General features: G+C 40.0%; 15 protein-coding genes, 1 long non-coding RNA gene and 1 pseudogene across 21 annotated transcripts; all 17 read right to left on the bottom strand.

Annotated features, from left to right (window-relative positions):
• Positions 1–1,447: 1,447 nt before the first annotated feature.
• LOC117246158 (tripartite motif-containing protein 16-like) lies at positions 1,448–9,350 on the bottom strand. Its single transcript, XM_033609910.2, has 7 exons — positions 8,994–9,350; positions 6,967–7,341; positions 6,702–6,797; positions 5,928–6,161; positions 3,892–4,048; positions 3,754–3,813; positions 1,448–3,671 (listed from the first exon to the last, which is right to left on the bottom strand). Exons 1-7 carry the CDS (start codon positions 9,243–9,245, stop codon positions 3,142–3,144), a joined length of 1,704 nt encoding a protein of 567 aa, XP_033465801.2. The 5' UTR covers positions 9,246–9,350; the 3' UTR covers positions 1,448–3,141.
• Positions 9,351–11,472: 2,122 nt separating this feature from the next.
• On the bottom strand, positions 11,473–27,053 carry LOC117246153 (protein mono-ADP-ribosyltransferase PARP14-like). The gene is made up of 7 exons (XM_033609905.2): positions 26,776–27,053; positions 24,221–24,339; positions 21,920–23,980; positions 20,919–21,155; positions 20,364–20,588; positions 15,814–15,883; positions 11,473–15,652 (listed from the first exon to the last, which is right to left on the bottom strand). Exons 1-7 carry the CDS (start codon positions 26,948–26,950, stop codon positions 14,568–14,570), a joined length of 3,972 nt encoding a protein of 1,323 aa, XP_033465796.2. The 5' UTR covers positions 26,951–27,053; the 3' UTR covers positions 11,473–14,567.
• A 4,760-nt stretch (positions 27,054–31,813) lies between these two features.
• Positions 31,814–39,097, bottom strand: LOC117246159 (E3 ubiquitin/ISG15 ligase TRIM25-like). The gene is made up of 7 exons (XM_033609911.2): positions 38,827–39,097; positions 37,160–37,528; positions 36,852–36,947; positions 36,416–36,649; positions 34,022–34,184; positions 33,878–33,937; positions 31,814–33,768 (listed from the first exon to the last, which is right to left on the bottom strand). Exons 1-7 carry the CDS (start codon positions 39,064–39,066, stop codon positions 33,245–33,247), a joined length of 1,686 nt encoding a protein of 561 aa, XP_033465802.2. The 5' UTR covers positions 39,067–39,097; the 3' UTR covers positions 31,814–33,244.
• Positions 39,098–41,736: 2,639 nt separating this feature from the next.
• LOC117246157 (E3 ubiquitin/ISG15 ligase TRIM25-like) lies at positions 41,737–68,132 on the bottom strand. 2 transcript variants are annotated; one of them, XM_078164627.1, is made up of 8 exons: positions 68,111–68,132; positions 48,482–48,727; positions 47,176–47,544; positions 46,885–46,980; positions 45,439–45,672; positions 43,742–43,907; positions 43,602–43,658; positions 41,737–43,138 (listed from the first exon to the last, which is right to left on the bottom strand). In XM_078164627.1, exons 2-8 carry the CDS (start codon positions 48,716–48,718, stop codon positions 42,612–42,614), a joined length of 1,686 nt encoding a protein of 561 aa, XP_078020753.1. In that variant the 5' UTR covers positions 48,719–48,727; positions 68,111–68,132; the 3' UTR covers positions 41,737–42,611. The 2 variants fall into 2 exon arrangements, with proteins under 2 accessions (XP_078020753.1, XP_033465800.1); XM_033609909.2 differs by lacking the exon at positions 68,111–68,132 and adding an exon at positions 52,445–52,516.
• Positions 63,777–207,419, bottom strand: LOC117246168 (GTPase IMAP family member 7-like). Of its 2 annotated transcripts, none has more exons than XM_078164628.1 (2): positions 206,598–207,419; positions 63,777–66,522 (listed from the first exon to the last, which is right to left on the bottom strand). In XM_078164628.1, the coding sequence occupies exons 1-2, from the start codon at positions 206,602–206,604 to the stop codon at positions 65,498–65,500; spliced, it is 1,032 nt and encodes a 343-aa protein (XP_078020754.1). In that variant the 5' UTR covers positions 206,605–207,419; the 3' UTR covers positions 63,777–65,497. The 2 variants fall into 2 exon arrangements, with proteins under 2 accessions (XP_078020754.1, XP_078020755.1); XM_078164629.1 differs by lacking the exon at positions 63,777–66,522 and adding an exon at positions 193,693–195,715 and having other exon boundaries at positions 206,598–207,380.
• On the bottom strand, positions 68,928–73,902 carry LOC117245674 (GTPase IMAP family member 7-like). The gene is made up of 2 exons (XM_078164631.1): positions 73,699–73,902; positions 68,928–70,720 (listed from the first exon to the last, which is right to left on the bottom strand). Exons 1-2 carry the CDS (start codon positions 73,703–73,705, stop codon positions 69,858–69,860), a joined length of 870 nt encoding a protein of 289 aa, XP_078020757.1. The 5' UTR covers positions 73,706–73,902; the 3' UTR covers positions 68,928–69,857.
• On the bottom strand, positions 75,195–88,951 carry LOC117245675 (uncharacterized). Of its 2 annotated transcripts, none has more exons than XM_078164224.1 (4): positions 88,819–88,951; positions 81,188–81,478; positions 80,115–80,171; positions 75,195–79,717 (listed from the first exon to the last, which is right to left on the bottom strand). In XM_078164224.1, the coding sequence occupies exons 1-4, from the start codon at positions 88,823–88,825 to the stop codon at positions 77,610–77,612; spliced, it is 2,463 nt and encodes an 820-aa protein (XP_078020350.1). In that variant the 5' UTR covers positions 88,826–88,951; the 3' UTR covers positions 75,195–77,609. The 2 variants fall into 2 exon arrangements, with proteins under 2 accessions (XP_078020350.1, XP_078020349.1); XM_078164223.1 differs by lacking the exon at positions 88,819–88,951 and adding an exon at positions 82,850–83,002.
• LOC117246161 (GTPase IMAP family member 7-like) lies at positions 89,351–95,390 on the bottom strand. Its single transcript, XM_033609912.2, has 5 exons — positions 95,287–95,390; positions 93,185–93,256; positions 92,956–93,024; positions 92,258–92,326; positions 89,351–91,775 (listed from the first exon to the last, which is right to left on the bottom strand). Exons 1-5 carry the CDS (start codon positions 95,291–95,293, stop codon positions 90,733–90,735), a joined length of 1,260 nt encoding a protein of 419 aa, XP_033465803.2. The 5' UTR covers positions 95,294–95,390; the 3' UTR covers positions 89,351–90,732.
• Positions 101,501–105,285, bottom strand: LOC117246167 (GTPase IMAP family member 7-like). The gene is made up of 2 exons (XM_033609923.2): positions 105,186–105,285; positions 101,501–103,178 (listed from the first exon to the last, which is right to left on the bottom strand). The coding sequence occupies exons 1-2, from the start codon at positions 105,190–105,192 to the stop codon at positions 102,187–102,189; spliced, it is 999 nt and encodes a 332-aa protein (XP_033465814.1). The 5' UTR covers positions 105,193–105,285; the 3' UTR covers positions 101,501–102,186.
• Positions 109,003–111,549, bottom strand: LOC117245676 (GTPase IMAP family member 7-like). The gene is made up of 2 exons (XM_078164406.1): positions 111,360–111,549; positions 109,003–110,521 (listed from the first exon to the last, which is right to left on the bottom strand). The coding sequence occupies exons 1-2, from the start codon at positions 111,364–111,366 to the stop codon at positions 109,470–109,472; spliced, it is 1,059 nt and encodes a 352-aa protein (XP_078020532.1). The 5' UTR covers positions 111,367–111,549; the 3' UTR covers positions 109,003–109,469.
• Positions 112,599–127,629, bottom strand: LOC144459775 (GTPase IMAP family member 7-like; annotated as a pseudogene). Its single transcript, XR_013488573.1, has 2 exons — positions 127,563–127,629; positions 112,599–114,890 (listed from the first exon to the last, which is right to left on the bottom strand). The product of XR_013488573.1 is annotated as a GTPase IMAP family member 7-like (transcript).
• LOC144459900 (GTPase IMAP family member 7-like) lies at positions 128,188–132,425 on the bottom strand. The gene is made up of 2 exons (XM_078164707.1): positions 132,327–132,425; positions 128,188–130,618 (listed from the first exon to the last, which is right to left on the bottom strand). The coding sequence occupies exons 1-2, from the start codon at positions 132,423–132,425 to the stop codon at positions 129,458–129,460; spliced, it is 1,260 nt and encodes a 419-aa protein (XP_078020833.1). The 3' UTR covers positions 128,188–129,457.
• Positions 143,865–148,102, bottom strand: LOC144459899 (GTPase IMAP family member 7-like). Its single transcript, XM_078164706.1, has 2 exons — positions 148,004–148,102; positions 143,865–146,295 (listed from the first exon to the last, which is right to left on the bottom strand). Exons 1-2 carry the CDS (start codon positions 148,100–148,102, stop codon positions 145,135–145,137), a joined length of 1,260 nt encoding a protein of 419 aa, XP_078020832.1. The 3' UTR covers positions 143,865–145,134.
• On the bottom strand, positions 155,782–179,467 carry LOC117245677 (GTPase IMAP family member 8-like). Its single transcript, XM_078164705.1, has 7 exons — positions 179,369–179,467; positions 176,502–177,660; positions 171,493–171,996; positions 168,923–169,044; positions 160,815–161,972; positions 158,917–159,019; positions 155,782–156,308 (listed from the first exon to the last, which is right to left on the bottom strand). The coding sequence occupies exons 1-7, from the start codon at positions 179,465–179,467 to the stop codon at positions 155,782–155,784; spliced, it is 3,672 nt and encodes a 1,223-aa protein (XP_078020831.1).
• On the bottom strand, positions 184,674–187,912 carry LOC144459898 (GTPase IMAP family member 7-like). The gene is made up of 4 exons (XM_078164704.1): positions 187,898–187,912; positions 187,154–187,713; positions 186,793–186,820; positions 184,674–185,256 (listed from the first exon to the last, which is right to left on the bottom strand). Exons 1-4 carry the CDS (start codon positions 187,910–187,912, stop codon positions 185,116–185,118), a joined length of 744 nt encoding a protein of 247 aa, XP_078020830.1. The 3' UTR covers positions 184,674–185,115.
• On the bottom strand, positions 188,945–192,647 carry LOC117262098 (uncharacterized). Its single transcript, XR_013488652.1, has 2 exons — positions 191,280–192,647; positions 188,945–191,114 (listed from the first exon to the last, which is right to left on the bottom strand). It is a non-coding gene; the product is annotated as an uncharacterized LOC117262098 (long non-coding RNA).
• A 16,767-nt stretch (positions 207,420–224,186) lies between the features above and the next one.
• LOC117246146 (GTPase IMAP family member 7-like) lies at positions 224,187–256,241 on the bottom strand. Of its 2 annotated transcripts, XM_078163775.1 has the most exons (3): positions 256,048–256,241; positions 237,305–238,029; positions 226,452–226,798 (listed from the first exon to the last, which is right to left on the bottom strand). In XM_078163775.1, the coding sequence occupies exons 1-3, from the start codon at positions 256,052–256,054 to the stop codon at positions 226,586–226,588; spliced, it is 945 nt and encodes a 314-aa protein (XP_078019901.1). In that variant the 5' UTR covers positions 256,055–256,241; the 3' UTR covers positions 226,452–226,585. The 2 variants fall into 2 exon arrangements, with proteins under 2 accessions (XP_033465781.2, XP_078019901.1); XM_033609890.2 differs by lacking the exon at positions 237,305–238,029 and having other exon boundaries at positions 224,187–226,798.
• Positions 256,242–257,201: the final 960 nt, after the last annotated feature.

Here is a 257,201-nt window from a genome sequence, read left to right as displayed (position 1 = left end):
ACATGTCGGGCAGGAAATCCAAAGTGTGGGATCATTTTGAGAAGGTGAAGGACGAACCCAAGGTGATATGTAAACTCATCTTCATTGGTCGACTACAAACATGACGTATCGTCTAAAATATGGAAGTAGCTACATGCCCATTAGTGGTGATGGCCAAATGAAGCCTCATGAACCACTGTCTTTATTTTCTGACCCCACCACATGGCGCTCTTGGTTTAAAGATAAAGGCTGAAGGACTTGCAATGAAGTGTGCTTTCAAACCTTTGTTGAACAGACAGCGCCATCTGGTGGCTTCAGAAAATAAAGACAGTGGTTCATGAGGCCTCATTTGGCCATCACTGCCCATTAGCCACTTAGCACAATCATTACTGCTTTGCCGACAGCGTCATTAACAGGTGGCTCGCTCAGTGTGTGACGTGTACTTGTAGATAAAATATGCATGATCATAGCATACGTATGTATCTTATCTGTAAAATTAAAGTAAATAAAAGCTTTGTTTCCACTGAGGGAAATGGTTTCAGCTTACAAAAACAGACAGGAGGTTTGCATCGCTGTGACATGTAGTTACATTTCTGGGGAGGTGCACGTCAGGCTACGGCGTGGGCTCTACGTCGATGCAGAGCTTTCACCGTAGGTACAGTAATCGTCAATGCAGAAGTATAAATCTCTGCATTAGCTAATGTCAGCTTAATAGCAGTGATGGCCAAATGAGGCCTCATGAACCACTGTCTTTATTTTCTGAAGCCACCAGATGGCGCTGTCTGTTCAACAAAGGTTTGAAAGCACACTTCATTGCAAGTCCTTCAGCCATCTGGTGGGGTCAGAAAATAAAGACAGTGGTTCATGAGGCTTCATTTGGCCATCACTGCTTAATATCTACGTAACTTTTTAAACACACTTGTTTCAACAAATACAAATTTTAAAACAAGATTCATTCATTAAGACTAGACTTGGGACTTGTCAGTCTTACCTTGGCTCAAAGGGAAAGGGAGAGGAAATAAATCAATGGAAAGAAGCCACAGCAATGAAGTGTATCTTCATGGCTATATTTCAATAGTTCTTATGATTTGGGTGAATTAACCCTTAAACATTTTAATATCAACACACAAATCTAAAGCTGTTTTTACAAGTTGTGGTGAAACTTTTTTTTCCCTAACGGATGCATATCAAATTTTAGATCATTGTTTTTACTTAAGTAGTGTTTGTTTTCCTATTTTAATGTTTAACGTTTCAGCAGCAGTGCATAAAAATCCAGCCATCTATACTGGGTAAGTTGCTGGTGTATTACAAGGCTAACACATAATGTATAAGGAGACAAATGTTTAGACTCACGTTCACACCTTCATGTGTTTGAACTGTGGGAGGGAAGCAGAAAACCCATGCAGATATTGGAAAGACTTCTAAACGCCACACTGCTATAAAAAACAAACCAGATAACACCTTCCATGTAAACAATTTATTGTACTTTTTTAAAGCATAATCCATAAAGATACTACATTTTACAATTATCAAGACATTTTACAGTGTAATCATGGTGCCACCCCAGGTCAACAGGTAACAGAATTGTATTACACTGCAAATATCTGAGCATTCGTGCTTCTGTGGGTTTGACTTATTTCCAGGTAATTTCAACATATTCCAAACCTCTGTAGAAAGTCAGCACTTGCAACAACTTGCAAGTTGCTGCTTCTTCCTGGATGAAAACCTCTCATAATAAGTCTTTACTGTAGACTATGTCCTGCTCAACTGCCTCGTCTCAAGAAACACATAGAATAGTGTGGCTTTATTGCAGCCGGGGTAAGGCAGGGTTCATTGCAGGTTTTACACTCTGTTACTTTCCCTCCTTGATAACATCTGGTCTGCCAAAACAAGGTGATACCTACAAAGCCCTGGAAGGGATACAACACAGTGTAACAGAGGTGTGTGTGCAGAGCATTTGCCATGTTTCTCCTCTGGAGCTATGTGGTACATGGCAACCCAATCGCCAGGATAAATGTTGGCATTGTATTCTGCAGCCAAGGATATGTTATGTTTCAATTTATGTTATGATCACGCTTTGGTTAGGAAAAGATCTTATTTTGTGGCTTTTTTTTTTTTTTGCTTTACTCCGATTGTGAGAAAAAATATGGGCAGAGAGAGAGGATTGCCCTAAAGCAAAGGGCCCGGACCGGACTAAAACCCCGGCCACTGCGGTAAGGACTCAGCCTTGATGGTACACACTGTACCCAGTGAGCATGCAGAGGCACCCAGAGGAAGGTTATGTTTGACTTAAAATAGCCAGTATTGTCACTATAACCGACGCTGGAAATGCGCTGACGTCACACTAGGTGGATTTATTGTTATGTGTTGGCTCTATGCAGAGTCTACGCCATTGTGAGCATTTATACTTGTGCAGTGGTGTGTCTGTGTTGCTCTGCAGGTACTTTTGCTGGACACATTTTCCCCACAAATACAACATGCTAACGTTATTAGCACAAGCCACTGGCATTTTCCAATGTGTAAATTAGCCTAGCGGTTGGCAGGGTTTTCCTCTACTCATATGAAGCCAGGATAAATCACACATGGGACTTAAAATGCCTTTTTTTGTGGAGGCTTTATTGTCTTTACAATTTGATGTTCCTTATCTGTGAAATGAAAGTAAATAAAAGCTTCATTTCTACAGAGGGAAATGGTTTCAGCTTACAAAAATAAACTGAAGGTCTGCGTCACCCCACCATGTAATTAAATTTCTAGGGAGGTGCAAATCAGGTGACGTCGTAGAGTATGTGTTTATGTAGAGCCTACGCCATAGGTACGATATTGATTTGATGCAAAGGTCTAAATCCCGCCTTAAGAATGCCCCGCTGCTGTCGCCACAAACACCGCTGGAAATGAGTCACTGAAAAAGACGGCTGGTCTCAGTCAGTGGTCTGCTGAAACTCGAAAGTCGAACAACTGCATTTTAGAAATGTTTATACGATACATATGAAGCGTACAAATATCTTGTACAGTATCCATTTTAACAGAATCAAACACTGCCAACATTTTCTTCTACTGACTGGGCTGCAAATTGATGCAGTAATCTTTACTATTTTTTGTTTTTCGGACTGTCAAAAACAACTTTTCCCAATGAAATTGTTGTTGCAGTTATACACATTTTTGCTACCATAACTTAGCCAACTGTGCAAACACTCCAATATCATACCATTCATATTCCAGCCCAAGCCCAGGATACAGAGGCTTGGTGAATGTGGCCTGGACTTTGTGGAGCAGGATCATTGGGTAGGGGACATGATAAAAGCACAGAGTGCCTGATTTATAGTCCAGATACACTCCAATCCTTTCGGAGCGAGGGCCTGACACCCTCGTTACTACGTTATTGTGACGGAACAAGTAACCATTTTCTGTGCACTCCAAACACCAGGACTTGTCATCGTTCCCAAAACGTGACTCGTCTGATGTGCGGTGGATGTTGTTGTATGCCACTGCTGCAGACAGAGTGCGAGCATGCCACTCCACCTCCCAGTAACATTGCTCTGTCAAACCCTCTCTGCACAGCACCTGTGGAAACTTAGTGAACCTGTCTGGGTGAGCAGAATACGTGGAGGGTGAAGGCCTCACCCTGCGGTTGTCTTCTATCAGGTGGAGATACGGGTAGTTTGAATTCCCATCCAGTGTGAGGGGACAGCAATCTGTCAGGAAAACAAAGTGTTGACACTGCGAAATGGTAATGACTATTTCATTAAAATGAAGGAGCTTAATAGAAATGCTTACAGTCTAAAAACTCATCCCTGGTTTTTGGTACTGGCGGCAGGGAGAAGTCAATGTAAGAGACTGTAAGAAAGAAATATTTTTAAACACAGCTGGACATGAATACAGCCATTGTATGGAGTCAGAACTCACATTACTTACCTGTGGCAGAGATCCTGGGCCATGTGTCCTTCATGACTCTCTCTAATTTATCTCTCAGCTCAGACACGCAGTCAGTCACATCTCTGAAGGAGCGCACAGGACCAGCACCTGGCGAAAAGTCTGGAGAGTCACAGGAAGTGGAGAGAGACGGGAAAGTCTGTGGAGAAACAAGACAGAGGCGAAGACAGCAAAACAATATATTAGGAAATATTGGCAAATTGAGTTAGAGTCAGAAAAGCCAGCATCTTGCACTTCATTAGGGGTAATTAATGATTTTTAATTAGAATACTTAATTCATGTCTTTGTCCAGGAGCAACACATTCTCACTCCCAACTCAAATATCGACGCTTGTTCGGTAGCCCTACATGTCAAACAACAACGCTCTAGGTACCCTCCAGCATCAGTTTTGGACACTTAGGGACGACACTTCAATTTACGCTCAGCACTTTGTCTTTTCAAAATTCCATTTTCTCCGTTAAATGCACACAATCTCTTTTCAAAATTAACTTAGAACGTAGGGTAAAAACTTAACTTTTGTGTATTCCCGGGTTGCCATGAGCTCAAGTTTGTTTTGTAGACTAGTTTCAGCTGTCACCAATCAACTGTTGTACTAAAAGAACTTTCCTATAATATCTTTGCTTATATCTAAGGTCAATTTTAGCATCTTTTTAAGCATTTATTGTAGTTCCACATTGTCTCCTGCTAATAAAAATAAAGGTCTTTTAAAATAAATTGTCCTGTTTGTATTCCATCTTTGTCTTATTCACTCTTCTGCTTTACTTGAAAATCTAACTGTGAGCTCTTACAAGTTTACTACATCTGATGCAATGCTTCCTTTGGCTAGGAGATGGGGCTGTTTTCAGTCTTCTCAACTTGGCCAACTTTGTCTTTTAGGCTTCAGTTAAAGACCTGGGTTGGTATTCACAAAGCTGTTTAGCACAAAGAGTCATTCCTAGTGACAAAATTCTGAGAAAATTCCTAGAATTATGATGTTTCCTAAAGCCCAGTTCAGACTAAAGATTAGATTAGATTAGACTAAAAGATGAGCAGAGTTGAAACAGGCAACTACTCGCAGTGTGCCATTCTGCAATGTTCTAAAAACCTGCCGCTTAACACCAATACAACTAGATGAGATGGTATATCACCTCTATGTAACAACTCTCCATACTCCTGTTCTGATTTCCAGCTTTTCAGGTTTATTTTGCAGCGGAATATAATTTGTAGCCTCTTAAGATTTGAATGAGGATAGTGATAGTGAGATACTGGTGATGTGCTTTACGTTCTAAAACCAGCCATTGGCGAATTAGCCAGCCAAGTTGAGTCCAGCTCACATGGCCAGCTCACACCGCTTAAACTTTTCTCTACAACGTTCTAAAAAGGTTTTGTCTCGTCGCGAATCTTTGGTCTGAACTGGGCTCAAGAATTTCCATTTAAAGTTGAGACTAGGTCATGGTAAGTCATTCTCAAAGCTTCTTATCTCTTACGAGCTTCTCAGATTAAATTCTAGCAGGAGCAGGGAGGAGACTTTTACGAGGCTAAAGAGTTTCTTCAGCACAGGAGAAAATGGTGTAAACACAAACAGGAAGTATTCTCCAAATGCTGTATGACAGTTAGTTAATGAAATGCTACAGATCAGATCATGCACAGATAATGTTTGTGGTCAATCTCAGTAGGGATACACACACATTTCCCACTCAATGCAATAACACCATTACTGGTAAAATGCAACAGTGCAGGAGTGATGACCTGAGGCTTTCTCAACCTTCCATCAGCAGAGCGATCACACAAACAATGACAACACTTTCAGTCTCATATTGTAATCCAGTTCATTTCATTTCCACTGAGTGTCAACACCTTGCAGGCCCACAAAAGGGCAACCAATCACATCTATTAAAAAAATGCATCATACCTAGCAAAAGGGTCAACCACACCTCCTCACTGAGGTTAAAGTTTCTGTCCCTTCCTTGCTCAGAGATGCTCATCTACAAAACACCAATTCCAAAAAGTCAAAGATAACACGACAAAGAGTCCGATACCTGAATCATATGGACAAGATCGTCAGCGCGTGACAGCTGTTCAAGCTCGGCGTCTCTCCTCCTCAGCTTGCTGATCTCCTCCTCCAGCTGCAGCTGCTGCTTCTCAGCCTGAGCCACAGCAGTTTTCTCTTGGTCTCTGATTAGCTCCTTCACCTCTCTACATCTTCTCTGCATGGAGGAGATCAGCTCGGCGAAGATCTTGTCACAATCCTGCAGCGCAGTCTGGGCACAACTCTGTAAGCACACATCAGGTTAATTTCAAGTTTTTTACCTATGAACCTATGACAAGCTGGTCCTGACCTTTGACCCCTTGAAGGCTGAGATAGAAATTACTTCCCCTTGGCAATTTATCAGTGTTTTAAAATAGGGCATATGTCCAACATACTTGCTAGTAGTGATGGCCAAATGAAGCCTCATGAACCACTTTCTTTATTTTCTGACCCCACCAGATGGCGCTCTTGGTTTATAGATAAAGGCTGAAGGACTTGCAATGAAGTGTGCTTTCAAGCCTTTGTTGAACAGACAGTGCCATCTGGTGTCTTCAGAAAATAAAGACAGTGGTTCATGAGGCCTCATTTTGCCATCACTACATTGCTAGGAAGCTTACAAGCTGCAGCTAAAAAACAAATATACAAACCTGACATTGTTATGCCTGTTTATTGGCTTGTGACACTGAATGTAGTTATGATTTTTAAAAAGTATCCCGTTCAGATTATCCTCAGTGACAATTCACAGTCAGTCAAGATCTAGTGATTATCACAACTCATTTCACACCTTGACATTCTCCTCAGCTTGGCTCAGCTCCTTCAGCTCCTCCTCCCTCTGCCTGATTCTCTCCTGGACTTTATTTTGACTCAAAGCCAATCGTTTCTGGAAGGAGGAAAGCATTAAAATTAATGTTTCAATTTGACGTGTTAGGACGAGCTCAAAAGAGGAGTGTAACCATTAATGTTTTATGGCTACATGTCATTTGGGAGTGCTGGACTTTGAAAGGGAACAATGTGGACAGATAAGTGAATGAAGTGAGACTTCAGTCTACCTCTGTCTCAGCCTTCTGTACTGACACAGAAATTATTGTGTGGCCTTTATGCTCATCTATAACGCACAGAGTGCAAACAAGCTGCTTGTCTGTGCGACAGTAGACCTCCATCAACTTGTTGTGCTTTGTACACATCTTTTCCTGCAGTGGGATTGTAGCTGACACCAGCTGGTGCTTCTTCAACACAGGAACACTGTAGTGAGGCTTGATGTGGGCTGGACAGTAAGATGCCAAGCACGTCAGGCAAGACATCGTGGCTTTGTTTTGGCTGGTCTCACAGCAGAAATCACAGATGACAATGTCTGCTGGTCCGGCACAGGCTGCAGCTGCAGGGAGAGAAGCCTGGGTGCTTGACTTCTTCAGCTTCTCCACCACCTAGGGATGATAGGAAAGTAGTGACAGCAGTTGCTAATAACAAAGATAACAATTGATATTTGAATTAAATAACACTATAGTTGGGTTTCCAGGCAAATTGGGGGCAAAATTGAACCAAAGTCAGAAAATTGGCAAAAGAAAATATAATTTTATGTGCTTTTCTATCCCCCTACTGTTATGGGAATACTGGGAGTTGGTTCATCAAGATAAGCAGTAGATGCTGTTAATTCTCCAGTCAGGTGCCACTGCAGATGAGGGCACAATGATATAATTAAACAAGTGCCAGGCAAACCTCAAATGAAGGAAAAGAATAGATGTTTAATAAGGGAGTTTAGAACAACTAGTCTTGCAATTATGTGCTCTTGGAGGAGTTCTGGTAACAGCCCTGTGTGCATACAGAACATGAGCATGTTAAAAGCTATTTACAGATAACAAAGAGAGCCTGCAGTGGCTGGTGATGGCCAGATGAAGCTTTATGAACCACTTTCTTCATTTTCTGACCCCACCAGATGGCGCTCTTGTTCAAAGATAAAGGCTTGAAGGACTTGCAATGAAGTGTGCTTTCAAACCTTTTTTGAACAGACAGCGCCATCTGGTGGCTTCAGAAAATAAAGACAGTGGTTCATGAGACCTCATTTGCCCATCACTGGCAGTGGCCTATGCAATGATGATATGTCATGACTGTACTACCAACGCATTCTCAATCCCAACTAATCAAACACTGACATTTGGTCTTGGCTCCACGCGTCAAACTTTGACACACTGTACCAATCCAGCATCAGTTTTGGACGTTTATGGACGGTGTGTCAATTTACACTTGTTATAAGCGTTATCTATATTTAGAACTAACTTCCGTTTTACAGATAATGTACACTGCTGTGTCTTGCAGGCCCTGGCGGAGCTAAGTAAGTGCAATTGGGAGCACTTGGCCAGTCTCCCAGGGGCAGCTTATTCAAGCCTGGCTATTCAACCACTTTGCTCTCTCCCTTCATCCGGCACTGCACTCTTGTTTAGTTGGCTTCGGCCTGGTTTCTAGTTGGAGTTCTGCACCTTACAACCCATTGCATACATCACCCATTCTGCTGACACACTGAAACACAGATTTACATGATTGAGCATAGTGTTATTTCAGGACACGATGTCAAGCTGAGCTCACATCCCAGCTACATCAGCTAATCTCAAGCAGCCCAGTCAACCGATGGAGCAGCTGACTGACTGATGGAAGGGAGTCAGCTTCATGCATTTTTTTTAGGGTAAATAAAACCCCACAATTTTGTCAACAACTCATGTTTCCTTGTTGCCTCACAGCTTGGTCCCTAACAATGAGGAAAAAACAGAAGTGAAAATGTCCAATAATGCCCTATTTGCAATGTTTTAAAAATGATTCCTCGATTTACACCAAAAATGAACATTTTACCTGATCAAAATTTGTCATTTTTTTAATTTCAGTTTTAAATTTGAGACAAGAAATATGCATTAGGATTCAGTGTGAGGAGACATACTGTTGGGGGCAACACGAAAACAGGAAGAAGGGACAACTGCAGTGGTTTAAATATGTATATGTTTGAAGGAAAAAGTAGATAACAATTTACAATGCAGCTGATATACTATCTGTTAAGTACAGGTAAGAGCAGGTATAATTCACCCCTCACCTCAGCCAGCATGTTGTTCCTCCTCAGAACAGGCCTTGGACTGAAGGTCTCCCTGCACTGAGGGCAGCTGTACTGTCCCCTCTCCTCTTCCTGGTCCCAACAGCCCTCAATACATCGTCTGCAGTAACTGTGTCCACAGGAAATGGTGACTGGTTCTTTTGGCAGGTCCAGACATACAGAACAGCAGAACTGATCCTGGTCGAGCTCAACACCACGTTGCTCCTCTTGCTGATGTTGTTGCTTGCCAGCCATTTTACTGGCAGCCACTTCTATAAAAACACAGGAACGTTGCTGAGTTTCATTTCATCTGGAATAGTTGGAAAAGAAGGAGCTGGCTCCCTGCTTCTACCAGAGGCAGTGAGGCTAACAGCAATGTCCAATGTCCACCAGCTGTAATTGACATCACCTGCTGTGTGCTCAGAGAAACCATGTTAAAGGGGCAGACACCAATTTTCACACCAAGATGAGTTTCAGCAGTCCTGCTCAGCACTAATCAGCCTGTGTAAACCACTGTATAATGTCCTCTTTCAAAGTCTGAGAAAGAACCCTGATGATGTCACAGTGATGTCGTCAGGGTTATCTTGGATTAGGCTTTGGACTACAAATTTTTAACAGCCAGTCTGTGATACAGACTAGGGGACAATGCAGTTTTGATTTATATTTCAGTGTCATACTGGTTTTAACATTTCCACTGTATTGTTTTTGATTCCAATGAATGCAGATTTATTATCTCTGCTGGACCTATCAGTCTGATATTTTGTGTGCACATTTATGACTGTATGTTTAAGGATCTCTTGTGGTTGCGGTGATTCACGGTGGTTGGAAAATTTGATTTGTTTTATTGAGTTCATCACACGTCACTGACTGCTGACTCCTCAGTTTTCTTAACCAGCCAGTAGGGGCCACAAGGTTTAGTGGAAAACGACTCATCTAAGAACAAGCCTTACCTTATCGTGCTTCAAGCCAACCCAGCTGGCACTGGACGTCAAAAAGACATGGGACTCTTACGTCAGTTTGGTTGAAATTAAAATTTGTTGACAATATTTTACATGTCTGACAACATTAGAATTTCATGTCATGTTAACATTGTCGAGTATCGCAGACGTTTGGTGTTGTTCATCATACCTTGCAACTAGTGATGGCCAAATGAGGCCTCATGAACCACTGTCGTTATTTTCTGAAGCCACTAGATGGCACACTTCATTGCAAGTCCTTCAGCCTTTATCTTTAAACCAAGAGCGCCATCTGGTGGGGTCAGAAAATAAAGAAAGTGGTTCATGAGGCTTCATTTGGCCATCACTAAATCTTGCATCACAGGTAAGAGGAAAAGTATGTATAACTGTGAAAAAGAAGCTGGGGACAGCTGAATTAAATAACTGTGTAATTCAGGTATGGTATATATACACATCTGCAGTGGCAGAGAAAGTATTCAGATTCTTTGCTTAAATAAAATTATTATTGAGAACTGGACAAAATGGTTAGCATATGTCTCAAACGTTAGACCTGATTGTGTCTGAATAAGTGATCAGTAGCCTTCCACTGTCTCTATGTGTATGTCTTAATTCAACATCCTTGTTAGCACAATGTATTTATTTGTTATTTGTTCTCTTTATAGTATGATTTTTATTCATGTTAATACTCATAAAACTTTTGATATGAATTTATACTTTTTGTTTTGTTTTGTTTTGGTCAAGGTCTTTATGTTCAGCTGGTTGTGGATTTAGTTTACATGTGTTTATATTGTTTTTGTAAACCAATTAAAAGAGAATTACAAAAAAAAATCTCAAAAATCTAATAATAATGAAAAATTATTCAAAAATCAATAAAAATTACTTAAATATTTATCAAAATAGTTGCCAATTAATTTTCTGTTAAGCAACTAATTAATTAATTGACTCATTTTTTTCAGCTGTTTGTTTATGTACTGTTGGGTAGACTAATTTATCACAAGAAAAAATCAGATTTTATAAATCCTTCTTATGTTTTTTGGCAAAAAGTCTTAATTTGTAAAAGATAAATGTAGTGTAGTAAAAAGTACAATGTGTGAGTAAATTCAAAAGGGGCATGAAAAGAAAATAATCAAGTACTTGGGTAAATACACTTAGTTACATTTCACCACTGCACATCTGAATATCCTGTGTCACCAATTACCTAACAAACATCAGATGCAGCTTTAACAGAGAAACCCTTTTATTAGCACTGCCTGACGTGACCTCTGAAGTCCTTGTGGAAGAAGAAAAGGTTTTACATTATAATATCTCCTGTTACTGCATCCACTGTATGATAATCACAATATGAGGTTTCATTAATGCCAACATTGCTGATGCACTTGTTGCGCCTTGTCTTTACAGTATGTAACAGAACATGCCTCAGTGGCACCTGATTAAACAAAGCATTTGTCTTGCTTTAGGGAGCCCACTGGTCACAGCTTGCAGGACATACAGCCTGGTAATAAAACAAAACACACACATAAAAAAGCTGTGTAAGCAATAAATGCTTTTATTGTTGTCAACAGATTTATAACAAATAAATAATGGTATAAAATAATGGTATAATATAGAGAAATAGGTCAGGGGGTAAAAAGGAAATCATCCATCACCTTAAAGTTCTGGAAAGCCCACATTCAAACCACCACGGTTAGATAATTTAACATTGCCAGTTGCTTTAATCCTTATCATTTTCATTTATTTTAGACATTACAATATACATATACATATTATAATGATTTTTATATCATCTATAAATGACAACATTTATGAACAACATGTACATTTCCCGCCACACCTTTCAGAGTCTCAAGAAAGTCGTCACTCAAAGTGTCAAACCTACAAAGAGTTGTCTCCCAACCCTGCAGTTCCCCTCAGCTCTATGGAGCCTTTACGTTTGTTTGGGTTTTATGGTTCACACACTCTTATTAACTTAGCTTCTACCTTCCTGCTGGTGAACATAGTGGAGCATTTAGCAGCTAATAAGTAATTTGATTGTTTTTCTTTTTTAAATTTCTTAATTTATTATCATTATATCATTGTCGTTTATTTGCTGATATTGCCAACTTTTCTGTTTATGTTTTATGTATGTATTTATGTACTGTCTTTTTTCCACATTTTCTCCACGTATGTTAAATAATCCTCAAAAATGCAACAAAAAAAAAGAAATTAAAGAGATGTGTTTCTGTTACCTAAGAATGAGCTGTTTATATCTACATAAGGAGCGGGTCCTCGTCCATGGAGTCTGCCATGTTTCTACAGTAGCCCAAAATGGACAAAATTAAGACTGCATCCAGGCAGTGCCATTAGCATTCTCACGTAAGGCGCTGTAATAAGCAGGGTTCTAAATTAACACCCGCCAACCCACCAAATGCAGGTTAAAATTCATTTTGGTGGGTGTTAATAAAAACTTACTAGCCAGTTTGGCCGGTGATCCATGAGGCAATAGGTTCTGTTCTCTGTCATTTGTCCCCCTGGCAGTACTTCCTACATTTACCATGAACACTGTGCCGTAATGCTACGTGATGACGTTTCATGGGCCCATTGGCTGTGCGCATGCTGGTATTTCACGCTACAGTCTGCAGTGCAAGCAGCGCGAGAAATGAGCGGAGCGAGAGCAGGGAGTTAGCTAAAAGCAGTGGAGCTAAAGTTAAAGCTAAAGTAAAGTTAAACTAAATGCGGCGGTGGTTGGGACAGACTTCTGTGGGCGAGAAGAGGAAGAATGCAGGAGATGAGGATATCGGCGACAGAGTGTGCGAAACAAAAAAAAGAAAGTTTAACGCCAAATGGCTGACGGGTCGTGAATGGCTTGTGTTTGATCACGAAAGTAACATCATGTTTTGTCAGGACTGCCGCATGTATGTGAAAGAAAAAAAAAAAACAAACAATTTCGTGGTGGGAACTAATAATTTTAAAGTCGAGGCAGTAAAGGACCATGAGAGTGCCCAAAGTCATCAGGAGAGCCAAAGGATTAAAACCGCCAAGACAGGTCGTATCAAAGAGAGCCTTGCTGGGAGAAGCCTTGCTTTATTGAAGAAGTCTGATTTGGAGAAGATGCAGCTACTTTTTCGAAATGCCCACGCCATCGGAAAAAAGGGCAGGCCTTTCACCGACTTCGCATGGATGTGAGTAAGTGAATTAACGTTACTATTTATGTTTCAGAATCAGTGCATTTAATGCGATACAGAATGAAGTACATGCTTCCATAGATGCAGTTGGAACTTTACGTTTGTGGGATTCAAAAAGAAAAAAATCTCACCGAAATGTACTGTGTTGTAGGTGATAACAGTGGCTTCATTTACCCGAAAATTAATTTCAGTGTGGACAGGAAGAAGGGCTTGAAGATAGGAGAGACATACACAAATGACCACCAGGCAAAAGAGTTCATACACTACATAGCGGAGGATGAGAGTAGAAAGATGAGAGCAAGATTATCAGACGGCAAGTTCATCTTGGTCATGTCAGATGGATCCCTGGACAGTGCAGTGATGGAAGAAGAGATAGTCTACGTCAGGAGTGCCAGTGACGGGAAGGTCAAAGCTGATTTTGTCGGGGTAAAAGCTGTCTCAAAGCCAGATGCTACAAATATAGCTGAAGCTGTGTGCAGTATAATGGACAGTGAAGTCAGCACTGATTGGAAGAACAAGCTGGTGGCCCTCACCATAGATGGAGCATCTGTAATGACAGGAGTAAACAATGGTGTAGTTACAAAACTGCGTGCAGACAGACCATATGTGCTGGGGATCCACTGCATGGCCCATAAGCTCGAGCTCGCCTTTTCAGACGGAATAAGGAAAAATGTGATGGCCAGGAAAGTTGCATTTGAAAATGTATAATTTGTTTTGCAAGTGCATAATGCATATTGTCTGTCTGACCCTGCTACAGGAACCTTTGAGAAGACCTGGCCTACTGTGAACAGAATGCTGCGCCATCGGTGTCCTGACGTCCTTAATCTTTTTGATGCTCTCCTCACCATCCCTGCAACTACAGCTGACTGTGAAAGAGGGCTCAGTGTTATGAAGCAGGTAAAGAGTGACAGGCGCTCACGCCTGAAAGGTGAGACCCTCTCTGACCTCCTTAAAACCCAGTTGTGCTCACCTGACATCAAAGACTTCGATCCAAGCAAAGCCACTGACATCTGGCATGCTGACAGTTTGCGCTCACTCAGGCCTGAGTTTGTGCACAAACACCGAACAAAAGGAACTGAGGGTGGCTCAGATTCAGATGGGGGCTCTGAAGAAATTAGTTCAGAGAGCTCTGAAGACATTTGATCCAGAAATGAAATGTTTGCACTTTCTGTGTATATTTTGTTGTATGTATTGTATTTTCTGTGCGTTTTTCATGCCAACAATGTTAATAAAATGATCAAATGCATTCAGTGGCACTCATTATCTCTCTTATTTTCACCGGAAAAAATTTGGCTAGTGGAAATTCTGACTGGCTGGTAACTTTAGAGAGTTACCAGCCACACTGGCTGGTGATCCAAAAAGTTAATTGAGAACCCTGGTAATAAGCCGACCCTTCGTGACGGGCTGCAGATAGTTTGGCTCCTGGCCAAAAACTTACACTAAATTCTACACACTGCTTCTTATTTGAGCTTGAGAGTAGCTTCTGCTTTGTTTATGACATCATTAGCTGCCAGCTCTACTGCCTCCCATGGAGTTTTTGCTCTCTCAGCTGCCTCAAGTCCAACATTACCACCTATTACTCCTCCTGTTAAAGCCATGCCTGTGGTAGCCACACCCAACACCCCTCCAGCAACTGCCAGTCCTGTTGTTCCCCCTCCTACTGCTGCTGCCCCTCCTAATGCTGGAACTTTCTTCACAAGTTTCATTAATGTGCAGTTATTCAAAACTGTGATAACTAATCCAACCATTGCTGCTATGCCAAAAAACGCTCCTAACAATGCTCCTGTTGTAGTACCTGCCACTTTGATCAAAACTTTATTGTACACTATAGTTTGAGCTTTTTTTCTGATCTCCTCTGGTGGCATGTTTTCTGATGACTGTTTTATGTGCTCTTCCTCAATCTGTATTTCTTTCTCCACCTCTTGAAACATCTTATTGGTGTAGTAGCCTCCATTGTTTTCCATCACCATCTTGTCTATTGTGTTGAGCAGCTCCTCCACCTGGATCTGGTTGCTCCTGTAGTTGTTCTGCAGTTTGTTCTTCCAGTATTTGTTGTCTATGACGTGGCACCGGCCGCCGCACTTCTTCACCAGATCACTCAGATTCTCATTCTGACTGACAAACTCCTCAATCTTCATTCCTTTAGGGAGCTGGTCACCATGAGTGAAGACAATCACAGCGTATTTTAAAGCATCTTCAGAGAAATACTTGCATATTTTAGTGATTACAGCCTGCTCGTGCTCTGTGAATTTCTCCACTTTAAGCACAATGAGAAAAGCATGAGGCCCAGGAGCGCACTCTGTGATGCACCTCACTATCTCAGGCTTCAGCTCCTCCTCAGACCGGACTGCATCAAAGAAACCAGGAGTGTCGATCACTGTGATGCTTCTTCCGTTGACGGATTTGGTTTCTGCTTGACATTCTTGCGTTCCAGAGTTGGGGGTATGGTTTGTGGTGAACAATTTCTCTCCACATATGGTGTTAGCTAGGTTGCTTTTCCCAGATCCAGTTTTCCCCAGCAGGATGATCCTCCTTGTAGTTGACACTAGAAGAAAATAACATGTCTGTTAGGTATATATATGTCTCTTGCTGGTTAAAGTTCTGTAGCTTTCAGGAGTAGCTTTCTTGTGCTTTTTTTTAATCAACAGTAACAGTAATTCAGGGCCGAATTACAATTCTTTGCTGTCGTATAGTATCTGTACCCACCTTTGTCTGGTTGGTGAACATCTTTTGTGAATCCTTTGAGTTGTAAACCTTCCTGGACAGACCTGAAGACCTGCAGAGACAAGAAAGTACATGGATTTATGCCAATTTCAGTACATACTCATGATACAGGAAAAATGTTAGCTGATGTTTATTGCTAAACACTTTGAGAATACAAGTGTTTATACAGATTAATTACTTCAACAACAATCAACTGTGAGAAGTACACGTAATCATTTTGTAAAAATAGATGTGGCTTTCATAAAAGTATTGTTGACACAAAATTAATTGCACACAATAGCATCACCCAAGGTATAAAGGTCAGGTCAGGTCAGGTCTTGTATGGTATGGTATGGTATGGTATGGTGAGGTGAGGTGAGGTGAGGTAAGGTAAGGTCAGGTCAGGTTGGGTCAGGTCTTGTATGGTATGGTATGGTATGGTAAGGTGAGGTGAGGTGAGATAAGGTAAGGTAAGGTCAGGTCAGGTCAGGTCAGGTCAGTTTAGGTGAGGTGAGGTGAGGTGAGGTGAGGTGAGGCCCTGTCAGGTATGGTATGGTATGGTGAGGTATGGTGAGGTATGGTGAGGTGAGGTGAGGCCCTGTCAGGTATGGTTATGGTATGGTATGGTATGGTATGGTATGGTGAGGTCAGCTTAGGTCAGCTCAGCTCAGCTCAGGTCAGTTCAGGTATGGTATGGTATGGTGTGGTGAGGTGAGTTGAGGTAAACCTAAGTGTCCCAGAGGGGCAATTTGACATACAGACAGCAGTCATGAGTACAACAAGACTTTACAAAACAGAACACACAGTATCCAGTATCACACACTGTCAGGGGTAAATCATGGACATTAATAGTCACTGCTGGTTAAGATAAGCGATAGCAGACGGGACAAAGGGCAATCTGTGCTGCATTTAGGGAGGCAAACCCTCCGCCCTGATGGAAGCATGCAAAACTCAATATGGAGGAGATGTTGAGAGTCTGAGACAACAGAGCTAGCTTTAGAGGTGACCCTGTCTTCATACTGATGCTTTATCCAACTTGTTCTTGTTTTTAAGAATAAGATTAGTTATTTGAACCTCTAACCTGCTTTTGTTTGGACTGTGGGAGGAACCTGGAGTAAACCCACGCTGACACGGGAAGAACATGCAATCTCCGCACAGAAGAGCTTCCCCACCATGGGATCCGAGTCCCCAACCCTGGGTTCAAACGAGGGACCCTCTTGCTGTGAGGCGCCTATGGGCGGATCTACCGGGGTGGCATAGGGTGGCAACTGCCACCCTAAAAGAAAGCCATGTCACCCCTGCTGCCACCCCAGTTGGCAGCAATGAATTCAAAGAAAAGTTATGGCCAATTTGCCTTTTTATGAGCGCGAATTTCCAATGTCCGACTGCACTGAATGCAGCACGAGATAATGCCAGAGCGGCAAGAGACTGCTTTGTTTGGAAAACTGAGCGGAGCCAGAGGGGTAGCCTATTCCAGAAAGCGGGTTTAGTGAAAACTCTGAGTATGTCAACCCTGAAATGAGGGAAACTCTGGGGTTTCAGTTCCAGAAAGAGGTAAATCAAACTCTGAGTCATTCACCATGGCAACTGAGTCTGTGAGCAGGTTAGGTTTTTCTCTGTCTCCTCCCTCTTACACGCTGTTTCATTTCCTCATTCATTCAGTCCGTGTCAAAGCGTGTGTCGAAGCGCATTCATTAGCGGAGATTTACCGTCTGTCACAGTCTAAATCCTGCTGGATATTAGTTTGTTTCTCAGGACTGTCTTAAGTTACTGAATTTATGCACATCAATCATTTCTTTGGACATCAGTTTTTGTCTTTCCATTCAAATATTACACAGCGAGAATTCATCCTCAGCTCAGAATCAAACCTCTGTCCTTTTTATATTTATTATTTTTTATAACACTGCACAAGGATCAGACTGTCAGTCTGTTAGAGCAGTTCCGAAATGTTTATTGCTCATAATGTGTAGGTCTAATTATTTAAATTTTAAAAATCGGTATGAAGCTTTAGACACGTGGTATCAATGACTAATGATCTCTGATGTCATTGGTCAGACTGATGGAACATAATTCCTATAGCCTAATATTGGGGATTATATGTTAATATTTCTGAGTGCAGCATTTCAATGTCTTTAAATTTACTACATTTGTAGCTGAAATAAAGTCACTGAATGCTGTTGAGTCAAGATACAAATAGATGTGCAACATTTTCAAATCTACTGTATTTTAACCTCAACGTCTTTTCAAGTGCAAATCACCAAACATATTATTACTGGGTCAGACTGTGAGTTTACAGTCATGTCTTTATGTCTTTGATCTATAGCCTAGCCTATGTGTTTTAAATCTTCCTATTTTTCAGTTGCTGCCTCCTGTGTTTTTCCCCCATCAGATTAAATCTGAACAAATATATTATTATATATTATTAATATAATGTAATGTATCTACAGCCTGATACACAGTCAGATTCCACCACTTTATCTTCATTAAGGAAATGTAAGTCTGATAAATGATGAATAAACGGACAACACTGAATTAGGGATGCACCGAAATGAAAATTTATGGCCAAAGCCGAAGCCGAATATTATTAAACGCTTGGCTGAATACCGAGTACCGAATACCGAATATCATTGTTTAGTTTTTCATTAGTTTTTGCAGATGAACCCCCTCCAGATTAGTGTTGTTACGGTACCAAAATTGGGATCCACTGTGTGATACCAGTGAAAGTATCATGGTTCTGAGTAGTATCACGATACCACAGCGAAAATGAGGCAGATGTGCCTTTTGTCATTTATGAAAAGATAAATCAGTTTTCTATAATACATCAATGATATTTCAATGGAATAAATTACTTATTGACTTATTCATACTTCAAAAACAGCATCAATCAGTGATTAACATAGGGGGGATCAAAATAAAATAAATAAATAAAATAAGAATCAACCAGCCACCCTCCTCCCCTGACAGTCCCTTCATAAGTAATGAACAGTCCCTAAAGTGCGGTGAGGTATGTGGACCGTTACTGCCAGAAAGAGAGAAATGTGAAAGGCTCGTTTCTCCTCTGACACGTCACATACCTGTGTTCGGCTGGCTCAGCTGTTCAGGTACTTCTGGGCAGTCATGACGCCAAGAAGAGGATATTATTGGAGCCGACTGCTCCGTCGCCGGTAAGCCGATGGCCGCCGTATTTGACAGGAATGCATTACTGTCTGTGTCTGTGACCCCCGTTCAACCCACAATCGGTGGGATTCGCCTTTCGTTTCTGCTGCTGGTTGAAATCTGTAGGCTGCTCGCACAGCGTGCTGAATGATTTAAGCCTATTTTGCTTGCTCAAAACTATTTTTAGTCGCAAATGCGAGTGCCGTGACGGACGGATCGCCACACTGCCGACATTTTACTCCGTCCGTCACCGCACGCTGTTTGATTGCGTTATCAAAACACGCCGCTATTATTCGGCCTTGCTTTTAACTTATTCCACCGAATACCGAATGTGTGGTTTTTTGCAATGTTCGGCCGAATATATTCGGTTACCGAATATTCGGTGCATCCCTACACTGAATAAAACTTTTTTATTAACTTTATGGTTAACTTATTTACACTTTCCTTGCTCTGACTCAGGCTCTTCTTTTAAAGATAAATGAGCACCGTCTGCTACACATGCATTAATATCTCTACATCCACTGGATTAAAATGGAGGCGCTGTCTTTTATTTGTGAGTGAACATACTCAGAGTTGACTAACTCAAATCAGCTGTTCTGGAACCGCTAACTCAGAGTTTCCCATCTCAGACTAAATCAACTCAGAGTTCAGGGTTAGACTCAGAGTTTGTTGAACCTCCTTCAACACTTATTCCTAATATGAACTGTTTCACATGAAACCTCAAATGCAAGACATTGATTGCATGAGATTAAGTTTGTCTGTATGAGTTTGTAAATGGCAGCCCTTGCCCTTATGTAGTGTGAACATACTATTTCTCATCAAACTGTGATAACTGTGATTAAATACATCTGCCATATGTTGCCACCCCTCAAAAATTCCTGCCCCCCTCTTGCCACCCCATAAATATTTTTCTAGATCCGCCCCTGGAGGCGCCAATGCTAACCTCTGTACCACCATGCCGCACTTAAGAAAATCCATATATTATCATATATATCAGGCCCATCAGGCCTATTTTGTTATAATATATATGCTATTTTATTGACTTTACTGTTGTAAAAATGATTGCCGTTGCCATGTCCAATGTATTTTTCTAAATACTTGACCTCCAAGAAAAATGTCATGAGGTTCCATATGGCAAGCATGATGTTATAACACGTGTTATGATTCTGTGCATTAATAGCATTGATAGCTCTTTTTTTCTGTTTCTGCACAAGCATTGCTGTTTTTTTGCTGCATTCATAAGTGTAACTGAAAAACCCTGACATACATTAATGACAGCTCCGATGTGCAGAGCTGAGAATTATGTGCACAGCTCAAATTTTACATCCACTATTGTGCATATGCAAGTGATATTTCAAGCACTGAAATATGTTTATGGTACAATGCTTTTCCATTACCTCACTGGATTCGTTGTCAGTCAGGTGGATGACGATACGGACCAGGAATGGTTTTCCACTGGCTCGGTTCCGTTCAAACTCACGAACCTCCTCCAGTACAACCCTGGCTACCACGCTGTCAGGAAAACGCAGGGCAATCCCAGCACCGAGCACAGGGAAGGCGACAGATTCAAACCCTCTCCTCTCACAGGAAGTTAGGATGTTGTTGATGGCCAATCTCAGGACCTGGAATAGGTCAGAATTCAACGATTTTTAAGGCTAGACACAAGAAATACTATAATATGGTGCAGAAAACTGATCCTAAAACAAGAAGTTAAGACTAGTGATGGCCAAATGAAGCCTCATGAAAAACTTTCTTTATTTTCTGACCCCACCAGATAGTGCTCTTGGTTTAAAGATAAAGGCTGAAGGACTTGCAATGAAGTGTGCTATCAAGCCTTTGTTGAACAGACAGCGCCATCTAGTGGCTTCAGAAAATAAAGACAGTGGTTTATGAGGCCTCATTTGGCCATCACTAGTTAAGACACAGCTGAAAAGAGTCCTCCACTATTTCACCTGGACTGCAGTTCCATATGGGTCATCATCCCAGGGGACGAGGTTGAGGAAGAACACTGCACTAGATGGAAGTTCAGGTAAGCCCTCCACCAGGACTGCGTCACCAGGCTCTGATTCTTCTCCTCGTTCTTCCCTGAACCTTGCAGTCAGGTGGGATTTAACCATACTGAATAAAGTGTTTCCAACACGGGTAGAGAGAGGATCATGACCAACCATGGGTGACACCACAGCATCCACCTAGACGGAGAGCAAGAGATGTTTATGTAAATAAACATCAGTTTATGTAAATTATCTAAGTTTCTCATTCCTTCAGATTATTCCTAGTGGTTGTCCTTGTTAACAGGAACTTCTAGTCATATTTATATAGATTTCCAAATTGGGTAGTCTACAGTACCAGACACAGACAGTTAGAAAGACCTGAAGCACAGTTTTTCTCTTTGAATCTGCAGTAACTGTTTTGGCCACTCGCTCACTTCTTGTGAACAGGAAGTGGGCGCCATTCTGTTTTCTGTACCGTAAAAACGGAGACTGGAAAAACTTCTGTAAGACTAAGCAGTGCTGATCAAATATAAACCAAGATTCTGTCACTCTGTGGCCTACTTCTTGCCGAAAATGTTGACAATATTGTTTCCTGTGTCAAAACAGACAAGGTAGCATTTTGCGCAGTGCATTCTGGTAGTTGTAGGTTTTCTGCCTCTTGCGCAGAAGCAAATGTCACTGCCAGTGTGGCACCGATTTCAAAAGTATTTGCATCTTTCTGCTGCATAGACAACCTAGTTTGATGAAAAGACCGTCTTTCTAGCGGTGAAAGGCTTCATAAAGACATCATCGAGATAAGCAAATCCATTTATAATGTCGTGCCTGCCATATGGAAAAGCCCTTGTGCAAGTATCCCAAACATTAGTAATAATGCCAAGACTTGATCTTATCCTCCAGTACAATCATTTTCTCATCTGAACAGGCCTGATTCACTTTCTTAAATTCTCAGATAAGTTTCTCACCTGCTGGGTCTCGATGGTTCCCTGAATGATCTCTAAACAGACGCCATTTCCAGAAGATTCAGCAGTGGCTCCTCTTGCAGTGTCTTCTGCAGCAGCACCCATCTGGAACCCCTGATTGCTTGGTGCACTGTTTCCAGTACTCATCCCTTGAAGAAGCCGGTCACATGCTTCCTGCATGGCCTTCACCACCTCTCCTCTATTATCAATCAGGATGATTTTTCTCAGACTTCTCCCCCCCTGACTGCCAAACTTCTTAACAGCAGTTACAATAGCCTCAGAGCACACAGTGACAGGAACACCCAACGTCCCTGAGCTGATGCAGGGCATGGCTATGGACTGGAACTCCAAGAGTTCTGATAAATTCAGAGCTGACTGGATGGTTTTCTCCAACAACACCCTTTCTTTGCCACCTGATTTTCCACCTACAGGCCCAACAGCATGCAGCAGTTTCTTGCAGTTTAGGTTCCCCCCCGTGGTCACTACCACATCGCCTGTAGAAATCTTTCCAATATTCTTAACTAAAGCATTGCTCTCCCTCTGCACCTGAGGGCCACCTGCTTTACTCAGTGCAGCAGCAACACCTCCACCATGGTCCAGATCTTCATTGGCAGCATTCACAAGAGCATCAGCCTCCAGTTTGGTGATGTCACCATGACACACCAGCACCTGGAGCCCATCACAAAGGCTGTAGCCAGCAACTGTTGTGTTTTCTTCACTTAAACTCAGAGATGCAAAATTATGTGCAAAACTTAGTTCATCTTTCCCAGTGGGGCTTTGGGTATATCTTACGGTAACTAACGGGTCAATGGTTACTCTATCCTGAAGAATTAAGTCCAGAAATTGATAAAGTCTGTCTCTGACCTCCGTCACTTTGCTGGATTCACCTTCAAGCACCACCGCGGGCCCAGAGGAAGACATTAAAGGATTTAAGGTGACCCCTGAATAATCAAAACCATGCAGCTCCAGTAGTTGTGGCAACTCTTGTGCTAACTCTGAGAAAGGCACATGGACTATGCTTTGCACACTAGACTGGTCCAAAATAAACTGTGCAACGGCTTCATTCAGCTCTTCAACCTCTTTGGTGTGGCCCAGTATACACACTGTGCTGTCTGAGCCAAACACAACCTGAGCCCTGTATTGGCCTTGGTTTATCTCTTTTGTCTTGGACTTAAGCTTTTCCCGAAGCTCAGATGGCACAACAGAGCAGTTAGGAAGGTCAATCTTGACTTCGTTGAATATTTCATGCAGTTTTTTTTCTGTGTCATCCAGCTTATCAGCAGAGAGGGAGAAGAACCGCAGCTCCGTGTCTCGTAATTCTATTTCCACCTTGTCACCAACCCCTAAAAAGTCACCTAGCACCCCTGGACCTCCGTATGCCTTTCTCAAGAAGGCCAAAAAATGTGGGCTCATGTCAGGAACTGTCCTTTCTAACACCAAACTCTCCTGATCAGAGATCCATTCACCAGCCTTAAGAATCTCCTCTGCAGAACCTTCCAAAACTAACTGACCTGCAGCTCCCTGCGTGACCTTCAGGCCTGGAAAATCTCGTCGTAGGCTGTGCTCAGTCTCTTTCCAGAGGAGACTAAGCTTGGACTCTCCCACTCGACGAATGCTGGTTTGCTTCATATTTAAACCTGCCCTGTCTACTTCCGCCAACCTGGCATTCACCTGGGAACGTTCCCCAACAACAACAACCATCCCAACCTCGCTGTACACCTTTACTTTATCTGTGGTCTGAGGAGAGCTGCAGGACTGAAGCAAAGCTTTGACCTTGTGAGAGTCTAACTCATAGTGGCACAGGTAGCCATCAAAGAGTTTGTCTACCTCTGCTTTCCAGTTGCTAACATCATCTGCAGCACCAGGTTGAGCTAAACGGAAAACTACAACTTTCTCCTCTTCCGGGTAAAGCTGAGCAGAGCAGGAAACAGAGGCGAGTTCTGTCTGCAATTTTCTCACAGCCTTTGGACATTCCTTTAGGTAACGAAGGAGGTAAGCATCAAATTGTAGTTTGTATTCTTCACCACTTGGTGGAGGTGTTGAGGCAGGCATGGACTGTGGGCTCTGTTGAAAGGAGATATCCAGATAATGATAGCAACAGTTGACTGGTCCTGGTCACATAGAAACAGTTGGATTGTAAGAGCTTACTATTGGTTTATGAACATATACATGAATATACAGAGTTTATGATGTGTTATAAAACCTCTTCAGTGTTACATGATGGCATGAAATAGGGAACTTGTAAATAAAAATTGATTTTGTACATAAACAACCTTCACTGACTGACAGAAATGTTGTGCTGACCTGTTCTGGTGCGATAAAATCCTGACTTGGAGAGGAAGCGAGAGGTTCCAGGCTGCCTCGGACAGTGAACACCAGACCATCCACAACATGCTCAGATCTCCGCAGGACCCTCTGCTGATCTAAGACAGAACATGTGACATTAGTTATTGTGAGTTTTAAACAAGGGCATTGCTGTTTATTTGAGAAAAACACAGGCTTTAAACTTGATGAGATTCTTTGTCTCTCACTTTGTGTCTCGCTTGGTTAGTGACCATCAGTTGTACACTACTTTTCACAATGCATTGTGGGATACTTTGAGTCCACTATATAGGGTATAAAAATTCCCACTATACATTCAAACAGCACTACAAAATGGCGAAGGCATTATGTAGTGGCCTGTTTAGGGAGTACTGAGGGATTTCTATGGAAGTTTTTATTGGACTTTATTATTTGTAACCCACACAAGACAATCTATAAACTATCTACAAACATGTTTATTTTTACATTTGTCTTGTGTAAAGTCATGTCCATGAAAATATAGATTGATGTGTATAACTTACTCTGTAACCAGGTACTTTAATTTTGCTTAAAACGTTACAGGTTTTACAAATGTGAACTGGTTTTGCACATTTGTGGATCACTTCCGGTCAGTTTGTGTCTAAGTTTGTGGGACATTTGTGACTCCCTTTGTATTTGTTAGCATAATTTTGTCCAATTTCTACCACAGCAAATCTGTAAAAAAAAAAATCAAAAAAAAAAATCCACAAATGTGAAGTATAATCATTGGAAAGCTTGTATTGGATTTTCTTATTTGTAACCCACCAATGACAATCTGCAAATGTGTACCATGTTCAACAAATATTTCACTATCCACAAACATGTCTTTTCATATTTGTGCTGAGTAAAATCATATCCACAAAACTTCTATAGGATTTCGGCTGGTGATTCAGTCTATAAAGTTTACTGAATATTTGTGGACATGAGCTACTCTCTTTCAAAGCCAACAAACTTGATAAGTCAAACTTGGGATGTCAAATATTATATTAGCCAAACAAATTGTTATAGATCGGCATATCAGATAAAAAATCCAATATTGTGCACCCCTATCTCAGTGTAATCTATTCTGTAACATCTTTCCCAATTCATTGTCTGTGGAGCAGCTTCAGTCTTTATGTAACAGGGTCAGTTATACAGCAGTAATATGTGTAACAAAGTCAAATGTACATTACTGTACACAAAATGTACACAAAATTTGTTTTAGTTGTTATTACCTGACACGCTTAGGCCTCCGCAGTCAATATGTGGAACGTTTGACTCAGATTCTGTACCCCAATGTTCACCTTTGGGGGTACCCCACGGCTTACCTCTCCCTAGTGATGGCCAAATGAAGCTCAAGGGCTCTTGGTTTAAAGATAAAGGCTGAAGGACTTGCAATTAAGTGTGCTTTCAAACCTTTGCTGAACAGACAGTGCCATCTGGTGGCTTCAGAAAATAAAGACAGTGGTTCATGAGGCCTCATTTAGTCATCACTACCTCTCCCCTTTTGCTGTTGTACTCCATAGGAGAGTTAAGTAAAATTGCTCTCATAGTAATATCCATGTATCCATGTCCGTGTTTTGTTCATACTTTAATTTTATGCTAACATTTTCCTGTGTCACTTAATTTGTGTAGGCCCATGAGTCTTTAAGGTCGTGTTTATTCTTGCCTCTTGCTGTCAGGTATATTTTCTGTGTTTTATTGTAGAGAACTGAATCTAAAATGGCCGCCCCTTTTGCTGTTGTACTCTATGGTAGAGGGGCTCGAGTTTATATAGTGGTATTTGACGAAGGATTTTTTTTTTTTTTTTACCTCTTGCTGCCAGGACTAAACAGAGATCGCCTCCAAAGATGGCCACAATTTGGGCCTTTTCATTTTAACACAAAGCAGACAACTGTGATGGAAAGTTTTGGTATTCAACCATAATGTGTTCTGCATGTTTTGTATACCCATGTTCTAAGGTTACTTGTTTTGATGAAACTGAACTTCTCACCTAGTGATATGTGTTGCTCATTTAACCCCTACTGTGACCGCAGTGTGACGAAGTTGTTTTGCCACCACACAACACTATCCACTGGTTGCATATTTGACGACATCACAAATTTAAGTTTTACTACTCTATGTTTTGGAATTAGTGGGAGATTTGTTAATGTTTACTGATATTTTTTGGACTTATTCAGACCGTAGGAGTGTCGTGTATGAATTTTTAAAATGTGCGGAGTTACCCTTTAAGTTTCACCTTCTCGGGAAAGTGAAACTTAAAATGCCTTTGCTGTTTAGGACCCAGTCTCGCAGATTTCCTGTCGAATCAGTGGGGTCATTGACAGTTTAACACATTATTACAATAGCTGCCTATACATACAGTTCACATTTTATTCTCCAGGCGAATAAATTTAATTAATAGGCTATAGTTGATGCATTTACTTTATAGTTCAAATGGGTGCTCCTTTGACCACCCACATTAATACACAGCTCGCGACCGCTCGCGACACAATTGTAAACATGAGTTAATCATTAACGTGCTGTGTTTAATGACTTACCTTTCTGATATCTGAAAGCAATGCTGTAGGTTTTATCATCCACCCTGCTCAGGTTGCCGCTCTCTCCTCCGTCAGATTTGCGGCGAATACGGAAATATGTTTGCACCCGCTTCACCTGCTCCTCTGTCAGGCTGTGGCACTCAAAGAAAACGGGGAACCTGTAAATATTATCCATAGTTTACCTCTTGAGAATAGATCAATAAGGCCAAGCGTGTACTGCAGCGGCCGATGTGAGCAGCGATGTGTTTACATGTTTCCAGTCTGATGGAGAAACTCCGCCTCTTGTGCTGATAGGATAGGAGGAGGCACATGCAGTATTTCATTAGTTAACCCTATAATAGAAAACAACTACAGTATACTCATTGGTCTCTTTATTAGGTACACCTTGCCAGTACCGGGTTGGACCCCCTTTTAAGTTCTTGGTGTCATAGATTCATCAAGGTGCTGGAAACATTCCTCAGAGACTTTGGTCCATATTGACATGATAGCATCACACAGTTGCTGCAGATTTGTCAGCTGCACATCCATGATGTGAATCTCCCGTTCCACCACATCCCAAAGGTGCTCTATTGGATTGAGATCTGGTGACTGTGGAGGCCATTGGAGTACAGTGAACTCATTGTCATGTTCAAGAAACCAGTTTGAGATGATTTGAGCTTTGTGACATGGTGCGTTATCCTGCTGGAAGTAGCCATCAGAAGATGGGCACACTGTGGTCATAAGGGATGGACACGGTCAGCAACAATACTCAGGTAGGCTGTGGTGTTTAAACCATGCTCAGTTGGTACTAAGGGGCCCAAAATGTGCCAAGAAAATATCCCTCACACCATTACACCACCAGCACCACCAGCCTGAACCGCTGATACAAGGCAGGATGGATCCATGCTTTCATGTTGTTTACACCAAATTCTGACCCTACCATCTGAATGTGGCAGCAGAAATCCAGACTCATCAGACCAGGCAACGTTTTTCCAATCTTCTATTGTCCAGTTTTGGTGAGCCTGTGTGAACTGTAGCCTCAGTTTCCTGCTGTTAGCTGACAGGAGTGGCACCTGGTGTGGTCTTCTGCTGCTGTAGCCCATCTGCTTCAAGGTTGGACGTGTTGTTGGTTCAGAGATGGGCTTCTGCAGACCTTGGTTGTAACCAGTAGTTATTTGAGTCACTGTTGCCTTTCTATCATCTTGAACCAGTCTGGCCATTCTCCAGATCTTTGGGGACTTTAGGGGCTCCGAAATAGGGAATCTCTGTGAACCCTATAGGTCACGCTGCAGTTTCTACAGTGACTTGTAATGAGTTCAAAATTATGTTTAAAAGCAACTGTTATAAAATGTGTCCAGGGACCTAAACAGAACATTAAGAGTTAATTCATTTTAGGAGCTGGATTAGTTGCATACATTTCTTGAAAGCATAAACAACACAAAATCGAAGTTTACTATCTAAGAAAGATTCTACCTAAAGTTATCTCAGCCTTGATCTGGCTGATGGACTGAGTGGCAAAGTCCTGTTACAGAGCAGCTAGTCAGCTCTTTAGTCTTACGTGAGCTTCAGCCTACATTGCTGACACCCATTCTGCAGAGAAGTCACGTGGTTTCAGGTATGCCACCTCTCCAGTTTTATCAGCCTCAAACAACTAAAAGAGTCCAGTTATAGATCTATTATACTGAGTCATGTTACTGTTGTACCTCATTGTACCCTAAAATAACTTACATAAGGCCCCAAAGCTCCCTTTAAAAAAGCAACTGTATATTCAGAGGAAAACATTGTACCATTATACCAATTAAAATATGATGACTTATTAAACTATCCAGCATTATATAAGAATAAGAAGCTCCACCTTGAACAGGCATAGGCAAATCTAAATACATTGTGCTATTATAATCCCTCTCTTGAATGCAGGACTTCGACTTTAACATTTGCTGTGTGCTATTAATAGTTTTACATGAGAAGAAGGTTTTTAAATACCTCCTCTACAGCTGCCAACAGCCTACCAACATTCTCAGTTAGAGAAACGGTGGAAATATAGAGGGATAAGGGGTCCGTGTTAGAGTTCTGTCAAACATATTCTTCATCTATCCATCCATTCATTTTCATCCGCTTTTCCGAAGCCGGGTCGCTGGGGCAGCAGGCCAAGCAAAGCACCCCAGACGTCCCTCTCCCCAGCAACACTTTCCAGCTCCTCCTGGGGGACCCCAAGGCGTTCCCAAGCCAGATGAGATTTGTAATCCCTCAAACGTGTTCTCTAAAGGAAGGTGCCCAGGAGGATCCTGATCAGTTGCCTGAGCCACCTCAACTGACCCCTTTCAACGCGAAGGAGCAGCGGCTCTACCCCGAGCTCCTCACCCTATCTCTAAGGCTGAGCCCAGCCACCGTTCTAAGGAAACTCATTTCGGCCGCTTGTATCCACGATCTCATTCTTTCAGTCACTGCCCAGAGCTCATGGCCATAGGTGAGTGTTGGGACATAGATGAACCAGTAAATTGAAAGCTTCGCCTTCCGGCTCAGCTCCCTCTTCACCACGATGGACCGGCGCAGCGCCTGCATCACTGCAGAAGCTGCACCAAACTGCCAATCCATCTCATGCTCCTTTCTACTATCACTTGTGAACAAGACCCCGAGATACTTGAACTCCCTCACTTGGGGAAGTAACTCTTCAGGTAATTTAAAATCTACATATTTAGAAACACCTCTCAGTATCACACGGTGCAGTTCAGTAGCACCACGAAAGACTCAACAAAAGAGTTATTCCCTACTTGAAGGCAGCATTTCTTTCAGGACTGGTGTATTAGACTGTGTTCATTTTAGCTGGGCGTAAAGCGGCAGCTGAGCTTATCTCAATACAAGGAGGGTGAGTCACCTGAGAGAGACAGAGCAGAGTTCACACCTCTGTTTTGGCAATCATCCACCCTGTTAGCTGTTCTTTATGCAGCAATAGAGTATACATTTTTCTATTAGCTACAGAAGTGCTGGGCTGCAGATGACTTTGACCCCTGGCCACTCTGGGGAGAGGACAAAAACAATAGCTGTGTCTTAAACCATTCACTATCTTTGTATCCTCCAGTTTGTACTGTTACCTGAGTAACTTACAAAAATGATCAGACGCTATTTCCTGGACTCATATCATCTCACAATACAACACAGTATCAGTAATGTGAGTAGGGCCATTTGCCATTTGAGACCTCATTTCCAGACATAGTGTGAATCATTTAATGATTTCAGACAGAGCAAGTATCTCCAGACATCAAAAATGTTATATTGACGATGACACTAAGCCTAAAGATACTGAACTTATTAAATTTGACTTGCTAATAATGTACTCAGGTTAATCTGCCAATAAATTTTCACCAAGAGACAAATGAAAACCAAGAACGATGGGTTGTAAATACACATTTATTTGTTGATTTATTTCTTGTGAAAATACTAAAACACTCTACTGCGGTGGACAACACAAATAACTGAGAATAAACATGTATTACATGTCCACTCTTCACATGTCCACTCTTTCAATATATTGAAAACAAAAAAAGTTAAAAAGAAAGAAAAGAAAAAAGAAAGTTAAAAATAAAAATAAAAACAAGGAAATTCATTCATTCATTCATCTTCTAACCGCTTCATCCTCTTGAGGGTCGCGGGGGGGCTGGAGCCTATCCCAGCTGACACTGGGTGAGAGGCAGGGTACACCCTGGACAGGTCACCAGACTATCACAGGGCTGACACATAGAGACAAACAACCATTCACACTCACATTCACACCTACGGACAATTTAGAGTCACCAATTAACCTGCATGTCTTTGGACTGTGGGAGGAAGCCAGAGTGCCCAGAGGGAACCCACGCTGACACGGGGAGAACATGCAAACTCCGCACAGAAGGGCTCCCACGCCCGGGATCGAACCGGCAACCCTCTTGCTGTGAGGCGAGAGTGCTAACCACCACACCACTGTGCCGCCCAAAGCAAGGAAATGACCTGGAAAAAGTATTTAAAATTTTTAATAATTCTGGACCAATATTAATAATTATAAATATATCTCAAGGCAATTGAATCGAACGCAACTGGACTTAGTTTTCTCAGTTTCGTTTGATTTAATTGCCTTGAGATAACTATGACCTGGATAAATGAAAATATCCACAGGCAATTATAAATAGGTTCAAAGGTTAAAGTACTTGCAAAAAGTGTCTGAAAGCAGCACAAGAAAAGTGACGTCGCTCCAGGATTCAAGATTTCAGACACAAATTATCTCCAGACCTCAAAACACTGATGAACTAAACTACAAAAGCTGTCGTATTTATTAAATTTGATGACTAATACGACTCGATTCCAAAGACTGTGTAAGACAAAAAAACATAATTTGCAGATCCTTTTTGACCTGTTTTCAAATCAATACAGTAGACAGACAAGATATTTAATGTTCAAAGTGATAAACTGCCTGCAACATTCTCCAGCAGAGCTGGGACAGGAGCATGTTTTTACCACTGAGACACATCGCCTTCTCTTTAACTACACTCAGTAAGCGTTTGGGAATAGAGGACAGTCATTGGTAAAGTTTTAAGCTCCATTTCTTCCAAGATTCACAATCAGGCCCCGAGGTTTGAAGACCGTCTGTGTGGAAGAATGGGCCAAATTCCCATCTGAACACTGAGACATTAGTTTCTTCATACAAGTAAGCACCTTGAAGCGTGCAGTGCGAACAACGGCTTCTCCAAATATTAAATACATTTTACTTGGTGTGTTCAGTACTTTTCCCCCCCCTGTGTTATTCCACTTTATTGTACACAATTTATATGGTTTGAAATCTTGTGATTTCTTTTGTCAGTGTAGCTCTAAATTTTTTGTGGATAGCTGAAATGTGAAAATGGGTAATGGAAAAAAAAAAAATTGTGGTGTTTAAGCTATTTTTCTCCACCGCAAAATAGAATATGCAGATTTTTGCATTCAGTTTTCATTTACATTTTACACAGTGTCCCAACTTTTTGGGAGTCTGGGTTGTAATTCATTCAATAAATGTTCCACCAAGAGACAAATGAAAGTCAGGAACAATGAGTTGTGAACAGGCTTTTATTTATTCATTTATTTCTTGTAAAAATGTATGTAAACAACATAAAACATGTGTTACATGTTCACTCTTCATAACCAGTTGTAGTATAAAGTATAACAGTGAACTCTAAATACACTAAAATAAATACAACAGTTGCAACGCTAATATAGCTGAAAGTAACTGATGACAAAGGCCTCACTTAGACCTGGTGTTCACATGTGATTTGTAGTGATGGCCAAATGAGGCCTCATGAAACACTGTCTTTATTTTCTGAAGCCACCAGATGGCGCTGTCTGTTCAACCATAGTTTGAAAGCACACTTCATTGCCAGTCCTTCGGCCTTTATCTTTAAACCAAGAGCACCATCTGGTGGGGTCAGAAAATAAAGAAAGTGGTTCATGAGGCTTCATTTGGCCATCACTAGTGATTTGGGTGATCCGATCACGTCGCCATTCACACCTGCGTCTCTCATACGCCTCCAGCTGACCGCTTGTGTTTAGATTTTGTGATGTCCTGCACTCTCCATTACGTCCAAACTTTTGCTAGCTGCTCTGTAGCATGCTTACTAGACACGTTAGTGGTTGTCAGTACAGCTGGAGATATCGCTGTCAGAATTTAGCATGTCTCATTCCATGGAGCAAAACCATGGATGGTACACTTCGTCCAACCTGACATAAAAAAAGTTAGTTAAACAGGATAAACACCAGTGCTTGGCAAGGCACTGGTGTTTATCCAAAAGATATGTGGTCAAATGTGTCACAGACTGTCTCGGCAAGTGGTCTGTTGTCGTTTACACTTTTATTTAGCGCTGTCCACTTGTGATCGGATCGCCCAAAATGCACATTAACACCAGGTCCAAATGTTTTTGAGTGTCACAATTTCTGAGCAGCCATTTAATTGGCATTTTATATAAAACAAGTGAAAGAAAAAAAATCATTAAACATCACATTAGGTGCAGTACATCGGCCAAAACACTCTGCAACATAAAAAACATTTTTAAAAGTCTTGTTTTAAATTCAAATCTGAAAACCCAGAGAAGGCAAGGGGAAGCCAAAGTGAGAGGGGAAAAAACAACGATTTAAAATATGGACGCAACGCTTCCCTTTTACCTCAACTGTTTTAACTGTATTGCAATTAGGAACGTATGTATAAGGGCTTCTGTTACTCAAAGTGCTAGTTTAAAGCTGCAGAAATGCAATATATTTGAAACTACGTGTCATATAAAAATGACAATTTCTCATCCAAATAGTAGCCAGCACTTCTAAAGCATTTCTGGTTAGTGCTGATGCTTCAGCAGAGAAAACTAGCCAAAAAACTGCATCAAAATATAAAAGGCTTGGCAGGACCTTAAATCACATCCTCTCATCTATCATATGGTACACAGTTAAATTGGAGGGCCAACAGAGGCACACATTGGCCACCCCAATATAAATTTTATCACCATATCTTGATCAGCTCTGCACAATGTCCCCTGCTCATCCAAGAATCACCATCCTTCAGCCCGAGGCCAGGGTAGAGAGGCTGAGTGAACGTGGTGTGTTCCTTGTGGAGCAGAGTCATCGTGTGAGAGATGCTATAAAAGGACAGCGTACCTGCCTCATAATCCAGGTACACTCCGATCCTGGACGACTGAGGGCCTGACACTTTCGCGCTCCTTTTGTTGTGTCGGAAAGTGTAGCCATGTATGGAGCACTCTAAACTCCACGACTTGTTATTCTGTCCAAACTCTGATGATCGGTTGATGTCTTTGTAGGACACTGCCACGGACCAAGTGCCATTCAAACTGACCTCCCAGTAACATCGCTCAGACAAACCCTCTCTGCACAGAACCTGCCTGAAACTTGTGAACCTCTCTGAGTGAGCAGGTCTGTCACTGGCTTTATTCTCCACCCACTGGTATCCTTGTGAAAGGGACAAATTTTGGGAGACCGAGTTCACGTCCAGGGTTAGAGGATGGCAATCTGGCAGACAAACAAAGCAGGAAAAAACAGGTCTATATTAACATCAACCGTTTAATATTCGGTTCATTATCAATGTGGTGATATATTGTGGATTAAATGTTTTACTCACAGCATAAAAACTCCTCTCTGGTCTTTGGCACAAGTGACAGCGCGACATCTATAGTGGACACTAAGACACAAACACATCCTAAATACAGCTGGACCTGAATAAAACCACTGCATAACTCTGGGGTTTTAGATTTCTATCAGGTACCTGTGGCAGAGATCCTGGGCAATGTGTCTTTCAGAAGGCTCTCTATGTCATCCCTCATCTTGGACACGCACTTAGTCACAGCTTTGGTCGAACGTTTGGGACGAGCGACAACACCAGGGGGCAAGTCTGGAGACTCACAGGAGTTTGAGAGGGACTGGAAAGTCTGCAGGGAATTCAATAAGACAGACCAGAATAAAGAAATAAAAAGAGAAATAGCTAGCAGTATAATACGTACTGTATGTTCATTAATAAATGGATATTGCAAAGATATACAGTACCAGTCAAAAGTTTGGACACACTTTCCCATTTACTTGAATGAAAAGTGTGTCCAAACTTTTGACTGGTACTGTATATAGATAGAGAGATACAGAGAGAGATGGATAGAGATGGATAGCTCACACTCTTGCAAAAGTATTCACCCCCTTTGGCATTTGTCCCCATTTTATTTGGATTTGACACAAAAGTCAAATTTGGTCAAGTGAAATAAAAACTAAAAAGGTATTTTAAAGACACTAGAAAGTGGTGTGCATGTTTGTATTCACCCCCTACACTACAAAGCCTCTAAATAAGACGTACTGCCACCAATTTCCTTTAAAAGTCACATTATTAGTTAAAAAATGTCCACCTGTGTCCAGTGTATGTGTCGCATGATCTAAGTAGTGATGGCCAAATGAAGCCTCATGAACCACTGTCTTTATTTTCTGACCCCACCACATGGCGCTCTTGGTTTAAAGATAAAGGCTGAAGGACTGGCAATGAAGTGTGCTTTCAAACCTTTGTTGAACAGACAGCGCCATCTGGTGGCTTCAGAAAATAAAGACAGTAGTTCATGAGGCCTCATTCAGCCATCACTAGATCTAAGTATATACACACCTGGGGCTGTATTTACAACGCTTCCTAGTTTTAAGAGTTGCTCCTAGTGGCGAGATTCTAAGAAAATTTGTAGAATTGTGACGTTTTCTTAGAATTTCTCCTTAAAGTTAAGGCTAGGTCCTTGGAAAGATAAGTTATTCACAACCTTAAAAGAGCACCTAAGGTGAAAAACCGCTAAGAGCAGGGAGGAGAACTTTTAAGAGGCTTTGGAGTTTCTTAAGCAGAGGAGAAAATGGTGGAAACACAAAGAGGTCAGAGAAGTATTCTCCAAACACTGCTTGACAGTGAGTCAATGAAATGCTACAGATTAGATCGTGCAGGGATAATATGTATGGTGGATCTCATTAAGGGTATGCATGTTTCCCCTCACCTAACGCTAGAAATAAAATGATCACAAAAATGCAACAGTGATGACTTGATTCTGTCTCAACCTCCCATCAGCAGTTTCCACTGAGTGTCTACACCTTACAGGCTCAAAAAAGGATGTGTCTGTGACAACCAATCACATCTGTTAAAAGTATGCATGCATTGAAGCCTCATGAACCACTGTCTTTATTTTCTGACCCCACCAGATGGTGGTCTTGGTTTAAAGATAAGTGCCATCTGGTGGATTCAGAAAAGACAGTGGTTCATGAGGCCTCATTTGGCTATCACTACTGTTGTGGTTCAGCAATGGCCAAAGGTCATTTATGCATTTCTGGACTGGAAAACAAACTCAAAAGTTTTACCAAAAAGTTTGAATGTTTTAATTATTCTTCTTTTGGCGCCAAAACAATTTCAAATGTAAATACTATATCTGACAGGTGGCTGAATTATACAGTTTGTAACCATGCTGAAATAACCCTCATGTATTGTTGAGTATATTATTCCAACATCAGCCTCGATGGCATTACATGTTGCACTGTCAGATTTGGCCAGCAGATGTCACTTTTGGGGCAATGGATTCACAGTGATTTGTCCTCAAGGAAAATTAACTGAGCTCAGTGCTTTGGCTGCACAGCACTGATTATTTAGTCATGTGGAAATGACATCGAAACAGACAGATCTATTCGAGGGCGTAGCACCAAATCTGGACCCTTTGCATAAGCAGTGAGTGACGACAACCCCGCCCACATTTAAGAGTACTCTTTGCAGTGGAAACACTTAAGGGACCAAGGGTCTAGATATCATGTCTGAAGGGTTATTTTGGTTCCAAAGTTACCATACCGAAAGTGTTTGGTGGAAATGGGACTTTAAAGACGAATCCTAGTGTAAGGGTGACTAAATTTTGCACCTTTACGGGGCGAGAGCGGCCTCCTAGAGCTTTTTTTCCTGTACAAGGTTCAGTCTTTCAACCAATTCATTCAGCCAATTTTAATTTAGTTATAGCACTGATAAATGAAAAACTGCAAACAAAACCGAACTTTCCCCGTTCAGGACTTTCGAGGGCCTCCCCCTCCCACTAGGATGGGTTATCTGTCCCACTTCCCCCCACCCACGACGACACCGCTGCTCCACATCAAACTGAGAAGTGTCTGCTACCTGAATGAAATGGATGTGGTCGTCTGTCTGAGAAAGCCAATCCAGTTCGATGTCTCTCCTCTTCAGGCTAGCGATCTCCTCCTCCAGCTGCTGCTGCAGCTCATCAGCCTGAGCGACTGCAGTCTGCTCCTGGGCTTTGATCAGCTGCTTGGCTACAGTGCATTGTCTCTTTATGGAGGAGATCAGCTCATCAAAGATCTTATCGCAGCTCTTCACTGCAGGCCGGCTACAACTCTGTTCAAACAAAGACAAAAGATTTTTCTCTTTAAAATACGTCTTCTCTGGCAAAGCTAGATTACATGACACATTGTAATGACAAACGGAGTCAGCGAGTAAATACATGCATCTGTTGTGGTTATTTGGATAATGACTTCAGACAAGTAAAAAGACATCAAAAACACAGGATTATTCAAATACTAAAATATCATTTCCACACCTTCAAATCCTTCACAGCTTGGAGCAGCTCATTCAGCTCCTTCTCTCTCTTCTGGAATCTCTCCTGGACTTTCTTTTGACTCACAATCAGCTGTTTCTGAAAGACATCGTCAGTGCAAAAGCAAATCTCTCATCGTGAATGGATTACTAATACAGTTGTTGTGTTCTCTAATATTTCAATCACATCCAAGTACTACTGATAATAGAAATAGGACTAAAATCCTAAAAGCAAACATATCAATGTGTTTCTGTTTTTTTTAACAGTCTACAGTTTCATGCTCACTATGTCTGCTGTGTTTTTGTTTCTACCTGTTCCTCAGCCCTCTCTGCTGCAGCTGACACCGTATCATGGCCTTTATGCTCATCTAAATCGCACAGATAGCAGATACACTTCTTGTCTGTCCCACAGTAGACCTCCGTCAGCTTGTTGTGCTTTGTACACATCTTTTCCTGCAGTGGGATTGTAGCTGACACCAGCTGGTGCTTCTTCAGCACAGGAACACTGTGGTGAGGCTCGAGGTGAACTGGACAGTAAGATGCCAAGCACGTCAGACAAGACATCGTGGCTTTGTTTTTGCTGGTCCCGTGGCAGAAATCACAGGCGACGTCTGACGGGCCGGCAGCAATGGCACGAGCAGAGGCCAGCTGGGTGCCTGTCCTCTTTATCATCTCTACAACCTGGGGATGATAAATGACACTCAGAGAGATAACACTAACCAACATATTGTAACATATTGTATTTGACAGTTGTAATCAATTAAATAGGGTTCAGTTTACTCTAACCCAGGGGTCTGCAACATCTGCTAGCGATTATGGATACGCCCCGCACAGTTGATGCTTCTTAAAGCCAAGGATGCTTCCTTGGTAGGACGGATATTCCCAAGTCAGTTCCTACAGAAGCTAGGCAAGACTACTTCCTAGCATTCGGTGAATACACACTGGAACAGGCTAGCGAGTGCCCAGGTGTGCGTCACTGAAGAGGCCCCACCTTCAATTCTGGCAATCATGCGCAAAGAACTGTGGGTACTTCATGCCCGCTGAGGATACACACATGCATCCTTAAAAATACACTGAAGGAAGGATCCTCGATACTGGAACAGTCCTTCAGCGGGATTCGATGACATAGCCTCCTTGAAATTCAGCTGTTTAAGGATCCTTTCTTGACTTTGAGAAGCACCAAGAGATTTAATGTTCGCTAATTCACAAGACTGAGCAATGATTCATGGGTAACAGTCAGCCTATTGTTAATTTTGCACGCTGTAAATTATATACAGTTGTTTTTTTATGATTAGACTGATTTAACTTTGCTCATTATATCCTGCAGTAACTTTGGGGACCCTCTCAGGGCTGAGGACCCCCTGTTGAAGACCCAGACCCTAATCTATATAAACACATACTCACACATACATGTAATCCATAGTTACGTCACTACATTCAATTACAATTTCAGTGTTGGGAAGGTAACATTGGACATGTAATGTTACAAATTACAAGTTACCCTGATGAAAATGCAAGTCTAATGTACACATTTTAATGACCCTTAAAGTCATGCAACTTCTTACATTTTAATATATTTCTCTAGCAAATGTTTTTCACTGATGATCATGATCATAACTATCAACAGCTCTAATCAGTAGACTCATTTCTATACATCAACATTCATGAGGTGCTTTGCATTGACCACGTGTGAATGTGAGTGTGTGGAGGGCCACATGTGAGGCTGATCCACCGTGCCCACGTTTCCAGGTGACAGAGGGTGTGCATGCACACGACCTTTCTGCACACATACATTTATGGGATGGATCGTACAGTCATTAATATGCATGGTGGAGTTGCTACAGCAATCAGCTGCTCCAGTGTCTGTACTTGTGTCACAGCAACCAAACAAATACATGACATCATAACTTCAAGTATCCAATACTACCCTGACCAGTATGCTGTTTGTTCACCCACTTGTATTTTTATTAAGTAATCACCTCAGCCAGCATGTTGTTCCTCCTCAGAACAGGCCTGGGATTGAAGGTCTCCCTGCACTGAGGGCAGCTGTACCGTCCCCTCCTCTCTTGCTCGTTCCAGCAGCACTCAATACAGATTTTGCAGTAACTGTGTCCACAGGGAATGGTGACAGGCTCCTTTAACAGGTCTAAACATACTGCACAGCAGAACTGACTCTGGTCCAAATCAACACCGCGCTCCGGCTGCTGTCGCTCGGCCATTTTGATGAGTTGCAGGTGCAGAAAAACTCACGCTTCAGTTTCGCCTCATTTTAATAGACCTGGGTTAATTGAGCCTTCACTAAGTCCCGCCCCCCGGTGGCAGACTGGCCAATCATAACGTAGCTGTGTTCTATTAACTCTAATTGTTTCAGATTTCCACTTTGAAGCTGGTTTTGTGGATTTCGACCTAAATGTTGTGCCTGTGCTGATAATGTGTTTATTTTAATTAATTCATTAATTTATTTATTTAACTTTTTTTATGCTAGTGTCTTCCCACTGAGGCGGAGCTTGGGAGAACAGCAAACCTCCAACATAGTGAAGGTAAACAAATAAACTTATGTGCCTTACTGATGTTGTATTAGAATGCATTAGACTACTAATGCCAGAATAAACCAGTGTACCCAGCATTCAGCTGCCAGTTTATGGCTATTTTAAGCTAGGTGTACTTAGGTTGGCTGGTTTGAAGCTTTAGCCAGGTGTACCTTGCTGAAACTAGAAATTAATTAAGATATAAAGCAATAATACATTGAAAACAAAACAAAAAAAACAATAGTGTCTTAAGCAAAGGCAAACTACAGTAACGTTACTTAGCACTTAGTTGCCAGTTCATGGCTATTTAAGCTAACGCTAGGTGTACTTAGCTAAGATGTATCTAGTTAACGTTAGTTTACAGCCAGTTACGTGCTAGGAGTCTGAGGCTTTAGCTAAGTGTACGTAGCCAAAACTAAAATTATGATAAAATGCAATAAGAAAGAAAAAAAACAATAATAAAGAGTTTACTTTACCAAGAACTAGTGTCATTTTCCTAGTACTTAGTTGTCAGTTCTTGGCTATTTTCAGCTAACGCTAGGTGTACTAAGCTAAGGTGTATCTAGTTATTTTATGGTTAGCTTTAGCTAAGAGTCCGAAGCTTGAGTGTGGTGTATCTAGCTAAAACTAGAAATAAATTATGATAAAAAGCAATAATAAAGAGTTGGCTTTACCAAGAGCAAACTAGAGTAAATGTTAACTGCACCTAGTACTTAGTTGTCAATTTATAGTTATTTTAAGCTAACGCTAGGTGTACCAAGCTAAGGTGTATCTAGATAGTTTATAGCTAGCTTTAGCCAGGAGTCCTAAACTTGAGCTAGGTGTACCTAGCTAAAACTAAAAATTAATTAGGATAAAAAGCAATAATAAAGAATTGACTTTACTGAGAACAAACTTGAGTAACTTTATCTAGTACTTAACTGCCAGTTCATGGCTATTTTAAGCAAACGCTAGGTGTACTTAGCTAGGATGTATCCAGTTAGTTTATAGTTAGTTTTAGCTTGGAGTCCAGAGCTTTAGCCAGGTGTACCCAAAACTAGAAATGAATTATGATAAAAAGCAATAACACAGAAAAAGCAACAATAAAGAGTAAACTTTACAAAGAACAAACTAGTGTAACTTTATTAGTACTTATTGCCAGTTCATGGATTTTAAGCTAACATTAGGTGTACTTAGCTAAGATGTATCCAGTTGTTTATAGCTAGAAATTAATTATGATAAAAAGCAATAATAAAGAGTTGACAAACTAGTGTAACTTTATGTAGTACTGAGTTGGCAGTTCATGGCTATTTCAAGCTAACACTAGATGTACTTAGATAAGGAATAGAACAGAATAGAAAGAACTTTATTCGCAACGGAAAATTCAGTTGTCCAGCAGCTTATAAAAAACAACAGCAACCACACTTCCCCTCATCATCATCAACAACAACAACAACAACACAGTGATATTAAAAAAGACATAAAATAAGTTAAAATAAGTGCCTAAACATTACGGCTAACGTAACAGCCTTAAGGTGTATTTAGTTTGTTTATGGCTAGCTTTAGCGTGGAGTCCAAACTTAAGCTAGGTGTACCTGGCTTAAACTAGAAATTATTTCAGTTCAATTTTCAATTCAGTCATTTATTTGTTACATGGAATTGTATGAATACAAGTACAGTGAGATGTGATCTCATCAGCTGGTGGCTAACAGCAGCAGAGGCAGTGAAGATCCTTGTGTATCAGACTGTAATTGAATTACTGTATAATGTGTACTGTTGAATCTCTCATATTTTTATGTACCTGTTGAACCTTTGTTAGTAGTGTTTGTCTGTAGTCCTGCTGGCCCCAGGGTAGGAGTTATAGGAGGGGGTGGGAATGGAATGGGTATTTAAAGGAATGCTTGGCAATGCATTGTTTTGCACATTTTTGATTGCACTTTGTTCTGCCAAGAGAGATGGGAATAAACATTTGATCACACCAAGACAAAGTAAAAAGCTGAACCCACCTTCAGTTACAGCTGCTTTGTTTTCTTGTAATCCTTTAGGTTCTGATGGAAGCTCTGTCTGGGATTTGGATAGAAGAATGCATTAGGAGGATGGTGGCTGCACCTTTTCAAAGCTGTGTAGGGTGGTGAGTGACTTTACAGGATGCTATTTTAATTGGTGTATTAATGGCAACAGTTGTATTGAGGGCAGGTGGCCAGTAGTAGTGGTTTACCATGGAGCCTACTTCTGGCCCGTGTGGTTGACTTTACAGTGTTTTCTCAGAATATTGTATAACAGGTTGCAATATTTGGAGACCTTACAATGGACTGGAATTTTTAAAAAATATAAAATGCTATTTTATTTATCATAGCACAACAAAACACAGACAGGAAAACATTTATAAGGACACAGATGTTTAATTTTATTGTTATATAACTTGTAACAAGCATTAACTTTAATGACAAAAATGAACATGAAGGGAAAAAAGAAAAGAATAGCATTTCTCAGCATCCAAAAGTCATGAAAAGTGTAAAATAAAGAGTCAATTCTTCAAAAAGAAAAAAACATTTTGAAAAAAGTTGGATTCTTTTTTTTATTCTAAGGAATTGTTAAGACACTTATAACATTGTATCATCCATGGTCAGTGAATTTGTTGGAGACTTGAGGAAAAAAACTTAACACATGCCTATTTGCTTTTTGAACCATTCAAACAAAACACAAAAAACATATATAACTAGATAATTTCAAGATATTAATCACTTTCATCTGTCAGATTCATAATGAATGTTTTCAAACTTACGTTTATACAATTGCATTTTGTGTTCCCTTAGGATATATTTACAGTTTAGTAACATGTTGTCATCAACCCTCTCATGACAGTATAATAATCATTCACCCTGTACTGGAAGAACACTAATCACACACAACTTGACAGGAATCAGGAAGTAACTACAACTTGACTGCTACATCCTGGTTTCCAACTAATGATTGAAATGTGGCACACATCCAAAAAATGAGCAGCTCATTGCTTCCTAGTTGGTTTTAACATGGTTTATAATGGTTTATCTTCTTTGTTGTTTTTACCTGCTGCAATACCTGACTTAGGACCTTAGAATTTGGGTGATTCAGTGCTCATTTTAAAATGCGTCACTCTTGTAAAATCACTCATCACTCATCACTCATCTATCCTATGGTATCCAGTTATATTGGAGGGTGAATTACAGCCAGATCAGTAGTGGCACACATTAACCACCACAATATATATATTTTTTTTACCACAACTTGATTAGTTCAGCATAATAGCCCCTGCTTGTCTGAGAACCATTATGCTTCAGCTCAAGGCCAGGATAGAGAGGCTGAGTGAACGTGGTGTGTTCTTTGTGGAGCAGAGTCATCGTGCCAGAGATGCTATAAAAGGACAGAGTACCTGCCTTATAATCCAGGTACACCCCGATCTTTGAGGATCGAGGGCCTGACACCGTCTTGTTAAGTGAGTTGTGTCGGAAAGTGTAAGTGGAGCAGTTTAAACTCCATGACTTGTTGTCATTTCCAAATTCTGAGGCATTTGTACTGCTGCTGTAGGACACTGCCACAGACCAAGGATTACCATTCCAAGTGACCTCCCAGTAACATCGCCCTGACAAACCCTCTTTGCACAGAACCTGCATGATGATCTGCGACGGCGTGCATGAATAGCTATAGCCGCTATAATAATAATTACTTGTCACCCGTCTGCATTGTTCTGAAATGGAAAAATACTGGGAGACCGAGTTCCCATCCAGGGTTAGAGGACGGCAGTCTGAAAGAAGAACAAAGCAGGAAAAAAAGTGCAATATTAACATCAACCTTTTACCATTCATCTATTATTAAAGGTGCAGTCAGTGATTCTAACCCAACAGACTTTTTTGTCAAATTCAGTCAATGTCCCCTAACAGTCTACTACTGCCGTTTGAGTGTGTTTGGAAAAAACAAAATCTGGTGTAAGCCCTGTCTCTCTGAATGGGAAACTAACAGAGTGGCTCAGACCACAACATTATTCCAGCCAATCAGCAACAGGGGGCATTTGTGCTCGTGCACAGGACAGGGGAAAGGCTGTGGATGTACAAAGAAAAAGTCCGTGGGAGCTGGAGAGATTTTGGTCTTAAATAATATTTGTTTAGGCGTTCAGTTCAAATGTCAGTGATCTTCTTCCAGAATTGCTGACTCCACCTTTAATGCACTGGTCTATTGGGAAACAACATGAAATTAAATGTTTTACTCACAGCGTAAAAACTTCTCTCTGGTCTTTGGCACAGGTGGCACCACATCTATACTGGACACTGAGACACAAACACATCCTAAATACAGCTGGACCCGAATAAATCCACTGTGTAACTCTAGATTTCTAATTTCTGTCAGGTACCTGTGGCAGAGATCATGGGCCATTTGTCCTTCAGGAGGCTCTCTATGTCGCCTCTCAGCGCAGACACGCAGTCAGTCACAGGTTTGAATGTCGGACGTTGAGGATAAACAACAGGACCAGGTGGCCGGTCTGGAGTTTCACAGGAGGTGGAGAGGGACTTGAAAGTCTAGAGGAGTGGAATTCAATAAGGTAGAAACCAGATGACAAACTGAATAATTTACTTAAAACATTGTCCAATATTATCATTAAAGGGCCAGTGTGTAATATTTGGCATGGTTTATTGTCAAATCTGAATCTGAATCTGAATATTCTACCCATTAATATGTTTATACAAGTGTATAATCGCTATAAAATAAAATTTGTTTGGTTTTCGTAGCCTTATAATTATGCCTTTATTTATACATACATATATATATATATATATATATATGTATGTATATATATATATATATATATATATATATATACACACACACACACACACACACATAAATATATATATATATATATATATATATAATATAGCAAGGGCCTTGCTTTAGAGAGGTCGCCATCTTGCGCCGCCATGTATGTACAGCAGTCCGAGTGGACAATCCAGCCAGCCAGAGAATGTGTTTCGCGTGTATAAATAAACCAACGAAGAAGACAGTGGAAGTAAGGAAGAAGGAGGAGGAAACAGCAGAGAGTGTTAGTAGTTCGTCGATAGAGAGTAGTGAAAAGTTTTTTTAGTTATAAAGTTTGCGAATAGACCACACTTACCACGCAACAGGACAGAATGAACCCAAACCATCATCTGCGAGGAAAAGAAGACGCAAAGAGGAGCAAAGAAAACGGTACAAGCGGCGGCAGAGAATAAACATCGGTGATGTTTTTCAGCGATGGAGGGGGTTCATGAAGGCATAACAGGCATAACATCCTCCCCTCCTCCTCTTCCCTCTCCGTGGCTGAGGCATGTTGCTTGGCCCTTCCTGCACCTCTTCCTCTCCCTTGTCTTCCTCCTCTCCCTCTCCCTCTCCCTCTCCCTCCTCTCCCTGTCTCCTGTGGAAAATCACTTTGCAAAAGGATATTATAATATGTAACGTTAACGGTTATCCTACCAACCTAATGATTATTTGCCGCACTGTACCATGACTTTATTTAGCATTACTGCGCTAATGTTTGCTCGTGTTACCAAAACAATCAGGAATAAAACACTCCTAACCTCTCACTGATAACCTATAACATATCGTAATATGGTTTAGATCTTCACCTCATTGCTCGTTGCTTCGGATATGTTACCAGCAGAGACGCTGCTCTCTGTCGCGGACGGCGACATTTTTCCAAAGTGTTTTGGTCCTCGGAGGCCACCGTAACTTTGCCGACGGGAGGAGTGAGCACAGGCGAGTGAGTGAGCGCTGCAATCTAGAATCTAAACGCTACATGTCACTGTTTTCAACCCATTTTACACACTGGCCCTTTAATAGTATTATGTGTTGCATTGTCACATGTGGCCAGCAGATGTCACTTTTGGACAATGCATGCAGCAATGTTTCGTCCTTAAGAAAAATGAACTGTGCTAAGATTAAAGCTTCTAAAATTACAGGTGGTGTGTGGTTTGGCCGTACAGCACTGATTATTCTTGAAATGACATAAAACAGATAGAAATACTGAAAAACAGATAAAATTGCTCCTCATCACACAAAAAAAACCTCTTCTACCTGAATGAAATGGATGTGGTCGTCTGTCTGAGAAAGCTGCTCCAGTTCAGTGTTGTTCTTCTTCAGGCTGGTGATCTCTTCCTCCAGCTGCAGCTGCAGCTCATCAGCCTGAGCGACTGCAGTCTGCTCCTGGGCTTTGATCAGCTGCTTCACCAAAGTGCGTTTTTTCTTTAAGGAGGAAATCAGCTCATCAAAGATCTTATCGCAGCTCTTCACTGCAGGCTGGGTACAATTCTGTTCAAAGAAAAACAAAGGCAAAGATTTTGCTTTTTTAAATGTGTTCTCTGTCGTAAAGTTACATTTAAAAATTGGTTCTTTAGTACATAACACAATAAAACAAATCAGCAAGTTAGCATATGCATCTGTTGTTATTCAGACAGTGACATTAGAAAATTAAAGGCACAGTTCATACACAGAGAAGGTAGCCCCTGTACCCAAATTGAATACACATGTTAGGAGCCTGCTGTCACTTTCAAGCTAATTGACTGGTCTTAATACAGGGAGTAATGTTAATTAATAAGTACTCAGTTCTTGTCCACATGTGCAAGAGTATATTTTATAATGTAGCTTTTTTTGTGTCTTTTAGCCTTTAAGTGCTGACATGTAGACACATAATACTACATTCTTGGCTTGAGATGTCAGAGTGTGCACTGTTTGTTAGGCATCACAAATGAGACAACATTTCGTGCAATGGCAGACTGGTTCTGACCTTGTTGACTATGGAGCTTTTTTCCTATCTTTATTCAAGAGAGTGATATATCAATTTGAGAGCATTATTTATTGATTTCACATTCAGATTTTGTAATATTGTCCCTCAAAACCCTGCCCTCGCACTCAAATAGCCTCTGCTTGCACTTAGATCTACTCTGTTTCTGCTCAAACTGTGTGCTCGCACTGACTTCCTGCTCCAGCTTCAGCTCTTCTCCTCGCGATCAAGGTGCTTCTGTGCGCTCGTGGAATTTCTGCTCTCAGATTTTTTCCGCCCTGCTCTTGAATTTTTTTTGTGTAACAACCCTGTCAAAATCCCCCAACCCATAGAATGCCAGGTTTATTGTTGACCAATGAAATGGTCCCTGCCTCCTTGCGGGCGCGCTCGCTTTAGTTTTAGAGCATCCTGTCTGGGCGGGTACTCTTTAGCCGGGTTCATCCACTCCCGCACTCCAGGGCTTTATAAATGTTCTTCCCTTGCTTTCTTTTGGACTTTTGGAATAAAGGGACTGTTAATGTACACAGGTGCACCCGTACTTTTCTCAATTGTGTTTTGCATTTTTCATGTGGACATAGACTTTTTTTCTAACACTGCACGTGTGGACGGAAATCAGTAATGTTTGTAAACACAATAGCACAAGTGATCAAACCACTTTATGAGCTCACCTTACACAGAAGCCAGACAAAGAAAGAGTCAATACAGACACAGGATCAAATACTAAAATATCATTTCCACACCTTCAGATCCTTCACAGCTTTGAGCAGCTCATTCATCTCCTTCTCTCTCTTCTGGAATCTCTCCTGGACTTTCTTTTGACTCACAATCAGCTGTTTCTGAAAGACATCGTCAGTGCAACAGTAAACGTCTCATTGTGAAAGGTTTTATTAATACAATTACTGTGTTCTCAATATTTACATGTCTTAAAGTAACAAACATATCAGTGTGTTTGACTACAGATCTGTATTTTTCTGTTTTTTTTACAGTCTACAGTTTCATGCTCACTATGTCTGCTGTGTTCTTGTTTCTACCTGTTCCTCAGCCCTCTCTGCTGCAGCTGACACCGTACCATGGCCTTTATGCTCATCTAAAACGCACAGATAGCAGATACACTTCTTGTCTGTCCGACAGTAGACCTCCATCAGCTTGTTGTGCTTTGTACACATCTTTTCCTGCAGTGGGATTGTGGCTGACACCAGCTGGTGCTTCTTCAGCACAGGAACACTGTGGTGAGGCTCGAGGTGAACTGGACAGTAAGATGCCAAGCACGTCAGACAAGACATCGTGGCTTTGTTTTTGCTGGTCCCGCGGCAGAAGTCACAGGCGACGTCTGCTGGTCCGGCACAGGCTGCAGCAGGAGAAGCCAGCTGGGTGCCTGTCCTCTTTATCTTCTCTACAACCTGGGGATGATGGAAATAAAGGTGCTGATAAATATTGTACCATCTATTACCAGACAAAAGTAGAACGAGAACAAAATTACTCACTGGAGAGAGTATACTGTATACGTCTACCAAGGTTTCAAAATCCTTTTAAATCGATTATTCATACTCCAAAAAATGTTTTTGAAAAAAGTTTGAAGTTGAAAAAAAAAAGTCTTCAGCTGGATCTGTAGCATCATCATAATGCACATGGTCACGGACAATGATTGTGATTGGCTGATGGCATGATATTTAAAAACTCTGCACAAGGATAGTTGTTCAAGTGTCAAGTGAGTCAGAGTCATGACAACTTACATACATCATCCATCATAGGCAGTGGTGGAAAGTAACTAAGTACATTTACTCAAATCACTACTTAACAATTTTCTAGTAGTACTTGATGCTGTTCTTGTTGCTAAAGTAACATTTTAATTCACGACTTTTAGTTCTAACTAAAAGAGTATTTCTATGCTGTGGTATTACTACTTTTACTTAAGGAAAGGATCTGATTACTTTTTCCATCATTGCCCACAGGTGAAATACCCTGACATTTTGCATGTAGTTGCACAAGTCATTTAAGGTTAACAACAGCAGTGTTGAAAAATGTTCTGCAATCCAGCCACCAATAACAGGCAAGCTAAATGACATGTAAATAACGTTTATATTGATAAAGATTAAATAGGCAAACGTTTGTAGAAATAAGCGTGGTTCCTGCTGATAGCATATGATATGAAAAAACCTGCTTTTACACATTTCAGGCACTATGAGCCAAAATGGCCACATGGTGTCGCAATAAAAAATAATCTTGAGATCTAAATATGAATTTCACTCCAGACATACTGTAACATACTGTATTGTGGCCGGAAGTTAACTTTCCAGTCATTATTTCTACCACACTTGTACTTTACCACATAATCACCTCAGCCAGAATGTTGTTCCTCCTCAGAACAGGCCTCGGACTGAAGGTCTCCCTGCACTGAGGGCAGCTGTACTTCCCCTTCTTCTTTACCTCGTCCCAGCAGCACTCGATACAGCTTTTGCAGTAACTGTGTCCACAGGGAATGGTAACAGGCTCCTTTAACAGGTCTAAACATACTGAACAGCAGAACTGACTCTGGTCCAAGTCAACGCCTCGCTCCGGCTGCTCCTCCGCCATAGTGATGAACTGCAAGTAAAGAAAGGCGCGCTTTTTAAGTTCCGCTTTCTCTTAAGAGGGTGGGTGGGTGGGTGTGTTATTCCTCTTTTTTTTTTTTAACCTTTATTTATCCAGATACTACATCAAGTGGGCCACTTCAAAAATGACTGAACCCAAATGAAAGGAGGCTGGAGCACTCGATAAAATTTCAGAGCTTTTAATAAGGTGCAAACAGACTGACGTTTTGACGCTACTGCGTCTTCTTCAGACTCTGACGCTACTGCGTCTTCTTCAGGTTTTGACTCTGAAGAAGATGCAGTAGCGTCGAAACATCAGTCTGTTTACACCTTATTAAAAGCTCTGCAATTTTATCGAGTGCTCCAGCCTCCTTTCGTTTGGGTTCAGTCATTTTTGAAGTGGCCCACTTGATGTAGTGTCTACTATTTTGTCTTGTGCTGTGAGCACCGATCCAGTTTTATTTTTGGCTGAAGTGCAAGAGTGCTTTTCTTTATTTATCCAGGTTTGCCTCATTGAGATTAAGAATCTCTTTTTTCAAGAGGGACCTGGCCAAGAAGGCAGCAAAACTTACAGACACACACTGAATCATTACAGATGCACACAGTTACAGCATTTTACAGGCAATTGTACTGTATAAAATATATAAACAATACAAAAAAACAACAAATGATTTGTGCTAGGCTATGAGGAGAAACAGTTGCATATTTCAGCACCTGCTCTACCTTTAACTATTGTTTTAAAAGCACGTAAAGAGATGAGCTCCTGTAATTTCAAGTCCTTCTGGAGCTCATTCCACACCATAGGGGCTGCGAACTGAAACGCCTTTTTACCAAACTCAGTACTAGTCTTTTTTACATTAAGTAAAAACAACTTTTGTGAGCGTAGACAGTAACTTGTGTTTGTCTGCTGGACAATGTATGTACATAAATAGCTTGGAAGCTGTTTCAATATTGCCTTATAAATAAAAACAAACCAGTGACTCAGCCTGCGTAAAGTAAGGGATGGCCATCCCACTTTCTGATGAAGAATACAGTGGTGAGTTAGCGATTTGCAGTTTGTCACAAACCTCAGGGCACCATGATATACAGAGTTCAGCAGACGCAACGAAGCCACAGATGCATGCATGTACAGAATGTCTCCATAATCCACCATAGGAAGAAAAGTGACACAAGTCGTTCTCTCACCTCAAAAGAAAAACATGACTTATTTTGAAAATAAAAGCCTAATTTAAGTCTGAGCTTTTTTACCAGGGACTCAATATGAAAATCAAAATTAAGACCATCATCTATTAAAAAGCCCAAGTACTTATAAAATGATACTCGTTCTATTGATTTGTTCTGCATTGCTGTAATCCGAGGTAAAGATTGGGGCTCTTTCTTTGACCTGGTAAATACCATCAGCTTGGTCTTGTCTGCATTCAAGACAAGTTTTAGCTGACACAGCTGCACTTGTAAACTAATAAAAGCACTTTGAAGATTTTCAAAAGCTTTTTCTAATGTTGATGCACAAGAGTGCATTATTGTGTCATCTGCATAAATATGAAATTTAGCATTTTCTACACCTTAACCAATGTTATTTATATAAATAGCAAAGAAGAGAGGTCCAAGAACTGAGCCCTGTGGCACCCCCTTATGGATACTCAGCTTATCAGATGTCATACCCTCAATTTGCATACATTGTGTTCTATCTGAGAGGTAGTTACTGAACCAGCCCACTGCCATGTCAGATAAACCTATGTTGACTAATCTTTGTTTCATAATGTCATGGTCAACTGTGTCAAAGGCCTTCGACAGGTCAATAAAGAGGGACAATGCTGTTTGTCATTCAGAGCACTGATGACATCATTGAGAACTTTCATTGCTGCTGTTGTGGTGCCATGTTGTTTTCTAAAGCCTGACTGGTACTGGACTAATATGTCATTTTCTTTTAAAAAGTATTTAATCTGATCACACACCAAGGTTTCTAGAATCTTAGCAAGAGTTGAAAGCTTAGAAATAGGCCTGTAGTTGTTCATAATTGAAGGGTCGCCACCCTTCAACAGGGGAACAACAAAAGCTGACTTCCATGCCCTGGGGATTACATTTAATTCAAAGCTAAGATTTAGTAAATAAGACAGGGGCTCAGCTATAATATCAGCTGACAGTTTCAAGAGATAAGGGTCCAAACCATCTGGACCAATTGCTTTATTAGCATCTATACCTTTAAGAGCTTTATGTACCACAAATACAGAAACGGGAGTAAAACAAAAACTTTGTCCTGTTTTTTGCTTTATATCTATAAATCCTTGATCATCTGATGTAGCCTTGAACAGAGAGCCAGAGCCAAATTTTTGTGGATTGTTCAAATTTTTAGATATGTTTGATAAATAGTAATCTGATTTTTGTTTCCTAATTAGGTATGTACACCTATTTCTTAAAACCCTAAATCTAGTCCAGTTAGAAACTGAACCATTTTTTCTAGCTTTGGCCCAGGCTAGATTCCTCTCATGTATTTGTTCAGCCAGCTCTTCAGAAAACCCTACCCTTAATCCTATAACTTCTTATGGGAACATGCTTGTTTGTAATGTTTAAGAAATTATCTCTAAAAAAAGGTCCAAGCCAATTCAACATCAGGAATAAGTCTGATCCTACTCCAGTCATAATAATACATATCATATAAAAAACCTTGCTCTGAAAAATGCTTAAAACACTGTTTGTTTATAAAGCGGGGCTTGGTCTTCGGGACCTTAGTGTTGCGTACAGCTGCAATTGCACAGTGGTCACTCACATCATTAGAAAAAATACCTGTGGCTATGTATTTATGGGGAACATTAGTTAAGAAAATATCAATGAGGGTTGATTTTTCTGGAAATTTCAAATTGGGACAGGTTGGGCCATTTATTAATTGTGTCAAATTTATAGCATCACAGTAAGTTTTGAGATCATCAGAGCTGGGCTTTAACCAGTCCCAATTTAGGTCCCCAACTATGACAACTTCATTATAATCAAGTTTAGACAAGCAATTTGAGAAAGAAGCCAGAGTGTCACTCAGAGCAGATGGAGGTCTGTAACAACTGACCAATGTAAGGAAGACTTCTTTCGACACTTCTACTTTTACAGCAAGTATTTCATACTGTCTGCACAGTGATTGTGAGAGTAACACACTTATATTAAACTTAGTTTTTGCATAAATAGCAACCCCTCCTCCTTTTTTGGGCCTATCAGTGCGAAACACATTATATCCATTTATGTAAATATCACTATCCGAAACAGACTTTTTCAGCCAGGTTTCAGATATTACAATTAAATCTGCATCAGTTGACTCAGCCCAGATCCTTATTGAATCAATTTTTGGAAGTAAACTGCGAACATTAAAATGTATTATACCCAGGCCAGGTGCATTTTTCAGATCTAGTGGAGTATCTAAACACCTAAGGCCTATATCTGGGCCAGGATTTAATTTCACATTTCCAGATATCAGCAAAAGTAAAACAATAAAGGATCTCAGTTTAGTAACTTTAGACAACTCATTTTTTGCACTGATTCTGCTGACAAAATCTGACACAGCATTTTCTGATAAAACAAAGTAGTCTCTCAAAAGTAGGATACTATATAGATAGTGTTTGATTCCAGAGTTGTTTGTTGGTAAAATAGTGCTCAGTACATGATTGTGATAGGACACTGTGTCCACAGCAGTTATAGAGGATGCTATCTGTGGTGAGTGCACCTGATAGAAATTTGAGTTACTCACCCAGCTCTGTTCACAACAGAGTACAATGAAACAGTATATTGCAAGTAGAAACTTCATTGTTTTAATGTTAAGCTACTGGCAGATCTGCTGCTGCAGCTTAGGCTGGTAACAGGAGTAGTTGGAATAGCACAGCTTGCAGAAAAGGTGAAGTAGGCCTCAGCTTGGGCCTGGCTTGGTGGTGTTAGCCTATTGTTGTTGTAGGCCAGCTAATATTTCAGCTGACAGAGTCTGGGCTTAGACTGGTGATGCCTGGGCCCGGCCTGGTGGTGTTGGCCTGCTGCTGGAGCCTGGGCTGGCCTGGCGATGCTGGCCTGCTGCTGGGGGCCTAGGCTTGGCCTGGTGGCATTAGCCTAATGTTATAGACTGAGCCTGACACATGTGGAGTAGGCCTCAGGTTTCAGTGCAGAGGTCTTAGAGCAGGTGGAATAAGTCTCAGATTGGCAGAGTAGGGCCAGTACTTAAAACAGTTTATAGTTTATAAAAACAACAACATAAAACTCAGTGGAAAATATAGTTAAAAATCCAATAAAATTACTAGTTTCAAAACAGACACTGAACAGAAACAATAGACATGCTGCCATCTTGGGTGCTGAAGACAGAGCTCCTGTCTTCAGCACCTGTATTCTCTTTTATCGTTTCCCCGGATGTAAATGACTACATTGGATTATAGAGAATAATGAGATTGTAATTTTATATCAGTGCTTTTTACAGATCAAATCCTTAACACTTCAGCTTTGTTTTGTAATGAAGTAAATATATATGTAAATAGCAACTGCACTGAATAACAACAGACGGGGGAAAAAAGCAGATTTCACATTTAAAAAGATATATTGACGATGGGAAAATCATTTTAGGACGACTGCTCACTGGAGTGAGTGCAAATCCCATTAATTTTTTCTTTTGTTTTAGTTTCAAAGGGCTGAACGGTTCTTTAATGTGGCACATGTTTATTTAAACAGGCACTTTTAATAGACTAAGCTTAACCTTCACTAAGTCCCGCCCCCCGCAGACAGACTGGCCAATCATAATGTAGCATCGGGTCAACGACAACGCAGCTGTTCTCCATTAACTCTAATTTAATCCTTTCAGATTTTTCCTTCATTTTCAAGCTGTGTGCCTGTGCTGATAATGTGTTTATTTTAATTAATTTATTTCTTTTACTTTTTTTTTAAGCCAGTGTCTTCCCACTGAGGTGGGGCTTAGGAGAACAGCAAACCTCCAACATAGTGAAGGTAACATTAAACAAATAAACTTATGTGCCTTGCTGAACTTCACTTAATTACTGGTATATGGGTAGTTTTAGTTGAAACAGAACATTCATTGCAGAGATGTTGTTAGAATGCATTGGACTACTTCACCCAGAATAAACCAGTGTACCCAGCACTCAGCTGCCAGTTTATGGCTATTTTAAGCTAGGTGTACTTAGCTTAGCTGGTTTAAGATAGACGTCTGAAGCTTTAGCCAGGTGTAATGTTACCTTGCTAAAACTAGAAATTAACTATGATAAAAGCAATAATACATTTAAAAAAACAAACAAACAATACTTGACTTAATCAAGGGCAAACTGTAGTAATGGTAGCCTACTTAGTACTTATTTGCCAGTTCATGGCTATTTAAGCTAATGCTAGGTGTAAGCTTTAGCTTAGCTAAGGTGTACCTAGTTAGTTCACAGCTAGTTTGAGCTAGGAGTCTGAGGCTTTAGCCAGCTGTACCTAGCCAAAACTAAAATTAATTATGATAAAAAGCAATAATAAAGAAAACAGCAATAATAAAGAGTTGACTTTACCAAGAACAAACTAGTGTAATTTTTCCTAGTACTTAGTTGCCAGTTTGTGGCTATCTTAAGCTAACGCTAGATGTACTAAGCTAAGGTGTAGCTAGTTAGTTTATGGTTAGCTTTAGCTTGGAGTCCGAAGCTTTAGCCTGGTGTATCTAGCTAAAACTAGCAATAAATTATGATAAAAAGCAATAATAAAGAGTTGGCTTTACCTAGAGCAAACTAGAGGAAATGTTAACTGCACCTAGTACGTAGTTGCCAATTCATGGCTAATTGAAACTTTCGCCAGGTGTACCAAGCTAAAACTAGAAATGAATTATGATAAAAAGCATTAATACAGAAAAAGCAATAATAAAGAACTGAGTTTACCTAGCACAAACTAGTGTAACTTTACTTAGTACTTAGTTGCCAGTTCATGCCTCTATTAAACTAACATTAGTCATACTTAGCTAAGGTGTACCTAGTTAGTTTATAGCTAGTTTTAGCTAGGAGTCTGAAGCTTTAGCTCAGTGTACTTTGCAAAAACTAGAAATTAATTATGATAAAAAGCAATAATAAAGAGTTGACTTTACCTAGAACAAACTAGTGTAACTTTATGTAGTACTGAGTTGGCAGTTCATGGCTATTTCAAGCTAACACTAGATGTACTTAGATAAGAAATAGAATAGAATAGAATAGAATAGAAAGAACTTTATTCATCCCAACGGGAAATTCAGTTGTCCAGCAGCTTATAAAAAACAACAGGAACCACACTTCCCCTCATCAACAACAACAACAACAACAACAACGACACAGTGATATTAAAAAAGACATAAGTAAAATAAGTTAAAATAAGTGCCTAAATAGAAATTAGAAATCAAATTAAAATGGCTCATTCCAGTTCCTAACATTACGGCTAACGTAACAGCCTTAAGGTGTATCTAATTCGTTTATGGCTAGCTTTAGCGTGGAGTCCAAAACTTAAGCTAGGTGTACCTGGCTGAAACTAGAAATGATTTCAGTTCAATTTTCAATTCAGTCATTTATTTGTTACATGGAATTGTATGAATACAAGTACAGTGAGATGTGATCTTATCAGCTGGTGGCTAACAGCAGCAGAGGCAGTGAAGATCCTTGTGTATCAGACTGTAATTGAATTACTGTATAATGTGTACTGTTGAATCTCTCATATTTTTATGTACCTGTTGAACCTTTGTTAGTAGTGTTTGTCTGTAGTCCTGCTGGTCCCAGGGTAGGAGTTATAGGAGGGGGTGGGAAGGGAATGGGTATTTAAAGGAATGCTTGGCAATGCATTGTTTTGCACATTTTTGATTGCACTTTGTTTTGCCAAGAGAGATGGGAATAAACATTTGATCACACCAAGACAAAGTAAAAAGCTGAACCCACCTTCAGTTACAGCTGCTTTGTTTTCTTGTAATCCTTTAGATTCTGATGGAAGCTCTGTCTGGGATTTGGATAGAAGAATGCATTAGGAGGATGGTGGCTGCACCTTTTCAAAGCTGTGTAGGGTGGTGAGTAATTGTGTATGTTGTTATTTTTATATTTATTTATGACTGGCAACGGTTTTATTCAGGACGTTAATAGAGGTGGCTGATGGCAATGGTTCTCCATGTAGCCTATTTCTGGTCTGTGTGGTCGACTTCACAGTGTTTTCTCAGAATATTGAAGAACGGGTTGCAATATTTGAAAGAACGTCTGGTTGAAACTCAATCTAGTCATTGGAACTCTTGTTTTTTTCCGAAATATAAAATGCTATTTAATTTATTGTAGTTTAGTTTTATTGCAGCACAACAAAACACAGACTAAAAAATATTTATAAGCACACAGATGTTTAATTGTTATATAACTTGTAGCAAGCATTAACTTTATCCACAAAAATAAACATTGGGGAAAAAAGAAAATAGCATTTCTCAGCATCCAAAAGTCATGGAAAGTATAAAATAAAAAGTAAAGTCATTTGGGATAAAAAATGTCCTTCATCTTTCCCAGATAGAATTAAGTTTCATTGACCTTAGGAATTATTTAAGTGTTAGTGTTAGTAAGTCTTCATCATTCATGGCCAGTAAACTTATTGCAGTAATCTTGAATCACACAAACAAAATGCAAAAAAGACTTCAATAAAGAGTTTTCAGTATCCCAAAGTCATGGCAAATACTTACAGATAATTTCAGGATATTAATCACTTTCATCTTAATATCTTAATCACAAGTCATCCCATGGCAGTCTATTTACATCCTGTTTCATAGTAAACATTTTTGAACTCTCGCTAACAATAACATTTTGATTAGGAATTAGGAATTATCCAAAATTGAATAACATGTCATTACCAATTATTTCTCAGATGTATACTTATTATACCTCATACTAGTAGAAAAGTCATCACAGTGATATTAGTAATTGACAGGAATTAAGTACAGCTACAACTACTATTTTTTAATTTTTTTTTTGATCTGCTGCAACCCCAGATTACTTCCAGACGTCCTTTACTGTCTTTTCTATGGCTTCCCCAGGACTTTCTGCTCCTTTAGCTGCATCATATCCCCTCTGAGCACCCTTTATTGCCCCCCTTAGAGCAGCCGATGCAGCCCTTTCTCTTGCTGTTGAAGCTTGTGCCGACAAATCTGAAAGATCCTGAAAATTTCCAAGAGCTGCTGTGACCATCTCCGCCATACCAAGCAAAGCTCCTATCAGTATGCCAGTTGCAGTACCGGCTAATCTGGTCAATAACTTGTCAAAAACACTTATTCTAGCCTTATTTCTCCTCTCTACCTGTGACATGTTTCCGAATGACTGTCTAATGTGTTCTTCCTCTTGTTGTATTTGTCTCTCACATGCTTTTAGCATCTCATTGGTGTAGCAGCTTCCATTGTTTGTCTCAATCACCCTGTCTATTGTGTTGAGAAGCTCTGCCACCTGGAACTGGTTGCGTCTGTAGTCGTCCTCTTTGCTGTTCTCCCAGTATTTATTATCAACAACATGGCACCGGCCTCCGCACTTCTTCACCAGGTCACTGAGATCTATATTCTGACCAACAAACTCCTCAATTTTCATCCCTTCCGGGAGCTGGTCACCATGAGTGAAGACAACCACAGCATATTTTAAGGCATCTTCAGAGAAATATTGGCATATTTTTTTGATGACTTCCTTCTCCTGCTCTGTGAATTTCTCCACTTTAAGCACAATGAGAAAAGCATGAGGCCCAGGAGCGCACTCTGTGATACACCTCACTATCTCAGCCTTGAGCATTTTCTCCGACCCACATGTGTCAAAGAAACTGTGAGTGTCGATCAAAGTGATGCTTCTCCCATTGACAGATGTGGTCTCTGCATGAGAAAGACTTTTCTCAGAGATGGGAGAGTGGCTTATCCTGAACACATCCTCTCCCAGTATGGTGTTAGCCAGGCTGCTTTTCCCAACTCCAGTTTTCCCCAGTAGGACAATCCTCCTTGAAGTTAGCACTAGAAGACAATAATGACTCAGTATTAAGCAAAGTAAATTTTATTTGTACTTGTTCGTTTAACTTGTCCTTTTGGTTCTAAAAGTGTGTGTGTGTGTGTGTGTGTGTGTGTGTGTGTGTGTGTGTGTGTGTGTGTTGGGCTGCAATAGACACTTATATTTTAGTACTGATGAACCTTCTGATTATTTTCCTCATTTAACTGATTATTTGTCTGCAAACTCAGAAAACAGATATAAATGCCAAGCGGTGATTCAAGCCAAAAGCTACCATCAGCATGCCAAAATGTTTACAGTGACAAAGTCATCATGCTGATGTTTAGCAGGTCACAGTGTTTATCATGGTGACATCTTACTTTAATGTGTTAGCACTAAACACAAAGTACAGTATGTAATATTTTAACGCCTAAATTAACCAGCCTGCTCTCGCCAAAAAAAATTGAAGACCATATAGGTCGACAAAGCTTGTGCAAGCAGCTTATTATGCCCCATACTTTTTAATTTAAGGATGTATCCTCTAGTGGCTGCAGTAATTTTTACAGGAGCAGAAGAGAAGGTGACATGACCTAGCATGTTGGAGATTCATATCATCAGCTGAAGACCCCTCAGTCGAGTGAGATTGCTTCAATTTTAGCAGGTTTTTTTTCTCTTTTCGTTGTGGGAACGTTTTGGTCCCCAGATCTTGCTGCGAAGTGAGCGCTCTTGACATTCATGACACTCTTTGATACAGATGCAGTAGCTCAGAGGAGGAGAAACTTTACATGGTGAGGCTCCCTAGGTAACTTTATCTTTTCTGCTTAGAGGTGGTGAATTTACAGCGCACACCAATTAAATATGACACAGTCTCTGGCTTTTGTTTGATATCTAGTGTTGGCAAAATATGTTGTCGGACATTTCCGAACTGTCATTAGCGTCGTTAACCCGTTCAAACTGTAAAAAGCATTAAAAGCAACAAAGTCTGCGTAATGTTTTACGAAGAAGAAAAAGCCCATGTTAGCTGTGTGGGAGGGTGGTAGATAGGTCAGTCAGACTTGGGACTTTCACCCGGGAAACCAGTGTCTGTGCCCCAAACTCATCGTTGTCTTTTGTAAATAACAGTGTAGCCTCGTATGCTAGTATGTCTAACATGCTACGCAGGTGACTAGGGATGCATGCGATTAGATGTCTAAACGATTAAATGTCGGCCCCCTCGCTAGTCGGCACCAGAAATATTAGTCGATTAAACCAATAAGGTTTTATTCATGTACAAGGCTACTTAACTGTCCTGCAGCTGTGCGCCACTAGTGGGTGCTACAGAGCCATCAGACAGCAGTCAGGTTGGAGCACATTCACCATAAAATGAGTGTTTTCCTGTTTTTTAAGACTAGTCGACTAGTCTTAATTAAAAGTTTCGTTTAGTCGACAGGGAAATTTGTCACCAGGAACGTCCTTGCAAGTGACATGTGACATGTCTTATGTAATGTCTGTCACATGACATACATCATGTTGCATTAGCGAAACAACGTACTTATTAAATGCCAAACCATGATGTGTTTCCTAAACCTAACAGAATATTTCTGTTGCCTAAACCTAATCAGGTAGTCTGGGAGGACTGTTTTATGACGTTAAGTATGTGTTGGAAACTGCGACAGAATGGTGATATTTATTGTTTTCGAAATCAGTGGAAATTGACCCATTCTGTCATTTAAGTATGAGAGAGAATCTGAATGAACACAAATCTAACATAAATACAGTAAAATACATTGCTCATGGTTACAGGTTTTTCCTCTGTATGTATGCATTTACTCTGTTATAAATACATGAAAAACATAGGTTAAAGACAATTATTTAGCTTTATATATCGTACAAAGGAAATACACATAACAATATGTCTTATATGTTCACTTGTTAATTTTTGTTTAGGTGTTTGAAATCATCCAGAGTACAGCTGAGGTTGATGGGAATGTCATAAACCACATTACTGATCAAGTTAGATTTTGGCCTGATGATGGCGCCACATGAAAAGTTAAGGGATCATCAAAGTGATTACAATTCCCTGCTCAAATATCTGAAACTAAACATCTTAAACTGAAGTATCGGTTTCTTTTTCTGAATATGTGGCAGAATCTTGTACAGCATGTCACTCAGTGTTGACACTGATAACATGTTATAAATGAAACTAAGTTCATCTACTTCAGCACTTTTCATAAGTACAATTTTAGTTAAATTTTTATTTCATTTCATTCTACTTTATTTCCCGCTGAAATGTAGTTAAGTAGATGAATAGTGTGCTTTTTACTCCACCACATGCATCTGACCTAACAAAACACTATGAAATTATGATGCACTGTTACCCAACGTTACACACAGTAATTAATGGCAGCTCCACCTCGACCAGCCACAACGGTAAAATGCTGCTTACACATTCATTCATCACCAGTAACGATTAACTGATAACCAGATATTGTTTTTTCTACTTTAAGTACGTTTTGCTGTTAATACTTACACACTTTCACTTAAGAAACAGTTTCAACACAAGACTTGTAATTAAGTATTTTTACATTGTGATATTGCTTCTTTTACTACATACAGTAAAGAAATGAGCTTAACTCACCGTCCATGTTGCCAAAAACAGAAATCACTGTCGTCCCTCAGGGTGCTGAATGTCCTGGCTGGATGTGTCTCCTCCTGCTCTCTTGCTGTAGTTTGACTGTACTATTATTTTCTACCGGTTTGACTTGTTGATCAGCCGGACCCGAGCAGTGGAGCATGTTACATATGAAGCACCTGATGCAGACCATGATGATACAAAATATGTCAAAGAATATGCAAAAATGATCAAATTCGTGTTAAATGCAATTAACTGTTTTAGTTTTACACATTATACTGTATATATATATTACTCATTCAAAAACAAATTATTAAATGGCATTTTTTTTAATTACTAAGGTAATAAAACTAAATAAAAAAGGAAAATAGGAAAGAATTAACCATGAGTGAAAGATTTGCAGATTGATGGGTTGGAAAGGTGATATAGGGGGTTGACCGCTCAGCAGCGCAACCAATTAGAGCTTTAAAGAAGAGGGAGACCTATTATGTTCATTTTCAGTGCCATATCTGTATTTTAAGTTTTAATAGAACACATTTACAGGCTTTAATGTTCAAAAAACACTTTATTTTCCTTATACTGTCTGTGCTGGCACACCTGTATTCTCCCTATGTGAGAGGGCTCTGTCAGCGCCTGTCTCTTTAATCCCCGTTCCCTAGAAAGCCAAGTCTGCTGTGATTGGTCAGCATTTCCAGGTCTTTCATATCCCAGCATCTCTGCACCGTCATTGCAGCGAGAGTTCTGACTGTGCCTAAAAAGTAAGCCCTGACCCTACATGAGCCTTCACAGTTTCTGTCCAAGCTCGACCCATGGCTGCAGTTTGGAGCCAGAGGCCGATTAAAAACATGAATTTCTACTGTATAAAATGAATTATATTTTATGTATTATAATATATGTTTTAGAGGGATACATGATAATATTGGCACGTCATCGGTCTCGACTGATGTCGGCTTTAAAATGAATTGGCCAACATGTTTTTTCTTGGTTTGCACAATGAGTGAATTTTATATACGTTGAGAAAGCGTTCTGTTTCATGTCTCCATCTGCTGGTGGGCCATCATAAGAAGAGTATGCATCCATAATATGATGTTAATTCCACTACAAAAGAGACTTGATGATCACTTAAAATTAGGTAGGGTAAATAGTGGATATATCGATATCAGTTGCAGTTATTGGCCAAATAAGTTATTTTATACTGGCATATTGGGGGTATAACTAGGGGTCTACTCACTTGTGTTGCCAGCTGTTTAGACAATAATGGCTGTGTGTTGAGTCATTTTCAGTGGAAAGGAAATCTATACTGCTGTACAAGCTGTACACTGACTACTCTAAAGTATATCCGAGTTTCATTTCTATAGCATTGTCCCTTGAGAAGATATAATAAAATGGTTGCTGAAATGTGAGGGGTGTACTCACTTTTGTGAGATACCGTACATAAAACACCAAATACGGAAAAGCATACCAGGTCCCCTTTAAAATCACTTCTAAAGGCAAATTGGAAGCCGGTGTCAGGGTGCAAGGTTTGGTAAATGTAGTTGTTTTTCCGTCGCAGTTATAATTCATTCTACGCTATTTTGAACAAGCCTCAGACACGGAAGAAGTGTTTCACTGATTCCAGTAAACATGGCATTACATAAATAGAACAAGGTAATGAGTGCATGAATGACAGTTTCCAGATAAGCAGGTTTAAGTGGAACCTCTTGTGATGCAGAGGCCAATCAGACTTTGCTGTCAGCTGTTAACGGTAGTGACTGTGGTTGGGAAAGTACAGGTAGAAAAGAATGTTATTTGAATTAGTTAATTAATGGCAACAGTTGTATTCAGCTGGCCAGCATAAACAGGGTGTGTAACGAGAATAACATGGCATTAACTGAAGCGGTCTGACTCTGCAAGTCAGCTGACAGATTTTGACCGGGATGTAATTGCATAATTTGTGGTCATTTTACAGAAAACCATTGGCAACAAGTAAATCCAGGTACAATAGAGATAATGTGGGTCCCTCACAAGCATAGCTACATTCACTGCCTTCAAAGCTCCATATTTCCCATCACTAAGTATGATTTAAAACTCTGTGTTGGGAAGAAGTAAGCGTTTTCATCAAGGAGAGTACTTCAAAACTAATCTTAATGCATTCTAAGCTTTTTCTGTCGGGCAAGATCATGTTTTGGCTTAAAATACCCAGTTTGGGGGAGCACAATTTTGGCAGCAAATGCAGCAATGTCTTGCCAAAAAACAACCACTTTTCATGCCAAACATCTACATTTAGTGCCTTAAAAGCCACTAAGAAAAGAAGCGATGGGTGCTTAAAAAGTTAACACAGCAATTTTTTGTTGCTCCTTTTATTGCTTTTAAAATTTTGCATAAAAATATTGTGGGTGAAAAAAAAACAACAACTAAGTGTCATGAGGCCATTTTACATTTAAATATCCTGCAGCATTAGGTGTCTTGTTCAAGGCATCAAGAATATCATATATAATAGATCACTCAGTCTATTACATTTCTTGTATAAACAAAAAAAAGAGGATGGCAGCTGCACCCTTTTCATACCTGATTAGGGTGGAGTGTTTTCATCTGTGAGTGAGACAGCTGAAAGGAATTTTTATCTGATTTTTTTTGGCAGCACCCACCTGCAGGGAATCAACTGTACAAGGAAACAGACTGAAAACAACAAGGCCTTTGTGTTTAAAGTGTGGCATGTAGCCACATGACTTCTTTCTTGTTAAATAATGAAAGGGGTTTAATTTATTCTGGTTTGTAAGAATATCACAAAATAAAAATTATAGTTGTTGACTGTTTTTTGGGCAACCTCAGGAATTCAGATTGCGTTTACATTGCAGGTGACTATGTTCTCTGACTAAAAAGCTATTAGTTCATTTGTTGGGGTATTTTCAGAATAATTTAATACCCATTTGTTGCTCTTGTAAGTATTTACAGCAGCAGGATGATGTACTATAAAACTTAATTTAAAAGCCTAGTCCCAATTAGATGCCCAGTCCCTTTCACTAGCCCAGTGTGGCTACACATTTTGACAAATAAACACGTCTCCATTAGATATTTGGTCTGCCAAACAGGTCATGTTTTTATAGAAGCTCTTCAGATGTATTAAATCTGGGATGTCGACTACCTCAGATTATGTTTCCATGACTTGATTAACAGTTTGTGTGAGAGGAATTAAAGGCCTGTCCCAAATAAAGGCCAGTTGAGTTCAGCAATTTAAACTAATTGAAGTTTTACGGTATGTGGGGTTGACTCAAAATAAAATACAGTGCCCATGTTCGGGATGATAAAGGAACAGTTCACCCACCGCAACGGTTTCCCATAGTTTTTGGCCAGCAAAGGAGCTCTGTAGGCTATATCAGGTTTTGGCTACATAGTCTTTTTAGCAAAAGCAATTTATTGTTGGTTTTGGTCTTTAAATGGAATTTCTTGACTATAAGAAAGTATGAGTATCATCAGCCTTATCTTTTGACAGCGCATGTGGAGGATTCTATGAAAAAAGAAAACAAAAGCCTATGACCAGTCAGAGGTTTTATTGTTACATAAATCATTTATGACAAAATGACACATATTAACACAAAATATACTGAGAAAACAGAAAATCATCACCATTAAAGGGTACACCCATGATTTAGTATTGCACTTCTATAAAGTTTTGAGGACTTACAAGAGACCGATTTAAAAAAAATCAAAGCAGAGACAGAGATCGTCAGACTTCTTGTCTGCAGTATGAGTCATGAGTCTTTCAATAAAGGCACTCCTTGCCCTCTAAATGTCCACATCTTTAAACCCCACACCTCCAGTTTGTAATGCGAGCATTTTAAGTATCAAGCAAAAACAATTATTTTTCACACTTTGAAAACTCTTCTATACACGGAAGACATCGTACAACAATTTTTACAGTCTGAGTAGTGCTCCATAAGACGAGTAAACTGAATTACACATGTACAGTTATTGACATGCCCCTTTAAAACACCATGACCCAACAATTATTTTAGAGTCGTGATCAAACTGAATGTGCCAGAAACATATATATTTACATTTCTAATACATTGTCTGAATATTGTTTGCTACCCCTGCTTATTCACTCAGTGCTTCAAAGTGGCTCTCTTTTCAGTTGACAGGAACTAGTACAAAGTTTAAAGCACAGATGCAATGACTTATTTGATTTTTTCATTCATTTTGTAGCTTACACCAGTGTTTCTCAACCTTTTTCATGTCAAGGGCCCCTGAATTGATACACATTAGGTCTTGGAATCAAATTTGATAAGATTTGGCTTCTGAAAAGGTTTTGGTTGTCAAATATGATTAGGACGAGAATTCTGTAATTGAGGAGATAACCATGGAGGAAGTGAAACCTATGATCACAACAGTTACTCTTATGACTCTTTCTCACATTGAGCTCACTTTTAGAGTGAATTAAACAATGAAAATAATCAACATGTTCTCATCTCAAGTCATCACATATCGTAGCTCTGTCAGTGGCCTTTCACGTCTACATATTACGAGCTAGGTATCCTCCTTTGTCTGCTGTTGACTTTCCGGGACGCCACAACCAACGTGGGATATCAAGAGTACAGAGTTAGGTTTAGGCAACAAAAGCATGTGGTTAGGTTTAGAAAAAAAAACTGTCATGCTCTATATCCATTCAGGAAGTGTACACCGGGCTCCAGGGTGAAAGTCCGGGGTTTGTTGGACCCATCCACCACCACTCCCACCCACCCTACAGGGATGTTCCAGCTCCTTATATTACATTGTTACTGGCAGCGTTTCAACCCGTCGCCATACAGCAGGGTATCAAACCACCACTCCAGTTGCATCCAGCTGCATTATGAACTGACGCCACATGTCAGCGTATCATGCTGCCGCAAAAGATGCTGTCCAGCTGACCAGTTGCGTATCATAACACTGGGAAAGGTGCCATCTGGCCACATGTGAAACTGATGTTGCCTGGTGGTGCATTATACAAAAGGTGGTCATATGCCAAAATCACTGACAAAGCAGCAGTATGTGATGACTTCAGAATGGGAACCGGCTGAAATAATCTATTTACCATTTTTCTGGGGACCCATGGGACTCCTTCAAGGACCAGTGGGCGTCCCCAGACCGCTGGTTGAGAACCATTGGTTTACACGTTCAGCAAAAATGATAGTACTTTAAATGAGCTGTTTAGGATTGCAACATGTCATGTCATATGTCATTTTGAACCTCTTTGAAGACACCTGCTGTTTTATTTTATTCATTCAAATGGATTTGTAGGATTGTATGTTCTTTCAAACAATTTGAAAAGTTTGTCCAAAAACTCAAATAAGTGTCCTACTGTACTGGCTGGCGGAGACATGCCTAAAGCTGCCTCAGCTTGTTCTTTCACCACTTCTGCCAATGCTGGTGCTGTTAATTCTTCATTTAATAGTGGTGCTTCCCTTAATACCCTAAAATGTTTTGAATTGATCAACATAGCTGAGGCAGTTGCAAGTAATCCAGCTACAACTGCAAAACCCACTAAACTTCTAATCCATGCCCAGACTCCATTGTTCACCTGCTTCTTAAAGACGTTGCTTCTGGCCTGCTTCCTGATCTCTTCCGCTGACAAGTTTTCTGATGACTTTCTAATGCGCTCCTCCTCTTTCTGTATTTTCCTTTCCACTTCTTGTAGCTTTTCATCCGTGTAGTATCTTTCGTTGTTTTCCATCACCATCTTGTCTATGGTCTTGAGCAGCTCTTCCACCTGAAACTGGTTGCTTCTGTACTCGTCCTCTTTGTTGGTCTTCCAGTATTTATTATCGACGACGTGGCATCGGCCTCCACACTTCTTCACCAGACCACTCAAACCCTCACTTTGCTTGACATACTCATCCATTTTCATTCCTTCAGGGAGCTGGTCACCATGAGTGAAGACAATTACAGCATAGTTTAGAGCATCTTCAGAGAAATATTCACATATTTGCGTGATGACAGCCTTCTCCTGCTCTGTGAATTTCTCCACTTTAAGCACAATGAGAAAAGCATGAGGCCCAGGAGCGCACTCTGTGATACACCTCACTATCTCACGTTTCTCAGATCTCTCTGTGTCAAAGAAACCAGGAGTGTCGATCACAGTGATGCTTCTTCCATTGATAGTTTTGGTCTCGGCAGGAGAACATTGTGTTTCCAAATCATTCAAATTGTTTATTTTGAATTTAGCCTCTCCCAGTATGGTGTTAGCCAGGCTGCTCTTTCCAACTCCAGTTTTTCCCAGTAGGACAATCCTTCTTGTGTTTGGCACTAGAAGAGAATAATAAATTATTACAGTGCCCTTGGTTGTGTGTTTTTCTCTGTTTCATTTTTTGTGAATTTTTACACACTTTAAAATACCCAGAGTAAAGGAAAACTCAAAATCAGATCTCGTCTTTGTCCATCCTATTTCTCCGAGAAATAACTGAGCTCAATTTGTTATCAATATGAGATTTTGACCATTTCCTCATACTTCTTAAATTCAGCTCCTGAGAAATGGCTGTCCTCCTGTCTCCTCAGAGGAAAACTGGCTGCTCCCCACAATGTTTTCTTTGTCCTATCATCTTATCGTCTTCCTATTTGAAGATGACTAAATTCTGATCTGTTTCGCCAACACATTCTCACACCAACCTCGTCACATATTGACGTTTGGTCATGGACTTTCCATGTCCACATACGATGTGAAAGGTAACCTAGCTGCATTGGTTGTTGACGTTCTTGGACGCCATGTTAACCTCAGCCTGTTACATGCATTGTCTGATTTCAAAATATACTTATGTTCTCACAGGAAATGTACCATTTACATACAGTCTCCTTCAAAATAAACTCACTACATCGTTACAACACCTCAAATTGATGTTTTTTTTTCCTTAAACAAAAAATGCATGTGGTTACATTTTGCCAACACGCATGTGGTTGGGTTTAGGAAAAAAGAACAAGGTTTGGCTTTATAATCTTACGGGAAGCAAACATGCCTCTCCTAGGTGAAAGTCAGTGGTTGTTGGACCCATCCACCACCCCTCGCCCTACTCAAACTTCCGCCCCCTCCACTCTCATTGTTGTCCTGCTGCTTTTTCCCCAGATGCTGCCGGGCACCATTAAACAATAACTGCTACCAGCTGCATATTATGCCGATGTGAAAGGACGGCTTTTTTTCCGACACTGACCACGCGACAGGTTTCGACAACTTCGGAGTGAGACAGGGTTGGTTTCTCCTAACCACCCCGATTCAGCTATAACATTTGAATTAGATGAGACACAAATGCATGCTTGGTGTCTATTTTATGGGTTTTGACCATAAGAAAAACATTGGAATACTTATTTTTATGATTGGATGCGCCATAACCTCTTAATTTGCATATTTCCAAGATGGTGGCTACCTGACTCTGTTTCATATTTTGGAAAATTCTGTTCTATTTTGGCCTGTTTTAAATGTTGTTTAGTTCCAACTCCCACTGTATGAGTAAATCATCGGGGATTTATAGCCAAAGCTCATGATTTGACCTGAGTGCTCATATGATGCGTGTAAAATAGACAATTAAATGGTCTATCCAACCCTACGGACTGTTGTGGGTATCAACAATTGTCAATAAATATTAGTTTGAAAGCTCCAGGGCTGCAGGCAGGTAAAAGTTTGTTTGCCAGTGGACATACAGTTCCAAATAATGTACAAACAGATGTGACAGAAATGATATTAAACAAACAAAACAAAAAGGTATTTTATCTTTTCGAGCTAAAATATAAAATGACTGCCTCTATAGATTTAGGATTAGTTAGTTAGGATTAGTTTGAGAATGTATGAGAAAGTATTTGGTGCTCACTGTCAACACAATAGCAGAAAACAATAAGCTTAACTTACCGTCCATGCTGTAAATGGTGGAAATCAGCGCAAAAAAGGACCCAGATCCACGAGACGTCTCTACTGTGAGTCTTTTCTCTTGTTTTCTCGCTCTGACTTGCCTCTTGCTTTGTTTTTTTCTGACCTGTCTGACTTGTTTCTTGGCTTCGGGCTGATGGGATGATTAACACACATTGCACCTGTTTTTCATTGAAGTAAGTCATGTAGGCATCGATTTACTGCAACTTAAGCACCAGAAATAGGAATGGTCCCCCATAAATGGCTACATAACAAAAACGTTGTCACAATATGGGACAGAAATGTTCAGCAGTTGTTGAAAATTTGACCAAATGTTTGAGTGTTTATGGGGTTTTTTTGTCAAGGAAAGCAATAATGTCACCCTGAAAATGGTGTCCATGATGGTCATCCTTTGCACAAGTGTAATTTAACTTTTGAACATGCATAGGCTTTCTTAAATGCATACAGAGCCTTGTAAACACACTTGTGAATATATGGCTTTAACATTTTGAAAAAGAGTTGAAATTGTGAAAAAGTTTATTTAAGTGTTGATACTAATTAATTAATGTTGGCTGTAATTTTCAACCTTCTCTGCAACCAACTGCAACCCAGTATCATGTGTTAAATCAGATTTGTATCCATAGTAACTTAAAGCAAAAACAAACAAACAGGTGTGTGCGATGGTTGATCCATTCATTAGTCTAGTTTCTGTCACTGTACAAAATTCACGTGGACTAAACTCCTTTTATAAAAATGGGTGCCCTTAGCTGAGGGATGAATGAAGATGGTTTAATAAAAAAAAGGCACTTGGAAACACAGGTGGAATTTGCTGATTTATTGATTAATAGTTAACTCTGTAACAAAGAAAACATACCAAAAAAGAGAATCAAAAGTAACCTTACAGTTATGGCCCAGACAATTTATCATCATTATCTCTGAGATATACTGAAGAATGAATAATAACACAATGGCTTTTCCTTAAATCACACACAGAGGTATGTTAATACAAAAAAGAAAGAAAGCAAATGAATAGTACTCTATCAATATTTGTCAAACTACAGTAGATATAACAAATTCAATATACAGTGCGTTCATATTTTAACAGTCAGCCTGCAACAAAAACTTTCATGGCAGACGTCTTGTGTTTAAACAAACCCAATCATCAGAATAAATGTCGGCATTGAATCTTAATGCAAACCCTATATGTAACATTTGTATTTTGTTTTCCCCCTACACCTCACAGTGACAGATCTGCCCCATATACATATAACTACATCTCTGTGGACACGTTGATTTGATACATATAAAATGTAATGCATCAATCGTTAGCAGAAACGTACAATGCCAACATGCCACAACTGGCGACTGGGCTGTGTGAACATGTGCTGAAGTCTGACGTAAAGAAGAGTATAAAATGCATTTCAGTCCCAGTTCTCATTGTTGTTCGTAATTGTAGTGATTCTGTGAATACAGCAACTTTTGCAATTAACCGTAACTTTTTGAAGCAATGACCAGTTAACCATTAATAAAACAATAACCCCATAACAGAACATGATATAGAAATCATTTAGGTGATTCTTAGAAATCTGGTATTTAGTCCCAAACCTCTTTTTACCTTACAGATGTGTGCTTCGGCTTTGCAATTTCAGCTGCCTCTGCTGTGAATCAGCTTTGTTAGCTCTATCACTTCATATAAAACCCCCTGCTGCTGCTGCTGGTATTCCCCAGGATTCATTGCTGCAGTAGCATGTTAAGTTACTGCACGTCCTGCTTCTGTTCCCATCACTAGTACTAATGCAGTTGTAAGTCCTTCTTTCATCTTTTTCCCACCAAGGAAAATTCCCAACAATACTACTGCTGTAACACCCACTATTGCCAAGACCCAACGCTTCAGAACTGCGCTTTTAGCCTGCGCTCTGATTGCTTCCTGTGACATCTCGGGAAATGAATCTTTAATTTTTACTCCCTCTTGTAGTATTTGTCTCTCACATTCTTGTAGCATCTCATTGGTGTAGTAGTGTCCATTATTATCCTCAATCATCTTATCTATTGTCTTGAGGAGCTCCTTCACCTGGTACTTGTTGTTCCTGTATTCATCCTGTGGGTTGTTCTTCCAGTGTCTATTATCAATGACATGGCAGCGGCCTCCGCACTTCTTCACCAGATCACTCAGACCTGCATTTTGATCGACCCACTGCCTGATCGTCATTTCCTCAGGAAGCTGGTCACCATAAGTAAAGAGAACTGTGGCATATTTTAGAGCATCTTTAGAGAAATATTGCTGCAGTTTGTTGATGATGTCCTTCTCTTGCTCTGTGTATTTCTGCATTTGAAGAACAATGAGAAACGCATGAGGCCCAGGAGCGCACTCTGTGATGCACTTCAATATCTCAGGTTTCAGCCTCTCCTCAGATTTCTCGGTGTCAAAAAACCCAGGAGTGTCTACCCACGTAATGCGTCTTCCATTGACTGATTTCGTCTCTGCTTGACATTTACTTGTTCCGGAATTAGGTCCATCGTCTGTCTTGAACACAGTCTCACCAAATACTGTGTTGGCGAGGCTGCTCTTCCCAGCTCCAGTTTTTCCCAAGACCACAATCCTTCTTGATGATGCTAGAAGACAATAATGACTCTGTGTCAGTGATAGTCATTACTCTAGTTTGTCTCTGGATTTGCAGTAAAAATACAGTAAGAAAAGTAACTCAAAAGTAGGTCAACTTTGCTGACAATCACCTCGATAATCTGAACTAAGTGTTCAGATGAGGCTTACATGTCTATATCTTTGGACATGAATATTGTAGGGTTAAATAGATTGCTGTCTTACCTTTGAAAATTGAAATAATATCTGCAACATATATGATATTGATGTATATATGTAATATATTAAAGGATTAATCAGGAATGTGCGTGATTAGTTGAATCGGCACCAGAGATATTAGTCTTATAAACTTTTTATTATTCTATGTGATTGCAGTTACTAAGGTATATTATTTTCGGTAAATGTTCTTTGTTAACCTTATTTTGTTAGTTGTCATGTTTTTTAGGATAATGTGCAATGTTCATAATGCAAAGTGTCAGAAAATTCAGCGGCATTTTAAATAGGTTTTGGTTTAATGTGATTAACAAGTTCAAATAATATCATATAGGCAGTATGTCTTTCTGATAATGTTTAACCGTAAATTAAACTGTGCTTGGTTTGAACTTGTTTTCTAAGTGTTTTTACCTTTTAGACTAGTTAATTAGTTTTAACCTCTGTTTAAAAGTCAGGGCAATTCATGGATAGGATCATCCCCAGTAATAATATACACGATGGCCCTCATTTATAAATGAACATACAACAGAAAATTAGGCGTATGGTCACTTCCATGCAAAGCTTTGCATTTATCAATATCAGGTCTTAACTTGTGTACACAAGTTTGAGTCAGTGTGGACATGAATCATAATAGACCCTTTTACTGTTAGTAAACAAACACAGTCTGTCTGAGGAGATGGAGCAGCAGAGCACCGAGCAGAGTGAATATGTGATTAACTTAACTGTTTGTTAATTCGTATAAATATAATGCTCTGTCATTTTAGTGTAGAGTGTCAGAAAAAGAAAACACTGACCAACAGGACCAGACTGGCCGACCCGTACACTCTCACTCAGTGGATGGATGATGTCACAGGAAGCTTTGTGGTTGATTACTATGCCAATCTTACAAAGGAGGACGACACTTGAACGGTTTCTTCCAGTTAGTTTTGCTGTCGAAGCTAACGTTAGCTAATGCGCATTAGCTAACGTTAGCTAATGCGCTACAGAGAAATCCAATATTCCTTTTAATACCTCCCCAATTTCTGATTAGGCGAACATGAAACCCCTTGATACACATAACGTTATTCATCCCTACAACAGGAAATACTTTTTCCCTAACCTGATATGAAGTGTGAGCATTTTTGATCATCGCCTCCATCCAGTTCTTTTGTCTTATTGCATTTAACCATAGTTGTCTTTGTTTTTGTTGACCGGCAGTGGCGGCTGGTATGAGATAAAATAAGTTTTGAGCCATGACTCCTTCTATTCTGGCTCCCAATAACACAACAAGAGGACATTTTAAGACTCCTATGTAGCCTACAGCCCTGTGGTGGAGAGTCTTGTTTTGCCTCCAGCTAATAAAATGACGCCGGCTCTAAAAGGGTCTATTAGACCATAGACCATAAGTTTTTTTTTTTTTTTTTAGCTGTCACATGGATGTTTGCTCTCATTCACAGCTTGTGGTTGCCAGACTCTTTGGGGCTGGCTCCAGGCTGACTGAAGGATGAACACCACTGATGTCCAGCTGTAATATATCTAAAACTTTTTTTTTCAAACACTGACAAGCCAATGCATGTTTATATCATTTATTATTTAAACATTGTTAAAAATAAATACAGGGTGATTATTTTAATACTAATAGCATAGGTGATTACATTTTTACCGCTCCAGCTTAGACACACACGTGTGTCTCCTCCACCACCAAATGGAAGTAGACCCGATACATGCATACACGCATTCCTCGGTCTTGAACGATTATAAGCATTCATGTAAATATTATAGCAGTATCAGTATTATATAGGCTAATATTATTAATGTATGTAGGCTATTGATCTGTACATGCACATTAAACGGTCCATTTTCCACTGCAACACTTGATTTCCCTACTTCATTTTTCTGACTTCCTTTGATGCCACTTTTCTGGCTGCCAGAACCAGTTGGTTAAATTTGACGCTAAGACGTCAGTGTCTCTATTTCTAACTCAAAGAAATCTCTCTTCCTGACAATACTAAGCCCCTCCATATTGTAAACTCTCGGGGCAAGGCCTTTGAACTGAGAATATACTGGGGCAGGATCTAAATGACTATTGTTTTCAGCTGCTACATTTATCAACGCCTGTTCATTCCTGTGCTGTGATTGGCGAACTGACAATGTTTCAAATGTGATCAGCTATTGTTATCTGATTTCTGTGTTTGGATTTTACACAAAATTATGTAAGAAATAAGTAAAAATCCTGAGCCAAACAGGTCCTATTTGTGTAAATTCTCACTTGAGCAGGGGGTTGAAAATATTTGAACTCATCCATTTTAAATCAAATCACTGGAAACTGTTGGTGTTACTGTTCTTCACAAGTTACACTGTAATGCATGTGGTTGGTTCGAGGTTACTAAATTGGGGTTTCTGGTAGGCCTATTCAGTAATCCATCCATGATAATTAGCAGCCAACCTTAGTGCATTTGTCATTGTTGTAATGAAAATTGCTCTGTTACTCATACTCATACTTGCAGTCTTGATTATATCAGATGCAGGTACTCTTCAAAATAAAACTGATCTTTATAGTAACTCATTTTAATTTAGTGCAGTGGGTAAAATGGACCATTTGTTTTCACTTATATACAAACCTGAGATGACTCTTGTGAACTCTTATTTAAAACAGTATCAATACCAATCAGTGAAAACATAAGAAGAAACACTTCACTTTCATTCAAGTATCGTGAGAATTAAAAAAGTGTACACAAACCAGTGAAAACACTAAATTCTATCTGCACAGAATAAATCAGAATAAGTAACTTCTACTTACCCATCATGCTTTCAAAAAATAGAAATCAGTTAAAAAAAGTACTCGGATCTTGAGGATGTTGTGACTGCATGTCTTTTCTTTTGCCTTTCACTTTGTTTTGCAACCCGTCTGACTTGTTTCTTGGCAGCAGGCTAATGGGATGAGCATATGTCATAGTGCACTTCTATTTTTACACAATAATGAGCATCAGCTCTGTTGCATGCAACTTATTCTCAACAATTTAGTTACATAAGATATCTCCAACACTCATCAATTGCAATCTAGAGTGATAAATAGCACGACAGATAAGATGAAAAATATGTATTTTCGACACCTTCTCACTCCCAACTCATTAAATATCACAGTTTGGTCAGTTTCACGTCTACATATGACGTGCAAGGTATCCTGGGGTTGTTGATGTTCCTGGACGCAGAATCAATTTACGCCTGTTACATCACTGTGTCATTAAAAAAAAAAAAAAACATTTACTTTTTTTACAGGAGCTGTACAGTTTCTGCTTGTTAGATGCATACAGTCTTTTTTCAAAATAAACTCACAAGTCGGTAAAACACCATGTATTTACATTTATTTCCTTGTGCAACAAAAGCATATGGTTAGGTTTTAGAAAAAAAACATAATGGTTTGGCTCAGCACTCAAACAGGAAAAACACATCGAGCTCCTGGGTAAAAGTCCGATGTTTGATGACTTCGGAGTGAGAATGGGTTGGTATTTTGGATTTAGTTAAATAAGTTGTAAGATAAGACATTTATGATATAAGAATAATATAATATTGAGACAGTTTAATAAGATACCTTGATTCTTGTACAGTCATGTAAACAATACAATCGTCCTACTTTTGCCAAATCAGACTGACACTGTTGTGGATTTGTTATGCTAAAAGGGACAACCCAATCAAATACCAATATCACAAATGAAATTCTTCGCCCTTATTATTATAATTCAAAACAGACTGGAGCAACTTTTGCTTTCTCAGCTAAAGTCAATCAATTAGCTGTGTTTCACCATAAATGTAAATGTGGCCAGTCAGATTAGTCCGTTGAATAGTACACAGTGAAACCACATGATTTTAGAAACCTCACATGAATTTGGGGTGAATATATGGCTGCACTGTGGTTATCAAATAACTCAATTCAGGGTGGAACTATTTAGATACAATATATAAATGACATTTCGTTGTGCAGTGATGTTTGGCATTCTGTTATATTTGCTTTTTGACTTCAGGTTTAACTTACTGAATCATGATATCAAGCTGCTCTCTAGTGGGCAGGTGATGCAACTGCAGCATTTAAAGTGCCCTCAGATAGTTTCTTGTTTGGGCCTAATTTATGTAATATCTCCTTTAGAAAGTCACTTCAGTCATAATCCTTTATGAGACCTTTAATAATCAAATAGTTTATTTGTGTTGGTCTATGACTTAACTATAGCTGATAAGCAAGAGTTTTCAGTCTTACAGTGAGTGTCAGTGGAGAAGGGGGAATAAACTACCAGACCGGAGTTGAGTCTAATCCAGTGTTTTATTGTTTGATTTGGTTTTTACATTTGATCAGAAAGTTTTCAGAATACAAAGGATTACGAGAATAAAATGGAAAATTATTCTCTGATGTGTCACAAAGTCTTCATCCATCAGTTTCAGAGTATCATTTCATTCAACAGTTCTTTTGTTGTACACCACTGTCCCTCTCTCCCTTCCATTAATCCTGTTATTCTGCACTTTAATCCATTTTCATCAGTTAAAATTCCACAATAAAACAGTATTTAGACAAACTGTAGCAACACTGACCCTGTTAAAAGCAAACAATACTCTAAAAACTCAGTGTACTTCTTTTGTTACACAAATGTTTTGCATTCATAAAAAGGCACAAGTTCTGTTGCATTTTAAAAAGCTGCACATCAGCTACAAGAAAAATGTCGCTGTTTTCTTCAATTTCTTCGAATGCTTGGATAAATGTATAACATATTCAGATTAAAAAAAATCAAGAAAGAAACACATTTTCTCCACAACTCACTTTTTTAAATTATAAAGTAGAGAATATAAAACAGAAAATAATATATGTGACTATTTAATGAACATAGAAAGTGGTGTGGCAAAGTGATACAACAATGAATTGATTAAATAAATGTTAATGATTAAAAAATAAAATGGTAAATAAGATAATGTGAAAGAAAAAGTTCAATAAGAGCTAGCAACCAGCAAATTATGGGTTAATCAACCACCTGAACCCAACCAGAGCCGCATTATATTCATTATTATGCATTATAGTAGCACAAATCAAGAGTGAGGACAGAGACACAAAGACATCACAGACTGAGTGCCGCAGTGTTAATTTTGGCAGCTATTAGATTTAGTCTGTTTTAGTCACGTTGTGATCATTTTTAATCCTTCATAGCTTTAGTCTAGTTTTAGTTGACAAAAATTCAAGACATTTTTGTCAACTTTTAGTCATTACTTCATGTAAATCATGTATTAGAAATTAGAACCAAACTGTTTACTTCAGACTAGACTTATAGCACAGCTACGCTCACAGATAACTGAGCCTCCTACCTGCCTGTCAAACAGCATCAAACCATGAACCTTCCCAAGACAGTCTGGACTGAGTGGAGTCCTGCGGGGATCAGATGTAAAGACCAGCCACATGTGGCTACTTGCTCTGCTGCCATTTAGTGGCTAACAAGCGGAGCTGCTGACAGCCACCATTGCAACAAACAAACGCCACAAATCCATTCAACAGCTTCACAGTCAGACACACACGGCTGATTATTTACTACTGAATTAGCTCACAACTCTCGTTGATGGCCGACGCTGCACCGGTGTGAGTGTTTTTGTTGTCTAGCAAAACATCCTGGTGCAGACTATTTACTACTATTTTACCTGTTGCTTATATGGCATTTGTAGATAATTGCAAGCACGACTATTTTAAGCTTTTGATGTCTGATTGTCCACTACTGACATTTTCATCACATCTCGTCAACGAAAAGGAAAAATAGATTTCGTCTTAGTTTTTATTGTCACGATCTATTTTTAGCTCATCGTCTAATTTTTCTCATGGAAAAGAAGTTGTTGACAAATTATTTTCGTCATAGTATTTGTCAGCTAAATTAAATTGGTAGAAAGTGAACTAGGTCTACTGCACGCAATGTTTCTGCAGGTTGTTAACATCTTATTCAGGGTGCTGCTTTGTCACTTTTGATAATTTAATATTTTTCCAGTGAGCTTACATCTTTACCACTGATAATAAGCTGACAACTGGATTTATAACATCTTTAGTACCCCTGGATCAGTCACATATATGTAGAGCTTGTACATTTATTCAGACAACTTTATGACTTTATTAATATTATCTTAAATCATTCCTAATAAAATTGTTTCCATCTTGACTGTTGAAGGGGTTGTTTCAATATAGAAAAAAAAATTGATATCCATAATACTGTATTTCACTTTTTTTCCTCCCTGTATTCTCTGAATTAATTATCATTTTGTGTGCTGAATGTGGCCCTGGGCCACCAGTTGATGATCCCTGCCTTAAAGGAGAAACATAAATTTAGGTCTAAGTTCCAAATATTAATGACTGGTAAAAACTGATGTTACAGCCAGTGACGGTCAAATGAGGCCTCATGAACCACTGTCTTTATTTTCTGAAGCCACCAAATGGAGCTGTCTGTTCAACGAAGACTTGAAAGCACACTTCATTGCAAGTCCTCCAGCCGTCATATTTAAACCAAGAGCGCCATCTGGTGGGGTCAGAAAATAAAGACAGTGGTTCACGAGGCCTCATTTGGTCATCACTGGTTACAGCACCACTATCAAGCCAAACGATTTTGTTTGTTTTCCTTCCAAAGTAATTGCTATATTTTACCATTCACAGAAGTTGGGTTGTTGTAAACCTGATGGTTAGACATTTCTGTGATAGTACTAGCTAAGCAGCAATAGTAACACTAACAACAAACACAGTAATATTACCCCAAACATTTGTACTTGCTCCCAGAATGATAGTAGCAGCATTAAGTAGAAGACAGCCACCAGCAATATGATTCCCCTATGTTGCTGCAGGTCCTTAAGGATGCCTTTAAGTTTTGATTTTACCAATGTTTTTATGCCTAGTGCTGCTGCTACTGCTCCTATTACTACTCCTGCTGCTGCTGCTCCGACCGTTGCTGCTGCTCCTCCCCATCCTGCAGCTGCTGCTCCCCCTCCTGCTGTTGCTGCTCCTCCTCCTGCTGCTGCTCCTCCTCCTGCTGTTGCTCCTCCTTCTGCTGCTGCTGCTGCTGCTCCTCCTCCTGCTGTTGCTCCTCCTTCTGCTGCTGCTGCTGCTGCTGCTGCTGCTTCTCCTCCTGCTGCTGTGACTACACCATCTGCTGCTACTCCTACTGCTGTGGCTACACCATCTACTGCTGCTACTCCTACTGCTGTGGCTACTCCCCCTGCTGCTGTGGTTATACCCCCTGCTCCTGCTGCTCCTCCTGCTGCTGCAGCTACTGTCCCAAAAAATAACCCAAATAGACTACCTAGAAATCCGCCACCTCCTGCTTGTTGTCCCTGTTTTGCTTTCTTCCTTTCTGTTACTTCTTCTGCATCCTTATCTGTAGCTGCTTCTGGCTCTGTTGCAGCTTCTTCTTTTTCTGCTTCTTCTGCTTTGTCTTCTGTTGCTGCCTCCTCTGCTTCATCTTCTGTTCCTGTTGCTGCTTCCTCTGCTTTGTCTTCTGTTGCTGCCTCCTCTGCTTCATCTTCTGTTCCTGTTGCTGCTTCCTCTGCTTTGTCTTCTGTTGCTGCCTCCTCTGCTTCATCTTCTGTTCCTGTTGCTGCTTCCTCTGCTTCATCTTCTGTTCCTGTTGCTGCTTCTTCTGCTTTGTCTTCTGTTGCTGCCTCCTCTGCTTCATCTTCTGTTCCTGTTGCTGCTTCTTCTGCTTTGTCTTCTGTTGCTGCCTCCTCTGCTTCATCTTCTGTTCCTGTTGCTGCTTCTTCTGCTTTGTCTTCTGTTGCTGCCTCCTCTGCTTCATCTTCTGTTCCTGTTGCTGCTTCCTCTGCTTCGTCTTCTGTTCCTGTTGCTGCTTCCTCTGCTTCGTCTTTTGTTTCTGTTGCTGCCTCCTCTGCTTCGTCTTCTGTTTCTGTTGCTGCTTCCTCTGCCTCGTCTTCTGTTTCTGTTGCCTCTTCTTCTGTTTCTGTTTCCTCTTCTCTTTCCTCCTTTACTTCTCCTCCTCTGTTTTCTCCCCCAGTTCCCCTCAAATCTATGACAGTCGTGTGGAGTAAAGCCTTCCCCAAGGATTCTGCTGCAGGGCCTGTTAATTTGATCCACACATTCTTGGAGACACTGTTGTCAGCCTTACTGCTGGTGTGTCCTTGTGGCATGTTTCCTAAGGCTGTTCTGTTGCTCTTTTCCTGTATTACTCTGCTCACTGCTTTTAGCATCTCATTGGTGTAGCAGCCTCCTTTGTTTTCCATCAGTATCTTGTCTGTTGTGTTGAGCAGCTCTGCCACCTGGAACCAGTTGCTCCTGTATTCATCCCGTTGGTTGTTTTTCCAGTATTTATTATCAACGACGTGGCATCGGCCACCGCACTTCTTCACCAGGTCGCTGAGACATTTACTCTGATTAACAGACTCCTCAATTTTGACTCCCTCTGGGAGCAGGTCACCATGAGTGAAGACAACAGCCACATACTTCAAAGCTTCCTCAGAAAAATAATGAAACATTTTTGTGACGACAGCTTCGTCATACTTGGTGAATGTTCCCACTTTAAGTACAATGAAAAAAGCATGAGGCCCAGGAGCGCACTCTGTGATACTCCTCACTATCTCACGCTTCAGCTCCTCCTCAGGTCTGTCTGTTTGAAAGAAATCAGGAGTGTCAACCAGGGTAATTCTTCGTCCATGAACAGATTTGGATTCTGCTTGACATTCTCTTGTTCCACAGGTGGAGGAATGCTTAATCTTGAACACATCCTCTCCAAATATGGTGTTTGCTAGGCTGCTTTTCCCTGCTCCAGTTCTTCCCAGCAGGACAATACTGCGTGTTTTTAGCACTAGAGAAGAATAATGATGTAATATTAATACTGTGCATTTGGTGGTGTTGGTTCTATTACCTTGCCACTAGGAGCCTGGGGACATTTCTCAGTTTTAAAAAACTGGCATGCGTATGCACAGCTTTATAAATGTCACAGAAAAAAATTTATATTCTTGTCTTGTGCACACACATCTTAAGTTGTAAATCTACACAGTTTCATGCATCAAGTCCCAGCTCACTGATTTTCTCCATTTTATTCACAATGAGAAAGGTATGTCAGGCTCTATCTTCTTTTGTCAAAGAATTCTGGTGTGTTAATCAAAGACGGTTTGAACTGTGCCTGGAATTAAAGCACTTGTTACTCATCTTTTTTTTTTTAAAAAAAAAAGAAAAACGTGTTTCAAATATGTTTTTACCTTTGATACTTTTCCCAGCTCCAGATGTTCCTGCAATGACAATCCTTGCTGGGGACACTAAAGGGAAAAAAAATAATAGAGAGTAACTAATAGGGAACAGTGTATTTGCTTTTGGCTTATTTGCATCTTCTATTACACTGTCCTGTTAGTTTTTGAAGTATTTGGACCTTTCATTTATGTTGTCACTGAAAATCCCTGCACAATGCAAGGGTAGCTCCACTGGTCAGCCAATTCAAGAAATGGTTTTCATGAACATCACTTAATCCAACATGTTCTCATTTGGAGTAGTCACTAGGGATATTCCTGGCGGCTAATTTCCCTGTTGACTGAACGAAAATTTTAATTAAGACTGGTCGACTAGTCTAAATAAGGAAAACACTCAGAAAACAGTCAACATTTAGCACAATTTATTGTTAAGTATTTGAAACATTGTCCCAAATAATATTGTGTGCATTAAGACCCCTTTGAAGCCTTTAATCGCAATCCTTAACAACCATGTTGGATTTTAAATGCCGCTGAAGTACAGGACACTTTGCACTGTATGGTGTGAATGTAAACATTAACATTCAGGCTCAAAATATTGCATTAAGTTCCTAAAGCCTTTACCTTCAAAAAAGTTAAGTGGAAGCATATCTTGTGAGGTCATTGCCGTGATGGGCTGCTATCTTGCCAGACATCACTGCAGGGAGGGGGACTGCTGTCTGACAGCTCTGTAGCCCCCACCAGTGGCGGGCAGTTGCATGACAGTGTATGAATAAAGCACTAGTTGGTTTAACCAACTAATATTTCTGGTGTGGACTACCGAGGGGGCGGACGTTTTATCGTTTAGACAACTTATCGTGCGCATCCCGAGTCATCACATATTGCAGCTTTGTCAGTGGACTTTCTCATCTACATATTAAGTGCTAGGTATCCTTCGATGTCTGATGTTGACGTTCTGGGACAAGACGTCAACATAAGCATGTGGCTAGATTATTAGATTTTTTGTTGTTCAGAATTAGCTTGACTTGTGGGCAAAATGTCACAAAAATGCTTCCATTATTTTTTTTGCTCTAACAGTGAGCACCTTTTACCTGACACGGTTGTTCCTCCTCTTCCAGTTATGACCACACCTCCTCCTTCAGCCTCTCGTACTGGTGCTATTGGCACTATTGCTGTGTCTTCTTCTGCTGCTTCTGCTACTCTTCTCGCTCCCTTGTTTTCCTGCAAAACTACAACAGCTGGCCCAAAGAAAGCTTTTGACAGTGATTCTGCAGCAGGGCCTTTCAGTTTGATCCACGTGCTCTTGGAGACACTGTTGTTAGCCTTATCGCTGGTCTCTTCCTTTGGCATGCTTCCTGCTGATTGGCTCCCTGTTGTCCGCACTATAGAAGACAAATGGCAATGTATAACTAAGATCGTACATTTGTGTCTGGACATTCTTCTATTTGTTTGAGAAAGTTAAGAGAACTAAAGCTCAGTTCAGGCCAATGATTCACAATGAGACAAAACCATCATAGAATGTTGCAGAGAAAAGTTGCCGCCGTCTGAACTGGCTGTCTGAGCTCAACTCAAGCCGGCTGATGGTTTCACCTGCAACTCATCTGGTCAAATCACCGGCGGCTTGTTTTAGAACCTAAGGCTGGTCACCTATTCCAACAGACATTTCCCTTGTCTTGAAGTCCACTGGTTAAGTCAAAGTAACCACAGATGGTGTGTTTGCTTGCTGCGGCAGGTGCTCCATCCCTGCAGAGCCCTCTGTTTCCATCCTAACGGTGTGCCGCTGTTGGATGATGGGTCACTGCTGCTGCTTGCTATATGTGCCTAAGGTGTTTACTTAACAGCAGCTTCTCACTGGAAACTGTGATTTTGTGCAGACTTACTGTATACAGATTGCAGCCACTAATGTAATGAGTGTCTTTAAAGTGTCAGAGATGTTTGCTTGACACAGCAAATCAAAACAGTGCTTTATCAAAAGTTTAGTGGCACTGCTAGTGATGGCTAAATGAGGCCTCATGAGCCACTGTCTTTATTTTCTGAAGCCACCAGATGGCGCTGTCTGTTCAACAAAGGTTTGAAAGCACACTTCATTGCAAGTCCTTCAGCCTTTATCTTTAATCCAAGAGCACCATCTGGTGGGGTCAGAAAATAAAGACAGTGGTTCATGAGGCTTTATTTGGCCATCACTAGTATATGCCTCATTTGCTAACAGCTAGCTATTTGGGACCAGGCTATTTCCCGGAACAAAAGTGATAATTCCAAAAATTTGATCAGGGATACTTGAAATGTTGAAGTTTGCCACAAAGCAACATCTCCGGCCTCTCTTTCTTCATCTGTTGTTTAATGTATTGTAGCAAGTAACAGTTAAGAGGGGTCTCCTCTCAATACTCTACACACTGTGTGCATAATGCACGATTGATAAATATGTCCTGTAGATCTCAGTAGATCTCAGTAGCTAACACTGCATTTTATTGAGTCCTCAGCAATACACCCTCCAAGTCTAAAGTGTTAAAATCAGAGGGCATACAGACAGAGACTCCTTCCATTTTAGTTAGATTTATTTCTCAAATTTCTGCGTATATATAAATATATTGGGGTTTTTTTTATACATGCACATTTGCAGGTTTCGTGTGCAGTACCTGTTCAAAACCTGCCTGTTCAGAACAACAACTCTAATTGGTTGGCCTGTGGTATTGCTGCTTGAAGCTCTCTCGAATGCTTAATGATAATAACCAGAGGAAGTAAACTTAACTTACCGTCCATGTTGTTAAAAGAGGAATCAGTGAAGAGTAAAAATCGGTTGAATCTACAAGATGACCGTTGTGTGTGTCTTTTTGCATGTGCTCTGACGCAGCTTTATTCCAGTTTCACTTTTGCTTTTTGAGTGTTTGTGTGTGTGTGTGTGTGTGTGTGTGTGTGTTTGTGGAGTTGGGGGATGGGTGGAGCTTTTTCAAAAGGATACAATGACTGATTTTTAAAGGGCAGACAGACATAGCACACACTTGTTGATTTACATTTATTGAATATCTTGCCTATAATAGACATAATAATCATTTGATCTCTGGTCTGTGTTACAGTTTACAGTGTATGTTATACACCCCGAAAATACAGTGTACTTTTTAAAAAATATAAATGTTTGTATTAATAATAGGATAAGTAATACATTTGTAGTAAGTCTCACACTTAATAGAAATAAAATTAAAACTAGAAATACCACCTGGTATTTGTATGCCTCCACACACCAGTTAGTTTCTCTTACAGTTTACATCCATGTCTTAAAATATGGATGCTCTGAACACATTTTGAACCCAGCAGCACAGAAGACCTATAGAGTCAACAGACATTTCCCTTGTCTTGAAGTCCGCTGAGTCAGTACAGTTTCAAAGTGGACACCCAAGATTAATGTCACCAACTTAGTATCTGACCAAATGTCTCCCCTTCTGTTCCTGGGATATGATGTTGAGTAATGCCAGAAAAGGGTTTTTGCACATTATGATGTCACAGTGAAGCTGACCTTTGACCTTTTGGATATAAAATGTCATCACTTCATGTAATTTTATCCTATCTATTCATTTTTTCCTTGTGAGGTCACACTCACTTTAACCTTTGACCTTTGACCACCAAATTCTAATCAGTTTATTCTTTCGTCCAAGTGGACATCTGTGCAAAATTTTAAGAAATTCTCTTATGATGACCCTGAGATATCTCGTTAACAAAAATTAGACAGACAAGGTGACCTTGACCTTTGACCCTCAAAATCTGGTTAGTTCATTGCTGAGTCCAAAAGGGATGTTTGTGCCAAATTTGAAGACATTTTCTCAAAATAATCCTGAGAAATCACGTTTACAAAATTAGACAGATGAGGTCACAGTGACCTTGACCTTTGACCACCAAAATGTATTTGAAAAAAATTATTTGGGGAGTTTTCAGATATGGCTTTCATGAGAATGCAACAGATGGATGAACGTACGTACATATGGTCAACCCAAAAACATGATGCCTTTGGCTACAGCTATCACTGGTGTGGAAGCATAAAAATTGATGTTACAGCGCCCCTTTTTAAGCCAACCAATTTGTTTTGTTTCCCTACCAGAGTAATTGCTGATACTTTGCCATTTACAGACATTGGGTGGTTGTTAACCTTCGATAATAGCAAGAACACTAACAAAAACAAAGCTAATACTTAAATCAACAAGAACAAGGTGTCTTCAATTCATACATGGGCATCAAGGGCTCAACAATTACTTTTAAAAGTGGCTACCAGGCTGGTGAAGTTGTGGAGTGAACCAGAGTCAGTGTTAAATTCAGTATGTGTGTGATCCACTAGCTGGCTCTTTTATTAGTGTCGAGTCTTAATTTTTGAAATGGTTCACAGTCTCCTCCCATCCATATTTATGGATTATGCAGATGCTGGATTGACAATCATACTGTTGTGACACCTTTTATCTTGTCTTTAGAGTTATGTGTTTTTTTGGACAGATGAAAAATTGGTAGTCACATTTTTTAAAGGGAAAGGAATCTAGCTGTAGTCAGTGTGACAGTGTGAGACTAAAAACTCACTCACTCCACTCACAAGACCCCTCGAGGGACGTGGTTGTAAGCCTTCTCCAGGTCCACTTTGGTAATCACCTGACTTTTTATCTTGCTCCACCCTGAGGTTTATATTTGTGGTTTCGAGTGAAATATTGACAACCATTGAATGGACTACTATGAAACTAGGTACATGCATCTACCAGTATGTTTCCTTCAGGATCAATGGCAATAACTTTAGAGACTCTTTGACTTTTCATCTAGCGACACCTTCTGGTGACACAAACATGCTAAACTGCAAAAGTTAAAAAGTAAGATGGTGAACTAGGTAAACATTATTTACCAAAAAACATCAACATATTTGCCGAGCCATTGTGAGCTTGTTAGCATGCTGATTTTAGCGATTAGCTTAAGCACCACTGAGCTTCAGTACAGTCTGAAGGAGCTGCTAGCATGGCTGTAGACTTCAGTGTTTCCCATTAATTAAAGAAACTATGGCGGTCCGCATAGTTTAATTTGACCCGCCATAGTTTCTAAATGAAAGATTTAGGCTGCCGAAAGTATTGACTTCTCATGATATAAATAATATCTCGAACGCCGTAGCGTTTTGTGCCGATGTGCTCAGGCTGTCAGATCCAGCGCTCGACAGTGGGAGCGTTTCACTCCACTAAAAATACGTGTGTGCGAACTGTAAAAAATATTTAGGGGCACATGTGCGCATAAAAAAAAATCAGCCAAGCAGCCTATATTTTTGTCAATAAAATATATGAATGAAAATATATGATAATCTAACCGCAAATGTTGGAGGAACTCCAGCCGCCTTCCCTCTTCCCCGTGTGACACGGTTATGGGGGGTTTTCCAAGCCACTGTCGGCACAATGAATCTAAGTCCCACTGTCGGCTGGGTGGAAATAAGTCAAAGGGCTCTAGTTTCCCGGCGCAGCGCAGGGTGGTGCAGGGTGGCGAACCCCGCACAGAGCTAGTTTCGAGCAGCGCAACCCGAGGTGCGCTCAGTTTGGTAGTTTGGCAGACCGAGGTGCGCTGAGATGGGTATGGTGGCGCAGCAGGAGGAGGTGTCGACAGATCCAGCCTGGCGCAGTGACAGTTTCGTGCCAAAAGGCTTCGCCGAAGGTGCGCTAAAAGCTCACTATCTGAAACCAGGTCTACTGTCAGCGCAGGTGGAGCGCAGCTGGTGTAAGCCGAAGTTTGGCTGACCGGCAGACAGTGCGCACACGTCACCAAAACCTCACAGGCAGTTTTCCAGAATATCAGGCACATTAACGATGCAATAAATAGCCACAAAACCACTATTCAATGCAACTATCTGCAATCAGCACATAAATGTATCTCTATATCGACTGTCCCGTCACATCTGATGTCAGATCAAAGGGGATTGGCACGTTTGGCACGCGTAATGGAAACCCAACCTGATTTGATTAAACAGCTGCAAACTAGTGAGTTCACATCCCTCTCAGCCAACCACAAACAGCCACAGCATCAGATAGGGAGTATATATTCAGCATCTGTCATCTTAGAAAAGTCAAAAGAAAAGAAACAGAGTGAGACTGCGAGAGAGAAAGAGAGAGCGCGCTCACGAGAGAAACGCAACATTGATTTACAATTGTGGTCTGCTCCATTCTCCCCGTAGTTAGGGACCGTTCGCCACAGTACTGCTGCTGGGCAGGGTGGAAATAAGTCCTGCAGAGTTACAGAGGACCTGGAGAATGTTTTAGGATAGTAATAACATTATATAAGGTAATCATATTACAAAGATAATATAAGATTTAATAACATTAAAGACAAAATTAAATTGCAATACTTTTTCAAAACTTGATGATTTTACCTTTCTGTACATTTTGTATACAAATCCCCCCCCCCCCCCCCCCCCCTTTCACCTGTCACACAGGGAGACTCAAGAAAGAAATATTTAGGGAGGGTCAAAAATACAACAGCAACAATAATAAAGTTGCGCCCCTCCTCTGATAAATACAAAACAGTCCCTTTGTGTTTGTTTCATCTCTGCACTGAATAAAAGTCTTTGCATGAGGGAGTAGTGAGTCTGGGTGAAATTAAAACACTGATATTATTGGATGAGGCTCTGCTGAACCTCTCATCATAGATTTTCCCTCTTTCAGATGTTGCACTGCAGCCGCATTTCCTTCTTTCTACTCTCATCAGTCGGTCAAAGAGAGAATAATGGACTCGGCAGTTGGCCCAAATTTCTGCTCTACCTAATGTTGCTCTATGCTGCCATCTAAGGATTGCAGACATACACTGCAACACAGCTACAGAGACATGTACACTGCCTGGCCAAAAAAAAAGTCACCACCAAAAAAAAAGGTCATACACTCTAATATTTCGTTGGACCGCCTTTAGCTTTGATTACGGCACGCATTCGCTGTGGCATTGTTTCGATAAGCTTCTGCAATGTCACAAGATTTATTTCCATCCAGTGTTGCATTAATTTTTCACCAAGATCTTGCATTGATGATGGTAGAGTCTGACCGCTGCGCAAAGCCTTCTCCAGCACATCTCAAAGATTCTCAATGGGGTTAAGGTCTGGACTCTGTGGTGGCCAATCCATGTGTGAAAATGATGTTTCATGCTCCCTGAACCAGTCTTTCACAATTTGAGCCCGATGAATCCTGGCATTGTCATCTTGGAATATGCCCGTGCCATCAGGGAAGAAAAAATCCATTGATGGAATAACCTGGTCATTCAGTATATTCAGGTAGTCAGCTGACCTCATTCTTTGAGCACATACTGTTGCTGAACCTAGACCTGACCAACTGCAGCAACCCCAGATCATAACACTGCCCCCACAGGCTTGTACAGTCGGCACTAGGCATGATGGGTGCATCACTTCATCTGCCTCTCTTCTTACCCTGATGCGCCCATCACTCTGGAACAGGGTAAATCTGGACTCATCAGACCACATGACCTTCTTCCATTTCTCCAGAGTCCAATCTTTATGCTCCCTAGCAAATTGAAGCCTTTTTTTCCGGTTAGCCTCACTGATTAGTGGTTTTCTTAAGGCTACACAGCTGTTCAGTCCCAATCCCTTGAGTTCCCTTCGCATTGTGCGTGTGGAAATGCTCTTACTTTCACTATTAAACATAGCCCTGAGTTCTACTGTTGTTTTTCTTCGATTTGATCTCACCAAACGTTTAAGTGATCGCCGATCACGATCATTGAGGATTTTTTTCCAGCCACATTTCTTCCTCGAAGACGATGGGTCCCCACTATCCTTCCAGTTTTTAATAATGCGTTGGACAGTTCTTAACCCAATTTTAGTAGTTTCTGCAATCTCCTTAGATGTTTTCTCTGCTTGATGCATGCCAATGATTTGACCCTTCTCAAACAGACTAACATCTTTTCCACGACCACGGGATGTGTCTTTCGACATGGTTGTTTAGGAAATTAGAAGCAACTCATTGCACCAGTTGGGGTTAAATAACTTGTTGCCAGCTGAAAGATAATCGCCCATGCAGTAATTATCCAATAGGAGGCTCGTACCTATTTGCTTAGTTAAATCCAGGTGGCGACTTTTTTTTTGGCCAGGCAGTGTATATACTGTATGTCTGTGCACTGCATTGCCTCACAGCTTAGTGTTTCTGGGTAATGATGGCCAATTGAGGCCTCATGAACCACTGTCTTTATTTTCTGACCCCACAAGATGGCACTCTTGGTTTAAAGATAAAGGCTGAAGGACTTGCAATGAAGTGTGCTTTCAAACCTTTGTTGAACAGACAGCGCCATCTGGTGGTTTCAGAAAATAAAGACAGTGGTTTATGAGGCCTCATTTAGCCATCACTATTTCCGGGACACAGTCAGCGCGTACCAAACATGTGACTCATCCTCTTAGACAGGAGGCTGCATGCATGCTGCATACTGATTTGATTACAATAGTTTGCCATCAGCATGTTTCAAAAGCGTTAATTCTAGCTAAGAAATGGCCTGCCTTACTCAGCCTCTGATTTGCTTACCCTCACATATTTTCCATAGCCCTAACCAATCCTACTGCTCTTGCTGAAATCTAACCAATCCAACCAATGAAGGCAATGAGTACTAGCCAATCATAGGAAGAGAAGGGCGGGTCATTTCTTCATTTTCCGAGGAAAGGCATATGTTCAAGAATAACAGAGTGATCAGTGTCAACAAAGTCTAAAATGTGAAATAAGTGGCTTTAACTCACCTTCCATGTTGTTAGAAGAGAATTAAGTGAAGAATAAAATCACTTTGATCTAGCAGACCCCCATCCTGTGAGTCTTTTCTCCCTGCACTCCCACTCTGCTTTTTCTACTTTCACTTTCAGTCACTGGTTGAAGTGTGTGTGTGTGTGTGTGTGTGTGTGTGTGTGTGGTGGAAGGAGGGGTCTTTATCAAGTAAAAGCTTTATTTGCTCAAATAACATTGTTTTTAAAGGGTTCAACTTTTTATTGTTCATATTTGTCTTGGAGATACACTGTGATCTGCAAAGAACCACAACTATTGTCTAACAAAATGTTGCACATGCATTTAGTAAAATTTCCTGATTAGCTTATGCAACAGGAAACAGTGAGTACAGTTTCAACAGACAACAGAAATACTGCCATTAGTGTACACTGATTTAATGACAATATATTTTAAAGAGCTTATATATGAAAGCTTCTAGAACTATTTTATATTTGTGGGTTTTAGGCTACAGTTTACATTAAACAACACATCAAACAGACAGTCTGTAATAAGGATAAGACAGGACTTTATTTATCCCCCAGGAAATTGCTGTGCAGCAGCTGCAATACAACATTAGAAAGAATGTAAATATGAAATATATAAAATCTAATCCAAAATATATACAATGCTGAAACAAATCACCAGTATGGATCATAAGATGTAAACAGGTTAACAGAAAGGATTGGACATGTATGTACAATATGGTATTTAAAGTTTAGTATTTGAAAAACAAAACACAAATTGGTTTGTAAATGGATTTGCACTTGTATAGCACCATAACTCAAAGCACCATAAAGCAGGTTTAAAACTTCTGCATTGAATCCACACCGTACCTACAGTGTAGACTCGGCGTACCTGTGCCGTAGCTTGCTATTCACCTCCCCAAAAATGTAACTGCACGTTGTCACGATGCAGACCTTCTGTTTTTTTGCATAATCTGAGAACCATTTCCCTCAGTGGAAACAAAACTTTAATTTACTTTAATTTCACATATAAGAAGTAATAAATTATGAAGACCACAAACCCCCACATAACAGCATTTTAAGTCCTGTGTGTGAATAATCTTGACTTCTTATGAGCAGAAGAAAGTCTGCTGGCCACTAGGCTAATTTATGTAATGTAAAATGTCATAGCCTTATGCTAATAATGTTAGCATGTTTATGTGGGGAAAACATGTCAAGTAAAAAAATATTGTTCTGCCGGTAAACTGTGCGAGTTACAATGGAACCTTATTTTTTTATGTTAATTTTGTGAAATGTTGCTGTTGTTCCTTGCTTCATGTGAGTAGAGGAAAGTCCGCTAGCTGCCATGCTAATTTATTAATTAATTTATGCATGTAAAATATCATATTCTTGTGCTAATAATGTTAGCATGTTTTATTTGTGGTGAAAATGTGTCCAGCAAAAGACAAGTCTTTTGTCTTTCAGCCTTGCAAGTTACAGTGAAGCCAGTTGGTGTATTTATGGTTGATATTAAGTCATGTTTAATGTGTGTTTGACGAACTTACAAATGTGTAGGCCAAGTGCATAGGCTCTGTGTAGATCCACTGTTTCAATACAGGGTCAAATTCACCCATTCACACACACTCCTGGCTAATGTACAAGGTGCCACCCACTACTTAGTTTAGGCATTCACACACTCACACAGCAATATGGGATTTAGTCCAACATGTGGACTGGAGAAGCCAGGGATCAAACAGTCGATCTTCTGATCAGTGGATAAGCTGCTCTACCTCCTGATCCACAGCTGCCCACACACTTGTGAAACAAGCAACTTACGTTTGAAGTTAAGAAATGCACTTCAGCTCAGGATGGTCTAGAACAAGATTTCAAGTAATCTAACAGGGAGACATGAATTTTAACTGCTAAATTATCTTCCCCTTCAAGAGTCATGGCTCATTTTTGACTCTTTTTTATCTTTGATACTTTGTCCACTACCTCCTGTACTTTATCTAAGAGAAATAGGGCTCCATCTGTGACAGTCTGTGTTGCCCTTTCTGTACCTCCCTGTAGTGTGTCTTCTTCATCAGTTGCATCATATGCTGCAATACCTCCAAACATTGCTCCCACTCCCCCTGCAGCAAATGTGCCTAATCCAGTTCCAGCTGCTTGGAAAGATGTTCCTTGAGTTAAAATTGTGCTCCCTAGTACCCCATAAAAAGCTCCTAACAATGCCCCTGTTGCAATATGTGCCAGTTTTTTCAAAAGCTTTTTAAACACGCTGCCCTTAGCCTGCTCTCTGATCTCTCCCTCTGAAATGTTTCCTGATGACTGTCGAATGTGCTCCTCCTCTTGTTGTTTTTCCCTCTCCACTGCTTTTAGATTCTCATTTGTGTAGCAGCCTCCTTGGTGTGCCTCAGTTATGTTGTCTATTGTCTTCAGTAGCTCCTCCACGTGAAACTGGTTGCATCTGTATTCATCCTCTGGCTTTCCATTCCAGTATTTATTATCAATGACGTGACAGCGACCTCCACACTTCTCCACCAGATCACTCACAAGCTGATTCTGGCACACCAAATCCTCAATTCTCTGTTCTTCATTGAGCTGGTCACCATGAGTGAATACAACTGTTGCATATTTGAAGACATCATCAGAAAAGCTGTTTTTTATTTTGCTGATGACAGACTCCTCGTGCTCTGTGAATTTCTCCACTTTAAGCACAATGAGAAAAGCATGAGGCCCAGGAGCGCACTCTACGATACTCCTCACTATCGCACGCTTCAACTCCTCCTCGGGTCTATTTGTGTCGAAGAAACCAGGAGTGTCGATCAAAGTGATGTTTCTTCCATTGACAGATCTGGTTTCTGCTTGACATTCTTTTGTTCCTGCGCTGAAAGTATGATCGATCTTGACCAGTTTCTTTCCAAATATGGTGTTAACCAGGCTGCTTTTCCCAGCTCCTGTTTTACCCAAGATGACTATTCTCTTCGTGTTTGTGACTGAAACAGAATAATGGTCATCAGTAGCATTGTACATTTATCGTTGGGTTGTTTTCAAGATACACATCACCTAAACTACAATATTCTCATTGGTCTGAAAGCAGTTAGTTACTACTTATAGGTAGTGATGGCCAATTGAGGCCTCAGGAACCACTGTCTTTATTTTCTGACCCCACCAGATGGCGCTCTTGGTTTAAATATAAAGGCTGAAGGACTTGCAATGAAGTGTGCTTTCAAGCCTTTGTTGGACAGACAGCGCCATCTGGTGGCTTCAGAAAATAAAGACAGTGGTTCATGAGGCTTCATTTGGCCATCACTACTTATGGGTGGGGGTGTTGCACTAAATTCTGGGCCCTATGCATAAGTAGTCTCTAACATACAGTAAAACAGGCTACTTGATGATAGTCTCACTAATCTCCTTTCACTTGAATCTGCTACAAATGACTGTTTCAAAGTTTTTAGATTTCACAATATGAGCTCACCTTGTGTCTTGTCCTCAGTAACAGTGGATGATGAGGGACCTGCTGTTGTTCCTTTCTTTGTGGTTGGCTCTGAAACAGAGGCTCATATATGGTTCATGATGTGAAGCTTTGCTGGGTAATATTATTAGATAATGTCACATGACAGTGTTTTACTTTTAATTATCTGAAAAGTATGGTGGATCATCTAGCATTGAAAAAAGAGGGAACGCTGCAAACTCAGCTCCAAGTAAAAAGGGAATTTTATTTAGGACAACGTTTCAGCACAGGGCCTTTGTCAAGTCTTAAGGTAGCGTGTTAAGACTTGACAAAGGCCCTGTGCTGAAACGTTGTCCTAAATAAAATTCCCTTTTTACTTGGAGCTGAGTGTGCAGCGTTCCCTCTTTTTTCAATTTTTCTGCTCTATCGCCAGCACCTCAACAAGACAATCTGCGGTGTGCGTTACTCTTTTCCTACGGATCATCTAGCATTAACATTTCTGTATTTGTAAAGGCATGGAGGTTTTTAAGCTGAGCCCAAAGCCAGTGGTATCATATGAATCTTAACATTGCAGTGAATGCAGTGACACCAAACATGCCATGCTGGATTACTGGGAAAGGGGCTAAATATTGCTTCAAAGTTGAACTGTTTTTTGCGCAAGATCTGTGAAACCTCGATGTCACATGATTGCTTCACTTGTAGTAGCTTCTTCATGAGCTCACCTTGTGCCTTGTCCTCAGTAACAGTGGATGATGAGGGACCTGCTGTTGTTCCTTTCTTTGTGGTTGTTCCTGAAACAGAGGCTCATATATGGTTCATGATGTGAAGCTTTGGGCGGGGGGGAGGCAATGAGCAACTTGATAAGAAATATACCACAAATTGGCCAAAAAAAAAAAAAAAAAGATTTAGATTTTTTTTAGATTTTTAGATTTTTTTTTTTCATGAGCTCACCTTGTGTCTTTTTCTTAGTAACAGTGGATTTTGAGGGACCTGCTGTTGTTCCTCCACTCGTTGTGGCTGTTTCTGAAACAGAGGGTCATATGGTCAAGATTAAGCTTTGCTAGTTGACTGTTGATAGATAAAATACCACACAACATTGTAGTATTGATGCCAATTTATGATTCTAATCGGCCCATTCTCACTCCATATGCATCAAGTACCGCCACTTTGTCAATAACGTTGTCAGATGCCAATGTATCTTTTGCAGTGGAAAGATACACACCGGGCAGCGGCTATTTCTGACGCCACCACCACCAACTGAACTTTGTTGGATGTTGGCACCAGATACCAATGCACAGAGACACTCTTTGTAGCATCAGCCAACGCCTATTTGTGACGGAACTGACCATTACTGTAGTATAAAGAGCGAGAAAGTCTGTATAGGGTGGGTGGGAGGGAAGGTAGAGGGGTCCGACAAACACCAAACTTTAACCTGGGAGCCTGCTGTACCCATTTTGATGCAAACCATGTATTTTTTTTAAAACTAAACATAACAGCGAAGCTTATTACCTATGTAGTAAGTTTATTTTGAAAAGGCTGTATGCAGGTAATGGGCAGAAATTGCAAATGCATTGTAAAAACAGAAATGTATTTTGAAAAGACACAATGCATGTCACAAGCATCAATTGAGACACCGTCCGTGAACGCTGAAAACCACCGCAGGAGGCTACCTATATTCATATCATATTTTGACATTTAGGACACAGACGAAGCGGCAGTATTTGACGAATTGGAATGAGAAGTGGTTGGATTAATTTATGTTTATGTACATATGCTTCAAGCTGAATGTCTTCAGTCTAAGCAACTGCTGGTATTAGCGTGCTCGAGTTCAAGGTGTCCTGTGACTAGTTTTACAAAATGCTTTTTGGGCCATGGGGAATTTTTTGCTGCAATACTGCGAGTGGCCACTGGGAAGAATTAGCTGCAAAGCTTAGCGTTTCTGGTGGTCTGCTTTAGAGAGTAAACCATTTTGCACTTTTTGCAGGGGTGCGAGGAGCCTCATGCCGGATTTCCACTGGATGCGTGTCCGTTGCGGAACGGCAGTGCTGGATATCCGCTGCGTGCTCCGCCATCCGTCAATACCCACCAGCTGCGTTTGCTGTGCGGAGCGGTGCAGCTCCGCCGGAAGACATCTCGGTGCACTGCCATGATGAATATCTCCTCGTCCATGGTGTCAACAGGGTTAAATGACGTCTGAAAACCTCTGACCTGTTGACTTCAGGCCTGCCTCTGCCCGTTATGCAGTTTTCAAGGTGTAGTGCAGGGAAATATGATCCGCCGTGAACACTATGTACTTTATTTTGAAAATTAACCAAATGTTTTATTTTGTTTCTGTGCACGACTTCCTGCCCCGCACGATCTGCTCTGTGCTGAATTGCTGTGTTGTGCTCCGGCGTCCAGCAAAAATAGAAGTCCTGTGTATCTGTTGCGGAGGGCTCTGGAGTGCCGGAGCTGAGACGGAGCCGGAACGTAGCACAGCCGGAGCCGGTGGAAACACACACATTGACTAGAATTGAATGTAATCGGCTCCGCTGCCATGCCGGACCGCAGACGCAACCAGCATGCATCTGGTGGAAATTGGGGGTCAGAGACCCTCCACTCCTCATTTTCCAGTGTTCACTCTCTCAACTGATTTGAAATAAAGAATTGCAAACAAAACTAAACTTTTCATTCCAAGTTTTTTAGCCCCCTCCCCTTTGGGTCTAAGGTAATCAGTCACAATTCTTTCTGCCACACCCCTGCTTATAGCTTCATTAGCAAGAAATGAATGAAGAGTGGTGTTGATTCAAACAAAGAAGCCAACGAGCAGATTAATAACCAAGAACATCTTGCGTAAATTATCTCTTCCAACAGTAATCTTATAATCTTCCAACAGTACCAATCAAAAAAGTTCAACACTTAAAAAAGAGAGGGAAAAAGACAGCTATCTACGTGTAGCACCTGTGCACTGTAAAAAATGATTTTAAACAAAACAGCTATTATCAAAATTTCTGTGTCTTGCAACTAAATGCACAATGTCCAGTCCGGACAGAAATAACCGAAAGACAACTTACCGTCCATGTTGTCGAAAGCGAAGTTACTTTGGAGTGACAATTACTCACAGTGACGCGACTGCCAAAGCATGTGTGAATGTGTTTGCTGTATCTGCCACTTTTGTTTTTTTCTTTCTATACCTTGACAACCCTGTCTAACCTTGATGCTTCAGCAGTAGCTCTACCACATTCCTCAAACATCACAAACAATTCTGGTGATGACAATGGGACTGTTTGCTCACGTTGCCACTGAAAATCAAATCTGATAAAACCCATTCAGTGGGTGCAGCAGACACACCTGACTGTGTCTAATGCTAACCAGCTGCTGCTACTGCTGCAGTCAATCCATCAATCAATTTTATTTATAAAGCCCAATATCACAAATCACAATTTGCCTCACAGGGCTTTACAGCATACAACATCCCTCTGTCCTTTGGACCCTCACAGCGGATAAGGAAAAACTCCCCAAAAAACTCCCTTTAACGGGGAAAAAAACGTAAGAAACCTCAGGAAGAGCAACTGAGGAGGGATCCCTCTTCCAGGACGGACAGATGTGCAATAGATGTCGTACAGAACAGATCAACATAATAAATTAACAGTAATCCGCATGACACAGTGAGACAGAAAGAGAGACAGAGAGAGATGCAGGACAGACGGTAATGACAGTAGCTTACAACAACAGCTGCTGCAGTGACTTCTTTCAAAGAGAAAAGTTGCCTGAATCTGCTACTAAACCTGACTGGGAGTATGTTTCCTGTTGTCTCCAACACCTCATCTTATTTTAATCGCCTGCTTCATTTCCTTACTCAGGACTTGAAATTAACTTTTTTACATGGTAGCACTGGTGCTCCTAACTTTTTGAAGTTAGGAGCACCAGCAAAATTTTGGGAGCACCCACCATAATGTAAGAAGTACCAACAGTGTAATAGATTTTTTTTTTTATTGCAACAAAAAGTTCACATTATGTTGTATACATTACATTGTATGTGTATAGTACACTTATCATTAGCAACTTTTTCAGTTGAAGACATTTTTAGAAAAAACACCACTGAACACCTCAGCAGATATATATATGTACATATACAGTATATGTATACAGAGAGGGACAGGAAAGAGCCATTTCATTAGAGCGCTACAGTTTGAGGCATCAAGATTACTAATGACAGTGTGTCGTCACCCTGAGGATGTTTGTCTTGTTTGTCTTTTGTTAACTGCTCTGACCGGCATTGCTGCATACAATTTACATGCTTCAACTATTCACAAGACATTTGGCATTTGGCAGATATGAATAGATCTTACACGCCCTTGGGTGCGGAACAGATAAATAGTTTGCAGTACTACAGTCGTCCGCACATTGAAATAGTTGATGAAATATCTATGATTAAACATTAACTGATGGCATTTTTTTCATTTGTTAAGATTACAACAGATCAATCAAAGTGGTGATTTTTTCCCCCCTGTTCAATAAAGCACAACACATTCTCATTCCGACCTTGTCACATTTTGCCACTTGGTTGCGGACTTTCAACACCTGCATATGACATGCAAGGTAGCCTGGGTGCGTCTGTTGTTGAGGCTCTGGGATGCTGTTCCAACTTGAGCTGGTTACGTGCATTGTGTCTGATGCACACAGTCCTTTTAATAATTAAGGTATGTTGGCACAGCACTATAGATTGACATTTTCTTCCTTTGACAACAAAAGCATGTGGTAACGTTTAGCCAACACATATACGTGCTGAGGTTGAGAAAAAAACATCATGGTTTGACTTTACATTCCTACAGGAAGCAAACACCAGCCTCCTGGGTCGAAGTCCTCCACTTTTCACCTTTTTAGCTTACGTTGTCGTCCGGCCGTGTTTCACACTGACACCGTCAGGCGCCATTTCACACTGACGCCACCTGGCCGCATAGCACACCACCGTGAAAGGACAACTTTCTTTGTCTGTGTCTGATGCTGAAATCACTGACCAAGCGGCAATACAGGACGACTTCAGAATGAGACAGGGTTGTAATGTAAGCGTGGTTGCTATTGGAGATTTTTTTCCAGTTGCCTCCAGTAAATGGGAAGCCACCGAATGTTGACGTTGTGAGTGTATTTAAAGTTGTCCAATTAAAAACTTTTGTGAAGCAGAAAGACGCTGTGTTTACAAGGCTATTAACTACAACGTAGACACATTCAAAAGGAACGCCACTGTAAGCGAGTGTCATTGATTTGTTGAGGAAGCATGAAACTGGTGAAGACAGTTCGTCTTTGTGCATAATTTGCCCAGCAAATGTTCAAGTTATTAATAATTGGGCATTTATTGAAAACATGTCAAGAATAGGTAGAAATAGATGCTCAGGATTTTGGATATAATAAGAAAACAGGGAAACTTGAGTTAATGCATGCACATCATACTAAAGTGTATAATACATGTTTAGCTGAGAAGCTGGTTCTGGGGGGAAATACACCTATCATGTTGACTAAAAATATGAATGTGATTGATGGACTTATTAATGAGCTCTGTGCTCTGAGCTGCTGATACTTTTCCTCAAACAATGTCCATTCAATTTGATGATCATCAAGTTGGCACCCAAAGGACCATACAGAGGACGCCTCAGGCCATTTAGTGACCTCTACACCTACTGTTCCAGAAAGGCTCTCTAGTAAAGGTGGACTGTGTCACGTGACATGACATTTATACTTATTTTAAGCCGAACCATGTTTTTTTCTCAACCTAAACACGTACTTTTTTTTATTAAAGGACAACTTCTGTATTTTTCAACCTGGGCTCTATTTCCCCATGTGTATGTGTGCGTATGATTCATAGGTACAACTCGTTCTAAAATTGGTTCAGTATTGAGGGAGGCGGATGCAGGGGGCAAATGCGTCCCGTATAAGTTTGCGCATTAAAAGTGCTTTTTTCGCCACTGACCGGTTCAGATCACCAGTGCTATCTCTGTAAATAGCATACTAAGCGTTTCCCTTACCTCTGGGCTGTGTGACGTCATCTCACGAGAGCTTTGCTCCACTGTGTCTGTAGCTCTCTCTACTCGTGGGGCAGCTGTTTTCTTGAAGAAGAGGTGTTTCGGGATTGGATGTCTTCTCTTCTTCGGCTGGCAGTAGTCATCTTGGGAGAAGTGAGCACTGCAGACCCGATGGTCTGCAAGGCGCAGTGTCTGGACAGGAGTGTTAGCATCCATTTGTAGCACAACTAGCCACAGCATCTCGCCGTCCGACAAAGGCAGCCTATGACAGCTGTACGGGGTGTTGCGCGACATCCTGTTATTGCAATTCGGATAACCACAAACACAAACCATTGTTTTCAATCAATGCAGTAAAACTCTCAGCTGTACTCCGGGACAACCAGTGCCATTCGGAGCGGCGCTCAGCATGGCTCCTCTGTTTTCTTCCGGCAACAAGCAAAGTTCTCGCGAGATGACGTCACGGCCAGGAAGAGGTGAAGGGTAAGGGAAACGCTTAGTATGCTATTTACAGAGATAACACTGGCGATCTGAACTGGTCAGTGGCGAAAAAAGCACTTTTAATGCGCAAATTTATATGGGACGCATTTGCCCCCTGCATGCGGCTCCCTCAATACTGAAGCAATTTTAGAGTGAGTTGTACCTATGAATCATACGCACACATACACATGGGGAAATAGGGCCCAGGCTGAAAAATACCGAAGTTATCCTTTAACCCTTACCCTAACCCTAGCCTTACGTAACCAGGGACTTTTGTTGCCTAACTTAAGGGAATCCTATGTTTATCTTGAAAATGACTGTCTGCATGTAACGAGCAGAAACTGTACATTTCCTTTGAAAACAGGAATGTATTGTGTGTTGGGGGTGTGAGTGGCCTCAGAGAGCCTTCACTTGATTTTTTATTCAGTTCGCTGAAAGTTCACTCTCTCAACCAATTTATATGCATGTTGACAATGTAGGTGTGAACCTGTGGTACAGCGTATTTATAGTTGTCCAATTAAGGACTATTGTTAGACAGAAAGATGCTGTCTTTGCAGAGTTTCTTAATACATTGAGGACACATTTAAAAGGAACGCCACTGTAAGCAAGTAACGCAGATTTGTTGAAGAGGCGTGAAACTGGTGAAGACGCAAGAGGATAGGATCACTTGTAAACGTGGATTGTTTTGCAGTTTTCCTTTAAACTGGCTTGGGTTCGTACAGTATATAAAGTACAAGGAATTACTGTTGTGTCACATAGGAAACTACCTGCTGCAGGACAGGCATGTGTGGCATGAACCCGTGTAACAAGTTTAGCAGAATGACTGAGACTTTGAAGACAAAGCCACCCATGACATTCAAAAGCAATTCAGTGCATGCCAGGTTTTCTCTGTGAAAATAGGACAGAACACGAATTGCACGCAAAATATGACATGACACGCTGCAGATTCGACCATATACACAACATTTGCAGCTTAACTGTTTTCCTGTTAAAGAAAATGGCTGCTACTCACTCATTGGGCCTGTAAACATCAGTAGCGATACATTTGATAGTTCTGCTCGAAGTTCATCATAGAGCGGCAACAACACTACATTGGTTGCTTTGCAAGCCCATTGGCATGTATAGTGCAGAGACTTGACATACAGCATTCTTACAACAGCAGATGTCATTGAAGTTTAGTCTGCGAGTGCGTGACTTAAAACACAGTAATAGCAGTGATTTACAGACCATCATCCTGAGCCATGTTTTTGTTTGAAGAACATTTCGGCAAGTTATTTGATTGGCTAGATCCAATATGTGACGCAGTTGCTGTCACGGGAGAATTCACTAATGATGACATTTTTGAAACAATATGCAGAAAAAGGGTATGTGCAGTTGTCAAACAAACTACCCAGGAACAGGCACATTAATTGACCATATGTGTGTGAAAACAACACAATTTAATATAGATTCAGTAGTGTTACCGTCATATTTCAGTGATCATGAGGGGTTTGTACTATTATTATAATTATTACTAATATTATTTTAGTTTTTACACTGCAAAGGGAGAATAATGTCAGGCTTTTACAATGCCTGTTTTCATCTTTGTTTGGCAGCTGAGGCAGTGAGAGGCTTCACATCACCATATTTAATTTAATCTTGTTTTCTTTTTCCTCATCTATTTTGATAACATTTATATTGTATGACATTTTACACGTTTCCTCTATGAGTTCTTGTGTGTTTTTTAATATGTGTTCACTATTTTAAAAAACAAACACAGGTTTCCTTTCCTGCATTACAGCAGCATTTATAACAAAAACATATTTTAAAAAAAATCTACATAGCACTTCAGGATTGCACCAATTAAATAATTATCACAGTTGGTAAACAAAATATAATAAAATTATGCTACTGAATTTGCTACAGTGGCACCACTGGATGTTCATTTGCAAATTTCAATCGATTGCTTATTTTTTCTTGGTCAGTTTTACCTTGACCTCAATGCATTTCCTTGAATTGTGGCGATCTCAGAAGTTTCACCAAATAAATGGGCATCCCACCTTTAGTTGGAAATGTCACCTTCTACACTAAGTGTAGAAATACTCTTGACGAAGACCCATAGGGACAGTACTACAGTCGTCCGCACATTGAAATAGTTGATGAAATATCTATGATTAAACATTAACTGATTAACTGCATTTTTTTCATTTGTTAAGATTACAACAGATCAAACAAAGTGGTGATTTTTTCCCCCCTGTTCAATAAAGCACAACACATTCTCATTCCGACCTTGTCACATTTTGCCACTTGGTCGCGGACTTTCAACGCCTGCATATGACGTGCAAGGTAGCCTGGGTGCGTCTGTTGTTGAGGTTCTGGGATGCCGTGCCAACTTGAGCTGGTTACGTGCATTGTGTCAGATGCGCACAATCTTTTTAATAATTAAGGTATGTTGGCACAAAGATTGACGTTTTCTTCCTTTGACAACAAAAGCATGTGGTAACGTTTAGCCAACACATATACGTGGTTAGGTTGAGAAAAAAACATCATGGTTTGACTTTACATTCCTACAGGAAGCAAACACCAGCCTCCTGGGTCGAAGTCCTCCACTTTTCACCTTTATAGCTTACGTTGTCGTCTGGCCGTGTTTCAGTGACTATCTATCTATCTGTCTGTCTGTCTGTCTGTCTATCTATCTATCTATCTATCTATCTATCTATCTATCTATCTATCCATCCATCCATCCATCCATCCATCCATGATAAACATTTTTGGATTCTTCTGCTATCACCATGCACCATTCAGAAACTGATTACTTGATCAAATTAAACTTTATTTACTCAAGTACAAGAAATTCACATGTTTCAGTTAATTAATTCTTCACATTTACCTTGGTTATATATTAAAATCTCCCCAAAAATGATGCTGTACACACAGTAAATGATATTTTCTATTTAGCTTTTGCAACAACAAACAGTGTGCAATGTTTCAAGGGAAGTCAGAAATACAGCTTACAGGGTACACTGGATTGATAAAATGATGATAATAGTAATAAAATCTTATCTATTAAAGGATACAAATGATATATATATATGTATTTTTTTGCAGGCTACATGCACTGGACAACACATCAAACCACTATTTCGTTGTAAACCCGTAAGACAGGAATAAGTTTGAAGCTCAGACAAAAAGTACAACCTATTAATTATTACATATGAACATATCAACATAACCAACTCAATGGTTGACGATAGTTTATAAAGATTTTCATGCAATCTACAGGGAGGCATGACTCTTTTGCGATAAATCAAAACATTATCTCCCCTTTCTGTAATGCCTCTTTTCCACCCAGCAGTCCAGTTCACTTCAGTTCAGTTTCATACACATCACATTATCTATTTTATGTCTCTGCTGTCAAAAGTGGTGGATGATGGTAATAGAACCGTTCTACTCTGTACTGTTTCGTCACCACTTTAGAGCCACGGCTCATTTTGGGGGTTATTTGCTCTGCTTTAACTTTGGCTGTGATAGTTCGTCCAAAACATCATGTGCTCTCTTTAAGACAGACACTGCTGCCATCTTGGCTGCTTTCATTGCTGTGTCTGCTGCCTCAGCTGCGTGATATCCTGCAAAACCTCCTGTCCTGGCAGCCTTTACCACTGCAGCTTCAGTTACTGCTGCTCCTACAGCTGCTGTGATATTAAAACCAAATAAAGCACCTAACAGTGCTCCTGTTGCAGCACCTGCCAGTTTGATTGAAATCTTCTCTGACACTCTACCCTTAGCCTGCTCTCTGATCTCTTCCTCTGAGAGTTTTTGTGGTGACTTTCTAATGTGCTCCTTCTTTTGTTGTATTAGTTCCTCCACTGCTTGTAGCATCTCATTGGTGTAGTAGCCTCCTTTGTTTTCCCCAGTTACATTGTCTATTGTCTTCAGTAGCTCCTTCACCTGGAAGTGGTTGTTCCTGTATTCATCCTGTTGGCTGTTCTGCCAGTATTTATTATCAATGACGTGACAGCGACCTCCACACTTCTTCGCCAGATCGGTCACAAACTGATTCTTGCAGACAAAATCTTCAATTGTCTGTTCTTCATCGAGCTGGTCACCATGAGTGAAGACGATTGTTGCATATTTCAAAGCTTCCTCAGAGAAGTATTGGTGTATTTTGTTGATGACATCCTGCTCGTGCTCTGTGAATCTCTCTACTCCAAGCACAATGAGAAAAGCATGAGGCCCAGGAGCACACTCTGTGATACACCTCACTATCTCACGCTTCAGCTCCTCCTCGGGTCTATTTGTGTCGAAGAAACCAGGAGTGTCGATCACAGTGATGCGTCTTCCATTGACCGATCTGGTTTCTGCTTGACATTTTCTTGTTCCGGAGTTGAGACTGTGGTCAACATTGAATAGTTCCTCTCCAAATATGGTGTTAGCCAGGCTGCTTTTCCCAACTCCTGTTTTTCCCAAAATGACTATTCTCCTGTCTGACACTGAAAGAGAATAATGTCCATCAGTAATACTGAACTATTGTCTTTGGGTTGTTTTCATGTATAAGAGAATAGACATGAACTAAATTGTAATAAAGTCATCACTGGTGAGAAAGCAGTTAGCATTTATAGCTTCATTAGCATAAGAAGGAAAGTGAAGAATGGTGTCAATACATAAAAAGAGGCCAACAAGCAGATTAACCACAAACAATTCTGATCTCTTCTAGAGCCTGAGTTATGCTTGGGCGAAACACTTTTCAAAAGGGCCACTTGACAGATACACCTATATTAAGAACAGTGCCACATTTTTAGTTTATGCTTTGACTGTTTTAAGGGGGATTTATACTTGTGTGGCAGACCCTACGCTGTAGCCTACGCCGTTGTGAGCATTTATATTTGTGTGGTGGTGTGTCTGTGTCACTCTGCAGTTACACCTCCAAAACACTAGTGGGCATTGGGGTTTCTGTAAAGTGCTGTCAAGTTTAGTTGACTCAAAACACACATTAAACACACATTAAACACACATTAAACATGGCTTAATAGAGACAAATTCAAACACAAGTACACAAATCAGCTTCACTATAACTCGCAGCATTCGCAGACAGCGCTTGTCTTTATCTGGACACATTTTCCCCACAAATACAACATGCTTTTAGCACAAGCCTACGGCATTTTACATTGTATAAATTAGCCTAGCAGCTAGCAGACTTTTTCTCTACTCATATGAAGCCAGGGACAACAGCAACATTTAACAAAAGAAACGTTACAAAATTCAGCTCCATTACAGCTCACAGGGTTCACCGACAAAACAACTGTCTTATACTAAACACGTTTTCCAAACAAATATAACACGCTAACGTTATTAGCACAAGCCTATGGCATTTTACATTGTATAAATTAGCCAAGCGCTAAGCGGAGATTTCCTCTGCTCATATGAAGTCAGGATAAATCACACACAAGACTTAAAATGCTTGTGGAGGCTTTATTGTCTTCACTATTTATTGTTTCTTATCTGTGAAATTAAAACAAATAAAAGCTTCTTTTCCACTGAGGGAAATGGTTTCAGCTTACAAAAATAGACAGGTCTGCGTCGCCGCAATGTGTAGTTAAATTTCTGGGGACGTGGATGTCAGACTACAGCGTATGGTACAGCGTACGCTCCATGTGGCAGAGCCTATGTCATAGGTACGTTGTTGATCCGATGCAGAGGTATAAATCCTGCATTAGTATTCTCCAGAGTAACCACAGACACCCTGAGTTTTTTTATGCTACAACCCTATTTCTGTCATGTTTATTAATAAAGCCTAAAACAGCTTTTTACAATCCCACAAATATGTGTTTTTAACTTATTAACTGTATCTACATTGATCAGCCCTCAATGTTTGTGTGAGCAGCAGATCCCCCTCACTGCAGTGGGCAGGGAAATAAAATCGTTGAATCAATAAATATAAACACTCAATTTCTTCTTATGGCGCTGACATGAAAAATATTCTGATTCAGTGAATGTCTGCTGTCAGTCAGCCTGGTGAGGGCAGTTTGGCCAGCCTCTGTCCTCTCAGCTGTAAAGGAGCTCCTTCTGACAGAAACCTGACTCTATGGACTGAGACGCTGAATGCAGGTCAGAGTCGGTGTGGATTAAAAATTACTATCTCCATGAAGACAACAGAAACCCTACCAATCATATTGCATGACAAAATATGACATAATTCGTGACTTAAAATTCTCCAGGTGCATGACATGAAAGGAGAGTTTCACACAACTCTTTTTTCTGTTGAAATTCTCTCATTTCTGTCGAGCAACACTCATCAAAAGTGTTGCGTGCCCAAGCATAAATCATTTTTAACAGTACCAGTGACTGTTCGACAATATGAAAAAGACAAGGAAGTAGACAGCCATCTAAGTGAAGCACCTGTGCACTGTAAAAAGAAGTAAAAACAAAATAGCTAATATTTAAATTTCAGTGTGCAGTGTTCAGTTCTGACAGGAAAAAACTGAAAGAAAATAACTTACCGGCCATGTTGTCAATAGCAAAGTAACTCTGGAGCGACAGTTAGTCAGTGTGAATGCTGCAAGAGTGTGTGTTGGGTTTTTTTTGTACCTTGACAACCCTGTCACACCTTGACGCTTTCGGCAGTAGCTCTACCACATTCCTCAGAGACGTCACAAACAATTCTGTCGTCCTCCCAGACCATGATGTGGTTCTCTCTCTTCAAATCCTGACTTCCAGTTTTCTTGGTCTTGTTAACTTTACAACAGAAACTGTAAATTCAAACAATGAATATAAACAAGTATTTCACTCTGTCAAACAATAAGCAGTTCAGCTGTAAGTCAAGAGGAACTTATTAAAAGTAGCCCACCTGCTCAGACCTGAGGGGCAGTCGAGCTGATGAGAAGGGAACTTTAGGAGCACATGTGGAGTGACTTCAGGTTTACCCTGGTGAAATACGTACATGTTGACTACAAAGAAAGAGTACTTTAAACATATTCTCTCCAGCAGCTTGTTGCTATGATTGACGGGTTCCTGTGTATAAAACTGTGGGCAGGGCTTCAATGGACAAATGTGATGTCATGTGCCTTTGCGCTCAGCTCACTCAGGGGCTGCAGCAGACATACCTGACTGTTCCTAATAACAAACCAGCTGCTGCTGCTGCTATTCTTTTCATTTAAGTAAAAGTCAAATAAATCCACCTCTCTTTCCCAAACCAAGCAAAGCTCCCACTTAATAACATTTTCCTGATAACATTCACATTAACAACAACAGGTTTTTTTACCTGTACTTGAAATGAACATATCATTTGATAATTTAGATATCAGTTCTGTGTTAAAAAATATAACTACTCATTTATTGCTTGTTTGATTTCTTTGCTGAATACAAAGTGACAACAGGAACAACAAAGGCATGTTGCAGCTGTTTACTACATTATGAAAGCCACAACATATTCAATCACAATCACAGCACACACTACTCCCCAACACATGCTTTAAAATTCAATGTTAATCAGTTTTACAAAAACATTTATTTGCTCTCACACATTTTGATACTAAACTTTGTTATAAGGACAAAATGACAGCTTAAGTATTTTTTTTCAAAGCCTTAGTGGCAAAAATGAATAAATAAATAAAATAAGACCCACAGGCTACTTAACACCTTGTTAGGTTGTGATGAGAGTGCCCTTTGATTGCATAAGAGGCTTTCCCATCAGCAGCGAGAGAGCTGGTGTGTCTCAGATGTAGTAATACATTTCTTCTCTCTTAAATGAATAAATCTCTTGTGCTCATGGGTGTATTATGAGACAAAAGGCCCCTGGACACTTTGTGGTGGTTTTGTCTCCTTGTTCTAGCTTTGCGTCTCTTTGTAGTCATTCTGTGTAACTTTGAGTTTATTTTGTGTCGTTTTTTTCTGGTTGTCTTGTGTCATTTTGAGACCATTTTGTGTCCCTTCATCATCAGTACGTGTTAATTTGAGTAACATTTTGCAGGGCCACCCGGACCTGTGCCTGGTAGACTCATTCAGTAATCCATCCATGCGGCTGTTGTTCCAGTGTGTTGACTTGTTTGGATTTTATGGTTTTTGTTATGTCAGTATTTTACAATGAAACACCAATAGGGAAGAGTCATTCATTTTTTTTGTCAGAAGTTCAGCTACATTTTTCTGCTAAGCCACTCAAGCTCTTAGCATCTATATTTCTGTTCTCTGTCACTCAGTGTGTCTCCTTCCTTCATCTCTTGTCCTCTCAGGCACTGACAAACACCAGTCTGGCAGTTGATGAAGCTAAATGGCCAGCAGAAGACGCACCGGCCAGCCATGCCTCCGTAGCGCAGCGAGGCCCCGTGTACTGCAGCACTGAACGCCATGAAGGTAAACAGCACAGCACGCATAGAAGCTGAAAGGTGGGAAACGATGGGATATAAGAGGAAATGGTCCTCTGAATCATGAATAATTTTCTGCAGGACAAACAAAACTAATATGAAATGGTAAGAACTGCAACATCAGAGCTGCTCATTTCATTCGCGCTAACTTGTTTATCCCTGAACGACATATTTACCACAAACTAGGGGTGTTGTTATAGATAACTACTGATGATAACTGTGATATTTAAAAATGAAATATTGATTTTGTGTTAATAGTACACATATGATAGTGTCCTGTAAATAATCCAGTTTCTTTTCGTCCCAGCTTTGTCTCCCTCTCCACCTCCCTGCACTCATATTTTTAGTGTATTTCATTTACAAAATATGTTCTATCGTTAATCGCGATAATATTGCTATCATGAATTCTTTGGGCCATGATAACTGTGAAGGGATCAACCGTGTAGGCCTCTGATATTGTCCCAGCTCTATCTCACACTGAAGTTATGTAAAGACTGAGGAATGTGTGAGGAACCTGTTTGAGCTGGCGCCGGCGCCTGTGCAGGGTATGTATACAGGAAGTAGAAGTTTGTCTGTTCAACTTGAAGGAGTTGAAGAGTCCCTCAGTCTAGAAGTGAAGTATGAGTTGTGCATGTCTAACTCAAGGATGTACTAAACAGTTTGATGCTGGTGCCCCCTAGTGTTCAAACTGTAGACAGTTTTAGTGGGTAGTTTTAGTGTTTGGTGTTTTTCCCTCAAACAGCTGTACATATATTTTTCAAGCTTCTTGTGTTCCTTCTTTCTGATGTTGCTGTCGCTCGGGATTGCTACATCTATCACTAATGCCTTCCTCTGTTGTTTGTCGATCAGCACAATGTCCAGTTGGTTTCACCAGTTTGTCAGTCTAGATCTGGAAGTCCCACAGGATCTCGGCTCGGTCATTCTCAACCACCTTAGGAGATGTCTGTCATTCTGACCTTGGGACTTTCAGCCCATACTCAGTGCAGATGTTCCTGTACACTATGCCAGCCACTTGGTTATGGCGTTCTATGTACGCTCTCCCTGCCTGCTGTTATGTGCTGAACTGTCTCAGGAGCATCTTTGCACAGCCTGCACCTGTGGTCCTGTCTGGAGTGGTAGACCCCTGCTTCTATTGATCTTGTACTAAGTGCTTGTTCTTGTGCTGCCAAAACATTAAAACCACCGACAGATGACATGAACAATACTGACCATCTCGTCACAATGCCATGCTCTACTGGGAAACCTTTGGTCCTGGCATTCATGTGGATGCCACTTGACTGCTGCGGACCAACTCCCTCAGAAATTGCCCAAGGAACATGACAAAGAAGGCATCAACCGGGCCTCCAATTCCCCAGATCTCGATCTGATCAAGCATCTGTAGGACGTGCCAGTACCCCACCTCACAACCGACAGATCTCAAAGTATCCACCGCCAACGCCCCAGTGCCAGACTCCAAAGCCCCCCCTAGAGGTCCCGTGTCCATGCCTTGACATGTCAGAGCCAAGTCCAATCCAAGAAGACCCCACTGTAGATTGGGGTACGTCTGGGTTACTGGCACGCCCCACGAATACTCAACCAGATTGGGATCTGGGGAATTTGGAGGCCAGGTCGATGTGTTGAGCTCTCTGTCACGTTCTTCGGGCCACTCCTGAGCAGTTTTTGCAGTGAGGCAATGTTGCCACTGGGGGGGTGTACTAGGTCCACAGTGGTGTTTGGGTGGGTGCTGCGTGTCAAGTGGTATCAACATGAATGTCAGGAGCCAAAAGTTTCCCAGCAGAACACTGCATTGTAACAAGATGATCAATGTTATTCACTTCACCTGCCAGTGGTTTCTGTGCCAGTGGTGTCTTTTCTCCTGTGCTCTCATTCTGCGTTTATTCTAGTTTACCAAGTGTGTGTGTGTATGGTGGAGATGAGGCAGCTTTACCTTACCAAGTAAAAACTTTAATCACTCAAATCACATTTTTCCATAAATTTCACTTTATTGCTTGTTCATATTTGCCTTGGTGATACAGTGCAACCCACAAAGAAACACAGCTATTTTTGCAGAAGCATCAGAAGACCTGTCTGACAAAATGATATCGTACATACTTGAATTAAGTGATATTTTCTGGTTAGCTTTCTCGACTGGGAACAATTGTCGATATATCAACTAAAGACAGAAATGCAGCCAACAGTGTACACTGGTTTGACATTTTGAAAGGACTAATGTGTAAAAGATGTTAAAACAATTTATATTTGTGGTTTGTGGCTACAGTTTACAATTAAAGCACTTAACTACACATCAAACAGACACTCAGTGGTTAAGGTCAGCTAAGAACAACCTCTTACTTATTACATATGAATAAACATAATCAACTCAATAGTTGACTTTTTAAAGATACATTATGTCCCTTGTCTTGTAGAGTCACAGCTCATTTTCATTCACTTCAGATTCTGACTCTGTTTCAACGCTGGCTGTGATTGGCTTTCCCCCAAACCTTCATCCTTCATGACAGCCTCTGCTGCCCTTTTAGCTGCTTCCCAGGGTGTGTCTGCTCCCTCAGCTGCCTCATATCCTTGTAAACCTCCTTTCACTGCTTCCACTACAGCAGCAGATGCCACTGCAAGTGTGGTTAATACCGTCTCTGCTTTTCCTCCTGCTGCTGACCCTAAAGCTGCTGCCATTTTGGCTATCTTTTGCCCTTTGTTTAAACCCAAAAAAGCTCCTAACAATGCACCTGTTACAAAACCTGCTAGTTTGATCCAAAGCCCCTCAAATGCTCTGCTCTTAGCCTGCTTTCTGATCTCTCTCTCTGACATGTTTCCTGATGACTTTCTGATGCGCTTCTCCTCTTGTTGTATTTTTTCCTCCACTGCTTGTAGCATCTCATTGGTGTAGCAGCCTCCTTCGTTTGCCAGCAATGTCTTTTCTACTGTCTTGAGTAGCTCTTTCACCTGGAACTGGTTGTTCCTGTATTCATTCTGTTGGTTGTTCCAGTATTTATTATCAATGACATGGCAGCGGCCTCCGCACTTCTTCACCAGATCGGTCATAGACTTATTTTGGCAGACAAAATCCTCAATTTTCTCTCCTTCAGGGAGCTGCTCACCATGAGTGAAGACGATTGTTGCATATTTGAAGACTTCTTCAGAAAAGTATTGGTGTATTTTGTTGATTACAGCCTTCTCATGCTCTGTGAATTTCTTTACTTCAAGCACAATGAGAAAAGCATGAGGCCCAGGAGCGCACTCTATGATGCACCTCAGTATCTCACGCTTCAGCTCCTCCTCAGATTTATCTGTGTCGAAGAAACCAGGAGTGTCGACCAAAGTGATGCTTCTACCATTGACAGATCTGGTTTCTGCTCGACATTCTCTTGTTCCAGAGTTAGCAGTGTTGTTGACTGTAAACAGTTTCTCTCCAAATATGGTGTTTGCCAGGCTGCTTTTCCCAACTCCAGTTTTTCCCAAAATGACAAGTCTCCAGTCTGACACTGAAAGAGAACAATGTCCATCAATCATAATGTACATTCTACTTTTGATTGTTTTCATGTTTAAGAAGATACACATGAACTCAATTACAATTAAAATCCACACTGGTCAGAAAGCAGTTAGCACTGGTAGCTTCATTAGCATAATAAGGAAGTGAAGAATGGTGTCAATACATGAAAAGAGGCCAACAAGCAGATTCATAACCACAAACAATTCTAATCTGTTCTAGAGCCTGAGTTATGCTTGGGCGAAACACTTTTCAAAAGTGCCGCTTGACAGACTAAGAACAGTACCACATTTTTGGTTTATACTGTGATGGTTTTAAGGGGGATTTTTACTTGTTAATTTGATTCAAAACACCCAAAACACACATTAAACATGGCTTAATAGAGACAATTTCAAACACAAGTACACAAATCAGCTTCACTATAACTCGCAGCATTCACAGACAAAGCACTTGTCTTTTGCTGGACACATTTTCCCCACAAATACAACATGCTAATGTTTTTAGCATAAGCGTGTGGCATTTTACATTGTATTAGCCTAGCAGCTAGTGGACTTTTCCTCTATTCATATGAGGTCAGGGACAACAGCAACATTTAACAAAGGAAAGCTTCATTAGCATAATAAGGAAATGAAGAATGGTATCAGTACATAAAAAGAGGCCCACGAGCAGATTAATAAGCAACAACATCATACCTAGTTTATCTCTTTATCTCTAGTCATCTACGTGTAGCACTTGTGCACTGTAAAAATGATTTCATACATAATATCTTTTATCTAAATTTCAGTGTGCAGTGTTCAGTCCTGACAGAAAAAAACTGAAAGACAGTAACTTACCGTCCATGTTGTCACAAGTGAAGTAACTCACGACAATATATCACAGAGTTGAGACGGTTAGAATGTGTGTGAAAGTGTTTGCCGAATCTACCAGTTTGGTTTCTTATACCTTGACAACCCTGCTACACACCTTGACAGTTTTGGCAGTAGCGCTACCACATTCCTCTTCTCTGTATGTTTCCTGTTTTCTGCGACACACCTTTTAATTTTTGCCACCCATTTCATTCTAATTGTATTTAAAGTGAAAGAGGGAACAGCAAAGGCATGTTGCAACTGTTGGCAAGAAAAACATGAGGCCCAGGAGCGCACTCTGATACTGATATAACAAGCTGTAAAGCAAGCAAACTACTCTGCTGCAGCTCCTCCTTAGATCTATCTGCATTGAAGAAAGCGGGAGTGTTGATCAAATTAATGCTTTTTCCATTAACAAATTTGGTTTCTGCTTGATATTATTTTTATTTCAGAGTTGAGGGTGATTGATCGTGATACTTATTTATGCTACTGGGTAGATTAGTAAGTAAGTATAAAGAAAGACAAAATCAAAATTGTACAAAAGTCCAGTACAAGTATGTCAGAATTGTATTTAAGTACAGTACTTGAGTTAATGTATTTATCTTCCACCACTGCTCTCATCAGTTGGTGAAGGAGACAGAACATTGAACTTAAACTTGTCAGTGGCCAAAATCTCTTCTTCAACTAATACTGTTCTGTGCTGCCATCTAGAGGTTACTGGACTACACTGCAGTGTGACACAGCTTGGTGTTTTCTGGCGGTTTCTCTTCATAAATACTTTATAGGACGTGACAAAACTCCCAGCAAATCTTCCTCAGATATAGATGACATGGTATACTCTGCTCAGATTTTATTGGCTAGATGATTAACACAATTGTCTGTGTGTAACAACAACCAAACATGTGACTCGTCAAAATGTTCCCATTCCTAAATCGTCAAATACTGCTGCTTTGTCAAGTATTCAGTCAGGGATTTGTCAAACGCTGATGCCAAAAGCCTCCTTTCACAGTTGTATTTCAATCAGGAGAGACTGAAGGATGAAGTAAAGTTAATAATTAATACAGAATATGAGTGTACAGATTAACAGATGATTTGCACTGATTAAGATTAAACAGAAGTCTTTGGCTCTTGGACACCAGAAGGAGATATTTTGTGATCGAGGGACATCTAGTGAGCTGTGTGAGAGTGTGTGGGTTACTTTACCAAGTAAATCAAATCAAATTTTTTCACAAGTTTGAGTTTATTGATTGTTCATATTTATCTTGGTCATACATTTTAATCCACTAACAATCACAGCTATTTGAACAAAGTGATGTTGTACATAGATTAAATGATATTTGCTGATTAGCTTTTGCAACAGAGAACAGTGAACAATGAGTACATTGATTTGATTACAACATTTTTAAAAGATCTCAGACATAAAATATATTAAAACAATTTTATATTTGTGGTTTGTAGCTTCAGTTTACAGCAGGGATACTCAACTTGCCGTGCTCAGGGGCAACTTTTGCAAAATGACAACCAGTTAATAAAGAAACATTGAAATATTCATCAATAAATAAAATAAATGAGTTGCCTGTTTTCAACCCCCTGACGTTTACTGTACGCGGGGGTGTTTTTTAGGACTTGAGGACATTTGGGATGTAGCCCTGACCTTAGAAAACAAGCTCTATTTTGATGCTTTTTTGCACTCTGGCAGTTAACTGACTTTGACCTTTGACCTTCGACCACCTAATTCCTCAGTCTAAGTGGATATTTTTGCCAAATTCAAAAAAATTTCATCCAGGCGTTCGAGAGGAGTCGTGCTCATGAGATTGAGGCTGATGCAAGGTTACATTGACTTTGGCCTTTGACCAGTGACCACAAACATTTAATCAGGTCATGGTTGTGTCCAAGTGGACATTGGTGCCAAATTTGGCATTCTTTTGAGATACTACATTAGCAAGAATGGGAGGGACAAACAGATGGATGGATGGAAGGACAGACAACCTGAAATCATAATGCCTCTGGCCTATCACTGGTGTGGAGGCACAAAGATAGATTGTGAAACAGGAAAAGGTGCTTGAAGCTCAGACAAGATAAAACCTGTGACATAAGTAAACATACTTCAGCTCAAAGGTTAACGATGGGTTAAAACAAGATTTTCACGTGATCAACCGGGAGACCAGACTTTACTGATATCAGCATGAACTGATGAAGCCTCCTGGATAAGAGGTGAAACGACTTCTAAGACAAAACTAAGTCCAGTTGCGTTCGATTCAATTGCCTTGAGAAAACTATGACCTGGATAAATGAGAATATCCACAGGCACGACTTTATTGATAAATTCTCCTCCCTGTCTTCAGGAGTCACAGCTCATTATAGGTTTTAACTCCCTTTTTACTTTGAATCTGGTGGTTTGCTGAAAACATTAAAATAAGCTACCACTCCATCTATGGTCGATACAATAGACCAGGCTCCCCTCTTGACAGCAGCTGTTGTCATCTGTGCTGCTTCCCATGGCGTGTCTGCTCCCTCAGCTGCATGATATCCCGTATAACCTCCCACTACTGCTCCCAGTGCAGCAAATAGCCCTGCAATTGAGATCAATGTTTTTCTAGTTGCTCTTCGTCCCCCTTCTACTGCTGCTCTTGTTGCTGCTGCTACTGGTCCTGCTGCTGTTTCTCCTGCACCAGCAGCTGCTGCTGCTTCTTTTGCTGCTTGTAAAGTTTTGGCCACAGGCAATATTTTTTTTAAAGCTAAGTCAACTACTTCACCCATCACTACTACACCAAATATAGCTCCTAACACTGCACCTGTTCCAACACCTGCCAGTCTGATCCAGATCTCCTTAAATGCCCTGTCTTTAGCCTGCCGTGTGTTTTCTTCCTCTGACATGTTTCCTGATGACTTTCTAATGTGCTTTTTCTTTTCTTCAGTTATTTCCTGTACTACTTGGAGCATCTCATTGGTGTAGCAGCCTCCATTGTTTGCTTTTGTTATCTCAACTATTGTGTTAAGTAGTTTCTCCACCTGGTACTTGTTGCTCCTGTATTCATCCTTTGGGTTGTCTTTCCAGTATTCATTGTCAATGACATGGCAGCGGCCTCCTCACTTATTCACTAGATCACTCAATGACTTATTCTGATGGACAAATTCCTCAATTGTCTGTCCCTTGAGCTGGTCACCATAAGTGAAGACAACTGTTGCATATTTGAAGACTTCTTCAGAGAAGTATTGGTGTATTTTGTTGATGACAGCCTGCTCCTGCTTGGTGAATTTCTCCACTTTAAGTACAAGGAGAAAAGCACATCTCACGCTTCAGCTCCTCCTCAGATTTCTCTGTGTCAAAAAAACCAGGAGTGTCGATCAAAGTGATGTTTCTTCCATTGACAGATTTGGTTTCTGCTTGACATGCAGTTGTTCCAGAGTTAGCAGTATCATCAACCTTGAATGGTTTCTCTCCAAGTATGGTGTTAGCCAGGCTGCTTTTCCCAGCTCCAGTTTTCCCCAGAATGACAACTCTCCTTGTGTCTGACACTGAAAGAGAATAATGTCCATCAATACATTGTACATTTATCTTTTGGTTGTTTCACATATATAAGAAGATACACATTAACTTATCTAAAATTGTCATTGGTCAAAAATAAGTTACTCACAAAACAACGGAATTATCATTATAAGAGAATTAAGAGTGGTGTCAATACATAAAAAGAAACCAACATGACCCCGATCAGAGTCCTTTAATATTGGGTATCTGGCACAGACTCCAGACTCATACTTACATTTACCCAAACCTTAATGTTTATTTGGCACAGATGAAAGACAGACAGATAAAATGACAGCTGTAGACTACTCAATCATCTATGTTATTTCTAATTCCAGCCTTTATTTTGACTCAAATTGTCCCACCCATTAAATATGGCAGCTTAGTCAGTGGCCTTGTGCTTTAACCTATGACACTCGCGGTACCCCTCTAGCATCTGTTTTTAAAGCTAAGGGACAGCGTGCCAATTTCTGCTCATTACAGGCAGTCTTTTCAAAATAAACATCTGTGTTCACATGACACAGGCCACAAAACTAGTTGGTTATGTTTAGAAAACAAATAATGGTGTGGCTTAAAATAAGAGCCTTTGTTGTGTATCTTAAGTTAGTTAGTGACTTTGTCGTGATGTTCGTCACGTGACATTCACAACGTAACCAAGCTAAAAAATCTCTACATTTTACATGGGACGTGAACACTGGTCTCCTGAGTCAAAGTCTCTTGTTTGTTTGACCCATCCACCACCCCTCCCTCCCTGCATGCACTTTCTTGCTCTTTATACTGTGTCATCACTGCAGACAGGTTTCCATTGGAGTTATTTGAGTTCCACTTTGTAGCACAGCACATTTATCATAGTTGGGTGGCGGTCTGGAAATAAATGAAAAGGTTCTTCAACTGGGAAGGTAAGCAACATTTGGTTGAATTTGAAAATTTAAATATTCTAATATATTATAAAAATGATACTTATATTCTAAAACTGTATAAATAAAACCCAAGCATACTTTATCAAATGCTTTATTTAAAATCAGCTAAAAGAATTAAATAAATATATGTCTGATGTTATCACTGATGTGACTACCTTGTGGATTTGGATGAATTATATTTGATAATACCTTTTCAATCTATTTACACTTTCTATTATACACTGTAATATAATTAGTTATATTAATACAGGTAGGTCCTTATACCTTCCACATGAATCTTGTTTAACTACAGTTATATCAAACCTTCCTGTTGAGTTTCTGTGAGTTTTCTTTCCCCATATGAATAACTGAAGGCATTAAGCAACAGAGTTTTAAGAGATTCATAAAAAGTCTGATTAAAGTCTACAGGTGTGCCATCGGCATGGATTTTGTTGTTTGGTTAGATGTTATTTTGTATTTATGTGTTGTTTTGTGTTTTTGTAAATGTGTGTATTTATGTGAGACAGCTGACGTCCTGGAACGCAAAACAAACACAAGATGTTTTTATTCTGATAAAAAGGTAATGTAGAATAACTACCACAAGACCCGGCTCAGTCTTGGCACGGTGCTTAAAACTAGTGATGGCTAAATGAGGCCTCATGAAACACTGTCTTTATTTTCTGAAGCCACCAGATGGCGCTGTCTGTTCAACAAAGGTTTGAAAGCACACTTCATTGCCAGCCCTTCAGCCTTTATCTTTAAACCAAGAGCGCCATCTGGTGGGGTCAGAAAAAAATTGGTAGAAAAAGATTTCCGCACACTTAATCTACGTAGAGTCTCACTTCATTTTTGAGCTCAACAATAAACAACGCACATTGCTTCCTTTTTCCCCTGAGCTGGTGTTTCTTGCTCCTCCAGGCCACTGTCCTTAGCAGCGGCATTCTGCCCTAACACTGCTTTTAGCTCTGGTAGCCAAAAAGCCATGGCAATATTTAGGAGAGTATACCCATTTCCACCTTGGAAACCTACCAATCTACTTAGTAGTACACCTTCCTCATCAGCTTCCACTTCACCACAGATTTAGCCAGTATTTGCAAAAATAATTTCTTTCTCCTTTCCTCTAAAATGGTAATTACTCCCTTGTTCCCCAAAGTCTTATCTTCCACTGTACCTACAGTTATTAGTACCTCATTCATACAACAAAATAACACTGTAAAGCGCAGGCTGTGATCTATGGCAGCCATCTAAATGTAGCAACTGCATGCTGGAAATGATGATTTAAATTGAACAAAGCTATTATGAAAAGCTCTGCATCTCACAACGCAATATACAGTGTTCAGTCCTGACAGAAATAACTGAAAGAAATAAACTTACCCATTATGTTGTCAAAAGTAAAGTTGCTGTTTAGTGACAATCGGTCTGAGTGTGAAGGCTGCCAGAGTGTGAGAGAGACATTTGCTGTTAGTTTTACTTTCTGATTCGTGGCAGACAATTAAAATACCTGTATAGGCGTTTCCAAGCACATCCATTTTGTATGCCTCACCTGAGGGCATTATCTGATTGTGGAAACACAGAAAAACATGTGAGTCATTTTTGAAATGCATTTGCAGGCCTTGGTAGACAGCTTAATATCCATGATGAAAAAAATCATCATAGCCCAAACAAAGTACCTAACTGTACTCAAGCAGCTTGTGTTGTGGAATAAATTAGAATAAATGAAACTCAGAACTCAGGTTTGCACATTTGAGGGTTCACTCACAAGAAAGCCAAATATGTGACACCCCTACAAGCCTTTCTGTACATAGACATTCAAAAAAGGGTTTCCATTACATAAAATGCTAGTTGTTGTTATTTAGCCAAGATTATCTCGACCCAGACACCCAATTGTTTTCTATCTGTTGTAGGAACCAAATCAGACTGTAGATAGCAGATTTGCTTTTTATAAAATGTTAACATTCACTTCCTTTTGCTTACACATACACAAATTTGGTCAAGGTCAGGTCAGAGCGATAGATAAGAACAGAGTGGTGACAGCCTTTGATGTCGCCGCCAGAGCGGTCACGTACATGTAAGCCTCAATAGTTCTATACACAGCCTCCGTTGACATGTTCTTCTATGGGACAGACAGCAGTGAGCTCGCTTTTGAAAGGTAAATATTAAAATAAACCGTACAAAGGTACATATACAACTCTTATTGAATTACTGTGTATACACCAATGTCAGTTATGTGTATTGAGTGGCTGGATGACAACTAAAAGCGTAATTAGACAAGTTTTTCTGTGTGTTTTTTTTTTGGGGGGGGGAGCTTTGTGTTAGCTTCATGGACTACAGATAAATTAGCAACTAAACTGTAATCTGGTGCAATGCATCTCTTATATAGCTACATGGGATTAATGTAGGCTATTTGTGAATACTCCCTGACATTGGACAATGATGATAAATGATGGTTTTCTGTTAAACATTTTATGTATTTAAATGATGACTGTGACAATAAGAGCAATTGTGTGTCTGTGAGAACAAGAAAAAATTAAAAGACAATGTATGAAGGCTCTTACATCACAGAAAATGATAAATTTGACATTAAGGAAGAACAATTTTATTTAACAGAGATCATATTCCAGCATTAGGACAGCAAAACAAAGGTGGGGCTATGAAATGTTTAAAAAAGCCATATGAGATTTACTGCAGGCACAACTATGTACACAACTCTTCAAGCTGTGGTTGGACACACTGGAGAGCTGGTGGAGAGATGCACACTGAAGATGTTCAAGGCCATCATGAATAACCCAGTTCATCCACTCCATAACACCTTGATGGAACAAAAAAACAAAACAGCGGTGGACGGCTCCTCTCTCTTCGAGGCAGGACAGAGAGATACAGAAGATATTACGTATCTACAGCCATCACACTTTTTAATTCTTTTGCAAATAATAAATGAGCTGACAGACAATTGAATAAAGTTATTCTTATTGTTATTATTCTTATCTCATCTGCCATTCACATCTTTAGTGAAGGACCCAATGATGGTCTGAGATGCCTGGTTGAGGAATAGCAACAGTCAGCATTATAAACTCTCAGTCTAACAATGAACTCTGAATATGGGAAACTGAGTATCCAGTTCTAGAACAGCTGATCTGAATTGGTTTTATAAACTCTGAGTATGTTATCCTTTGTATGCCCCGATTCACCATAGCAACACCAGATAAACAAAGAGCAACTTATCTCACGCTAGTGGAACACAAGCTCCTTTTACACGCTTACAGAGAATATGAGCACATATTCTGTAAAAACAGTAACACTACTGTAGTACCTGGTACTAAGATCTCATCCAGTGCATTAATGAGGTTAGGCACTGGATGACAAAAAACTTACAACTCAATGATGATAAAATGGAAATTCTTCTCGTTGGTCCAAAAGCTTTAAAAAAACACATCTTTTTTCACAAGCTTTTAACTAGATGTGTGTGTGTGTGTGTGTGTGGTTTTAACCAGCTGTACCATTACCATTGTTTTGTGTTTTTGTTGTTATCAGGTTTTTACATGCTCTTGTACTGTGTAATCTCCTTGCTGTTATGTGTTTGTTTTTATATGTATGTTGTGTTTGTTTTAAGCACATTGAGCTATGCTTGTCATATGAAATGTGCTATACAAATAAATTTGACTTGACTTGACTAAGATTACTCTTAAAAGTGCCTGACAATGCAACCTCCTGCTAAGGGGCAGGAGGGACCCTTAAACCTTTAATATTTGATCAGTGTAGTGTTTGACCCACTCTGACTTCCCTGAACAGGAACAATTTAAAAAAGAGGCGTATCTGGTGTAAAAGTAAGTTGGCTTTATTACAAGGAAATTGATTTGCAGTGGGGGAAAAAATACACGTCATTCCACACTTAAAACAACATAAACATGAACACTCCATACAGTATCTCCATTTACACATAATGTTATGGCCAGATTGGCTGGATCCTATTTCCATATCCATTGCAGAGTGAACCGGGCAATGTCATGGATAATCTACAGGCATCGTCATCTATTGCTAAAAAAAATAAACTTTATGTACATGTTGTTAGTCCAGGAGTGTGGCAGATGATTTGTTTCACATAAAGATACAGTTTTGTTTAATTGGAGTGTCGCGTACCCTTAAACAGGAGACGAAAGTAGGTGCTAATGTAAAGGCACCATAAATGCATATTAACTGCAACAACACATTGTTATTATTACAGAGAATGAGGGAGAAATTGAGGCAGAATCTGAAAATGATAGGGAAGTACCAGGAGGCAGTCTGCAGATAGAGGATGAAGGAGAGGTCAGCGGACTTCCAGGGGCCAGTCAGTCAGGGGCTGCCACTGAAGAAGCCACTTCTACAGGGGAAGGTGATCCAGGGACCAGTGTGCTAGGGGCCAGTCATGACAGGGTGAGTGTGGAGGACTGAAGGAAGCAACTTAGGATGGAGACACTCCTAAGAAAGAGAGCAGAGAGGGCTCTTGCACAACAAAATAGAATAAATTTGGGATTAAGAAAGAAGTACAATTTAAAAAAAATGACTCAGCAAAGGGTGGTCACTTTGTTCCCATCCCTGGAGCTGGAAAAGGCATAGCTTTAGGAACAGCAAACCCTGCAAGAAGAAAACATGACACACATACACAACTAAGAAAAAGAACAGCCACAAAATAATTTGCTGCTCATGTAATTTTTAGCTACCTCACTTGTGGAGTCTTTTGACAGCAGAAACTTCACAGGGCTCTTTCAGGATCACCTAAAAGACACAATTTAAAATAATTAAACTCAACGTTCCATATAAACATGTAATATTTTTAAATCAGAGGTAAATAATATTAATTCAGTGGCAACAGGTGTTGTGATACACTACGGGAGTATATCACAACAGGTGTTGTGATATACTCCCGTAGTGTTTAAACCACTGTGCAATGTTTTGCTCTTGTACGATTAAGTTTATGAATGTAACATTCAAAGACAAGCTGAAATAGCATTTTTAAGCTGTCTAGCCTCTATAGTGTGACTGTGACATAGTTCCAAGTTAAACATAATATATGCCTTAAATGCTGACAGAAGTAGTAGTAGTAGTGAAGTAGTAGTCCTATTTTAGTCTGTCATCCCACGGCATACATATAAACAGGAATTAAATTATGAGATAATAACACTCTTATGTAAACATTAAAAGAATACACCGTACGTAACGTTAGGTATTTGATAAAGGCTCAGGCAGAAGTATGTGCGCCTGTCCTACATTATCTTCTTATGGAACAGTTCAGAAAACTAATAAAAGCTAACTTAACACATCCGATTAATGTTACCCTTAGCTAACACCGTCAGGTTCGGATGATAAAATCTAAATAAAACCCCTTAGTAATCATCCCAACTATATGTGATTTGTCTGTGATTCATTAATCAAACAAAAACACCACAAATGTTAGGTGCTAAACGGTGCTAAACCTACACAGCTGGCGACGTCGAGCTAACGAACTAGGAGGCAATGGCTGAAAACCAATCATAATTCCTGACTCAAAAAAAAACCATAATTACATTACATACAAAAATAATCGATATCTACATAATAAAGGACCTCCGATATAATAAACTCACGTAATGACTTAAAATTGGTCGATATTTCATCACCTTACCTCAGGAGTTTCTCGTCATGCGGCCATTGAAATAAACGGGGTCCGACTCCACGGGAGGAATGTTTGGAACTATAGAGGGCTCCATAACCCGGAAGTTCTGTCCGCCATGTTTTACAACGGAGTCCTATGGGAGTGTCGCCACTCTGTTCTTATCTATCGCTCTGGGTCAGGTCACTTGCACTACTGTTGTTGCTATGAGAGATGGGATCCTACATGGACACAAATCAGGACAAGCTATCACATGCCCACAATGAAATAGTTACTTGTTTACTAAAAACTTTATTTGAGGAAATACAAAAGATTTTCATGTGATCTGCAGGGAGACATGACTTTAATGAAAAATTCTCCTCCCCATCTTCAGGAGTCACAGCTCACTGTAGGTTTTGACTCTCTTTTAACTTTGAATCTGGTGGTTTGCTGAAAACATTCAAACAATCTCTCACTCCATCTATGATAGAGAAGGCTCCCCCCGTGACAGCAGCTGCTGACATTTTTGCTGCGTCCCATGGCGTGTCTGCTCCCTCAGCTGCATTATATCCTTTATAACCTCCCACTGCTGCTCCCACTGCAGCAGATACCCCTGCAATTGAGATTAATGTTATTCCAGCTGCTCCTGCTCCCCCTGCTCCTCCTGCTCCTCCTGCTGCTGCTGTTCCTCCTACACCAGCTGCTCCTGCTGCTGCTCCTTTTGCTGCTAGTACAACTGTTTTGGCCACAGGCACTAGTTCCTTTAAAGCTAAGACAACTACTCCAACCGTCACTACTACACCAAACAAAGCTCCTGACACTGCACCTGTTGCAACACCTGCCAGTCTGATCCAGATCTCCTTATATGCCCTGTCTTTAGCCTGCCATGTGATCTCGTCTTCTGACATGTTTCCCGATGACTTTCTCATGCACATCTTCTTTTGTTCAATTATTTCCTGTACTACTTGGAGCCTCTCATTGGTCTAACACCTTCCTTTGTTTGCTTCAGTTATCCCATCTATTGTCTTGAGCAGCTCCTCCACCTGGTACTTGTTGCTCCTGTATTCATCCTGTTGGTTGTTCTTACAGTATTTATTATCAGTGACATGGCAGCGGCCTCCACACTTTTTCCACAAGATCACTCAACAGCCATTTCTCAATGTGCGTTCTTGTGCGGACTTGTGTTCTTGTGGACTTGTGACACGTCATCAGTCACAGCCCAAGTACTGTTCCAATTCAAAGTTCACATCTAGCAAAGTTCAGTCCAAATGCCCAGATGTGTTCCCACCATGCCCCTTTTACCAGGGATGCATTGGAGCAGACTTGTGTGGACTTCAAACAGCCAGGTATCCCAGCATGCATTTCGCAACAATCATCGGAAATGGCGAGTGAGGGAAAGCCGATATGTGACTGTTGTTTTGTCACGGAATGCAGTGTTTTCATGCATAGTTTAAACTTCAAACCTGTGGTCGATGTATTAATATAGAGCCCACTTGAATGTGACTGAGGTCCCGCTAGATGACAGCGGTGTCAGCGCTCATAGATAATAAACATGTGTGTATGAGCGCTCAGGCTGCCCCACTGAGAGCAGCCTCTCTCGGGTAGTCCTTTTAAATTCATCGCTGATATCTCTGTAGTGGTTAAATATGAAATGTAATTCGTTTGGGGAATGTCTAATGGGCAATATTCAGTCTCAGTATATAAGATATATTATTAAATGTTGTAACATTGTTCATTTAATTGTTGTTCTTTGTGTTCTTTTGCTTATTTATGTGTTTTTACCATTCAATAATGATTTTAATTTAAGAATTTATTATAATTCATTTATTGTATTTAAAGATTAATTATTTTTTTCTAGGTGTACCAAGTTAACAGTCAAGTCTACATAAAAATGTAGACAGAATGCATAATGATGAGACAAATGCAGTGATGGACAATAACTAAGTATATTTACTCAAGTAGCTACTGTACTTAAAATTTGATGTTCTTGTACTTTGGGTATTTCCATTTACTTAGAGGGAAATACTGTACATTCTGCTCAAACTACATTTATTTGATAGCTATAGTTACTTTTCAGATAGTTTGTTTTATATGTTGTAAGTTTCATATTTACAAGTTGCTGTGTGTTGTTATAGATTAGACTAGTACACCAGTGAAAGGTGTTAAAATTAGTTCTACCATGACAACATTTAAATGCTGCTTACATGTAGCCTATGCGTAAATTGATCAATTAATACTCAATACATATTCATGTATGATTAAATTGGGTCACTCTGCATAATGAGTACTTTTAACTTTTCATTTTAAGTAGGCCTACATTTTGCTGACAATACCCATATACTTTTACTCAAGTCAGATTTGCAGCACTTTTACTTGTGACTGAGTTTTTGTTCTTTGTTGTGATATTACTACTTTTCCTGGGTAAATACCAAATAATAGACATGCAAGCATAGCACGTCTCATCCTCATCCTCTGCCTCAGTCTCCGCTGTCTTTCTTGGATCTGCCTCCTCAGCTGGGCAGCCTCCTCCTCAGCCTGCAGGTACAGCAATCCTGCTGCAATAACTGCACAAAGACGCCTTCTCCGATCCATGTCAATTATTGATTTAACTCGCCAGTGCTCATGCTTACAATAACCACCAACTCTCCACAAACTTTTCCCCCCCGCACCTGACTTTTGATTACACATGATCTGAAGCTAGTTGCGGGAATTGGATATAGATTAAATATGATCAAAAGCCAGCTGCGGGGAAAAGGTTTTATAAGACATTTCATGAAAATATTTTGGCTATTTATGTATTTTTGTATGTCAGTAATATATGTTGAAACGTTAAAAACATATACACATTAATTTCTTACAATGACGCAGGGCTGGGCTGTGTTTATATAGTTTTATTCTAAATACACGTATAGACCTACAACACAGTACAACAGCCGAGGCGAGCGGAGGTGGTGACATCATCAAGTTTGCTGCTGTTCCAAAAGCAGAAATGACTGTACTCCTGTCCTCACGTTCTTGGGAAGTCAGGACTCTCGCGTGAACTTACCAAGTCTGAACTTGCCAAGTCCACAAGTCCGAACTGCTGAACTTGAGTACTGAGAAATGGCTAATGACTTATTCCTGTGGACAAATTCCTCAATTGTCTGTCCCTTGAGCTGCTCACCAAGAGTGAAGACGATTGTTGCGTATTTGAAGACCTCTTCAGAGAAGTACGGGTGTATTTCGTTGATGACAGCCTGCTCCTGCTCTGTGAATTTCGCCACTTTAAATACAGCGAGAAAAGCATGAGGCCCAGGAGTGCACTCTGTGATACACCTCAGTATCTCACGCTTCAAATTCTCCTCAGATCTCTTTGTGTCGAAGAAACCAGGAGTGTCGACCAAAGTGATGTTTCTTCCATTGACAGATCTGGTTTCTGCTTGACATGCAGTTGTTCCAGAGTTGGAAGTATCATCAACCTTGAATGGTTTCTCTCGAAGTATGGTGTTAGCCAGGCTGCTTTTCCCAGCTCCAGTTTTTCCCAGAATGACAAGTCTCCTTGTGTCTGACACTGAAAGACAATAATGTACATTTACACTGCCTGGCCAAAAAAAAAGTCACCACCAAAAAAAAAGGTCATACACTCGAATATTTCGTTGGACCGCCTTTAGCTTTGATTACGGCACGCATTCGCTGTGGCATTGTTTCGATAAGCTTCTGCAATGTCACAAGATTTATTTCCATCCAGTGTTGCATTAATTTTTCACCAAGATCTTGCATTGATGATGGTAGAGTCTGACCGCTGCGCAAAGCCTTCTCCAGCACATCCCAAAGATTCTCAATAGGGTTAAGGTCTGGACTCTGTGGTGGCCAATCCATGTGTGAAAATGATGTCTCATGCTCCCTCAACCAGTCTTTCACAATTTGAGCCCGATGAATCCTGGCATTGTCATCTTGGAATATGCCCGTGCCATCAGGGAAGAAAAAACCTATTGATGGAATAACCTGGTCATTCAGTATATTCAGGTAGTCAGCTGACCTCATTCTTTGAGCACATACTGTTGCTGAACCTAGACCTGACCAACTGCAGCAACCCCAGATCATAACACTGCCCCCACAGGCTTGTACAGTAGGCACTAGGCATGATGGGTGCATCACTTCATCTGCCTCTCTTCTTACCCTGATGCGCCCATCACTCTGGAACAGGGTAAATCTGGACTCATCAGACCACATGACCTTCTTCCATTGCTCCAGAGTCCAATCTTTATGCTCCCTAGCAAATTGAAGCCTTTTTTTCCGGTTAGCCTGACTGATTAGTGGTTTTCTTAAGGCTACACAGCTGTTCAGTCCCAATCCCTTGAGTTCCCTTCACATTGTGCGTGTGGAAATGCTCTTACTTTCACTATTAAACATAGCCCTGAGTTCTACTGTTGTTTTTCTTCGATTTGATCTCACCAAACGTTTAAGTGATCGCCGATCACGATCATTGAGGATTTTTTTCCGGCCACATTTCTTCCTCGAAGACGATGGGTCCCCACTATCCTTCCAGTTTTTAATAATGCGTTGGACAGTTCTTAACCCAATTTTAGTAGTTTCTGCAATCTCCTTAGATGTTTTCTCTGCTTGATGCATGCCAATGATTTGACCCTTCTCAAACAGACTAACATCTTTTCCACGACCACGGGATGTGTCTTTCGACATGGTTGTTTAGGAAATGAGAAGCAACTCATTGCACCAGTTGGGGTTAAATAACTTGTTGCCAGCTGAAAGATAATCGCCCATGCAGTAATTATCCAATAGGAGGCTCGTACCTATTTGCTTAGTTAAATCCAGGAGGCGACTTTTTTTTTGGCCAGGCAGTGTATCTTTTGGTTGTTTCACATATATAAGAAGATATGTTTATATAAATTCAAAGTTCATCTTTAAAGATCAGCCAGTAGGACGAGACATTCAGTTTAAAGTCCTCTGTAAGACTTTGAATTTATAAGGTGCAAGGTGGAAGACGATCTTCAGTCTACAGCTCAGTATTTACCAGAGAGGTAACGTGGGTGAAACAGTCAAAACTCTCAGCAAGTCTTCCTCAGATACAGATGACACAGGATATTCTGCTGAGATGTTATTGGCCAGTGGTTGATGCAGGTGACTCGCCCTCTCACACAGGAGGCTACATACCTGGCTGCTACATTTTACAGCAGACAATACTGATTTGATTTCAGTATTTAATATGATCATTTGAAGGATAATTTAGCCAAAGTAAGATTTCCCAGAATGCCATATGTTGTAGAGTAATGAACAATGATGATAACCATAAGAAGTAACGTAATACTCATCAGTAATAGTCTTTTAGCTGTCTGCAGGTGTAAGAAGATACACATGAGTTCAGTTACAATAAAAATCCTCATTGATTGACACAAACACACACACACACTGTATAGGACAGTATAACCCCGACCATGGACTGTGCTATATGCGATAATGTATCATTATGCAGCATTTTTATTACTCCATTAAATGACAGAATTTAACCTCAGAGCACCGCCCATCAAAATAAACAGGTCGATAGCCAATTGCCTAATTAATTAATGTTGTCTCATAAACTGAAGGCTGCTACAAAGTTCTTTTTCCTGGTGTACAGTGAGCAGACATTTATACAAAGACAAATCACAAGATCAAAAGTCTTTATAAGTGAAAGGTTAATTAAACTACTAACTACAGCGTGTGGGTAAAATTAAGGTGTGGGTTCTGAACTTCTCCTAAGTCCTTCTCTGTGGCGTCTCCAGGCCGTGTTGTAAGGTCAACTAGGCACTAAACTTCCATTTGTGACTCATTTCTGAAAGGAATTTCAATTTTAGTGAAGGATCTGAATATTGTCTTCTATTCAATAACTGTCATCATCATCCTCTACATTAGTGTAACCCCTTTAACTCCTTGTTTCACGACACTTTAAGTCAAATGTCTCTGTACATTGTACATTTGGAGCATAAAGTGATTCTGATTCTGAAGAAAATCTGTCACTGTTCAACAATATGAGAAAAAAAAGGAAGAAAACAAGATCTGTAGAAACCATCTACTAATAGCACCTGTGCACTGTAAAATATATTTAAAACAAATAGCTATTATTCATATTTCAGTGTGCAGTTTTGAGTCCTGACAGAAATAATTGAAAGAAATTAACTTACCACCCATGTTGTCAATAATGAAATAACAGGTGCAACAATAAGTCAGGGTCACACGACTGCAAGAGCGTTTGTGAATATGTTTGTTATATCTTCTCTGACTTCTCTGTCACTAGTTCCCCTCTCTGACGTGTTTCACAATAGAGTCCAATAAAAAGCATACTGAACATGTTTTCATGCACGTGCGGCATTTAGTCACGTTTTAGATTAAATGATTGTGTCATTGTGAAAGCTCAAAATCCATCAACGTGTGGGCCTCTGTCACTCTCAAGGGGGAGGGAAAAAATTAATATAATAAAATACTACTACCACTACTACTTCTATTGCAACTTCTACTTCTTCTTCTTCCACCACGACTAACTAACTTTACCAAGTAAAAACTTTTTGCTCAAATCAATTTTTTTTCACAAGTTTGAGTTTATTGTTCATATTTATCTTGGTCATACATTTTAATCCACTAACAATCACAGCTATTCTAACAAAATGATGTTGTACATAGATTAAATGATATTTGCTGGTTAGCTTTTTGCAACAGGGAACAGTGAACAATGAGTACATTGATTTGATTACAACATTTTTAAAAGATCTCAGACATAAAATATGTTACAACAATTTTATATTTGTGGTTTTTAGCTTCAGTTTACAGCAGGGATACTCAACTTGCCGTGCTCAGTGGCAACTTTTGCAAAATGACAACCAGTTAATAAAGAAACATTTAAATATTTATCAGTAAATATAACAAATGAGTTGCCTGTTTTCAACCCCTTGACGTTTGCTGTACGTGGGGGTGTTTTTTAGGATTTGAAGACATTTGGGACGTAGCCCTTACTTCAGAAAACAAGCTCTATTTTGATGCTTTTTTGCACTCTGGCAGCTAATTTAGATTCAAAGCACAAAAAAATACAATTTGAATCAGTTTTTTTCCATTGTGAACTAGTAAGTGGTTGGTCGACCACCTGGCACCCTGTCGTGGGCCAAATGTGGCCCATGGGCCATGAGTTGAGTCCCACTGGTTTATAGTATATGCACTTAACAACACATCAAACACAGAGTCTGTGGTTAAGATAAAATTGCAACTTGCTGTGCAGCAGTTACAATACAAAGTAAGAAACAGTGAAAAAATATCATATACAATAAAAATAAGGTGCAAATCCAAATATTTACAATGCAGTTTGGATCACGTCCACATCTGTGAAAACACCGGTGCTTCACAAACATCTTCCCCCGGGCAACACACTGTTTTATACAGAACATTATGATGTCACAGTGAAGCTGACCTTTGACCTTTTGTATATACAATGTCTTCAATTCATCATTTTATCCTATTAGACATTTGTGTCATATAGTTAGTGTAGGAATTCTTGAGTTATAACCAAAATGTGTTTTGTGAGGTCACACTGACTTTGACCTTTGACCTTCAACCACCAAATTCTTCAGTCTAAGTGGATATTTTTGCCAAATTCAAAAACATTCCATCCAGGCGTTCGAGAGGAGTCGTGTTCATGAGATTGAGGCCGATGCAAGGTTACACTGACCTTGGCCTTTGACCAGTGACCACAAACATTTAATCAGGTCATGGTTGTGTCCAAGTGGACATTGGTGCCAAATTTGGCATTCTTTTGAGATGCCACGTTATCAAGAATGGGAGGGACGGACAGACGGATGGATGGAAGGACAGACAACCTGAAATCATAATTCCTTTCACTGGTGTGGAGGCACAAAGATAGATTGTGAAACAGGAAAAAGCGCTTGAAGCACAGACAAGATAAAACCTGTGACATATCACATATGAATAAACATACTTCAGCTCAAAGGTTAACGATGGGTTAAAAAGATTTTCATGTGATCTACAGGGAGACATGACTTTAATGATATATTCTCCTCCCTGTCTTCAGGAGTCACAGCTCTTCACTCTCTTTTAACTTTGAATATGTTGGTTTGCTTGAAACATTCAAACGATCTCTCACTCCATCTATGGTCGATATGATAGACTGGGCTCCCTCCTTGAGAGCAGCTGCTGTCATCTTTGCTGCTTCCCATGGCGTGTCTGCTCCCTCAGCTGCATGATATCCTTTATAACCTCCCACTGCTGCTCCCACTGCAGCAGCTGAGATGAATGTTATTCCAGTTGCTCCTAGTCCCCCTGCTCCTGCTGCTCCTCCTGCTATGACTGTTTTGGCTGCAGGCACTAGTTCCTTTAAAGCGCTGACAACAACTAAAACCATCGCTACTACACCAAACAAAGCTCCTAACAATACACCTGTTGCAACACCTGCCAGTCTGATCCAGATCTCCTTAAATGCCCTGTCTTTAGCCTGCCGTGTGATCTCTTCCTCTGACATGTTTCCTGATGACTTTCTAATGTGCATCTTCTTTTGTTCAATTATTTCCTGTACTACTTGGAGCATCTCATTGGTGTAACACCTTCCTTTGTTTGCTTCAGTTAATTCATCTATTGTCTTGAGCAGCTCCTTCACCTGGTACTTGTTGCTCCTGTATTCATCCTGTTGGTTGTTCTTCCAGTATTCATTATCAATGACGTGGCAGCGGCCTCCGCACTTCTTCACCAGATCACTCAATGACGTATTCTGACGGACAAATTCCTCAATTGTCTGTCCCTTGAGTTGGTCACCACAAGTGAAGACAACTGTTGCATATTTGAAGACCTCTTCAGAGAAGTATTGGTGTATTTTGTTGATGACAGCCTGCTCCTGCTTTGTGAATTTCTCCACTTTAAGTACAATGAGAAAAGCATGAGGCCCAGGAGCGCACTCTGTGATACACCTCAGTATCTCATGGTTCAGCTCCTCCTCAGATTTCTCTGTGACAAAGAAACCAGGAGTGTCGATCAAAGTGATGTTTCTTCCATTGACAGATTTGGTTTCTGCTTGACATGCAGTTGTTCCAGAGTTAGCACTATCATCAACCTTGAATGGTTTCTCTCCAAATATGGTGTTAGCCAGGCTGCTTTTCCCAGCTCCAGTTTTTCCCAGAATGACAACTCTCCTTGTGTCTGACACAGAAAGAGAATAATGTCCATCAATACATTGTATATTTATCTTTTGGTTGTTTCACATATATAAGAAGATACACATTAACTTATCTAAAATTGTCATTGGTCAAAAATAAGTTACTCACAAAACAACGGAATTATCATTATAAGAGAATTAAGAGTGGTGTCAATACATAAAAAGAAACCAACATGACCCCGATCAGAGTCCTTTAATATTGGGTATCTGGCACAGACTCCAGACTCATACTTACATTTACCCAAACCTTAATGTTTATTTGGCACAGATGAAAGACAGACAGATAAAATGACAGCTGTAGACTACTCAATCATCTATGTTATTTCTAATTCCAGCTTTTATCTTGACTCAAATTGTCCCACTCATTAAATATGGCAGTTTAGTCAGTGGCCCTGTGCTTTAACCTATGACACTCGGGGTACCCCTCTAGCATCTGTTTTTAAAGCTAAGGGACAGCGTGCCAATTTCTGCTCATTACAGGCAGTCTTTTCAAAATAAACGTCTGTGTTCACATGACACAGGCCACAAAACTAGTTGGTTATGTTTAGAAAACAAATCATGGTGTGGCTTAAAATAAGAGCCTTTGTTGTGTATCTTAAGTTAGTTAGCGACTTTGTCGTGATGTTCGTCACGTGACATTCACAACGTAACCAAGCTAAAAAATCTCAACATTTTACATGGGACATGAACACTGGTCTCCTGAGTCAAAGTCTCTTGTTTGTTTGACCCATCCACCACCCCTCCCTCCCTGCATGCACTTTCTTGCTCTTTATACTATGTCATCACTGCAGACAGGTTTCCATTGGAGTTATTTGAGTTCCACTTTGTAGCACAGTACATTTATCATAGTTGGGTGGCGGTCTGGAAATAAATGAAAAGGTTCTTCAACTGGGAAGGTAAGCAACATGTGGTTGAATTTGAAAATTTAAATATTCTAATATATTATAAAAATGATACTTATATTCTTAAACTGTATAAATAAAACCCAAGCATACTTTATCAAATGCTTTATTTAAAATCAGCTAAAAGAATGAAATAAATATATGTCTGATGTTATCACTGATGTGACTACCTTGTGGATTTGGATGAATTATATTTGATAATACCTTTTCAATCTATTTACACTTTCTATTATACACTGTAATATAATTAGTTATATTAATATAAGCAGGTCCTTATACCTTCCACATGAATCTTGTTTAACTACAGTTATATCAAACCTTCCTGTTGAGTTTCTGTGAGTTTTCTTTCCCCATATGAATAACTGAAGGCTTTAAGCAACAGAGTTTTAAAAGATTCATAAAAAGTCTGATTAAAGTCTGCAGGTGTGCCATCGGCATGGATTTTGTTGTTTGGTTAGATGTTATTTTGTATTTATGTGTTGTTTTGTGTTTTTGTAAATGTGTGTATTTATGTGAGACAGCTGACGTCCTGGAACGCAAAACAAACACAAGATGTTTTTATTCTGATAAAAAGGTAATGTAGAATAACTACCACAAGACCCGGCTCAGTCTTGGCACGGTGCTTAAAACTAGTGATGGCTAAATGAGGCCTCATGAAACACTGTCTTTATTTTCTGAAGCCACCAGATGGCGCTGTCTGTTCAACAAAGGTTTGAAAGCACACTTCATTGCCAGCCCTTCAGCCTTTATCTTTAAACCAAGAGCGCCATCTGGTGGGGTCAGAAAAAAATTGGTAGAAAAAGATTTCCGCACACTTAATCTACGTAGAGTCTCACTTCATTTTTGAGCTCAACAATAAACAACGCACATTGCTTCCTTTTTCCCCTGAGCTGGTGTTTCTTGCTCCTCCAGGCCACTGTCCTTAGCAGCGGCATTCTGCCCTAACACTGCTTTTAGCTCTGGTAGCCAAAAAGCCATGGCAATATTTAGGAGAGTATACCCATTTCCACCTTGGAAACCTACCAATCTACTTAGTAGTACACCTTCCTCATCAGCTTCCACTTCACCACAGATTTAGCCAGTATTTGCAAAAATAATTTCTTTCTCCTTTCCTCTAAAATGGTAATTACTCCCTTGTTCCCCAAAGTCTTATCTTCCACTGTACCTACAGTTATTAGTACCTCATTCATACAACAAAATAACACTGTAAAGCGCAGGCTGTGATCTATGGCAGCCATCTAAATGTAGCAACTGCATGCTGGAAATGATGATTTAAATTGAACAAAGCTATTATGAAAAGCTCTGCATCTCACAACGCAATATACAGTGTTCAGTCCTGACAGAAATAACTGAAAGAAATAAACTTACCCATTATGTTGTCAAAAGTAAAGTTGCTGTTTAGTGACAATCGGTCTGAGTGTGAAGGCTGCCAGAGTGTGAGAGAGACATTTGCTGTTAGTTTTACTTTCTGATTCGTGGCAGACAATTAAAATACCTGTATAGGCGTTTCCAAGCACATCCATTTTGTATGCCTCACCTGAGGGCATTATCTGATTGTGGAAACACAGAAAAACATGTGAGTCATTTTTGAAATGCATTTGCAGGCCTTGGTAGACAGCTTAATATCCATGATGAAAAAAATCATCATAGCCCAAACAAAGTACCTAACTGTACTCAAGCAGCTTGTGTTGTGGAATAAATTAGAATAAATGAAACTCAGAACTCAGGTTTGCACATTTGAGGGTTCACTCACAAGAAAGCCAAATATGTGACACCCCTACAAGCCTTTCTGTACATAGACATTCAAAAAAGGGTTTCCATTACATAAAATGCTAGTTGTTGTTATTTAGCCAAGATTATCTCGACCCAGACACCCAATTGTTTTCTATCTGTTGTAGGAACCAAATCAGACTGTAGATAGCAGATTTGCTTTTTATAAAATGTTAACATTCACTTCCTTTTGCTTACACATACACAAATTTGGTCAAGGTCAGGTCAGAGCGATAGATAAGAACAGAGTGGTGACAGCCTTTGATGTCGCCGCCAGAGCGGTCACGTACATGTAAGCCTCAATAGTTCTATACACAGCCTCCGTTGACATGTTCTTCTATGGGACAGACAGCAGTGAGCTCGCTTTTGAAAGGTAAATATTAAAATAAACCGTACAAAGGTACATATACAACTCTTATTGAATTACTGTGTATACACCAATGTCAGTTATGTGTATTGAGTGGCTGGATGACAACTAAAAGCGTAATTAGACAAGTTTTTCTGTGTGTTTTTTTTTTGGGGGGGGGAGCTTTGTGTTAGCTTCATGGACTACAGATAAATTAGCAACTAAACTGTAATCTGGTGCAATGCATCTCTTATATAGCTACATGGGATTAATGTAGGCTATTTGTGAATACTCCCTGACATTGGACAATGATGATAAATGATGGTTTTCTGTTAAACATTTTATGTATTTAAATGATGACTGTGACAATAAGAGCAATTGTGTGTCTGTGAGAACAAGAAAAAATTAAAAGACAATGTATGAAGGCTCTTACATCACAGAAAATGATAAATTTGACATTAAGGAAGAACAATTTTATTTAACAGAGATCATATTCCAGCATTAGGACAGCAGAACAAAGGTGGGGCTATGAAATGTTTAAAAAAGCCATATGAGATTTACTGCAGGCACAACTATGTACACAACTCTTCAAGCTGTGGTTGGACACACTGGAGAGCTGGTGGAGAGATGCACACTGAAGATGTTCAAGGCCATCATGAATAACCCAGTTCATCCACTCCATAACACCTTGATGGAACAAAAAAACAAAACAGCGGTGGACGGCTCCTCTCTCTTCGAGGCAGGACAGAGAGATACAGAAGATATTACGTATCTACAGCCATCACACTTTTTAATTCTTTTGCAAATAATAAATGAGCTGACAGACAATTGAATAAAGTTATTCTTATTGTTATTATTCTTATCTCATCTGCCATTCACATCTTTAGTGAAGGACCCAATGATGGTCTGAGATGCCTGGTTGAGGAATAGCAACAGTCAGCATTATAAACTCTCAGTCTAACAATGAACTCTGAATATGGGAAACTGAGTATCCAGTTCTAGAACAGCTGATCTGAATTGGTTGAATAAACTCTGAGTATGTTATCCTTTGTATGCCCCGATTCACCATAGCAACACCAGATAAACAAAGAGCAACTTATCTCACGCTAGTGGAACACAAGCTCCTTTTACACGCTTACAGAGAATATGAGCACATATTCTGTAAAAACAGTAACACTACTGTAGTACCTGGTACTAAGATCTCATCCAGTGCATTAATGAGGTTAGGCACTGGATGACAAAAAACTTACAACTCAATGATGATAAAATGGAAATTCTTCTCGTTGGTCCAAAAGCTTTAAAAAAACACATCTTTTTTCACAAGCTTTTAACTAGATGTGTGTGTGTGTGTGTGTGTGGTTTTAACCAGCTGTACCATTACCATTGTTTTGTGTTTTTGTTGTTATCAGGTTTTTACATGCTCTTGTACTGTGTAATCTCCTTGCTGTTATGTGTTTGTTTTTATATGTATGTTGTGTTTGTTTTAAGCACATTGAGCTATGCTTGTCATATGAAATGTGCTATACAAATAAATTTGACTTGACTTGACTAAGATTACTCTTAAAAGTGCCTGACAATGCAACCTCCTGCTAAGGGGCAGGAGGGACCCTTAAACCTTTAATATTTGATCAGTGTAGTGTTTGACCCACTCTGACTTCCCTGAACAGGAACAATTTAAAAAAGAGGCGTATCTGGTGTAAAAGTAAGTTGGCTTTATTACAAGGAAATTGATTTGCAGTGGGGGAAAAAATACACGTCATTCCACACTTAAAACAACATAAACATGAACACTCCATACAGTATCTCCATTTACACATAATGTTATGGCCAGATTGGCTGGATCCTATTTCCATATCCATTGCAGAGTGAACCGGGCAATGTCATGGATAATCTACAGGCATCGTCATCTATTGCTAAAAAAAATAAACTTTATGTACATGTTGTTAGTCCAGGAGTGTGGCAGATGATTTGTTTCACATAAAGATACAGTTTTGTTTAATTGGAGTGTCGCGTACCCTTAAACAGGAGACGAAAGTAGGTGCTAATGTAAAGGCACCATAAATGCATATTAACTGCAACAACACATTGTTATTATTACAGAGAATGAGGGAGAAATTGAGGCAGAATCTGAAAATGATAGGGAAGTACCAGGAGGCAGTCTGCAGATAGAGGATGAAGGAGAGGTCAGCGGACTTCCAGGGGCCAGTCAGTCAGGGGCTGCCACTGAAGAAGCCACTTCTACAGGGGAAGGTGATCCAGGGACCAGTGTGCTAGGGGCCAGTCATGACAGGGTGAGTGTGGAGGACTGAAGGAAGCAACTTAGGATGGAGACACTCCTAAGAAAGAGAGCAGAGAGGGCTCTTGCACAACAAAATAGAATAAATTTGGGATTAAGAAAGAAGTACAATTTAAAAAAAATGACTCAGCAAAGGGTGGTCACTTTGTTCCCATCCCTGGAGCTGGAAAAGGCATAGCTTTAGGAACAGCAAACCCTGCAAGAAGAAAACATGACACACATACACAACTAAGAAAAAGAACAGCCACAAAATAATTTGCTGCTCATGTAATTTTTAGCTACCTCACTTGTGGAGTCTTTTGACAGCAGAAACTTCACAGGGCTCTTTCAGGATCACCTAAAAGACACAATTTAAAATAATTAAACTCAACGTTCCATATAAACGTAATATTTTTAAATCAGAGGTAAATAATATTAATTCAGTGGCAACAGGTGTTGTGATACACTACGGGAGTATATCACAACAGGTGTTGTGATATACTCCCGTAGTGTTTAAACCACTGTGCAATGTTTTGCTCTTGTACGATTAAGTTTATGAATGTAACATTCAAAGACAAGCTGAAATAGCATTTTTAAGCTGTCTAGCCTCTATAGTGTGACTGTGACATAGTTCCAAGTTAAACATAATATATGCCTTAAATGCTGACAGAAGTAGTAGTAGTAGTGAAGTAGTAGTCCTATTTTAGTCTGTCATCCCACGGCATACATATAAACAGGAATTAAATTATGAGATAATAACACTCTTATGTAAACATTAAAAGAATACACCGTACGTAACGTTAGGTATTTGATAAAGGCTCAGGCAGAAGTATGTGCGCCTGTCCTACATTATCTTCTTATGGAACAGTTCAGAAAACTAATAAAAGCTAACTTAACACATCCGATTAATGTTACCCTTAGCTAACACCGTCAGGTTCGGATGATAAAATCTAAATAAAACCCCTTAGTAATCATCCCAACTATATGTGATTTGTCTGTGATTCATTAATCAAACAAAAACACCACAAATGTTAGGTGCTAAACGGTGCTAAACCTACACAGCTGGCGACGTCGAGCTAACGAACTAGGAGGCAATGGCTGAAAACCAATCATAATTCCTGACTCAAAAAAAAACCATAATTACATTACATACAAAAATAATCGATATCTACATAATAAAGGACCTCCGATATAATAAACTCACGTAATGACTTAAAATTGGTCGATATTTCATCACCTTACCTCAGGAGTTTCTCGTCATGCGGCCATTGAAATAAACGGGGTCCGACTCCACGGGAGGAATGTTTGGAACTATAGAGGGCTCCATAACCCGGAAGTTCTGTCCGCCATGTTTTACAACGGAGTCCTATGGGAGTGTCGCCACTCTGTTCTTATCTATCGCTCTGGGTCAGGTCACTTGCACTACTGTTGTTGCTATGAGAGATGGGATCCTACATGGACACAAATCAGGACAAGCTATCACATGCCCACAATGAAATAGTTACTTGTTTACTAAAAACTTTATTTGAGGAAATACAAAAGATTTTCATGTGATCTGCAGGGAGACATGACTTTAATGAAAAATTCTCCTCCCCATCTTCAGGAGTCACAGCTCACTGTAGGTTTTGACTCTCTTTTAACTTTGAATCTGGTGGTTTGCTGAAAACATTCAAACAATCTCTCACTCCATCTATGATAGAGAAGGCTCCCCCCGTGACAGCAGCTGCTGACATTTTTGCTGCGTCCCATGGCGTGTCTGCTCCCTCAGCTGCATTATATCCTTTATAACCTCCCACTGCTGCTCCCACTGCAGCAGATACCCCTGCAATTGAGATTAATGTTATTCCAGCTGCTCCTGCTCCCCCTGCTCCTCCTGCTCCTCCTGCTGCTGCTGTTCCTCCTACACCAGCTGCTCCTGCTGCTGCTCCTTTTGCTGCTAGTACAACTGTTTTGGCCACAGGCACTAGTTCCTTTAAAGCTAAGACAACTACTCCAACCGTCACTACTACACCAAACAAAGCTCCTGACACTGCACCTGTTGCAACACCTGCCAGTCTGATCCAGATCTCCTTATATGCCCTGTCTTTAGCCTGCCATGTGATCTCGTCTTCTGACATGTTTCCCGATGACTTTCTCATGCACATCTTCTTTTGTTCAATTATTTCCTGTACTACTTGGAGCCTCTCATTGGTCTAACACCTTCCTTTGTTTGCTTCAGTTATCCCATCTATTGTCTTGAGCAGCTCCTCCACCTGGTACTTGTTGCTCCTGTATTCATCCTGTTGGTTGTTCTTACAGTATTTATTATCAGTGACATGGCAGCGGCCTCCACACTTTTTCCACAAGATCACTCAACAGCCATTTCTCAATGTGCGTTCTTGTGCGGACTTGTGTTCTTGTGGACTTGTGACACGTCATCAGTCACAGCCCAAGTACTGTTACAATTCAAAGTTCACATCTAGCAAAGTTCAGTCCAAATGCCCAGATGTGTTCCCACCATGCCCCTTTTACCAGGGATGCATTGGAGCAGACTTGTGTGGACTTCAGACAGCCAGGTATCCCAGCATGCATTTCGCAACAATCATCGGAAATGGCGAGTGAGGGAAAGCCGATATGTGACTGTTGTTTTGTCACGGAATGCAGTGTTTTCATGCATAGTTTAAACTTCAAACCCGTGGTCGATGTATTAATATAGAGCCCACTTGAATGTGACTGAGGTCCCGCTAGATGACAGCGGTGTCAGCGCTCATAGATAATAAACATGTGTGTATGAGCGCTCAGGCTGCCCCACTGAGAGCAGCCTCTCTCGGGTAGTCCTTTTAAATTCATCGCTGATATCTCTGTAGTGGTTAAATATGAAATGTAATTCGTTTGGGGAATGTCTAATGGGCAATATTCAGTCTCAGTATATAAGATATATTATTAAATGTTGTAACATTGTTCATTTAATTGTTGTTCTTTGTGTTCTTTTGCTTATTTATGTGTTTTTACCATTCAATAATGATTTTAATTTAAGAATTTATTGTAATTCATTTATTGTATTTAAAGATTAATTATTTTTTTCTAGGTGTACCAAGTTAACAGTCAAGTCTACATAAAAATGTAGACAGAATGCATAATGATGAGACAAATGCAGTGATGGACAATAACTAAGTATATTTACTCAAGTAGCTACTGTACTTAAAATTTGATGTTCTTGTACTTTGGGTATTTCCATTTACTTAGAGGGAAATACTGTACATTCTGCTCAAACTACATTTATTTGATAGCCATAGTTACTTTTCAGATAGTTTGTTTTATATGTTGTAAGTTTCATATTTACAAGTTGCTGTGTGTTGTTATAGATTAGACTAGTACACCAGTGAAAGGTGTTAAAATTAGTTCTACCATGACAACATTTAAATGCTGCTTACATGTAGCCTACGCGTAAATTGATCAATTAATACTCAATACATATTCATGTATGATTAAATTGGGTCACTCTGCATAATGAGTACTTTTAACTTTTAACTTTAAGCAGGCCTACATTTTGCTGACGATACTTTTACTCAAGTCAGATTTGCAGCACTTTTACTTGTGACTGAGTTTTTGTTCTTTGTTGTGATATTACTACTTTTCCTGGGTAAATACCAAATAATAGACATGCAAGCATAGCACGTCTCATCCTCATCCTCCGCCTCAGTCTCCGCTGTCTTTCTTGGATCTGCCTCCTCAGCTGGGCAGCCTCCTCCTCAGCCTGCAGGTACAGCAATCCTGCTGCAATAACTGCACAAAGACACCTTCTCCGATCCATGTCAATTATTGATTTAACTCGCCAGTGCTCATGCTTACAATAACCACCAACTCTCCACAAACTTTCCCCCCCGCACCTGACTTTTGATTACACATGATCTGAAGCTAGTTGCGGGAATTGGATATAGATTAAATATGATCAAAAGCCAGCTGCGGGGAAAAGGTTTTATAAGACATTTCATGAAAATATTTTGGCTATTTATGTATTTTTGTATGTCAGTAATATATGTTGAAACGTTAAAAACATATACACATTAATTTCTTACAATGACGCAGGGCTGGGCTGTGTTTATATAGTTTTATTCTAAATACACGTATAGACCTACAACACAGTACAACAGCCGAGGCGAGCGGAGGTGGTGACATCATCAAGTTTGCTGCTGTTCCAAAAGCAGAAATGACTGTACTCCTGTCCTCACGTTCTTGGGAAGTCAGGACTCTCGCGTGAACTTACCAAGTCTGAACTTGCCAAGTCCACAAGTCCGAACTGCTGAACTTGAGTACTGAGAAATGGCTAATGACTTATTCCTGTGGACAAATTCCTCAATTGTCTGTCCCTTGAGCTGCTCACCAAGAGTGAAGACGATTGTTGCGTATTTGAAGACCTCTTCAGAGAGGTACGGGTGTATTTCGTTGATGACAGCCTGCTCCTGCTCTGTGAATTTCGCCACTTTAAATACAGCGAGAAAAGCATGAGGCCCAGGAGTGCACTCTGTGATACACCTCAGTATCTCACGCTTCAAATTCTCCTCAGATCTCTTTGTGTCGAAGAAACCAGGAGTGTCGACCAAAGTGATGTTTCTTCCATTGACAGATCTGGTTTCTGCTTGACATGCAGTTGTTCCAGAGTTGGAAGTATCATCAACCTTGAATGGTTTCTCTCGAAGTATGGTGTTAGCCAGGCTGCTTTTCCCAGCTCCAGTTTTTCCCAGAATGACAAGTCTCCTTGTGTCTGACACTGAAAGACAATAATGTACATTTACACTGCCTGGCCAAAAAAAAAGTCACCACCAAAAAAAAAGGTCATACACTCGAATATTTCGTTGGACCGCCTTTAGCTTTGATTACGGCACGCATTCGCTGTGGCATTGTTTCGATAAGCTTCTGCAATGTCACAAGATTTATTTCCATCCAGTGTTGCATTAATTTTTCACCAAGATCTTGCATTGATGATGGTAGAGTCTGACCGCTGCGCAAAGCCTTCTCCAGCACATCCCAAAGATTCTCAATAGGGTTAAGGTCTGGACTCTGTGGTGGCCAATCCATGTGTGAAAATGATGTCTCATGCTCCCTCAACCAGTCTTTCACAATTTGAGCCCGATGAATCCTGGCATTGTCATCTTGGAATATGCCCGTGCCATCAGGGAAGAAAAAACCTATTGATGGAATAACCTGGTCATTCAGTATATTCAGGTAGTCAGCTGACCTCATTCTTTGAGCACATACTGTTGCTGAACCTAGACCTGACCAACTGCAGCAACCCCAGATCATAACACTGCCCCCACAGGCTTGTACAGTAGGCACTAGGCATGATGGGTGCATCACTTCATCTGCCTCTCTTCTTACCCTGATGCGCCCATCACTCTGGAACAGGGTAAATCTGGACTCATCAGACCACATGACCTTCTTCCATTGCTCCAGAGTCCAATCTTTATGCTCCCTAGCAAATTGAAGCCTTTTTTTCCGGTTAGCCTGACTGATTAGTGGTTTTCTTAAGGCTACACAGCTGTTCAGTCCCAATCCCTTGAGTTCCCTTCACATTGTGCGTGTGGAAATGCTCTTACTTTCACTATTAAACATAGCCCTGAGTTCTACTGTTGTTTTTCTTCGATTTGATCTCACCAAACGTTTAAGTGATCGCCGATCACGATCATTGAGGATTTTTTTCCGGCCACATTTCTTCCTCGAAGACGATGGGTCCCCACTATCCTTCCAGTTTTTAATAATGCGTTGGACAGTTCTTAACCCAATTTTAGTAGTTTCTGCAATCTCCTTAGATGTTTTCTCTGCTTGATGCATGCCAATGATTTGACCCTTCTCAAACAGACTAACATCTTTTCCACGACCACGGGATGTGTCTTTCGACATGGTTGTTTAGGAAATGAGAAGCAACTCATTGCACCAGTTGGGGTTAAATAACTTGTTGCCAGCTGAAAGATAATCGCCCATGCAGTAATTATCCAATAGGAGGCTTGTACCTATTTGCTTAGTTAAATCCAGGAGGCGACTTTTTTTTTGGCCAGGCAGTGTATCTTTTGGTTGTTTCACATATATAAGAAGATATGTTTATATAAATTCAAAGTTCATCTTTAAAGATCAGCCAGTAGGACGAGACATTCAGTTTAAAGTCCTCTGTAAGACTTTGAATTTATAAGGTGCAAGGTGGAAGACGATCTTCAGTCTACAGCTCAGTATTTACCAGAGAGGTAACGTGGGTGAAACAGTCAAAACTCTCAGCAAGTCTTCCTCAGATACAGATGACACAGGATATTCTGCTGAGATGTTATTGGCCAGTGGTTGATGCAGGTGACTCGCCCTCTCACACAGGAGGCTACATACCTGGCTGCTACATTTTACAGCAGACAATACTGATTTGATTTCAGTATTTAATATGATCATTTGAAGGATAATTTAGCCAAAGTAAGATTTCCCAGAATGCCATATGTTGTAGAGTAATGAACAATGATGATAACCATAAGAAGTAACGTAATACTCATCAGTAATAGTCTTTTAGCTGTCTGCAGGTGTAAGAAGATACACATGAGTTCAGTTACAATAAAAATCCTCATTGATTGACACAAACACACACACACACTGTATAGGACAGTATAACCCCGACCATGGACTGTGCTATATGCGATAATGTATCATTATGCAGCATTTTTATTACTCCATTAAATGACAGAATTTAACCTCAGAGCACCGCCCATCAAAATAAACAGGTCGATAGCCAATTGCCTAATTAATTAATGTTGTCTCATAAACTGAAGGCTGCTACAAAGTTCTTTTTCCTGGTGTACAGTGAGCAGACATTTATACAAAGACAAATCACAAGATCAAAAGTCTTTATAAGTGAAAGGTTAATTAAACTACTAACTACAGTGTGTGGGTAAAATTAAGGTGTGGGTTCTGAACTTCTCCTAAGTCCTTCTCTGTGGCGTCTCCAGGCCGTGTTGTAAGGTCAACTAGGCACTAAACTTCCATTTGTGACTCATTTCTGAAAGGAATTTCAATTTTAGTGAAGGATCTGAATATTGTCTTCTATTCAATAACTGTCATCATCATCCTCTACATTAGTGTAACCCCTGTAACTCCTTGTTTCACGACACTTTAAGTCAAATGTCTCTGTACATTGTACATTTGGAGCATAAAGTGATTCTGATTCTGAAGAAAATCTGTCACTGTTCAACAATATGAGAAAAAAAAGGAAGAAAACAAGATCTGTAGAAACCATCTACTAATAGCACCTGTGCACTGTAAAATATATTTAAAACAAATAGCTATTATTCATATTTCAGTGTGCAGTTTTGAGTCCTGACAGAAATAATTGAAAGAAATTAACTTACCACCCATGTTGTCAATAATGAAATAACAGGTGCAACAATAAGTCAGGGTCACACGACTGCAAGAGCGTTTGTGAATATGTTTGTTATATCTTCTCTGACTTCTCTGTCACTAGTTCCCCTCTCTGACGTGTTTCACAATAGAGTCCAATAAAAAGCATACTGAACATGTTTTCATGCACGTGCGGCATTTAGTCACGTTTTAGATTAAATGATTGTGTCATTGTGAAAGCTCAAAATCCATCAACGTGTGGGCCTCTGTCACTCTCAAGGGGGAGGGAAAAAATTAATATAATAAAATACTACTACCACTACTACTTCTATTGCAACTTCTACTTCTTCTTCTTCCACCACGACTAACTAACTTTACCAAGTAAAAACTTTTTGCTCAAATCAATTTTTTTTCACAAGTTTGAGTTTATTGTTCATATTTATCTTGGTCATACATTTTAATCCACTAACAATCACAGCTATTCTAACAAAATGATGTTGTACATAGATTAAATGATATTTGCTGGTTAGCTTTTTGCAACAGGGAACAGTGAACAATGAGTACATTGATTTGATTACAACATTTTTAAAAGATCTCAGACATAAAATATGTTACAACAATTTTATATTTGTGGTTTTTAGCTTCAGTTTACAGCAGGGATACTCAACTTGCCGTGCTCAGTGGCAACTTTTGCAAAATGACAACCAGTTAATAAAGAAACATTTAAATATTTATCAGTAAATATAACAAATGAGTTGCCTGTTTTCAACCCCTTGACGTTTGCTGTACGTGGGGGTGTTTTTTAGGATTTGAAGACATTTGGGACGTAGCCCTTACTTCAGAAAACAAGCTCTATTTTGATGCTTTTTTGCACTCTGGCAGCTAATTTAGATTCAAAGCACAAAAAAATACAATTTGAATCAGTTTTTTTCCATTGTGAACTAGTAAGTGGTTGGTCGACCACCTGGCACCCTGTCGTGGGCCAAATGTGGCCCATGGGCCATGAGTTGAGTCCCACTGGTTTATAGTATATGCACTTAACAACACATCAAACACAGAGTCTGTGGTTAAGATAAAATTGCAACTTGCTGTGCAGCAGTTACAATACAAAGTAAGAAACAGTGAAAAAATATCATATACAATAAAAATAAGGTGCAAATCCAAATATTTACAATGCAGTTTGGATCACGTCCACATCTGTGAAAACACCGGTGCTTCACAAACATCTTCCCCCGGGCAACACACTGTTTTATACAGAACATTATGATGTCACAGTGAAGCTGACCTTTGACCTTTTGTATATACAATGTCTTCAATTCATCATTTTATCCTATTAGACATTTGTGTCATATAGTTAGTGTAGGAATTCTTGAGTTATAACCAAAATGTGTTTTGTGAGGTCACACTGACTTTGACCTTTGACCTTCAACCACCAAATTCTTCAGTCTAAGTGGATATTTTTGCCAAATTCAAAAACATTCCATCCAGGCGTTCGAGAGGAGTCGTGTTCATGAGATTGAGGCCGATGCAAGGTTACACTGACCTTGGCCTTTGACCAGTGACCACAAACATTTAATCAGGTCATGGTTGTGTCCAAGTGGACATTGGTGCCAAATTTGGCATTCTTTTGAGATGCCACGTTATCAAGAATGGGAGGGACGGACAGACGGATGGATGGAAGGACAGACAACCTGAAATCATAATTCCTTTCACTGGTGTGGAGGCACAAAGATAGATTGTGAAACAGGAAAAAGCGCTTGAAGCACAGACAAGATAAAACCTGTGACATATCACATATGAATAAACATACTTCAGCTCAAAGGTTAACGATGGGTTAAAAAGATTTTCATGTGATCTACAGGGAGACATGACTTTAATGATATATTCTCCTCCCTGTCTTCAGGAGTCACAGCTCTTCACTCTCTTTTAACTTTGAATATGTTGGTTTGCTTGAAACATTCAAACGATCTCTCACTCCATCTATGGTCGATATGATAGACTGGGCTCCCTCCTTGAGAGCAGCTGCTGTCATCTTTGCTGCTTCCCATGGCGTGTCTGCTCCCTCAGCTGCATGATATCCTTTATAACCTCCCACTGCTGCTCCCACTGCAGCAGCTGAGATGAATGTTATTCCAGTTGCTCCTAGTCCCCCTGCTCCTGCTGCTCCTCCTGCTATGACTGTTTTGGCTGCAGGCACTAGTTCCTTTAAAGCGCTGACAACAACTAAAACCATCGCTACTACACCAAACAAAGCTCCTAACAATACACCTGTTGCAACACCTGCCAGTCTGATCCAGATCTCCTTAAATGCCCTGTCTTTAGCCTGCCGTGTGATCTCTTCCTCTGACATGTTTCCTGATGACTTTCTAATGTGCATCTTCTTTTGTTCAATTATTTCCTGTACTACTTGGAGCATCTCATTGGTGTAACACCTTCCTTTGTTTGCTTCAGTTAATTCATCTATTGTCTTGAGCAGCTCCTTCACCTGGTACTTGTTGCTCCTGTATTCATCCTGTTGGTTGTTCTTCCAGTATTCATTATCAATGACGTGGCAGCGGCCTCCGCACTTCTTCACCAGATCACTCAATGACGTATTCTGACGGACAAATTCCTCAATTGTCTGTCCCTTGAGTTGGTCACCACAAGTGAAGACAACTGTTGCATATTTGAAGACCTCTTCAGAGAAGTATTGGTGTATTTTGTTGATGACAGCCTGCTCCTGCTTTGTGAATTTCTCCACTTTAAGTACAATGAGAAAAGCATGAGGCCCAGGAGCGCACTCTGTGATACACCTCAGTATCTCATGGTTCAGCTCCTCCTCAGATTTCTCTGTGACAAAGAAACCAGGAGTGTCGATCAAAGTGATGTTTCTTCCATTGACAGATTTGGTTTCTGCTTGACATGCAGTTGTTCCAGAGTTAGCACTATCATCAACCTTGAATGGTTTCTCTCCAAATATGGTGTTAGCCAGGCTGCTTTTCCCAGCTCCAGTTTTTCCCAGAATGACAACTCTCCTTGTGTCTGACACAGAAAGAGAATAATGTCCATCAATACATTGTATATTTATCTTTTGGTTGTTTCACATATATAAGAAGATACACATTAACTTATCTAAAATTGTCATTGGTCAAAAATAAGTTACTCACAAAACAACGGAATTATCATTATAAGAGAATTAAGAGTGGTGTCAATACATAAAAAGAAACCAACATGACCCCGATCAGAGTCCTTTAATATTGGGTATCTGGCACAGACTCCAGACTCATACTTACATTTACCCAAACCTTAATGTTTATTTGGCACAGATGAAAGACAGACAGATAAAATGACAGCTGTAGACTACTCAATCATCTATGTTATTTCTAATTCCAGCTTTTATCTTGACTCAAATTGTCCCACTCATTAAATATGGCAGTTTAGTCAGTGGCCCTGTGCTTTAACCTATGACACTCGGGGTACCCCTCTAGCATCTGTTTTTAAAGCTAAGGGACAGCGTGCCAATTTCTGCTCATTACAGGCAGTCTTTTCAAAATAAACGTCTGTGTTCACATGACACAGGCCACAAAACTAGTTGGTTATGTTTAGAAAACAAATCATGGTGTGGCTTAAAATAAGAGCCTTTGTTGTGTATCTTAAGTTAGTTAGCGACTTTGTCGTGATGTTCGTCACGTGACATTCACAACGTAACCAAGCTAAAAAATCTCAACATTTTACATGGGACATGAACACTGGTCTCCTGAGTCAAAGTCTCTTGTTTGTTTGACCCATCCACCACCCCTCCCTCCCTGCATGCACTTTCTTGCTCTTTATACTATGTCATCACTGCAGACAGGTTTCCATTGGAGTTATTTGAGTTCCACTTTGTAGCACAGTACATTTATCATAGTTGGGTGGCGGTCTGGAAATAAATGAAAAGGTTCTTCAACTGGGAAGGTAAGCAACATGTGGTTGAATTTGAAAATTTAAATATTCTAATATATTATAAAAATGATACTTATATTCTTAAACTGTATAAATAAAACCCAAGCATACTTTATCAAATGCTTTATTTAAAATCAGCTAAAAGAATGAAATAAATATATGTCTGATGTTATCACTGATGTGACTACCTTGTGGATTTGGATGAATTATATTTGATAATACCTTTTCAATCTATTTACACTTTCTATTATACACTGTAATATAATTAGTTATATTAATATAAGCAGGTCCTTATACCTTCCACATGAATCTTGTTTAACTACAGTTATATCAAACCTTCCTGTTGAGTTTCTGTGAGTTTTCTTTCCCCATATGAATAACTGAAGGCTTTAAGCAACAGAGTTTTAAAAGATTCATAAAAAGTCTGATTAAAGTCTGCAGGTGTGCCATCGGCATGGATTTTGTTGTTTGGTTAGATGTTATTTTGTATTTATGTGTTGTTTTGTGTTTTTGTAAATGTGTGTATTTATGTGAGACAGCTGACGTCCTGGAACGCAAAACAAACACAAGATGTTTTTATTCTGATAAAAAGGTAATGTAGAATAACTACCACAAGACCCGGCTCAGTCTTGGCACGGTGCTTAAAACTAGTGATGGCTAAATGAGGCCTCATGAAACACTGTCTTTATTTTCTGAAGCCACCAGATGGCGCTGTCTGTTCAACAAAGGTTTGAAAGCACACTTCATTGCCAGCCCTTCAGCCTTTATCTTTAAACCAAGAGCGCCATCTGGTGGGGTCAGAAAAAAATTGGTAGAAAAAGATTTCCGCACACTTAATCTACGTAGAGTCTCACTTCATTTTTGAGCTCAACAATAAACAACGCACATTGCTTCCTTTTTCCCCTGAGCTGGTGTTTCTTGCTCCTCCAGGCCACTGTCCTTAGCAGCGGCATTCTGCCCTAACACTGCTTTTAGCTCTGGTAGCCAAAAAGCCATGGCAATATTTAGGAGAGTATACCCATTTCCACCTTGGAAACCTACCAATCTACTTAGTAGTACACCTTCCTCATCAGCTTCCACTTCACCACAGATTTAGCCAGTATTTGCAAAAATAATTTCTTTCTCCTTTCCTCTAAAATGGTAATTACTCCCTTGTTCCCCAAAGTCTTATCTTCCACTGTACCTACAGTTATTAGTACCTCATTCATACAACAAAATAACACTGTAAAGCGCAGGCTGTGATCTATGGCAGCCATCTAAATGTAGCAACTGCATGCTGGAAATGATGATTTAAATTGAACAAAGCTATTATGAAAAGCTCTGCATCTCACAACGCAATATACAGTGTTCAGTCCTGACAGAAATAACTGAAAGAAATAAACTTACCCATTATGTTGTCAAAAGTAAAGTTGCTGTTTAGTGACAATCGGTCTGAGTGTGAAGGCTGCCAGAGTGTGAGAGAGACATTTGCTGTTAGTTTTACTTTCTGATTCGTGGCAGACAATTAAAATACCTGTATAGGCGTTTCCAAGCACATCCATTTTGTATGCCTCACCTGAGGGCATTATCTGATTGTGGAAACACAGAAAAACATGTGAGTCATTTTTGAAATGCATTTGCAGGCCTTGGTAGACAGCTTAATATCCATGATGAAAAAAATCATCATAGCCCAAACAAAGTACCTAACTGTACTCAAGCAGCTTGTGTTGTGGAATAAATTAGAATAAATGAAACTCAGAACTCAGGTTTGCACATTTGAGGGTTCACTCACAAGAAAGCCAAATATGTGACACCCCTACAAGCCTTTCTGTACATAGACATTCAAAAAAGGGTTTCCATTACATAAAATGCTAGTTGTTGTTATTTAGCCAAGATTATCTCGACCCAGACACCCAATTGTTTTCTATCTGTTGTAGGAACCAAATCAGACTGTAGATAGCAGATTTGCTTTTTATAAAATGTTAACATTCACTTCCTTTTGCTTACACATACACAAATTTGGTCAAGGTCAGGTCAGAGCGATAGATAAGAACAGAGTGGTGACAGCCTTTGATGTCGCCGCCAGAGCGGTCACGTACATGTAAGCCTCAATAGTTCTATACACAGCCTCCGTTGACATGTTCTTCTATGGGACAGACAGCAGTGAGCTCGCTTTTGAAAGGTAAATATTAAAATAAACCGTACAAAGGTACATATACAACTCTTATTGAATTACTGTGTATACACCAATGTCAGTTATGTGTATTGAGTGGCTGGATGACAACTAAAAGCGTAATTAGACAAGTTTTTCTGTGTGTTTTTTTTTTGGGGGGGGGAGCTTTGTGTTAGCTTCATGGACTACAGATAAATTAGCAACTAAACTGTAATCTGGTGCAATGCATCTCTTATATAGCTACATGGGATTAATGTAGGCTATTTGTGAATACTCCCTGACATTGGACAATGATGATAAATGATGGTTTTCTGTTAAACATTTTATGTATTTAAATGATGACTGTGACAATAAGAGCAATTGTGTGTCTGTGAGAACAAGAAAAAATTAAAAGACAATGTATGAAGGCTCTTACATCACAGAAAATGATAAATTTGACATTAAGGAAGAACAATTTTATTTAACAGAGATCATATTCCAGCATTAGGACAGCAGAACAAAGGTGGGGCTATGAAATGTTTAAAAAAGCCATATGAGATTTACTGCAGGCACAACTATGTACACAACTCTTCAAGCTGTGGTTGGACACACTGGAGAGCTGGTGGAGAGATGCACACTGAAGATGTTCAAGGCCATCATGAATAACCCAGTTCATCCACTCCATAACACCTTGATGGAACAAAAAAACAAAACAGCGGTGGACGGCTCCTCTCTCTTCGAGGCAGGACAGAGAGATACAGAAGATATTACGTATCTACAGCCATCACACTTTTTAATTCTTTTGCAAATAATAAATGAGCTGACAGACAATTGAATAAAGTTATTCTTATTGTTATTATTCTTATCTCATCTGCCATTCACATCTTTAGTGAAGGACCCAATGATGGTCTGAGATGCCTGGTTGAGGAATAGCAACAGTCAGCATTATAAACTCTCAGTCTAACAATGAACTCTGAATATGGGAAACTGAGTATCCAGTTCTAGAACAGCTGATCTGAATTGGTTGAATAAACTCTGAGTATGTTATCCTTTGTATGCCCCGATTCACCATAGCAACACCAGATAAACAAAGAGCAACTTATCTCACGCTAGTGGAACACAAGCTCCTTTTACACGCTTACAGAGAATATGAGCACATATTCTGTAAAAACAGTAACACTACTGTAGTACCTGGTACTAAGATCTCATCCAGTGCATTAATGAGGTTAGGCACTGGATGACAAAAAACTTACAACTCAATGATGATAAAATGGAAATTCTTCTCGTTGGTCCAAAAGCTTTAAAAAAACACATCTTTTTTCACAAGCTTTTAACTAGATGTGTGTGTGTGTGTGTGTGTGGTTTTAACCAGCTGTACCATTACCATTGTTTTGTGTTTTTGTTGTTATCAGGTTTTTACATGCTCTTGTACTGTGTAATCTCCTTGCTGTTATGTGTTTGTTTTTATATGTATGTTGTGTTTGTTTTAAGCACATTGAGCTATGCTTGTCATATGAAATGTGCTATACAAATAAATTTGACTTGACTTGACTAAGATTACTCTTAAAAGTGCCTGACAATGCAACCTCCTGCTAAGGGGCAGGAGGGACCCTTAAACCTTTAATATTTGATCAGTGTAGTGTTTGACCCACTCTGACTTCCCTGAACAGGAACAATTTAAAAAAGAGGCGTATCTGGTGTAAAAGTAAGTTGGCTTTATTACAAGGAAATTGATTTGCAGTGGGGGAAAAAATACACGTCATTCCACACTTAAAACAACATAAACATGAACACTCCATACAGTATCTCCATTTACACATAATGTTATGGCCAGATTGGCTGGATCCTATTTCCATATCCATTGCAGAGTGAACCGGGCAATGTCATGGATAATCTACAGGCATCGTCATCTATTGCTAAAAAAAATAAACTTTATGTACATGTTGTTAGTCCAGGAGTGTGGCAGATGATTTGTTTCACATAAAGATACAGTTTTGTTTAATTGGAGTGTCGCGTACCCTTAAACAGGAGACGAAAGTAGGTGCTAATGTAAAGGCACCATAAATGCATATTAACTGCAACAACACATTGTTATTATTACAGAGAATGAGGGAGAAATTGAGGCAGAATCTGAAAATGATAGGGAAGTACCAGGAGGCAGTCTGCAGATAGAGGATGAAGGAGAGGTCAGCGGACTTCCAGGGGCCAGTCAGTCAGGGGCTGCCACTGAAGAAGCCACTTCTACAGGGGAAGGTGATCCAGGGACCAGTGTGCTAGGGGCCAGTCATGACAGGGTGAGTGTGGAGGACTGAAGGAAGCAACTTAGGATGGAGACACTCCTAAGAAAGAGAGCAGAGAGGGCTCTTGCACAACAAAATAGAATAAATTTGGGATTAAGAAAGAAGTACAATTTAAAAAAAATGACTCAGCAAAGGGTGGTCACTTTGTTCCCATCCCTGGAGCTGGAAAAGGCATAGCTTTAGGAACAGCAAACCCTGCAAGAAGAAAACATGACACACATACACAACTAAGAAAAAGAACAGCCACAAAATAATTTGCTGCTCATGTAATTTTTAGCTACCTCACTTGTGGAGTCTTTTGACAGCAGAAACTTCACAGGGCTCTTTCAGGATCACCTAAAAGACACAATTTAAAATAATTAAACTCAACGTTCCATATAAACGTAATATTTTTAAATCAGAGGTAAATAATATTAATTCAGTGGCAACAGGTGTTGTGATACACTACGGGAGTATATCACAACAGGTGTTGTGATATACTCCCGTAGTGTTTAAACCACTGTGCAATGTTTTGCTCTTGTACGATTAAGTTTATGAATGTAACATTCAAAGACAAGCTGAAATAGCATTTTTAAGCTGTCTAGCCTCTATAGTGTGACTGTGACATAGTTCCAAGTTAAACATAATATATGCCTTAAATGCTGACAGAAGTAGTAGTAGTAGTGAAGTAGTAGTCCTATTTTAGTCTGTCATCCCACGGCATACATATAAACAGGAATTAAATTATGAGATAATAACACTCTTATGTAAACATTAAAAGAATACACCGTACGTAACGTTAGGTATTTGATAAAGGCTCAGGCAGAAGTATGTGCGCCTGTCCTACATTATCTTCTTATGGAACAGTTCAGAAAACTAATAAAAGCTAACTTAACACATCCGATTAATGTTACCCTTAGCTAACACCGTCAGGTTCGGATGATAAAATCTAAATAAAACCCCTTAGTAATCATCCCAACTATATGTGATTTGTCTGTGATTCATTAATCAAACAAAAACACCACAAATGTTAGGTGCTAAACGGTGCTAAACCTACACAGCTGGCGACGTCGAGCTAACGAACTAGGAGGCAATGGCTGAAAACCAATCATAATTCCTGACTCAAAAAAAAACCATAATTACATTACATACAAAAATAATCGATATCTACATAATAAAGGACCTCCGATATAATAAACTCACGTAATGACTTAAAATTGGTCGATATTTCATCACCTTACCTCAGGAGTTTCTCGTCATGCGGCCATTGAAATAAACGGGGTCCGACTCCACGGGAGGAATGTTTGGAACTATAGAGGGCTCCATAACCCGGAAGTTCTGTCCGCCATGTTTTACAACGGAGTCCTATGGGAGTGTCGCCACTCTGTTCTTATCTATCGCTCTGGGTCAGGTCACTTGCACTACTGTTGTTGCTATGAGAGATGGGATCCTACATGGACACAAATCAGGACAAGCTATCACATGCCCACAATGAAATAGTTACTTGTTTACTAAAAACTTTATTTGAGGAAATACAAAAGATTTTCATGTGATCTGCAGGGAGACATGACTTTAATGAAAAATTCTCCTCCCCATCTTCAGGAGTCACAGCTCACTGTAGGTTTTGACTCTCTTTTAACTTTGAATCTGGTGGTTTGCTGAAAACATTCAAACAATCTCTCACTCCATCTATGATAGAGAAGGCTCCCCCCGTGACAGCAGCTGCTGACATTTTTGCTGCGTCCCATGGCGTGTCTGCTCCCTCAGCTGCATTATATCCTTTATAACCTCCCACTGCTGCTCCCACTGCAGCAGATACCCCTGCAATTGAGATTAATGTTATTCCAGCTGCTCCTGCTCCCCCTGCTCCTCCTGCTCCTCCTGCTGCTGCTGTTCCTCCTACACCAGCTGCTCCTGCTGCTGCTCCTTTTGCTGCTAGTACAACTGTTTTGGCCACAGGCACTAGTTCCTTTAAAGCTAAGACAACTACTCCAACCGTCACTACTACACCAAACAAAGCTCCTGACACTGCACCTGTTGCAACACCTGCCAGTCTGATCCAGATCTCCTTATATGCCCTGTCTTTAGCCTGCCATGTGATCTCGTCTTCTGACATGTTTCCCGATGACTTTCTCATGCACATCTTCTTTTGTTCAATTATTTCCTGTACTACTTGGAGCCTCTCATTGGTCTAACACCTTCCTTTGTTTGCTTCAGTTATCCCATCTATTGTCTTGAGCAGCTCCTCCACCTGGTACTTGTTGCTCCTGTATTCATCCTGTTGGTTGTTCTTACAGTATTTATTATCAGTGACATGGCAGCGGCCTCCACACTTTTTCCACAAGATCACTCAACAGCCATTTCTCAATGTGCGTTCTTGTGCGGACTTGTGTTCTTGTGGACTTGTGACACGTCATCAGTCACAGCCCAAGTACTGTTACAATTCAAAGTTCACATCTAGCAAAGTTCAGTCCAAATGCCCAGATGTGTTCCCACCATGCCCCTTTTACCAGGGATGCATTGGAGCAGACTTGTGTGGACTTCAGACAGCCAGGTATCCCAGCATGCATTTCGCAACAATCATCGGAAATGGCGAGTGAGGGAAAGCCGATATGTGACTGTTGTTTTGTCACGGAATGCAGTGTTTTCATGCATAGTTTAAACTTCAAACCCGTGGTCGATGTATTAATATAGAGCCCACTTGAATGTGACTGAGGTCCCGCTAGATGACAGCGGTGTCAGCGCTCATAGATAATAAACATGTGTGTATGAGCGCTCAGGCTGCCCCACTGAGAGCAGCCTCTCTCGGGTAGTCCTTTTAAATTCATCGCTGATATCTCTGTAGTGGTTAAATATGAAATGTAATTCGTTTGGGGAATGTCTAATGGGCAATATTCAGTCTCAGTATATAAGATATATTATTAAATGTTGTAACATTGTTCATTTAATTGTTGTTCTTTGTGTTCTTTTGCTTATTTATGTGTTTTTACCATTCAATAATGATTTTAATTTAAGAATTTATTGTAATTCATTTATTGTATTTAAAGATTAATTATTTTTTTCTAGGTGTACCAAGTTAACAGTCAAGTCTACATAAAAATGTAGACAGAATGCATAATGATGAGACAAATGCAGTGATGGACAATAACTAAGTATATTTACTCAAGTAGCTACTGTACTTAAAATTTGATGTTCTTGTACTTTGGGTATTTCCATTTACTTAGAGGGAAATACTGTACATTCTGCTCAAACTACATTTATTTGATAGCCATAGTTACTTTTCAGATAGTTTGTTTTATATGTTGTAAGTTTCATATTTACAAGTTGCTGTGTGTTGTTATAGATTAGACTAGTACACCAGTGAAAGGTGTTAAAATTAGTTCTACCATGACAACATTTAAATGCTGCTTACATGTAGCCTACGCGTAAATTGATCAATTAATACTCAATACATATTCATGTATGATTAAATTGGGTCACTCTGCATAATGAGTACTTTTAACTTTTAACTTTAAGCAGGCCTACATTTTGCTGACGATACTTTTACTCAAGTCAGATTTGCAGCACTTTTACTTGTGACTGAGTTTTTGTTCTTTGTTGTGATATTACTACTTTTCCTGGGTAAATACCAAATAATAGACATGCAAGCATAGCACGTCTCATCCTCATCCTCCGCCTCAGTCTCCGCTGTCTTTCTTGGATCTGCCTCCTCAGCTGGGCAGCCTCCTCCTCAGCCTGCAGGTACAGCAATCCTGCTGCAATAACTGCACAAAGACACCTTCTCCGATCCATGTCAATTATTGATTTAACTCGCCAGTGCTCATGCTTACAATAACCACCAACTCTCCACAAACTTTCCCCCCCGCACCTGACTTTTGATTACACATGATCTGAAGCTAGTTGCGGGAATTGGATATAGATTAAATATGATCAAAAGCCAGCTGCGGGGAAAAGGTTTTATAAGACATTTCATGAAAATATTTTGGCTATTTATGTATTTTTGTATGTCAGTAATATATGTTGAAACGTTAAAAACATATACACATTAATTTCTTACAATGACGCAGGGCTGGGCTGTGTTTATATAGTTTTATTCTAAATACACGTATAGACCTACAACACAGTACAACAGCCGAGGCGAGCGGAGGTGGTGACATCATCAAGTTTGCTGCTGTTCCAAAAGCAGAAATGACTGTACTCCTGTCCTCACGTTCTTGGGAAGTCAGGACTCTCGCGTGAACTTACCAAGTCTGAACTTGCCAAGTCCACAAGTCCGAACTGCTGAACTTGAGTACTGAGAAATGGCTAATGACTTATTCCTGTGGACAAATTCCTCAATTGTCTGTCCCTTGAGCTGCTCACCAAGAGTGAAGACGATTGTTGCGTATTTGAAGACCTCTTCAGAGAGGTACGGGTGTATTTCGTTGATGACAGCCTGCTCCTGCTCTGTGAATTTCGCCACTTTAAATACAGCGAGAAAAGCATGAGGCCCAGGAGTGCACTCTGTGATACACCTCAGTATCTCACGCTTCAAATTCTCCTCAGATCTCTTTGTGTCGAAGAAACCAGGAGTGTCGACCAAAGTGATGTTTCTTCCATTGACAGATCTGGTTTCTGCTTGACATGCAGTTGTTCCAGAGTTGGAAGTATCATCAACCTTGAATGGTTTCTCTCGAAGTATGGTGTTAGCCAGGCTGCTTTTCCCAGCTCCAGTTTTTCCCAGAATGACAAGTCTCCTTGTGTCTGACACTGAAAGACAATAATGTACATTTACACTGCCTGGCCAAAAAAAAAGTCACCACCAAAAAAAAAGGTCATACACTCGAATATTTCGTTGGACCGCCTTTAGCTTTGATTACGGCACGCATTCGCTGTGGCATTGTTTCGATAAGCTTCTGCAATGTCACAAGATTTATTTCCATCCAGTGTTGCATTAATTTTTCACCAAGATCTTGCATTGATGATGGTAGAGTCTGACCGCTGCGCAAAGCCTTCTCCAGCACATCCCAAAGATTCTCAATAGGGTTAAGGTCTGGACTCTGTGGTGGCCAATCCATGTGTGAAAATGATGTCTCATGCTCCCTCAACCAGTCTTTCACAATTTGAGCCCGATGAATCCTGGCATTGTCATCTTGGAATATGCCCGTGCCATCAGGGAAGAAAAAACCTATTGATGGAATAACCTGGTCATTCAGTATATTCAGGTAGTCAGCTGACCTCATTCTTTGAGCACATACTGTTGCTGAACCTAGACCTGACCAACTGCAGCAACCCCAGATCATAACACTGCCCCCACAGGCTTGTACAGTAGGCACTAGGCATGATGGGTGCATCACTTCATCTGCCTCTCTTCTTACCCTGATGCGCCCATCACTCTGGAACAGGGTAAATCTGGACTCATCAGACCACATGACCTTCTTCCATTGCTCCAGAGTCCAATCTTTATGCTCCCTAGCAAATTGAAGCCTTTTTTTCCGGTTAGCCTGACTGATTAGTGGTTTTCTTAAGGCTACACAGCTGTTCAGTCCCAATCCCTTGAGTTCCCTTCACATTGTGCGTGTGGAAATGCTCTTACTTTCACTATTAAACATAGCCCTGAGTTCTACTGTTGTTTTTCTTCGATTTGATCTCACCAAACGTTTAAGTGATCGCCGATCACGATCATTGAGGATTTTTTTCCGGCCACATTTCTTCCTCGAAGACGATGGGTCCCCACTATCCTTCCAGTTTTTAATAATGCGTTGGACAGTTCTTAACCCAATTTTAGTAGTTTCTGCAATCTCCTTAGATGTTTTCTCTGCTTGATGCATGCCAATGATTTGACCCTTCTCAAACAGACTAACATCTTTTCCACGACCACGGGATGTGTCTTTCGACATGGTTGTTTAGGAAATGAGAAGCAACTCATTGCACCAGTTGGGGTTAAATAACTTGTTGCCAGCTGAAAGATAATCGCCCATGCAGTAATTATCCAATAGGAGGCTTGTACCTATTTGCTTAGTTAAATCCAGGAGGCGACTTTTTTTTTGGCCAGGCAGTGTATCTTTTGGTTGTTTCACATATATAAGAAGATATGTTTATATAAATTCAAAGTTCATCTTTAAAGATCAGCCAGTAGGACGAGACATTCAGTTTAAAGTCCTCTGTAAGACTTTGAATTTATAAGGTGCAAGGTGGAAGACGATCTTCAGTCTACAGCTCAGTATTTACCAGAGAGGTAACGTGGGTGAAACAGTCAAAACTCTCAGCAAGTCTTCCTCAGATACAGATGACACAGGATATTCTGCTGAGATGTTATTGGCCAGTGGTTGATGCAGGTGACTCGCCCTCTCACACAGGAGGCTACATACCTGGCTGCTACATTTTACAGCAGACAATACTGATTTGATTTCAGTATTTAATATGATCATTTGAAGGATAATTTAGCCAAAGTAAGATTTCCCAGAATGCCATATGTTGTAGAGTAATGAACAATGATGATAACCATAAGAAGTAACGTAATACTCATCAGTAATAGTCTTTTAGCTGTCTGCAGGTGTAAGAAGATACACATGAGTTCAGTTACAATAAAAATCCTCATTGATTGACACAAACACACACACACACTGTATAGGACAGTATAACCCCGACCATGGACTGTGCTATATGCGATAATGTATCATTATGCAGCATTTTTATTACTCCATTAAATGACAGAATTTAACCTCAGAGCACCGCCCATCAAAATAAACAGGTCGATAGCCAATTGCCTAATTAATTAATGTTGTCTCATAAACTGAAGGCTGCTACAAAGTTCTTTTTCCTGGTGTACAGTGAGCAGACATTTATACAAAGACAAATCACAAGATCAAAAGTCTTTATAAGTGAAAGGTTAATTAAACTACTAACTACAGTGTGTGGGTAAAATTAAGGTGTGGGTTCTGAACTTCTCCTAAGTCCTTCTCTGTGGCGTCTCCAGGCCGTGTTGTAAGGTCAACTAGGCACTAAACTTCCATTTGTGACTCATTTCTGAAAGGAATTTCAATTTTAGTGAAGGATCTGAATATTGTCTTCTATTCAATAACTGTCATCATCATCCTCTACATTAGTGTAACCCCTGTAACTCCTTGTTTCACGACACTTTAAGTCAAATGTCTCTGTACATTGTACATTTGGAGCATAAAGTGATTCTGATTCTGAAGAAAATCTGTCACTGTTCAACAATATGAGAAAAAAAAGGAAGAAAACAAGATCTGTAGACGCCATCTACTAATAGCACCTGTGCACTGTAAAATATATTTAAAACAAATAGCTATTATTCATATTTCAGTGTGCAGTTTTGAGTCCTGACAGAAATAATTGAAAGAAATTAACTTACCACCCATGTTGTCAATAATGAAATAACAGGTGCAACAATAAGTCAGGGTCACACGACTGCAAGAGCGTTTGTGAATATGTTTGTTATATCTTCTCTGACTTCTCTGTCACTAGTTCCCCTCTCTGACGTGTTTCACAATAGAGTCCAATAAAAAGCATACTGAACATGTTTTCATGCATGTGCGGCATTTAGTCACGTTTTAGATTAAATGATTGTGTCATTGTGAAAGCTCAAAATCCATCAACGTGTGGGCCTCTGTCACTCTCAAGGGGGAGGGAAAAAATTAATATAATAAAATACTACTACCACTACTACTTCTATTGCAACTTCTACTTCTTCTTCTTCCACCACGACTAACTAACTTTACCAAGTAAAAACTTTTTGCTCAAATCAATTTTTTTTCACAAGTTTGAGTTTATTGTTCATATTTATCTTGGTCATACATTTTAATCCACTAACAATCACAGCTATTCTAACAAAATGATGTTGTACATAGATTAAATGATATTTGCTGGTTAGCTTTTTGCAACAGGGAACAGTGAACAATGAGTACATTGATTTGATTACAACATTTTTAAAAGATCTCAGACATAAAATATGTTACAACAATTTTATATTTGTGGTTTTTAGCTTCAGTTTACAGCAGGGATACTCAACTTGCCGTGCTCAGTGGCAACTTTTGCAAAATGACAACCAGTTAATAAAGAAACATTTAAATATTTATCAGTAAATATAACAAATGAGTTGCCTGTTTTCAACCCCTTGACGTTTGCTGTACGTGGGGGTGTTTTTTAGGATTTGAAGACATTTGGGACGTAGCCCTTACTTCAGAAAACAAGCTCTATTTTGATGCTTTTTTGCACTCTGGCAGCTAATTTAGATTCAAAGCACAAAAAAATACAATTTGAATCAGTTTTTTTCCATTGTGAACTAGTAAGTGGTTGGTCGACCACCTGGCACCCTGTCGTGGGCCAAATGTGGCCCATGGGCCATGAGTTGAGTCCCACTGGTTTATAGTATATGCACTTAACAACACATCAAACACAGAGTCTGTGGTTAAGATAAATTTGCAACTTGCTGTGCAGCAGTTACAATACAAAGTAAGAAACAGTGAAAAAATATCATATACAATAAAAATAAGGTGCAAATCCAAATATTTACAATGCAGTTTGGATCACGTCCACATCTGTGAAAACACCGGTGCTTCACAAACATCTTCCCCCGGGCAACACATTGTTTTATACAGAACATTATGATGTCACAGTGAAGCTGACCTTTGACCTTTTGTATATACAATGTCTTCAATTCATCATTTTATCCTATTAGACATTTGTGTCATATAGTTAGTGTAGGAATTCTTGAGTTATAACCAAAATGTGTTTTGTGAGGTCACACTGACTTTGACCTTTGACCTTCAACCACCAAATTCTTCAGTCTAAGTGGATATTTTTGCCAAATTCAAAAACATTCCATCCAGGCGTTCGAGAGGAGTCGTGTTCATGAGATTGAGGCCGATGCAAGGTTACACTGACCTTGGCCTTTGACCAGTGACCACAAACATTTAATCAGGTCATGGTTGTGTCCAAGTGGACATTGATGCCAAATTTGGCATTCTTTTGAGATGCCACGTTATCAAGAATGGGAGGGACGGACAGACGGATGGATGGAAGGACAGACAACCTGAAATCATAATTCCTTTCACTGGTGTGGAGGCATAAAGATAGATTGTGAAACAGGAAAAAGCGCTTGAAGCACAGACAAGATAAAACCTGTGACATATCACATATGAATAAACATACTTCAGCTCAAAGGTTAACGATGGGTTAAAAAGATTTTCATGTGATCTACAGGGAGACATGACTTTAATGATATATTCTCCTCCCTGTCTTCAGGAGTCACAGCTCTTCACTCTCTTTTAACTTTGAATATGTTGGTTTGCTTGAAACATTCAAACGATCTCTCACTCCATCTATGGTCGATATGATAGACTGGGCTCCCTCCTTGAGAGCAGCTGCTGTCATCTTTGCTGCTTCCCATGGCGTGTCTGCTCCCTCAGCTGCATGATATCCTTTATAACCTCCCACTGCTGCTCCCACTGCAGCAGCTGAGATGAATGTTATTCCAGTTGCTCCTAGTCCCCCTGCTCCTGCTGCTCCTCCTGCTATGACTGTTTTGGCTGCAGGCACTAGTTCCTTTAAAGCGCTGACAACAACTAAAACCATCGCTACTACACCAAACAAAGCTCCTAACAATACACCTGTTCCAACACCTGCCAGTCTGATCCAGATCTCCTTAAATGCCCTGTCTTTAGCCTGCCGTGTGATCTCTTCCTCTGACATGTTTCCTGATGACTTTCTAATGTGCATCTTCTTTTGTTCAATTATTTCCTGTACTACTTGGAGCATCTCATTGGTGTAACACCTTCCTTTGTTTGCTTCAGTTAATTCATCTATTGTCTTGAGCAGCTCCTTCACCTGGTACTTGTTGCTCCTGTATTCATCCTGTTGGTTGTTCTTCCAGTATTCATTATCAATGACGTGGCAGCGGCCTCCGCACTTCTTCACCAGATCACTCAATGACGTATTCTGACGGACAAATTCCTCAATTGTCTGTCCCTTGAGTTGGTCACCACAAGTGAAGACAACTGTTGCATATTTGAAGACCTCTTCAGAGAAGTATTGGTGTATTTTGTTGATGACATCCTGCTCCTGCTTTGTGAATTTCTCCACTTTAAGTACAATGAGAAAAGCATGAGGCCCAGGAGCGCACTCTGTGATACACCTCAGTATCTCACGCTTCAGCTCCTCCTCAGATTTCTCTGTGTCAAAAAAACCAGGAGTGTCGATCAAAGTGATGTTTCTTCCATTGACAGATTTGGTTTCTGCTTGACATGCAGTTGTTCCAGAGTTAGCACTATCATCAACCTTGAATGGTTTCTCTCCAAATATGGTGTTAGCCAGGCTGCTTTTCCCAGCTCCAGTTTTTCCCAGAATGACAACTCTCCTTGTGTCTGACACAGAAAGAGAATAATGTCCATCAATACATTGTATATTTATCTTTTGGTTGTTTCACATATATAAGAAGATACACATTAACTTATCTAAAATTGTCATTGGTCAAAAATAAGTTACTCACAAAACAACGGAATTATCATTATAAGAGAATTAAGAGTGGTGTCAATACATAAAAAGAAACCAACATGACCCCGATCAGAGTCCTTTAATATTAGGTATCTGGCACAGACTCCAGACTCATACTTACATTTACCCAAACCTTAATGTTTATTTGGCACAGATGAAAGACAGACAGATAAAATGACAGCTGTAGACTACTCAATCATCTATGTTATTTCTAATTCCAGCTTTTATCTTGACTCAAATTGTCCCACTCATTAAATATGGCAGCTCAGTCAGTGGCCCTGTGCTTTAACCTATGACACTCGGGGTACCCCTCTAGCATCTGTTTTTAAAGCTAAGGGACAGCGTGCCAATTTCTGCTCATTACAGGCAGTCTTTTCAAAATAAACGTCTGTGTTCACATGACACAGGCCACAAAACTAGTTGGTTATGTTTAGAAAACAAATCATGGTGTGGCTTAAAATAAGAGCCTTTGTTGTGTATCTTAAGTTAGTTAGCGACTTTGTCGTGATGTTCGTCACGTGACATTCACAACGTAACCAAGCTAAAAAATCTCAACATTTTACATGGGACATGAACACTGGTCTCCTGAGTCAAAGTCTCTTGTTTGTTTGACCCATCCACCACCCCTCCCTCCCTGCATGCACTTTCTTGCTCTTTATACTATGTCATCACTGCAGACAGGTTTCCATTGGAGTTATTTGAGTTCCACTTTGTAGCACAGTACATTTATCATAGTTGGGTGGCGGTCTGGAAATAAATGAAAAGGTTCTTCAACTGGGAAGGTAAGCAACATGTGGTTGAATTTGAAAATTTAAATATTCTAATATATTATAAAAATGATACTTATATTCTTAAACTGTATAAATAAAACCCAAGCATACTTTATCAAATGCTTTATTTAAAATCAGCTAAAAGAATGAAATAAATATATGTCTGATGTTATCACTGATGTGACTACCTTGTGGATTTGGATGAATTATATTTGATAATACCTTTTCAATCTATTTACACTTTCTATTATACACTGTAATATAATTAGTTATATTAATACAGGAAGGTCCTTATACCTTCCACATGAATCTTGTTTAACTACAGTTATATCAAACCTTCCTGTTGAGTTTCTGTGAGTTTTCTTTCCCCATATGAATAACTGAAGGCTTTAAGCAACAGAGTTTTAAAAGATTCATAAAAAGTCTGATTAAAGTCTGCAGGTGTGCCATCGGCATGGATTTTGTTGTTTGGTTAGATGTTATTTTGTATTTATGTGTTGTTTTGTGTTTTTGTAAATGTGTGTATTTATGTGAGACAGCTGACGTCCTGGAACGCAAAACAAACACAAGATGTTTTTATTCTGATAAAAAGGTAATGTAGAATAACTACCACAAGACCCGGCTCAGTCTTGGCACGGTGCTTAAAACTAGTGATGGCTAAATGAGGCCTCATGAAACACTGTCTTTATTTTCTGAAGCCACCAGATGGCGCTGTCTGTTCAACAAAGGTTTGAAAGCACACTTCATTGCCAGCCCTTCAGCCTTTATCTTTAAACCAAGAGCGCCATCTGGTGGGGTCAGAAAAAAATTGGTAGAAAAAGATTTCCGCACACTTAATCTACGTAGAGTCTCACTTCATTTTTGAGCTCAACAATAAACAACGCACATTGCTTCCTTTTTCCCCTGAGCTGGTGTTTCTTGCTCCTCCAGGCCACTGTCCTTAGCAGCGGCATTCTGCCCTAACACTGCTTTTAGCTCTGGTAGCCAAAAAGCCATGGCAATATTTAGGAGAGTATACCCATTTCCACCTTGGAAACCTACCAATCTACTTAGTAGTACACCTTCCTCATCAGCTTCCACTTCACCACAGATTTAGCCAGTATTTGCAAAAATAATTTCTTTCTCCTTTCCTCTAAAATGGTAATTACTCCCTTGTTCCCCAAAGTCTTATCTTCCACTGTACCTACAGTTATTAGTACCTCATTCATACAACAAAATAACACTGTAAAGCGCAGGCTGTGATCTATGGCAGCCATCTAAATGTAGCAACTGCATGCTGGAAATGATGATTTAAATTGAACAAAGCTATTATGAAAAGCTCTGCATCTCACAACGCAATATACAGTGTTCAGTCCTGACAGAAATAACTGAAAGAAATAAACTTACCCATTATGTTGTCAAAAGTAAAGTTGCTGTTTAGTGACAATCGGTCTGAGTGTGAAGGCTGCCAGAGTGTGAGAGAGACATTTGCTGTTAGTTTTACTTTCTGATTCGTGGCAGACAATTAAAATACCTGTATAGGCGTTTCCAAGCACATCCATTTTGTATGCCTCACCTGAGGGCATTATCTGATTGTGGAAACACAGAAAAACATGTGAGTCATTTTTGAAATGCATTTGCAGGCCTTGGTAGACAGCTTAATATCCATGATGAAAAAAATCATCATAGCCCAAACAAAGTACCTAACTGTACTCAAGCAGCTTGTGTTGTGGAATAAATTAGAATAAATGAAACTCAGAACTCAGGTTTGCACATTTGAGGGTTCACTCACAAGAAAGCCAAATATGTGACACCCCTACAAGCCTTTCTGTACATAGACATTCAAAAAAGGGTTTCCATTACATAAAATGCTAGTTGTTGTTATTTAGCCAAGATTATCTCGACCCAGACACCCAATTGTTTTATATCTGTTGTAGGAACCAAATCAGACTGTAGATAGCAGATTTGCTTTTTATAAAATGTTAACATTCACTTCCTTTTGCTTACACATACACAAATTTGGTCAAGGTCAGGTCAGAGCGATAGATAAGAACAGAGTGGTGACAGCCTTTGATGTCGCCGCCAGAGCGGTCACGTACATGTAAGCCTCAATAGTTCTATACACAGCCTCCGTTGACATGTTCTTCTATGGGACAGACAGCAGTGAGCTCGCTTTTGAAAGGTAAATATTAAAATAAACCGTACAAAGGTACATATACAACTCTTATTGAATTACTGTGTATACACCAATGTCAGTTATGTGTATTGAGTGGCTGGATGACAACTAAAAGCGTAATTAGACAAGTTTTTCTGTGTGTTTTTTTTTTGGGGGGGGGAGCTTTGTGTTAGCTTCATGGACTACAGATAAATTAGCAACTAAACTGTAATCTGGTGCAATGCATCTCTTATATAGCTACATGGGATTAATGTAGGCTATTTGTGAATACTCCCTGACATTGGACAATGATGATAAATGATGGTTTTCTGTTAAACATTTTATGTATTTAAATGATGACTGTGACAATAAGAGCAATTGTGTGTCTGTGAGAACAAGAAAAAATTAAAAGACAATGTATGAAGGCTCTTACATCACAGAAAATGATAAATTTGACATTAAGGAAGAACAATTTTATTTAACAGAGATCATATTCCAGCATTAGGACAGCAAAACAAAGGTGGGGCTATGAAATGTTTAAAAAAGCCATATGAGATTTACTGCAGGCACAACTATGTACACAACTCTTCAAGCTGTGGTTGGACACACTGGAGAGCTGGTGGAGAGATGCACACTGAAGATGTTCAAGGCCATCATGAATAACCCAGTTCATCCACTCCATAACACCTTGATGGAACAAAAAAACAAAACAGCGGTGGACGGCTCCTCTCTCTTCGAGGCAGGACAGAGAGATACAGAAGATATTACGTATCTACAGCCATCACACTTTTTAATTCTTTTGCAAATAATAAATGAGCTGACAGACAATTGAATAAAGTTATTCTTATTGTTATTATTCTTATCTCATCTGCCATTCACATCTTTAGTGAAGGACCCAATGATGGTCTGAGATGCCTGGTTGAGGAATAGCAACAGTCAGCATTATAAACTCTCAGTCTAACAATGAACTCTGAATATGGGAAACTGAGTATCCAGTTCTAGAACAGCTGATCTGAATTGGTTTTATAAACTCTGAGTATGTTATCCTTTGTATGCCCCGATTCACCATAGCAACACCAGATAAACAAAGAGCAACTTATCTCACGCTAGTGGAACACAAGCTCCTTTTACACGCTTACAGAGAATATGAGCACATATTCTGTAAAAACAGTAACACTACTGTAGTACCTGGTACTAAGATCTCATCCAGTGCATTAATGAGGTTAGGCACTGGATGACAAAAAACTTACAACTCAATGATGATAAAATGGAAATTCTTCTCGTTGGTCCAAAAGCTTTAAAAAAACACATCTTTTTTCACAAGCTTTTAACTAGATGTGTGTGTGTGTGTGTGTGTGGTTTTAACCAGCTGTACCATTACCATTGTTTTGTGTTTTTGTTGTTATCAGGTTTTTACATGCTCTTGTACTGTGTAATCTCCTTGCTGTTATGTGTTTGTTTTTATATGTATGTTGTGTTTGTTTTAAGCACATTGAGCTATGCTTGTCATATGAAATGTGCTATACAAATAAATTTGACTTGACTTGACTAAGATTACTCTTAAAAGTGCCTGACAATGCAACCTCCTGCTAAGGGGCAGGAGGGACCCTTAAACCTTTAATATTTGATCAGTGTAGTGTTTGACCCACTCTGACTTCCCTGAACAGGAACAATTTAAAAAAGAGGCGTATCTGGTGTAAAAGTAAGTTGGCTTTATTACAAGGAAATTGATTTGCAGTGGGGGAAAAAATACACGTCATTCCACACTTAAAACAACATAAACATGAACACTCCATACAGTATCTCCATTTACACATAATGTTATGGCCAGATTGGCTGGATCCTATTTCCATATCCATTGCAGAGTGAACCGGGCAATGTCATGGATAATCTACAGGCATCGTCATCTATTGCTAAAAAAAATAAACTTTATGTACATGTTGTTAGTCCAGGAGTGTGGCAGATGATTTGTTTCACATAAAGATACAGTTTTGTTTAATTGGAGTGTCGCGTACCCTTAAACAGGAGACGAAAGTAGGTGCTAATGTAAAGGCACCATAAATGCATATTAACTGCAACAACACATTGTTATTATTACAGAGAATGAGGGAGAAATTGAGGCAGAATCTGAAAATGATAGGGAAGTACCAGGAGGCAGTCTGCAGATAGAGGATGAAGGAGAGGTCAGCGGACTTCCAGGGGCCAGTCAGTCAGGGGCTGCCACTGAAGAAGCCACTTCTACAGGGGAAGGTGATCCAGGGACCAGTGTGCTAGGGGCCAGTCATGACAGGGTGAGTGTGGAGGACTGAAGGAAGCAACTTAGGATGGAGACACTCCTAAGAAAGAGAGCAGAGAGGGCTCTTGCACAACAAAATAGAATAAATTTGGGATTAAGAAAGAAGTACAATTTAAAAAAAATGACTCAGCAAAGGGTGGTCACTTTGTTCCCATCCCTGGAGCTGGAAAAGGCATAGCTTTAGGAACAGCAAACCCTGCAAGAAGAAAACATGACACACATACACAACTAAGAAAAAGAACAGCCACAAAATAATTTGCTGCTCATGTAATTTTTAGCTACCTCACTTGTGGAGTCTTTTGACAGCAGAAACTTCACAGGGCTCTTTCAGGATCACCTAAAAGACACAATTTAAAATAATTAAACTCAACGTTCCATATAAACATGTAATATTTTTAAATCAGAGGTAAATAATATTAATTCAGTGGCAACAGGTGTTGTGATACACTACGGGAGTATATCACAACAGGTGTTGTGATATACTCCCGTAGTGTTTAAACCACTGTGCAATGTTTTGCTCTTGTACGATTAAGTTTATGAATGTAACATTCAAAGACAAGCTGAAATAGCATTTTTAAGCTGTCTAGCCTCTATAGTGTGACTGTGACATAGTTCCAAGTTAAACATAATATATGCCTTAAATGCTGACAGAAGTAGTAGTAGTAGTGAAGTAGTAGTCCTATTTTAGTCTGTCATCCCACGGCATACATATAAACAGGAATTAAATTATGAGATAATAACACTCTTATGTAAACATTAAAAGAATACACCGTACGTAACGTTAGGTATTTGATAAAGGCTCAGGCAGAAGTATGTGCGCCTGTCCTACATTATCTTCTTATGGAACAGTTCAGAAAACTAATAAAAGCTAACTTAACACATCCGATTAATGTTACCCTTAGCTAACACCGTCAGGTTCGGATGATAAAATCTAAATAAAACCCCTTAGTAATCATCCCAACTATATGTGATTTGTCTGTGATTCATTAATCAAACAAAAACACCACAAATGTTAGGTGCTAAACGGTGCTAAACCTACACAGCTGGCGACGTCGAGCTAACGAACTAGGAGGCAATGGCTGAAAACCAATCATAATTCCTGACTCAAAAAAAAACCATAATTACATTACATACAAAAATAATCGATATCTACATAATAAAGGACCTCCGATATAATAAACTCACGTAATGACTTAAAATTGGTCGATATTTCATCACCTTACCTCAGGAGTTTCTCGTCATGCGGCCATTGAAATAAACGGGGTCCGACTCCACGGGAGGAATGTTTGGAACTATAGAGGGCTCCATAACCCGGAAGTTCTGTCCGCCATGTTTTACAACGGAGTCCTATGGGAGTGTCGCCACTCTGTTCTTATCTATCGCTCTGGGTCAGGTCACTTGCACTACTGTTGTTGCTATGAGAGATGGGATCCTACATGGACACAAATCAGGACAAGCTATCACATGCCCACAATGAAATAGTTACTTGTTTACTAAAAACTTTATTTGAGGAAATACAAAAGATTTTCATGTGATCTGCAGGGAGACATGACTTTAATGAAAAATTCTCCTCCCCATCTTCAGGAGTCACAGCTCACTGTAGGTTTTGACTCTCTTTTAACTTTGAATCTGGTGGTTTGCTGAAAACATTCAAACAATCTCTCACTCCATCTATGATAGAGAAGGCTCCCCCCGTGACAGCAGCTGCTGACATTTTTGCTGCGTCCCATGGCGTGTCTGCTCCCTCAGCTGCATTATATCCTTTATAACCTCCCACTGCTGCTCCCACTGCAGCAGATACCCCTGCAATTGAGATTAATGTTATTCCAGCTGCTCCTGCTCCCCCTGCTCCTCCTGCTCCTCCTGCTGCTGCTGTTCCTCCTACACCAGCTGCTCCTGCTGCTGCTCCTTTTGCTGCTAGTACAACTGTTTTGGCCACAGGCACTAGTTCCTTTAAAGCTAAGACAACTACTCCAACCGTCACTACTACACCAAACAAAGCTCCTGACACTGCACCTGTTGCAACACCTGCCAGTCTGATCCAGATCTCCTTATATGCCCTGTCTTTAGCCTGCCATGTGATCTCGTCTTCTGACATGTTTCCCGATGACTTTCTCATGCACATCTTCTTTTGTTCAATTATTTCCTGTACTACTTGGAGCCTCTCATTGGTCTAACACCTTCCTTTGTTTGCTTCAGTTATCCCATCTATTGTCTTGAGCAGCTCCTCCACCTGGTACTTGTTGCTCCTGTATTCATCCTGTTGGTTGTTCTTACAGTATTTATTATCAGTGACATGGCAGCGGCCTCCACACTTTTTCCACAAGATCACTCAACAGCCATTTCTCAATGTGCGTTCTTGTGCGGACTTGTGTTCTTGTGGACTTGTGACACGTCATCAGTCACAGCCCAAGTACTGTTCCAATTCAAAGTTCACATCTAGCAAAGTTCAGTCCAAATGCCCAGATGTGTTCCCACCATGCCCCTTTTACCAGGGATGCATTGGAGCAGACTTGTGTGGACTTCAAACAGCCAGGTATCCCAGCATGCATTTCGCAACAATCATCGGAAATGGCGAGTGAGGGAAAGCCGATATGTGACTGTTGTTTTGTCACGGAATGCAGTGTTTTCATGCATAGTTTAAACTTCAAACCTGTGGTCGATGTATTAATATAGAGCCCACTTGAATGTGACTGAGGTCCCGCTAGATGACAGCGGTGTCAGCGCTCATAGATAATAAACATGTGTGTATGAGCGCTCAGGCTGCCCCACTGAGAGCAGCCTCTCTCGGGTAGTCCTTTTAAATTCATCGCTGATATCTCTGTAGTGGTTAAATATGAAATGTAATTCGTTTGGGGAATGTCTAATGGGCAATATTCAGTCTCAGTATATAAGATATATTATTAAATGTTGTAACATTGTTCATTTAATTGTTGTTCTTTGTGTTCTTTTGCTTATTTATGTGTTTTTACCATTCAATAATGATTTTAATTTAAGAATTTATTATAATTCATTTATTGTATTTAAAGATTAATTATTTTTTTCTAGGTGTACCAAGTTAACAGTCAAGTCTACATAAAAATGTAGACAGAATGCATAATGATGAGACAAATGCAGTGATGGACAATAACTAAGTATATTTACTCAAGTAGCTACTGTACTTAAAATTTGATGTTCTTGTACTTTGGGTATTTCCATTTACTTAGAGGGAAATACTGTACATTCTGCTCAAACTACATTTATTTGATAGCTATAGTTACTTTTCAGATAGTTTGTTTTATATGTTGTAAGTTTCATATTTACAAGTTGCTGTGTGTTGTTATAGATTAGACTAGTACACCAGTGAAAGGTGTTAAAATTAGTTCTACCATGACAACATTTAAATGCTGCTTACATGTAGCCTATGCGTAAATTGATCAATTAATACTCAATACATATTCATGTATGATTAAATTGGGTCACTCTGCATAATGAGTACTTTTAACTTTTCATTTTAAGTAGGCCTACATTTTGCTGACAATACCCATATACTTTTACTCAAGTCAGATTTGCAGCACTTTTACTTGTGACTGAGTTTTTGTTCTTTGTTGTGATATTACTACTTTTCCTGGGTAAATACCAAATAATAGACATGCAAGCATAGCACGTCTCATCCTCATCCTCTGCCTCAGTCTCCGCTGTCTTTCTTGGATCTGCCTCCTCAGCTGGGCAGCCTCCTCCTCAGCCTGCAGGTACAGCAATCCTGCTGCAATAACTGCACAAAGACGCCTTCTCCGATCCATGTCAATTATTGATTTAACTCGCCAGTGCTCATGCTTACAATAACCACCAACTCTCCACAAACTTTTCCCCCCCGCACCTGACTTTTGATTACACATGATCTGAAGCTAGTTGCGGGAATTGGATATAGATTAAATATGATCAAAAGCCAGCTGCGGGGAAAAGGTTTTATAAGACATTTCATGAAAATATTTTGGCTATTTATGTATTTTTGTATGTCAGTAATATATGTTGAAACGTTAAAAACATATACACATTAATTTCTTACAATGACGCAGGGCTGGGCTGTGTTTATATAGTTTTATTCTAAATACACGTATAGACCTACAACACAGTACAACAGCCGAGGCGAGCGGAGGTGGTGACATCATCAAGTTTGCTGCTGTTCCAAAAGCAGAAATGACTGTACTCCTGTCCTCACGTTCTTGGGAAGTCAGGACTCTCGCGTGAACTTACCAAGTCTGAACTTGCCAAGTCCACAAGTCCGAACTGCTGAACTTGAGTACTGAGAAATGGCTAATGACTTATTCCTGTGGACAAATTCCTCAATTGTCTGTCCCTTGAGCTGCTCACCAAGAGTGAAGACGATTGTTGCGTATTTGAAGACCTCTTCAGAGAAGTACGGGTGTATTTCGTTGATGACAGCCTGCTCCTGCTCTGTGAATTTCGCCACTTTAAATACAGCGAGAAAAGCATGAGGCCCAGGAGTGCACTCTGTGATACACCTCAGTATCTCACGCTTCAAATTCTCCTCAGATCTCTTTGTGTCGAAGAAACCAGGAGTGTCGACCAAAGTGATGTTTCTTCCATTGACAGATCTGGTTTCTGCTTGACATGCAGTTGTTCCAGAGTTGGAAGTATCATCAACCTTGAATGGTTTCTCTCGAAGTATGGTGTTAGCCAGGCTGCTTTTCCCAGCTCCAGTTTTTCCCAGAATGACAAGTCTCCTTGTGTCTGACACTGAAAGACAATAATGTACATTTACACTGCCTGGCCAAAAAAAAAGTCACCACCAAAAAAAAAGGTCATACACTCGAATATTTCGTTGGACCGCCTTTAGCTTTGATTACGGCACGCATTCGCTGTGGCATTGTTTCGATAAGCTTCTGCAATGTCACAAGATTTATTTCCATCCAGTGTTGCATTAATTTTTCACCAAGATCTTGCATTGATGATGGTAGAGTCTGACCGCTGCGCAAAGCCTTCTCCAGCACATCCCAAAGATTCTCAATAGGGTTAAGGTCTGGACTCTGTGGTGGCCAATCCATGTGTGAAAATGATGTCTCATGCTCCCTCAACCAGTCTTTCACAATTTGAGCCCGATGAATCCTGGCATTGTCATCTTGGAATATGCCCGTGCCATCAGGGAAGAAAAAACCTATTGATGGAATAACCTGGTCATTCAGTATATTCAGGTAGTCAGCTGACCTCATTCTTTGAGCACATACTGTTGCTGAACCTAGACCTGACCAACTGCAGCAACCCCAGATCATAACACTGCCCCCACAGGCTTGTACAGTAGGCACTAGGCATGATGGGTGCATCACTTCATCTGCCTCTCTTCTTACCCTGATGCGCCCATCACTCTGGAACAGGGTAAATCTGGACTCATCAGACCACATGACCTTCTTCCATTGCTCCAGAGTCCAATCTTTATGCTCCCTAGCAAATTGAAGCCTTTTTTTCCGGTTAGCCTGACTGATTAGTGGTTTTCTTAAGGCTACACAGCTGTTCAGTCCCAATCCCTTGAGTTCCCTTCACATTGTGCGTGTGGAAATGCTCTTACTTTCACTATTAAACATAGCCCTGAGTTCTACTGTTGTTTTTCTTCGATTTGATCTCACCAAACGTTTAAGTGATCGCCGATCACGATCATTGAGGATTTTTTTCCGGCCACATTTCTTCCTCGAAGACGATGGGTCCCCACTATCCTTCCAGTTTTTAATAATGCGTTGGACAGTTCTTAACCCAATTTTAGTAGTTTCTGCAATCTCCTTAGATGTTTTCTCTGCTTGATGCATGCCAATGATTTGACCCTTCTCAAACAGACTAACATCTTTTCCACGACCACGGGATGTGTCTTTCGACATGGTTGTTTAGGAAATGAGAAGCAACTCATTGCACCAGTTGGGGTTAAATAACTTGTTGCCAGCTGAAAGATAATCGCCCATGCAGTAATTATCCAATAGGAGGCTCGTACCTATTTGCTTAGTTAAATCCAGGAGGCGACTTTTTTTTTGGCCAGGCAGTGTATCTTTTGGTTGTTTCACATATATAAGAAGATATGTTTATATAAATTCAAAGTTCATCTTTAAAGATCAGCCAGTAGGACGAGACATTCAGTTTAAAGTCCTCTGTAAGACTTTGAATTTATAAGGTGCAAGGTGGAAGACGATCTTCAGTCTACAGCTCAGTATTTACCAGAGAGGTAACGTGGGTGAAACAGTCAAAACTCTCAGCAAGTCTTCCTCAGATACAGATGACACAGGATATTCTGCTGAGATGTTATTGGCCAGTGGTTGATGCAGGTGACTCGCCCTCTCACACAGGAGGCTACATACCTGGCTGCTACATTTTACAGCAGACAATACTGATTTGATTTCAGTATTTAATATGATCATTTGAAGGATAATTTAGCCAAAGTAAGATTTCCCAGAATGCCATATGTTGTAGAGTAATGAACAATGATGATAACCATAAGAAGTAACGTAATACTCATCAGTAATAGTCTTTTAGCTGTCTGCAGGTGTAAGAAGATACACATGAGTTCAGTTACAATAAAAATCCTCATTGATTGACACAAACACACACACACACTGTATAGGACAGTATAACCCCGACCATGGACTGTGCTATATGCGATAATGTATCATTATGCAGCATTTTTATTACTCCATTAAATGACAGAATTTAACCTCAGAGCACCGCCCATCAAAATAAACAGGTCGATAGCCAATTGCCTAATTAATTAATGTTGTCTCATAAACTGAAGGCTGCTACAAAGTTCTTTTTCCTGGTGTACAGTGAGCAGACATTTATACAAAGACAAATCACAAGATCAAAAGTCTTTATAAGTGAAAGGTTAATTAAACTACTAACTACAGCGTGTGGGTAAAATTAAGGTGTGGGTTCTGAACTTCTCCTAAGTCCTTCTCTGTGGCGTCTCCAGGCCGTGTTGTAAGGTCAACTAGGCACTAAACTTCCATTTGTGACTCATTTCTGAAAGGAATTTCAATTTTAGTGAAGGATCTGAATATTGTCTTCTATTCAATAACTGTCATCATCATCCTCTACATTAGTGTAACCCCTTTAACTCCTTGTTTCACGACACTTTAAGTCAAATGTCTCTGTACATTGTACATTTGGAGCATAAAGTGATTCTGATTCTGAAGAAAATCTGTCACTGTTCAACAATATGAGAAAAAAAAGGAAGAAAACAAGATCTGTAGAAACCATCTACTAATAGCACCTGTGCACTGTAAAATATATTTAAAACAAATAGCTATTATTCATATTTCAGTGTGCAGTTTTGAGTCCTGACAGAAATAATTGAAAGAAATTAACTTACCACCCATGTTGTCAATAATGAAATAACAGGTGCAACAATAAGTCAGGGTCACACGACTGCAAGAGCGTTTGTGAATATGTTTGTTATATCTTCTCTGACTTCTCTGTCACTAGTTCCCCTCTCTGACGTGTTTCACAATAGAGTCCAATAAAAAGCATACTGAACATGTTTTCATGCACGTGCGGCATTTAGTCACGTTTTAGATTAAATGATTGTGTCATTGTGAAAGCTCAAAATCCATCAACGTGTGGGCCTCTGTCACTCTCAAGGGGGAGGGAAAAAATTAATATAATAAAATACTACTACCACTACTACTTCTATTGCAACTTCTACTTCTTCTTCTTCCACCACGACTAACTAACTTTACCAAGTAAAAACTTTTTGCTCAAATCAATTTTTTTTCACAAGTTTGAGTTTATTGTTCATATTTATCTTGGTCATACATTTTAATCCACTAACAATCACAGCTATTCTAACAAAATGATGTTGTACATAGATTAAATGATATTTGCTGGTTAGCTTTTTGCAACAGGGAACAGTGAACAATGAGTACATTGATTTGATTACAACATTTTTAAAAGATCTCAGACATAAAATATGTTACAACAATTTTATATTTGTGGTTTTTAGCTTCAGTTTACAGCAGGGATACTCAACTTGCCGTGCTCAGTGGCAACTTTTGCAAAATGACAACCAGTTAATAAAGAAACATTTAAATATTTATCAGTAAATATAACAAATGAGTTGCCTGTTTTCAACCCCTTGACGTTTGCTGTACGTGGGGGTGTTTTTTAGGATTTGAAGACATTTGGGACGTAGCCCTTACTTCAGAAAACAAGCTCTATTTTGATGCTTTTTTGCACTCTGGCAGCTAATTTAGATTCAAAGCACAAAAAAATACAATTTGAATCAGTTTTTTTCCATTGTGAACTAGTAAGTGGTTGGTCGACCACCTGGCACCCTGTCGTGGGCCAAATGTGGCCCATGGGCCATGAGTTGAGTCCCACTGGTTTATAGTATATGCACTTAACAACACATCAAACACAGAGTCTGTGGTTAAGATAAAATTGCAACTTGCTGTGCAGCAGTTACAATACAAAGTAAGAAACAGTGAAAAAATATCATATACAATAAAAATAAGGTGCAAATCCAAATATTTACAATGCAGTTTGGATCACGTCCACATCTGTGAAAACACCGGTGCTTCACAAACATCTTCCCCCGGGCAACACACTGTTTTATACAGAACATTATGATGTCACAGTGAAGCTGACCTTTGACCTTTTGTATATACAATGTCTTCAATTCATCATTTTATCCTATTAGACATTTGTGTCATATAGTTAGTGTAGGAATTCTTGAGTTATAACCAAAATGTGTTTTGTGAGGTCACACTGACTTTGACCTTTGACCTTCAACCACCAAATTCTTCAGTCTAAGTGGATATTTTTGCCAAATTCAAAAACATTCCATCCAGGCGTTCGAGAGGAGTCGTGTTCATGAGATTGAGGCCGATGCAAGGTTACACTGACCTTGGCCTTTGACCAGTGACCACAAACATTTAATCAGGTCATGGTTGTGTCCAAGTGGACATTGGTGCCAAATTTGGCATTCTTTTGAGATGCCACGTTATCAAGAATGGGAGGGACGGACAGACGGATGGATGGAAGGACAGACAACCTGAAATCATAATTCCTTTCACTGGTGTGGAGGCACAAAGATAGATTGTGAAACAGGAAAAAGCGCTTGAAGCACAGACAAGATAAAACCTGTGACATATCACATATGAATAAACATACTTCAGCTCAAAGGTTAACGATGGGTTAAAAAGATTTTCATGTGATCTACAGGGAGACATGACTTTAATGATATATTCTCCTCCCTGTCTTCAGGAGTCACAGCTCTTCACTCTCTTTTAACTTTGAATATGTTGGTTTGCTTGAAACATTCAAACGATCTCTCACTCCATCTATGGTCGATATGATAGACTGGGCTCCCTCCTTGAGAGCAGCTGCTGTCATCTTTGCTGCTTCCCATGGCGTGTCTGCTCCCTCAGCTGCATGATATCCTTTATAACCTCCCACTGCTGCTCCCACTGCAGCAGCTGAGATGAATGTTATTCCAGTTGCTCCTAGTCCCCCTGCTCCTGCTGCTCCTCCTGCTATGACTGTTTTGGCTGCAGGCACTAGTTCCTTTAAAGCGCTGACAACAACTAAAACCATCGCTACTACACCAAACAAAGCTCCTAACAATACACCTGTTGCAACACCTGCCAGTCTGATCCAGATCTCCTTAAATGCCCTGTCTTTAGCCTGCCGTGTGATCTCTTCCTCTGACATGTTTCCTGATGACTTTCTAATGTGCATCTTCTTTTGTTCAATTATTTCCTGTACTACTTGGAGCATCTCATTGGTGTAACACCTTCCTTTGTTTGCTTCAGTTAATTCATCTATTGTCTTGAGCAGCTCCTTCACCTGGTACTTGTTGCTCCTGTATTCATCCTGTTGGTTGTTCTTCCAGTATTCATTATCAATGACGTGGCAGCGGCCTCCGCACTTCTTCACCAGATCACTCAATGACGTATTCTGACGGACAAATTCCTCAATTGTCTGTCCCTTGAGTTGGTCACCACAAGTGAAGACAACTGTTGCATATTTGAAGACCTCTTCAGAGAAGTATTGGTGTATTTTGTTGATGACAGCCTGCTCCTGCTTTGTGAATTTCTCCACTTTAAGTACAATGAGAAAAGCATGAGGCCCAGGAGCGCACTCTGTGATACACCTCAGTATCTCATGGTTCAGCTCCTCCTCAGATTTCTCTGTGACAAAGAAACCAGGAGTGTCGATCAAAGTGATGTTTCTTCCATTGACAGATTTGGTTTCTGCTTGACATGCAGTTGTTCCAGAGTTAGCACTATCATCAACCTTGAATGGTTTCTCTCCAAATATGGTGTTAGCCAGGCTGCTTTTCCCAGCTCCAGTTTTTCCCAGAATGACAACTCTCCTTGTGTCTGACACAGAAAGAGAATAATGTCCATCAATACATTGTATATTTATCTTTTGGTTGTTTCACATATATAAGAAGATACACATTAACTTATCTAAAATTGTCATTGGTCAAAAATAAGTTACTCACAAAACAACGGAATTATCATTATAAGAGAATTAAGAGTGGTGTCAATACATAAAAAGAAACCAACATGACCCCGATCAGAGTCCTTTAATATTGGGTATCTGGCACAGACTCCAGACTCATACTTACATTTACCCAAACCTTAATGTTTATTTGGCACAGATGAAAGACAGACAGATAAAATGACAGCTGTAGACTACTCAATCATCTATGTTATTTCTAATTCCAGCTTTTATCTTGACTCAAATTGTCCCACTCATTAAATATGGCAGTTTAGTCAGTGGCCCTGTGCTTTAACCTATGACACTCGGGGTACCCCTCTAGCATCTGTTTTTAAAGCTAAGGGACAGCGTGCCAATTTCTGCTCATTACAGGCAGTCTTTTCAAAATAAACGTCTGTGTTCACATGACACAGGCCACAAAACTAGTTGGTTATGTTTAGAAAACAAATCATGGTGTGGCTTAAAATAAGAGCCTTTGTTGTGTATCTTAAGTTAGTTAGCGACTTTGTCGTGATGTTCGTCACGTGACATTCACAACGTAACCAAGCTAAAAAATCTCAACATTTTACATGGGACATGAACACTGGTCTCCTGAGTCAAAGTCTCTTGTTTGTTTGACCCATCCACCACCCCTCCCTCCCTGCATGCACTTTCTTGCTCTTTATACTATGTCATCACTGCAGACAGGTTTCCATTGGAGTTATTTGAGTTCCACTTTGTAGCACAGTACATTTATCATAGTTGGGTGGCGGTCTGGAAATAAATGAAAAGGTTCTTCAACTGGGAAGGTAAGCAACATGTGGTTGAATTTGAAAATTTAAATATTCTAATATATTATAAAAATGATACTTATATTCTTAAACTGTATAAATAAAACCCAAGCATACTTTATCAAATGCTTTATTTAAAATCAGCTAAAAGAATGAAATAAATATATGTCTGATGTTATCACTGATGTGACTACCTTGTGGATTTGGATGAATTATATTTGATAATACCTTTTCAATCTATTTACACTTTCTATTATACACTGTAATATAATTAGTTATATTAATATAAGCAGGTCCTTATACCTTCCACATGAATCTTGTTTAACTACAGTTATATCAAACCTTCCTGTTGAGTTTCTGTGAGTTTTCTTTCCCCATATGAATAACTGAAGGCTTTAAGCAACAGAGTTTTAAAAGATTCATAAAAAGTCTGATTAAAGTCTGCAGGTGTGCCATCGGCATGGATTTTGTTGTTTGGTTAGATGTTATTTTGTATTTATGTGTTGTTTTGTGTTTTTGTAAATGTGTGTATTTATGTGAGACAGCTGACGTCCTGGAACGCAAAACAAACACAAGATGTTTTTATTCTGATAAAAAGGTAATGTAGAATAACTACCACAAGACCCGGCTCAGTCTTGGCACGGTGCTTAAAACTAGTGATGGCTAAATGAGGCCTCATGAAACACTGTCTTTATTTTCTGAAGCCACCAGATGGCGCTGTCTGTTCAACAAAGGTTTGAAAGCACACTTCATTGCCAGCCCTTCAGCCTTTATCTTTAAACCAAGAGCGCCATCTGGTGGGGTCAGAAAAAAATTGGTAGAAAAAGATTTCCGCACACTTAATCTACGTAGAGTCTCACTTCATTTTTGAGCTCAACAATAAACAACGCACATTGCTTCCTTTTTCCCCTGAGCTGGTGTTTCTTGCTCCTCCAGGCCACTGTCCTTAGCAGCGGCATTCTGCCCTAACACTGCTTTTAGCTCTGGTAGCCAAAAAGCCATGGCAATATTTAGGAGAGTATACCCATTTCCACCTTGGAAACCTACCAATCTACTTAGTAGTACACCTTCCTCATCAGCTTCCACTTCACCACAGATTTAGCCAGTATTTGCAAAAATAATTTCTTTCTCCTTTCCTCTAAAATGGTAATTACTCCCTTGTTCCCCAAAGTCTTATCTTCCACTGTACCTACAGTTATTAGTACCTCATTCATACAACAAAATAACACTGTAAAGCGCAGGCTGTGATCTATGGCAGCCATCTAAATGTAGCAACTGCATGCTGGAAATGATGATTTAAATTGAACAAAGCTATTATGAAAAGCTCTGCATCTCACAACGCAATATACAGTGTTCAGTCCTGACAGAAATAACTGAAAGAAATAAACTTACCCATTATGTTGTCAAAAGTAAAGTTGCTGTTTAGTGACAATCGGTCTGAGTGTGAAGGCTGCCAGAGTGTGAGAGAGACATTTGCTGTTAGTTTTACTTTCTGATTCGTGGCAGACAATTAAAATACCTGTATAGGCGTTTCCAAGCACATCCATTTTGTATGCCTCACCTGAGGGCATTATCTGATTGTGGAAACACAGAAAAACATGTGAGTCATTTTTGAAATGCATTTGCAGGCCTTGGTAGACAGCTTAATATCCATGATGAAAAAAATCATCATAGCCCAAACAAAGTACCTAACTGTACTCAAGCAGCTTGTGTTGTGGAATAAATTAGAATAAATGAAACTCAGAACTCAGGTTTGCACATTTGAGGGTTCACTCACAAGAAAGCCAAATATGTGACACCCCTACAAGCCTTTCTGTACATAGACATTCAAAAAAGGGTTTCCATTACATAAAATGCTAGTTGTTGTTATTTAGCCAAGATTATCTCGACCCAGACACCCAATTGTTTTCTATCTGTTGTAGGAACCAAATCAGACTGTAGATAGCAGATTTGCTTTTTATAAAATGTTAACATTCACTTCCTTTTGCTTACACATACACAAATTTGGTCAAGGTCAGGTCAGAGCGATAGATAAGAACAGAGTGGTGACAGCCTTTGATGTCGCCGCCAGAGCGGTCACGTACATGTAAGCCTCAATAGTTCTATACACAGCCTCCGTTGACATGTTCTTCTATGGGACAGACAGCAGTGAGCTCGCTTTTGAAAGGTAAATATTAAAATAAACCGTACAAAGGTACATATACAACTCTTATTGAATTACTGTGTATACACCAATGTCAGTTATGTGTATTGAGTGGCTGGATGACAACTAAAAGCGTAATTAGACAAGTTTTTCTGTGTGTTTTTTTTTTGGGGGGGGGAGCTTTGTGTTAGCTTCATGGACTACAGATAAATTAGCAACTAAACTGTAATCTGGTGCAATGCATCTCTTATATAGCTACATGGGATTAATGTAGGCTATTTGTGAATACTCCCTGACATTGGACAATGATGATAAATGATGGTTTTCTGTTAAACATTTTATGTATTTAAATGATGACTGTGACAATAAGAGCAATTGTGTGTCTGTGAGAACAAGAAAAAATTAAAAGACAATGTATGAAGGCTCTTACATCACAGAAAATGATAAATTTGACATTAAGGAAGAACAATTTTATTTAACAGAGATCATATTCCAGCATTAGGACAGCAGAACAAAGGTGGGGCTATGAAATGTTTAAAAAAGCCATATGAGATTTACTGCAGGCACAACTATGTACACAACTCTTCAAGCTGTGGTTGGACACACTGGAGAGCTGGTGGAGAGATGCACACTGAAGATGTTCAAGGCCATCATGAATAACCCAGTTCATCCACTCCATAACACCTTGATGGAACAAAAAAACAAAACAGCGGTGGACGGCTCCTCTCTCTTCGAGGCAGGACAGAGAGATACAGAAGATATTACGTATCTACAGCCATCACACTTTTTAATTCTTTTGCAAATAATAAATGAGCTGACAGACAATTGAATAAAGTTATTCTTATTGTTATTATTCTTATCTCATCTGCCATTCACATCTTTAGTGAAGGACCCAATGATGGTCTGAGATGCCTGGTTGAGGAATAGCAACAGTCAGCATTATAAACTCTCAGTCTAACAATGAACTCTGAATATGGGAAACTGAGTATCCAGTTCTAGAACAGCTGATCTGAATTGGTTGAATAAACTCTGAGTATGTTATCCTTTGTATGCCCCGATTCACCATAGCAACACCAGATAAACAAAGAGCAACTTATCTCACGCTAGTGGAACACAAGCTCCTTTTACACGCTTACAGAGAATATGAGCACATATTCTGTAAAAACAGTAACACTACTGTAGTACCTGGTACTAAGATCTCATCCAGTGCATTAATGAGGTTAGGCACTGGATGACAAAAAACTTACAACTCAATGATGATAAAATGGAAATTCTTCTCGTTGGTCCAAAAGCTTTAAAAAAACACATCTTTTTTCACAAGCTTTTAACTAGATGTGTGTGTGTGTGTGTGTGTGGTTTTAACCAGCTGTACCATTACCATTGTTTTGTGTTTTTGTTGTTATCAGGTTTTTACATGCTCTTGTACTGTGTAATCTCCTTGCTGTTATGTGTTTGTTTTTATATGTATGTTGTGTTTGTTTTAAGCACATTGAGCTATGCTTGTCATATGAAATGTGCTATACAAATAAATTTGACTTGACTTGACTAAGATTACTCTTAAAAGTGCCTGACAATGCAACCTCCTGCTAAGAGGCAGGAGGGACCCTTAAACCTTTAATATTTGATCAGTGTAGTGTTTGACCCACTCTGACTTCCCTGAACAGGAACAATTTAAAAAAGAGGCGTATCTGGTGTAAAAGTAAGTTGGCTTTATTACAAGGAAATTGATTTGCAGTGGGGGAAAAAATACACGTCATTCCACACTTAAAACAACATAAACATGAACACTCCATACAGTATCTCCATTTACACATAATGTTATGGCCAGATTGGCTGGATCCTATTTCCATATCCATTGCAGAGTGAACCGGGCAATGTCATGGATAATCTACAGGCATCGTCATCTATTGCTAAAAAAAATAAACTTTATGTACATGTTGTTAGTCCAGGAGTGTGGCAGATGATTTGTTTCACATAAAGATACAGTTTTGTTTAATTGGAGTGTCGCGTACCCTTAAACAGGAGACGAAAGTAGGTGCTAATGTAAAGGCACCATAAATGCATATTAACTGCAACAACACATTGTTATTATTACAGAGAATGAGGGAGAAATTGAGGCAGAATCTGAAAATGATAGGGAAGTACCAGGAGGCAGTCTGCAGATAGAGGATGAAGGAGAGGTCAGCGGACTTCCAGGGGCCAGTCAGTCAGGGGCTGCCACTGAAGAAGCCACTTCTACAGGGGAAGGTGATCCAGGGACCAGTGTGCTAGGGGCCAGTCATGACAGGGTGAGTGTGGAGGACTGAAGGAAGCAACTTAGGATGGAGACACTCCTAAGAAAGAGAGCAGAGAGGGCTCTTGCACAACAAAATAGAATAAATTTGGGATTAAGAAAGAAGTACAATTTAAAAAAAATGACTCAGCAAAGGGTGGTCACTTTGTTCCCATCCCTGGAGCTGGAAAAGGCATAGCTTTAGGAACAGCAAACCCTGCAAGAAGAAAACATGACACACATACACAACTAAGAAAAAGAACAGCCACAAAATAATTTGCTGCTCATGTAATTTTTAGCTACCTCACTTGTGGAGTCTTTTGACAGCAGAAACTTCACAGGGCTCTTTCAGGATCACCTAAAAGACACAATTTAAAATAATTAAACTCAACGTTCCATATAAACGTAATATTTTTAAATCAGAGGTAAATAATATTAATTCAGTGGCAACAGGTGTTGTGATACACTACGGGAGTATATCACAACAGGTGTTGTGATATACTCCCGTAGTGTTTAAACCACTGTGCAATGTTTTGCTCTTGTACGATTAAGTTTATGAATGTAACATTCAAAGACAAGCTGAAATAGCATTTTTAAGCTGTCTAGCCTCTATAGTGTGACTGTGACATAGTTCCAAGTTAAACATAATATATGCCTTAAATGCTGACAGAAGTAGTAGTAGTAGTGAAGTAGTAGTCCTATTTTAGTCTGTCATCCCACGGCATACATATAAACAGGAATTAAATTATGAGATAATAACACTCTTATGTAAACATTAAAAGAATACACCGTACGTAACGTTAGGTATTTGATAAAGGCTCAGGCAGAAGTATGTGCGCCTGTCCTACATTATCTTCTTATGGAACAGTTCAGAAAACTAATAAAAGCTAACTTAACACATCCGATTAATGTTACCCTTAGCTAACACCGTCAGGTTCGGATGATAAAATCTAAATAAAACCCCTTAGTAATCATCCCAACTATATGTGATTTGTCTGTGATTCATTAATCAAACAAAAACACCACAAATGTTAGGTGCTAAACGGTGCTAAACCTACACAGCTGGCGACGTCGAGCTAACGAACTAGGAGGCAATGGCTGAAAACCAATCATAATTCCTGACTCAAAAAAAAACCATAATTACATTACATACAAAAATAATCGATATCTACATAATAAAGGACCTCCGATATAATAAACTCACGTAATGACTTAAAATTGGTCGATATTTCATCACCTTACCTCAGGAGTTTCTCGTCATGCGGCCATTGAAATAAACGGGGTCCGACTCCACGGGAGGAATGTTTGGAACTATAGAGGGCTCCATAACCCGGAAGTTCTGTCCGCCATGTTTTACAACGGAGTCCTATGGGAGTGTCGCCACTCTGTTCTTATCTATCGCTCTGGGTCAGGTCACTTGCACTACTGTTGTTGCTATGAGAGATGGGATCCTACATGGACACAAATCAGGACAAGCTATCACATGCCCACAATGAAATAGTTACTTGTTTACTAAAAACTTTATTTGAGGAAATACAAAAGATTTTCATGTGATCTGCAGGGAGACATGACTTTAATGAAAAATTCTCCTCCCCATCTTCAGGAGTCACAGCTCACTGTAGGTTTTGACTCTCTTTTAACTTTGAATCTGGTGGTTTGCTGAAAACATTCAAACAATCTCTCACTCCATCTATGATAGAGAAGGCTCCCCCCGTGACAGCAGCTGCTGACATTTTTGCTGCGTCCCATGGCGTGTCTGCTCCCTCAGCTGCATTATATCCTTTATAACCTCCCACTGCTGCTCCCACTGCAGCAGATACCCCTGCAATTGAGATTAATGTTATTCCAGCTGCTCCTGCTCCCCCTGCTCCTCCTGCTCCTCCTGCTGCTGCTGTTCCTCCTACACCAGCTGCTCCTGCTGCTGCTCCTTTTGCTGCTAGTACAACTGTTTTGGCCACAGGCACTAGTTCCTTTAAAGCTAAGACAACTACTCCAACCGTCACTACTACACCAAACAAAGCTCCTGACACTGCACCTGTTGCAACACCTGCCAGTCTGATCCAGATCTCCTTATATGCCCTGTCTTTAGCCTGCCATGTGATCTCGTCTTCTGACATGTTTCCCGATGACTTTCTCATGCACATCTTCTTTTGTTCAATTATTTCCTGTACTACTTGGAGCCTCTCATTGGTCTAACACCTTCCTTTGTTTGCTTCAGTTATCCCATCTATTGTCTTGAGCAGCTCCTCCACCTGGTACTTGTTGCTCCTGTATTCATCCTGTTGGTTGTTCTTACAGTATTTATTATCAGTGACATGGCAGCGGCCTCCACACTTTTTCCACAAGATCACTCAACAGCCATTTCTCAATGTGCGTTCTTGTGCGGACTTGTGTTCTTGTGGACTTGTGACACGTCATCAGTCACAGCCCAAGTACTGTTACAATTCAAAGTTCACATCTAGCAAAGTTCAGTCCAAATGCCCAGATGTGTTCCCACCATGCCCCTTTTACCAGGGATGCATTGGAGCAGACTTGTGTGGACTTCAGACAGCCAGGTATCCCAGCATGCATTTCGCAACAATCATCGGAAATGGCGAGTGAGGGAAAGCCGATATGTGACTGTTGTTTTGTCACGGAATGCAGTGTTTTCATGCATAGTTTAAACTTCAAACCCGTGGTCGATGTATTAATATAGAGCCCACTTGAATGTGACTGAGGTCCCGCTAGATGACAGCGGTGTCAGCGCTCATAGATAATAAACATGTGTGTATGAGCGCTCAGGCTGCCCCACTGAGAGCAGCCTCTCTCGGGTAGTCCTTTTAAATTCATCGCTGATATCTCTGTAGTGGTTAAATATGAAATGTAATTCGTTTGGGGAATGTCTAATGGGCAATATTCAGTCTCAGTATATAAGATATATTATTAAATGTTGTAACATTGTTCATTTAATTGTTGTTCTTTGTGTTCTTTTGCTTATTTATGTGTTTTTACCATTCAATAATGATTTTAATTTAAGAATTTATTGTAATTCATTTATTGTATTTAAAGATTAATTATTTTTTTCTAGGTGTACCAAGTTAACAGTCAAGTCTACATAAAAATGTAGACAGAATGCATAATGATGAGACAAATGCAGTGATGGACAATAACTAAGTATATTTACTCAAGTAGCTACTGTACTTAAAATTTGATGTTCTTGTACTTTGGGTATTTCCATTTACTTGGAGGGAAATACTGTACATTCTGCTCAAACTACATTTATTTGATAGCCATAGTTACTTTTCAGATAGTTTGTTTTATATGTTGTAAGTTTCATATTTACAAGTTGCTGTGTGTTGTTATAGATTAGACTAGTACACCAGTGAAAGGTGTTAAAATTAGTTCTACCATGACAACATTTAAATGCTGCTTACATGTAGCCTACGCGTAAATTGATCAATTAATACTCAATACATATTCATGTATGATTAAATTGGGTCACTCTGCATAATGAGTACTTTTAACTTTTAACTTTAAGCAGGCCTACATTTTGCTGACGATACTTTTACTCAAGTCAGATTTGCAGCACTTTTACTTGTGACTGAGTTTTTGTTCTTTGTTGTGATATTACTACTTTTCCTGGGTAAATACCAAATAATAGACATGCAAGCATAGCACGTCTCATCCTCATCCTCCGCCTCAGTCTCCGCTGTCTTTCTTGGATCTGCCTCCTCAGCTGGGCAGCCTCCTCCTCAGCCTGCAGGTACAGCAATCCTGCTGCAATAACTGCACAAAGACACCTTCTCCGATCCATGTCAATTATTGATTTAACTCGCCAGTGCTCATGCTTACAATAACCACCAACTCTCCACAAACTTTCCCCCCCGCACCTGACTTTTGATTACACATGATCTGAAGCTAGTTGCGGGAATTGGATATAGATTAAATATGATCAAAAGCCAGCTGCGGGGAAAAGGTTTTATAAGACATTTCATGAAAATATTTTGGCTATTTATGTATTTTTGTATGTCAGTAATATATGTTGAAACGTTAAAAACATATACACATTAATTTCTTACAATGACGCAGGGCTGGGCTGTGTTTATATAGTTTTATTCTAAATACACGTATAGACCTACAACACAGTACAACAGCCGAGGCGAGCGGAGGTGGTGACATCATCAAGTTTGCTGCTGTTCCAAAAGCAGAAATGACTGTACTCCTGTCCTCACGTTCTTGGGAAGTCAGGACTCTCGCGTGAACTTACCAAGTCTGAACTTGCCAAGTCCACAAGTCCGAACTGCTGAACTTGAGTACTGAGAAATGGCTAATGACTTATTCCTGTGGACAAATTCCTCAATTGTCTGTCCCTTGAGCTGCTCACCAACAGTGAAGACGATTGTTGCATATCTGAAGACCTCTTCAGAGAAGTACTGGTGTATTTTGTTGATGACATCCTGCTCCTGCTCTGTGAATTTCACCACTTTAAATACAACGAGAAAAGCATGAGGCCCAGGAGTGCACTCTGTGATACACCTCACTATCTCATGGTTCAGCTCCTCTTCAGATCTCTCTGTGTTGAAGAAACCAGGAGTGTCGATCAAAGTGATGCTTCTTCCGTTTGGAGATCTGGTTTCTGCTTGACATTCTCTTGTTCCAGAGTTGGAAGTATCATCAACCTCGAATGGTTCCTCTCCAAGTATGGTGTTAGCCAGGCTGCTTTTCCCAACTCCAGTTTTTCCCAGAATGACAACTCTCCTTGTGTCTGACACAGAAAGAGAATAATGTCCATCAATACATTGTATATTTATCTTTTGGTTGTTTCACATATATAAGAAGATACACATTAACTTATCTAAAATTGTCATTGGTCAAAAATAAGTTACTCACAAAACAACAGAATTATCATTATAAGAGAATTAAGAGGGGTGTCAATACATAAAAAGAAACCAACATGACCCCGATCAGAGTCCTTTAATATTGGGTATCTGGCACAGACTCCAGACTCATACTTACATTTACCCAAACCTTAATGTTTATTTGGCACAGATGAAAGACAGACAGATAAAATGACAGCTGTAGACTACTCAATCATCTATGTTATTTCTAATTCCAGCCTTTATCTTGACTTTAATTGTCCCACCCATTAAATATGGCAGCTCAGTCAGTGGCCCTGTGCTTTAACCTATGACACTCGGGGTACCCCTCTAGCATCTGTTTTTAAAGCTAAGGGACAGCGTGCCAATTTCTGCTCATTACAGGCAGTCTTTTCCAAATAAACGTCAGTGTTCACAGGACACAGGCCACAAAACTAGTTGGTTATGTTTAGAAAAAAAAATCATGGTGTGGCTTAAAATAAGAGCCTTTGTTGTGTATCTTAAATTAGTTTGCAACTATGTTGTGATGTTCGTCACGTGACATTCACTACGTAACCAAGCTAAAAAATCTCAACATTTTACATGGGACATGAACACTGGTCTCCTGAGTCAAAGTCTCTTGTTTGTTTGACCCATCCACCACCCCTCCCACCCTGCATGCATTTTCTTGCTCTTTATACTATGTCATCACTGCAGACAGGTTTCCATTGGAGTTATTTGAGTTCCACTTTGTAGCACAGTGCATTTATCATAGTTGGGAGGTGGTCTGGAAATAAATGAAAGGGTATGTAGTTCTTCAACCAGTAAGATAAGCAACATTTGGTTGAATTTGAAAATTTAAATCATCCACATACAGTAAAAATTGGTTTTAACCATTTATTTTCAGACCTGTTGTATTATCAATTGTAATGTTTTGACCTTAAATACATATTGCTGTAATAAATAGTTGTGCATTTTAGTCCTCTATAAATGCAAATTGTTTTTTTTTGTTGTTTTGTTTTTATTTTGTCTGTTTTTGTCAGAAAAAAAGCCGTATACATTTTGAGTTATTTTACGTTATAATGCATTACTGTCAACAAACTAATAATTAAGTCTCTAAAATTAAAATATTCTAAAAATGTATAAATAAAATCAAAGCATACTTTATCAAATGCTTTTTTAAAAAAAATCATCTAAAAGAATTAAAGAAATATATGTGGACAGTTTGATGTTTGTACCCTCCAGTGTCAAGATCTCTTTAACAAGAAAGAACAGCAGCATATAACAAGAGCACATGGCATCAGAGACAATCACAGACATGTTTATATAAATTCAAAGTTCATCTTTAAAGATCAACCAGTAGGATGAGACATTCAGTTTAAAATCCTCTGTAAGTCTTTGAATTTATAAGGTGCAAGGTGGAAGACGATCTTCAGTCTACAGCTCAGTATTTACCAGAGAGGTAACGTGGGTGAAACAGTCAAAACTCTCAGCAAGTCTTCCTCAGATACAGATGACACAGGATATTCTGCTGAGATGTTATTGGCCAGTGGTTGATGCAGGTGACTCGCCCTCTCACACAGGAGGCTACATACCTGGGCCCGTATTCCTAAAGATTCTTAGTGCAAAGAGTTGCTCCTAGTGGCCAAATTCTAAGAAAATTCTTAGAATCTTGGTGTTTTCTTAGAATTTCTCCTAAAAATTAAGAGTAGATCCTAGTAAAGATAAAAGCTATTCCAAAAGAATCCTAGCTCCCAAGAGTGCTCCTAAGGTGAGATCTATTAGGAGCAGGGAAGAGGACTTTTAAGCAGCTTAGGAGTTCCCTAAGCAGAGGACAAAATGGCGGAGGGAAGAGGCAGGAGAGATATTCTCCAAACACTGGAAGACGGTGAATTATTAAAACGCTACAGATTGGATCGCGCCGGCATTGTTTTTGTGGTCGATCTCATTAGAGATGCACTGACTTCTCCTACCCAACGCCACAATGCCATATCACCTGAAATGAAGGTAATCACAACCTTGAGGTATTTGGCAACAGGGAAAATGCAACAATGCAGCAGTGATGACTTGGGTCTGTCACAACCCTCCATCAGCAGGGTCATCAATCAAACATTGACAGCATTGTCACAACCTCACATTGTGACACAATTTGTTAAATTTCCACTGGATGCCCGCACTTTGCAAGCCCACAAAAGGGCATTTATGGATATTGCAGGATTCCCTGGTGTTGTGGGTGTAATTGATGGGACACATGTCAGAATAATTGCACCATCAGAAGATGAAGCCATCTTTGTGAACAGGAAAAGATTTCACAGCATCAATGTTCAGCTTGTTTTCAGTGCTGACTACAAAATTTTAGACATTGTTGCTAAATGGCCAGGCTCAACACATGATGCCAGAATGCTCTCTGAGAGTGGTCTCAGACAGCTTTTCGAGGGACATTATGTGCCAGCCAATTGCCACTTGTTAGGGGACAGTGGCTACCCATGCAAACCATGGCTCCTAACACCTTACCTCCAGCCACACCAAGGGCCGCAACTAAACTACAACAGGTAACCCAAACAATATAGAATTATGCATGGACATAAAATGTAAATTGCATGTTGGATTATCCTAGATATTTCCATCAAATAATGTACATAATGTATAATGTTTAATTATGTCTGTAGGGCCCATAAGAGAACAAGGGCAGTTGTGGAGCGTGGCATTGGCCAAATGAAGAGACGCTTTCATGTCCTCCATGGAGAGGTGCGGCTGACCCCTGATAAAGTCTGCAAAGTCATCGTGGCCTGTGCAATACTGCACAACATTTGCAAGGCTCGGCAGATTGCAGAACCTCTTGAGGGTGATGGTGACGAGGAGAGCGATGATGATGGTGGTGAAGAAAACACTGACTTTCCACAGGGGAACTTGGCTCAAAGTGGACTATGTTACAGAGGCCACTTTACAAATTAAATTTCAGGCAAGTTACAGTATATGTAATTAGAAAATATATGTAATTAGAAAATGTGTGAATGCATTTAATCAATGTACCACATAGTTTTACCAAACATCACTTACAATAGTTACATACATGACACATTACTCAAAGACACAATATCTATTTGTCACTCAATTTATTTTTTAGGAACTGAATTTTCAGTCTATAGTACTCCTCCTGTAGGCAGAGAACTCTTTTCTGCTGCGTTAAGACATCCATCGTCAACTCTAATCTTCTGTCCTGCAGGGATGGTGTTGGAGCAGCAGGTGCAGCAGGCAGGGATGGTGTTTGAGCGGCAGCAGCGGGCAGGCTGGACTCTGTCTGATGGTCGTACACCTGTGATGTTGAGGGGCCCGGTTCCTCTGATCGCTCCATGCTACAGAAAGGGGAACACATTTAGTTTAATTATTGTTTTGTTTTAATTGATTTAGTAGAAGGAACATGCACAAGCAATACGCTAAATGGTTTATGCAATGTATAAACACTGTGCTTAATATTTTGTTTTCCTGCCTCTTGATATATGAAAACTCATTTGTTCTACCATTGTTGCATTTCAATGGCCTGCAACATTGAGGAGTCAATGCCTTCCCTCAGCCCGGTGATGCCAACTTCTGACTGCCCCAGTATATCAAATACTGTTTCTGCAACCTGGGACAGCTGCTTAGAAGGTGGTCCACCCCCTAAAAGGAAATCCAGTAAATCAATATATACACAATAATTAGGCATTTCAATTAACTTTGCCAGCAGGTGTAAGGAAGTGGTATATCACTCAACTGTGCGTGGAGCTTCACGTTTTTGTTCCGCAATCTCCTCTTTTGCTTTTGACTGCAACACATACCACCGCTTCTCGCAATCCTCACTTGTGCGCACAACCAACGGAAAGGAGGCATTTATCTGTTGTGCTATAGTGTCCCAGGCTTGCTTCTTGGCTTGCACTGTAACACTGGGGCTAAATTTACCCCTCAAAACACTTTTATGCTCATTGATCAATTGAGCCAAAAGCAAACACTGTTCCTCGGTCCAGTTGGGTTTTCTTGTTCTTTTTCTCTCCATTGTTGTTCACTAGTTTGTAGCAGATGTAAAAGTCAGACAAGCCTACTTCTTATACACCTGTCAGCAATCAAGGACATTGATGAAAGCTGTGCTGTGTTACACTCGTTAATACCAAATTAAGTTGAGATGTTGATAGTTGAAAGTACAAAAGCATGCAATTAATAAAAGCAAATTAATATAACCATCACTATGTGAATATGTGGGCATTCAGTAGGATTATTTTATAGTACAGTTTACTATTCATTTAACATGTATTTTCTTTTATGTGATATGTTATTTACAATTACACAGTCTTCATAAGATTAGATTCCATAATTGAGTTTATCAATTATCACCAAAAGTAAGTTTTTTATCCAGCTTTTAGGATCAACCAATCACAGCTTTGGAAATGATGACTCATACCTAGCAACGGGGTCAACCACACCTCCTCACTAAGATAGGAGCTTCTGTCCATTCCTTGCTCAGAGTTCTCTGAGAGTGTTCTGGAATCACTCGTAAGCTAAGACTCCTTGCTGGGAATTTTTAGGCTAAGTTAGGAGCTCTCTGAGAGGATTCTCAGAATCTTTAGGAATACGGGCCCTGGCTGCTACATTTTACAGCAGACAATACTGATTTGATTTCAGTATTTAATGTGATCATTTGAAGGATAATTTAGCCAAAGTAAGATTTCCCAGCATGCCATATGTTGTAGAGTAATGAACAGTGATCAATGATGATAACCATAAGAAGTAACGTAATACTCATCAGTAATAGTTTTTTAGCTGTCTGCAGGTGTAAGAAGATACACATGAGCTCGGTTACAATAAAAATCCTCACTGATTGACACAAACACACACACACACACTGTATAGGACAGTATAACCCCGACCATGAACTGTGCTAGCTGCGATAATGTATCATTATGCAGCATTTTTATTACTCCATTAAACATCCATCCATTAAGGCTGCTACAAAGTTCTTTTTCCTGGTGTACAGTGAGCGGACATTTATACAAACACAAATCACAAGATCAAAAGTCTTTATAAGTGAAAGGTTAATTAAACTACTAACTACAGTGTGTGGGTAAAATTAAGGTGTGGGTTCTGAACTCCTCCTAAGTCCTTCTCTGTGGCGTCTCCAGGCCGTGTTGTAAGGTCAACTAGGCACTAAATTTCCATTTGTGACTCATTTCTGAAAGGAATTTCAATTTTAGTGAAGGATCTGAATATTGTCTTCTATTCAATAACTGTCATCATCATCCTCTACATTAGTGTAACCCCTTTAACTCCTTGTTTCACGACACTTTAAGTCAAATGTCTCTGTACATTGTACATTTGGAGCATAAAGTGATTCTGATTCTGAAGAAAATCTGTCACTGTTCAACAATATGAGAAAAAGAAGGAAGAAAACAAGATCTATAGAAACCATCTACTAATAGCACCTGTGCACTGTAAAATATATTTAAAACAAATAGCTATTATTCATATTTCAGTGTGCAGTTTTGAGTCCTGACAGAAATAATTGAAAGAAATTAACTTACCACCCATGTTGTCAATAATGAAATAACAGGTGCAACAATAAGTCAGGGTCACACGACTGCAAGAGCGTTTGTGAATATGTTTGTTGTATCTTCTCTGACTTCTCTGTCACTAGTTCCCCTCTCTGACGTGTTTCACAATAGAGTCCAATAAAAAGCATACTGAACATGTTTTCATGCACGTGCGGCATTTAGTCACGTTTTAGATTAAATGATTGTGTCATTGTGAAAGCTCAAAATCCATCAACATGTGGGCCTCTGTCACTCTCAAGGGGGAGGGAAAAAATTAATATAATAAAATACTACTACTACTACTACCACTACTTCTTCTTCTTCCACCACGACTAACTAACTTTACCAAGTAAAAACTTTTTGCTCAAATCAATTTTGTTTCACAAGTTTGAGTTTATTGATTGTTCATATTTATCTTGGTCATACATTTTAATCCACTAACAATCACAGCTATTCAAACAAAGTGATGTTGTACATAGATTAAATGATATTTGCTGGTTAGCTTTTGCAACAGAGAACAGTGAACAATGAGTACATTGATTTGATTACAACATTTTTAAAAGATCTCAGACATAAAATATGTTAAAACAATTTTATATTTGTGGTTTGCAGCTTCAGTTTACAGCAGGGATACTCAACTTGCCGTGCTCAGGGGCAACTTTTGCAAAATGACATCCAGTTAATAAAGAAACATTAAAATATTTATCAGTAAATATAACAAATGAGTTGCTTGTTTTCAGCCCCCTGACGTTTGCTGTACGTGGGGGTGTTTTTTGGGACTTGGGGACATTTGGGACGTAGCCCTGACCTCAGAAAACAGGCTATATTTTGATGCTTTTTTGCACTCTGGCAGCTAATTTAGATTCAAAGCACAAAAAAATACAATTTGAATCTTTTTTTTTCCATTGTGAACTAGTAAGAGGTTGGTCGACCACCTGGCACCCTGTCGTGGGCCAAATGTGGCCCATGGGCCATGAGTTGAGTCCCACTGGTTTATAGTATATGCACTTAACAACACATCAAACACAGAGTCTGTGGTTAAGATAAGTGGACATTGGTGCCAAATTTGGCATTCTTTTGAGATACCACATAAGCAAGAATGGGAGGGACGTACAGACGGATGGATGGAAGGACAGACAACCCGAAAACATAATGCCTCTGGCCGCCTATAGTGGAGGCATGAAAATAGCTTGTGAAACAGGAAAAGGTGCTTGAAGCTCAGACAAGATAAAACCTGTGACATAAGTAAACATACTTCAGGTTAACGATGGGTTAAAACAAGATTTTCACGTGATCAACAGAGAGACAGGACTCTATTGATATCTCAAGGCAATTGAATCAAATGCAACTGGACTTAGTTTTGTCTTAGAAGACGTTTCACCTCTTATCCAAGAGGCTTCATGAGTCCATGATGGACTCATGAAGCCTCTTGACTCCCCTCTTGACAGCAGCTTTTGCCATCTTTACTGCTTCCCATGGCGTGTCTGCTTCCTCAGCTGCATGATATCCTGTATAACCTCCAACTGCTGCTCCCACTGCAGCAGATACTACAACTGCTGCTCTTGCGACTTCTGCTTTCCTTAAAGCTAAGACAACTACTTCAACCATCACTATTACACCAAACAAAGCTCCTAACAATGCACCTGTTCCAACACCTGCCAGTCTGATCCAGATCTCCTTAAATGCCCTGTCTTTAGCCTGCCGTGTGATCTCTTCCTCTGACATGTTTCCTGATGACTTTCTAATGTGCGTCTTCTTTTGTTCAATTATTTCCTGTACTACTTGGAGCATCTCATTGGTGTAACACCTTCCTTTGTTTGCTTTTGTTATCTCATCTATTGTGTTTAGTATTTTCTCCACCTGGTACTTGTTGCTCCTGTATTCATCCTTTGGGTTGTCTTTCCAGTATTCATTATCAATGACGTGGCAGCGGCCTCCGCACTTCTTCACCAGATCACTCAATGACTTATTCTGATGGACAAATTCCTCAATTGTCTGTCCCTTGAGCTGGTCACCATAAGTGAAGACAACTGTTGCATATTTGAAGACTTCTTCAGAGAAGTATTGGTGTATTTTGTTGATGACATCCTGCTCCTGCTTGGTGAATTTATCCACTTTAAGTACAATGAGAAAAGCATGAGGCCCTGGAGCGCACTCTGTGATACACCTCACTATCTCATGGTTCAGCTCCTCCTCAGATCTCTCTGTGTTGAAGAAACCAGGAGTGTCGATCAAAGTGATGTTTCTTCCATTGACAGATCTGGTTTCTGCTCGACATTCTCTTGTTCCAGAGTTGGAAGTATCATCAACCTCGAATGGTTTCTCTCCAAGTATGGTGTTAGCCAGGCTGCTTTTCCCAGCTCCAGTTTTTCCCAGAATGACAACTCTCCTTGTGTCTGACACAGAAAGAGAATAATGTCCATCAATACATTGTACATTTATCTTTTGGTTGTTTCACATATATAAGAAGATACACATTAACTTATCTAAAATTGTCATTGGTCAAAAATAAGTTACTCACAAAACAATGGAATTATCATTGTAAGAGAATTAAGAGTGGTGTCAATACATAAAAAGAAACCAACATGACCCCAATCAGAGTCCTTTAATATTGGGTATCTGGCACAGACTCCAGACTCATACTTACATTTACCCAAATGTTAATGTTTATTTGGCACAGATGAAAGACAGACAGATAAAATGACAGCTGTAGACTACTCAATCATCTATGTTATTTCTAATTCCAGCCTTTATCTTGACTCAAATTGTCCCACCCATTAAATATGGCAGCTCAGTCAGCGGCCCTGTGCTTTAACCTATGACACTCGGGGTACCCCTCTAGCATCTGTTTTTAAAGCTAAGGGACAGCGTGCCAATTTCTGCTCATTACAGGCAGTCTTTTCAAAATAAACGTCTGTGTTCACATGACACAGGCCACAAAACTAATTGGTTATGTTTAGAAAAAAATCATGGTGTGGCTTAAAATAAGAGCCTTTGTTGTGTTTCTTAAGTTAGTTAGCGACTTTGTCGTGATGTTCGTCACGTGACATTCACTACGAAACCAAGCTAAAAAATCTCGACATTTTACATGGGACATGAACACTGGTCTCCTGAGTCAAAGTCTCTTGTTTGTTTGACCCATCCACCCCTCCTTCCCTGCATGCACTTTCTTGCTCTTTATACTATGTCATCACTGCAGATAGGTTTCCATTGGAGTTATTTGAGTTCCACTTTGTAGCACAGTGCATTTATCATAGTTGGGTGGTGGTCTGGAAATAAATGAAAAAGTATGTAGTTCTTCAACCAGTAAGATAAGCAACATTTGGTTGAATTTGAAAATTTAAATCATCCAGATACGGTAAAAATTGGTTTTAACCATTTATTTTCAGACCTATTGTTTTATTCATTCTAGTGTTTTAACCTTAAATACATATTGCTTGCTTTAGTATGTATATTTGCATATGCCTCCCCACCCCTTAAGAGTGATTTTCGACCACTAAGTCAATGTTACTGCGACTTGATCAGCCACTTGTTTTAGGAATACTTTCAGCATTCAGCTAGAGTTAATGGGCCTCATTCACAAACAGTGCGTACGCACAAATCTGTGCTTAAACTGTGCGTACGATTGTTTGACGCACAAAAATCCGGGATTCATCAATATTTTCTTACCCGAATTTGTTCTTACTCTGCGAACAAATTTAGAACTACCTCAGACCATGTGTACGCACAAATGAGGAAGGCTGAATTGACTTAGAAAATGCAAACATACCTTTTAAGTACATGTAGAGTCTATAAAACCACATTCATGAAAAAGAGATTTAATTAACATTTTTTAAAATAATTAATTTACTAATATACTGGCCAAATGGATTAAATTACCATGAAATTGACACACGTTTACCCTCATCATTGTGACATTTAAAATATTAACAACAACATGAACAGAAAAACTATCACTCCATCAGCGTGCAGATGATCTGTAATGCCGACTGCCATATCCTTAAGGCTGTGGCCCGCTGGCCAGGAGGCACCCACGACTCATTTATTTTGCAAAACAGTACAGTGGGAATGCGTTTGGAGGCACGGGCTGTGAGAAGTGGATGGCTTCTTGGTGAGCATCTTTTGTTCTAGTCTTTTATTTCAATTGTTTTAAGTTAGTATTTTCAGTAAGTCTCTATTCCGTTAATGTTAAAATGTTATATTGTTTGGGTGACCGGGCATATGGCCTTAAAACATGGCTGATGATACCATACGCAAACCCTGAAACCCCTCAAGAGGTGCGCTATAATAACATACATGCCCACACACGCGCCGTAGAGCGCACTTTTGGCGTGCTTAAGGGCCGTTGGATGTGTTTGGATCAGATACGGCCGGTGGCAAACTACTTTATACCCCTGAGAAGGTGTGCAAGATCATCCTGGCATGCTGTGTCCTCCACAATCTTGCAATGACCCATGGCATTCCTGTAAGACCCGGCGCCATTGCTTCTAACAAACTGTGAAATTTACTACTTCTCTCCTCGCGTAACCGCTTCTTCATTCATGAATCAACTCTAGGCAAGCGGTTTCCCTATATGGAGAAATGGGGGCGTGGTAGTATGCTGATTGCAGATCGCGGACACGCGCCTGTCAGTTTAGAATGGTTCTGATTTACTAACATACGCACGGTGGTGAGAACAAAATTGGCCGGTACGCACGTGTCATGAATCCGACGGTGATTTTGCGCAAGTACTTATTTTTTGCGGAGAGTAAGAACATTTCTGCGCAGATATTAGTGAATGAGGCCCAATGTCATTTAATGTTGCTCCCATCTTAGAGAAAGTTGGAAAGAAAGACTCAAAGTGTTTGGGGGAATGATTAAGCAACATAATTTAATATATTGGCCTATGTTTTCTTTTAATGTTAGTCTGCTGCTGCACAAACCACTCACTGTTTACCAACTAGGCATATATTCATATACTGTATATTTATGTTTTCCAATTTTCAGATTTGTGATGTTACAGTTGCATTTTTTATATTTTGGCTGTTTGCTGTGTTGAAAATGTCATTAGATCAAGGCAGGCTGTAATGTTAGGTGCTATTATGGTTATTCCATGATGGTTTCACAATCAACAGTTATTTGATTAATATATTGTAAAAGCCCAGTTTGTCAAATATACGTATCTCCTCTTTTTAGATGCACTTCTGAAGTATTTGTCCCCCACCTCTGCAAATCCTGGGCCTTCTAATGTAACTGTAGCCACCTCATCCACCTCAGCACCAAGTGATGCAGCCTCAATTGCATCTCCCTCCCACATAAACTGCCAGTGAAGAAATAAGATTATTTAGAGAATGTAGATTGTTAAGAGATTAACAAGTTTTTTTTATTTATTGTGAACTGTAAGTTAATATAACTTAAGTAATGTTCATGTTCTTTATTGCAAATGCATTTGGTTAATAATTAATAAAATCCAGACATTTTTTTAGGAAGTTTTTGAAATGTTATCTTCAGTAGTTTTTGAAAACCGAGGTTTGAACCAAACCGTGAGTCGGGGGTGGGGGGTAAGCAAATATCTTGCCTAGGGTATTGGTCAGGCACGGCCCTGACTACAGTGATATCAAACCTTCCTGTTGAGTTTCTGTGAGTTTTCTTTCCCCATATGAATAACTGAAGGCTTTAAGCGATAGAGTTTTAACAGATTCATAAAAAGTCTGATAAAAGTCTACAGGTGTGCCGTCGGCATGGATTTTGTTGTTTGGTTAGATTAGGGTGACCATATTTTGATTTCCAAAAAAGAGGACACTTGCCCCAGCCACGAGATAGGCTACTTAAATGATACTTGCAGTTTACTCAAAGATGCCTTATAATTTTAATATATTTAAAGTTTATATGTATGGATAGAAAATTCAGTTATATTACAAAATAATATCTCTCAAAGACAGAAATTTGGATAGGCTTCTCAGAGGTTACTCAACTTGATTTTATTATGCCTAAAATAATAATCTTTTTGCAAGTTTCATTTGTACAAAAATACACTGCCTGGCCAAAAAAAAAGTCGCCACCTGGATTTAACTAAGCAAAAAGGTACAAGCCTCCTATTGGATAATTACTGCATGGGCGATTATCTTTCAGCTGGCAACAAGTTATTTAACCCCAACTGGTGCAATGAGTTGCTTCTCATTTCCTAAACAACCATGTCGAAAGACACATCCCGTGGTCGTGGAAAAGATGTTAGTCTGTTTGAGAAGGGTCAAATCATTGGCATGCATCAAGCAGAGAAAACATCTAAGGAGATTGCAGAAACTACTAAAATTGGGTTAAGAACTGTCCAACGCATTATTAAAAACTGGAAGGATAGTGGGGACCCATCGTCTTCGAGGAAGAAATGTGGCCGGAAAAAAATCCTCAATGATCGTGATCGGCGATCACTTAAACGTTTGGTGAGATCAAATCGAAGAAAAACAACAGTAGAACTCAGGGCTATGTTTAATAGTGAAAGTAAGAGCATTTCCACACGCACAATGCGAAGGGAACTCAAGGGATTGGGACTGAACAGCTGTGTAGCCTTAAGAAAACCACTAATCAGTGAGGCTAACCGGAAAAAAAGGCTTCAATTTGCTAGGGAGCATAAAGATTGGACTCTGGAGCAATGGAAGAAGGTCATGTGGTCTGATGAGTCCAGATTTACCCTGTTCCAGAGTGATGGGCGCATCAGGGTAAGAAGAGAGGCAGATGAAGTGATGCACCCATCATGCCTAGTGCCTACTGTACAAGCCTGTGGGGGCAGTGTTATGATCTGGGGTTGCTGCAGTTGGTCAGGTCTAGGTTCAGCAACAGTATGTGCTCAAAGAATGAGGTCAGCTGACTACCTGAATATACTGAATGACCAGGTTATTCCATCAATGGATTTTTTCTTCCCTGATGGCACGGGCATATTCCAAGATGACAATGCCAGGATTCATCGGGCTCAAATTGTGAAAGACTGGTTCAGGGAGCATGAGACATCATTTTCACACATGGATTGGCCACCACAGAGTCCAGACCTTAACCCCATTGAGAATCTTTGGGATGTGCTGGAGAAGGCTTTGCGCAGCGGTCAGACTCTACCATCATCAATGCAAGATCTTGGTGAAAAATTAATGCAACACTGGATGGAAATAAATCTTGTGACATTGCAGAAGCTTATCGAAACAATGCCACAGCGAATGCGTGCCGTAATCAAAGCTAAAGGCGGTCCAACGAAATATTAGAGTGTATGACCTTTTTTTTTGGTGATGACTTTTTTTTTGGCCAGGCAGTGTAAATATAAATGTAAAATAAATGTAAAATCTCTGGAATGAAATAATGATAGAAATAATGTCTCTTCTGTATTAGAAAAATCAACTTGTAAAATAATAGCTATCTTTTCAAGTCTTACTGGACAAATAAATAATTAAATATTATGAAATAATGTTCTAAATAATACCTCTTATGCATTTGAAAATTCAACTTTGAGCTCCCCGGCACCTTTATTAGACACAGAATCATATGTGCCAGCTTTGCACACGGTGCACTCAGCCTCCCATATGTCCTGACCGGGTCGGGACAGTAAGTTGAGAATTTTTTCTGCAGTTCATCTGTGAAGCTGCACTTGCGCTTTGGCATCTTTGGAGCTTAGAATAATGCTGCGCCGCGGGTGTCTGCTGCTTCCTCGTTGTGAGTGTTAGAGATCCGCCGATAAGGCAGCTTCTCGGGGATTACGCACACACACAAGAAAAATTGGACATTATCATCAATTTATAAACACCCCCCGGACGACCCGGACAGGACGTGAAAAGTGGACATGTCCGGGCAAAAGAGGATGTTTGGTCAGCCTAGGTTATATGTTATTTTGTATTTATGTGTTGTTTTGTGTTTTTGTAATTGTGTGTATTTATGTGAAACACCTGACGTCCTGGAATGCAAAACAAACTCAAGATGTTTTTATTCTGATAAAAAGGTAATGTAGAATAGCTACCACTCGACCCGGCTCAGTCTTGGTGCTGAAAACATCAATGAGTCCAGACTGGTAGAAAAAGATTTCTGCACACTTACATTTACGCAGTGTCTCACTTTATTGTTGAGCTCAACAATAAACAACGCACACCGCTACATGGACATAAATCGATACAAGCCATCACATACTCACAATAAAATAGATACTTGTTTATTAAAAACTTTATTTGATGAAATATACTTAACACATATGATGCTTATACTAGAGATTAGTCTAGTCACGGCAAAAATGAGGCAGATGTGCCTTTTGTCATTTATAAAAAGATAAATCACTTTTCAATAATACATCAATGATATTTCAATGGAATAAATTACTTATTGACTTATTCATACTTCAAAAACAGCATCAATAAGTGATTAACATAGGGGGGATCAAAATAAAATAAATAAATAAAAATCAACCAGCCACCCTCCTCCCCTGACAGTCCCTTCATAAGTAAAGAACAGTCCCTAAAGTGCGGTGAGGTTTGGGGCCGTTACTGCCACAAAGAGAGAAATGTGAACGGCTCGTTTCTCCTCTGACACATGACACCTGTGTGCCGCCACGGCTCGGCTGTTCAGGTACTTTTGGGCAGTCATGACGCCAACGAAAGAGGAAATTACTGGACCGTTATCTTGCGCCGCAGAGCACTATGAGCCTCCGCCGTATTCCTGTCTGTGACCCCCGTTCAACCCACAACAGCCACGATTTGCCTTTCCTTTCTGCTGCTGGTTGAAGCGTGATAATAGGGGCGCCCCAGCACCCACTCCACTAACTTGACGTGGAAATGAGCGGTAGTCTAGAAAACTGGCGAGTTTTTTTTTTTTGTTTGTTTGTTTTTTTTGTTTTGGAGGGCGGCGGGCGCTCGTGCGCCCTCACATAGATTGCACCCTGGGCGGTCGCCCACATTGCCCGTAGCAAAACCCGTCCCTGGGTGTACAGGAAATCTAAAATAACCACTAGTCAACCAGACCCGCTGTCGACACTAACCTCGCGACAACTGCCACCCAGGCTACTGCAGGTAGCAGTTCTAGCGAGGCTAGTGACAGAGTTCAGTTTGGAGAGGCAGAGGAATGTTTTGGGTTTTTTTTTTAAAATTATATTATAATACGGGAGATTTACGGGAAAATACTAATACGGGAGGACGGCGGGAAAGAGGGGTAAAATACGGTAGTTTCCCAGCCAAAACGGGAGACTTGACAGGTATGCTGTAACCTCTGTTCAACCCACAACTGGCAGGATTCTATGAGAGGCCCTTTGAGACATAATTCATACTTGGTTTCACATGTAACATCATACTCTCATACATACACCACTATACTCTTACACAAACACTACTATACTCTCTTACATGCACAATCATACTCTCATACATACACCACTATACTCTTACACAAACACTACTATACTCTCTTACATGCACAATCATACTCTCATACATACACCACTATACTCTTACACAAACACTACTATACTCTCTTACATGCACAATCATACTCTCATACATACACCACTATACTCTCACACAAACACTACTATACTCTTATATTTAGCATCATGTTTTCTTTTATTTACTGTCATACTCTTAGTGTAACAGAGGATAATATTATATGTATGTAAGTATGATAGTATGTACATGAAAGTAACAGTATATGTAAAACAAAGCTCTAATATACGTATGAGAGAATAATATTATATTTGAAACAGAATAATAGCATATGTAAGAGAAATTAGTTGTACATGTGATTGCAAATAATCATGTGTAGGGAACAAAATGACAGTGAATGTAAAACAGAATGATAGGGTATGTGAATGAGAATAGTTGTTTGTGTGAGAGAGTTTGATTGAAACGGAAGGGAGTTTGATTGAAACGGAAATAAGACTGAATTCTCAGTTTCTGATTGGTTATTTTTGATGAAGCGAGAAGAAGGCCCGCCTTCCCAATCATAATATGAAAATATGGCGGACCTTGAGCGACTCAGTGAAGCTGTTGGCCTCTGACTGTCCACACAGGCCGCTGAGCAGAGCAGAGCGCCCGCGGAGGCTCGCGCACTGCAGCGCTTCAGTTCTGCGTCTGGTCTATTTTTCACACGAGCCGCGAGCGCTTCTGTCAAGCTGGATAGAGCGGATCGTACCAAACAGGAAGTCGGACACAGAAAAGACGAGAGAATCCGACCAATTTTCAAAATAAAATAACAACAGCACGCACTGTGGAACGTGAGGAGAAAATACCGTGTTTATAATTTAAAATAACACAACAATGCATAACCGGACACATTTTTCAATATCCTAATCACTTCATTACTATTTTAATTTTGTGTCACCAAGCCTACAGCCATAAATAAAATGGTCAGAACAATATGCCCTATTCATTCAGTGTGTGGACAGTCAAGGGCGCCGATTGAAGACTGCCGCTGCTGGGCGCTGCGCTTCGGTTCCGCGTCCGGTGTGTCCAGGCCATGAAGCGCTGCAGTGCGCGAGCCTCCGCGGGCACTCCGCTCTGCTCAGCGGCCTGTGTGGACAGTCAGAGGCCAACAGCTTCACTGAGTCGCTCAAGGTCCGCCATCTTTTCATATTTTGATTGGGAAGGCGGGCCTTCTTCTCGCTTCATCAAAAATAACCAATCAGGAACTGAGAATTCAGTCTTATTTCCGTTTCAATCAAACTCTCTCATACAAACGACTATTCTCATTCACTGTCATTTTGTTCCTTACACATGATTATTTGCAATCACATGTACAACTAATTTCTCTTACATATGCTATTATTCTGTTTCAAATATAATATTATTCTCTCATATGTATATTAGAGCTTTGTTTTACATATACTGTTACTTTCATGTACATACTATCATACTTACATACATATAATATTATCCTCTGTTACACTAAGAGTATGACAGTAAATAAAAGAAAACATGATGCTAAATATAAGAGGGTATAGTAGTGTTTGTGTAAGAGTATAGTGGTGTATGTATGAGAGTATGATTGTGCATGTAAGAGGGTATAGTAGTGTTTGTGTAAGAGTATAGTGGTGTATGTATGAGAGTATGATTGTGCATGTAAGAGGGTATAGTAGTGTTTGTGTAAGAGTATAGTGGTGTATGTATGAGAGTATGATGTTACATGTGAAACCAAGTATGAATTATGTCTCAAAGGGCCTCTCATACGTCCATGCGCCGTTGTGCATGGACACTCACCCTCTTGCGATTGGACTTTGAACTTATCCCACAGTAGCGGTACCGTGAGGTACGGTACTCCAACAATGCTAGCGCGGGTGGCAACCAATCATGGTTTCAATTTGCGTGACACATGAAAAGAGACAGAAATGCTGTGCAGTCCGTCTGGTCACCCTACTTAGCCACTCGCAAGCAGCAGCTAGTAGGGGGCCCCATTAGGGGGGATTCCAATGTGTTGTCGTTTTTGCAGTGTCTATAGGGGTTCCATCATATTGTTATTGATAAGGACCAATGTCCGCCGTCTCTGGGGGCCCACTTCCAGCTCGGGGCCCTAGGCAATTGCCTAGTTTGCCTGTCCGGTTGCAACGGCCCTGGATGCATCCTTTAGGCCTGCAGTCCACAGTAAAGAAATGCTCAGTTGTCTAAACTGCAATTTTATGTATTCTCAAAAACCTACTATACTGGTGTTCAGGTATTTCTGGGCAGTCATGAAATCAACAAAGAGGAAATTATTGGACCTGGAGCCGGACTTCCCCTTCGCTGGTAATCCTTATCTTGCGGCGTATTTGACAGGAATACGGCATCTGTAACCCATACCTGTCAAGTTTTGGATTTGAAAATAAGGGAAATTTTTTGGCACCTGCCGAATTCAAACTACAGGTGAGTAAACTAAATTTCAAAAACAACCTTTGCCTACATAATGGATCAGAGCTTCTTTCCAGACAACACACACACAACAGACACATTCACACACTCACTCTCACACACACAAACACACACAATGTGTTCAATAGATTCAAAGTTAATCTTTAAAGAGCAGCCAGTAGGATGAGACATTCAGTTTAAAATCCTCTGTAAGTCTTTGAATTTATAAGGTGCAAGGTAGTGGAAGACGATCTTCAGTCTACAGTCCAGTATTTACCAGAGAAGTAAAGGTGGGTGAAACAGTCAAAACTCTTAGCAAGTCTTCCTCAGATAAAGAAGACTCAGGATATTCTGCTGAGATGTTATTGGCCAGATTATTAAGACAATGGTTGATGCATGTGACTCGCCCTTTCACACAGGAGGCTACATCTTTGGCTGCTCCATTTTATTTGAACGATAATTAAGCCAAAATAAGATTTTCCAGAATAGGGGTGGGTGATATGGCTGAAAAGTATATCACGATATAGCTGGTTCATATTGATCGATTACGATAATTATTGATATATATATTTTTTTACAACCTATTTAAAATAAGGACCAGGAGAAAATAAATACGTTTTAACAGGTTTATTTTAAACTCAATAGCTTTCTTCTGATTTCAAAAACAGTCATCAGTCAAGGCACACGGAGGAAAATGTAATGTCAACACAACCATTAGAAAACACTCAAATAAATGAACATACACAAGATTTTATAAAAACTACTACTCGACTATTTCCCCGCTATCTGCACTCATTCTTGCTACTCACTCCACGCTGTATTGGGTTCAGTGTTGCCAGATCTTGGGAGAAAAACAGGCAACCAGGACCAGCAACCAAAATTACTTTACAAATACATTATATTTACTGCTCTTAAACTCTACCAAACCAGCTAGCCGACCAAAAACGTGGAAAGAATAAATTAATGAATGAAAATGAAAGTAAAGAAGTTGCATATAACCAGCCATTTTACTTTCACTGTAACAGTGCTGGTATGCTGAACAAGATCTGAATGATGAATACATATTTAACACAGAATCTGAATCTGCAAACTGCCTTTGAATCGTCCCCCTCTTGAAGTCGAATCTTTTAATCCTCTCTCTTTCTACAAATTATTGTATTCTTTCCATATTTCGCCCACTTGTTAGCGAAATAGTTGAAGAACCTCCATTAATCGTGCAATTTAAATGTGAAAAGTCTCATTGACTGACTGAGGGAGCGGAGCTGTGGAAACATCCTGCAGTCAGACACACTATCATGCGTTTAATTAACTTATTAGATGGACAAAAGCCGACGTTTAGAGGGCAAGCCCAAATAAGCAACTCCACTTTAGAAACAAGCCCAAAAAAAATGCAACCTGCGACTACCAATATTTGCAAGCAACTTTACTTGACACTGTTGTATAAAAAGTAACCATAACTCACCGTCCATGTTGTTAGATGAGGATAAGTGAAGACTTAAAGTATTTGGATCTACCAGATCACTGTCCTGTGTGTCTTTTCTCCTGTCCTCTCAGTCTGCTTTCATTCTAGTTTCACTTTATATTGTGTGTGTGTGTGTGTGTGTGGGGGTGTGTGTGTGTGTGTGTGTGTGTGTGTGATGGGAAAAGAGATTAACCTCACTGACATAGAGCCACAGCCTGTTATGTTAACAATGAGACTTTGTACATGGTAACAAAGATAGGAAACAAGCCAGTACACTGCAAGCACGTTTACTTCATAACAGGAAGTATGTCACGAAACAGTGACAGTTTCGTGCCAAAAGGCTCGCCAGCTGAAACCAGGTCTACTGTCAGCGCAGGCGGAGCGCAGCCGGTGTAAGCCGAAGTTTGGCTGACCGGCAGACAGTGCGCACACGTCACCAAAACCTCACAGGCAGGTTTCCAGAATATCAGGCACATTAACGATGCAATAAATACCCACAAAACCACTATTCAATGCAACTATCTGCAATCAGCACATAAATGTATCTCTATATCGACTGTCCCGTCACATCTGATGTCAGATCAAAGGGGATTGGCACGTTTGGCACGCGTAATGGAAACCCAACCTGATTTGATTAAACAGCTGCAAACTAATGAGTTCACATCCCTCTCAGCCAACCACAAACAGCCACAGCATCAGATAGGGAGTATATATTCAGCATCTGTCATCTTAGAAAAGTCAAAAGAAAAGAAACAGAGTGAGACTGCGAGAGAGAAAGAGAGAGAGCGCGCGCACGAGAGAAACGCAACATTGATTTACAATTGTGGTGACCTCCTCCCAGGCTACCTTTGCATCATCAGCCCGTGGAGGTCTGCTCGCAGTTCCGTATATTCGGACACTCCCGGACCAAAACATCAGTTTCCTCCTGGGAGAAGTTTGGCCGTCTAACGCTGCTGCTCTCTTCTGCCATGGCGAATTGAGTAAACTCTCATTACGCCTTCGTGCGGCGCATTTAAGGGTGAGGAGAGGGGCTCATTTGATTGGTGTGATGTGTGTAAAACCCACTCCACGCCTTCTCTCCTCCCTCTTTCCGACTTGCGCAGGTAGGAGGGACGGAGGTGGGAAAGAGGAGCAGCTGTGCCAGCGTGCACGGTGTGCCAAACTTAGAAAATCTGCCTGGCCACACTCAGTTGGCCAAGCGCAGGTGCGCTGCGCCTCCGCTGCGCCCGGTCTGCGAAACTAGAGGCCAAAATATCACATTACACAATTGTGGAGTCATAAAATCATGCCGTGACTTGGCCGACTGACATGACACACTACATGCTGGTACTCACCAATTATCCCTGGTCGTCTTTCATGACGTGTGTGATGTCATCGGGTTATTCTTGTCCTATTTTTATTACTTTTACTATTATTTGAGTCACTGTGTGTGTTCATGTGCCAGAGGACATGTTGTTGTAGTCACCTAAAAGCGTCAGCAGATGGCAGGAGCTACATCTGAAGTACCGTACGTAAACATTTAAGCTACTGTATCCTCCACAACCAAGTTCCTACAAATGTTTCACAATAAAAGCCTATTTAGACAATGGAGGGATTCTCTCAGCCGATGTTATAAGGGGCTTTTATTTTGAAACAAATTCAGGAAGTCTTGAGTTTGAAATGACGGCACGATGTGACTTTATCAAGGCAACGGGAGCGGATAAAAAGTAAATATATAAACACACAGAGGGATTAATAAATAACGGACCGTCTATAATGTAGTTTGTTTCAAATGAAGCTGGGAGCCTCTGCAGTTGTGGTGAGTTAAAGCCCCGCCGCTATTTGTTAATGTTATTACTTTATATCCGACTCCATTATGAGGACGTAACATTGTTTGTTAATGACAGTAGCGTACTCAGCGGGTTGACAAAGTGCTCCTTTTACTCTTTTTACTCTATGTGGTAACATCCTTAGAGGAAATATTAAAAACGCTGGGGACAGCATTATAGGTGGGGGACAGGTGGTGTCGCAGACCTCCTCCTCTGAGAGATGGTTTTTCCAGTTTCACATAGATGGCTTCTTTTACACCTCTTTCAAACCATCTGTCTTCCCTGTCCAAGATGTGCACATTTCTGCTTTCAAAGGAGTATACTTTCTCCTTGAGGTGTAAATAGACAGCTGAGTCTTGCCCTGACGAGTTAGCCCTTCTGTATTGGGCCATGCATTTGTTTAGTGGTTGTTTTGTTTCACCAATGTACAAGTCTGGGCATTCCTCACTGCATTAGACAGCGTACACTAGGTTGCTCTTCTGGGTGTGTGGTGTACGGTCTTTTGGACGTACCAGTCTTTGTCTGAGTGTGTTACTGGGTTTGAAATACACAGAGATGTGGTGTTTGTTGAAGATCATCCTGAGTTTTTCAGATACCCCACACACATAGGGGATGACAATGTTATTGTGTTTGTTCTTTTCTTCATCACCCACCTTATTGGTGTTCTTTCTGGAACGGGCTGCTGTTTTCACAAAGGTCCAACTGGGATAACCACAAGTTTTTAGAGCCTCCCTCAGATGTTCATGCTCTTTCCCTTGGGCCTGAGTACTGGTAGGTACGGTGAGAATCGAACAGTAAGTATTGGTCTGTGTGAGTGGGTTTCCTGTATACCCCAATGTGGAGGCCTCTGTCCTCTGTAATGTGAACGTCACAATCCAAGAAGGGCAAACTTAACATCTTCTCTTGTGAACTTGATGTTTCTGTCCACTGAGTTGATGTGTTCCGTGAAAGCTTGCACCTCTTGAGTTTTGATTTTAACCCATGTGTCATCCACATATCTGAACCAGTGGCTTGGTGCTGTTCCTTCAAAGGAGTTCAAGGCTCTGTGGCTAACCTATACATGGAGGATGTATAGATTAGATGTCTCCTGTATAGTTTCCTTCAGGGCAAACTGCTCCCACTTAATAACATTCTACCAATAATATCACACGTTAACAATGAGACGTTTTTATTTGTACTTGTATGGAATATTCTCTCGATTATTTCGATATGACTATAACTAATATGAAATGGTGAGCAACTGCAACATCAGAGTCAGAGCTGCTAATTTCATGATCAGTAAGTTGTTAATCTCAGACTGATATGTTTACTGCAAACTAGGGGTGTTGTGATAAACAAGTGTTGACAATACCCATGATATTTAAAAAGGAAACATTGATATCATGTTAATAAAACACATATGATATTATTGTGTAAATAATCCAGCACCTCTTAAATTGCATTAATGTCCATCAGTTCTCACTTTGTCTCTCTCTCCACCTCCAGACACTCATATTTTTAGCTGAATTCATTTACCGAAAAAAAGAAACAAAATGCACAAAATTAAAAATGAATTTGACTGATGGCTTTAAAACTATTATTATTATTTTCAAACCGTGTAATGAAAATCTCACACTATGCCAGCTCTATCTCAAACTAAAGTTATATAAAGACTGAGGAATGTGTGAGGGACGTGCACAGGAAGAGGATGTTTGTTTGTTTAAACTCAAAGGAGGTGGAAAGTCCCACAGTCTAAAATGAAGTTAGGAGCATTGCATGTTTGACTTGGCGCCCTCTAGTGTCAAGATCTCTTTAACAAGAAAGAACAGCAGAAAGAAAAAGTCATGGCCAAATAGAAAAGGACAAATACAAACACTAAAAATATAACACACCAGACATAACAAGAGCACATGGCATCAGAGACAATCACAGACAAGTTTATATAAATTCAAAGTTAATCTTTAAAGATCAACCAGTAGGATGAGACATTCAGTTTTAAATCCTCTGTAAGTCTTTGAATTTATAAGGTGCAAGGTAGTGGAAGACGATCTTCAGTCTACAGCTCAGTATTTACCAGAGAGGTAACGTGGGTGAAACAGTCAAAACTCTCAGCAAGTCTCCCTCAGATACAGATGACACAGGATATTCTGCTGAGATGTTATTGGCCAGTGGTTGATGCATGTGACTCGCCAGGGCCGGCATTAAGGCATAGGGATATAGGCGGTCGCCTAGGGCGCCACATTGTCTGGTGGGCGCGGGGAAATATATGAAAATAAAATAAAAAATAATAATAATAAAGGTTCGCCAGTGGGCACCCATCCTATTCTTTTCTGGAGGTAACAAATAAACAAATACAGAAAAAAAGATAGAAAGAGAGAAAGCAAGTAAGAAAGAAAGAAGAAATACACTTTGCATCCCTGTTCCTCAAAATTTTTCATCTGCCCTGCCGCTGCACCTGTACTGTGCACACTGAGAGTGGGGTCTGTGTCAAAATCTGGTCAAGATAGGCAGGTATTTACCTTTTACCTGCATTTCATAATAATGAAAAGGTCCAAGCCTTCAGGTGCAGGAGGAGGAAAAGAAAGTCCGATATAGAAGTATGTCGTCTGTCTTAGGTTATCTTTAACCCTATGGGCCCGAGCTATGCATAGTGCGTCCAAATTCACACCTGTTCTTCTCTATTGATTTTCTCCGCGACCGTGAGCGGAACTGTAGCTTTCCGACAAGACCAAGCACTTGTCGGTAGTCCAATGTTTTCACATCGAAAAAAAAATGCTAAAGTTACACTAAAATTATGTATAACAGAGCTTTCATACAGCTCTGCACACACATTACTCTTGGATGGATTACTCGCTAATGCAGGGTCGCACAGAAATGCCAGTGATATCACACATCATTATGCTGTCATCCCATCACGCTATAAATCCAGATTAATTGTCTACAAAATAAAAACCTGACGAATTTCTTTACAACCCATTATACAGATCTTGTTATCAGTCACTTCATATAGTGAGGAATATCGTATCTTACCACGTCTTAGGCTTGCGTGTGTTTCTCCCTGTCTATCCACATTTGTAGTCCGGCTTTCAAGATGCAAATATCTCCATATTGTCCAGTTGACACTCCATCAAACTTTGTATGACAAGACCAGCCACTTCACCTTTGCGCACCCAGACAACTGCAGCCTAATTATGCATGCTGACAGGGCCGTAGTCACCATATACATTGAGGGGGACACGTCCCGTCCCATGCCCCAATTTTTTTTTTTACTGCAAACAAAGTGGCAAATATTATGTTGGAGGACATCATTGCACTTGGTTGACTATTTTTCTATGATCTTAGATGTAAATATTTCATGTTTCTTTCAATTTTATTTATAAAGCCCAATATTACAAATCACAATTTGCCTCACAGGGCTTTACAGCATACGACATCCCTCTGTCCTTTGGACCCTCACAGCGGATAAGGAAAAACTCCCCCCAAAAAAACCTTTAACGGGAAACGGAGAAATGCCTGCTGCTGAGATGTTATTGGCCAGTGTTGATGCAGGTGACTCGCCCTCTCACACAGGAGGCTACATACTTGGCTGCTACATTTTACAGCAGACAGTACTGATTTGATTTCAATATTTAATGTGATCATTTGAAGGACAATTTAGCCAAAATATGATTTCCCAGAATGCCATCTGTGATAGAGTAATGAACACTTATCAATGTCAATAACCATAAGAAGTAACAATAACTCACCATCCATGTTGTTAGATGATGAATAAGTGAAGACTGAAAGTATTTGGATCTACCAGATCACTATCCTGTGTGCCTTTTCTCCTGTCCTCTCACTAGTTTCACTTTATATTGTGTGTGTGTGTGTGTGTGTGTGTGTACAATGTAGGAAAGAGTAAACATATAAAATAACAATAAGGCACAGATTCAAAACATATACAAAATACGTACAATGCCAAAACAGGTTACCAGTATAGATCATCAGATATAAAGAGGCAAATGGTGAGGATCATTCCAGGTGGGATGCATATAGACATGTACGTAAAATATTACATCTGAGTATTAGGTAAGTGCAAGTGTGTATGTATGGTTAATATCACACATGAATAAACATCATCAGATCAATGATCAAAGGTTGTATAGAACAAGATTTTAAGGCAATCATCATGTGCTGCATCATGTTTTTATCAAAGGCAGATAGTGCTTCATCCTTCAACCATCTTCACTGCACTCCATATTGTGTGTCTGCTCCTTCAGCTGCATCTAGTCCTGTTATTGCTACTGTTAGTGCCGCTCTTTCTCTTGCTTCTTTTGTTCTTCTCTCCTTGTCATTTTTTAAGTGATGGTCCTACCTAATCTTTAAATACACTGCTTAAAAAATAAAGGGAACACATAATCATCACAGTGTAACTCAAAGTCAAACTCCTGGGACATCAACCTGTGCAGTTAGGAAGCAATACTGATTGTGAATCAATTTCACATGCTGTGCAAATTGGCCAGACAACAGGTGGAAAGGAGAAGCAATTACCAAGACAATCCCTATTTAGGAATGGTTTTGCAGGTGGTGGCCACAGACCATTTCCCTCTCTACTTCCTTTCTGGTTGTTTCTGGGCTAGTTTTGCATTTTGTCCAGTGCCCTCACCACTAGTGGTATCATGAGGCAGTATCTGCAGCCCACAGAAGTTGCTCAGGTAGTGCAGCTACTCCAGGATGGCACATCCATACGTGCTGTGACCAGAAGGTTTGCTGTGTCTAGAGCATGGAGGAGATACAAGGAGACAGGCCTGTACACCAGGAGAGCTGGACAGGGCTGTAGGAGGGTATCAACCCAGCAGCAGGACCACTATCTGCTTCTTTGTGCAAGGAGGAACAGGAGGAGCACTGCCAGAGCCCTACAAAATGACCTTCAGCAGGCCACTCGTGTACATGTTTCTGCCCAAACTGTCAGAAGCAGACTCCATGAGGGTGGCATGAGGGCCTGACGTCCACAAGTGGGGCCTGTACTCACACCCCAGCACTGTGCAGCCTGATTGACATTTGCAACAGAACACCGAAAATGGCAGATTCGCCACTGGCGCTTCGTTCTCTTCACAGATGAGAGCAGGTTCACACTGAGCACATGTGACAGACATGACAGTCTGGAGACGCCATGGAGAACATTCTGCTGCCTGCAACATCCTCCAGCATGACCGGCTTGGTGGTGGGTCAGTGATGGTCTGGGGAGGCATATCCTTGGAGGGTCACACAGAGCTCCATGTGCTAGCCAGAGGTACCCTGACTGCTGTTAGGTACCGGGATGAGATCCTCAGACACATTGTAAGACCATATGCTGGTACAGTGGGCCCTGGGTTCCTTCTGATGCATGACAATGCCTGGCCTCATGTGGCTGGAGTGTCAGCAGTTCCTGGATGACAAAGACATTGATGCTATTGTCTATTTAGTTATTGGCATTAAAAGTTTGTATCAAAAGTAGTACACTCGCGCCTTTACCAAAACAAGCTCGAAATGCACATAACAATGAAACACCTGCCAGTATGATCCAAAGCTTCTTCCATACGCTGTCTTTCGCCTGCTGTGTGATCTCCTCCTCTGACATGTTTCCTGATGACTGTCTAATGAGCTCCTCCTCTTTCTGTATTTCTTTCTCCACTGCTTGTAGGATATCATTGGTGTAGCAGCCTCCTTTGTTTGCCTCAGTTATCTTGTCTAGTGTGTCAAGTAGATTCTTCACCTGGAACTGGTTATTCCTGTATTCATCCTTTGGGTTGTCTTTCCAGTATTTATTATCAGTGACATGGCAGCGGCCTCCGCACTTCTTCACCAGATCACTCGATGCCTTATTCTGACAGACAAATTCCTCAGTTGTCTGTCCTTCCTTGAGCTGGTCTCCATGAGTAAAGAGAACTGTTGCATATTTGAAGACTTCTTCAGAGAAGTATTGGTGTATTTGGTTGATGACATCCTGCTCCTGCTTGGTGAATTTCTCCACTTTAAGCACAATGAGAAAAGCATGAGGTCCAGGAGCGCACTCTAAAAATATAACACACCAGACATAACAAGAGCACATGGCATCAGAGACAATCACAGACATGTGAAATTCAAAGTTAATCTTTAAAGATCGGCCAGTAGGATGAGACATTCAGTTTTAAATCCTCTTTAAGATTTTGAATTTATAAGGTGCAAGGTGGAAGACGATCTTCAGTCTACAGCTCAGTATTTACCAGAGAGGTAACGTGGGTGAAACAGTCAAAACTCTCAGCAAGTCTTCCTCAGATACAGATGACGCAGGATATTCTGCTGAGATGTTATTGGCCAGTGGTTGATGCAGGTGACTCGCCCTCTCACACAGGAGGCTACATACCTGGCTGCTACATTTTACAGCAGACAATACTGATTTGATTTCAGTATTTAATGTGATCATTTGAAGGATAATTTAGTCAAAGTAAGATTTCCCAGAATGCCATATGTTATACAATAATGAACAGTGATCAACGATGATAACCATAAGAAGTAACAATAACTCACCATCCATGTTGTTAGATGATAAATACATAATAGTCATCAGTAATAGTTTACATTTGTCTTTAAGCTGTCTGCAGGTGTAAGAAGATACACATGAGCTCAGTTACAATAAAAATCCTCATTGACTGACACAAACACACACACACACTGTATAGGACAGTATAACCCCGGCCATGGACTGTGCAATATGTGCTAATGTATCATTTTGCAGCATTTTTCTTACTCCATTAAATGACAGAATTTAACCTCGGAGCACCACCCATCAAAATAAACAGGTCGATAGCCAATTGCCTAATTACTTAATGTTGTGTCATAAACTGAAGGCTGCTACAAAGTTCTTTTTCCTGGTGAAAGGTTAATTAAACTACTAACTACAGTGTGTGGGTAAAATTAAGGTGTGGGTTCTGAACTCCTCCTAAGTCCTTCTCTGTGGCGTCTCCAGGCCGTGTTGTAAGGTCAACTAGGCACTAAACTTCCATTTGTGACTCATTTCTGAAAGGAATTTCAGTTTTAGTGAAGGATCTGAATATTGTCTTCTATTCAATAACTGTCATCATCATCCTCTACATTAGTGTAACCCCTTTAACTCCTTGTTTCACGACACTTTAAGTCAAATGTCTCTGTACATTGTACATTTGGAGCATAAAGTGATTCTGATTCTGAAGAAAATCTGTCACTGTTCAACAATATGAGAAAAAGAAGGAAGAAAAAACAGATCTATAGAAACCATCTACTAATAGCACCTGTGCACTGTAAAATATATTTAAAACAAATAGCTATTATTCATATCTCTGTCTCTGTCACTAGTTTGCCTCTCTGACGTGTTTCACAATAGAGAAACAAAAAAAAGCATACTGAACGTGTTTTCACGTACATGGGACATTAAATCATGTTTTAGATTAAATGATTGTGTCATGGTGAAAGCTCAAAATCCATCAACGTGTGGGCCTCTGTCACTCTCAAGGGGAGGTCTCAAGGGGGAGGCAAAAAATAAATATAATAAAATACTACTACTCCTAGTACTACTATTACTATTACAATAACGGGGAAGCAAGATGGTGGATGGTGCTGCCAGAGGTGCTACTGGTGTGAGTAAAACTCTACCGAACAGACACGGGGGAAATTATTGTGGAAGATGAACTTCTGAATTTCCTAGCTGTTAAAATGAAAACTCTGAGCCAGGATGACATCGTTGCAGTGGCTGTCGACCACTTCAGGTCGGAGTGGATTGTGAACTCTACCAAAGTGCTTTTTGAACTTTGCCCAAGCACCACTCATAAGCTTGTAGCACATACGGGGGCGCAAAAAGACGCGAAAAACATCCAGAGTTGCCTCAAGTTATTCAACGAGGTGGGTGAGGACGCTCCTTGCTTTGTCTCTCACTTCCTGGATGAATTACCACCTGACTTTCAATAGCCTCGACGTTTCTTGCCTTCTGGCGAACATGGAGTGTCTAGGTGCAGACGTTCACGCCATGAAACAGGCTTTGTCTATGCAGACAAGTGTCTGTAACGATCTGCGTATTGTAACCGCTGATATAAACCTACAGCTGGGTGCTATTGAACAGCCTGGTACAAGCGGAGGGAGAGCGCCCGCTTCACAAGCCAGTGAGGAGACCCGGGGCAGCGTGGAGGTCCAAACCAGTGAGGAAAACTCGAGCCGGAGGGTGGAGAGCTCAGCCTCGAGCCTGGATGTGCCAAGCAGCGCAGCAACAGGAGTCTCCCCAACTTGGTCCAGTGTAGTCAAGGTGGGCCACCGGCTGAAACATGTCACAGGAGATACTAGGGCAAAGCACAAACCCCTTCTGAATTCCCTCAGGGAGAAGAAGATAGGCGGCATTGTTGGAACTAGTGCTGGTGGGAGCATTCGAGTTATAAAGACAAAGCTGGTGAGTGTTTTTGCGAAAAAATTCTCGCCTACTTTAGACTCGGAGACTCTGGCCAGCTACTTGAAAGACAAACTGGTCGTGAGGTAACCTGTCAAAAGTTAGACACTGTACAGAGCCGGTTCAGCTCCTTTAAAGTAACCGCCGAGTGCAAGGAGGTAGCTGAAATGTTCGATCCAATGCTCTGGCCTGAAGGTGCCTTTGAGCTGCGCTTCTATGAGGCACGCAGACCCAAGGCTCCGGTGGGATTGACACCGGCAGGGAGTGTGCCTGTACCGGAGGCTGGGTCGTCCGATGCCATGTAGAAGCCATGGCTTTCAGAGTTGTGTCATATATAACTTGTGAGGCCTGCGCCTGGGACAAAGTGCTGGGGACAGAGCGCGTCGTGTTGTTATTGACCAGCTCCTGGAGAGCACGGACATTCTTTGTTTACAAGAGACTTTTTTAGCCAAACAAGACTTGGATAAACTTAATTCTGTCCACAATGATTTTCATGGGACAGGAGAGTCCACAACGGACCTAAGCATGGGAATAGTGAGTGGCAGAATACCTGGCGGTGTGGCCATTCTGTGGCGCAAAAACTATGACCCACTGATCACTGTTGTCAGGCTTGAGGTGGACTGGTGTATAGCAATTAAAGTCGTACATAATATGAATATTTTTATTATTTTAAATGTATACACTCCATATGATTGTCACAGAAATGAGGAGGAATACCTAGATAGATTAGCGTTTATAGGCTCATTCATTGAGGAAAGTGCATGTACCAACATATACGTGATGGGTGACAGGAATGCTGATATTTCAGATGAAAAGTCTCTTTTTGGTCAGCACTTAATACAGTTTTGTCAAGATAGCAAGCTGGCTCTCTCCAGCAAAATACTCTTGCCTGTAGACAGTTACATGTACATTAGTGAAGCATGGCACACAACGTCCTGGCTCGATCACATTATGTGTACAGCCGATGCTCATGACAGTTTAGAAAATGTTGAAATACTGTATGGATTGGCTACAACAGATCATATCCCTGTTTCCATGATGTTAAATGTTGGTAGTCTACCTGAATGTAACAGTATTAATAACCATGAGCAGAGTGGGAAATTACACTGGATGAGCCTTACAGATGATGACCTTAGACATTACAGGTCACTGACTGATTATAGCCTTAATGACATTGATCTACCAATTGAGGCTATAATATGTGGTAACATTAACTGTAAGAACCAAAAACACAATAAGGATCTGTGTATCATGTATGAAACCATTGTGAAGTGTCTCGTTAACGGCAGTAAATCATTCTGTCAAAAAAGGATTAAACATAATACGAGGCCTGGGTGGAATGAATATGTGCGTGAATTACATGCGGAAGCTAAAGAAGCCTTCAATAACTGGGTGACATCAGGAAAGGCAAGGCATGGCCCAGAGTGCGAAAGAAAGAAACTGGTGAATGCTAGATTTAAGTATGCTGTACGATTAAAAAGAAAAGAAAAATATAAAAAGAAATGAGGATGCAATGAGGTCTAATTCAATGGCCAGAAAGCTTCAGCAGAATAAAACATATGAATTTTGGAAGGAAGTTAAAGCTTTTAACAACAAGATGCCTCTACCATCTAGCATCTCTGGTATAACTGGATCTGAGAATGTTGCTGAGCTATGGAAGAAACATTATTGTGATATTATTAATTGTGTTAGAGGTGATGCATTTATTGTTGGGAGATGTTTCTCACCATGATGGTGTGGTTATAAGACCAGATGAGGTATTGTGTGCTATAGAGAAATTATCACTGAATAAAGCATGTGGCTTTGATCAAATAGTGGCAGAGCATCTAAAATACACTGCCTGGCCAAAAAAAAAGTCGCCACCTGGATTTAACTAAGCAAATAGGTACGAGCCTCCTATTGGATAATTACTGCATGGGCGATTATCTTTCAGCTGGCAACAAGTTATTTAACCCCAACTGGTGCAATGAGTTGCTTCTCATTTCCTAAACAACCATGTCGAAAGACACATCCCGTGGTCGTGGAAAAGATGTTAGTCTGTTTGAGAAGGGTCAAATCATTGGCATGCATCAAGCAGAGAAAACATCTAAGGAGATTGCAGAAACTACTAAAATTGGGTTAAGAACTATCCAACGCATTATTAAAAACTGGAAGGATAGTGGGGACCCATCGTCTTCGAGGAAGAAATGTGGCCGGAAAAAAATCCTCAATGATCGTGATCTGCGATCACTTAAACGTTTGGTGAGGTCAAATCGAAGAAAAACAACAGTGGAACTCAGGGCTATGTTTAACAGTGAAAGTAAGAGCATTTCCACACGCACAATGCGAAGGGAACTCAAGGGATTGGGACTGAACAGCTGTGTAGCCTTAAGAAAACCACTAATCAGTGAGGCTAACCGGAAAAAAAGGCTTCAATTTGCTAGGGAGCATAAAGATTGGACTCTGGAGCAATGGAAGAAGGTCATGTGGTCTGATGAGTCCAGATTTACCCTGTTCCAGAGTGATGGGCGCATCAGGGTAAGAAGAGAGGCAGATGAAGTGATGCACCCATCATGCCTAGTGCCTACTGTACAAGCCTGTGGGGGCAGTGTTATGATCTGGGGTTGCTGCAGTTGGTCAGGTCTAGGTTCAGCAACAGTATGTGCTCAAAGAATGAGGTCAGCTGACTACCTGAATATACTGAATGACCAGGTTATTCCATCAATGGATTTTTTCTTCCCTGATGGCACGGGCATATTCCAAGATGACAATGCCAGGATTCATCGGGCTCAAATTGTGAAAGACTGGTTCAGGGAGCATGAGACATCATTTTCACACATGGATTGGCCACCACAGAGTCCAGACCTTAACCCCATTGAGAATCTTTGGGATGTGCTGGAGAAGGCTTTGCGCAGCGGTCAGACTCTACCATCATCAATGCAAGATCTTGGTGAAAAATGAATGCAACACTGGATGGAAATAAATCTTGTGACATTGCAGAAGCTTATCGAAACAATGCCACAGCGAATGCGTGCCGTAATCAAAGCTAAAGGCGGTCCAACGAAATATTAGAGTGTATGACCTTTTTTTTTGGTGGTGACTTTTTTTTTGGCCAGGCAGTGTATGCTAGCAGTGGAGTCTCAGTGTTGATTGCTTTATGTTTTACTGGATTATTAATGCATGGAATATTACCAGACTCTATGCTTGCTGTAGTATTAGTACCTGTTGTCAAAGACAAAACTGGAAAGATATCCATTCCATTCTGATGGTAATAAGACTAAGTTTACTCAATATATAGAGAGTCATAATTTATATCAAATGGTACAGGATGTCACGAGGTCCTCAAGAAACAAATTTGGGCATAAAACTGAAAGCATTATTGATCTGATATTCAGCAATGTTCCAAATAAGTGCTCGAATGCCAAGTCTGCCCTGGTGTCCTGGACAGATCATAATATTGTGTACATTACTAAATACACCAAAGTACCAAAAAGACCTCCTAGAGTGATTGTTAAACGGAGCTTTAAAAAATTTGTCCTAGAAGACTATCAGGGAAATTTGGCTGCTGTTCCTTGGGACCTTGTGTATCTTGAAGATGACTTGGATTGTGCTGTTGATTGTTTTACGAAATTGTTTACAAATGTGATTGAGCTTCATGCTCCTATAAGGAAATGCACAATTAAAGCCAAACCATCCCCCTGGATTGACCACCAACTGAGAGAAGCAATATCCCAGAGGGATGAGGCAAAAATTATAGCATCTAGATCAGGATTGGATTCAGATATTATGATATATAGAAAATGCAGAAATTTTGTTGTAAAACTCAATCGTCAGAAAAAGACCCTATATTACAATACAGCTTTCGAGGAATGTAGAAACAATTCAAAATAGATATGGCACACAGTGAATGGTTTACTTGGTAGGTCAAATAGTGTTAGTCCTGTGAGTATTGAGGTTGATGGGAAGATCAGCACAAAACCAATGGATATTGCAAATCATTTTGCAGACTATTTTGAATCAAAGATAAATGATCTCAGGTCCCATATGATCAGTAATGTATCAAACGAGTTATCGGTGGGCAAAATAGACAATAAGATTATGAAAGGGAAAAACTGCAGTTTTTTGTTACCTGACACATCAGTAGATGAAATTGAGAAAATTTTGAGTTCACTTCCTGATGATAAATCCCCAGGGTATGATCTTATTGACAATAAACTGTTGAAATATGCCGCACCATATATTATGAGACCTGTAAAATATCTATTTAACCTTTCTCTGCAACAAGGAGTGTTTCCCACAGAGTGGAAACATGCAAAAATCTGCCCCATTCCTAAAGATGCTAAAATATCTTTCACTGCAAGCAACAGTCGTCCAATTAGCTTATTCTCCTCTTTAAGTAAAATTTTAGAAAGAGTTGTTAGTGACCACATTTGGAAATATATGGAATCTAATAACCTTTTAACCCGTGCTCAACATGCATATCGTAAAAATCATTCTACTGAAACTGCATTGATAGATATGACAGATGAGTGGCTAAGTGCCCTTGATCAAGGTAAACTAGTGTCCTTATTACTTCTTGATTTTACTGCAGCATTCGATTTGATAGATCACACTATTCTACTGAAAAAGTTGACTCATTATGGTTTCAGTGAGAATGCTATCAATTGGATGAGTTCCTACTTAAATGGTAGAAAGGAATCCATCTATGTTAATGGCTCCTTTTCTTCCCCACGTACACTTACATGTGGTATTCCACAAGGGAGTTGCCTAGGGCCATTATTGTTTATTATATACACGAATGATTTTCCCTTAGTGTTAGCCAACTCAAATGCACATATGTTTGCGGATGATACAACCATCACTGCAGCAGCAGACTCACAAACTCGGTTGTATGAATATTTGTCTAATGATTTTAAATCCGTTATCAAATGGGTGGAAAATAATAAATTAGTGTTAAATGTAATTAAAACAAAGTATATGATTATATGCACTACACGAAAGAGGAGGAAATTGAAGCCATGGCACTTAACATATGGCAGTGTTCACATCGAAGAGGCTACAGAAGTAAAGTTATCGGGGGTCAAAATACAAAACAATCTCTCTTGGGCAGCTCATATTACTGATCTTTCTAAAAGAGTGATGAAAATGGCACGAATGATTGGACGAATTGTAAAGTTTTTATCTAAAGACACTCTTAAGGTAATATGTCATAGTCTAATCTATAGTCACATTAGTTATTGCTGTGCAGTGTGGGGTAATGCAGCTCTGAGAGATATGAGGAGGCTACAGATTACATTAAACAAGGCAGCTAGAATGGTCTTAAGATGTGGGTTTGAAAAAGCAGTAAGTGAACTTCATGCTATGATGGGATGGCCCACAGTAGTAGAGCATGTGAGACAACATTCTATTGCACTAATTTCAAAGATTCAAAAGTTTAGCAAGCCAGTGAGTATCAAGGACAAGTTGTTATTAGTGCGTGAAAAACATCAAGTCAACGTTAGAATAAGATATAAAAATCATTATGTATTACCAAAAATAAAAACTGAAATGGGAAGGCGGACTTTCATTTTCAGAACCATTAAATTATGGAATTCATTACAATAATTACTCAGGAGTGGTTTGGCAGTTGGATTGTTGACTGTAGGATTTGTATTTGTATTTTAAATGTTGTTATTATCACAATATTATATTGCAAGTAGGTTTGCACAGTAGTGGTATTTCTGTGAATGAATATCTCATTCACATGAATATTTCATTTCATACATGCATTTGTTTGAATGAATGTGTGTATATATGTAGACATATATGGTACTCAAATTGTGCTAATGTATTTTGGCTGAGTGTGTGTGTGTCTGTGTGTGTGTGTGTGTGTGTGGGTGCGTGTGTGTGTGTGTGTGTGTGTGTGTGTGTGTGTGCGTGAGTGAGTGAATCTATATATGTATATGATTATATGTTTAAGTGTTATGATTACTGTATGTTTAATTGTTTTTAATCTTGATGTGGACTCTTGGAAGATTAGCCAATGGCTAAAAGAGATCCAAATAAAATCAAAATCAAATCCAGCCTAGAAATTATAGACCCATTGCTTTGGCAAGTGTACTTTCCAAAGTGCTGGAGCAAATTCTTTTCGATAGACTCCAACAATATATAATCACCACTGACAACCAGTTCGGTTTTAAAAGTAAGCATGACACAGATTTTTGTATTTATGCACTGAAAGAGATGGTTAGTATGTATAGAAGAAAAAAATAGTACAATGTTTTTATGTTTCTTGGATGCATCCAGAGCATTTGACAGAGTCAATCATGGAAAGCTATTTGCCAAACTTCAGGAGCGAGGGGTTCCACCTTATATGATAAGAATATTACAGTGCTGGTATACACATCAAACAATGCATGCTCGATGGGGTACAAGTACATCTGCACCTTTCCTAGTGACCAATGGGTTGAGACAAGGAGGAATTTTATATGTATATATGGATGATCTGTCTAGACAGCTAAACCAGTGTAGAACTGGATGTATGTTGGGAGAGAGGCTTATCAATCACCTGGTATATGCTGACGATCTGGTCATTATGTCTCCCTCTAGTGTTGGTATGCAGCAATTGCTTAGAATCTGTTCCTGCTACGGTGTGCAGTATGATATTATGTTTAATTTGAAAAAGAGTGTTATTTTAATTGTGAAAACCAAGGAGGATAAGAAGTCAAACTTTCCTTCCTTTGTTCTAGCAGACCAAGTGCTTGGAGTTGTGAACAAATTTAGATATCTTGGCCTCATAATCAGAGATGATTTATGTGATGATGATGATGATGATGATGACATCCAGTGTCAGTGCTGCAAACTCTATGCACAAGCCAACATGCTTGCACGAAAACTTCATAAGTGTACTGATGATGTCAAGATAGCTTTGTTTAGGTCATATTGTACTTCTTTGTATACTACTTGTAAGTACAGTGCTGCAAAAATGAAAAAAATCCAGGTGGCATATAATGATGCATTTAGGATTTTACTCAGGCATCCAAGATGGACAAGTGCAAGCCATATGTTTGTAAGCAGTGATGTGCCCACTTTTCATGCTGTTCTTAGAAAGTTTATTTACGGTTTTATGTGTCGACTTAGCCAGTCAAAGAATGGTGTCATTATGGCCCTAGTGGTGCCTGCACAAAGTGACACAAAATATTTGTCATACTTCTGGAAGCACTGGAATAGATGCCTGTATGTGTTTTAAACTTACTTGTTGTGTTGTTTTTGTATGTATTGTCTGTGTTTTTATATGTATTTTATATGGACTTGAGTCTGGAATAAAGTTTATCTATTACTACTACCACTACTACTTCTATTGCGACTTCTACCTCTTCTTCTTCCACCACGACTAACTAACTTTACCAAGTAAAAACTTTTTGCTCAAATCAATTTTTTTCACAAGTTTGAGTTTATTGATTGTTCATATTTATCTTGGTCATACATTTTAATCCACTAACAATCACAGCTATTCAAACAAAATGATGTTGTACATAGATTAAATGATATTTGCTGGTTAGCTTTTACAACAGAGAACAGTGAACAATGAGTACATTGATTTGATTACAACATTTTTAAAAGATCTCAGACATAAAATATGTTAAAACAATTTTATATTTGTGGTTTGCAGCTTCAGTTTACAGCAGGGATACTCAACTTGCCGTGCTCAGGGGCAACTTTTGCAAAATGACAACTAGTTAATAAAGAAACATTAAAATATTTATTAGTAAATATAACAAATGAGTTGCTTGTTTTCAACCCCTTGATGTTTGCTGTACGTGGGGGTGTTTTTTGGGACTTGAAGACATTTGGGACGTAGCCCTGACCTCAGAAACAGCTCTATTTTGATGCTTTTTTGCACTCTGGCAGCTAATTTAGATTCAAAGCACAAAAAAATCCAATTGGATCAGTTTTTTTCCATTGTGAACTAGTAAGTGGTTGGTCGACCACCTGGCACCCTGTCGTGGGCCAAATGTGGCCCATGGGCCATGAGTTGAGTACCACTGGTTTATAGTACATGCACTTAACAACACATCAAACACAGCTTAAGATAAATTTGCAACTTGCTGTGCAGCAGTTACAATACAAAGTAAGAAACAGTGAAAAAATATCATATACAATAAAAATAAGGTGCAAATCCAAATATTTACAATGCAGTTTGGATCACGTCCACATCTGAAAACACTGGTGCTTCACAAACATCTTTCCCCGGGCAACACACTGTTTTATACAGAACATTATGATGTCACAGTGAAGCTGACCTTTGACCTTTTGTATATACAATGTCTTCAATTCATCATTTTATCCTATTAGACATTTGTGTCATATAGTTAGTGTAGGAATTCTTGAGTTTTAACCAAAATGTGTTTTGTGAGGTCACACTGACTTTGACCTTTGACCTTTGACCTTCGACCACCAAATTCCTCAGTCTAAGTGGATATTTTTGCCAAATTCAAAAAATTCCATCCAGGTGTTCGAGAGGAGTCGTGTTCATGAGATTGAGGCTGATGCAAGGTTACACTGACCTTGGCCTTTGACCAATGACCACAAAAAATTAATCAGGTCATGGTTGTGTCCAAGTGGACATTGGTGCCAAATTTGGCATTCTTTTGAGATACCATGTTAGCAAGAATGGGAGGGACGGACAGATGGATGGATGGAAGGACAGACAACCTGAAATCATAATGCTTCTGGCCGCCTATCGTGGAGGCATGAAAATAGCTTGTGAAACAGGAAAAGGTGCTTGAAGCTCAGACAAGATAAAACCTGTGACATAAATAAACATACTTCAGCTCAAAGGTTAACGATGGGTTAAAACAAGATTTTCACGTGATCAGCAGGGAGACCGGACTTTACTGATATCTCAAGGCAACTGGACTAAGTTTTGTCTTAGAAGACGTTTCACCTCTTATCCAAGAGGCGTCATGAGTCCATATTGGACTCATGACGCCTCTTGACTCCCCTCTTGACAGCAGCTTTTGCCATCTTTACTGCTTCCCATGCCGTGTCTGCTCCCTCAGCTGCATGATATCCTGTATAACCTCCAACTGCTGCTCCCACTGCAGCAGATACCCCTGCAACTGCTGTTCCCACTGCAGCAGATACCCCTGCAACTGCTGTTCCTCCTGCTGCTGTTACTCCCACAGCTGCTGCTCCTGCTGCACCACTTGCCCCAGCAACTGTTTTTAAAGCCGAGACAACTTCTTTACCCATCTCCACTACACCAAACAAAGCTCCTAACAATGCACCTGTTCCAACACCTGCCAGTCTGATCCAGATCTCCTTATATGCCCTGTCTTTAGCCTGCCGTGTGATCTCTTCCTCTGACATGTTTCCTGATGACTCTCTAATGTGCATCTTCTTTTGTTCAGTTATTTCCTGTACTACTTGGAGCATCTCATTGGTGTAGCAGCCTCCTCTGTTTGCCCCAGTTATCTTATGTATTGTGTTAAGTATTTTGGGTACCTGGTACCTGTTGCTCCTGTATTCATCCTTTGGGTTGTCTTTCCAGTATTTATTATCAATGACATGGCAGCGGCCTCCGCATTTCTTCACCAGATCATTCAATGACTTATTCTGACAGATAAATTCCTCAATTGTTTCTCCTTCCTCCAGCTGGTCACCAAGAGTGAAGACGATTGTTGCATATTTGAAGACCTCTTCAGAGAAGTATTGGTGTATTTTGTTGATGACAGCCTGCTCCTGCTTTGTGAATTTATCCACTTTAAATACAACGAGAGCAGCATGAGGCCCAGGAGCGCACTCTGTGATACACCTCAGTATCTCACGCTTCAGCTCCTCCTCAGATTTATCTGTGTCGAATAAACCAGGAGTGTCGACCAAAGTGGTGAGTCTCCCATTGACAGATCTGGTTTCTGCTCGACATTCTTTTGTTCCTGAGTTAGCAGTATTATCAGCTTTGAACAGTTTCTCTCCAAATATGGTGTTAGCCAGGCTGCTTTTCCCAGCTCCAGTTTTTCCCAGAATGACAACTCTCCTTGTGTCTGACACAGAAAGAGAATAATGTCCATCAATAAATTATACATTTATCTTTTGGTTGTTTCACATATATAAGAAGATACACATTAACTTATCTAAAATTGTTATTGGTCAAAAATAAATACAATAAAATTAAATACAAAATAAATACATCAAAAGAAACCAACATGACCCCGATCAGAGTCCTTTAATATTGGGTATCTGGCACAGACTCCAGACTCATACTTACATTTACCCAAACGTTAATGTTTATTTGGCACAGATGAAAGACAGACAGATAAAATGACAGCTGTAGACTACTCAATCATCTATGTTATTTCTAATTCCAGCCTTTATCTTGACTCAAATTGTCCCACCCATTAAATATGGCAGCTCAGTCAGTGGCCCTGTGCTTTAACCTATGACACTCGCGGTACCCCTCTAGCATCTGTTTTTAAAGCTAAGGGACAGCGTGCCAATTTCTGCTCATTACAGGCAGTGTTTTCAAAAAAAAACGTCAGTGTTCACAGGACACAGGCCACAAAACTAATTGGTTATGTTTAGAAAAAAATCATGGTGTGGCTTAAAATAAGAGCCTTTGTTGTGTTTCTTAAGTTAGTTAGCAATTATATTGTGATGTTCACTACGTAACCAAGCTAAAAAATCTCAGCATTTTACATGGGACATGAACACTGGTCTCCTGAGTCAAAGTCTCTTGTTTGTTTGACCCATCCACCACCCCTCCCTCCCTGCATGCACTTTCTTGCTCTTTATACTGTGTCATCACTGCAGACAGGTGAATTTGAAAATTTAAATCATCCACATACAGTAAAAATTGGTTTTATCCATTTATTTTCAGACCTATTGTATTAGTCATTCTAATGTTTTAACCTTAAATACATATTGCTGTAATAAATAGTTGTGCATTTTATTGTTTTGTTTGTTTTTGTTTGAAAAAAAGCCATTGCTTAATATTTTACATTTCGAGTTATTTTACATTAAAATACATTACTGTCAACAAACTAATTATTAAATCTTGAAAATTAAAATATGCTAGAAATGTATAAATAAAATCAAAGCATACTTTATCAAATGTTTGTTTGTTTTGTAAATCAGCCAAAGGAATGAAATAAATATATGTCTGATGTTATCACTGATGTGACTACCTTGTGGATTTGGATGTATTATATTTGATAATACCTTTTCAATCTATTTGCAAGACATTTGGCTAACATTTTCACACTGTAATATAATTAGTTATATTAATATAGGTAGGTCCTTATACCTTCCACATGAATATTGCTTAACTACAGTGATATCAAACCTTCCTGTTGAGTTTCTGTGAGTTTTCTTTCCCCATATGAATAACTTTTTCATTAATGATAAGAGGTCCAAGCCATCTGGTGCACAGGGGAAAAAGCAGAAGAGGGAAGATGTTGAAAGAAAACAGGTGGTTACAGTGAGCTAGGTAAAGGAGTAGCCTGTCAATCTGGTAAGCTGAGTCCGGCATGTTGTTGTTGAGCTATGTTTCCGTTCAGAGAAATGCACAGCAGTTCTGCATTTCTCTGTAGCTACTCAGTCGGAGTCGCATTAGGTCCATCTTGCTGTTAAACAAGCGGACGTTAGTGTTGGAAGAGCAGGTCTGTTGCTGGCCTTTAGCCTAGCTAGCAAGCTGGCCTGCTGGCCTCTCCTCTGTCTATGTGCACAGTGCTTCCTCTTCCCCCTGAGCCGGTGTTTCCTCCAGGCCACTGTCCTCAGGAGCCACATTCTGCCCTACCACTGCTTTTAGCTCTGGTTTGATCGCTATGCTGAGAACAGCGAGTTGTAGAAGTTCAGTCAAGCTGTACCTCACTCCACACTTTACCAAGTTAGTAAATATGCCAGTTGCTGCTAGCTGAGAAGCCGCTGCACTGCTGCATGCTGCATGCTGCCATCTTGTTTTTCAGTTGAAAAGTAATATATATGGGTATTAAGTAGTGTTGTGTTGTGGATTGATTCAGGTTCAGATCTTGACATTTGAGTGCAAAATATTGAAATTCTACATATTGTTTCTAAATATGCATAGTGACTGCCCTCTACAGGTTGAAACCTAACCTTGCTCTTGCAACTGAATGTTGCTATTTGCTGATCTGGTGCCAAAAGGGCCAGCTTTCGTCACAAACCAAGACCCTGTCACCACTCTATCACCAATCAGTATCACGTGTAATTGTCAATCAGATGAAAATATCAATGGCCAAAATGTCCAGTGGGAAATTTGCCAAATAAATATATTCATTGATAGCTTATTAAATAGCCTCATATTTCGTGACCTGTAACATATGCAGGCCAGAATATTAATTACCAAAGGATCTATTTATCTACCCCATTAGGGGGGCGCCAAAGATCCATGGAGGGTCGCGAAGCCCTCTTGATTTTAAGGGGTGTAACAATTTTAATGTGTTATGTGTCAAAATTTATTTTATTTATGTGTCAAAAACGTATAAATGTAAGGGTTATATTAAAAGCTTATTTTATTTAGTAAAAATAAATAAATAAATTTGTATAGAATTTTTTTTAAAATACGTATCGTGAGAATATGGGCATGTGTAATGTGAAAAAAAAATGCCCTCTGCAGTTCACACACAGAGGTAAGCGGAGGAAACTGCTGATGGTGAGAGAGGTGAAAGATGGTGAAAGACAGGGTACCAAGAGAGTTATCTTGAATTTGGCTTCATAGAAGCAGCTGACAAAATTAGAGCCGAATGCATGTTTTGCGGTGAGAAACTGGCAAATGAAAGTTTGAAACCCTGCAAGCTTAAGCTACACCAGACAACTAAAAACCCTGAGATGGTGGGTAAACCCAAACAGATTTTCCTCAGTAAAAGGGAACTCATTGTCACAAACAGGCCCCAAAACAGTAAGGACGGTTTTGCCCGGACTGGCAACGATTGCATCTTTTGAGTGCTCTCTCCTTATTGCCCAGGCCAAAACAGCCACACAACACTGGTGAAACGCTGATTAAACCTGCATGCATTAAAATGGCTGCAATACTGTGTGGACCGCAGGTGGCTTACAAATTTAAAACTGTACCACTGTCCAACAACACAGTAAATGACAAAATTGACACAAAGGCAGGAAATGTTGGGAACACGCTCATCGAAAAAATCCTGACAAGTCCGTTTGCAGTCCAGCTGGATGAAACTACTCCACTGTGGCGGAGGAGGCAATACTCATTTTATAGCCTGGCTACAGCACATTGAGAAAGGTGAGCTTCAACAAGACATTCTCATGTCTGTAAACCTCACAGCCACCAAAAGAGGAGATGATATTTTCAAGGTTGTTGACACGTACCACACAAAGCACAGTATTCCCTATAATAATTTAGTTGCATGCTGCACAGTTGGAGCCGCTGCAATGATGGGGAAAAATGAGGGCTTTAACAGCCTCTTGATGGAGAAGTCACCACACTGCTTAGTGTTTCATTGCATGATACAGGCACACATTGGCAAGCAGACATCTCCGTGAAGACCTGAACTTAATCTTTCTTAAGGACTGTGGTAAAAATGATAAACTTTCTTAAAGCTCACCCAGTCAACAAACGAATCTTTGCGCAGCTGTGCGAGGATGAGGAGCACCAGACACTCCCTTCTTATCGAAGTGCGCTGACTCTCCCGGGGCAAAGTGTTGTTGCATTTCATGGAGCTTAAAGGAGCAATAAGCGAAATTCATCATTTCTAGATTGAAGGAATTAAAAAAATTGCTATGTGAAGAACTAGAGGTGTAATTTCATCTGGAGTATAGCATGACCTCACACACATGCGCACAGATGGCAGTGGGGACGGGGGGGACATATCCCCCCCAGATTTATAGTGACCCTGATGCGTCCGCCCCACTGTCCCCCCACACATAGGTAAAAAAGAGGATCAGTGTTCTGTTAGTTAGGCTAACTGACATTGCAGCACAAAGTTGAAATGGCAGCGACAGTAGCCTTGTCAGTGATCAATCCACATTACACCGATTCAAGAAGGGGAAAGGCTGGAGCAGATCCTTGCTGAGTTGGGAAAGCAAGGTGTTCAATTTTCCACGTAATTCTCGGTTAATAACAATGCACAGCTGATCCATTGATAGCCCGGTGTTTGTGCTACGACTAATGGTGCGTTCAGTTGTACTCGTAAGTCGGAGTTGTGAAGTCGGAAAAGCATTGAAATCTAGCATCTACAAGCATAAACGTTGGGGTTTTCGTTTCATTTCATTAACTGTCCTTTTTTTTTTTTTCAAATTCCATGTTCCATGTCCCAGTTTTTAAACTGGGAAGCACTCAGTTTGGAGGTTACGTTGTTTGGAGCTCTGAGTTCCGACTTCCAATGTAAATGTAACGCACCATAAGGCACGATTCTCGACCCCGGGGTCCTAAGAGGAGTTGGTAGCTGTGCCTGTGCCTTTAGTGGTAACCATAGTGATCATATACAACTGTCTAATGACTGAGCTGGTGATTTTTCTGCCACATGAAGCCAGAGAAGAAAGAAAAATAATCACAGCGTTTTTTTTCAAGAACCAAAAGATGTAAATATCCTATGCCTGTTGCCTGTTGACTTTCCCAGATGTGGCAAATATTTGTTTTGTAATGTTGAGTAGCTAGTCTGACAATAATAAGAAGGCATTTGGACTTACCTGAAGTAGGCTAAATGTAAAATAACAGCATTCTAGACTGTAGGTCAATATCTTTAATGTTGTTATTTTAGTGCTCAGCAATATCTTCAGGGAAATGAAAGGAGGAGAGATGATTTTGGGACCTATTGAGTCTGCTTCTAGAGGGTAAATTTGTTTGGCTGCAGAGGGAATTCTTTTTTTTTTTTTTTTTTTGATCAATTTTGTTTATTACTGGAAAAAATGTACAAAGAAAACAGTCATACTTACAGAGGGAATTCCTAATATTTCATTTAAAGTGTGAATTTCATTGCACATTTCATGCTATGTAGGCTATACTTACTTATTTTTATTTATGTGAATCTGTTGTTTAAGTGTTTATACTTCCGTGTAATACACATTGTCATGTTTATAATCATTTAGGCCTACATGAAGGCACGAGTGTGATTCATTTCAATTTTATTTTATTATTAATTTTTGCACATAGGTTCTTTGCTTTTTTGTCAGAATACAGTTAAAGTTTCTGTGCTGAGATCCTTCATCCTGCTGAGATCAGCAAATGTTTAAATAAAACATATGCAGATGGCATGAAGAATGACATACCAGAAAAATAACAGTTTGATCATGTATGGCTAGTGTTGATCAGGTAGGCCTTTGTTTACCAATGTTCACTCAGTCAGAACACACACACACACACACACACACAGAGCAAACAGAGAGAGAGCTCTACATTTGATTAGAACAGAGCTGGTATCATCGCTCATTGCCAACTTTGCTAATCAGTACGCTTGTGTGTGTTTATGTTTGTGTTTATGTTTGGTTTGTGTATTTCTGGGGGTTGAGAGGGGCTGCAGGTCGAGAGGTGGCAAAATTAAGTGACTGGGCATGTCTTAGCCCCCTCCCAGCCCCCCCTATATTGACACACTGCGTCACAGTTGGGGGAGGAAGAACTAAGGTCAAAATCTGGGGTTTAATTACTCATTCAGTCACAGTCGTGATGATAAGGGGTAAGGAAGATGGCAGGCAACCTGCTACTGATGACTCAGCTACTTGTCAGAGTTAAGTTGGTTTGTTTATTGTGAAAATGTGTTGCATTATTATTATTGCAAATCACTCTTGCATTGTATGGTATTGGTATTCAGTATTACCAATATTGTTTTATATTTCAAGCAACAGTGGGTACATAGCCATGTGCATGCATGTCTGTCTTTGCCTGCAGCTACACAAATGATGCCACCAGAGACATCCATGTCTAGCTTGCACTCATTCTTCAGAGGCAGCAACAGTAACGTTACATCATGTTCCAGCAAACATGAAATTACTGGCTACAAAAGAAACAGGCAAATGACTGTGATAATAATATTTTAAAAAGTAAGTGATTGCTTATTTGAAAACGTAACGTGACCACTTCACTGCTTGTTTGGTCATTAATTCAAAACTTCACCTGAGTTTGGGACTTCCCGCAAGTTGGTTTGTTTCTACAGAAGTTTCTATGGAAGTTAGCCCACTACAATTTTTGCAATTGCTATGGCAATGTTACACAGAAAAATGGTCTGACTGTCCTGCTTTGTTTATTTGAATGGAAAATACATTTTCTATGGGTTAAACATCAACCTAAATTACAGGCAGCTTAGCTGACAGTTTTTGTTCTTTGAATTGACTACAGAATAAAAAACATTGCTTTTGCCCACTGCTTATGAATGTTATGTAGCCTAATACTTTATGGTAGTGATGGCCAAATGAGACCTCATGAACCACTGTCTTTATTTTCTGAAGCCACCAGATGGCGCTGTGTGTTCAACAAAGGTTTGAAAACACAATTCATTGCCAGTCCTTCAGCCTTTATCCTTAAACCAAAACTGCCATCTGGTGGGGTCAGAAAATAAAGAAAGTGGTTCATGACGATTCGTTTGGCCATCACTACTTTATTCCCAAACACTGGTTTTGTTTTCCAGTTACATATTTAGCCCAATGGTGTGGGGGAAGGTATACCCACTTCCACCTCTGAAACCTACCCATCTACTTAGTAGTGCACCCTCCTCATCAGCTACCACTACACCACTGATTTAGCCAGTATTTACTATTTCTCCTTTCCTCTAAAATGTTGATTTATCACTCTCTTGTTCCCCATAGTCTTATCTGCTACTGCACCTTCAGTTAAGAACCAGTGGGAACAGGTAAATATTTGATTAGTACCTCATTCATACAACACAATGACACTGTGAGGCACAGGCTTTAATATAAAGTGTTCTCAATGATCAGTGGCAGCCTTCTAAATGTAGCACCTGTGCTCTGAAAAGAATGATTAAAAATTAAAATGTTGGGTCCTATTTGTTAAGAAATAATAAAACCATTTAACACCTTCCCTACCATGTTTGTGGCACATTAACACAGATCCAATCAGCACCGAGCACATTTGTTCCCACAGAAGATTTCTTAAAATAAGGTAATAAATAAAGTGTAATTTGTACAAAAGGCTTATTAACTTTCCTTGGCAATTTTATATCAAAAGGGTCTTTAAAAGGAGCATATAGTTCATTTATTGGGGACTTCTGTATTTTCAGAATAATATAATACCCATTTGTTGCTCTTGTAAGTATTTACAGCAGCAGGATGATGTACCATATAACTTAATTTAAAAGCCTAGTCCCAATTAGATGCCAGTCCCTTTCACTAGCCCAGTGTGGCTACACATTTTGACAAATAAACGCATGTCTCCATTAGATATGGATGTATTAGTTCTTCAGATGTATTAAATCTGGGTTGTCGACTACCTCAAATTATGTTTCCATGCCTTGATTACCCTTTGAGTTATTCATATTCCTTTAGTTCTTAAGGATCCTCAGATCAAAAGAATCTGAAAGTTGTGAGTATTGTTTTAATAGGGTAAAGTGGTAGTGTGTCGGTATGCCTGGTGCCATAATCCTCAGGTGCCGTAACTCACTGTCTCTTTGATGCCTTTTCTGTCGGAGCTGGATCGATGAACTTAGTATGTCATCTGAAGCCTAATTTTTAAACAAGTAATATTCATACTGATACAAATAAACAATTTGTTTTCCCATCCTTGCTGAGCAACAGTTTGTGTGAGAGGAACTGAAGGCCTGTCCCAAATAAAGGTCAGTTGAGTTCAGCAATTTAAACTAATTGAAGTTTTACGGTATGTGGGGTTGACTCAAAATAAAGTACAGTGCCCGTGGTCGGGATGATAAAGGAACAGTTCACCCACCGCAACGGTTTCCCATAGTTTTTGGCCAGCAAAGGAGCTCTGTAGGCTATATCAGGTTTTGGCTGCATAGTCTTTTTAGCAAAAGCAATTTATTGTTGGTTTTGGTCTTTTAATGGAATTTCTTGACTATAAGAAAGTATGAGTATCATCAGCCTTATCTTTTGACAGCGCATGTGGAGGATTCTATGAAAAAAGAAAACAAAAGCCTATGACCAGTCAGAGGTTTTATTGTTACATAAATCATTTATAACAAAGTGACACATATTAACACAAAATATACTGAGAAAACAGAAAATCATCACCATTAAAGGGTACACCCATGATTTAGTATTGCACTTCTATAAAGTTTTGGGTACTTACAAGAGGCATATAAAGAAAAAATCACAGCAGAGACTGAGATTTTCAGACTTTTTTGCTGCAGTATAAATCATGCCAGGTTTCACAATTCTTATATTGTACATTGCAGGGTTTCCTCCAGAATTTTTTGAAACTGTGGGGGAGGGCTTGAGGGGGAGGGCTCCGGCGATGACCACTATTTCTGCCTGTGTACTTGTCTAATATAATTGGGAACGAGTGTTAGATTCTTTCACATCACCAATATCAGGCAGGTAACGTTAGGAACATTTAAATATTACACTTGTCACGGTACACATCAGTATCATTTCTATTCCTCAGAACTTGAGGGAACAACGTCACAATAAATCAAGAACATTGAGCCTCTCCTTTATCTAACGTTACCTGACTCTCTTCCTCGGGAACCTTCCTCTTCTTTTGAAAATACTTTAATATACTCATCTGAAAATGCAACCAGAAATGAGTCATAACAGAAAATTACCTGACATTAAGCTATGTTGTGCTGTTTAAAACGTATCTGAAACGTAATGCGTGAAGGCCAAACTATGCATCCTTAACGTTAAACGTTACTGTTGTTAACAATGCAATATTAACGTTAACATCAACATTAGGGTCGTTTTCACAGGGCTGAACAAAATATGCATCAAACTTAACCTTGCTTAGGTACCTTTCTCTCGCCCTTTTCTCTCCCTCTACTTCGGACTGTCGTCTCTTTGCCTTCCCTTTACTCTTGAGCGCGCCGCAGTACAGCCAGACGGACAGGTGATGACTCTGGTGTTCGTTTTTCAAAATACAGTTAATTGCAGCGTAGTGTCACATAACATTTCATGATATTTAAATTATCATTTCAAACTCTGATTATGGCAAGTGTATGTGCACAAATATAGGCTATATGTATATATGTATCCATTCATACAATATACTTGACATTGTTTTAACATTTGAAAAAAAATATTCATCATTCTGAAGGCATGGCGGCTTTTATTTTGCCGTGGCGGTGTGCCACGATCAATTGATTGATACACTAAATTGATACACTTTAGGTCTTGGACTCTAATTTGGTGAGATTTGGCTTCAGGGACCTCCTTCTGAAAAGATTTTGATTGTCAAATATGATTAAGACGAGAATTCTGTAATTGAGGAGATAACCATGGAGGAAGTGAAACCTATGATCACAATAGTTACTCTTATGACTCTTTCTCACATTGAGCTCACTTTTAGAGTGAATTAAACAATGACAATAAACAACATGTTCTCATCTCAAGTCATCACATATTGCAGCTTTGTCAGTGGCCTTTCATGTCTACATATTACGAGCTAGGTATCCTCCTTTGTCTGCTGTTGAATTTGCGGGACATCAACAACAGCACAGAGTTAGGTTAAGGTAACAAAAGCATGTAGTCAGGTTTAGAAAAAAAAAACGTTGTGTTTTAGCTCTACATTCATTCAGGAAGTGTACACTGGGCTCCAGGGTGAAAGTCTGTGGGTTTGTTGGACCCATCCACCACCACTCCCACCCACCCTACAGGGATGTTCCAGCTCCTTGTTACTGGCAGCATTTCAACCTGTCGCCGTACAGCAGGGTATCAAACCACTGCTACAGTTGCATCCAGCTGCGTTATGAACTGACGCCACATGTCAACGTATCATGCTGCCGCAAAAGATGCTGTCCAGCTGACCAGTTGCATATCACAACACTGGGAAAGGTTCCATCTGGCCGCATGTGAAACTGATGTTGCCTGGTGGTGCATTATACTGCTACAAAAGGTGGTGTTTGGCATCAAGTGTCATATGCCTAAATCACTGACAAAGCAGCAGTATGTGATGACTTCAGAATGGGAACAGGCTGAAATAATCTATTTACCATTTTTCTGGGGACCCATGGGACACCTTCAAGGACCAGTGGGCGTCCCCAGACTGCTGGTTGAGAACCATCGGTTTACACGTTTAGCAAAAATGATAATTTTATATGAGCTGTTTAGGATTGCAACATGTCATGTCATATGTCATTATGAACCTCTTTTAAGACACCTACTGTTTTATTTGATTCATTCAATTAGATTTGTAGGATTGTATGTTCTTTCAAACAATTTGTAAAGTTTGTCCAAAAACTCAAATACCTGTCCTACTGTAATGCTGCCTCAGCTTGTTCTTCCACCACTTCTGCCAGTGCTGGTGCTGTTAATTCTTCATTTAATAGTGGTGCTTCCCTTAATACCCTAAAAATTTTTGAATTGATCAACATAGCTGAGGCAGTTGCAAGTAATCCAGCTACAACCGCAAAACCCACTAAACTTCTAATCCATGCCCAGACTCCATTGTTCACCTGCTTCTTAAAGACGTTGCTTCTGGCCTGCTTCCTGATCTCTTCCGCTGACAAGTTTTCTGATGACTTTCTAATGCGCTCCTCCTCTTTCTGTATTTTCCTTTCCACTTCTTGTAGCTTTTCATCCGTGTAGTATCTTCCGTTGTTTTCCATCACCATCTTGTCTATGGTCTTGAGCAGCTCTTCCACCTGGAACTGGTTGCTTCTGTACTCGTCCTCTTTGTTGGTCTTCCAGTATTTATTATCGACGACGTGGCATCGGCCTCCACACTTCTTCACCAGACCACTCAAACCCTCACTTTGCTTGACATACTCATCCATTTTCATTCCTTCAGGGAGCTGGTCACCATGAGTGAAGACAATTACAGCATAGTTTAGAGCATCTTCAGAGAAATATTCACATATTTGCGTGATGACAGCCTTCTCCTGCTCTGTGAATTTCTCCACTTTAAGCACAATGAGAAAAGCATGAGGCCCAGGAGCGCACTCTGTGATACACCTCACTATCTCACGTTTCTCAGATCTCTCTGTGTCAAAGAAACCAGGAGTGTCGATCACAGTGATGCTTCTTCCATTGATAGTTTTGGTCTCGGCAGGAGAACACTGTGTTTCCAAATCATTCAAATTGTTTATTTTGAATTTAGCCTCTCCCAGTATGGTGTTAGCCAGGCTGCTCTTTCCAACTCCAGTTTTTCCCAGTAGGACAATCCTTCTTGTGTTTGGCACTAGAAGAGAATAATAAATTAATACAGTACCCTTGGTTGTGTGTTTTTCTCCATTTCATTTATTGTGCTACAAGAATTTTTACACACTTTAAAAAGGAGGAAAGGAAAATTCAAAATCAGATCTCGTCTTTGTCCAACTCTTTTTCTCTGAGAAATAACTGAGCTCAATTTGTTATCAATATGAGATTTTGACCATTTTCTCATACTTCTTAAATTCAGGTCCTGAGAAATGGCTGTCCTCCTGTCTCCTCAGAGGAAAACTGGCTGCTCCCCACAGTGTTTTCTTTGTCCTATCATCTTATCGTCTTCCTATTTGAAGATTACTAAATTCTGATCTGTTTCTCCAACACATTCTCACTCGGACCTCATTACATATTGGTTGCATTGGTTGTTGGCGTTCTGGGACGCCATGTTAACTTCAGCTTGTTACATGAATTGTCTGATTTCAAAATATACTTCTGTTCTCACAGGAAATGTACCATTTACATACAGTCTCCTTCAAAATAAACTCCACGTCAGTACAACACTGCAAATTAATGTTTTTTTTTCCTTAAACAAAAAATGCCAGCACACGCATGTGGTTGGGTTTAGGAAAAAAGAACAAGGTGTGGCTTTATAATCTTACGGGAAGCAAACATCACTCTCCTAGGTGAGTCAGTGGTTGTTGGACCCATCCACCACCCCTCGCCCTCGCCCTACTCGCCCTACACTTATGTTGTTGTCCAACTGCTTTTCCCCCTGATGCTGCCAGGCACCATTAAACAATGGCCGCTATCAGCCGCATATTATGCCGATGTGAAAGGACGGCTCTTTTTCGACACCGGAAATCACTTACCATGCGCCAGATTTTGACAACTTTGGAGTGAGACCAGGTTGGTTTCTCCTAACCACCCCCCCACCCCATCGTTTTTGCTGTGCTCACAGGCTTGTCAGAGGTTTCTTTACAACTACATGCAAGGAAAGCAATTAAAAGACAAATTACAGAAATAAATAATCTTCTTAAAATGTACATGTATATTTTGTACTCACTAAGGGTTCTAGGTTTACACTGCAGTTATTGTAAAGCACTGATACAGTGTCAAAAAAGAACAATTATAGAGTACATTTGCACCCTCCAAGTCTTCAAATTGTAACTTCAGATTTGGAGTGTATATCTTATAATTTGACAGTGTTAAGTGAACACCCAACTATTGGGCCTATGCTGAAACAGGTGTTAAGTGTACATTTGCAGAGTAAAATGGCACTGTGATTTTCGCTGTTTACTTTTTATTTTCCTTTTCAGTGCACATTGTATTGATTGTTTAAGTGTTTTATTTGCATTTCTTTTAAATTTCAGATGAAGATTTTGTGCATTATGGTCGGTTCTCCTTGATGTCTCCACACATTTTCTACCCCTTGCTTTTAAATTACTGTGCCCAAATCATTTATCAGAAATAAATAAGACATACTTAAAATACCAAGTTAGACAATATTGAGATCGACATAATTTCTATTTGTAGCTCCATACGGTTGTTATGGAGACACATGAGCAGCCAGTGACCACAGCAAAAGAACCCCTGGTGATTATTTCAGGGCAGCTGTGGCTCAGGCAGTAGAGCAGTCGTCCTGTATGACCGTATAGATAAATATAACAAGTAATGTGCAAGTGCTTTATGTGGTCAAAGGAGTAGCAAAGCTCTGTCCAAACCTATGTCCTATTTCTCCTTAGGGGGGTGTTAGGAGAAACAGATCAGGATGTAGTAATCTCCAAACATATCTTCAGTTTTTAAAGCTAAGGGACAGCGTGCCAATTACTGCTCATTACAGGCAGTCTTTTCAAAATAAATGTCTGTGTTCACAGGACACAGGCCACAAAACTAGTTGGTTATGTTTCGAAAACAAATCATGGTGTGGCTTAAAATAAGAGCCTTTGTTGTGTTTCTTAAGTTAGTTTGCAATTATGTCGTGATGTTCGTCACGTGACATTCACTACGTAACCAAGCTAAAAAATCTCAACATTTTACATGGGACATGAACACTGGTCTCCTGAGTCAAAGTCTCTTGTTTGTTTGACCCATCCACCACCCCTCCCTCCCTGCATGCACTTTCTTGCTCTTTATACTGTGTCATCACTGCAGATAGGTTTCCATTGGAGTTATTTGAGTTCCACTTTGTAGCACAGCACATTTATCATAGTTGGGAGGTGGTCTGGAAATAAATGAAAAGGTTCTTCAACTGGGAAGGTAAGCAACATTTGGTTGAATTTGAAAATTTAAATCATCCACATACAGTAAAAATTGGTTTTAACCATTTATTTTCAGACCTATTGTTTTATTCATTCTAGTGTTTTGACCTTAAATACATATTGCTGTAATAAATAGTTGTGCATTTTTAGTCCTCTATAATGCTAATTGTTGTTTTTTTATTGTTTTGTTTTTGTTTTGTTTGTTTTTGTCCAAAAAAAAAACATTGCTTAATATTTTGCATTTCAAGTTATTTTACATTGAAATATATTACTGTCAACAAACTAATAATTAAGTCTCCAAAATTAAAATATTCTGAAAATGTATAAATAAAATCCAAGCAAACTTTATCAAATGCTAAAAGAATGAAATAAATATATGTCTGATATTATCACTGATGTGACTACCTTGTGGATTTGGATGAATTATATTTGATAATATCTTTTCAATCTATTTGCAAGACATTTGGCTAACATTTTCACACTGTAATATAATTAGTTATATTAATATAAGCAGGTCCTTATACCTTCCACATGAATCTTGCTTAACTACAGTGATATCAAACCTTCCTGTTGAGTTTCTGTGAGTTTTCTTTCCCCATATGAATAACTGAAGGCATTAAGCAACAGAGTTTTAACAGATTCATAAAAAGTCTGATAAAAGTCTACAGGTGTGCCATCGGCATGGATTTTGTTGTTTGGTTAGATGTTATTTTGTATTTATGTGTTGTCTTGTGTTTTTGTAATTGTGTGTATTTATGTGAAACAGCTGACGTCCTGGAATGCAAAACAAACTCAAGATGTTTTTATTCTGATAAAAAGGTAATGTAGAATAGCTACCACTCGACCCGGCTCAGTCTTGGTGCTGAAAACATCAATGAGTCCAGACTGGTAGAAAAAGATTTCCGCACACTTACATTTACGCAGTGTCTCACTTTATTGTTGAGCTCAACAATAAACAACGCACACCGCTACATGGACACAAATCGATACAAGCCATCACATACAATAAAATAGTTACTTGTTTATTAAAAACTTTATTTGATGAAATATACTGAACACATATGATGCTTATACTAGAGATTAGTCTTAAAAATGCTGTAACCATATTAATGATGCATCCTTTAGACCTGCAGCCCATAGTGAAGAAATGCTCAGTTGTCTAAACTGCTGTTTTATGTATTCTCAAAAACCTACTATACTGGTGTCACATATTTTTCCTAATGTTATCAGCAAGCACATTTGTTCATTGGCTAATGAAGGCCTACTGTATTCAGGAAATGGTCTTCTGAAACTATGTTGTGAATTATTTTCTGCAGGACAAACAAAACTGTCATGTAAAATGGTGAGAAACTGTAGCATCAGAGTTGTTAATTTCATCATCATCAATATGTGTATCCCTGACTGACATGTTGTGGTACATGGTTTTACTCAAGTTAGCAACACCTTGTGCCTTCCTGGTGAGTAAACCAAATTTCAGAAACAACTTTTGCCTACATAATGAATCATTCTGGACAACACACACACAACCCAACACGCATACACACTCACACACATGCACGCACACAGACGCACTTAAAAGCACAACTTCAAACTACAGGTGAGTAAACTAAATTTCGAAAACAACCTTTGCCTACATAATGGATCAGAGCTTCTTTCCAGACAACACACACACAACAGAGACATTCACACACGAACACACACACACACACACACACACACACACACACACACACACACACACACACACAAACACACACACATGCAAAAAATAAAATGCATAATTGGATGATGATTTATACTTTAAGCTTTATAAACAGCCAAATAAACCTGGGTCAGTTTGACCTGGGAGCAAAGTCATTGCAAAGTGAGCAGAAAGATAACACAAGGTTAAATAGATTCAAAGTTAATCTTTAAAGATCAGCCAGTAGGATGAGACATTCAGTTTAAAATCCTCTGTAAGACTTTGAATTTGTAAGGTGCAAGGTAGTGGAAGACGATATTCAGTCTACAGTCCAGTATTTACCAGAGAAGTAAAGGTGGGTGAAACAGTCAAAACTCAGCAAGTCTCCCTCAGATACAGAAGACACAGGATATTCTGCTGAGATGTTATTGACCAGATTATTAAGACAATGGTTGATGCATGTGACTCGCCCTCTCACACAGGAGGCTACATCCTTGGCTGCTCCATTTTATTTGAATGATAATTAAGCCAAAATAAGATTTTCCAGAATAGGGGTGGGTGATATGGCCGAAAAGTATATCACGATATAGCTGGTTCATATTGATCGATTACGATAATTATTGATAATTTTTTTTATAACCTATTTAAAATAAGGACCAGGAGAAAATAAATACATTTTAACAGATTTATTTTAAACTCAATAGCTTTCTTCTGATTTCAAAAACGGTCATCAGTCAAGGCACACGGAGGAAAATGTAATGTCAACACAACCATTAGAAAACACTCAAATAGAGTGCGAGAGGAGGCAGGAGCGGAGGGTTTACGGCAACATGGTGGCGCCCTGAACTTGCCGGCATAACACAACCAACATTTAAGAAATCGGATTACTACCAAATTTTTAAACGTCTGTACACTGGAGTCGCTTGAGGACTACATTGACGAGTGTTTCGACCAGCTCTGCGCCATGGAAACCCCCAGTGCCAAGCGTCACAGGAACTCCTCCACAGACACAGAGGATATCCCCTCTGACAGCAACCAGGTTGGTCCCCTCCTTGCAAACATAAATACCACACTCTCCTCACTCGATGCACGCATTAACCTCATTGAACTGCTACACAAAGAATTCCAGGGTCTGAGACAAAGCCTGGAATTCAGTCAGAAAAAAATAACGACTCTCATAAAATCCAATAAAACTCTCGAAACCTCTGTCAAAACCCTCGAAACTCAGCTCTCACAAGTCACCAAAGAAAACAAAGAAATGAAAGAAACAATAGTGGATCTCCAAGCCCGCAGCATGCGCGACAACCTGGTGTTTTCAGGCATACCAGAAAACACACAGGAAAATCCCAAAAAGACGCTTATGGACTTCATGCAAACTCACCTCAAACTGCTGCTGGAAAAAAACAAACGCATCACTTTCCATCGCGTTCACCGGATCGGCAATATCAAGACAGACAGCACCAGACCGAGACCCATCGTGGCTAAATTTGAACATTTCAAGGACAAAGAATTTGTTAAAACTCTGGGCAAAGAACTGAAAGGCACCCGCTTTGGTCTTAACGACCAATTCCCAAGGGAAATACAAGACAGACGAAAACTGCTGTACCCTATCCGGAAACGTCTCATTCAGGAAGGAAAACGCGCCATCATATCTGTGAATAAACTGTACGTAGATGGGAAACTGTACCGTGATCGAAACGTGACCACCTGGCTGAACAACAACCACCTCCGTTAAACATGAACTCACATGAACAAAAAAAGTGCTCTTCGCTTATTGTGCTTATTTTTGTCTATTTTGGTGTCACTTAGGATAACAATAATGAAATACAACTTAAATCAGTATCAGTATCACTCAAGTGTTGATCATCTTTTTCACTTAATTAGGAAAAAGAAAGAAATAAAATTAAGTTTGATAGCTGGAATATCCGGGGCATAGGCTCTCCAGCCAAACGGACCAAGGTCCTTAACCACTTAACCAAACTGCAAGCAGATATTTGTCTATTACAAGAGACCCACCTCTGCCCATCTGAACAACACAAACTAAAATCCTCACAATACAACCAAGTTTATTCAGCCACATACAACTCTAGAAAAAGAGGGGTCTCAATTCTAATTAACAAAACTATTCCACTCATTATGAAGTCAACAATAATAGATCCAGAGGGACGCTACATTATCCATGCCTCTCTCTTCAGTGAAAATTACATAACTGCAAATGTCTATGGCCCAAACAATGATGATCCCACATTCTTCTCCTTGTTCAATAACATGCCTGATTTACCTTTAATAATCAGAGGAGATTTTAATACAGTTATAGACCACACACTCGACAGATCGTACGCCCCAAGCACCTTCAAACCATGGACCTCATCTGAAATAATAAAACAACACATGAATGAGTTTGGTCTTGGAGACATTTGGCGACTACACAACCTAACATCCAGGGAATATTTCTATCACTCACACATTCATAAATCCTTCTCACGCATAGATTTCTTTCTCGTAAGCAACTCTATCATATCCATTATCTGAAACGGGTGTGTTTGTGGACCCAAATGCAGTACCAGGCTCGCAGGAACAGTTGGTAATGACTTTTATTAGCACCACAGCAAACAGGGAATGCAGCAGGCAGAATAAACACAGAATAAAGTTCGTTCTTCGGGCAAGTTGCCCTCACACAGTCTCTGAGGCTCAGATGAGGGAAAGAGATCAAGCTTACGGCAGCCAAAGGTGGCGAGGCAGACGCACCGTAGGCTGAAGTGCCGGCTGATCGTGCTGAGAAGCCGACGAGGAGTGAGCTGAGGCGAGGTCGGGAGCCGGTGGGGGGGTCGTAGCTAGAAGAGCCGTCAGCGAAGGCAGAAGCACCGTTGAGGAGCAGGCAGGAGGGTAGACGAGGCCGGGCGGAGGAGTCGAGACCAGACGAGCAGGCAGAAACCAGAGACGCTGAAGCAAAGCACGAGGTCGGGGACAGAAGGCAGGTGAGTTTACCGGGAGGCAGACGAGGGGAGCAGGTCGGGGACAGGCAGAGTTGGCACCGGGAGATCAGGCAGGAGAAGAACGCTGGAGAGTCTCGCATAATGCTAAAGAACAATCTGGCAGTGAGTGAAGGTGCTGGAGAGGCTTATATGCAGGGCTGGTTGATGAGCTGCAGCTGTGTAGGCAGGTGAGCAGAGTTGGGCTGATGAGGTGGGCGCGGCTGGCAGGTAGAGTGAAGCAGAGGGAGGGGGAGTGGAAAAACACTGCAGCAGAGTGGCAGGAGAGGACTGAGAGACAGGGATTGTGACATTATCTGTGATACAAACATCCATCCCATTGTAATAAGTGACCATGCCCCTGTATCTTTCTCCCTGAACACCAATCATCCTATCAAACCTTTCTGCTCAAGATGGTGCTTCAATACCTCTCTCCTTGAACTTCTGGTTGCACGAGGGTGGAGATGGCTGCGTGAGAACTTTGCTCCCGACCGCACTGCCGCAAACCCCCATATAATACAGGAGATTTACCTTATAGGAGTTCAGTAATATAAACTAATGTTGGGGGGAGACGAACGTGGCCTCAGTATGTCTCTAAGAAGCAAAAAAAAGGAAGCTGATACGGAAAACGCAGGCTGTAGCGACGAGGTGGCTATTCTAGGTGCGGTCTCGTTAGCTTCCATCCGTAACGCCATAAATGAAGCCATGGCTAGTGCTACGTCTGAACTGGAGAACAATATCTCTAAACAGTTCACAGGCTTCCAGAGCAACATTCAAGAGAATATCAAAAAACAACTTGGCGAAATGAGATCGGATATTAATCTGAAGATGGAGGAGACCGTGAAGAAAATTGAAGTGGTGTCACAGAGACTGGGGGAAGCAGAGCAACGGGTAGGAGAGGTGGAGACGTTCAGTATTGAAGTGCATGAAACTTTAAACCAGATGCAGAGGACGCAACTCGATCTGAAATCAAAACTAACTGAACTCGAAGGGCATTCCCGTCGCAACAACATAAGGATTTATGGATAAAAGAAGGAGCCGAGGGCACCTCAATGATTCGCTTCGTGGAGAACCTTATTCAAACTGAACTGGGTGAGGGCACCGGCCCAAACGAACTTGGTATTGAACGTGCACACAGAGCTCTCGGTCCCAAACCAGCTGACAATGCCCCCCCAAGATCAACGATGGTTAAATTCCTGAAATATTCAACCAAAGAGTGGATCATCAGCGTGGCGTGGAAAAAAACCATCACGGTGGACGGGAATAGGGTTTTTTCGACCATGACTACGCAACAGCTGTAATGGAAAAAAGGAGGGAATACCTGCCGATTAAGAAAGTATTGAAAGAGAAGGGAATCAAGTTCCGCACACCGATGATAAAAATGCGTGTTTTCCTAGACTCGGGGACAGTTACATATGATAACGCGGATCAAGCCAGAGATGGTCTACGAGCAAAAGGGTTCCCGGTTCCTCCGAGACCTGAGGGCAGATCGAGGGAAATGTCACGGCCCCACTTCAGCTGGGAACAGGTGAAAAGACCCCGGCGCACAGACGGCAGGGAATATCAGCAAAGGATCCGGGACAAGCTCCGCGAGTTTCATCGGGGGACTGACACAGAAGCTGAGGACTGTTAATTCATATCACCCCATCATAACACCAGCTTTCTTGTACACCCGGTGACGTTTTCACCTCTATTATTTGTTATTGGACAGAGACGGTAGGCTACATCCCTCAGCCCTTATCAATAGCTTTCACTCCGTTATCTGTTTAACAATACATATTAAAGCGCACGTATGCAATATTTTAAAGTCATATTTAAGGGCAGAGTAAGTTAGTTAAGTACACTATTGAGCACATTTCTTTCAATGTATGTAGGTTTTCCATTGAATGCCACTCTGATTATGTCAGTAATATGGTTAGTCTGGACCTACATCACCAATTTAGTGTTTATTTTACATGCAGTGCGCCTTAACATAATACAGGAGACTTTTTCAATTTTCATAGGCCAATACTTCTGTATCACTTTAGTTTAAGAATTAGGCAGTTGGTCTGTAGTGTTTGAATGACAGCCACCCACTCAAACAACCTGAGGGGGCCCCGCAACCCAGCGGCTGAAACATCCCCCTATACAAGAGGTTCAGGGATTACCTCTTTCATGGAAGACCTTTTTTTGTTTATTGTAATGTTTTACTATCTTGACTGTTCTGTTATTACTGTTCATGTTTCTTATTTGCTGTTCTCAGGGGAAGCAAGTGAGTGTCCAGGAGAATACCGGTTTATAGCTGAGTACCAAAGAATTTAAGGTTGTCACCCTAAATGTCAATGGTTTGTCGACTCCTGTCAAGAGAAGCAAAGCAATATCCAAAATAAAAAGGGAAAAGGCACAAATTATATTTTGGCAAGAAACCCATCTAACAGATAAGGAGCATGAAAAGATAAAGAGTATGGGTTTTAAACATACTTACTATTCATCTTTTAAAGCAGGACGCAAGAGGGGCATGGCTATTTTGATACCAAACAAGGTTCATTTTGAATTCCAGTCAGAGATTAAAGACAAGGAGGGCAGGTTTATAATGGTAAAGGGCAAATTAGATGATAAGGACATGACCCTGTTGAATGTATATGCGCCCCCAGGCAGCAACAAAACATTTTTCAAGAGAATATTTGATTTAATAGCATTCCAATCTACCGGACCTGGGTTTGATAGATGTCTGGAGGGATTTCCACCATCAAGATAGGCAGTTTACTTTCTATTCAAATCGTCACAATGCATATTCAAGAATTGACCACCTACTTATGCATAACTCAGAGAGGCACAGGCTAAAGGAATGTGAGATAAACCAGAGAGATATTTCAGATCATTCTAGTGTCCACTTGAAGTTACATCTAGATACTAGACCCAAAGTGACAACGTGGAGATTAAATGTAAGCATGTTAAACAGCCCTGAGTTTAAAGGGAAAACAAAGAAAGAATTAAAAACATATTTGGAAGACAATGATGACGGTAATGTGAACCCAGTAATGTTGTGGGACGCTGCCAAAGCAGTCCTGCAGGGGAAAATTATATCAGAATCTGCATTCATAAAAAAAATGAAAACTCAAAAACTGTTAAACCTGCAAAAACAACAAAAAGAACTGGAACAACAACATAGTAAAAGTAAAGACCAACAATTACTTCTACAGATGAGACCACTCAAACAAGAAATAGATAAGATTTACTGTGATGAAGTAGAGAAAAATCTCAGGTTTACAAAACAGAGATACTGCGAGGCAGGCTCGAAAGTATCCAAGCTGTTAGCCTGGAGGCTGCGAAAACAGCAATCAGAAAATACAGTCTATAAGATTAGGGATCCTGCCACTAAAAAAGTTACATATAAACTAGAGGGAATACAGAAAGCATTCGAGAAATTTTACCAGACCCTGTATACCCAACCCACACCGTTCAAACCTGCTAAAGTAGAAGAGTTTCTGAGCCAATTGGATCTGCCCTCCTTGGGGAAATTGCAAAATGAAAAATTAACAAAAGAAATATCAGCTGAAGAAATCGACAAGGCGATCTCCTCCCTGAAGTCTTGTAAGTCTCCAGGGACAGACGGATTTCCAGGGGAATGGTATAAATCACTGAGGGAGCAATTAATACCAATATTGCATAAAAGCTTCAATTACACCCTGAGAGAGGGAGTCATCCCCCCGTCTCAGAGGGAGGCTACCATCTCGGTGATTCCAAAAGAGGGCAAGGACCCGAAAGAATGCGGCTCTTACAGACCTATCAGTGTTTTAAATCAAGATTATAAATTATATGCAACTATTTTAACTAAAAGAATGGAGGAAGTGATCCCTTTTTTGATTGACGAAGATCAAACTGGATTTATTAAATGTAGACAAACACAGGACAACATAAGGAGATCCCTCTACATCATTGAACACATAAAAAAGGAAAAAATTGGAGCTATTTTACTTAGTATGGATGCGGAAAAGACATTTGATTCGGTGGGGTGGGAATTTCTTTATACAGTCATGGAAAAATTTGGCTTCCATGAGAAGTTCATTAAAGGCATCAAAACACTATATACGTCCCCCGTAGCCAGAATTAAGATAAACGTAGGCCTTTCAGAAACTATCCACCTGCAACGCGGCTGTCGCCAGGGCTGCCCAGCCAGCCCAGTGCTCTTTAACCTTTTCATTGAACCTCTCGCTCAGGTTGTAAGACAGAATCCTGACCTTGAGGGCATCACAATAAAAGGTATAGAATACAAAATATGTCTTTATGCGGATGACGTGTTGGTCAGCCTAAAAAACCCAGAGTCAGGAATCCCAAGATTAATGGATTCCCTGCAGGTGTATGGACACCTGTCAGGCTACTCCCTTAACGTTGATAAAACACAAGCCCTGACGTTTAATTTTGTACCATCATTAGAACTTAAAAACAAGTACAGGTTTAACTGGGACTCCACCTCTATTAAATACTTAGGCGTTAAATTAATTAAGGATATACCACAGTTATTCTTTGAAAATTATGTGAGAATAAATTCACATATAAAGGAAGATCTAGACAGATGGGCCTCTCTGCCCCTAGATCTTGGTAACAGAATTATGACAATAAAAACAAATATTTTACCCAGATTACTCTATCTGTTTCAGTCCTTACCCATTTGTGTCCCTGATAGTCAGTTTAGAGAATGGGATAAGATGATATCCCGCTTCATCTGGAATGGAAAAGCTCCCAGGGTGAGATACAAAACTTTACAGTTGCCAAAGCATAGTGGGGGGATGGGCTTACCGAGGCTCAAAGATTACTATTTAGCGGCACAAATAAGACCACTGCTGCTCTGGTGCAATAAAGACTACTTCGCAAAATGGAAAGATGTTGAGTTATCACTGTCAGACAGGCCTATACAGAGTTTTTTAGGAAGCCCAGTGGTGGCTAAACAACATGATATCCAGAGCCAGTGGGTTAGATTCTCTATAGAAACCTGGTTTGGCTTGGTGAAACAACTTAACATTCAGGAAGAAATTCGAATTTTAATGTGGCCAACCCATGACCCAGATTTCAAACCAGGTATGAATGACAGAGGCTTCACTCAATAGACGAGAAAAGGACTCTCCACATTATGTCTATTCATCGAAAACCAGGAATTTATAGACTTCAAGACCATATCTGATAAATACGGCCTTGCTCGGCAGGATTTCTATAGGTACCTCCAACTCCGGCACTACTTTGATAAGAACATTAAAGGACTTATACAGGAAAATATATCAGGTATTACCAAAATGTTTATCAAAGCCTATAATACAAAACTGTCCAGAAAGCTCATTGGCGAACTATATAGACATATAGCTGAATTAAGAGGCCATTCAACAAACTATATTAAGGCGAAATGGGAAAAAGAGCTGGGAATCGTAATCACTTCTGAAGACTGGACGAATGTAATTAACACACAAATCACTACTACAGCCTCACAACTATGGAGAGATTTTTCCTGGAAAAACTATATCCGATTCTTCATAACACCAAAGCAAAAGTCTAAACAGACAGGACTACAACCCACATGCTGGAGAGGGTGTGGACACAGTATGGCAGATCATACACACATATTTTGGAGCTGTCCCACGCTTAAATCCTTCTGGGAGGGAGTTCAAAGTATTATCAGTGAAGTCTTGCAGTATAATTTTAATTTCACTTGTTTATCATTCTACCTGGGCAATATGGACACAGAATTACCAAAAAAAGACAGATACCTCCTAAACCTCTTCATGGCTGCCAGCAAAAAAGCCATAACAAGAAGATGGCTCAACACAGAACCTCCCACGGTTAATCAGTGGGAGGCCATAATTAAAGACATCCAAACAATGGAACTACTGACGTTTAGTCTCAGATTACAAAGGGACAAAGGTGATGCCCTCTGGGAAAAATGGAGCACTTATATTACAAAAAGAGGTGATAACCAACCTTAATGCTTTATATATTTTGGTTTTAAGAAAAACAATATTGCAAATATATTGCTGTAATGTATGTGACATACGACCTACTCGCAACCCCACGGTTCTCTCATGTTTCGTTCCTATGAGTGTTCATATGTATGTGTGCACCTGTGTATGATTGTGTATGACTATTTAGACAAAAGGGTGTAAGTGAACATGTGCACTCGTGAGATCAGGTGCACAGGCATATGTGTACATATACCTTTTGTTCCTCTCTCCTTTTTTGTTGTTTCTTTTGTGTCTATAAGGGCACCACATGGCTAGCATCTGCATTACTTAGCCGCATCATATTGTAACCGTACCTACTTTTGTTCATTACAGTGATGCTGCCCATGTTTTGTACAAAAAAACATGAAAAAATAAAGTTAAAAAAAAAAACAAAAAAAAAAAACCTCTCTCCTTAAAGATCCAGATTTCAACATTTACTTCAAAAGAGAGCGGGCATCCCTGATTGATATAAACGATTCTCCAGACACCTCACCAACAACTCTGTGGGAAACGGCAAAAGCAGTAATGAGAGGAAAAATAATATCATACTCATCATACAAGAAGAAAAAAGACATGAAGATCGAAAATGAACTAGAGAGAAAACTCAAACAGCTGAACGACTCATATGCAAATAACCCATCAGAAGTTATTCACAATGAACTAAGACTAAGTTAAATTCCAACTAGACAAAATACTTAAAAAAAACTCAGTTTATAATAGAAAGATTAAGACATGATAAATTTGAATATAACAATAAAAATGGGAAATACCTGGCAAACCAACTAAAACGTAACAAAGAAAAATCCATAATATCCATAGTGAGGGATTCAGCAAGGAGGCCAATGTTCTCAGGCCAAGACATCAACAACACTTTTCAATCATTTTACAGTAAACTATACACCTGTGATCATGAACCAGACGTATCAGAAATTGATTCATTTTTAGACATTCTCAACCTTCCCAAAATAATAATTGATCAAGCAAATATCCTGGACAAACCATTTACACAAGATGAATACTTTAAGGCACTCAACCAAATGCCAAACAATAAAGCACCTGGTCCGGACGGCCTCCCTGCTGAATTCTTCAAACATTTCTGGAACACTATTTCACCACTATTCATGAAAATGTGCCAAGAAATCAAACATACCTCCAAAATTCCCCAACACATGAATACTGCTCTCCTCTCAGTACTGCCAAAGCCAGGCAAAGACCCGACTCAATGCTCCAATTACCGGCCTCTATCACTAATCAACACAGACGTTAAAATAATAAGCAAAGCCCTGACCATCCGCATCGAATAAAGTAATCCCTCATATAATACATCCTGATCAAACCGGTTTCATTAAAGGACAACATTCCTCAGATAACACGCACAGACTTTTTAACCTGATAACCATTTCTGGATCCAACAACCTTAAAACCATTATCACCTCCCTTGATGCTGAAAAAGCTTTCGACAGAGTTCATCATACATTTCTTTTTTCAACACTACAAAAATTTGGTTTTGGAGAATCGTTTGTACACTGGATTAAAACACTATACTCTTCACCCATGGCCACTGTCATCACCATTGGAATTATATCAAAACCATTTGCTCTACATAGAGGAACAAGACAGGGATGCCCACTCTCTCCATCACTATTTGCCATATTCATTGAACCTTTAGCAGTTGCAATACGCCAGAATCACAATATCCAAGGCATCCGTGTTTCCAATTACCATCACAAGATTAGCTTATATGCAGATGACATTTTATTGTACCTCCAGTCCACATCCAATTCACTGCAAGAAGTCATAAAGCTCATTAATCAGTTCTCATAAATATCAAATTACTTAATAAATTGGACCAAATCTACCATCCTGCCATTGAGTGGGGGGGACTGGATGGCTGCATCCTCACAAGCACCCCCTCCCTTACCTGTTGGCAACATTAAATACTTAGGTATAAACATTTTCCCCAAGCTGTCAGAGCTGTTCAAATTAAATTTCACCCCACTACTCAAAACCATTGAAGACGATCTCAACCGTTGGATGAACTTGCCACTTTCTCTCACCGGTAGAATAGCTGCAGTCAAAATGTCAGTATTACCCAAAATCAATTATCTTTTTACAATGATCCCAATCCAACCTATACTACCAACTGGTTTCAATCACTGGACTCTATAACACACAAATTCTATTGGAAAAATAAAAAACCAAGGATCAAACTCACAACATTACAAAAAAGTAAAATAGCAGGCGGTCTAGAGGCACCCAATTTTCATTGTTATTTTCTCGCCAACCAGTTACAGTATATTTATAAATGGATTAATCACACAACACAGCCTCACTCATGGACAGAACTAGAACAAGCACAATGGAAACCCATCGTAATATCTGACCTCCCATTTCTCAACACAAGTTTAAAACTTCACAGCACATTTAACAATACAGTAATCTTGACAACTCTGACAGCTTGGTGGTCACCTGGGGAAAAAAAAGGAATCACACACCTACACCACATCTTCCATAATGATAAACTAATCTCATCTGAAAATCTCATTCACACCTATGGCATTGGGACTGACCAGTATCTTCAGTATTTTCAATTAAAATCAGTTCTCAAAGCCAAAATCAGTATAACTAATACTAACCTACAACCTCCAGTACTGACAGAAGAATTATTAGAGATTAAAAACACAAAGAAACTACTATCCAAATTATACAGACTATTACTAAACCAAGACACAATCATATCACTTCCCACACAAAAATGGGAAAATGACCTACTGGTCAGTCCCAATACTGATTACTGGTCATAAATTTGCCGGAACACCTTCACAATGTCAAAAAATACAAATATACATCTGATACAGTATAAAGTCATCCACAGAAATCACCTCACCACACATAAAACACATAAAATGGGACTCATAGACACAGACATTTGCTCATCATGTACACTAAACACTGTAGACAATTACTATCATGCCATGTGGCTCTGCCCCCCAGTACAAACTTTCTGGGAGGGGGTCACTGAAAAAATGTCAGATCTCTTGGGATGCAACCTTCCATTATCCCCCTCACTCTGTCTACTTGGAGACCTCACAGTAATTAACCCAGCACCCAATATTACCAGACCTATACTTATAGCCATAACCACTGCCAAAAAGACCATACTCAGGAACTGGAAAACAAGACACAAACTCAGCATATCACACTGGTTAAATATCCTTACAGAATACATATCTATGGAAAAGCTCTCAGCCGCTCTCCAAGACCAAACTCATTACTTTGAAGCAACCTGGACCCCTCTTCTTCTCAGAGCCCTACACTTGCTGCCTGTGAGCCCGTGCCCCCAACCTGACAAGTGATGTCTTAAAAGCATTAACGTTTTTCATTCATTCATTCATTCATCTTCTAACCGCTTCATCCTCTTGAGGGTCGCGGGGGGGCTGGAGCCTATCCCAGCTGACATCGGGCGAGAGGCAGGGTACACCCTGGACAGGTCGCCAGACTATCGCAGGGCTGACACATATAGACAGACAACCATTCACACTCACATTCACACCTACGGACAATTTAGAGTTATCAATTAACCTAGTCCCCAACCTGCATGTCTTTGGACTGTGGGAGGAAGCCGGAGTGCCCGGAGAGAACCCACGCTGACACGGGGAGAACATGCAAACTCTGCACAGAAGGGCTCCCACACCCGGGATCGAACCGGCAACCCTCTTGCTGTGAGGCGACAGTGCTAACCACCACACCACTGTGCCGCCCCTCATTAACGTTTTTGTTATTTTTTTTTTTTTTTATTTATTATTTTATCTTATTTTCCTTCTTTTTCAATTGCCTATTAGTTTTTCTTTATTGTTTTTTTTTATTCTACATAAGGTTTTGCCCTTAAACCTCATACATTTTACTCATCCACACACTCAAGCAACAGTATTCCTTATCATACATTCTGAATACTTGTGACTGATACTCCCTACTCCTGTCTCATTTGTGTTTTATTACTTGTTCTGTTTACCTTTTTTAGTTTTACTATTATTATTGATTTTTTGTTGTTGTTGTTGTTTCTGATTTGTTTTTGTCTCTTGTTATTGTCATCTGTTGTTGTTTTTTTTTTTTTCTTATTTCTTGTTTGTATTGTTCTGATTTGTTTTTGTCTCTTGTTATTGTCATCTTTACTCCTTTGTATGTCTTGTTAAATGTTTGCAAATAAAAAATAAATAAATAAATAAATTCAAAGTTAAGCAGAGTTAAATGCCCAAATCTGGCCCAGGGACAATGTAAATATAGTAAAAAAACACACATCAAAAGGTATTTTTTTTAATATAATAAAAATAATGACTCATATATCATTACATTTTTGTATGCCCCTTTTGGTGTCAAGTGAGTGTGACACAAATAAAAATTAAGATGTGAAAAAAAACCCAAAAAAACCAAAACACTCAAATAAATGAACATACACAAGATGGTATAAAAACTACTACTCGACTATTTCCCCGCTATCCGCACTCATACTTGCTACTCACTCCACGCTGTATTGGGTTCAGTGTTGCCAGATCTTGGGAGAAAAACAGGCAACCAGGACCAGCAACCAAAATTACTTTACAAATACATTATATTTACTGCCCTTGAACTCTACCAAACCAGCTAGCCGACCAAAAACGTGGAAAGAATAAATTAATGAATGAAAATGAAAGTAAAGAAGTTGCATATAACCAGCCATTTTACTTTCACTGTAACAGTGCTGGTATGCTGAACAAGATCTGAATGATGAATACATATTTAACACAGAATCTGAATCTGCAAACTGCCTTTGAATCGTCCCCCTCTTGAAGTCGAATCTTTTAATCCTCTCTCTTTCTACAAATTATTGTATTCTTTCCATATTTCGCCCACTTGTTAGCGAAATAGTTGAAGAACCTCCATTAATCGTGCAATTTAAATGTGAAAAGTCTCATTGACTGACTGAGGGAGCGGAGCTGTGGAAACATCCTGCAGTCAGACACACTATCATGCGTTTAATTAACTTATTAGATGGACAAAAGCCGACGTTTAGAGGGCAAGCCCAAATAAGCAACTCCACTTTAGAAACAAGCCCAAAAAAATGCAACCCGTGACTACCAATATTTGTAAGCAACTTTACTTGACACTGTTGTATAAAAAGTAACCATAACTCACCGTCCATGTTGTTAGATGAGGATAAGTGAAGACTTAAAGTATTTGGATCTACCAGATCACTGTCCTGTGTGTCTTTTCTCCTGTCCTCTCAGTCTGCTTTTATTCTAGTTTCACTTTATATTGTGTGTGTGTGTTTGTGTGTGTGTGTGTGTGTGTGTGTGTGTGTGAGTATGTGTGTGAGATGGGAAACGAGATTAACCTCACTGACATAGAGCCACAGCCCTTTATGTTAACAGTGAGACTTTGTACATGGTAACAAAGACGGGAAACAAGCCAGTACACTGCAAGCACGTTTACTTCATAACAGGAAGTGTGTCACATTATACCACCAGGTCTGTGGGGAAACAACACTGCTCAGCTATATTTCCTTTTACAGAACACCTCCCCTTTTAAGTAAAACCCCCTCTGATAACTTATCAAACCCTCTCAGAGGTAACTCAGATTGACCTGTATTGTATTACTGAATAGAACATCTCACTGAACATTTATAGACTGCATTTTATTTATTTATTTTACAAAAGGTCTCTTCTTCTTTTCACATATGGCGTGTTGGTTGTGTCAGTGTGTTTGTGGGTATTTGTCTCTCTGGTGATGTGAGTGTGTTTCAGTGTTACCTGGCTCTGGGGTTGCTACAGGTATCTCTGGTGTTGTGATGGCTGGTGTAGTGTGCGTATGTGTGTGCGGTTTCTCCTAAGTTGTCCATCATCAGTGTCTATCAAGGCTGTAGCCATGGAGTCAACATATTATCTGCAATAATCTGCAACATTGCAATAACCATTCACGAGCTCAAAATTTCATAACACTTTACAAAATCACAATAAACAGTTACAATATAGCCTATGTAACACTCAGAGTTGGGTATAACGCATTACAAAGTACTTTGATTACTTTTTGCAGTAACGAGTAACCTAACGTGTTAGTTTGCTGTTTGAGTAATCAAATACTTGAGTACATTTTCAAACAAGACATCAGTTACTTCCGTTACTTTTAGAACGCTGGTCCTTCAGCTCCGAAACAGCAACAGCTGTCGTTTGGTTCTAATAACGGAGATAACGTTAAACCTATCAGTCTGAAAGAAGCCACAGAGCTCGTGGCTCGCTACGTGGTCGGAGAAATGCTGCCGTTGTCTACGGTGGAGACTAAAACATTCCGCA

This window comes from Epinephelus lanceolatus, chromosome 22, assembly GCF_041903045.1.
Source record: "Epinephelus lanceolatus isolate andai-2023 chromosome 22, ASM4190304v1, whole genome shotgun sequence".
Taxonomy (NCBI): Eukaryota; Metazoa; Chordata; class Actinopteri; order Perciformes; family Serranidae; genus Epinephelus; species Epinephelus lanceolatus.
This window is presented reverse-complemented; position numbering and strand designations above follow the sequence as displayed.

What these genes read in the sequence shown, in the direction of transcription:
- LOC117246161 (XM_033609912.2), bottom strand. An exon ending in TACTGAGGACAAGGCACAAG is followed by an intron (nt 92,327 to 92,955) that starts GTGAGCTCATGA and finishes CCTCTGTTTCAG; the next exon opens with AGCCAACCACAAAGAAAGGA. An exon ending in TACTGAGGACAAGACACAAG is followed by an intron (nt 91,776 to 92,257) that starts GTGAGCTCATAT and finishes ATTCTGTTTCAG; the next exon opens with TCACAAACACGAAGAGAATA.
- LOC117245675 (XM_078164224.1), bottom strand. An exon ending in AGGAGGAACAACCGTGTCAG is followed by an intron (nt 80,172 to 81,187) that starts GTAAAAGGTGCT and finishes TTTTCCCTTTAG; the next exon opens with TGTCCCCAGCAAGGATTGTC. An exon ending in AGCTGGGAAAAGTATCAAAG is followed by an intron (nt 79,718 to 80,114) that starts GTAAAAACATAT and finishes ATTCTTCTCTAG; the next exon opens with TGCTAAAAACACGCAGTATT.
- LOC117246153 (XM_033609905.2), bottom strand. Translation starts at nt 26,950, where the DNA reads ATGGATAATATTTACAGGTTCCCCGTTTTCTTTGAGTGCCACAGCCTG. An exon ending in TGCTTTCAGATATCAGAAAG is followed by an intron (nt 24,340 to 26,775) that starts GTAAGTCATTAA and finishes GTTCTGTCTTAG; the next exon opens with ATCAGCAGAGGGTCCTGCGG. An exon ending in CTGACAACGAATCCAGTGAG is followed by an intron (nt 15,884 to 20,363) that starts GTAATGGAAAAG and finishes TTGTCTCTGCAG; the next exon opens with GTCTTCAGGTCTGTCCAGGA.
- LOC144459900 (XM_078164707.1), bottom strand. Translation starts at nt 132,425, where the DNA reads ATGCCGCTGCTAAGGACAGTGGCCTGGAGGAGCAAGAAACACCAGCTC. An exon ending in TTGTTGAGCTCAAAAATGAA is followed by an intron (nt 130,619 to 132,326) that starts GTGAGACTCTAC and finishes AACAACCAAAAG; the next exon opens with ATAAATATACAATGTATTGA.
- LOC117246159 (XM_033609911.2), bottom strand. Translation starts at nt 39,066, where the DNA reads ATGGCCGAGCGACAGCAGCCGGAGCGCGGTGTTGATTTGGACCAGAGT. An exon ending in GCCCAGGATCTCTGCCACAG is followed by an intron (nt 33,938 to 34,021) that starts GTACCTGATAGA and finishes TTTGTGTCTTAG; the next exon opens with TGTCCACTATAGATGTCGCG. An exon ending in CAGAGAGGAGTTTTTATGCT is followed by an intron (nt 33,769 to 33,877) that starts GTGAGTAAAACA and finishes TTTGTCTGCCAG; the next exon opens with ATTGCCATCCTCTAACCCTG.
- LOC144459899 (XM_078164706.1), bottom strand. Translation starts at nt 148,102, where the DNA reads ATGCCGCTGCTAAGGACAGTGGCCTGGAGGAGCAAGAAACACCAGCTC. An exon ending in TTGTTGAGCTCAAAAATGAA is followed by an intron (nt 146,296 to 148,003) that starts GTGAGACTCTAC and finishes AACAACCAAAAG; the next exon opens with ATAAATATACAATGTATTGA.
- LOC144459898 (XM_078164704.1), bottom strand. An exon ending in CTTGGTAAGTTCACGCGAGA is followed by an intron (nt 186,821 to 187,153) that starts GTCCTGACTTCC and finishes TCCCGCAACTAG; the next exon opens with CTTCAGATCATGTGTAATCA. An exon ending in CATGTGTAATCAAAAGTCAG is followed by an intron (nt 185,257 to 186,792) that starts GTGCGGGGGGGA and finishes TTGTGGAAAAAG; the next exon opens with TGTGGAGGCCGCTGCCATGT.
- LOC117246158 (XM_033609910.2), bottom strand. Translation starts at nt 9,245, where the DNA reads ATGGCTGGCAAGCAACAACATCAGCAAGAGGAGCAACGTGGTGTTGAG. An exon ending in GCCCAGGATCTCTGCCACAG is followed by an intron (nt 3,814 to 3,891) that starts GTAAGTAATGTG and finishes TCTTTCTTACAG; the next exon opens with TCTCTTACATTGACTTCTCC. An exon ending in CAGGGATGAGTTTTTAGACT is followed by an intron (nt 3,672 to 3,753) that starts GTAAGCATTTCT and finishes TTTTCCTGACAG; the next exon opens with ATTGCTGTCCCCTCACACTG.
- LOC117246157 (XM_033609909.2), bottom strand. Translation starts at nt 52,501, where the DNA reads ATGAAGTTTCTACTTGCAATATACTGTTTCATTGTACTCTGTTGTGAA. An exon ending in AAGCTGTGAAGGATCTGAAG is followed by an intron (nt 45,673 to 46,884) that starts GTGTGGAAATGA and finishes TTCTTTGAACAG; the next exon opens with AATTGTACCCAGCCTGCAGT. An exon ending in ACCACATCCATTTCATTCAG is followed by an intron (nt 43,908 to 45,438) that starts GTAGAAGAGGTT and finishes CCACTCCTCTAG; the next exon opens with ACTTTCAAGTCCCTCTCCAC.
- LOC117245677 (XM_078164705.1), bottom strand. Translation starts at nt 179,467, where the DNA reads ATGCCGCTGCTAAGGACAGTGGCCTGGAGGAGCAAGAAACACCAGCTC. An exon ending in CCTTCTCTATCATAGATGGA is followed by an intron (nt 161,973 to 168,922) that starts GTGAGAGATTGT and finishes AACAACCAAAAG; the next exon opens with ATAAATATACAATGTATTGA. An exon ending in CATTATTGACAACATGGGTG is followed by an intron (nt 156,309 to 158,916) that starts GTAAGTTAATTT and finishes ATTGTCTTTCAG; the next exon opens with TGTCAGACACAAGGAGACTT.